The sequence below is a fragment of the Dermacentor variabilis genome, chromosome 4, assembly GCF_050947875.1.
Source record: "Dermacentor variabilis isolate Ectoservices chromosome 4, ASM5094787v1, whole genome shotgun sequence".
NCBI lineage: Eukaryota > Metazoa > Arthropoda > Arachnida > Ixodida > Ixodidae > Dermacentor > Dermacentor variabilis.
The window spans coordinates 72474123-72762480 of NC_134571.1; the positions used below are offsets into that span (position 1 = coordinate 72474123).

A 288358-nucleotide genomic window follows, 5' to 3' on the forward strand; every position below is an offset into this window, starting at 1 on the left:
ACTTCTGCATTCATTTAATTAAGCCTGTGCTACGCCAGCGCGTTCTTGTAATTTTTTTCTGCGCCTTTCTTCCGTCTACAGAAAGGAAAGGAAAGTGAACAAGCAAAGGAAAAAAAATAGCAGGAGTAATTGAATCGAAAACCTTCGAGAAAGAACTCTTCGCCTTCTATGCGAATTTCTTCCCCAACGCCATTTGCGCTTAGCCCATCCGGTTATACTGCAAAGGCCGTTTTCTCTCTCTCTATCTCTCTCTCTGTTCCTTTTTTTTTTAACGAGCACACCACGATATTGGACACATTGTATCTTTAGTTCATCCTGTTAAGAGCAGTTGTTTTGTCTTTTCCTCGCACTTCCTACCCCTTCTGCTTTCTTACTTTTTTTTAAGGAACACAGAACTCAGCTCATCATTACTTGCTCCTGCTTTTCTGTGCCTTTTCTTTGTTTCATATTTCTTCACTCTTTGGAACGGACCTAACCCATGACGCGTGATCATTTTTCACAACTCCGAAGGTATATACTTAGTGCGCCATATATACCAGCATGCATCATTTTCGCCCGTCCGCCCTGGTTTCCAGCATGCACCGACCGGGGTCTTGGTCGAAGTCACTATCTTCTCTGTTGTTATCTTTGATCTATGGTTAGAACACGCTAGCTTCTTGTTCGATATGTCAGATATGCTCATTTTATGTTAGTCTCAGGAAAATTCAGTTTTATTCGCGCCACCATAATAAATATTTTAAAAAAGATGAATAATTTACTTCTTACATTAAGACCCAACGCCTGTGTCCTGCCATGTTTTAAGCACGGTGCTGACACGGAGTTCAACTCCGGTGTACTAAATAAATAAGAAAAAAAGCAGCAGAAAAGAAAAAGAACGCGATCGTTACGAGTTGACAAATTATAACCGTTTTTATCCTGGTATCGTTCGGCATGATCAGACACTTTCTTATTTTTATTTCTTTTTTACTCTTTTCTTCACGCTCTTCTCTGTTCTTCTCCTACCCCGTTCTTCTCACGTTCCTCTCTTCTTGTTTCACTGCCTCTCAAATTCTGTACACAATCACATGTTCTGTTCGCGAAAAGTTTTTACAACCTATTCAGTATATTGTTTACTTTCAGCTGCATTCCTATATTGCTTATCAATCGTAAAGAACAATCGTAATAGCGACCGTTGCCGCTCTATTCCTCCTTGCATTATCGTATCAATCTTTTCCCACGTCTGTTCTTTCTTTTGCTTTTTCATTTGAATCAGATGAAGCGCTCGCGTATACTTCATGAACATTCCAAATGTTTTTTTTTTCCTCTGTATACTGCCGCTTAGATGAATCAGATTACAGGAGTGGTAGGAGAAAATATAGGCGTAGATATTTTAACGCGAGCGAATAGCTAAATCCGGAGAGCAGGATCTCGTCAGTATATACGGGTCAACAGAACGCGAAATTAAAAGCGCCCACTTTTCTTGTTTTCTTTTTCTGTTTTTTTTTTCAGCGTTTGGCCGAAAGCAAGCTGGCGAGTGGATTATGATGATTATTATTATAATGAAAACGTTTCTGTTCAAGCCTGGCTGGAAGGCCTATAGATAGGTGGACTGGGAAAGGTCGGGCACACAGTACCAAACCGTCCACCTATCATGGCTCGCCTGGCGAAAGCAAGAGCTTCGTTGTGAGAGCGTAATTCAATGCTCGCTCAGCGGTCGAAGCCTCAGAAGGCGCCTCTGCCACCTCTCTTTCTCTCTCGTTTACGCAAGACACTCGCCTTCGTGTACATCGTCGCCTATGCAAGAGGGAGCGCAACGCCCTCCTGAGATTACGCACAAGGCTGGGAATTTGTGAACACCGGGGGCAGGAGAATGGCGGAAAAGAGCTAGAACGAATAGTAATAATATTTTGTTTTACAAAAAAAAAAAACGCAGAGAGACATCGCGAAATGGGCGCGCGAGGAGCCGCAGAGGCAGGAGGAGGGTCCCTGGACGACCTCACTCGCGTGTGCCAGTGGCAAGCCGTCGCTATAGAGCGGCACAATATAACGCGCCGACGATAACGTTTCTGGGAATTCGTACGAAGCGCGCGAGAAAGCGGTACTTTAAAGAGAGAGAGAGAGAGAAAAAGAACGGCCTAGGAAGTAAAGAGAAAATGCGCATTTTCACTTGAAGCGGGAATTAATAGTGCAGCATTTGTGGGAAGGAGATGGGGACTAGGGAGCGGGCAGAAAAATGGAAGCGAAATGCTCCGCTTCCGTTACTTGCGCTATTTTCTTTTTGTTAGCTTATTTTCCGCCGGTCCTCATCTTCTAGTATGCTGTCCATCTGTGTTAGTATGTCCTACTTCCTTTTTTTCGATCATTTTATTTTTGGACGCGGGAGGACTCAGCTATAGCGAGCTTGGATTCGTAAAGTGTTTCCAATTGTAAAATCACTTTTGCTGAGGGGAAAAGAAATCTTTGTTCCTGCTGTGCGCGTTAAAAGCTCTTTGTGGCTAGTTGCGATGGGGAGACGAGTTATCCCGTGCTACTGATTGTTCTTTCTATCGTTTATAGCGTTTGTGTCTCTCTTTTTTGCGTTTCTGTCTTAAAGCAAATGTGTGTGTGTGTGTGTGTGTGTGTGTGTGTGTGTGTGTGTGTGTGTGTGTGTGTGTGTGTGTGTGTGTGTGTGTGTGTGTGTGTGTGTGTGTGTGTGTGTGTGTGTGTGTGTGTGTGTGTGGATATATATATATATATATATATATATATATATATATATATATATATATATATATATATATATATATATATATATATACTTTGGTGGGTAGTATGCCATATTAGGCGAATCTATTCGTACGTGCTTGCGTAAACACACGATGTTGGAGAAACAGCCTTCTATAAAACAAAGGTTCTTAGCATATGTCTCGTCTTTAATAGTAATCGGATGAGTGAGCTCGTTTATTCGGTATTAATTTCAAAGGAAAGCATCCGAGCTTCGCATGCGGCACGCCGGAGGCCGCATCGGAGTGAAGCTGGCGGCCAGCGGTTGTTGAACAGGCACTGCAATACGAGTGCAAGGGCGCTGTCTCACTCAGCCTCCGCCGGAGTGTGGTCGCCACGGCTGGGAGATTAGACCGCAATTTACATAGGCTCGGCAACCGAACGTCACAGCCGCGGAGACAGCGCTGTTGATAGAGACCTCATCGGGTTGTCTTCCTAACAACCATCAAACTTCCCCGAGTTGTTTCCTTCCGGTCTCTCGCTATCGGAAAGACACGCTCTCTGCACCCCTCGGGCTGCCCTTCACGACACAGGACACTACTACGTGCGCTCCTGACATTCGCCGAGGCTGTCGGCCTCGCCGACCGCCTTTAGTTCCATCACATTTCCGCGGCGTGCTGCTGTTTCTGATGCACTTTCTCTCTCTCTACTTTCATTCCCTACCCCCTATGCAGCGTGGTTGAGGTGTCCTCTGCTGAGAGACAGTTACTGCGCTGCACTTTACCCCAACCTTTCCTTCCCATCATCAAGAATATCCTTCTCTCTCTCGTGGTTTGGACCCGCGTGTCAATTAATCGGCTTCCTGTGCACGCTGAAGTTAAATAAAGATAAAGTTAACGAGTCGGTCGGGCTCATCTCGAAATAACAATTGTTCGGTAAGAGCTCGCCGAATCGCCCCCTTCGTTGCCTGAAAATAGCGAGCGCCGAGCAAATATCCGCCCATTTCCTATAACGAGCCTAAACGAGTAAGAACGGAACGGGTGTTGTAATGAGCCAATCAGACCTATATACACGCGGTAGCGGATTATTCATGAAACCGGGGGGAACAGTATATCGCGGCCCATTCTCCGCATAAGTATATAGCGGTGAATTGAAATGGAACGCGCTCATTTCCTGCTCAAACGAAACGATGCTGAGCAGCAGCGATCTTTCTCTCGTGGCCTCAACTGCGAGGCTTTCTTGCTTTTTGTTTTCCGTAATTCGTTAACCTAGCAAATGGAATGCGAACTCAATAGACAGCAGCAAAAACAGCTGCAAAAAAAATACACCGCAGATATTTCGTTGCTGCAAACCTTACAACGTACGTACGCAGCCAAGCAGCCGCGGAGATGCGCTTGCAATGTCGTCACGGAGGAGAGAGCTGCGCAGAAGTAAATACATTCTACACCATCAACGATCCATTTAGTTTTGCACGCTGCGCGAACGCGTACCGCGCGCGCTCTAATGAATAAAACATTTGGGACGGCGGTTATTCTCGAGTAAGAGTAAACGACTTGTTTGTTCAAGTCTCATAAATTCGCTCAGGCAAAAGCGTCGGTCACCAGTTGGGAAAGGGGATAGAAAATTCGTGTGTATAATATAGTAGTTGAGAAAACATCGACTTGCTGACTCTCTATACCGAGGAGTTAACCTTCGAAACCAAACAAAAAGAAAGAAAAACGCGAGGGCGATAATCTCTTCTTTATTATTATATGCTTTCGATGAGCAAAAAAGGTACGAAATTTACGCGCGTTATATACGGCCGACTCTCAATAATGGGAACCATTCTTGGCGAGCATTTGATAATGCATTGGAACTGCGCCGATGACAAACGAGTCTCTGTCGACGACTGTCGTATAACCGGTGAAAACAGACTCGTCGGGCAGCGTCGAGAGTCGTGCGCAATTTTTTATTATTATTATTGTTATTATTATTCGCGTGACAGATGGCTTCGTTGCATACCGCGGCGAGCCGAGGCTGTTTTAACTCGTTTAAGCAGCGCGTCTTTCTCCTTCAGTTAAAAGCCTTTTTTTTTCTTTTGTTGTTGCTGTGCACTCCGTGTAGTGCCTGCGTTTAGTGCGTTGCTCGATGATTAAATACGCAAGATGTAAAATGTCGACGACGCTTGAGTCAGCCTCCGAGCGTACTTCCGGGAAGGACATAAAGTGAGAGGCACTTCGCTGTGGCCCCACGGACACAGCGCGCTTACATCTACTATGGAAGAGTTTCTTTCTTTCTTTCTTTCTTTCTTTCTTTCTTTCTTTCTTTCTTTCTTTCTTTCTTTCTTTCTTTCTTTCTTTCTTTCTAAGCGAGTACACTTTGTCTCGATTCCTTCTTGTCGGCAGATTGTTGTGACATTGGCTTTCCAGATCTTCGCGTGCCGCCTGGCTTCGGATCAAGAGAGCATACTTCTTCGACAGCTACACGAAACGCGCGCTGTCGTTGAGCATAGGCCAGATTAATTTCTAGGCTTCGACAAGCTTTTCTATCAAACGCGCGAGATTAACGCGGAATAACGCGAAATGTGAAATTTAGGCGCAAAACTTGCTGGACATGGGGTGTATTTCAACTGCGTCGTCGCCAGACTAGAACCGAGTGTACTTGTACAACAAGAACAGCAGTAACAACAACAGTAATAATAACGACAAGAATAGCTTGAAGACCGACAGGAATGTGTGATAGCAAGCAACTGCACAAATGAACCTGCCTTCGCAACGTCGATGTCGGCAGGTCGTATAATTACTTCATCGCTCTTGCACGACAGCGGTTGGTACGAGAGCAGGGAATTAAGCTAAAGCTTGCGCGATGCGCTTAAACAACGCTTTTATCGTTGTTGTGTGCGAGCTCGAGTGCCGCCAGCCTCCGCCGTGTTTTCAACTCTTTTGTTCTAACGGGTTTCGTCATTTTTTCTTATCTCGATGGCGCTAATTCGACCTGCTTTTTTAGCTTGTAATTATGTTTTGAGCTTGCATCGAGGGCTAAGCTGACGAGCCAAACAACTGCAATGGCTGAGCTCGCTTGGCGTGCTCACTTGGCATGCACGCATCCGGATCGTAACGCTTGGTCGCCTGTCTAGTCAGCCTGTGCTAGCTACCACAAATACGCAAGGACGCTACTGTAACTTCGACCACGTGCCGCTATTCTGAGCTCCGCGCACCGTACAAACAAACAGGAACAGAAGCGGAAACCTTCCGTCGGTGCTCTGGCATCAAGCACACCTGCTCAAGCGCTCCTGGTAGCATTGATTGTGCACTGCTGTTTCTACGTAGGTCACGGCGCACTATGAGCCGACAACTTCGACGGGTTTATTCCAAGGCAGGCGTATATAAGCTCCTGATTCGTGTACGCTGTGTAAATACCCTGTATTTTATTGTCTCACTCTGTAGAGACAGTGTTTTCACATTCCGAGCCATTGAGCACTCACTCGCTCACTCTCAGACTCACTCACTCGCTCGCTCGCTCGCTCGCTCGCTCGCTCACTCACTCACTCACTCACTCACTCACTCACTCACTCACTCACTCACTCACTCACTCACTCACTCACTCACTCACTCACTCACTCACTCACTCACTCACTCACTCACTCACTCACTCACTCACTCATTTGTTCTCTTGTTCACTTCATTCTCATATCCTCCGAAGAAAAAAAAAGGCTGTGCTCTTAACTTTATTCCGTAACTGCGCAAAGAACAAAATGACAGGCCCCCCCTAGCGTCTGCACGCCATAGCATCATCCTCACTACTGACGGCAACTGTTTTAGGAAAACATAGGGTATCTAGTAAGGCCTCCGAGAAGCAGGGTTTCTGTTGTGTTTTGGATAACGGAGGCCACTGGTGCGATCCTGTCATTTTTGAATTCTTTACTTTCGCAACACGCGCCACGTCGCTCCAGCGCATCGCGCGCAGCAGCTGCGTGTTGTTCGCGCCACAGCGGCGCCATCAGCTGCGTTCCGCACGGGGGCGTACGCCATTCTACTTCGAATCCGTTCCACGTGTAGTCGTTAGCGCGGCAAAAACACTTCACCGACATCAGCGATGCTGCGGCCAGAGTAGCCGCCGCTTTGATCGAAAGCGTTGGCAATGTGAGTCTTTTGCAATCGTGTAGTTTCCAAACAGGCTTTTCTTTCTCACTAGATTTGTTGGAATTTTTTACGTATAGATCGTAGAAACAACCGCCAAAATGTGTCAAAGTGTAAAGTCTTTTTTGTGTTTTTACTCTGTCCTACAGCGCTGTCGGAACTTGTGTCGGCTTGCACAGTGGATTTCGACTTCTTTCGGATTCTTCGTTGCTCGCTTTGCGGTCAAGCCACTGTGTGCTCGCCTCGATGCGGGTAGCTACAAAGATACGGGCGTGTCCCTCGCTTCGTTAAAAGCAGACGGTTTCGTTCAGTAGCATACCTTTAGGTTCAGCAAGAGAGCCTAGATATATTCTATCTATTTAGGCTCTGTTGTTTTGTTATGTACGTTGCCGTCGCTGACATTATCAACACTGTTTAGTAAAGAGCGAGCAGCGTGGAAGCGCCTGCGGACTATCAGATTCACCCGGGTATCGCAGTACATTTGTGCAGATCACCGAGAACACCAATGGTTAACATGGAGCTGGCGCTGCAAATTCCGAGATTTGACGCTGTAGCCGGACCGTGTCTGTTGAGTGGTCGCACAGCTTGTCTCGTGCCAAGAGTCCACATGTTTCGTTACCTAGGCTATTACTTTCAGCATATGGCATTGTCTGCGTAGCGGTTTAAGGTAATATAAGCTGTTAACCCGAGAGGTTGAGTAATCAGCCCAAGCGTACGTGCTGTGCTTTGCAGAGAGGTGTCAGAAACGGGAGGTAAAGAAGTGATGATGGACTTATTGTTCTTTTTTTATTACGCTGACTCTTCTTAGCGAGCGCTCTTTAAGGTTTTTCGTGCCGGTTTAGGCTTTGCGCTCGTGTTTTTTTAATGCTTTAGCTTGTTGTCATCTTGTATTGCAGTGAGTGCGGTGACTCTATTGCACTGTATTTGTCACACTCATCACCTAGCACCTGGAGTAGCATGTCAGGCGAACAGGCAGGCTAACACCTCTAGCATATCATTAAATCTTGTATCCCTCCCTCCCTCCCTCCCTCCCTCCCTCCCTCCCTCCCTCCCTCCCTCCCTCCCTCCCTCCCTCTCTCTCTCTCTCTATTGTAGTGACTTTTTTTTTTAGTTCGTTACATACGTAGTTATACCACCTGCTTGATGGGCAAAACATGCAGATTTTACTTAGGCAGCTTAGAATGTGACTTTGTACCGCTCACTATGGATTAAGGTTGTATTCCATATGTTCAGTAGTTCTACACAGCCCTCTGCCTACTGATGTTCTAAACTTGTTCGATTGAAACGCACAAATTTACAGCCCGCAAGGCGAGAGGTAAGCTTGTCTTTTGCCCGATGGAGCATTTCACTTCACTTCACTTTGTTTCCTTAAAGACCCCACAAGGGGGTGTTATATTGTCTGTAGTCTCCTCTATATTGCTTTTCTGTTGAACCCATGCCTCACTGCGGTCACGAGATTAAAAACAAACTAACTAACGAATTATGTCTGGGGAGGTATTCTGCTGGAGTCCACCTAGTGGACTGTCCATTTTGGCCGCTGCTGATTGGATGCAGCTGTACGAGGGAGGAGGAGATGAGCGGCCCCAGCCAATCAGCAGCGGCCGAAATGGACAGTCCACTAGGTGGACTCTTGCAGAATACCTCCCCAGGATCCTATTGCGTACGGTAAGTGCGGAATGAATGTGCGCGTACGTGACTCGTCCATCGCAAACAACCCGACTTTAGCGAGCTGTGTTAAGAATGCGGAGGGTGCGGCACCCCCTGCAGTGCGCACCCATAGGGCGTAACGGTGGTTTGCAGCTGTTTCCGCTATGTACGCGCCACTGCAGTCATACCACGGAAAAACAAAAGAATAAAAAAAAGTATGGCGCACTCACGCGAAATTATTTTGAGCGGTTAAGCCGTATTTTAGCCGTCAGTCTCCCATTCGGATTGGAAACTGTTTACGTGTAAGTGCGCAAAGCACAGACAGCGTAACACATCCGCTTAGTATGACAAATCTGAAGCACATTTCTTTGACTCGTGTGCACGGGCACGCTGCGTGCGTGCGTGCGTGCGTGCGTGCGTGCGTGCGTGCGTGCGTGCGTGCGTGCGTGCGTGCGTGCGTGCGTGCGTGCGTGCGTGCGTGCGTGCGTGCGTGCGTGCGTGCGTGTGCGTGTGTTGTGCCACTTGAGTGACGCGGGTTACCTGACTCGTCGTGTCGTAACACCTCAGTGAATTATGTCAGACAAGTTATGTAGGCTGCGTTATGTCGCGACGGGCTATGTTCAGAATACTGTCACGAAGGGCTCGTTGTAAGAGAAAAAAGAAAAAACGTTCGTTCACCTGACAAAATCTGTTTTACTAGTTCCTACTGACCAGCAAGCTATGTGACGCCACTTATTGTGGAAGTTACGGCAGCGTAGTAACTAACATAGCTCGAGCCGCAAGATTGCAGAGGTCTGCAACAGCTCCCCAAACGACAGTTGGGGAGCTGTTGTTAGACCTGTTATGGGACATATAATGCGAAAGCATTATATGTCCCATGAGGCAGAAAAGGTGGTGTTGTAGGCAACAAGTAGTAATAATCAGGGACGTCATCATCGTCTTGTATGACGTCAGTTGTAATAAACAATTAAAGTTAGAACAAGTTAGAATAAGGTGACTTAAGGCGGAGTAAACTGAATTAGGCGAAGTAAAGGGAATGGAGGGGAATTAAAGTAAATTAAGGTGGATTAAAGTAGATTACGGTAGATTAAGGTTGGCACAAATTGAGCAAGGTGTACTAAGGTGGATTAAGGCGGATTAAAGTAGATTATGGCGGATTAAGGTTGGTATAAGTTGGAGCAAGGTGAAGTAAGGTGTATCAAGGTCGAGTTGTGACGGACACGGCACAATGTACGACGTTATATGTCATGGACACAACCAATTAATTAGAGAAGTCATAATGCTTTCGCATTCAAATCACGTAAGGATACTTAAGTGACTGTCAATTTTTTCACCTCTGCTTCAAGTGCAGACCTGTAGAAGGTGTAATGAAAGAGCTCAATCAGCGTGCACTTGAATACATAAAAAAATGCATTGTGGCGTTTGAAATGCCTGAACTGCACTGTAGGTTGTAAGTGACGCCGTAGTGGAGGTCTGCGGATTAATTTCGAACACCTCGGGTTCTTTAACGTGCACGGCACACGAGCGTCTTTACATTCTGCCCCCATCGGAACGCTGTTGCCGCAGCATGGAATCGAAGAAAATGCAGAGCACAAGCTAACCATTGGTACATTACGTTTGTTTGTTTGTTTGTTTGTTTGAAGCACAGCGCCCGATATATGTGCACGATGCGCGCTGGCCCAGTTTAGTTTCACGGCGGCGATAACGCGTTGTGTATAGCGTTTCAATCGCGTGCTTTGCCTGACACGCGGAGGACACGCAAGCGCGAAGGCCTATTTTTACTGCCTCGGGCCCATAATTTTACCGTTTCGACTTGCGGCAATGTTCACTATAGCATTTCCCGTTTCCTCACTATACGGCCTCAGCGAGAGCCCGTCTGTGACTAGCCGTTAAACGTTACAGTATACAGCATTTTGTATCGTGCAGCGTCGTACGATAATACAGCGTCGCGAGGAGTATATAGGCTATACCACCACACGGGAGAGGAGGAAAAAAAAAGGTAAATCGTGGCACAATCGTCGCGGAAAGTGTAACGGCTCCTTTATCTGCGCAATCGTTGAACGTAACACGCGCGCACGTATTGTTGTCACCGATACGCGCGTTGAGCTGTAAGCTGTTCGTGCATCAAGCGCGAACCTCCTTTTACGACGCGTTTTTTTTTATTTATTTTTATTTTTCACGACAGGCGGAGCGAAGAAAAAGAAAATAGTGGCGATAGTAAAGCGGCACTTTGCGTCGTTGCGTCGTCTTTCGTTTATGGGCGCCTCCTATATAATACGATCGCGGAAGCGACGGGTTGACCGTTGGCCCCGATTTGCCGTGGCAACTCACTCGTTTCCCTGTATACTCGACGCACCATTTTGTCGCTACTAAGACGTCCGCTGCGGGATGACCTACGTAAAATCAGAGTCCATTAAAAAAATTGCGTGGTTTAACGTCCGCAAACGGCACAGTGCGTTACGAAGGCACGCCGGATTAGTTTTGAGAGCTTTACCCAAAGCATGCTATACACGGGTACACACGAGCGTCTCTGCATAACGCCTCCATCGAATTGTGGCTGCCGCGAGCTGGAGGATTACACCCTACCTCGTTAGATAATACATATCTTAACATAACTGATAAAAATGTAGTAGTAATGTGGCTTAAAGAATAGTTTACCTCTTTCTCTCTCTCTTTCTTCTTTTGCATGTTTTATGGCATATTAATTCCTTTAGCGCAATAAGACCAACCTATAAGCAATTCCATAAATGTAATGTCAAACCTTTCTTAACTTGAAACTTCGTTATCATTGTCCAGTTAAGGCGGAAGAACAAAGTACGTAGTCGCGTGCGTCCACGTGCCCAATGTCGCCACGGGGGCAGCACTTTACTCATTCATGGGTGACGCTCGACCGCGGGTCATCCGCAGGAATGTGTGATGCTACTTCAGCCTGTGTCGTGTCTAGTTAAATAGCGATTACAACCTTTCTGTGGAACGTTCTTTAAATGCTCATTCCTCCCATCGTGAAACCTTTGCGCTCATCATAATGTCTTCTTTGTCGATGGCGCTCACTCGCCTTCCTCGCCCCCCCCCCCCCCCCCCGGCCACCACCCACGGCTTTAAATTTAGACACTACATTTCCGTATAACGTCGTCTATACAGTAAATCCGTGCTCCTATTTGCGATATTTCCAATAGATAATTTATATACTTTAAATTCGCTGCGCGGGAACGCAAGGGAGCCTCTTCTTCCAGCGACGCATTTTCGCAGTGCGGCTCTCGAAAGAGCCACGAACTCCTTTAATACACATAGCGACTGCGTCGCTGCGGCAGAGAGTATTATAGGCATAAATTGCATTTAAAGTTTTCGAATGTCAAGTCTGGGACCGGGTATCGTTCTCTTAGTCGGCGTTCCTGCTTTTGGTTAAATCTCGTTGCCACGAGAGTTTTTCTTTTTTGAATCTTTTTTTCCCATCTTCTCCATCTAATATGAAGAACTACGTGAATGACTCAAGCAATATGTGTGGAATGTGGAATGTTTCGCACGTATCTCTTTCAAGTCGGCTGCTATATGGCAGCAAGCTTCATGCTGCAATTGGCTTCCTAATGTATCTTAGCGAGTTGGAAACCTGTCGTCGTCGCTCAAGTGACCTATGTTATAGCATTGCACCACTTTGCGTAAACTTCACTGGCCGAGTAAATATAAGAGCACTAGCTTTTTTTTTCTTTTTTTTTTAATCGCTCGGAAAGGCAGCACCGTAAGAATTTTTTCCCACTTAGCATATTACTCATTTACATAGGAGGTTAAAGGGACACTATAAAGAGAAAAATTATTTCTTCTTTATCAGTAAATTGTGCTTCTAGAATATCAAAAAGAGCTCTCGTGCCAAGATAAGATGTTTAGCAAGCCAGAAAGAGCGCAATAACAAAATATGGGTGGCGTTCCCGCGCCATGGCTGGCTAGCTGTGACGTCATTGATTTTGACAGCGTCTTGTAGGGCCTAGTTAATTATTTAGCGGTAAAGATAGATTACATTGTGTTGTATAAAGGAGGCAAAGATTGAACATGGCGAGCTTCAGGGACATTTGCTGAGCCAACACGGAGTGACGTGCCGGCGTTGGGGATTCAGCGCGAAGTTCAAGAAACTGAAACCATGACCTTCATTTTCTCTTGTACTAATCTACATATTATTTCAAAATTAACGACAACGGAGTTTTAAAGGAACGCTTTATCGTGGTAAACTGATCTAGTGTTTTCCCCATTAATTAGGTTAGGTTGTCAAGTTTCGCTGAATAGTTACCAGATGCTACTACTCCCGCAAGTCCCTTTCCTACTCAATTCCTCTGCCTTACTGTCATTCTTGATGATCTGTCAGATATTCACAAGGCTTAATGACGTTTCTGTTGTTGTTGCTATTGCTGTTGCTGCAGGCTTAGGAAAAGGATTCTACTTAAATTGAGGACGACGCAACAAGCTATGGAAAGAAGAATGATGGGTGTAACGTTAAGGGATAAGAAAAGAGCAGATTGGGTGAGGGAACAAACGCGAGTTAATGACATCTTTGTTGAAATCAAGAAAAAGAAATGGGCATGCGCAGGACTTGTAATGAGGAGGGAAGATAACCGATGGTCGTTATGGGTTACGGACTGAATTCCAAGGGAAGGGGAGCGTAGCAGGGGGCGGCAGAAAGTTAGGTGGGCGGGTGAGATTAAGTTTGCAGGGACAAGATGGCCACAATTAGTACTTGACCGCGGTAGTTGGAGAAGTATAGGAGAGATCTTTTCCCTGCAGTGGGTGTAACCAGGATGATGATGATGATCATGATGATGCTCATGATCATGATCGTTGCTGCTTTTGTTGCTGTTGCAGTTGTTGGCGGCGGTGGTGGTCGTGTTCTCTTTTTCTCTCCTTCAATTTGTCGCACTGATTTGGCTGGAGAAGTTATATATGTACGTCTGTTTTGGGGGGTGAAAAAATAAATAATTTAAGATCTTCTCAGCGCGCTCGTTTTCAACGTCTAATTTGCTCTTTGCTGCTTTGAATGCTTTGAAATGTTACTCGTAGTAAGTTGATATAACGGTCTGAACGCGCGACCTGCGAAGAACTTGTTGCTTGTGTATATCATACTGCTCGGGGCTCAGTCTTAAAAGGTCAAGGTGCCGACACGAATTCCTAGCGCGTCAACGCTACGAACTTGTGACGTTAATCTTGGGTTCTCGTTTTTTTTTTTTTTTTACATTGTCTCGAGGCGTATCAAGAAAGTATTCGAGCTCTCTCGCTCATATATATATATATATATATATATATATATACGGGCACACACAAGTTGCGCTTATTCATCCGTTTTGTTGTATTGCTCGTCTAATACTTTCATTTCAATAACACTTTCGCGCGACGTTATCCACAAAACATTAACGCCTAATAAATACCAGGAGCCGTGTACATTTGCGGTTTACATTTTAATGCATTTTCATTAGGAATCTCAATGTAGAAAGAAGTGTATATATAATTCAAATTTCAAATTGCTTCGGAACTTATTTAAATGTCGCCACTCGTGTTTATCGATTAAGATTTTTTGTAACATACGTCTTCCTTTTTTGTTCAGTTACCATATAAATTCGTGTTCTGACATTCTGATCTTTTTTTAATTATGCGTTTCCGTGTTCTTAAATTGGTTTCGCAATTCACTTCAGACAGATAAAGCAAAAAGAAACGAAGCAATAAATTATTCGCTCAGGAATTACCTTGCGAGCGAAAGAGAGAGAGAAATGCAAAGGAAAGACAGGGAGGTTAACCAGAGATTATCTCCGGTTGGCTACCCTGTACTGGGGGAGGGGCAAGGGGATGTAATAGGTGAGAAAGAAAGAAAGATAAAAAGGAAAAAAAAAACCTAAGCACACACACGCACGTACACACGAACTATTTCTGTGGGCACTGTCACGCAGCCCGCAAAGGCGTTCCTAGTCTTACGCAGTGTCACCGTACAGTCCTACGTCACACAGTGTACAGTCACAATTTGTCAGAAAGTTCTGTGTCTTTCAAGTATCGCAGCAGCGCCTTCATAGCGGATCGCGCTGATGTTCGCGTAGGCGAGGTTCCAAGGATCTTGTTTTCTGTCATTGGGCGCTTGGCTAGTTTGTCTAAGGGGGCTGAGAGGACTGCTCTTTGTGGGTTAAAACGAGAGCACTGACAAAGAAGATGCTCGATCGTTTCGTTGCACCCGCAGAGGAGCGCAAGAGTTTTCATTGCTCACAATATGTCTGGCAAAGCATCGTCATCGTTTCTCAAAGGCCCACCTCGCCAGCGTGCGCACTTTCAAGTTGCCGACACATCTTGCGTATTGTAAGTATATAAGTGCTCGTTCGAGTATCTATAACTATAAGGGGGTTATCTCTAATTAAGCGATTATCTCTAGTTAAGCAGTGGTAGGAGGTATTACGGTTCCATGTTTTGTGAAATGCAACTCGTGACAACTTGCCGTTACTTAGGGTTCTGCGCTCATCGATACGGCTATTTCGCTGGTGTAGTACGCATAGCGTCGTCATAGCAATTGCCTTGGGTTGCAACTGCGATAGTTGATCACTCCAACGCCACCGATTGGTTTGTTTTGACTGATTTCCCTACAGAAAATGGCGCATGCGTATACTGTGTGGTGTATTGGCCAAGAATTTGCGAGAATTTCGAATGTCCTCTGTCTGAACATGGCGAGTCGTTCTCCTTTACAGCTACGCGAATCACTCGCACGGGCTCCACCGAATGCAAACGGTATTGCGGCTTGCTTAAGATTGCCGCGAGTTTCGTCAACCACTGAGCCTGTTCACTCTTTTTCCACGAAGGGAGAGTGCATCGCCAGAGAGTCAAATGGTGCTTTCGATGTCTCAACGGATCGAATAAGTCAGTCTTGCAAATTCGTGCAATCAAGCGTGACGGTATAGGTGCCGAAAGTCATCTGGTGTAGGCTGCCCGAGCGTGTTAACCTCTCCAGCTTGCATTACAGAATACTCCCCGTAAACACTAGCTTAGATCACTACGCGTGCGCGTACATTTGTACGCCCGAACAATATATGCTAGGGCCGTTCATTGCTTGGCTACGTTGAGTAAACAACGCTAAGACGCGATCCACGCCGTAAAGATCGGCAGGATAGCGCGTCGTCTTGAGGACATTTTCTCGCTCCTGTTCTGATGCCGTTTATCGTTATGTACAGCCAGGAAGCGACCGGCTCAAGCAACATCACCATTCAGACGTGCAAAATATGTGCTTGCGTATGCACGAAACGTCTTCCCATAACTGGCCTGGGAATCTGCATTGCGCTAATCCACGAGCCTCCATCGAACCCATTATTTACCTGTACGTGCCTACGCCTGATCATCTAAGGCTTACCCATGAGTGTGGTGGCCACAAGCATAACCTCCGTGCCTTTCGTTTTCTTTCTCTACCTCTCTTTCGCTCTCTGAGAGTGTCACAGCGTCCCTGCTCATTATGCACGAGTATCACGCTGCTTAAGCACGCTAAGAAGCTCGCTGTTAACGCACGCAGACCAGCACTATTTAGGGGAGGGCAGGGTGGGGTGGGGGGTGAGAGGGGGGGAAACAGAGAGAGCAACAGGAGAAAGAAGTCCCACCTTTTCTTTTATCTTCGATCCCTTATGGGTATTGTCCTTCCCTCCCTGGACCTCGGACACTTGGCGTATTTACGACAGCCTATCCTCTGTCCCCCATCCCTCGTCGACCGTTACGATGGCGCTATCAGGCAAGGCAACGAACGCTCGACCACTGCCCTTTCCTTTCCCTAACGTGCAGCTTTCTTTTTCGGCCAGTTTACAGCCGCGCACACCTGGACGAAGGAGAGCCGTAAAGAGCGACCACGTGGTCGCGACGGGCTTCGGCTGGCGGCGTTTGCTTTGTCTCGTTTTGGGATCGCTCCAAATGGAACCACCCCGTCCTGGAGCTATTCACGCAATCCAACCCCCTCCCCCCCACACCCCCTTTCGCCCCACCGTCTCACTCTTTAGCGCGCGCACGCTTATTGCATCCTCGCAGAGTAACCGCGTAAAACGGCCTTGCGCAAGAACGACAAAAAGAGAATAACGACAGCGCGAGGAGCAGAACCGAACAGCCATTGGCCCGGTCGCATTTATTCGTGCCTGTCGCGGTCGGTATAGCGTGTGTCCGTGCGACGGTGAGAAAACTGTCTTATAGGTCCCGGATGTTGCCAGTAAATAACTCTTACTGCATTCGAAAAAAAAAAAAGGCCACAAACAACATCTCTCCCGCCTAGAGCTCGAAAGAAACATTTGATCTTCTGGATGCGCTCTATGGACACTTTTCTTGTTTTGTTTTGTTTTGTTTTAGGGGGGGAGGGCACATTGCTTTATGACGTTTCCTTCTGTTTCTTCTCCTATAGGTAGGCATGATATTTTTTCCGGCGTGTACACTTGAATCCAGCTGAATGTGCGAACTCAGCGAGTCTTGTCCAAGTGTGTCCCATAGTTTTCACTTTGTAGCCTTAAAGGGACACTAAAGGTTAATATTAAGTCAAAGTGGACTGTTGAAATACCATTCCAGAAACCTCGAAACGCTTGTTTCATGCGAAGAGGAGACTTATTTTAAGAGAAAATGCGTTCTGAAGCGTCCGCGTACCTATAGCGCAGTTCAAATCGCCCGCCCTCCGATCGAGGAGTGGTGACGTCATGATCTCATAGTGACTTTGCGCCGTTGGTGAGTAAAACGGCGCCCGCCATGGTGCCTGGAGACGGCGCTGCGGCTTTTCTGTGCAAAACGCAAACGCGCAGCCAGAAACAGAGCCAAGACAGAACCGACAGCAGCGCGAAAGCGGAACTATGGTGGCTAGCGGAAGGGAAAGCGCGCGACGATAAGCTGCTGCTTCATTTTATGACGCCAACATTGACGCTCGTTGCAATGGACGACCCTGACAACGACACATTGGTTCGCGATGTTGGGCTCGACTTCAGCGATTTAAGCACTGATGAACGTGACCTGCTGCTGAGAGCTCCCGCTGCCGGCGTCGTTGCGCACTACTACGACGGCAATTGTATGTCATGGCGTACATATTCGCACATTTGTAGCTTTTTCTTTGTTAAAACCAAATACCGCACTCACCGCCCCGTCTTCGACCTGCAGTTGTTCTTGTGCTTCAGAGAATGCAGGCAAGATCGACGGAACAGCGCTACGGGAAAGTATTGCTTTGAAAGGCATTCCACACGTCTTCAGCAAGTCGGCGTTGAACTCATAATCCTCTGGACGAAAGTGCAGTGAGCACCACACTATGCAATTTTTCGGCTCTTTGCCAAAGCGCTGTGGCAGAGGTACGGAACTTAACCACTTCAAATGGAGAGGTTCACTCGTTGGCACACAGTGGTAAGTAACGTTGGATTCGCCGCTGCAACTGCCCTTGGCCAAGTTCCGCCGACCATTCGCGCATCCCACGACATCACATGGACGTGGCATTCTCGCTGCTTGTTCCAAATGCAAGTTTCGCCAGCCAGCAGAACCAGCGCAGCACGACGCGATAACGAAACAACTGAAACTCCAAAGCGCACGCAGCGCAGAGTCGAGCGCGCAGTCGAGCGAAAACGAAACCTCTCGACCACCCATACTACTGAATGGTAACGTCAAAACGTTATTTTTTCTTAGAATCGAATAGAAGTAGACAAGTAGCATTTTCTTCCGTCTTATAACCTAATGAAATGATCTTTTTAATACGAGTAGTTGAGTACTAGTGACATAAGTTATGATGACGAGTGCCTTCGTCATCGGCCTAGTACCGGAATGTCGCTGGGGAGTCTCGGTTACTAATTTCTCGGTTACTAAAGCCTCTGTTCGCGATTATATTGACGCCTTAGACGTTCCAGAGCATTGCTTTATCACTTTACCTTGATTTCATAGTAACCTTTAGCGTCCCTTTAAACAGTAGTACCTCGCGACATACAACGGGTCTGAGTGCGTTGGTTTGTACATTTATGGTTCTGGTTTACACGCGTGGGGTCAAGCTGCACGACAAATAAGAGTCTTCAAGAAACCATTATGCGTTTCGATAATTATAAAAATTTCTGTCCTTTTCTTTAATTTTATTGAGTATACGCGCATACATATGCGAGTTTCCCGGAGCCATTAGTGTAGAAGTATTCGATTTAATACCGTTAACAGCAAAATAATAAAAAAATATAGCAAATGTAGCGCTTTCACGCTTCGCGATGAGTTTTCACTGAAGGAAGTCCGCAGTTTAACTTTTGGAATGCCTCCAGTGTTTAATTACTCCTGCTACAACTTTTCCGGCGCCAACATGCATGCAGCTGTGCAATTTTCTCAATGACAAGAGGGCTGCACTATTGCATTATTATGTGCGTTCGTGTATACATGGGCTTCACTGAGCGATGGATATCCCATCCGTTGTTTTAATACAATGAAGCGAAGAAAAGAAATAGGAAACTTGAATTTATTGTCTTCACGTCCCACATGATGGAAAACAGCCAGTTGGGCGAGTTGGTTGAGCATTTCGAGTGTGTGAACGCGCAACGTGGACGAAAGATGCAGTACGTGTTTCTCGTCTCTCTCTCTCTCTCTCTCTCTCTCTCTCTCTCTCTCTCTCTCTCTCTCTCTCTCTCTCTCTCTCTCTCTCTCTCGTCTAGGTCTGTTTAGCGCATTTACATGCTCGCAATGGCGCTGTTTCAACGTGTTCCCACACCAACTCGCCCATGTCTCCCTACTTTTGCAAATTCGTCTGCGTGTATTACCGAAACAACACTTGGAAATCTTGCTACACCTCCATTCTCTGCATGCCAGCCTCCACTTCCCGCGTTCTGCTGCAATCGCGGTATCGGCCCGCCTGCGAGCTATGCAATTTCGCTCAGTGAGGGCGTCAGGTTACAACATTTCTGATGTCCCAACACCCGTGTCGTCGCCTATTTGACCGGTCAAACTTCTCGTTCTTCGGCAATTCAGCAGACGAGCAGGCGCATCTCGCAACGCACACCTTTCCCCTTCTCGACAGATAACTGAGCGTTTCTCGCTTCTCAGCCTGCTCCCTTCCCCCGATCCTTCGTTCGCTCCCAACCCGTCTTCAGCGGTAACAAGCGAGAGGTCGTGGCGTTAAGGACAAATAGGAACAAATGCCGTGTGCTCACGCGCAGCTTTATGAGGGCGTTACACATGGCACACGCAAGTGGCTACCGGCGGTGCGGGAAAGCACGGGCCAATGCCCCGCATTATCGCTGCGCCCCTGCTCGTCTTCCCTATGTATACGGCTGATTCCCCACGTTGGTAGCTTTTCCTGTGCGGGTCAAGGAGGCTGGCGGGATGTTGCAAGGCGGCTCCGTTCGGCTCCCGGCCAATTGCGCTAGCCAGCGCGTCTTTCTGTTCTCCCTGAGGACGCTCATTTGGCCAGCTCCATTTAGAGCGTCCCTCGCCTCTTCCTCCTCCCCCTCCTCCTCCTCCTTCTCCTCCTATTATCTGTCGATGCGCGCAACGCGACTGCTAGCTTTCCCAAACCGTGGCCGCTCCCGCAGCCTCTTTTGAGTCAGCTGCCCATATTGCCGTTCTAGGGAAGGCAAGAAAGGATTGCCGACACCTAAGTGGGCCTCGGGAGCTAACGCGTTCGACGTGCCGCCCGCACGTTTGCTCTCCAGTCTGCGTGCAGCGTGTCGACACGTGTATACCGACGCATCGGTTGCTCCGAAGCGTTTCGCTCTAAGGATCGAGGGTTGCGTCTTCAGGCGGTGCAAATAGCCGACTTAATGATGGCAGATCTGGCTTCGGCGTCGCAGCAGCTAACGCGGTTGACGTGCGAATCTGCGTCGCAGTTCGCGCGTTCGCGTCGACGTGCCGCGAAGGTTGCGTTGGAACGCTGGCTAGAGTGCGCGCACAATTGATTCTGCAGGTGCAGCAAATGTCCGATTTGACGATGGCAAAGTGGCTTTAATCAGTGCCTCTGCAGCAAGCGCACATCGAGGTGCGCCTTTGCGCAACAGTCTAGACCGGCCGTGTGTCGAAATTGGTTGATGCGAAGTTGCAGCAACAGAATTGGCTCAAATGCAAGCGGTTTCTTCGTCAGATGGCGTAAGCAGACAGCATTAAATGGAACATTACACAGGCGTACTAGCAAGTAACTAAGTTTCACAGTGAACGAAGAGGCGCTATGCAAGAAATGGCGCAGAATTGAAATTTGGTAGACAATGTCAGTTTGTCTTGCGCGCCAGGCCTCCGTGATGTCGTAAGCTCTCGAAATCTTTGAGACTTCTTACTTTTTGAAAGAGAGCTGAAGCTATTGTACTCCATTTGAACATTGCGCCATGCTATGAAAACAAAACAACGATAAGGACACGCCAACCTAGGAGCTATAGTATGACGACATATTTAAAAAAAAAAGAGGAAACCCAAATACTCCAATGTGTCACGAAGTTTGTGAACGCCAACATAACGTCATCGACCTTAGTTTCAACGCAAAATTCAGAAAGATAATTTGGGCTTTTGTTTTCTCTGACACCTTTAAAAAATAATGTAGCTGCACAAAGTGATATGGAGTTCTTCATTTGAGTTCCTTTAATGCAGCTTGTCCAGCTTTGCGGAGCGGTCGTGCGTGCCATGTTAGGTTTACGCGTGTCGTGCATAGCGGTCTTATCGAATAACCTAACCAGGCACGCTTATCGGTCATTGCTCCTCACTGGGACTTAAGGCACGGGTTTTATCTGGCGCCCGCACGGCTCCACATCGTATATTTATGGTAGCGTCTGCGTCACACACGTATCAATCAGTGTGCGTGGAGCGATAAACTCCGCGCTGACGCGACTATAGACCTTCGCTCGCCCTCAAAAGCAGGAATGGCCGCCTCGCGTGCGCGAGTTAGCGAGAGGCTTTTGCGGAGCTCTCTACACACTCAGTGCAGCGCAAACCGTTTACACAATCAGCTCTCCCGCGTCTACGCAGCCAGCGCCGCGAGCATCTATCAGCGGAATTGCAGCGCCGGCGAGCGACTCAGTACATCCCTATTCTTCTCAGCCGTGGAGGAATCCTTAAGCCTGTAAAAACTGCGCAGCTATGTGTGTATGGCTTTGATTGCGCCCTCGCGTTCTCCCAGCGCCACCGGCACACCCTACACACCCCCTCCCCCCCAATATAATTTGTTTTCCTTGGGGATCACAGGGATGACTGGCGACGCCAGCTGCCGTATATATGCGTAGATTTATCTGCGAGGCCTCATGAACTCCCGGCGTTCTCCGCGCGGCCATTCCTCCCCACCCTTCTGTTTCATCTCTCTTTGTTTCGGCCCGGAGGCGCGAACACTCCGTCGAGGGGGATTCGGGATTTGAAGCCGGTAATCCCGTCACCGTTTTCAAGCCTCGCCGCGTGATTGGGCAGAGCGCGTCGCAGCGAGCCTGCGGCGGCAGAGCCGGACGTAATCATTCGGATTTCCCGGCAAACAGTCGTCGTGTTGTCGAAATGAATGCAGCCGCGGCGTCCCGTTCCATTGTTGTGCTGCACACTCTTCGGATATACCGTTTTAAGGCTTATAGCTGGCTGCCTCAAACTCGCAAAATACGCGGTGCCTCTCTGAAAAGGTGCGGGGTTGTTCCGAGTCCACCATTACGCTAAGAGGCGTACCATGTGAAGCTGTTGCGCACCACTATAGCTGAAAGCAGAGGGGATGTAAGCGTGAAGGATGGTAGCTTTTTAACTATCTCATCTTACAAATGAAGATTCATTTCATTGTGTTTAATGGAAGGAGTGGGGAGGATGAGCGAACGTTCTGATGGTGATGAACGAGGAACCGGCACTTGTAAAAGCTCGTGCAGTCGTTCTCTTTCTTCAAAACCTGGTTCAGTTGACTGCATGTGCGATAGCTGTAGCGTCGTCACTGTTGCAACGATATAAAAAGACAAAAAAAAAACGCTCTACGTATCTCTGGGGAATTAATGCGTCCCCGTGAAGTGTCTTCTGAAGCGAGGTGTAACGCTGTAAACGGCTAGGCTTTGCCCATATTGCCGATGAAAGCCTCCAAGTTACTAAACTGGCGTGCCGTCAGGTGAATGACGAATACTCCTTCCGAAAACAATTGGCGTAGAGATAATGCGGTCAGTGCAAGCAAAGCGTGGCGGAGTCGTGACTTGATATTCCTGGAAATATAGCTGTACGGGCTACCAAAAGTGTAGTTAAGTATACCAGAGCGAACACTTCCTTCAGAGGGCTGCTTTTTTAAGGACTCCGTAACACTAATTTATCGTTCATTCTTTTCTATATCCTTAGTTGCGCGCCGAAGGCAGACTGTGCTCGAACCTTTCACAGGTCAACAGTCACACGTGAAATTGAGAGCGCCCAAATGTGCAGCAAGTTTCAAAACTGCAACCCTTCGCAAAAACAGGCAGAGAGAGATAAAAGGGAGGTACAGGGATGCTAGCCAGTCAGGAGTTCGGTTGGCTACCCTGCGCAGGAGGAGGGGAGAAGGGTAGGGGAGAGAGAGAGAGAGAGAGAGAGAGAGAGAGAGAGAGAGAGAGAGAGAGAGAGAGAGAGAGAGAGAGAGGCGTGCACGGACAACACTACAGAGTCAAAGGTGCTCGCACGGAAGCACATTAAAGCACAGAAGTGGCTTCACTGCCTTCTAAGCCGATGATCGGTGGGAATTCACGTAACCTCCACTCCGCCCGATTCGCTGAATTCACATTCCGCTCTTTCCGACCTTGGAGTGCCGTGTTAGCCGCACAAGAGGCCGCGCCACTTTGCAGCACCAGTGTCTTGTGTCAGCACGCGCCAATTGGTCGACCGAGATCAAACGCGCGCGCAGTTCCGGACCAAGGATTCGGAAAACCAGATTGCGCTAACCAGAGTCTCGGTTCGCTGCCGCGGTATGCTACGCACGCCGCCTGCTGGCCGGGGCGGCCTTGGGAAGTCTGTGCGCTGGTTTGTAAGCTCGCCGACTCGAATATTGCGCTGAAGTTGCATTCAGCTTGCGCCTTGGGGTACGTCGCAGTTCACGTGTTGGGAAAGCAGGATAGCACTGAGCGACCTAGCCACTTCAACCACTGTACTCTCTCTCTCTCTCTCTTTTCTTTTTCTCGCGACATCAATAGATGTTTTTTTCCTCGCAATCGTTCACCCCCTTGGGTAGAAGGCGCGCTGCGGGATGAAGTAAGGTACAGAATACGGCCGGCAACATTAACGCGCCTTACTCGCTGGCTGGGAAATTCTCGCTCTGGCTATGCATTCGCATGGGAATGAGAGCGCGAACAATTTGAAGCACTTTGTGCTGAGTGTTCCAGGCGTTGGTGCAGTCTAATAAAGACGCTGTGTGTGGAAGCACGACTGTATATGTCAGCTTAGAGCATCACGACCCTCTCATCACCGCCGTCGTTGCTTACTTTATGTAGTGCTGAGAAAGTTGCGTCATTTGCTCACGCTAGTATTTTATGTTCTTTTTTTGCGTCTTTCACCTTGTTTATAAATATAATGCCCACGTTTTCCGAATTTCCGAAGCCGTTGTTTGTACGCTTACGCAGTCGCAATTGAACAGTGAATCACTGCATGGTTTCGTCGATATCATCCACCTTTTCTCGTAGATTTAGGAGACTCACAATGCGAATTTCGCCATTTAATTGTTACGCAAGTTACTGCAATGATAAACTACCAGTACACGTGATATACGTGAATGACGCCTAAAGATTAGCAAGCGCCCTAAACAAGATATGTGTTTATTTTCTTATTTGAAACGTTGCCTTTCTCTTTCTTTCTTTGGAATATATGTAAACGCTATTCCATACCCTGAGATAACAAAATTAAATTCTTGGGTTTTACGTTCCAAAAGCACGATCCGATTATGAGGCACGTCGTAGGGGGATGAAGGGGGTTGGGGGTGGGAAGGGCTTGATGCGGCCGCCGCGACCGAGGACCGAATCTTCTACCTCCTGCTTAGCAGCGCAACGCCATAGCCACTATAGCTGGCGGCTTGTTTTACTTTTGTTTGTTCTGACCTGTTTTCTGCACGGTTCAAATACAAAAATTTCAAGAAGGCAGTTCCTAAACTATTCCATATTCGTGTTTCTGCAAAGGTAAATTAAGTATCCGTGTCCAGACCAATAACCAAGTTTCTAACCAGGCATTTCTCCAAAGCGCAAATCGCAGTCCTCACAGCGTGCGCGTGTTAAACAGGGATGTGAATGTCCAACGTGCACTAATCACGGCTCTCCGAAAATCACTCCGCTCGAAAACATTTTTTTTTTTACTGCCGTAGGCAGTCTTTATAGGACACATTGCACGCAACTCTGAGCATCGCTGGGCACCGCCGTTGCTCGCATGGTTTCGGCTCACGCGTCGACGCGGCCTCTTTCCGCGCGTGGCGCCATCGGTGTGTGGTCGATGCTGCGGCGGCAAGCGCCGAAAATCGGCGGGCCTGGCGGAAATTGCTTCTCCCGGATGACTTCCTGGCTTTGGCTGGGCACCCAAGAGTGCACACCTGCGTCTCTGTCGGCAGCGAAGCAGGGAACGCTTTTTTCTCTCCGGTCGGTAGTCACGCCACTACCGCGCTCGTTTGCCGAGCAGGTACCGCCGTAGTGCAGCGACAGAAAGCTTTGCCGAAACTGCTTGCTCCTTGCGGGAAGGCGTTGTGGCGCTCGACTGCGGTTGCTCTGCTGTGGCGCTTGTACTGGGCGGTCATGCGTGTCCACCAGCTCCGAGTGCTAATGGCAGGTTTGGCTGCGCCGCGTCTACACCCCCCGCTCCCCAACACGCGTTGTCAAAGGGGTGGTTATAGCCACCGCAGTTGGGGGACCTCGGCTCCGTCTTTGATATATAGTAGCTTCGTCTTGGGAGGGGGGTGGGGGGGCGAAGCAGGGTGCTTGTCGTTTTCGCACGCGAGTAGGCACAACGTTTTGAGAACGGAGAAGAAATGTGCTGTTAAAATCTCTGGGGCCGGCATTCGCAAGCCTGTAGCGTTCGTGAATGTTTTTTTTTTCCATTAGTCGGTTTGCTTTCGCTAGTAAAATAAATGTAATACCATGATTGGCTGGAATTTGCTCTTACGGACAATTCTATAGCGGAGAGAGAGAGAGAGATGAAGAGGGAAGAATTCTATACCGGAAGAGCTTTCTGTGAATACGAGCCCTGAATTGTGCGTGCCAATAACAAAAGTTACAGCGAAAAGTGCCTGAAGAATTAATGACTAATAGAGAAGGCAGGGAGGTCAACCAGACGAGCGTCCGGTTTTCTTCCATACACTGGGGGGAAGAGAATGGGGAACAGAAATATCGAGCTCCTAATTTACACAATCGAGTATCTTTAGCAGTATTTATTCATGAAGGTTTTCTTTTTTTATTTTAGTGTAGGCCATTTACAAAAGCAAAAGTTTTCGGAGCGTGGCCTCGCAGGTCATCAGCCAAGAAAGCCAGTCGAGCTCTTCTACCGTACCTGAAGGCGACAGACTTGGGCGCCCGACTTTAGATATATGCTGCACCTTGCTTAGTGCACGTGAAAGCGCAATCAAGACTCGTGTCTCCTCTCTCTTTCTTTCTCTCTCCCATCCCCCTACCCAGGTGTGGGGTAGTAAACGAGACAACGTCTGGTTAAACTTCCTGACTTTCCCCCCTCCCTCTCTCTCTCTCTCTCTCTCTCTCTCTCTCTCTCTCTCTTGACTTTAGGTACTATCAGGGCCGAATGCTCCTAAAACATCAGCCTAGACATTCTTATGTGTTTCGGATTCTTGCCGCGATTACTCATTTCATCAAGGAGGCGGATAAACTGCGCTGAACACTGGTATGTGTATGCAAAAGCACTAACTTTCTTTTTGCGCTGCTGCGTTCGCTAACGTACCGAATTCAACATGTTCATGCATGTGCTACGCCATGGCGAACATTTGCATTTTAGATTGCAAGCGCACTATCTTTAAACAGATCATATGTGACCGACCACACTTGCCACACGAAAGTATATGTCTGCATGGTTGTAGATGGCTGGTGCACATATAGGGAGCGCCAGGTATACGTCACTCTTCTTGCTAAACCACTGGGTTGTTCACGCTCATATTTCGCATAGACGTAGTAATCTGTAGCGAGTTGGATTTAATAACACCTTTTCGGGCACTGCTAGCTGCCCTGTTTCGCCCACAATAATTCGGGATATCGTTTGTGGCGACGCCACTCAAAATGTTTCGATTGCGCTGCAACGGAACGGTGGCACCATCTGTCACTACTACGGCGAAAAGACGGTGATCACCGTAACCGTGACAGATGCGGCCACCATTCCGCTGCAGTCGAATCGACATGCTTGGAGCGGCGTCGCCGCTGACGGCACCCCCTTTGCCGTTTTCCTGGACGAAACTGGTCAGTATTTCCCTAAAACTTGTAATAAACCAAACACACTACAAAATGCTATCTCTTTGAGAAAATTGAGCGGAAATAAGCAAGTGGTTTAGCTGGAACTGTCAACCAATGATATGCGCCATGGCGCTCCCATTTATGCAATGCGCAGTATCTAGGCTGGTGACAAACTTGTTGCTGTTATGGCTTATCTCTCTCGCAGAGATTCTTTATTTCCGCTTAGGAGATTCACTAACTACGATGATAGTGATGAAACTGGCTGTTATGTTTTTTTAGCCCCACAAGTGAAGGAGGTGAAGCGGAAGTGATCCTGACGACGCTTGTCGTCCAGATCATTCGCTCTTCATTAGTCAGCCTACATAGTACATGTTGGGGGAAAAACTTATTTAAGAGCCGCGGGCAGGCAGCGGGTGAAAAAAATATTCACGCGCACTGCGGAAATTGGCGGTTTGCGAGAGGGACTTCTCGGAATTGGGCGACCGGACCACTTAGCGTGCCGTCTCGGAGAGGAAACAAGTATAAGAGGAATTAACTTTCTTTCTGCACAAGTCGACGTCGCTTGTGCCTCGTTACAGAGACATTCGCGCAAGTAGGCGCCGGAAATTTGTGTTGCACGGCGATTGTCGATTTTATTACTGTTTTGTCTGGGCGAGAATTAGCGCGCGCACAGGGAAACCGTGGACTGATGTGACGCATGTGGACCTGGACTAACACATCTGGTGGAAGACCAGAGCTTGAGATGACTGCGAAGCGATAATTACTTGTTGTTAATGAACTCGTGGTCCGGAAATTGGCGTAACTCCGGCGAAAGTTGGCGCGGGTATAGCGACAGTCAGAAATGAGCGATACATAGAACGTTTATGTTCAAGAAATGGCACAGATGTGAGTTTATAGCATTCCGCCATTCAGCCATTACAGCTGGGTTTCGCGTTTCAGATACAGGGGAGGGGGGGGGGCGAAGAGTGGCGGTATACGTTAGAAACAACAACACTGCACTACAACCTACAGCACTCCAATGAATGTATCTCGATGACTTCCTCTCTTTCCCGCATAATAAAGCCGCAAGAACGAAATGCCATGTGTCTCTTATATGCTGTAGCGATGTCAGGAGATCCGAGCCCTGCAGTCCGGAAACGAACTAATAATCGCCAACAGCAAGGGCCGGTTGTTGGGGATTCTTCAGTCTCATAGAAGCCGGCCAGCCGCTCTAGGTATTCTGTCCCAGTGGACAAAATCGCTAATGAAGGAAAATCACTTTGTCGTCGTCTTTCTGGACCAACAAGGCTCGCAGCCGTGCATTCTCATTACGGGCGCTAGTGCGAACGTGCGTAAGGACAGCGTCATTTGCAATAAGCTTAATTTTAATCTATGCTTATCGCCTCGGCCTTTGCTGTGGTTTTTAATTGGGCCGTGGTCGCACGCTGAACGATGCCACATGGAAACTCGTGGGTAATGAGTCGTCATTTAACACGCTGTATTAGAGGTAGCGTATAATTAAACTCAATAAGTATGCTTTGTGATTGCAGTATACGCAATCCCGCAGTCAGATAGCCACGATAGTGTGTGTGCTGACGTTCAGTATGTTTGACTCTCAGCGGTGGAACGTAGAATGTAATGACACGCCATAAATGTCGTTACTCAGCGATGTAATTAAGCCAGCTCTCGAATGACTAAACTAGAGGACAATCTTCGGCTGGCCTGTGTGCGCGCATATTTGGTCAGCTATCTTTACTACATCTGCTACATGGCCGGTAAATATATCCGGTGTATATTTCTTACATAACCGTTACAATATCGTGAGAGGAGTCCGCATGTAACACTCCCTGTTGCATTTCGTACGGCCAAAAGTTTAGCCGGCTGACGCATGATCTGTGCCACATAGTACCTGTGCACGCTAAGTATTCAAATCGAATGTTGATGGCTGGTAGTACTAGCGACGAATTCTTACTGATTTACTGACATGTTACATACAGGTAACCACATGTACGCATTGGATGGATGGATGGATGCAAAACTTTAATAAGGTCCTGAGGTACGCGACTCAGCGCGCTGCGGGCCGCTCCCACGTTGGGACAGTCAGGCCTTGCCCGACCGCCGCATCGTGGGCCCTCTGGACAGCCCATAGCATTCTCAGAAATGTTTGGATAACTGCGCAGTGATTCTGCTGCAAACGCTAAGAAACATTGCGATTTCTTCGCTTCAATCTGCAAAGTCCAAACTCTCGTTTAATCGTCTGGATATAACAGGGCCTGTTTTGATTTATGGTTTTTCGGTTCTGGTCAGACGCATTATACCGATGGCAATAATGACAGTGTTAAACTACCAATGCCAAAAAGTACAGAGAGCGGCTGTGCAATGCCATATGGAAGCATCAGTTCAGAGGTTCGCAACGAAATTTCAAAGTTTTGTGAAGCTGAATACACCGCTCTTCGCCGTATGCAGCTTAGCGAAGCTAAACAGCAGCTGTGCTCTGGGCTGGTGCTACAGAAGCAGACTTGACCTGAGGAAGCCGATAGCCGACCTCCCATTTTACCGCAGAATGCGTTGATTGTCCCTTTTGTTTGGTCTAATTGCCCCCTGGTACATCTTACCGTTGCAAGCGGTAAGATGTTACCTCTCCTAACCCCCACCCCCATTTTCGTGCTCCTGACTCCCCATTATCTATCACTAAATATGTATGCGTATTTTTTTCTTCATTCTGCCAGGCACTTCCTTGGTTATTCTTTAGCTTTTCAACGACGTGATGTCTGCTTCAGTAAAAAAAAAAAAAAGCGCAGAATTTGCCCACACGACTTGCTCTTCGCGGGTCGCGGCGGAACATCGTCGACTGCTGCAACGTTTTGCAGTCCCTCTAGTTGGTTCGCAGATCTTGTCGTCACCGGTTAACCTTAATCGGGCAAACCTTGTGACCCGTGCGTCACGACCGCAGTATAGGGACGGGCCTTTATCCAGTGCGGCGTCATGATTGCGCATCGCACGGGACCGCGGGGTCGCGCGCTCTGTAGCAGAAACAATGAAGTTCTTCCGAAATGGCAGGGGAGGGGCGGGGCGAAATAGCAGCAGGCTGCGGGCTTTCCGAAGCTGCGGCGTAGGAGGCAAATGTGTGTGTTGAATGTAAGGGGGGAGGGTTACTACGAGAACAAAGGGAGCCAGACCAGCAGTGGCCCTTAAAGCCAGAGGTTGGCCATCTCTCTTGCGTGAAATCGCTCTAGGACTCCTCCTCCTCCGTCACCAGCAAACTGAAATCGAGGAGAAAGGACACGGGTGAAAAAGAAATAATACGCCGGGAAACATAATGGCCGATCAGCTCCGTCTTCATCTCAGAAGTTTAAGGCCGGGGTTTGGACGCCGTATCCGTACCCTGCTATTCCGAGACGGGATCCCGAGCCTGTCTCTTGGAGTGGAAGTCCTGCTGTTCGGGTAACGCTAGGGATGAGCATGCAGCGTGTCGACAGACAGACTGCTTTCAGTCTAGCCGCTGTGATTTTCTTTATGCAAGTGAGCTTCGTTTGTCTACATAATTAAACAAAAGGTATAATAATACTATAAACTACATCAAGGGACTATAGGTATTCTAGGAAGTTTTCAAATAAAGAATGTTGTTGAGCCTGAAGGTGATCATCAAGATGCTCCAAGGAAAAAGTCTATTTGTGCTGTGAAGCGATGTATCTAGTTTGAAGCTCTTTTCAGGGCCTGGCAGACTTTAGAAAACCACCGTAGAAGGTTATACGCGGTTTTGTAGACATTGTTACATCGTGTGTTGATGTGGCATTATATTGCACGAAATACGCTTTAGTGTGCTGTGTCCTAGAAACAATTGCTGCCGGCGCTGCAAGTAGATTCGTAATGCGCATTTCTCTCGATAGCACGGTGACCACTCTTAGCAGCCGAGTTGCTTTAACCTTGCAGATATGGTCCCTGCCAGTTCCTTGCAGTTTGTTAGTGAGATACCGCTGACATATCTACTGCAAGTATTCTCCATCTTAAGCTACGCAGGAACATCTATGCTTTTCGCGCGAAAGTGGGCAGTCTTCAGTGAAAGAAAAACAAACGTTTCCCACAGTGGTAGACACTTCCACGAGGAACTTTGCCTCTCAGAAGAACTGTAATAGAATAAAGGAAAATCATTAACAGGCCTGCTTCTCGAGTTTCCATTCCCTTTTATTTCTTTATTTTCGGCATCTTTCATTCATTCCTTACAAGCACTTGCATTAGCAAGCAGAACGGCTTGTGCCTGCTTATTTACTAATGAGTTACACCCACGACAGTCGGCCTGTGCGTTTTTTAGTCGTGAGAGTATTAACTTCGTTACGAATAGGACATACACGACATAACATCTTGTTGCTCGAAAGTTGTTCAAGACATTCGTAACGTTCAGCTTGTGATGGAGCAGTTAGTTCAAGCAAAGAAAAAGAAAAAGAACTAGTGAGTTTCTGGCACCATGAAGGGACATTGACCGCTCTGATTGTTTCCTTTGTTGAAGGTATCCGCTTCAATTGAACCGCGCAGGGATTGTTCGAGCTTCGCCGAGATGAAGTTCCCGAGAATAGACTGCCGGGCTAGCTGTTTATGATCAGTTGATTAGTTCAGCTGGTTCAGGATGACAGTTGATGAGAAAGCCTTGTCATTGTAGTACAAAAGACCGATTCTTCGAATCATGGTCACCTTCAAAATCAGCGCTGTATATACAGGCAGTGTAAAAAAAAAAATTACGGGATGTGGTATGCGAGAAAAAAAAATAATTTTCTGCACCTTACCCTGGCAGCCTGGATTTCAACTGTTGCATGTGTACTATCGTGTATGCGACCAACATGTAGTGTTGTACTGCTATCGCAGCTCAAAGCTAAACACACGTCTTACATTCCACTTATGCGCGGAACCCGCATCCCGTAAACATTTGGGCTTGCTCGTTCGGGTGCATCTCACTTTGTCCCGTTCTCGCTCGTCACAATTTATTGATCTTTGCCGAAACTCTACTTGGCGGGACGTGCTCGTTTTTTCAACGCCATCAATTGGTCTTTGTGGCTATCGGGAATAGAAGCGACGGCATACTTCCGTGGAGACTACGCCGGCGGAATTGCGCATCCGCTCGGCAGTTCGCGCCAACCGAGTACGCGGATAGTGTGTTGTCCCACTACCTCCTATAGTCGATGCGCACAGTCGAGATCCTCGCAGACGGCACTTTTCATTACCAGAGGTTGTGGGATAGCAGGGCACAGTCGCCCGCTCGAGGCCGCATCCCGGGGGTCTCGTTAAGGAAAAGGATCGAAGCCACGCACACTGACCTTAGCCACCCATTCGATGGCCTCTGCACGCTCTGGCTGCGTCGAAAGTTGTGCCTCCCTGAAAGGGTATGTACTGCAGGCTCTTCGGACACAGTCGAACACTCCTGAAGGTATGCGCGCCTGTGAAAGAAATGGGTCGGTAATCTGCGCTGTGATGGGACGTTCAAGTGTCGCGGATGCATCGTGCAGAGTATATATACGGAATGCGTGTGCTTGATTAATGTGTGATGCTGTATTACTTCGAGCATTCTTTTCTTCTTTAACTTGTTTAGTTTGTACGCTTGGCTAGTTGCTCGGTTTGTTTGTTTCCTTCAAGTGTTTAATAGCTAAGGTTTACTTTTGATGTCTGTGGCGTAACCGGCCCTTATGTGTCCTGTTTTCCCAGGCCGGCATCGTTTAATAAAGAACTGTCAGAGGTTCGTAAGTGCAGTTCAGCCACTTTGAAGGTGTGCCATCGTCGAGAGATTAAACCGGAAAATTCTAATCTGACCAGTTAATTTGGAAGATGCTGCTTTAGGTAGATCACGTATTAAAGCATACTTCCGGTTCTTCATATAGGGTAAAATTAATTGCACGTATCATGTGTGGAATCCATCAGCATGTTATTTTTTTTTTCATTTGCCGCTCGTGTTAGAATCGTTATTTTCTTGTTTAGTTTGTTCACGATAGTACACGTGAGTTACACGTGTTAGTTACACGTTCGCACTTAGCTGTCGAAGCACTGACATTCGCCGGTGGCAGATCTTGAGAGTATATGACGAATTTGCACTCCACAAACACGATTGGCGCCCTTGCATGCACCAGCAAAGCGTTTGTGGTCACGGCGCATACTATCGTCAGTATATACAAAACCCTTCAAGAATGTCCCGTGAATTATAGCTATAGCTGCCTTTGTTGTTTGCTACACGCGAAACAAGAGGTATACTGCTCATCATGATAGAAGTTAATAGTAATAGTTACATCATATTGAACATCAAGATGATGTAAGAGGATTTATGCGGAATGAATAGTCCATGCGTCCGCTGAGCGCATGCTGCGTAGGACATGCTTGCCCCAACATTTTTCTCTTCGTTATGTTGTTTGTAGTGATATTGAAAACCCGGTGTTCGAAATTAGTCATAACGTCCGGAAGACGCACGCTCTTGTCATGGATGATCAAACGATGGACTTCTTAACTCAACGACGAGGGGAAGCTTTGCCGCGCTACACGTATGGCCTTTGTGACAACGGTGGCACCTCCGTTCCGTCAAGCACATGCCTCCGCGGGGTCGTCTGCAGTAGATGAATGAGCGTCATTCGAGCCAAGCCGCCTCGTACGCCTATAGCTGCCACCTTCAGGAGCTGCGCGCCGGCCGTAATTGTGTCGAGTGGGGAAAGCCCAGCACGGTCGCTCGCCCATTATTATCCAAGCCGGGTCTCTGAACCTAGGGTGGGGAAGCCCCTTAGCTATGGCTATCCCCGACGCGACGCGGGGTGTCTCCACCGCCATCCATCGGTTTGACCCGCATCCCCGTGGTGAACTGGTGGTGTCTTGAAGTTCGGGGTTGGGGGAAGAGAGACAGACAGAGAGAGAGAGAGAGGGATGGTGCCATTTGGAGCCAGGGTGTGAAAGGCGTCTAGTTTCCAAGATAAATGACGCGAGGGTCTCAATATGATGGCGACGGGGCCTCTCAGCGGAGCACAGTATGTGTGGGTGCGCGCTCTTCTCCGCGGGCTATCCAAGCAGACCTAGACGGATCTTTGTTTCTTCCATTTCGCACAGTTCCTAATAGTCACGTTAGGACAAACTTGTTCGCAGCGAGTACATGTTTTCTCTAGAGAAAGCGGAAAAAGATAAAAAAACTTCGTTCGGTATGTCGAATAGACGTACTGTCGCAAATAATAGTGAAGCAAGTTACGTAATAAGTAAAGAATACGTAATTGGGAATTACGAAAGCGCAGTTTTTTTTTCTCAGAAATATATATAAAAAAAGGCCGAGTAGAAGTAAAATAAATAGGTATAAAAGTGTATGAAATAACAGCGATAGAATTAAATACCTCAAGAAGAAATACTGCTAAGTTATAATTCCATCCCGAAATGACAAGCGTTTGTTGTTAAGGCTAAAAAAGCTGTAGCGCTGATGTTCTTGGCACAATTAAAGTTCATCTCATCAGAAGCAGGAGCAGCTGCTGCTAACGGCCTACACTGGCTGGCAAACAGACTACGCGCGTTAAAACGAACGGTGCATGGTTCAAGAACAGAAAGGACTCCGTTTAACGGTGGCTTCAGAGCTCCTGAACTATCGGTGCCGTTTCAGGAAATCTAAATAAAAGTCATGCGTGAAGCACAGGAATCACGAAAGACCCCAGGATTTAATTCGTTGTGCTGAGAGAGGGATATAATTATAGGAGAGGCAGAGAGTTGGGCCTGGAGGCACAGTGTGATCTAGCCTGATAATCTGCACCCGTGATGGAGATGCCATCAGAGTATCTTCCAGGCAAAAAATACCGCGCAAAAGTGACCGCGCTTCTGACTTGCTTCTACTTAACCTTTACTATTAATCGCGAGTGCAGTTGAGTCGTCGTCCCGAACACACAGCACTAAAATAGGCGCCGTCACCACGGTATACCCAGTTTCCCAGCAACACCGAAACATTGACTTTAAATTGCAATATCCCGAACGGCCACCGCGGTATGGGAACTCATAATGAAAACGATCCCGCGCTGAAACCAAGGAAAGGACAAGAATTTTAAGGTCGGTCTTGCGATACGCCATAAATCTGGCTCCTGGGAAGATATGTATGCCAAGCAATAACCTTTCGAGTGTGCGCCGCCCGCATGAGGAGCCCTTGGTTCAAAACTCGTCCCAGCGCATACAAAGACGGGACGACGTGAAAGATCTTATAGAACGAGAAGACCGCTCGAGCGAATGAATTCCTCATCTTGTCCGCGCAATAACGTACGCCGCATGGACCGTATAACGGTTCCGACTTCAGCCTTCTCGCAGATTACTTAAATTTTGCCGTCTTGCGTTCTTCCGTCGAATGGAAGCTGGACTGAAGAGTACGCTCAAGTGCACTTTCTCAAAGCGACTTCTCGACGCACTCAGAGGCTGATGAGCAAACACAATGGCATGCGGGCGTTCAACTGATGCTTTGCCGAACGCTCGATCGGGCTGCAGGCACGCAAGGAAGCACGCACGTGCGCGGGGAGTCGAAAGTGGTTTCGCCATTTCCGAGTAATTGAAATGCGCGCCGAACGGGAAAGCGGCCTCGTAATGAAGGGGGCGGCAGTTAAAGCACCCACTCATGGCCGCATACAAGGCGCAACGGGTTCTCCGCGCTGACCGCATGCATTGACATTAGCGCGAGGCGAGGTATTCCCTAGCTCCACTGTGGATTTCTCTCTCATCGACGACTAACGGCTACCGCTGGGCGACGTATGCGCCCCTCCCGCAGCATTACTTTTTTATTGCCCGCTGAAATGTGTTTTTCGCGGGAGGAACGTCTTTCATCGGCAGCTAAATGCTTTTTAAATGCAGCTTGCATCGGTGAAAAGAAAACTGGAACACATTGAGCATTGGCTTTGAAGCACGAGAAACGAATGTAGGTCTGGATGAGAGCGTTTCATCTAATAGTTTATATCGTCTGGAGTGTACTTCATCTAATGCTGATGGTATACGCATAACAGGCCACGTCGGCTCTACGAATGGCTGCGGCATTCACCTTCCGAGCACGAGGTCGCAGGTTATATTCTTGAATACGGCGGCTGCATTCCAATGGGGGAGGGCAGCGTGCAATAACTCGCGTCTGTCAATAGTTGTGTGCGGGACAAAAAAGCCCAGGCGGGCAAAATTATTCCGAAGTCCTCTGCCATGCGGTGTCTTTGATAGCCTTTGGGTAGTTTTTCTGTGGGAAGTTAAGCCCCCCTAACCAATCCACCTTCTACACTTGATCTCGGCAATGAGTGCACGGCTCACATGACACGTTATTTCGCGGACTGTTACGCTACTTCATAACAGTAAAAACATCGGTATAAAAAAAAGGAGGAAATGAAATTAAACTAAAAGGAAATATTAACAAAGGAAGGAGCTGCGATATGCGTACAATATACATAGGCTCACTTGTACACAAGATAAATGTTACAACTATGCGCAGCGACAAGTGCGAGCACTGTCTTTGTATAGTTTTACGATTGCGCCCGGGTCGGTTTGAAGAAAATAGCAGCGAATGTTCCAGGGAGCAGCTAGAAGGTATACCGCGCAGCGCCCCTTCGAAATCTGCGTCCGTCGCTGAGAGAGGGCGGTCATCAGCGGAAGACTCGCGGCCAGAATTGCGGAAGCCCGCCTGCCCAGCGCGGCGATTCTGAGAGAAAGAGAAACAAAAAAAAGATGCAGATTGCTTGGCGTATGGCTTTCCATACAGGCACGCAAGCACAAGGGGCGCGCCCCTAGTACGTGATGACCCTTCCGGACTCGGCGAAGGCATAAAAACGAACTCCGAAGGCTAATAAAAGTGAAACAGAAACTATACAAGCAGATGAGCTACGGCACGCAGGCCCAACTGGCTGCGGTCGTACGGTTTGCGTAATATAAGTGCGCGAACCGAAAGCACTCGAACGTCACGATTCTAAACGTTAAATTTCTGCCGCTCCCCCTCCCCCCTTCTCTTTCTCTCTGTCGACTGTTTGTTTTCTCTTCTTTCCAGCGCGAAATTGACGAGAAACGAACATTCACGTATACACATACAGAGTGGGATGCGGAAGACATCTTCTTTGGCATTGCATATAGTGCTCCGAGAAAGCGGTGGCGATGGAGAGATATCGTGCACGTACCAAATTTGTTGCCGCGGCCAGAAAAGAGACGAGATGCGCCGCGCGTGGCGTCGAATCTGCAGCCTGGCGAGAAAAAAGAAAAAAACACCGCGCACGAAAGAAGAACAGAAACGATCAAACCATCGGTGCAAAAGAAACACGTGGCAAGAAAGTTTGGAAGAACAACATAAACCATAAAGAAGGCGAGTTTCTTCGTTAAGCCTTTCCTGGGGGTGGAGCCACGGAACGCGCGTGTATAGTGTGCATGAGCAAAGGGAAGGGGGAAAAAAAACTTTCCGGCCATCAAGGAAGGCTATAACGGAAAGTCGTGCTCTTCACTTTTGACTCGCTCTCTTCGGAAATTGCAATGGGCGTTACGTCCGTGTGATCGTAGAAGTCTTTTTTGTGTGTGTGTGTGTGTGTGTGTGTGTGTGTGTTCTCCGTCCACGTTCCTTGCGAGTACACTTTAGATGAACGATCGGTTGTGTAGCGAAAGATGAGCGAAGAGAATATGAATACCGGATAAGCGCAAGTTTTACGTCTCCGCGTGAAATAATGATTCTTGCGCCATATATATAGCGATATGTGTCTCGGACTTGCGCGTGCAACGTATGGCTGCGCTGCAGCGTCGTTTTGGCCGTAATGTGCGCGCTGGTTTAGGTAGTAAATGGTAACGCGGACGCATCGTATAATCTGTTTATGCGCACTGCGTCATGCATCTGTATGTGCGCCCTGTCCGGGGCGCTTTGCTATTCGACTTAGATCGGCATTGCTGTACGTTGGAAGAGCGTAACTATCAAGAACCCGGACTCCTCACGCGCTTCGTAAATATGGTGCTGCAGTGGCTTTGTTAGAACCGGGGTGCTACGGTCAGTTAACGGCCTCATACATAAAATTGCCCAAAGTTATTGTCATCGTACGATTGTTGCCTCGCCAAGACGACGCACGTTTAGTGGTTCAGAGTTCAAGATAACAACCAGTTGGATATAGTTTCTGTTGATGCGATCTCATTTTACAGAAAGCTAGGCACTGTGCTGCTTGTTGACTTACATTGCTTTCTTTTTTTTTTTTCACATCCTTTAACGAATAAGAATAATATTTTATCACTCTATTCAATCAGAAGAGTCGTGTTTTCTGACCGACACGCCATCTGCCGCGTCTGTTTCACGTTCATCCGAAGAGTCAATCATGATGCAGGTTAGTCTAAACACGTACACGCTACAACACATTTTGTCGAAAGGACTAGGACAAGCCTCAGAATTGTGCAATTGTGACTCCTTCCCCATCATTGACGATGTTTAATCTCATTTTTCTACTGTAACTGCCTTGTTACACGACACGTGGTTTCTCACGTAACAGGGTAGCGGTTTGACGTGACAGATTAAGCTGATGAATGCTTGGCTGAGTTTTTGCAACAAACTAAGTTGGCTAAGCTACACTTGTCTAAGTTTTGCAGCAGGCCAGCTAATCATCCTCACATTCGGAATATCCCATGCTTTCCGACTGTTAAGGTTAAGAGTTATGTATATCGGGTATTTTCTTTATTAATATTATTTAAAGGTTTGTGCAGGAGACGTAGGTGTCGTGAATTATGCCGGCAATTTGTCTTGGAGCAAGCGAAATGAAAATGTATTAAGAGAGACTTTTCCCTTTTCTGTAATATAAACTGTAGTGCATTGAGGCGTTTCGAGAATGTTCCTGCTTCCATACAAAATAGACTCCCAAGAGTTCACTACCTTAAAGGGCTCCTCGCCAGTTCTGACCATTTCGAACTGACAAGCACAGCGCATACAACAAAAAGCCTACAAACCGAATGTCTGCGTGTATTATTGCGATAGCAGTTATACGGACACTCCAGGCGCATTTCTGCAGTCGCCGTCGCCGTGCTGTTCTCTATAAAGTCCAAGGGCGATAACACCGTCGCAGCGAGCCCTACACTGTATGTGTGAGTAAAAGCCTGCGAGGGGATCCGATAATCGCGGGTCAATCTCGCTCGCAAGAAGGGGACGAAAGCGGGAACGAAGCGCGCCGTCTTCTGTCGCGCGCGAGGCACTCAACATTTCGAGGCACCGGGGGAAAAGGATGGAGGGGAGTATCAAGGGACTTCAGTGGGGAGGCGGCGTTTTACATCCCGCTGCAACTGCGCATGTGGCGGCTGCGCGACGTCGCGCTGACACGCGGCCGCATATCTTGAGAGCCATCTGCGTTAGGGGCAGGGTCTATATGCCGACGAAGGCGGACAGTGAGTGTCCGCGTTCGTCGAATCTGGTGTGTTCAGGTTTGCTGTACGCGCTGACACCATGCTTGTTAATTTATTTATCAAACGAATGTTTGCAAGTTGATACGGCCGATAAGGCTGTCTGCTAATTTGCCGTCGCAATCGATGATTCGCCTTTCGGGCGAAACTGCGATATTTTTTTTTTTGCTTCGTACCATAGCAAGAGAGATGTAGTACTTCCGTTTCGTCTGCTTGTTCCCATGTGGGGCAGCCGCGCGCGCGGAGGACGAGACTACCGAATTTTCGACCGTCTTCCAGCGTGCGGTCATGCTGTGTGACCCGCCTCGTGTCTGCCTCGTTGTTCGTGTAGCACATATATCCACTAGTCAGGTGTTCTCGTGCACAGCTTGCAAAATCGTGCGCTGCGCTAAACGAGACAAACGCAACAGCTCGCGCGCAGGACCGTCAGCGGAACTGCGCCGGGCAGCAAAAATGCAAAAAGAAAAAAATAAATAAATAAGGCGGGACTCGTGACGTATGCGTTACGCGGTCCTCCATGTCCAGGTACGGGAGAACGCAGGGAACGCATTTTGCTTGCGGAGGCTAGGCGAGGGCAAGGGGAGAGAGTGTCTTTTGGTGGTGGCGCCCGCCTATACTGACATCAGGGGTTCGCGGCACCTCAAGTATTTCTATTTGGCTATTAAAGAATCAATATGAAACATGCTTGCGATAGAATGCTCCCTAGAGTGCACGTAACAAGTTCCAGCGTATAAACAAAATATTCTATGAGGCCTGGTGAGGGGCCTGTTAAAGGGAGCAAGTTTTCTACTCATCGCTTGGACCAGCAGCGTAGCGTAATTTCAGAAAAGGGGCTAAATGATGAGGTTATCCGGCGCGTAACGTAGGTCTGCACTGATAAAAAATATTCTTACGCTAAGGCTGTTCGTAAGAGCAAGCTCCAGCCAATCGTTATGTTGTACAGTTAATAGCGAAGCCAGCCGGCTAATGGCATGCAAGAATTAGGGAACGGAAAGCTTTGCGTATACGGTCCCTGTCGTTCGTTGTTCTCACGGTTATTAACGAAATTTCTGGGACTGCTTTGACACCGATGACCTCCTACCTAGCTACGCCACTATATAGTCCGCACCATAATCTCCAGCACCTACCTGTCATGACATTTATGAATGCATACTCATTTTTTTTTTTTACTAGCATGGCTCATAGCCCATAGTGTTTGACCTCTGTGGAAGTAACTAAACGACCACGCACCTTCCTTGCGACTGTCTTGATTTTATGGTGCAAAGAAGAGCGCTTGCTCCACGGCGCTAGACAAAGGGGAATATTGTTCACTATAGGCACAGAAGCTTTCTAAGGCGCTGTTCCTTACCACTGTCAGCGAGAATGGGTTCAAAGTCTCTCTACTGCATTTTTTTTAGAGCGCCAAGGTTGCGTGATACGCAGTGACGTTTGACGTTTGTCGCCCACTTTTTGGCGGGTATGTGCAAATTTTTTTCTCCGTGTCCTTTCTCAGTCGTCTTTATTTTTCCTTCCCACCTTCTGTTTTATTTCATTCTTTTTCATGCCTTCATTGTATTCCCTCGACTCGGCATCGCAAACAGTGCTGCCCTTCTTCTGTTATTTCCTCTGCAGGCATCGAGCTGCAGTCTCAGTCGTTTTCGCGACGTGCTTCTCTAATAAAATATGAAAGAAGACGCGTTTTCGAGAAATCCAAATGCAACGCTGACCAGTCGCAGTGACGTGCTCGCGAAACGGCACGGGAATGGGTCTCCGTGAAACGCGGCACGCATTTTTCTTGGCTCACCGGCCGTATAGTCGCAATTCGCTTTCGCAAACTTGCGGATCACGTCCACTATTGGTCCGAAAATAAAGCTTTCAATTTCTTGCAAATTCTTTCTGCTTTTGTTCTGTTTTGCCCTTGCGCCTTGCTTGATTTCAAGTTTTTTTTTTCATGACGGATTGATTCTTTCTTTTGTGCGTGGAAAGACTTGGGGAATGTCAGTACATGGCATGTTGGAATTGTACAGGGCTCTTTCTCTGGGGCTTTTTCATATACAGTTTGCCCGTACTGACCGACGCTTGCAGGACAAATATTCGTGCCCTGCAGACTTTTCAAGCTCAGGCTTTCGGAGTTTGTCTCGATTTACTTTTCGTCTGTCTCTCTCTTTCTCTCTCTCTTGTTCGTCAGCTTTCTTGCTATATACTTTTCTCGTTTTAACATTGTCAGAGCTGACTCAATACCGGCTCCAAATAAAATATATCGCGCTCGAGTCAGCATAAACGTCATTCATTCGTTTTCTAGAAAGAACAATCGCGTGAACCGGAAGCAAAGTTGGTATTTTTGTCTCGCCAATATCAGCAGATTCGAGAGCACGTGGTCCGCTTAACATGCCGCATAAGTCAAGGTACAGAGCGCGTTGTCGAATTATATTTGAGGCAGACTCTACCGCGCTTAAGCTTCTTCGTAAAACGAGATTCATAAACGGGAGCAAGTTTTCAAGGGCATGCCAAGGTTCCAAGGTTATCTATAAAGCGGCGAATATCGAAGCAGAAGAAGCGGGTAGTCAGTGTAATTCGTCTGCTTTTAAATGCGAGATCATTTCTCTGGACACTCTTCGCACCCCACTTTGATCTGTCTATTTGGTATCCATACAATGACAGCGTAATAAAAAATAACGAAAATCTAGCCCCTACGAGGATTCGCATAACTTAACTTACACGCATAACTTTGGCGATCATCGTAGATGTGTTCTGCCGGAAAATTCTTCAGCCTTCATTGTGCGTCACTGTACGCCCCTTTGTTTACAAACACGAAGCTTCCTCGGCGCTCTCTCCGTGGCAGACAACATTCGTGGGCTTCCACACGAGCTTCAGCTCCACTCCTGGGCCTTATTGGAAGAGAGGCACGCACGTTCCGGTCTTCCTTCCCGACTGCTCGTGTATACGTCATCCCTTCGGTATAACGACAACGCAGGGGCTTCGTGGCTGGGGACGCGCAGCTTCAATCATCTTTCCGTGACGTGCTGCGGGTATACCGACGCCGTCGCGTCTCCCTGCCGTGCACTGCTGCGAACGAGAGCTCCTCAACCCGCGCGCGAACTGTGTGCCTGGTGCACGCGAATGGGCGGGGTTCTCGTGCTGCCCTAACGAAGCGCGCGCGCGCGCGTTCGTCGTAATCTTCATCCCACCCTCCCATCGTATGCTGCTCCGTCCTTTTGCCGTCAAAGAAATGCGCGGGCTGCGTTATTTCGTTCCGTTTGTTTCTCCCCTTGGTCGCCTCCTCTGCATTGTTCTTCAGTGTCTCAGCAGCCGTGTATACTGACATTTGTTTGTGTGTTCATACAAGCGCACCCGCCAATTGCGCGCAGCGCCGGCTAAGTCTGAATGGCTGAGAAAGCTGATGCGCGCATCTTGGGGCGACCGCGTTGCCTGTACCGCGGCGAGCCACACCTCACGCCTCCGCGGAGCTGAACGCAACTAGTATATCGCGAGGCGCAACCGTCTATGGACATATTCGCTGACGTTTATGCAAGCACAAACACAGAAAAAATGCACGCGTTAAGGCACGTACACTACAAAGACATGGCGCTGAAGAAGGCAGCCAGCCGCTGGATCTAGTGAGACTAGACTGTTTGTGGCGGGGAGGGCAGTTAGGAAGACAGGCATGCAGTGCCTGTCGGTTCTGCAGGCACGGAAGACAGCCGAAGCGGCAGGCAGGCAGGAAGGTGGCCGACGCCCGCGCCAGCCATCCCTTGGCGATTGCGGCGAACAGCGTCGGACCCCCCTGCGCTAATGGCGCGCACAAAGGCTATAAGCTGGCTGGCTGGCAGCGTGTCGTCGTGCAATGTGTGCGCGCGCGCCGTGTTCGTTTCCTTTGTTCTCCGGTGCTCGCCCGCGGATGGGTGGGCGTTGCTGCTTCCCGACTTCCAGGGAAAATGACTCGCGCCGTTCTCTCGCTCTGTCGTTGCATCCCCCCTCTTCCCCCACTGTTACGTCTATGCCGCTTCGCCATAGGTAAGAGCGAGAGAGCGGTGCGCGAGCCTCGCGTGCCTCCGTTGCCATGCCGCTGCCCTAGCCCCCCACCACACCCCCCACCTCTTCCCACCCGCGTTGCCGAATCCGTTGCCTACGTACATCGACGCCGGTGCTTGTGCGCGCCCCTCGACAGAAAAGCCATTCCTTTCGTAATTCAGAAAAACGAGTGCACAGCAAGGAAAACCGGGACTTGGCTGCCGATTGAAGACGTAGAAATGGAGTAGGAGGGCCGGGGCCAAGCCTCGATGAAAAGGAGAGGGAGGCGTGAGCAATTGAGTGGCACGGTCGCGTTTTATTTTTCTCTCCACTTTGAATATCTGTTTCTCTCCTTTATCACATTTCTTTTTCTTGTCTTCGTACTTCTCGTACCCGATACGTCGTGTCGGTGTCCCCAATCGATTCGGCTTATGCAGGTAGTACGAGGCGATTCTAACAGCCGGCACAGTTTCAACGTCGCGCCGTTACGATGCGTGCGGCCTCTCGACGCAGGTGCGCGCACGTTACATATACGCGACTCGCTCGCGTGCGACGACGGGCCTCGCACGCGCGGTGCCGGTCGTTAGACTCGAGAAAGCGCTCGCAGGCTTCGACAATGCGGCCGTTAAGTGCGTTGCGAAGCCCGGCGGCTACACGGCCCCGTGAAGTGGTACGCGGTTAAGTAGCTAGCGCGCCGAGTGGGCAATAATCGCCGCCGTAACCTGTTGCAGCAGCCTGTTTTGATCGTGAACGCGTTCGGCCATATCACGACCGTGATTCATCTCGTTCATTTCGATTTTTTCACGCGTTTCTGCGCTCACAAACTCTTGCGTCGAACGAGGTGGCGTGTTTCTTGGTCCATTCACTTTGCTACTCATTATTTCTCTTATCGTTACGGCGTAATAAATGGTACCTTTATTTCTCAGCTGATTAAAATAATCGACCAACACTTCTGCTTGCGCTGAAGTCGTTGTATACAGTTGCACCATGATCAATGTATAATAATAATAATAATAATAATAATAATAATAATAATAATAATAATAATAATAATAATAATAATAATAATAATAATAATAATACATTAATTGATTGATTCATTCATTTATTTCGGTGGGTACGTTTCTTGATCGCAATACTCGAGGAGGGCTAGTGTGAGAGCACAAAAAGAATACGAGGCGAGACAGCGCCATATTTTGCTATATTCTCTTTACGTACTTTAACTTGCCATTTCTTGAATGTTGGTAATAATAATGACAGCTCGGAATGCGTTAGTTTCAAAAAAATACTCTTTTTGGGTCAACGAAAAAGAGAATTATTATTACTGTTGGCACGCATATCTAGTAACAGTGGTAGTATGCATGTGCAGTCACCTTACAGTCGCACCCATGCCAAGTAACCATGTACTCACTCACGTTCACACTCACGCCCACTCACACTTACGGGAACTCATCCACGTTCATACTCACGGACGTCTGCTCACACTCAACAGTACTCTCTCATGCTCATACCGAGGTATATATACTCACTGTTTGGATCGCACCGCTGGTGCGATCGGTTGTTGGGAACTCGGCGCTGACGCCCGTGGTTGTACCTGGGTCGCAAGCCCCAAGGGTAGCGTTGGCCTGGCGGCCTGGGGTACAACTGGAAGCATCCGAAGGTCCCGGCAAAGCATGAGTCGACTGGTAACAACAAAACAACTTGTTTATTTTAACATCGCAAAGAGTTGGCGGTCAGGTTGACCGAAGTAGAGAGACGGGAGAGCACTTTACTCAACAGAAGAAATCGGAGCCCTCCTTTTGGCGTCCGGGGGCAGCTGTTTTTATACTCTCGCGGTTGAGGGCAAGAAGGAACCCCTCAATAGACGAGCACGTGAATGTACAATGGGCTAATGGTGACGCACACTGTCGTAGCGCTGCCGGTCGGGCACAATGACTGGAATGAGAGGGTGATCCCTGCTTTCGCATCGCCTGGTTCGGGCACAATGACACATACACTCACACACGCACATGAAGACACGTGGCATCGGAACATGCCTGGAAACGCCTGGAAACACCTGGCGGGGAGCGTTGCGGCGACGACGAACGGGCCAAAATGTCTGCCGCCCCGCCGCAGTCGCGCCGGCAAAACCGCGTGTCGCAGGCGAAACGCAACAGACCGCCCCGCCGGGGGAAGGAGATCCCGATGGACAGGGGACTGCATCCGCTGTCCGGAGGGATGTCGCTCGATGATGCTCATAACCGAAGTCGGGCGTCCCTCGACGTTTCTTGAGCGCAGCGCACAGAGAAGGCCTTGTTCTCTCGTTCAGGTTCGCACGGGACACTGCAAAGTGACTTCGGGAGAGTTCACATTTTTGTTCTCGTTCCCGGCAAGCGTTAGAACTACGCTGAAACTCAACCGCTCAGTCAGCAAGCACGGCACAACCCTCACTAAGCCCTGCCAGGCTCTTTCCCCTTTTTATACCACTGCCTAGTTCCTTACAGTAGTCTAGCATCACTCAGAACGCGTCCACAAATTGGAAAATTGCACTAGAAAGCATATCATCACTTTGAAACACTAAACAAAAGCAATATGTTAAAAAAAATCCTGCCTCAGGAAGAAAAACATCAGTAACAAACAATTTTGAGGCTGATTCCTACGTTAGGGGCTTCGACTTAAGCCATCGGCGTTACCGTTGAGACTCCCCTTTTTGTAACGCACCTCAAAGGAATATTGTTGTAAAGCGAGGCTCCAGCGCAGGAGGCGGCCATTTTTGGGAGAGATGGTCTGCAGCCATTGGAGAGGGCAGTGATCCGTCTCAATGATAAACCTCGAGCCGGCTAGATAGCATGACAATTTCTGAACGGCCCACACGAGACATGCACACTCTTTCTCGGTGGCGCTATACGCCTGCTCACGACTGGTCAGCTTACGACTAGCATACAGGACGGGGTGTTCTACTTCTCCCTTTTCCCGTTGGCACAGTACAACGCCCATGCCTCGCTCACTAGCATCGCACTGAACAATGAACCCTTTTGTATAGTCTGGCGATCGTAGCACAGGCTGGTTTGTTAGGGCACTCTTTAGGGCGCTAAAAGCTCTTTCCTTTGTCTCGTCCCAGACGACTGTTTGAGGCTCTGTCTTTCTTAGAGCATCCGTCAGGGGAGCCGCGATATCAGAGTACCTGGGGATGTACCTCTGATAGTAGCCGGCGACACCTAAGAACGACCGAATATCGGTCTTTGTGCGCGGTTGCGGAAAGTCTCGCACAGCGGCCACTTTTATTTCAGAGGGGCGGCGACGACCCTGACCAATCACGTGACCGAGGTAGACAACCTCGGCCTGTGCTAACTGGCACTTAGGAGCCTTTACTGTCAAGCCCACTTCGCGCAGGCGGGTTAGCACTGCCCGCAAGTGTGTCATATGCTCAGACCAGGATGCGGAGAATATCGCTACGTCGTCTAGATACGGTAAAGCGAATTCTTGCTGTCCCCGCAACACTTTATCCATGAGGCTTGAAAAACAGTATGGCGCGTTCTTCAAACCAAAACTCAACACTTTAGGACGGAATGTTCCCATTGGTGAAATGAACGCCGCATACCTACTAGCCTCTTCTGTAAGTGGAACCTGCCAATAACCCCTGACAAGATCTAGGGTGGAAATAAACTGAGCGCTACTAACTTTCTCAAGGCGCTCCTCGATGTTAGGGATCGGATAAATTTGATCCTTAGTGATGGAATTAAGCCTGCGGTAGTCGACGCAAGGACGAGGTTCCTTGCCCGGTACCTCAACTAAAATCAAAGGGGAGGTATAATCACTCTCACCTGCCTCAATAACACCGAGCTGTAGCATTTTCTTTACCTCAGCCTCCATAATATCGCTCTGGCGGGGTGACACCCGATACGCCTTGGATCGTACTGGCTCTGGGGAGGTAAGTTCTATATCATGAGTAAGTACAGAAGTCCTACCAGGCCTCTCAGAGAACAGACCTTGAAACTCTTGTAATAGCCGGTGTAGTTCGGTTTTCTGCTCGGGCGACAGCGGTGCTTTACTGATAAGGTCACTAATGACTTGACCGGTGTCTTCCCTGTTCGTCACTGAGCCTAGTCCCGGAAGCTCGACCGGAAGCTCTTCAGGAACGTTTACCATCATGCACACCACTGCTTCCCTTTGTCTATAAGGTTTGAGCAGATTACAGTGGTAAACTTGCTGTGCTTTCCGCTTTCCTGGCAGACTTACCACGTAGTTAACGTCCGACAGTTTCTGAACAATTCGTGCTGGGCCCTCCCACTGCACGTCTAGTTTGTTGTTTAGCGATGTGCGCAATATCATGACCTCATCGCCCACCTCAAAACGACGGGCCCTGGCTGTCCGATCATAATAAACCTTGGCCCTCTGCTGGGCCTTTGTCATTGCTTCACCTGACAACTCCTGTGCCCTTCTTAAGCGTTCGAGGAGCTTAAGTACGTACTCCACCACGACTGGGTCGTCGCCCCTACCTTCCCACGATTCTCGAAGCATGCGAAGCGGAGATCGAAGCGAGCGACCGTACACCAGTTCAGCTGGCGAAAACCCCGTAGCCGCATGCGGCGCGGTCCTTAAAGCAAACATCACCCCAGGCAGACACAGCTCCCAGTCAGTTCGATGTTCAAAACACAACGCTCTCAACACGCGCTTCATGACGGAGTGGAGCTTCTCAACGGAATTCGACTGTGGGTGGTACACTGAGCTGTGTAACAGCTTTACCCCACACCTTTCGAGAAAAGTTGTCGTCAAAGCGCTAGTAAACACTGTGCCCTGATCTGACTGGATTTCCGCAGGGAAACCAACTCGCGCAAATATGGACAGTAGTGCATTAACTATCTCAACTGAGCTGAGTTCTTTAAGCGGCACTGCTTCAGGGAACTTTGTCGCTGGGCAGATCACAGTCAAAATGTGTCTGTACCCCGTGGCTGTTACCGGCAGAGGTCCCACTGTATCAATAACGAGCCGTCTAAAAGGCTCCGTTATGATAGGTACCAATTTCAACGGCGCCCTCGATTTGTCCCCTGGTTTGCCCACCCGCTGACAGGTGTCACATGACCTTACGAAATGGTCTGCGTCCCGAAAACACCCTGGCCAATAGTACTCTTGCAAGAGACGGTCCTTAGTTTTCTTAACTCCTAGGTGTCCGGACCACGAACCCCCGTGTGACAAGCGCAACAGATCCTGACGATAGCATTGAGGCACGATCAGCTGATCGAACTCCACTCCTCGGCGGTCTAGATACTTCCGGTACAGGACTCCACCTCTTTCCACAAAACGCGCAGTTTTCCTGGCGATACCTTCTTTGACATTGCAGCGCACGTTTTCCAGGCTGCCATCCTTTTTTTGCTCGGCTATCAAAGCCGACCGGCTGACTTTTAGCAACCTATTAAGTCCGTCTGACGTAGGCGCGATGAGCAAATCTGTAGATAGCTCTTCTAACTTTGCCTTATCGGGCATTTCCTCTCCAGTATCTGGCGCCTTCAACGCTACAGACTCAATTTTATTCAGTTCGGGCGTGCTCTGAATATCAGCTTGCTGCGCCTCTGACCCTTTTTCGTTGTTTGATAACGTCGGCCCCGCAACTACCGCCTTTGCAGCGAGCTCCCGAACCTTCGATCTGGTTGAGGCCTGAACACTAGCTTCACCAAACAAAAGCCCCTTCTCGCGCAGGAGGTGATCGGACCTGTTTGAAAATAGGTACGGGTACTGGGGGGGCAGCATAGATGACACTGCCGCCTCCGTCTCAAGCGCTCCGAAAGGTCCTTCAGTAAGCACTTTTGCTACCGGCAGACACACGCTATGAGCTTCCACGGCTTGCTTGATCCATGCGCACTCGCCCGTGAACATATGGGGTTCTACGTAAGACGGGTGAACTACATCCATCGTAGCTGCTGAATCGCGAAGCACTCGGCACTCTTTCCCGTTCACGAGGAGGTCTCGCATGTAAGGCTCGAGAAGCTTCATGTTCTCGTCAGTGCTGCCTATTGAAAAAAACACAACTTTTGGTGTTGTTTCCGGACACTGCGCCGAAAAGTGACCCGGCTTCTGGCACGTATAACAAACGCGCGCTTGCCTCATCTCGAACCGCTTTCTGCGTTCGGCTTCGGCTGCCGCCGTCTCCTTAGGTTCGGTCGCACTGCTTCCACTCGCATCCGCACTACGCGTGTTCCCCTTTGCTCTCATGGGTGTGAACTTCGGCCTCTCAAACTTCAAGCCAAATTCACCCTTTTGACCGTCCTTAGCTCCGCGAGCCCGACGCGTCACAAACTCCTCGGCTAGCTCAGCGGCTTTAGCCACCGTACAAACGTCTGGCCTATCCAAGACCCAGTATCGCACGTTCTCCGGTAACCGACTATAGAACTGTTCTAGCCCGAAGCACTGCAGAACTTTATCGTGGTCACCAAACGCTTTCTCTTCTTTGAGCCACTCCTGCATGTTTGACATAAGCCTATACGCAAACTCTGTATATGACTCACTTTTGCCTTTCTCATTTTCCCGAAACTTCCGACGGAACGCCTCCGCAGACAGCCGGTACTTTTTTAGAAGACTCGATTTCACTGTGTCGAAATCCTCTGCCTCCTCTCTATCCAAGCGAGCGACTACGTCGGCCGCCTCGCCGGGTAACAAAGTGAGCAAGCGCTGTGGCCACGTTTCCCGAGAGAACCCCTGCTTCTCGCACGTTCGCTCAAAGTTAACCAGGAACAAACCAATGTCCTCTCCAAGCTTAAACGGCCGCATCAGGTCAGTCATTTTGAACAATACGCGTTCTCCTGCACCGTGTGCCTGACTTCCATTACGAGCGCGTTCCATCTCTACCTCAAGACGCTTCATTTCCAAAGCGTGTTGACGGTCACGCTCTTGTTGCTCTCGCTCTTTCTGTTCTTTACGTTCGCGCTCTTCTTTTTCTTTCTGTTCTTTACGTTCACGCTCTTCTTTTTCTTTTTGCTCTTTAAGTTCGCGCTCCTGTCTTTTTGCAGTCTCCCTCTCCTCAATGGTCTCAAGGCATTCCGACAGCTCGTCATCCTCAGCCTCTAACTCAAGAATAGCCTTTAGCAGTTCAGGTTTTCTTAGTTTGTCTGAGACATCCAGACCCAACTCTCTTGCAAGCTCCAACAATTTCGGTTTGCGCAACGACTTCAAATCCATGGCTGCTCTGAATGCTGCTTTCTCTACTGCTTACTATTGTCTTGCCGCAAACTAACCCGGCAGCAACGACAACCACAATTACCAGCTCTGTTTCTGACACTAACAAAAGCCTGGCAAAGCTCAGAAGAAGAAAGTCCCGCACTCACCAAACCTCGCAGCCAAGAGTCCAGCGCAGTCGTTCCGCTGCAGGCAACCAGTCGTCACACAGGGCTCGTTGCACTGCTCCCGGATCGTCGTTGAGCTGCTCAGCATACAGTCAACTGCATATCTTCGCTGCTGGCCTCCGTTGTCGCGATCTCACCGTTGGCAGACAGTTGTTTGAAGTCGGAGGCGATCTCACCGCTGCCAACCAGATATTTGGATCCCACCGATGGCATCGGTTGTTGGGAACTCGGCGCTGACGCCCGTGGTTGTACCTGGGTCGCAAGCCCCAAGGGTAGCGTTGGCCTGGCGGCCTGGGGTACAACTGGAAGCATCCGAAGGTCCCGGCAAAGCATGAGTCGACTGGTAACAACAAAACAACTTGTTTATTTTAACATCGCAAAGAGTTGGCGGTCAGGTTGACCGAAGTAGAGAGACGGGAGAGCACTTTACTCAACAGAAGAAATCGGAGCCCTCCTTTTGGCGTCCGGGGGCAGCTGTTTTTATACTCTCGCGGTTGAGGGCAAGAAGGAACCCCTCAATAGACGAGCACGTGAATGTACAATGGGCTAATGGTGACGCACACTGTCGTAGCGCTGCCGGTCGGGCACAATGACTGGAATGAGAGGGTGATCCCTGCTTTCGCATCGCCTGGTTCGGGCACAATGACACATACACTCACACACGTACATGAAGACACGTGGCATCGGAACATGCCTGGAAACGCCTGGAAACACCTGGCGGGGAGCGTTGCGGCGACGACGAACGGGCCAAAATGTCTGCCGCCCCGCCGCAGTCGCGCCGGCAAAACCGCGTGTCGCAGGCGAAACGCAACATCACACTCACCAGTGCTCATTCACGTTCTCACTCGCGCCCACTGATACCCACAAGTGCTGACTTATTTTCGTACTCACGTCTACTCGCTATCACGTTTATACTAACGTCTACTCACACTCGCCGGTACTCATTCATATTCGCACTCACACCCACTGACACTCACTTGTACACTTATTTTCATACTCACGTCTACTCACACTCACGTTCATACTAACGTCTGCTCACACTCACCAGTACTCAGTCACACCCACTCACACACCGGTACTCATTCACGTTCATACTCACACTCACCAATACTCACTCACGCCCATTCCCATTCACCGCTACTCACTCACGTTCATACTGACATCTACTCACGCCTCACCAGTACTCACTTACGTCCGCTCACACAAACCACTACTGACTTACGTCTACTCACGTCTGCTCACAATAAATAATCCTCACTCACGTTCATATTCATGTCTGCTCACACCCCTTGTCACTTACCCACACACGCTCACGACTTTTACATGAGTATTAGTCTACCCATTAGTGTGTATTCTGACCTATGAAAGTAACTTACTGCGTTCCACAGACAGCAAGGTATCGAAATACGAATGTGCAGTTGTCGACGAGCTGAAGTCCTCATATAGATAAGTTTTCAAAATGTACAATAACTCTTGCAAGTATATGTCTATGCTTAGCAGGCATACATAAAGAATACAGCCCAAGCTGCTGCCGCGGCGCCTGCCCGCTCTGCCAACCCTCGCCGCAACTTTGCCAATTACTGAATTTATTATGGTTTTACCTGACACATCGCTGCCATTTACACCGAGCCTATACCCACTATCTACAAAGGTTTCACCACGATAACATCTAATGTTCCGCCCGTGAGGGTTCGTTGAAAATTGCTGCCGCGGCCGGACGGAACTGGACGAAAGACGCGGCAAAGCGTGAGTGAGCTAGCACATATGACGCTGCATACACAAAAGGTGAGCAGGTACAGGCACATGTTGACGAAACCGGCGATGTTCTTGCCGTACATGCGACGCCCTCCCCTCGGGTCAACGACCGTCCCTCCGTGGCTCACCCCGTTAGCCGTAACCCGAGGTGCTCGCCCCTGTCTCCGTTCCGGGGACGCGGTGGCCGCGGCCTTCCCACTGCGCCTGCTTTGTCCCCGCGAATCCCACTGCGACGACTCCGATCATGTTCCGTCCCATTCTTCTTCCTTTCTCTCGTGACTGCGCACCATAAACGCACACACGTACCGGCAGCGGGCGGTACAAGTAGAGAAGGGGTGGCGTCATTCACTCACACGCGCGCCACTCACGCGACCCATACACAAAAAAGCACGGTGGACGCAGGAAGTATACACCGATAGTGGGTGGAAGGAGGGCACAGAGCAAATATCACACGCGGAGACGCAGTGTGTGTGTGTGTGTGTGTGTGTGTGTGTGTGTGTGTGTGTGTGTGTGTGTGTGTGTGTGTGTGTGTGTGAGAGAGAGAGAGAGAGAGAGAGAGAGAGAGAGAGAGAGAGAGAGAGAGAGAGAGAGAGAGAGAGTGCGGCAATGCCGAGCGTCCAGGGAAAATCGACCTGCCTGCGCCTTCGACGACAGCAGAACCTGCGGCACGCAGACCATGTTACACGTGTCCGTGCCGCCCGCTGTCTCATGTACGATACACGCCCTCTCCTGCTGTGTACCTATACTATGCCACACACTCCGTGTGCCCGGCACTCCGAGAGCACGCTGGGTGTCGTCCAACCATTGTGCAGCAGCGCACTGTACAGTTGCCCGGCTGTTCTGCTTCGTATGTTGGTTTGCTTTGTCTTCGTTCTCGCGTGGCCATTTCTCTTCGTCTTCCTTTTCTTTTTTTCTCTTTTTTTGTTGTCCCGTAACAGCCTCTCAACGCGACGTCTCGGGTCGCCGTCGCCAGATATTTCCCGTGTCAATATTTGATCCCGAAACAAGGTTACGTCCTGTTGTCTGACGCGCACGCGTTATACGACGGCGGCACAGCTGCCTGAAAGAAGAAGCAAAAGACAGAAAAAAAAGGAATAGAGACACCGGAGTACGCCGCCGCCCGGAGTCTCAGATTCGAGACAAAAGGCGCCAATACAGGGAGGAATGCGAGAGGTGGACAAAGAAAGGACGTGGAAAGGAAATACGGTGACAAAATAAAGCAGCGGAAAATGTGGCGGGAGGAGGGGAAGACGGAGGGAGGGGCGTGTCTGCGAGCGTGGAGTCAATAGTCACGCGCCTAAGTACAGAAGCGGTACCGCGGGAACACTTCCGACCGGAAATCCACGGATGGCCTGGATTCGTTCGCGTCATGGGGCACGCAGTAATTAAACAGACGCCTCTTAGCAGTTCGCTCCAAGAAATGAACGCGCTCGGTCGCTGTCACGTCTCGTCTTCTGACTTTGGTTTCGTTGCAATTCTCGACGCTCTTTATTTTGTTTTGTTTTCAGAAAGACATGTTTTTTGTTTACTACGAATGACTTAAGCCAGAAGCCCGAATCTGGTGCGCTCGTCGTTTCTCCCTTTCTTATTGTTAATCTCTTTTTCTTTTCTTTCGCACATAATGAAGAAGGTCAGGCCCCCGCCGCTTCTCGCGAATAAAAACTCCCCAGTGCAGTCGACAGATTCACAGAAAAGCCGTTTTTAATTTGCCCAGGGTGATTAATTCCAAATTAACTCTCGTAGGAAAGTGTGGCCCCGTACATAATGTTGCCGGCCCTGACTGGATCATTGCAATCTTTCTTTCTTTTTTCTTTCTTCTTTTGTTTTCGCGTGAGACTGCGACCGATGCCGCGACTGAAAACTGACGAGAACACCGGGAAATAATTTTTGAATTAAGGGACAAGATTCAATTTTTCTTTCGCACGAAAAAGCAAGTAAGGGCTGCTAGCGCAGGAAAAATTATAAACCAAAAATTAAACCACGCAAAACATGGATGCTCGAACATTCACCTAGTACCCAAAGTCTATAAAAACGTTTAATATGGTTACGTACACAAGTAGCAGTCGAGAGAGCGTCTTGTTAACTAATTTGCGGCGTAAATTTAACAGCGATTCTTGGTTTAGTTTAGCTACAACGGTAAAGTGCACCTAATTACATGTAATGTTTTTTTGTTGTACGCTCCGAGTGCAGTCATGGCCTGCTCCCCCCCCCCCTCCCCCCGGTTTGTGCTGTCTCGGTTTACGCTGTCTTCTCGAAGATTAAGTTACACCGACTCGCCGGAATGTCGATTCTGTTAGTTTCGTTTAGCTGTCTATCCAGTTTTTTTTTTTTTTTTACGTCATCTTAGGCAACACCAGCTGGCCGGCGTGACGTTCTTTGCCCGAACTGCGCCCCCCTACAGCACTTATACTGTTCGTGTGCCATACAAGCATCAATGATACTCTGTAAATGACTTTTGTGCCGGCGCACATTGCGAGTGTCGATGTGTTAATGTGTGTACATGTGCAGTTTGTTTTTATTTTTATCGCACTCCCTTTATTTCATCTCTCATCATTGCGCGTGGAGTAGCATGCCAGACCTGGTGGCTATAAGCGAACCTCTCCAGATATCACTAAGCTCTCTCTCTCTCTCTCTCTCTCTCTCTCTCTCTCTCTCTCTCTCTCTCTCTCTCTCTCTACCAGCAATGGTCGCTCAATGACTATGCAGTTGCGCTGCTATGCTCGAGGTCACCGGTTCGATTCCAGTCGCGGCGGCCGCATTCTGATGAGGGCGAAATGCAAGAATGTTCCTTTACCATGCTTCGGGTGCACACCAAACAACCCCAAGGGGTCAAAATTAATCCGTAGTCGCCTACTACGGCCAGCTTCATAATAAAATACTGGTTATGGCACACAAAGCCTTCAACACTTCTGTGCCCGTAGTTACACACAGGGAAAAAAAAACAAGAATTCTCACACTAAAGGTATTGCTTAGAGCAGCCAATCGTAACGTTGGACATGCTGCTAGCGAAGGTGGCAGGTCAATGGCGAACGCCATTTGTGGACGAAAAGCTTTGTTAATTCGGCCCCCCGAAGGTCTGCATGCTCCCTTTAGTTGATAGTCGGCGTTCGTGTTGTCCACTTCTCTTGTGCCCTGTCTGCACGCCTCACCTTTTTGCATAATGAAACCGGAACTCATTCATGCCCTTTCTCCCGTCTACAACATCGACGCTAAATTGGCCACTTCTGTCTGTTCGTTTCGCGCAGGCGAGGCCTCGGCATCGGCATTGGTGGCGGCAGCTTCCGCGGCTTCCTGCTGCGGCGGCGGCGATCGGCCAAGGAAGGCGAAGCGGCGGCGGCGGCCGGTCCCGGCGGTGCGCTGGCTTCCTCGCGCCACCACGCGCAGCAGCCGCCCGTAAGATGCGCCACCATGAGCAGCATCGGCAGCGTGGGCCGCAGCGGCGGCCTGCTGGCCAACGGCGTGCCCTCCGCCACCGTGGGCAACGGAGGCGTCAAGAAGGACAACTCCGCGCCGGCCGTGGCCGCAGCGGCCGCCAACGGCGGCACGGCCAACGGGCCCCTGCTCGAGACCACCACGGTCAAGAAGGGCCTGCTGTGGCAGCAGTGGGACAAGTTTTTCAGTCGCTGGAAGGAGCGCTACTTTGTGCTCACCAAGGACTACTTGGCGTGCTTTAAGAAGGAATCCAAGGTCGGAACCTCCGAGATGGGAGGATTCCTTTACAAGGCGAGTCTCGAACCCCTCTTCCCGCCTCTCTCCTTTGTATTGCCGTTCGCGTCTATTATTACACCGGCACAACGTGCGGACCACGAATCAAATGAATATCTTCAGCCGTTTTATGGGCTGCAGAAAACCACTAGATGTCTTTCATAAGAACCAAATCATCATAAACAATAAACTCACTCAGGTGGTTCAGGTAGCGTGCGGTACAGCTGCCTCTCACATGCGCCACGCTTTCTGTGATATCCTATCGAACTGTGCGCGCATTTGTGTATCTGCCTGCCATGCTGGCACCCGTGTTTTCCTCTAGCTGTGTTGGCACAGAAGCCTTATTAGATCGTATACGGCACTCGGCCTGCGTTCTCGATAGGCAGGGATCGATGGGAGACCCTTTATTTGATTGTACGCCCTATGCGACGTCCCTGTGGAATATCGAGTCCCAGCAATCTTTAAAAACGCGTTGGAGTCTTTCAGGATTTCCTTCTACTGCAGCAGGCAATGTGTCATCCGCGGTACAAATATTCCTCTTCCTTGGAGTCCGATTTCGATTAAAAGAGTGCTGGTGTTTCTCTGTCTCCCCCTTCCACTCCCTTTATCTCTTTATCCCCCTTAACCATTCCCCCGTGCAGGGTAGCCAACCGAAACTACTTTTTTTACAATATGCCTTTATTTCCATAAATATACAATTTATGGGGGATTTAAGGAAAAAAGTTGCTGCAGCAACTTGACTTCTGGTTCAGAACTGAGGTTAAAGCGCTGTGGTATTTGTTTCCTCGTGTCCTTGTTTTATTCGCGCTGTTTAACCTCAGTTCTGAATATGAACCAACTAGTCCTCATCACGATCCTACCAATACCTCTGGTTAACCTCCCTGCCTTTCTACGCATGCTTTTCTCTCTCTCTCTCTCTCTCTCTCTCTCTCTCTCTCTCTCTCTCTCTCTCTCTCTCTCTCTCTCTCTCTCTCTCTCTCTCTCTCTCTCTCTCTCTCTCTTTCTCTCTCTCTCTCTCTCTGGTGTCTTGACCTTCCGATCGCGGCCGTGCACGGAAGACGAGGCTGTGTGTCTGTCTGTGTGTCCGCGTTGTGAGTGTATACGTGTGGGTCGCGCTGGCGCAGGTGAACTTGGCAGACGTGGAGGGGCTGCAGTGGGCCGACAAAAAGCGGACGGGAGTTATCGCCCTTCGGGTGGGCACCGAGGGCCAGCTCCTGCTCTGGACCAACTGCGGCCTGGACGACTGGATGTTCGCCCTTAGAGACGCCATCGGTCGGAGCAAGGGGCGCAGAGAGGCCCTCCGCAAGGCGCACACGCTCGGCCCGCAGTTCTACGACGCGGGACTCACCAAGAGGTCAGTGTGTGCTCGCCGGCCAGTGTCGTCGCGCGCGTGCGAGTGTAAGAGAAAAGAAAGGAGCAAGGCCTGACTATGGCGCACGTGTGATTTGCTACCCTGTACCGGGAATGGTAATTAAGGGCGGACAAGTGCGCAAGGGTGAGGCAAGAAGACCATGAGCCGTGAACAAGCGCTTCAGGCTTCCGTATAGGCTGTCGCGCAGGTATACTGTCGAGTGTAGGGAACTGCAGCAGTGCTCGTACTATTAGTGCTTTTCTGCGCGCGTGACGCACGTAATCATTGCCCCATGCTTTCTTTTTTCTTGACTCTTCGAATAGAAGCTGTCATCGGGGAGTGTTTCTTGTAATGAAATAGCCGGGCTTAACATCCCAAAACTATGCACAGTGGATTATGCGGTGCCTTTATACCTCCTACAATTATTTAACTTGAACCCAACGCACGGCAAAGGAGCACTCTTGCATTCCACCCCATAGGACTGCAGCCGCAAATCGGACCCGCGACCTCGTGCTCTGCAACACAACGCCATAGCCATAGTGCGTGCGTGCGTGCGTGCGTGCGTGCGTGCGTGCGTGCGTGCGTGCGTTTATTTTTCTCAGAAAATTCTTACTTTTGCACAAACATCTATATCTATAACAAGCATCAAATATTGAGGAACGGCTCTACGAAGCAATCTGAATTTATTTCTTCTGCGTGAGATTTCAGCTCGAGCCCACGTTGCACCACAGCCTCGAAGATGCCTATCCATACTGCGACATCTTTGCTATGGCTCAAAAGTAAGAAACTCGCGAGAACTGTTGTCCCGAGAAGCAATATGCTTGATCCATGCCTCGGTGAATGTGAAATAGATTGTTCGTCGAGCTGGTATACGTCGCGTGCTCTGCATTATATTGCGCCTAGAGCTGTTTATTTTTTTCTTAATATGCAATTCCGCACGCAGCCTGAGCCGCTAGCTATACCGTCGCAGCGAGGGCTTTAGAAGGCTAGGAATTGTCCCAGACGCCTAATCCACCCTGGCGCTCGGTCGATGACACGGGGTCAAGAAAATATATGCGTCCAAACTGTTTTTCGCCGCAACGCCGCCTTGGAATAACCTTGCAACATCGCGGCAGGATATATGCCTTACAGGGCGGTTGCTGCTGCGAAAGGACCGGGGTTGCATGGAGAGGCGAACGAGCTCGAACGGCGGGGGGAGGGGGGAGGGCGGAAAAATGAAGTTTAAAAAAAAAAAGCCAAAACGCGTCGGAGCAGTTTGCCAACAAGTCTTGCGCAGTATGTCGCCATCGTGCCGCGCCGTCTTTTGATCCTCCTGCCAAAACCACGAAGTTCCAAGCTTGACATCGTTGCAACATCACGGCTTTGGAAAGAAAGAAAGAAAGAAAGAAAGAAGAAAGAAAGAAAGAAAGAAAGAAAGAAAGAAAGAAAGAAAGAAAGAAAGAAAGAAAGAAAGTGAATGCACGTTAAGTTAGCGCTCAAGTTGCACCAAGAGCTCGACGCGCGCTGCGTTCGCATCGTTTGTTTTCGAATTCGAAATGCGATCCGAGTTCAACCTTTCGTTCAAAAATTGAATGAAAGCTCTGAAAAATGCTGCAGGGATCGCTGCACGGTGTGTAATAGCTTCGCTTCGACGAAAGATTGCTGAACGAGACGTGGCGCCTTGGCCAACGAGATTTATGACGTTCTCAAACCCGCGTCGAGTCGAGGCAAGAGCATTTTGACGGTGAACACGTGTGAAATACATTACTTATTTAGTTAAGGGACTTGATTATTTTTCGCGCTGGACAGCCTAACTGCCTTTGCCATGCAATATTTATACACTACGAATACGAAAACTGCGTAGAGAAAGTGAAAAACCTTTTTGATACTGCAATTACTTGTAGAGGCAAAATTTACACCAGCAGCCGGGTGTGGCAGATGAAAAAGAGGACGCGGACAGGAATTCAGCGAGCCAGATGCTAAGGCCGGCGATATGACTTTGCTCCAGTAATGTGGCCGCGGTCAACCTCAGTGAAATCCACGTTTTAATGTACTGTTGCAGGCTAAGGAATTAAAAGAAAATGAACTAATTGCAAGTGAAATATAATACAATAAAGTCAAGTAAAATAAGGAGCAGTTACCAAATACCCGCAAAAGGACGCGCGATTGTTCATTTATTTGATGGTTATGGCACTTGCAATAGAACTTGTCGCGCTCGGTGGGATTGGGAACAGCACTTGCATCTTCGGCATCACAGGCAACGTTCTACGGATGTCGTTTTATTTGCCAATATATCGCAGTGTTCTTACTGGACTATTTTCAGCATGCAAAGCAAGACTTATATCTTGAAATTGCTCGGAAGCGCACCCTAAAGTCTCTAGATATTTTTTTTTGCTTATTCACAGAATCTAGGGACTTTAGCGCACCCTAAACCGTATACCGCGGACGGTTCTCTTTCGAAAGTAAGCTGCGAGTCGAATAAGAAACAACTGTGAACACTTCGTAAACTACGTGGTATACGTTGCTAACTGCTGGCTTAAACGTATACGCTAGTTTCGCAACTTTCCGAGGAGGCGCTGCCTAATGGTCTCGCGGGCCTCTACAGCAGTTAGTTGTCTTGAGTGTTGCGACATTCAAGTCAATGGGGGCGGGCAGTAGTCTAGCGAAAACAAGAGCCTTCTTATATGATTAATCGCTCGCTTTGCGTGGTAGTGCATTGTCCAGAGGAATACGCAGCGGTGCGCTTGGCGCAACTATCATTTCCGTAGGCGCATGCTTGAATCCTCTAGAGGGAAGGGCGTAGGTGAGTTTGTACGAAAAGTCCTCTCTCGATGTACCCCGTCCGTTTTACGCTTTTAATACGTTTCAGGTTCGGCGATGCTTCATACTTTTCAGTTTCGGCAGCGAAAAGTTCACTGAAACAAAAGCGCATGCTTGAATTTGTATGCTGCCGAACACGAGTGACAAAGACACCGCCAATAAAAGCAGGTAACACAAATATCATCATGTGATTTGCGCCTCGAATGTGCCCGACGGGAGCGCGAATATCGAGAGCTAATGTACCTAAAATTTGGCGTGATTTATCGATTATCTGTGTACCTGACAAGCAGTGACTTTGTCGTTGCTTGTCCTTACCCTCCAAGCGTGCTCGTCTGAAAGCAATGCACAAAGCTGGTAGTCGTATCGTTGGCCGCCGGCAGGTTCCGCTTTCCCGACACCTCCCAGGCAAGCCAAGCAACGTATGTGGTAGGAAAGAGAACACCAAGGTGATAAGGTTATCAGCTTCACTCATAGGCCCGTTGGGCGTGGTTTACTTGTCTGCACCGTTATACCTTACTCCTCTTTTGGTGTGATGAAGTACACGCCTGTACAGCTGTTGCTGATGCGATTGTAGGTCTGCGCTAACGTGCTCATTCTCAAACGTCTGGCTCAGACGTCTGACACCTAACCACAAGCTCGATTCAGGGCCACAGTAGTCGCATCTTCACCATGAAACGAAAGCCAGAAACACAGAGGTGTGCTTGCCTGTAATTAGAATTCCGAGGCACGGTGTAACAATTGCAGCTGCCATAAAGCAGCGCATAACCCTTCAATACGTATGCTGAACGTAACGTTCCACAGAGCTGCATCGAAGGTGATAAACATGATAAAATACCCTCGCATACCGCAGTGCGTTAGCCAATGTCCAGCGCATGCTCAATCCACGGCGCTCATAACGTGCACGCCGGCGGGCCCGTTGCGTGACGCGGCCACTCGTGCAAGTCAAACGTTACTTTGGTTTTGTTCCTTTGTACGCGATGACGTGCGCGCCAGGGTCCGTGCTTGCGCATCACCACGCCACCCTCGACTCGCCGGCACGTCATAACCAGGTCATAACAGCCGCTTCCACACCCCTCTGTTCGACAGCCTCGCCCCCGGCCTGCGTGCCGTCCACCACTCGAGCGGGGACTATAACGGAATGCGGTGCTATACACTGCAGCACTCCGCACGCCATGGATGTGCCAGCTTTGGCAAGCCGTATACAGTGGCGTGACACACGTGCTGCCTTCGTCCCGGAATGAATGCCGCGCGTTAGCGAGAGCCTTTGGCTAACCGACCCACTGACCGACAGGTTAAACAAGGCAGGCCCGCACCTGGTTTCCCTGCATTTGCAAGCGCTAAACAACACGCGAATGTAGCAGGCCTTCGGCAGTAAACCTGCAGGGGCCAGCTCCACACCCAGCGCACAGCACCTATTTGGGCGCGCAGTGAAGGCGGGATAAAGGACACCGAGCGATGCCGTAGGAGAGCGTAGTGATCTGTTAGAGAAATAGATAGGCAAGGAAACGGCAGGGAACTCGGTAGGAAGGAAAGGAAGGAAAAAGTAGAGAAGGAAAGGCAGGGAGGTTAACCAGTTTAGCGTAACCGGTTTGCTACCCTACACATGGGAGAGGGATGGGTGCGATGAAAGATGGGGAAGGGGGAGAGAGAGAGAGAGAGCACATAGTACAGCACACAAACATCGTCCGGTAGAGTCTATCAGTCTGGCATTGTACGTGATAACACTGTCAGAGCCGCTTGTCCAATCCCGTCTCTTTCAAAAACTGAAGCAGTCCCTTCGTCGCCTTCACCTGCGATGTCTTCTGTCGGCGGCATGTGAAAATCGTGTCGAGGGACAATGGTCTAGTGTCAAGGTGCGCGAGAACGGATGCCAGGGACTGTCGCTGAACATTATATTCAGGACAGTCGCACAGAATGTGTTGCAGCGTCTCCTCGCAAAGACAGGCATTGCAGAGAGCGTTGTCGGCCATTCCAATGCGGAATGAGTAAGATTTCGTGAAAGCCACCCCTAACCATAAGCGATAAAGCAGAGTCGCCTCGCTTCGGCGGAGTCCAGTTGGCATATAGAGATGCATCAAAGAGGGCAGGTGGTATTGACGGTTGCTCTGGTTGGTCTGGCTGTTTGGTGTGCACCATGAAGAGAGCGTCATCTCCTGTGCAAGCACTCGAAGTCTGCTAGCTGCGTCGGATCGTGAAAGCGGTATGGCCTCTTCTTGTGCGTCTTCAAGAGCTGCCCGAGCTGCATTATCGGCGTCTTCGTTTCCAGTGACGCCGCAGTGACTTGGCAGCCACTGAAACGTCACGTGGTGTCCTTTCTCCTGTAATGTATGGAGTAGGCATCTAATATCGAATACGAGCTGTTCGAACGGCCCGCGACGCAGAGCTGATAGTACAGATTGTAGGGCTGCCTTTGAGTCGCTGAAGATGGACCATTGTCGAGGTGGCTCCCGACTGACGAAACGGAGTGCAGCGCGAAGAGCAGCTAGTTCAGCAGATGTCGATGTTGTCGGGTGGTCAGTCCTAAAGCTGATGGTAATAGCTTTTGCTGGGACAACCACAGCACCGGACGAACACTGGATGTTTGTGGAACCATCAGTATAAATGTGTTCACTGTCCGCGTACCTCTCGTGCAGAAGAAGCAGAGACAGTTGTTTGAGGACAGGCGACGACAGTTCAGACTTTTTTCCGATTCCTGGTACACTGAGATGTACTGTGGGGCTGATAAGACACCAAGGGGGTATCGTTGGTTTAGATGCAGCGGTGAAGCCCGAGGGAAGTTTGTCGTTGTACTTGTTGATAGTTTTAGAGAATGATGATTGGTGCCTGTCTGAAGGTAGTGCTGCAAGGTGGTGATAGGGAGCACGTGCAAAATGTCTGATGTGCGTTCTCAGGGCTTCCACCGTAATGTGAGTTCGCATTGGATGGTCCCGAGCAATCGCAAGAGTCGCCTCTGTTGACGTACATCTGGGCAAACCAAGGCAGACTCTGAGTGCTTGAGCTTGTACTGCCTGCAGAACACGAATATTTGTCTTGCAGGTGTTGTTCAGTACAGGTAGACTGTATCTTAAAAAACCGAGAAAGAGAGCTCTGTAGAGTTTAAGCATTGCGTCTACTGACATCCCCCACGTCTTCCCTGTCAAGTATTTGAACAACTGGGAAGTAGCTGTCAGGCGCCGTTTCATGTAGGCCACGTGTGGGCTCCAACAGAGGTCTCGGTCAATAATGACGCCAAGGAATCTGTGGTTTCGGACATAGGAAATGGTCCGCCCATTGATTGAGATGATATAAGGCGTCATCGGTTTCCGAGTAAATGCGACTAGTGCGCATTTTTCAGGTGAAATGCTGAGACCCTGTTTACACAAGTAGTTCGCTGTCAAAGTGGCCGCTCTTTGAAGTCGCGCACGTATCTGAGGACGTGTGACTGCCGAAGTCCAGACACAGATGTCGTCAGCGTATGTTGAAATCTTGATGGTAGTTGGCAAGCATTCAGCAAGTCCAACAAGAGCGAGGTTGAATAGCGTCGGGCTGAGAGCACCGCCTTGAGGAACGCCCCTGCTGGTATAGCGTCGCGTAGTTGGGCCATCGTCAGTTAACACATAGAATGATCTTGCAGACAGGTAACTTGCAATCCACAAAAAAACTCGACCACCTAGGCCAACCGTCGCAAGAGCGTCGAGAATGGCCTCATGTAATACGTTATCGTATGCCCCTTTCACATCTAAGAATAAAGCTGCAGATAAACGCTTACGGGACCTTTCGTGCTGGACATATGAAACGAGATCAACTACACTGTCGATGGAAGAGCGGTCACGTCGGAAACCAGCCATGGAAAGCGGATAAATCTTGTAAAATTCAAGGTACCATTCCAGGCGGCCAAGGATCATCCGTTCCATTATCTTTCCGACACAGCTGGCCAGTGCTATTGGGCGGTAAGAGGTGAGTTCTAATGGGGATTTGCCCTGCTTTAAGAGTGGCACCAGGCGGCTTACTTTCCATTCGTCAGGAACATTTCCCTCCTGCCATGAGGAGTTGTAAAGGCTCAACAATTCTATCCGAGCGGACTCTCCGAGATAGCACAAGGCCCGGTATGATATACCATCTGGACCCGGAGATGATGAGCGCCTGCAGAGAGCTAGTGCCGCTTCGAGCTCCTCCATTGTAAAAGGAAGGTCCATGCGGCAATCACGGGAATGGGGGACGTCAGCTCGGGCTGGAGGATCTGGACGAGCCGCTTGGTCTGCGATCCGCGCACAAAAGTCTTCTGCGACATCGATGTCTTGCCGCCCTTGGAAAAGCGCTAGCGCCTTGAATGGAAAACGCCGTTCCGGAAGGCAACGCAGACCTTGCACCGTTTTCCAAATGTGAGACAGTGGCTTGCGGGGGTCGAGTGTCTGGCAAAACGTTGCCCACCGTTCCGACGCTAATCTATCCATACGACGCTGAATCTTCTTTTGCATCCTCCTGGCTGCCCTAAGGTCATGGATTGATTTTGTACGTCGATATCGACGTTCCGCCCGGCGACGAAGCGCTCGAAGTCGCTCTAATTCTATGTCGAAGTCATTTCGCGTGGAAGAGATCGTCATCATGCGAGTGGCGTTTTGCATCGTCATTTTAATCGTTTGCTCTAACCCAGAGGGTAGGCCCTCGCGGCAGGCATCGCGGCAGGGAACTCGGTAAAAATACAGAGCAGCGGCCAGGTTAGACCTCCGCGCACGCATGACGGTGCGCATTCAGTGCGGCTGCTAATGGTCGCTGAGGCCCTTTGTCATGCACAAGAAGCGTGGTGCGCAGCAATTGGTAATGCCGCAGGTGATGCAGTAGGAATGTTTTATTTCTCGGTCTCCTGTGAATTCCCGCCATATAATGACTATATATGAACTGTTGCCTCGGCTGACACACACTGCACTCACTGAACAAGTTGGTTAAAAGAAGGTCTACCGGTGATCACAGCTCAGGCCTCAAAACCCTCGTTGGCCGGTATAGCACCATGCAGCCGGCCAGAGTTAACTCTTCTTTCTTCGCTTATTCGTCTCTCTTGCGACTGGTGCCCCACTCACACCTAGACATTGTGGTCTCCTAATGCCTGTTATTGTTATTTGTCTTCGCTTAAACATAGAGGCGTTTTGAGCCAATAGGCCTCCTGCGACTTTTAGGCGAGCAACCACGAGGTGACCGACGACTCCGCTGCTGCGCGTTCAAGACTTCTTCCTCTTAAGTTTGCACACTCCGCTACGTCGATGCGTCTCATAGAAACGTTCGTTCAATCGCTTCTCCTTCGCTCACATTATACTTCGAGTGAGAAAGCCGCCAGACGTGAGCTTATCATATTAAAAAAAAAAAAACTTCGAGCCGCAACCTGAGGCCACCACAACAAAAACTGCCGAACCATTCTTTAATAAAGTTTCTTCTTCTTCACGTAGATGAAAGTTCGGCAGTTTCCCAAGATTTCGCTTTAGTTGTCGATGGGTCCCGCTCCTTCGCGATGATGTTCTCAGACTTTTCTCGAGCTCATCAAGATTCTATCAACACCCAGACTGCAGCGGCCAGCATCAATGCGGCGCTTATCAGACACGAAAAGGGGCCGTGGCGCGCTTTACCACGTGTTACCCTGTTTGGTCTGAGCGGGCCGCACGCGACGGGAACAACACCGAATTTAGGCATGTCCCGGCTCGGGTCCTCGCGTGCCGCGATCGACGTTATACCCGTACCCTTAAGGTGTGCTCGGCGAAATTTTCTATAAAGGGCGTGGGAAGGTCCTTGCCGTGCGCACGCTGACGGGGCGGGGATGAGTTCTCGTGCGCAGCTGGAGGCTCTCCCGTGCCGGCTGCACGCACGGCTCGGGCGTCGCGTTGCGTGAAAGGCAGGGTGTGAACGTCCTCCGAGCGACCTCGCCGAGATTTAAATAAAGATCGTTGGCAGGCGCGCGCCCTTTCGCGTTGTCCGGAAGAGAATTTCGTGGAACCGCCGAGGAATGTGTGCGACCTATAAATAGTCGTTCTTGGTGAAGTACTCGGCCGGACTGAATCGGGTCAAAGTTTTGCCAGGGAGTTCGCGTGAGGCGTGGGGCGCGAGATGCCGGTGCAAGCTTGGCGGGATTCGGTTAGCTTTCCTTCCTGTTTGTTGTTACGTATCTTTTTTTTGTTTTGTTTAACTGACAAAAAGAACAACATGGCACTGCCTTCTTCCATGGAAGAGCTTCTTCCTTGTCTCGTTGATATTATTGGGCTTACGTGGAGGGGGAGGGGGTGCATTTATACTTCGTGCCTTTCGGTAAATGCGGAGAGGACATTCCTTAGCATGACAACACACACTCTGTATTTTCTCTTCTTGAGTCGGTTGGGTTCTTTAGTTGCGCTCGTAACAAAAAAAAAAATCTTATAAAGAATGAAATTGTAAATGACGTCGGTTAGAGTCTATGGGTTTTTGTACGTTTCCTATGTTACAGTCATGGTTAGCGTATACTTCGCAACATCGTCTCTATACGACCATTTGCTGAGAGGAAGCTCTCGAAATTGAATCGTGCATTCTACATACGGTTCCCAGTCCGTACTCTCTATTTTCCCGTCTAAACACAAGCCAAACGTTTATCTCCTTGCCCGTGATTTCAGTGATCGCCGCACAACATTGTTCGGGGCAGTTCCATAAGAGAAGGGGGAAGGGGGATCGAGGCCTGGAAAGAGTGGGCGTTCCTACAGCTTGTCACAAAAACGGCGCCACGTTGCTTACAAAACATCCTTGCTCGCAATGAGAGAAGCGTCGTATAGGTATCAGAGAGAATACGATTAAAATTTCGCCCGTTCATCCGCCTTTTTCTTTCGATGATGATTTCTCCTCAAGGCGCTGAGGCGAAATTGATTTGGTTTGAAAAGAAACTGTTTTTTTTTTATTCTCACTCGCGCTCGCTATTTCGCGTGTCCTGCAATATAGCCTGCTATTAAACATGTTAGTTCAGGAGTGCCGATATACTTCAGTGATCTTCCAGTTGAAAAGAACAGAGAGAAAGCAAAACAAAGAGAGAACGAGAACTTCTCGGAATGACTTGGAGTCCGCAATCACTCCTTTACGTTCGGCTACACGCGCTGGCAAACGACGTTCCGTTGCTGAAAACGAGGTCGCGTGATCGATTCCCAGCCACGAAAGCATCGTTCCAAAGGGCGCTGGAATGGCTAAAACCTGCGGTGTGCCAATATTCAAACATTTTGAAATACGAATAGTCTTTGCCATTCTGTTCGCATTCGATTCGAGAACTCGCTATTCGAAACTTTCGAATATTCGTTTCTTTCGAAAACGCAGGGAATAATGACGCTCATTGGAGTCGCAAGTCGCAATAAAGGAGAGAGAGAGAGAGAGAGCAATGGAAGTGGTGAGCGTTATTGCGAATGACTCGGCTGCAGAGGAGCTGCGATTGCTGGACAGGGGGCAGCAGTTCCTGAGCGTACGTACGGGGAAGACAAATTCTGCTCAATAATTTTCACCCAAACATTTAGGCAGCCTACATACGGGTTTGTCGTCTCAGTTTAGGCAAATCAATTTATTATGTGACCTTTCGCCCGATTTTTTCATCCTTTTAATACAGCGTACGTTGCCGACCCCCTCCCTCCGTAGTATCTTTCGTCTATCCTTAAACGGAACTCGACACTCTACGTGCATCTGGCGGCGCGCCGTTCTTCGTTTTTCTTTTTTTTTTTCATTAATGTCATCGTCAGGTGGAGCAAGATAACTGAAAACAGTTGTTTCTCCTTTACAAGCTCCTCAGTTGGCCATACATTTATTTGCGAATGGCATTACATGCATTTAATTATTCCCAAAAGGAAAGCCATGTCAATAATGTCAATAGACCTCTTCTTTACCAAGGGCTCGGACTACCCGCAAACTTTACATTTCACTCTGTTTAGAAAACATATTCAATATTAGAGTCGATATTCGGAGGGTGTATTTCACAAATATTCGTATTCGATTCGATTCAGAAATTTCTCTGTTTGCACCAAGGAAGTTTAAAATATATTCTGGAGTGGAGCTGATGCCTTAAAGAGAACGAAGCCGGTCGTCACCATTTTTCTATAGGAATGAATTAACGCTAGCATAAGGCGGAGAATAGGAAGCATTTCTTTTTGTGACTTTCTAGCGAGTTCAACACGGCCAATTGTTCTGTATACTTGCTTATCGATATGTATGTTTGTGTGACTAGTTTTAGAGTGAAACTTGAACGTCTTGGCAACATGTATGGGATATTATGATATCACTACACTACTCAGCCAATGCCAATATGTTAGCCCGAAACAATATCTTTTTTAATTCTCCAATTAGCCTGGAATGTACATTAAAGATCAAGAGCATTTGAAATGTGACCGGCTTCCAGCCAGTTTGGCATGCTTTATCCCTTGCTATATCCCTTAAGATGCCTATCCAACAATCTAGGAAGCCTGAACGTCACGTAAGACGGATCACTATACAAAATAATGTATAAAAGAACAGTTTCTATGAAGGCTTTGTTGAAATATTTTGTGATGATGGAATAAAAGTCATCTCTAGAACCACATGTAAAGCCAGCTTGGTACATTGTAGATATCAGGGAAATTCCGATTTTGCGAAAATTTAATGTAAAACACGCTACATTCCCGTTGCGTTTCAGTGGTCGCGGAATGAGCCTTCCGTTGGGGCATTCCTTCACCGACCGAAACGCCACCGATCTATGAGGGCTCATGCGCTACGACTGCTAAGGGTTGATAAGCTTCATAAAGGTCACATCAAGTTGCATAGCATTTATAATGACATCCGGCGGCATGACAAGTGGCACAAAGCTTAACCATACTTAGACAACCCCCAGAGGATTTTCTGCATGTATATATAACGCGACAGCGTTAAGGGCGTGGCGCAAAAAATCTGGTGTCGGCGGTGTACGTCGTTTCGCGAAAACTAATTCCGAACCACAACCACACAGGCCCTCCGTGCGGCGCACAGGCGTGAGTGAACTAATTGAATTAATCAGAGTAAAATGCTTCAAAAAAATTGTAAAGTACGACTTAAACACAACCTACAGTCATGATAGCGTCGAATTATAATTTGAATATATCAGAAAACATCATTCCGTTACGCGGAACTCCAGCACAATCCCCTTTTCCAGCGTTTCTACCATCCATAGAGCGGCGCGGCCCGCTGGGTTCCTTACAACAACCCCATCCAGATGTCGCTTGCCTCCGCGCATCCGCAAGAAAGCTGCGGCTGCCGGGAAGCGTGACAAACAGGCAGGGATCCTTGAATGCTACCGCGTTCCAATCTTAAGGGCGAAGCTTCAGCTTCCTCCTCAGTTTTTTTTTTTAAATGTGTCTTCGATTCGAACACTTTTAGCTAAAATGCCAATGTACCGAGCTTTCGAATACAAGTTAATAATCCCCGAGCGTTCAAAAGCAATACCGAGCCGTCCTCTTTACACCATGTTTCTGATTTCCCCCTGTGTCGCTTTAGTGCGGCACAATTAATCAGTTAATCGACCAACGTCCAAACTTTGCCGACACGGTGTTGTCTATACCGGACCGCGTCCCTCTCGCTTCCCTCTGGGCGCTGTGCAGGCAGGCGTTGCTGCTGCAGCACACGCTGACCTCGTCGGAGGCGCAGTCCCCATCGTCGTCGGTGCGCACGTCCACCTCGTGCGAGCTGCGGTCCCTGGGCGAGCGCACCCCTACGCCCAGCCTGACGCGCCGGGCGCAGAGGATGTCGGTGGCCACCGAGGCCAGCGACAGCGGCTGCAGCATGGCGCAGCCGCCGGGCTCCGCCAGCGTGGACTACGACACGCGCTCGGTGCCCTGGTCGGCCCCGCTCGGACCACGGCCCACGGGCTCCTACAGCTCGCTCATCTCGCTCGGCCAGCGCTCCCTGGGAGCGCACCGGCCCTCGCCTCGGTCCCTGCAGGTACGTTAGCTGAACCACGTCTTGGTGGCTCTTGCTCAGGTACGAGCAAGATCACTTTCGCAAGGTGAGTTTAGCGGGCTTTGCCCGGAGTAAAGGTTTACGTGACCTCGGGAGATGTGCGTTATCGTCGCTTGTCACAGGAATGGGAGTCTTCAAGTGATAAACAGCTGTCGAACAAGGGAAGCCTCAACATAGAAACAGTATTTCGACAAGTGTCCATGACGAAGGTCAGTCCTCTTGTAGGTACTCTGCCTCCATGTTGCGGCTTCCCTCGTTCACCCACTGTTGGTCGACTCATACTAAAACAGCCCGTCGAAAAGCGTTTTCAGGACTAGATATATACAGCTGCCTTCACTGCGAAAAGCACGTGCTTGAGTAGTGAGGACAGTGTAGAGGTCCAAGTGACAAGTGATCACACTGGCCCTCATATTAGCATAATTATTCGCAACTCATTGATGAAATATAGTTCCAGAAAGATGGCAAATGTTCACTCAAGAGGCGTGCGTGGGTGCCGTGTCCGATAAGGTTGACTGCGCTTCTCGGTTCTCTAATTTCTTTTTCTTCTGTTGTTCGCACAGGTGTCCCCGGCCCTGGCGCAGCGTTCCCTATACGCGCAGCACGTGCTCAACTCGCCCGAAGTGGCCAACGGCCGCAACGGCGGGGTCCGGTGCGGCGGCGTGGGCGGGGCCACGGCCTCCGCGACGCTGGAGTTCGCCTACATCCGTCCCGACTCGCCGGTCACCCTGACGGGGCCCCGGCGCAGCACGCTCGACAGCGGCCACTGCCAGCGATCCCAGTCGTCCTGCTTCGGCGGCGCCAGCCCGTTCCTGCAGCTGGGTGAGCCGCAGCAGCAGCAGCAGTACCACAAGCTCCTCCAGCAGCAGCAGCAGCGGCACCACCGAAACCACAAGCACCATCAGAACCACCACCCCGCCGCTCCTCCGTTCGCCCTGCACGACCTGCGGGCCGCGCTGCCGGGCCAGGACGACGAACCGCGGCCGTCGTCCATCTACGGCCAGCCCTCTCTGACGGTGGTGGGCGACCGCGCCGCCTACTCGGTGCAGCCGCCCGACGTGGTGCCCAACAACCACGCGCCGCGGCCGTCGGCCTCCAAGCTCATGAAGCGGGCCGTCAGGGCGTACACGCACTCCAAGTCGGACTCGTCGTTCGTGCTCAAGCAGAGCCCGTCGCAGCTGCAGGGACACTTGGCCGTGACCTGATACGACGGCGCGCGCCCCTCGAACCATGTCCCCCGACGTGCTCCATCTTCCGCACTCCTGGTCGGCAGCCGCCATCATCGCCTTCTCCTGTCCGACCGTTCGGCGACCGCGCTGAGCTCGAAGCCGCCAAAGGACGACGATGGAGCTCGCCCTTTTTAAAGTCTCGAGCGGCTCGGCGTGTTGTGTCGGGTTTCGCGGCGTGGAGCGCCGTGGTGGCGACGCTGAGCTGGTGCGACGCCTTTGTTGGCGACGGCGCCAACCGCACGGCGAGTGATGGGTGACCAGTTCTATGCGGCACGTGTCTCCGAGACGCCCCCGTCGGTTCTGCCTCGCTTTGTCTTTCTCTCGGTTCCCTTCTGTACACGCCGATCATCCGTGACGAACTTTTTTGCCTTAATGTTGCGCCGGTTTTGACTATTAGTTGCCACAGTGCGCCTGGAGGAACTCTCGCCCTAAAGAACTTGGTACGGTGGTTATGATGAGTACGAATTGTGTTTTGTATTTGGCAGTCAAGCTGCCATCCGCCAGTTTTGCACGTGTGTTTTCCTTGATCGCCGCTTGATGACTCGCGAGAGTCGCAAGAAGTGTGCAAGCAAATTAGCTTACTGAAACCTGAACCTGGACGCCGCTGTGCGGTGCAATCATAGAACGACATGTTTCTGTCGGCCCACTTTTCTTCTCAGCCCGTTATTTTGCCTCTTTTTTTTTTCACTAGCGAATTGAAATTCGTGAACTGACCTTACATGAGAGTCCTTGTGATAAGAACTCCAGGCATCAAGATGCCCCTCGCAAAATAAACTCCCTTTTTGCGCACCTTTGAAGGTTACGTTTCGCGATATAGCGAGCTAAGACGCTGGACGACGCGGTGTAAGGCATAAACCCCATGCAGCAGCAAGCGAGTCAGTAGCGAGACGCAAGTAGATTGAACGGAGTCGGGTAGACGAGGTGAATTTGCGCGATGATGCCGTTGTCTCTGTGCGAGCTGTTTAGTCCTTTACCTTAGCCTCCTCCGGGGTTTCCTTACTTTCTTGCGTACGCATTCTTGTGGTGTTAGCGTGATTTTCAGTTAGTTAACGACGGGTTCGGTCAAAGGACGCTGTGAATACTTGGAGATAAGAGAGTGGTGCCTGTCTTGGCGCCTTTGGTCAAGCAGCCGCTGCCGTATATGCGTGTCCTGCCCTCGCTTTCGATCGCCGCAAGCGCGTTCGCTCTCCGCGGGCCTCTCGGAGCAGTTCGATTGTTATCCTACACGAATCTCATCGAGCACATGAGACGAAAACACGTAGCTGCTTCTCTACATCTTTATCTTTTTTTTTCTCGGCGGTCGCGAGTGTACGCGAACGAAATGCACAACCCAAGGAAAAGCGTGTACCGATGAAGGAAAAAAGAAAGAAATCGAGAACAACTCAGTGCGTGGTTTTGGGCGTCTGCATGCCCTTGCATATATTGCGCGGAGTGCGCGACATTGTTCGGTGTCGGTTCCAAGCGGCGCGCGCCCGGTGTTGATAGAACCCCAGTCGAAGAAGGCTTAATGGAATGACTCTCGAGGCGGCTTGCACCGTCGCTTTCCGCAGTTATTTTCGTTGCACCCCAGCCCACTCCCGCATTCGCCACAGTTCCCGCGACCTTCTCAATCGTATATACTACGCCGTCACTATACCCTGTATAGTAGGTCCCGCTGTAATTCACACGCCCGTTCCCGTCTCGTTTTTCAACCTTTCCTGTAGAAGTCAACCACCACCAACCTGTGCGAGTCCACTGTGATATATATTTTCTATTGTACGCGTGTGCGTGTGTGCGTTCCGTGCGTGTAACTCGTCTGTGAGAGCCGGTTGTAAAACAGAGCGTCGTGCGAAGTTCTATACTCGTATACGCATTTGCCTTTCTTTGTTTTTTCTGACGACATTATCCAGTTAAAATTTAACCGCCCGGTTAGGCGCCCATTGGACAGTCACCACTGTCAGACAGTGCACACACGATCACACACACACACAAGCGCTTGCCAGAGGTGTACACGACAAGGTGTGGAGTGACGAAGCAGGACACTGCGCGTAGACTTGACTGCCACATTCGAATCTTGTTGAGATATATGTGTGTATCTCTCTCGCGGTGTGTACTCCAGAACAAGTGTGAATGTACAAAGTATAGTAGGTGCGGGGGAACCTTGCGTACCGTTTAGTCACGACGCCGTTCAATTAGCGAGGCGCAGCAGCACTTAATTAGGTGCACTGCACCTCATGAGGGCATCGTGATCGAATCTCCGTTCCGTGCGGTATAGGCACATCTAAATCTACAACCACTGCGCGCGCTCCGTCTTAGCAGCTACGTACAGAAACAGAGCTGTCACGCACTAGCAGGTGAAACGTCGTTCGAGTTGCAGACGCGGCAAAGGTCACCTGCGACTCCTGTCATCTGTGTACACACTGCATTTGGAAGGTGATGGTGAGCTAAGCGAAGCTAAAAGCTGTATACGTACTTGACAACGACAAAATTTAGGCTGGCTAAATATCTCGAGTATATGTTCTTTCAAACTGTTCTTACGGAGTTGCTGAGACGGAGCGCAAACTGTACACAGAGCGTCGGCCTTCATTCCGTGTCCTTCCAAGAGGGTTGCACTGTTGCCCGCTATAGCTTCTACGGACAGTCCTTCGAATGGCCGTAGGTAGTCGTCTGTGCGTCAACGACTATTGCGAGGCGCGAATATTTGGCGAAAGTCTGGTGCGCACGGACAGCACATGGTAGTGCAGCCCGTTTCTCACTGCCAAGGCCTGAAAGGTGCACCTGCGAACAGGCAGATGGAGATGGTGTCGGCGTGTACTGTAACTTTTTCTAAGCTCGACTGCCAGCAATGCTTTCTTTTCCCCTGGGAGCCTCCAAAGCTCGGAGTGTCGTTGAACATAATATTCCTTAGCAAGAGCGTCTTGTTTCTGCCGTGTCTATTGCGAGAACCTGCGGCCAAACGTGTTTTTGGTTGTCAGTTCTTTCCGAAAGCTTCTTCTTCTTCTTCTCCGTGGCTGTCATAGGCAACATCTTGATGTGAGCGAACGTGTGATAGGTTGTGAGTTGTCGCTGCAAAGGTGCGGAGCCCGTTCCGCCAGTGTGTATGTCGCGGCCTGCTCTTGTAACGTTATCGTGTCAGCGAGTTCGTTCTTCGTAGATGTCGGTAACGTGTGACGCGCTGTGAGGGGGAACACAATTTAACCGTGCTTGGAAATTTTTGCGCTCGTATAGCATTTCCCAGAGGATCCGATTCCTCGTTAGTTTCAACGTCCTATCGTCTCCTTCGGCAACTGTATCACCATATACGGAAAATGGGAAAAGGTGTCACCACATTTTCAACTGCATTAGCTTTTGGTAACGCAACCAATCTGATCAGTGCTTTATAAAAAATACATTGAAAACAAGGAATACGTTTACGCAGTTATTGCCTTCGCTAGCGCACTGCCCCAGTTGCGCAGTACATGAACTGTTGATGGGAGCACAACTCTGGTCTTCTTGGCACAGTGTACTTGCCTACGTCTGGCTGTTCAAGTCACCCCAATAGTACACAAAGTGCTGTGATTGCGAAGAGATGCAGCTCTGAGAAAAGTGTGCTTCAGTCAATGGTCATCTTTTTGTCTGATGTGATGTGTCGGCAAAGCAATTGCTCGATTCCATTCAGCGTGGGCGCGTTGTAAAACTATGGGCCCTTACATTTTCTTTTACGTGCATTTCTTTTAACGCTGAGTAACCTTTGATGCTCATCGCTTCGTGCATTCGCTACGGATTTCGTTACAAACGTATTGTCCCTGCGTACGTACTATACGGTCAAATGAACTTTCTTTTTCTTCTCCGTTAGAACTGTTTAATTGCGGTGACCACTGGCCTCACGCTCAAGATTGGTGCTTGCTGCGTACAGCAAGCACGTCGATGATGATCAGTTTCTTCTAAACTTCACATCAAGTTCACCTTGTAAAAGTGGAATCTAACTTGTCCTTATAATAGCACACCAATTTTTTTTTTTTTTTTCACGGGCGCAACGGAAGCGATTGCACAAAGCAACCGGTTCTGGGTCTCCGCACTGTTTGGACACGGACATGTTCCATTTGTGATTATGACGGTACCCCTCTGCCTTTTTCTGAGATATGAGTGCCAGCAAAAACTGCACAGCCTGTGTGCAAAGAGAGTCTATCGAATGCCAACGCATCTTTTTTCCCCCTTGAACGTTCAGTCTGAACATGTTCCAAGGCAAGACTATATATATGCTGACACCAAAACGCATGCTATACCGACGAAAACTAACGCGGCAATAAATTACGCTTTCCCACATGAGTCCGTACATCGAATCGTATGATTCCTCCGTTATATCTCCCTATCTTTCCTTGCTCAGTTGATATTAGTGGCACGAACGAATTGCACGCCCTGCTGCTAACGGCGAGATACAATTAAGAAAGTGGAGGATAAGAACTGAAAAGTTCGACATGTCTGCGAACGTGGTAAAAAGAGGTGTACACGTCTGGCTGATAAGCTTGTACCGCCAGGTTGGTAAGAGGCACTGCCGTCACGTGTGGTCTTGGCGCGTGAGTGTAAGTACACTTATGCATTTGTCGAGTGGAATGCCGCAAGACCCAGCACAGCGTGAAGAGAAATGCAATATACAAAGTACAATATGAATTGAGATATTTTGACCACGCATATAAACGGCATAAACCTTATCGAAGAAATAAAATACAACTAAAGAGTGCGAACATTTACTGTTGAAGCAGCACCGTGACATCCGCCGCCAAGATTTATCTGTGGATGTGACAAAAACATGTATTTGCCTAATGAACGCGTACGTATTTAATAGCTCCCAAATTTGTGAAATCTACCTTAAGAGATTATGTTACCCCCGTCGTCGACACGAAACGAAGAACCGAATGTGTTAGTTGTTGTTTTTCTGCTTTCCCTAATTGCCACTTGCGCTTAGCGAACGTTCTTCTCGAATTCATTCAGTTGTTTCTCTCTTGCCTTTTCTTTTTTTCTACTGATGTCTTCGCAGGAGGAGAAAACCGCGGAGGTCTGTAGTTCTAGTCATTCAACAGTGTGTGCTTGCGTGGGTGCGCTTGTGCACGTGATGATTTTTTTTCCTTCTCCTCTAGTTCCTAAACAACCTCCGGGGATGTGCATCCAGCTGGTATCGTTTAACCGATCAAAGGATATAAGGGATATTTGGAGACGCGAACCAGAAAAGAGCTCTTTGTCTGTGAAAATATTTATAACCCATGTCGAACGAATCTCCTCCACTGTTTCTTTCTCTCTCACTTTTCTATTTCTTTTGAGATAAAAAAACAGTTCAATTTGGCGCACACGCGTTATTGCCTGCATTACTGTGATGATGATGCGTGTCTGTTAACATCATTGCTGGTAGCGACAACTTGCGGGGTTCTTTTCAACTACAGTATCCTAAAAGCCACGGATACACGATCGTATTGCCACAATTTATCTGGCCGATAAACAGCTGAGTTAAGACTACGCTGCTACCAGAACTTTTGCTCTAGCACACGCACACACACGCAAAAAAAAAAACGCTGTGGCACACTGGTGATAGCCGTTCTGCGCATCTTGGTTTAAGAAGAGTTTCAGGAGACTACGAAGTTTGACTTGTTGGTTTCGTGGCCAAAGTCGTAAACAGCGCAGATAGCAGAAAAGAGAGGTGGACAGCGCACACGCTCTGTTATCACAACATGTTAGTTGCGCTGTGGCTCCCTATGCCATGTACGACTCCGTTTCACGGTAATAGGCTATTGGTAACACGTGTGCGCCAAGTTGAAACACTTCACTGGCGTCTGTCCATCTTTTTCACTGTTCTGACATTGATGTGCCACTGTTTGTTTCTCTCCTGGGTGATGAGAGTGGAGCACACAGTGCCTCTCCACTAATCTGACTCTCTCTGTTCTCTAGTAACTGCGTGTCACTCTTCTTACTCTCTTCACCTGGATATTTCTTTCAGACTGAATTGTGCGCAGCCACACAGAACCGTGCCCACATGTCGGTTACTTTTCAATTCTCTTCGTTTCTGTATTTTTTTATTTTTTTCTTCGGATATATTTACAAGACCTCGAATAAAAACTTGTATACTGTGAACCAAGTTGCTTCTGCCTGGCTGAATTCATGACGCTGAGTGTCACATGTCCGAAAACCAGACTACGCCGTTTACTTTTGAAAACGCCTTCTTAGCTGACTTCACACAGGGTTGGCGTATCTGGGATCTCATTATCTTGTAACCACTTTCAGTAAAAAAAAAAAACACGGTCGGTTAGGTGACCTGCAGATGTCGCATGAACATGCAAATTTTGTCAAGTGAACTGGAGTCGCCCAAGTAGCATGTTGCGTGGGCTGGATCACGTTTTGGCGCGTCGGATGTTCGAGCTTTTCCTCCGCGGCTTGTCTCAGGGAAAATGTAATCGGCTATGCACGTAAGAGCTTAGGAAAATCTGAATCGTGCAGCCCGAGCTTGGCAGTCATTCCCTTGTACCCGCTAATGTTGCCAATCAAGAACGGTATTATGCTTGGTGAGTACACTTCTGTCGCAGTGTGCGTGAACAATGCCATTTAGTGGGATGCCAAGTGACTGGAACCAGCTGCCGCCGAGGGGATTACAACCTGGTGCCCTCATTACAACTAGCGGGAATGTATGCTGTATGCGCTGCACTCAAAGATGAGGGCCTTCTCCAGACCAAGTCCACAAGGCAATGTTGCTTTTAGGGGAAGTGGGCGGGTGGTTGGACCATGCGTTTCGGAACGTCTCTTCACTGAAGAGTGACTAGGCAGCTTCTGAAACAACCTGGAATTCGAGCGTTGCGCCTTTAACTTCTGGTGTTGGATGGGCGTCACGACATTCAAGTCATGCAATTCGTTTCCTGCAACGCTTCAGGCTGGTCCGCAGAACGCAGCTTGTGATATGGAGCGTGCGACTTGTTAGAAGCGAGTTGCGTGCTTCGTTCTTTGCGCTTTTGCTTTAAGCATGTTTTGTCAATGTGGCCTACTTTTTTGCAGCAGCGCTGTCTCGCAGTACGGAGTGGTCAGTTGTCCAGGCTGTGCTGTTTGTCACAGCGGAAGCAGAGCCCGCTATGCATCCGACATCAACAAAGTTGGTTTCTGATGACTTGGCTTTCATACGCTGCTTGGTGGACGTTGGCGTGCTTTGCTCGAAATGCGATGTCGAGAGCCTCCTGGAAAGCGAGGTCCTTCTCAGCAAGCAGTCCCTGCTAGACGCTGGCACCTTGTAGGTCGCAGACAAACCGATCACGCAGCATGATGTCAAGCGGTAGCATCATTCCTGGTGATGGAGTTCAGCTTGACAATGCTTTGTACGATTGTGACTGTTGTGGCACCCGGTGTTGTATTGCTGAAACTACACTCGGTTGCGAGTTTATTTAGCGCTGCTACGCAAGTTGCAATGTACTTGCCTGGCACCTGGTACCAAAGCTGGAAGCAGCATCTGCTGTAGAGCTCGAAGCGCTGTGCGTCTAAATGCTGGCGGCCGGAGGAGGGAGACGAGATCCGTGAAGGGGACGGTGCCCAAAGTTTTCGGTGCCACCTTCATTGTTTCATAGCAAAGTGGCACGTTTGCGAATGCCCTCCTTGATGCCGTTAATCTCCAAGTAAATCTTGAGGCGCTCTGACCGCGATGTCCAGCCGGTCCCAAAAAAAGTTATTCAATAGATCCGTGCGTCGTCATGGAGGTCGCAGTCGCAAGGATAAGCTACGTGCGGTGTGTGGAACTTCTTTACATCGTCGCCAATGTCATATCTTTAAAGACTGTTTGTTTAGTTACGATGCGCACTGCATAGTGGTTGGCAGGTAGTTTAGCTTGCTTGTGTCCTGAGTGACTGTTTGCGGCTCGGCTTCGGTTCGATCATTGTTCAGATGACCGGATGCGGCCACTTGAGAACTGCAGCGGCCGGATCGGGCGAGGATTGTGCGTACGGCGTCTCTGCGATTGTATAAACAGCAACTGATGCGGTTGCCGGGGCACGGGACATAGCAGAACGAAAGACAGATGGCGACGTCACCATGACATTCCTGCGCACCTGCTTTCCGCAACGTCAGAGACTTTGACAGCGCCTTCCCTAGACTAGCTAATACCTGAAGAGAGAGAAACATAGAAACTTTATTTCTTAATGACTCTTAGAGCCATGTTGGAGTCCAGCTGAGTCACCAGTCACGATGGTGAATCCATTTGTCTGGATCTATAGATGCGTTTGATGCGGGCTGCCAGCAGTGGCCATGATGTATAACGCGCGTATGTTGAGAAAGGCTGTATTGCATGTGAAAATAAGCGAATAGAAGATCTAGCGTGGCAGTCTTAAGGAAATTTATATGTTCAAAAACGCCACGAAATCAGCTAAAATACCATGAAATCAGGAACGGCATACTAACGTCATAGAACGAAGGGGCATCATACTAACGTCATAGTCTAGAAGAATGGGAATTCCACACGTCTTGCAGTCGGTGCGGTGAAGTTTTCGCTAGAGCATGGCACGGAGGCCGTATGTGTCTTCGCAGATGGTGTAGGCGTACGACGGGTGCGTTGCGCGAGTGAAGTGTGGGGACATGGACATCGCATTCACCCCCCTCTGCATCAGACCGCCGGTGCTTGCCTCCCTCGCCCTGCGGTGCATATAGTACGCATCACGGTGTAAGAAGAATACCGTGGTAAGCACCCTGGGCACTTATTCCTGGCTGCGACAAGAGCCACGCCGAGACGACGGTGTTGGTCTTCACTAGAGACATTAACGTCGGCCTACGAAATCCGGAATACAAGTGGTTACCGACCTATATGGAAGACCTCTTCGACGTGCGTCTCGTGGCTCTCGTCAGCTGCAACCCTATATCCAGTCGTCACTGGCCGCGTCGACACCTGGTCTTGCCACTGACCACGTGTTCGCCAGAGGTTTCAGTGCGTTGAACGTTTCTCGTTACGCTCCGTATTTCTCGACGCACGAGGCGCTTCACAGCATTGTGCCGAGAGAGAGAGAAAATAATGCAGAGAAAGGCAGGGAGGTTAACCAGAGGTAGTTCCGGTTGGCTACCCTGAGCAGGGGGAAGGGTTAAGGGGGATAAAAAGGGAAACAGACTGAAAGGGGGAGATAGAAAGAAAGAGAGACAAGCACGAACAAAGCGCGTACACTACAGAGCGGTAGGGGACGGCATTCTTAGAGTCTGTCGTGAAGCCCCGTAGACCGCAGTGAATGACAATCCCGATGGGGTGAAAAGCAGACTCACGAAGATGGGAAGCACGAGTTGATGTCGTGCGTCGCCGCCAGGCCTAACACGAGGATCGTGCAACAGCCTGAAATGGTGTTAGTTGAACTTGCATTGGCGATTACGAAACGTGTCAGTTCCGAACATGCGTATTGTGAGCAAACTGTCTTGTGAGCGGTGGTAGGTGATGTTCAGCGCGAAAGAACAACAGGCCCGCGCGTTGTGTCTAATAATTTCAATGTGCATTTGTGCCGAATTTAAATGGAAGGCGCACCTACATACATCCAAGCAATTGCCTCAATAGCATTGCATTTGCGTAAACAATGTATACTGCATTTGCGTCAGTTTGCACAAACATTTGAATCAGTAGTTCGCATAATATTTGTTTTAATTTCTGCTCAATGCTTTCCCGACCAAGGGCCAGAATTCTCCTCCCCTCCCTTTCCTGCTGAGGGTTCTGAAACGGTTATTTACCAATCGCCAGCCTGATTTAGCTGCTCGAATATGCGTTCCTCACAAGAGCATACGCTACTAAGCGAGCTAGCAATGACTTTAGCTTTGGGCCCATTGTCAAGAACGATTGAACATGAAAGCACGAAATAACTACAGATATGCTCTGTTGCTTTGGGACCGCTTGTCGCTCCGAATCTACTGCATGCACAGAATTAAAGCAACTGGACAGAAGTGTCCTTTCCTTGTCGCTATGACGCACAGTCAATATTGGCGCAAGAAAGGCAAAATATACGAGCGGTGAGAGTCACTCAAGCCCGGGATAGAGCTGCGGTGACGCTGCGCGGACGCTTTTCATCCGGCTGCTTCAATCCGGTGGCCCTGCCAGTGGGTTCGCCGGGCGATAGCGTTCCAGCGGCATTTTTCACCCACAGATAGCAGTGCGGGCGTCCTTCACCAGGCGTCAGTCACAGCGGCAGATTGTCGCCGCTTATCTCGTCCCGCTGAAGCGATCGCTTGCCATGCCGTCCGCTTTCTCGAACCAGCGAAAGGAACTGAGCATTTAACCCGTGAGTATTCCTTTCGTTCTGTCTTGCCTCAGGTCTGCGAGTACACCTTCTTGACAACCGTCAGAATTACCATCGAGGATCGTTATGGGCGCGTACGAAGGCGAGCTGGCCCTTGAGGACGTTCTCGAACAAGACTTGCTCGTGCAAACCACGGGTTGTTTTCGCGCCCCCTTCGGATGGGGAGGTTCCGTTGCATCGGCGTCGCTCGTTGTTTCAACGCGCTTGAGTCACGCGGGCGCTTTGCTGTTTTTGTCACCTTATAGGTTAACAAGATGTACTTTCGAATAAATCATTTACTTGCTTAGTTTTTCTCGAACTGCTGCCGCGGTAAATGCACAGCATTCTGCTGAGTATTGTTCGTCGTCTTCGAGCTAGCCGTTTCGGATCACAGCGCTTCAGGTTGTCATTTTGAGACGAAGCTGAGTTTCTAGGCCTGGGTGCCCGAGACAAGTCTAGAAGGCGAAGCACAAAACGGGAATGGCAGGATCAAAGAACGAACTCTGTGTAATTTTGTGCTTAGTGCCGATTTTGTAGCGCATAACTTAGTTCACATTGTGTCAGTGCCATAAGTCGCCTGAATTTACCGTTCCACGCTTATCGACGTTGATGATTGCAGGCCTACATTTTTGTTCTTTTGTGTGGCTTCGGTGGCCACGTTCCCTTTGAAACAGAATCCAAGAACACCTTTACTGTGTGTTATCAGACCACGTTAAAAAACCTCACGAAGTCGAAATTATTGCGCAGCCAGTCATCCAGTGCGGCACAACCTCATAGACCAGGCGTAACTATGGGTCAAGCACCATCATTGCAATAAATGACGCAGCATTCTTTCTTCCACCACTGTAGCATACCGCACTTCGTTGACTTTTGGACGAGTGTTTCAAACCTGACAAAAACTCATTTCATGCAACGTCTAAAATTGTGCCGTGCTCGGCTTTTTCTTTGTTTTTTTTTCTTAAACCTGACGTTGCCCTGTACAATATATGAACAACTGCAATAAACTACTCTGAAAGATGTATGCGGTGCAGTGTAAAGTACAAACGATAAAGTGTGATCTCCATTGTCTGATTTTGCCCGGACTCTGCAGCATATATCCTACTGCAATACGTAAAAATGGTGGCATGTGCCTAGGGTTTCTGTGCAAAAACATTTAGCTGTCGACCACTGTTGTGGTTAGGTTTTCACGCGGCTCTGTGTTCGAAACGCGTCTGTTTTCTCGTCGCACTATGTGCGACACATACTTTCAAAGAATTCCGCCGCTGGATCAAAAATGTACATTCCTTGTTCAGATGCGTCCCCGTTCTTTGAACGCTGCTGATGGTAGCGTTACTCGATTGTCGTAGTTGTGGATTAAATCTTGCGGACGTAGTGTCCGCAAGATTGCGCAATGTTGCGGACGTAGTGTAGGCTTAACGAGCCCCATAGGTCGTTAGTCAACTGCAACGAAGTAGTCGCACACGCTTGATTAGTGGTGACCATAAAAGCGGGGCTGTCATCGTCATGGCGCTTCGGCGAAGTAGCGCTGTCGCAATCCCCCTCTTGAAGTCGCAGGACAATGTGTATTTCACTCGCAATCGGGGTGAAAGTGCAGTCACAGAAACATCCGCGCTCCTGATGGTCGCAACGAAGATTAGGAAGGTATGGTCCTCCCCAACTACGCACAATCAGCAGTCGTGAAATTGGAAGTTCAACACCCTGCTTGCTGCCTGCAACTTTTCTATATATAAGTGTGTTCGAGATCGCACGTGACCCCTAAAGGTGAACTCGGGCTATCGTTGAACTCACCCGCCGATGCAGCCCTGTGGCTATAGATGGCCTTGCGTTGCTGAGCTCGAGGTCGCGGGTTCGATCCCGGCCGCGGCAGACGCACTTCGAGGGGGGCAAAATGTAAAAACACGCTCGTCTACTTAGAAAACCCAAAGTGGTCGCAATTAATCCGGAGTCCATCACTACGGCATCCCTCATAACTTACGGTGCAGTTTCAGGACGTTAAATTTTTATATAATAATGGAAAATTTTTATTCGAGGTGCAGCGGCGGTAAACTAGCTTGTAAGAGAATCCCCTGTGACCATGCCAAAATATATATGCTAATGAAAACTGCGCTTGTAGTATACTCAAGTACGAGGCGTTCTCATGTACTTGTCAAATAATGTTATCTCCTCCATGCTGTTTTGTTTAACGATACAAGACTCAATAAACACAGAGTGCTGTAGAGGCCCAGAGGTTAGACATGTTTAACATGTATCGCATACGCACGTGTTAGAAATGTACCATCGACACCCACTGAGACGCGAACATTAAAACATAAATCAGAATTAACACATCCAAAAATTCAGCTAGACGTGAAATGCGTTCTGAAAAATTGAGCAGCAAGAGTTTACTTCAGAGGAAAAATTAGGTAACTCCACACATGTTAGTGAGCTATGGATCCATATATAAACGACACTCTAGTCCCTTGGGAATTATTTTGTACTTTGTTTATGCTGATGTGTAAATTTCAATAATCGTGGAATGAATGAATGAAACCGTTTATTCCACATTAACATGTGCCGAAGACGCTGCGGTGGAAGAATAATCGTGGAAATATTCATATTGTTGTCGCAACGCCTTGAGCATTTGAAGGCGCAGCTCTGTGTACATTTAACGCAGTTTCGATTTTGAAACTTCACAATCTATTTTCCCAATTCACGCTTGCTTCGAGTTATGGGCAGGAGATTGATTGATTGATTGATTGATTGATTGATTGATTGATTGATTGATTGATTGATTGATTGATTGATTGATTGATTGATTGATTGATTGATTGATTGTGCTTCCGGTTTATTAAAGAAGCAGCTGCAGGAAATGAAATCAGCCGAATCAGTTGCTTTCAAACACAAACTTGGAGATAGTTCATAAAATCGCAGAATTCATTTGTGCAACTCCTTGACGCAGTAGGGGACTCTTCACTTTCCGTAAATGGCCTGTCATTCAGTCCATTCAAGGCACACTGGAGAGTCTCACGTTGATTATTGAAGCGAGACTTCACACTTGCACTTAGCGCACATTGGTGAATCCGCCATTCCAATACGATAGCTGTAGGAGTTGGTGAATGCTACTCCTACCCACAGCCGACACAGCAGTGTTGCGTCACGTCGTGGCGCAGAAAGCAGTTCGGGCGCTTTTTCACTACCTGAAGGCAACAGACTTAAGTGCCCGACTATAGACATCCTACACCTAAGTTCTCTCTCTCCCCCCTATCTCTCTCACTCCCCATTCCCCTCCCCACGTGTAGGGTAGCAAACTGGACTCAGTCTGGTTAACCTCCCTGCCTTTCCTTCTTCCCTTCTCTCTCTTCACTTTGTCTCGATGCACGTTTTCTGACCGTAAGATAGGCACAGCCGTCCGAAAATCTGGTCCTGCATATCAATGCTTTTATATCCGACGTATGCTACCTACCATGCACTCATCCATTGAATTGGCACGTAATTAACGGGAACTCCCCGAAGCAGCTTGGTGCCTTTAGAAACAATTAAGTGTCCTTCTAGTGACGCTGTCCTTGTGTTGCATTAAAGAAGCTGCATCTTCTTTACTGCCCCCACCGTTAGCGACGGGAATTTCGTTGCAATTGACCATCGATAAACCCTGGACGTCACTTTTCCGTGCAGTTTACTGTTCGGAGCACCCACTCCTTAGCGAGCGCCGACATTTTAAAGCTGCACCGAGATAACGCGAGTCCGACAGTGAGATACACCGGCTGATAATGGACAAGGACGGCTATAGAACAATAGAAGACCGCAAAGGCAACTGGAATGCGATAAAGTCGCGGCTGACGTTGCCGTTAAGCGTTAAGAATTTTCTGGCTAACGTAGTACGTTCCTTCATAGAAATTTGTCATGAACTCAATTCACAGCGAATTGCCTTCAGTGTTTACCAGTCCTGTGGTTTTTATCAGTATTCCTTCTCTTTCAATAAAAATGACCGCTATAGCTACATCACTATAGTACAGTCGGCGTCAGAATTTTACAGGCGCCGGTTATATATAGTAAATATAAGCTTCCGCACAAGTTACTGCAAACTGTGGCCAGACTTCGAGAGAAATCGGCATTCTTTTAACCCTCTGTACCGTTTATCGTCTGGCGCCGATAATAGCCAGTAGGCGTGCAGATTAAAATTCGTCATGGAAGCATAACTGGCAAAAGCATAGCAGTCATTTTTTTTTATAACTCATCGCATTCATGCAGGATACAGGCCTCGGCGAAGGAAGGAAGGAAGGAAAAAGTGGAGAAGGAAGGCAGGGAGGTTAACCAGTTTAGCCTAACCGGTTTGCTACCCTACACATGGGAGCGAGATGGGGGGGGGGGTGAAAGGCCTCAGCGAGACTCTCTAAATAACTATTGTGGTAGTGCGATTTACACTTGTGTATGTGATGCGTTTTGTTTTGTTTTTTATTTCATCCCTCACCACTTGATCTGGAGTAGCTTGCCAAGCCTGTCGCTAGATCTCACCAGATATCATTAAACTTTTCTATATATCTCTCTCTCTCTCACTTTTTTTATGTCGAAGTGGTAACCTTAGATTAAACATGAACGAAACAGCAAATTTGAAGCTATAAAATTCATGAAATGTTCGGCGGATGTATCACGAGCACCAAACCAAGGAAGAAAATGAAAATTCCCAATATATAAGGCCTTACAGATAACGTTGGAGAAGTGAGGGGGAAAGGTAACACTAGACCTAAATTGGCGATACAATCAGCAACGAATAAAATGCTTCTGCAATAGAGTCGTCAACGAACATCTAACTTGGATTAATACGCCAACGGACTCCGTAGGGCCATGAGACATATTGACACGTGTGCTTATATTTAACAGGCGACCACGTTTCGCCGCCTAACAAATGTTATCGCACAGCGCGGGACTCGTCTGCATGTATCCGAAGTTTCTGGAAAGTTATCGATGCTTCTATCCGCTGTCTGTTGTCGCCGAACCTTGTGTGATCTGATTTCATCGCGTGACTCGAACGTTGTAGAACTTTGTGGAAGGCATGCGGGTCCCAACGATTAGTCTGGAACGTTCGATGACTGCTGTATAAAAGCCGACGCACTTGACCCGCTGGGCAGATTTTCGACTATCGCCGACCGTGTTCGCCGCTATCGTTGTGCTATAAGTGTAGCCTGTTTTTGTGGGCACAGGTTCGCCTAATAAAAGTTAGTTTTGTCTTTCACGGTATTTGCTACTGTGTTCTTCAACGTCACCACCACGTGACAATATGAATACAACCATGTGGCTTCATAGTAAAGGCACTAGATACTTTTTGGTATAGTAGCTTTGAGCTTCAGTAAGAAAATTCGTGTGTACGTGCTTGTGTGTGCTTAGGTTTTTTTTCCTTTTTTATCCTTTTTTCTTTCTCACCTATTGCATCCCCTTGCCCCTCCCCAATACAGGGTAGCCAACCGGAGATAATCTCTGGTTAACCTCCCTGTCTTTCCTTTGCCTCTCTCTCTCTCTCTCTCTCTCTCTCTCTCTCTCTCTCTCTCTCTCTATTATGAACTGCCTTATTAAGCAACGGTGTAAAGAGCTGCAGTGTTATGTTTCTTTATATATCACTGTTATTCAAAAAAAGAAAGAGGGAGTAGGAGCGGGGGTTAGTTCGATAGCAAGATGTGACATTTCTGGCGATTCTCTTCCTGACGAACTTTTGCAGATTGCGCGGTGTATTAAAACAAATGTATTAAGATGAAACATTCGATGAAATTAAAGTTTTAACTTTCAAGCCGTGACACCTCGAACTGAGTTAGTGTGGTTAAATAGAAGCGCGCTTCAGATTGATTGATTGATAAACCCTTCTTTTCCGGCTATGGTGTTGGGCTGCTGAGCACGAGGTCGCGGGATCGAATCCCGGGCACGGCGGCCGCATCTCGATGGGGGCGAAATGCGAAAACACCCGTGTGCTTAGATTTCGGTGCACGTTAAAGAACCCCAGGTGGTCGAAATTTCTGGAGTCCTCCACTACGGCGTGCCTCATAATCAGAAAGTGGTTTTGGCACGTAAAACCCCATAATTTAATTTTTAAACCCCTCTTTTCCGTCATATAATCGTCCTAATTGTGTGTGTGTGTGTGTGTGTGTGTGTGTGTGTGTGTGTGTGTGTGTGTGTGTGTGTGTGTGTGTGTGTGTGTGTGTGTGTGTGTGTGTGTGTGTGTGTGTGTGTGTGTGTGTGTGTGTTTGTGCGCGCGCGCGTGTGCAGCGCTAGACATTAGCGAATGGGTACATTCGCTTTGATTCGATCCTTATGGACATTATCTCATTTACGCGTGCACTGAAGTGCACACCCGCCGTTAACACAAAGGACACATGCTACAAAAATTATAATAAGGGTTGTTTTCTTGGGGCAAATGAAAGGCTAAGTCAAGATTTAGTACTTACAATGACTCTGCTGAGTGTATCAATGGCTGTCACACAGTACGGATAGATCTGTCTGTATTATATGTACAGACAGTTCTTATGTGCACTCTATGCCACCTACATGTGCACCCAAGTGTACCAGGCAACACACAGTGCACACCCAGTTAACATCCTGCCGTGAACATAAAGGACACATCCTAGAGGCATAATAAAGGTCACTTCTTCGAGGTATACGTTAGGATTAGTAAACACATGGTACACACAAAGTTGGCGTCCCGGAAGTCACGCAAAGGACAAGAAATCATAAAGGTCACATAGGGCACCAGAAGGAAACATAAAGGAAATGGCCATTTTCATAGGGGAAGCAGCCGGCGCCACCAACAGGCGCGAACGTTGCTTTAAAGACACACTAAAAATCAGCACTAAATTAAGTTGCACTAGTTAAATGATCTTCCAAAACTATATTTTCATTCATTTGACGGAATTGGTTACCAGTAGAGGAAATGAGAGCAAAACTTGCCTTTCTGGAAGCTTGCGCCGAAATCTCAACGCTGGTATACACTATTGTGACGTCACGAATTCCAATAAGTTTTCTCAATTATGTGCTGTATTATAAAAGTCACTATAAATTGTGTCTTTTGTCCAGAAAGAGTGCAAATGCTTTCTTTTTCGATGAATTATTGTTGGGGGCGAAATGCGAGAACGCTCGTGTACTTAGGCGCACGTTAAAGAACCCCAGGTGATAAAAATTACTCCGAAGCCCACCGTACACTTCGGCGTGCCTCATAATGAGATCGTGGTTCTGGCACGTAAAATCCCAGAATTTCATTTCATTATATTTCTATAAACTAACCTAAAATAAGCCTAGAGGAGCTGGTGCAGGATGGATGGATGCTATGAGCGTCCCCTTTGGAATGAGGCGGCGGGTTGCGCCACCAAGTTCTTGTTATTACATTGTCTGATGCTCTGCCTATCTTTCAAAAAAGAAAAAAAAAGCGAATTCTCATCACCAAACCTTCTGAACCCCTATTGGGAACATTGTTTTTGTACGCCTCCGTTGTTTGTCGTTTCCATACATGTTTGCTTTCCCCCTGCTCTCGCTGAACCCAAGTCCTTCAAGGAGCTCGGAGGTGCCGAAATCGAACGCTGGGCAGATATCTTTACATTCTAATAAAACGCGTTCCATCGTTTCCTTAGCTTTACCGCAGCAAGCACATGCTTCTTCCTTGTTGTATCTCGCTTTATAAGTGCGCGTTTTAAGGCATCCTGATCTCGCTTCGAAAAGTAAAGAGCTTTCCTTTGAGTTATCCTAAATTGTTTCTTTCCTGATTTCGTTTTTTTTTCCTCTTATGTAGTTACTCATAGCAGATTCCTGTTCCATTGCCGTCACCCATGAGATTGTCTCAGCCTCTCTGACTTTCCGCTTGATGTTCTTTGTTGCCATGTTTCTCAACACACCGGTCGCATACTTGCTGGTAAGCTTCCTAGTTCTTTTCCTCCATTGCGAATCAATGTTCTTCCTGTACTAATAATAAATACCTGAGCACTCTCCCAGACCACTTATTTTCTTCCGTATTCCTCAGTCGTTCTTAATAATCAATTTTACCCTGAACTTCCCTCACTTCAAAACTTCTCCAGCCCATATCACCCTGCACAGCTTCATTTATAGTCTTCCCGTGAGCGCCCAATGGGAGATGTCCCACTGACCTTTGGTCAGCCATTTGCAATGCGCTCATCTCATCACCGTCATTCTCGCAACTTACTTCCCTATTCGTCTCGCACAAACATTTTTAACCATTCATTTTTTCCATGCACAATTCAGGAGCGGAATGCCTTGCGCTGCTAGTGTTGTTTTTATCAGATACGGTCACCGCATTTGAGCATTCTGTGTCCGCCTTTTAAATATGGTCTCGCGTCTGTTGTACCTCGTTATAATAATGCTTCTACCTTGTTATTGTAATGTGTTCACGCATTCTTGTTCTATACGGGTGTCATCTTGGGTTTGATATGTTTGGACAGTGAAAAACTAATATTGTCTGTAAAAAATCCCACCTCCTTGGTCTTATTTAATACCGCGCAGTATACCTGTTAATAAAAAAAAATAAAATCGAGTCATGCTTGTACCCATGACTTCAAGCAAACAACCGCATTTAGGAAATTCAGGTTGGAGTCGGCACCTATATCTTTCTTTTGTTGCGAACTTTCTAGTTTATCAAGTCTCCTCACGGTATTCGCTATAGCGGAAACACGCTTTTTTAATACAGCCGTATACTTTACATTCATACGCATTGTCTTAAGCACTGACAATTCTGCGTAAATTTTGGCACTTTTCGGCACTTCATCATACATTTCACAGCTCCATTGCACTCAAGAAAAATGAGAGGTTGTTCGTCCTTAGAAAAGACAGCAGCTGGCGCATGTTCGGACGAAGCAGGTCAATAGGGCTTCGTTCCGCGACACTGTTTTGCCATATGACGCAGATCGCACTCATAGCACCCGACGCGTGGCTATCTGCTTTAAGCGCTTTTTATCCGGGCGGTTGTTTGTATTTGACACGCGTTCTGACCTCGTGCCCTATATCCGCACTGACATTGTTCTCGCAGGTACACTATGAGAGAGAGAGAGAGAGAGAGAGAGAGCAAAGGAAATACAGGAAGGTTAATCAGAGGTTATCTCCGGTTGGCTACCCTGTACTGGGGGAGGGGCAAAGGGATGCGTATGAAAAGCAGGTGCGTGCTTGTCAGATCAAAGCGCACTTTCACGCGTTCGCCCGGGATATCAGACGTGCTGGGCTTACTCGTGGGTCTAACTCTGCAGCATTCGGTATAGCGAGTGAGTGCATCGTCTCCTAATTATGAGCGATGTCGCGCTCTAAGGAACATTGCTCCATTCGCGTTGAGTGCGTGCAAGGTGCTTCCATGAACACCGAGAAGAAAAAAAAAGCAGTTTAACTTACAGTTTGCTTTAACTATTGCGCGGGTGCGATATGCACATTTTCAATGTGATATAGCTTCAACAATTAGTGACCTCTCTGTATCACTCGACGGTGTTCTTAATTTAGTGTTAAAACTCGACAGTAGGAAGTCCTGTGGTCCTGACGGCATTTGCAGTGCTTTCCTTGTTCGTTACTTCCTTTGGACTAGTCGTTGTATTAGTTATTTTTAACGAATCATTAACAACTGCATTTGTTCCTTCTTCGTGGCGACGTGCTAAAATTCTACTTTTGCAGAAATCTGGTAATAAGCAGATGTTAACTAATTACGAACCGATTTCCCTAACTTGTCACTCATGCCAACTACTCGAACATATGATTTACAAACATATTATGGATTGCCTAGAATTCAGTAATATACTAAGTGATTGCCAACATGGTTTCCGTCGTGGTGTTAGCACCGTAACTCAGCTGGTTGAATTCACGCATGACATTGACTAGACCTTGGTATACATGTTGACATAATTTTCATAGATCTGTCCAAATCGTTCGATACTGCGGTTCACCATGAACTACTATTTAAACTCAACCTAATCCTAAATAATCCTGAACTCGTAGACTGGATTGCCAGTTATCTGTGTGAAGGTTCCCAATGTGTGCGCTATAATGCATCTAACTCCCCTATTTAGGCAGGTAACCAAGGGGGCCCCGGGGGGGGCCCGGCCCCCCCCCCCTTTACGGCCACGCCATCACTCCTCACACACATTCCTAAAGCGCCGCCAAATCAATGTTGAGACTTTAAAGCTATTTGGCGGTCAACGTTTTGCTGCCTTTTTCACTCCTTTTTGATTGGCGGTAGTTAACAGCATCTCCTGGGATGTGAAGACAAGTTTTTTCATAGATTCGGCGCCCGTGAGATTAACTCGAGATGCGTTCAGTTGTCACCACGTATTCAACGGTTACGCGCATTGCTGTTGCTTCTTTAGTTCAGCGTTCTTTGTTTAGACTGATCCAGGGACCAGGAAAGGGATTCGGTTCGTAGTCAGCTGGTCTGTATGCACGAGAAACGAGTTGCGGCCGAAGAAAACGCCAGTTGCGTTTAACTTGTCCTTGTGCTTCATTATTTCCTCGAGTGACGGCTCGCCGCGATGGTGGCGGATCCTCGGAACCATATACCTGCAATATAGGTTAGATATGGTGGAAAATAAAATAATGCGAAACAGCGTCCATCATCAAACTCTGCAATAACCCTTAAGAAGAAGCTTTAGGTCGGGCCAAACTCGGACGCGGCCAATTCAAATACATATAAAACGCAAAAACGCTTTTTTGTGATAACCCCTGGACCGATTTTATTAAAATGTGTTGCATTTCAGAGAAAAAGGTAAATTATAGGGACTGTTTGAAGCGAAATTTCTATTTATGGCCTGAATTTCCTGAAAGAGATTTTCAAAAATTCGAAAGTTCGAAAAAGATAGACGCACGAAGCTTATAAATTAATAGCTCTGCATGAAATCAGATACTGCAGTTCTGTAAACGGCACCCATAGATCATTCAAAGCGAACAAATCTGATTCATCAATTGATGTCTTATGTGAATTTGTTGCGTTGTGTACAAGGGTTCAGCAAAAGCTGTATTTCCGTACCACTACATTCTTTAGATTCATGTGTAACAATAAATGTTGTCCCCTATAGATGAAACATCAAATGCAATTCACATAATTGCGATATTATTTTTCCTTGCTCACTTAGAGAGTTGTAAACTTGACAGTTTCGTTTGCTGAAGTTTCTGATTCTTTTACGATCTTTTATTAAAAATTGACGATCTAAATCAGAAATTAGAAAACAGCAGTCACTAGATTTTAAGTATATCTTTTAAATGTAACAAACCTAGTCAAATTTGGTGCCGTGGTTGCCGAGAAAGCGAATTCTCCTTTTACATGTGTTTAGATAGGAGCACCCGAGCTAAAGCTTCCTCTTAAACCCATAAGCAATATGACTGTCACCCATTACCTCGTCTTGTTTTTCCCTAATTGTACACCACTTTTCGTGCAAAACTAGCAACTGGAAACAAGAGTCGCAAGGAGTTGAGAAATTAAGCGATCTCCTAAGGGAGAGAGCCAAGGCAAGAGCCAAAAAAGGAAGAAAAAGCAAATATAAACACATTTAGCCGTTGTTTATGAAAAACTTTATGGATCAACAACTATTTATTTAAAAAGGAAGTAGAGAAAACGCCACCGGATGTGGAAAACAATTCCGTGTGTTTTGAATGACGCTTCTACAGTTATCAGTCGAGCCGTCTGACGTAGCCACTTCTCTGCTGTGCCTATGTATAGTTCTTTTTCTAACCTTCCGCGGTGGGCGCAGTACGTCTATAACCGCAGCGTCATGCGCTCTACACGGTTATACGGGACTGGCGGCCCCGCATTTTTACTCAACTTCCCAAATAACAATACGAGTCGGTTGAGGCACTTGGTAGAGCAGTAAACGAGGGATTCAAAAGAACTGTAATTGTTCCGCAAATGTATATTTCTCTATAATTCTTCCAGAGCTAATACAAAAAACGCTGCTATCGTCGGATACAACTCAAGTCTGCAGTCAAGCCCCTCACACGCCCTCATAACCACCAGCCACTGCTCCTCCGCGAGACTGCAAATAATTCGTACTTCAAGCTTTTCTTGTTACCCAAATCAGGCGGTAGCCACAGAAATAAAATTATTAGAGCGTAAATTTATACGTTTTCTCTCGCCTATTATAGTGGAATGGCGAATGCCTAATTCTTTAGTCAACTGAAATAATATGTTTGCTTCGCTGCAACTATGCAGTATATTCATAGTGAAATATTTAGCGCGCACAACTGACAAGGACAGAGTGAAGGGGGACACACGAGTGCTTCGCTCTGTCCTTGTCAATTGTGCGCGCTAAATAATGTACTATGAATTCGTACCAACTAGCAGTTCTGCTGCTATGCAGTATATTGTCAAGTTGCACTTCAGTTGGCAGTGAAGTTTCATGAGTAAGACGAGCTCAGCAGTGGAATGAACTCTACCGCAGACTTTTGAAGATTTAAATAATTAATTATGCAGTTATACGTGCCGAAACCATGAGGTATGCCGTAGTGGTGTACTCCGGACCACCTGGGGTTCTTTAGCGGGCACCCAAATCTAAGTACATGGGTGTTTTCGCATTTCGCCCCAATCGAAAATGCGGCCGCTGTGGCCGGGATTCGATCCCGCGACTTCGTGCTTCGCAGCCCAACATCATAGCCACTAAGCAACCATGGCAGGTATACTTTTGAAGAGTGAAATGCTCAGACTCCATACACTTTGTCCATGCCTGTTGCACACCTCATTGTTTCCGTCGATGAAAAGACTCAAGAACAGAAGACGCTCCGGAGGTATAAAGTACGACGCCATTTTGAAAAGACCGCATGACGACAATTTTGTTTGCTTCTGTGATTGGCTGGCGAAGTAACACAACCCCGCGTGAGCCGTGTGCCTTGGTCGTCAACTGCTGTTTCTTTAAGTTGTACGCTACCATAGAAATCTTCATTTTACACTTTCGCCTTTTTAATTGTTCTTGGCAGTGTTCTTCCTGCGCTTCTTTCCTGCACGAGTCCATTTGATGCGGTTCCTTGTTTGCCTAGTAAAGGAGAGGTGTATCTCACAGGCGTACCTGTAAGATACACCTTATTTCATCCCTCTTTTGCGGGTTTACGAGTCTTTATGGCGAATGGCGGGCGTTATAAACATTTGTACTTGTAAAGTACCCCCCCCCCTCCATTTGCACTGAAAAGTTACCTTGGGTTGCCCCCCCCCCCCCGAAAGAAAATCCTGGGTACGTGCCTGCCCCTATTACTATTGTTTCCTCTGGCGTGCATGCCACCGGTTATACAGTCCTCGGCCAACTTCTCTTTCTGCTTTACATTTATGACTTGCCAGAAAATGTAATTACTATCACAGTCTCTGTGCTGATGATTGCGTCCTCTGCCACACTCTTAACTCCCCTGAAGATCATAGTGTTCTTAACGACGCATCCTCATACTTCTGCTCATGGTGTAACACCTGACAGGCGAGTATAACCCTCACCAAAACCATTTCAACGACATTCACTAGGCGTTTAACTCCTTCCGTTGTCTCGTACGCTTTCAATGACTCATTTCTACTAAATGTACCCGAATATAAGTGCTTCGGGCTCTTATTCACTCACAACTTAGCTTGGAGCAAGCATATTGAAGTAATATGTACTAAATAATTTTTTAGTGATTTAGTACATATATTACTTCAATATGCTAGGCTATCTCCAACGCACCCTTTGTGTGACTCCTCAAGAAACTAAACTGCTAGCAGACATAAAACCGATCCGCTGTTGCGTACTCCAGGGTAGCGTACCGTACTGCTGCCGAGAAGTAGCGGCGCCTGCCAATCGAAGCTCGACCGACATTACTTATTGGGTAGCGTGGCGTTGTCGGCGGGCTGCAGGCATCCGGTAGATCATGGCGACCAAGCAGGGGCGAGACGATTTGCTAGTGCGAAACTTGCACTGTTTATTCAAAGGTAGATGAAAGAAAATAAGAAAAGCATGAAGTATGAAGTATCAAGTATGAAGTATCTCAAAGTACATTTCGGAGCCCCTTAAATAGGCTCTCTACAAGTGTGGGCGGTATCTTGCTTCCGTCGATGACACGTGACAGGCACGGAGAGAGGGCCCCTCCTCCTGCAATACCGAGCACGGGAAGGAGAAGTCGATCCTCTTTTCGGCGAATCCGGGGAGAAGGTCGGGTGAATGACCTCTCCGGCGCCGTGGGGTCCGGCCAGGAGAAGGTGAAGGCAATGAGGTAGCACACACGATGCCACGACCATGAGAGGCGAAGGGGATGAGGTCGCCCGTGGGCTCCGGCTCAGAGGGTAGGGTGAATGACCTGTCGCCACGTGGTGTCAGACGCCAACCCTAACACCGCCCAATTCTTGAATATGCACCTATAGTTTGAAACCGTTTCTTAAATAACGATATTAACAACAGTGAGTCCGTACAAAAGAAAACTGTTCGTTTTATCAACCGTCGCTACGACAGGGACTTTTCATTTTCGTTTAACCTCCCTATGCTCAACTTAACCGCTCTGGCAACACGTCGCCACAACGAAAGCATAAACCTGCTCACCTTAATTAACTCTACACATGCACTGTACCCGCTTAGGTAAATACTTTAGGTTTGCTGAACCTTCCCGCACCCGCAGCTCTCCCAGCCTAAATATTTTGCCACTGCAATTCAGAACTCACATGTATAAACAGTTTTTTTTTTGTCCTCAACAATTGAACGTTAGAATGCATTGCCCGGAAGTGTTCGTTCATTGCCGCTGGCCGACTTTCTGTCTGCAATTCACAAATGATGTTATCGCCACTCCTGCTATAGCCCAAGATGGGCTGTAGTATGTAAAAATAAACATAAATAAATAAATAAATTAATTAATAAATATGCTGGCGCGTAGCAGCACGCAAAGAAATTGCTGCTGGGCAAGAAGAACAGCGCCCCGGCAGCTATATACCAGGCGTCCGACAATGATGGCGTGATCTGAGCGCCTCAGCGGTGCCGTTGGTGCACAATATGAGACAGACATGGAAACCCTCAGCGCCTAGTGAAATATTAGATATAACTTTAGCTTAACCTTCACAGTTCGCTCCAGTCCCGACCAGTGCATTTACACGCGGCAGATTTGCAGAAGCGCTTACAGGCTGTCTACATATTGTGCGGTGCACGCAACGCTCCTGCCAGCAGCGCGACATGCGAAACGCCGCCCTGGCTCTGGCAGAGCCGCTTGAGCGGACTGCTGACGTTGCGTCCAGTTCGATTCGTCGTTTTTGCAGTCAAACACACTCCTCCTCTCTGGAAACTCTCGAATCCTCCGAGCGCGAGCCGCGCATGGGGGCGTCGATAACGAGCCGGCACGGCAGCGGCGGTGGCGATGCTCCTCGAGCAATCCGTATATAATTGCCATCCCAATAAACAAGAACGAGGTCTGAGGGCACAGACTTGCAGACATGCTATTTTCTCAGGCAAACATGAATTAGTATTGCTATGCGTAAAACAAAGATGACTATTGATTAACTTAGCAGAATGTGTTGTTGGGCACAAGGAAGAGGGATCACAAGGAAGAAGACAGGACAGGTCCTGTCTTCTTCCTTGTGATCGTCTACAAAGCGCATCCAATTTTTTGAAATATTGATTAACTGTTAATTGATTGTGTTAATCTGGCGATTTATCCAAGGTCCTACGGCATCGTGAATTGTCATTGTAAGTGAATAGCCGAACGCGTTCGGGGCGACGTAAATTTATTTATTTTATTTACAGTCGCGCTAAACACACAAGCATCAAGAATACAAGCAGTTAAAAGAAGCGCCCTGATCATGGCCTAATATTAGCATGCGTCAAGCAGCTCGTAACGAGAGTAACTGAAACGGCGAGGTTACTTCTCCTGTAGTGCTAAGGATTGTTGTTTTTTGTTGTTGTTTCTTTTCGCGCTGTGTTCCAATTTACTTAATCTGGTCAAATAATTGTCAGCGTGAGTGTACGCTATAGCAGTTCTCTGTGTGACGTGATGGTATGGTACAGCTTTATTAAAATAGGGGTGGCTCATCGGCCTATTAAAGTGATGGAGTTGGGGAATTGGGAGATGAGTACTGGGACAGCCACCGAGGAATGCTTGCCGGCACGGTTACGTCATGCGGATATTCATGCCCGATTCCGCAGCAAAGGTGAACAGCGCTCGCAGGACAATGTGGGTCTCCGCTGAGGGACGGATTCGCTTCTCGAAGCTGGCCGCTCGCGCCCTGTGTTTTCATCGGAGGGCTGCGTACTTTGGGCACACCCACAGCGAGTGCCTGACGGTTGGCGCAGCTGTCGTTTTCCACGCTGGGCAACCTGTTTGTGTGGGTGGCAGCTCTTGCACCGTGTTGTCCGGAAGACGTCTCCTTTCCTTGTGCGCACGCTTGCGTGCAAGTACACAACCGGCGTAAGTGCAGCACCGGTGCGGGCCATGGGCACAAGTACCTGACATGCGCGCGACTCGCCTGCAGGCAGTGGACCTTCCTTCGGCATGTGTTGTTGTAGGCGTTCACGGAGCTGTCGTCGGCTCTGTCGTTGTTCCAGGGAGGATGTCTCTTCATTTCGCTCATTTTGCAGGGGCACAGTAGTTGCTACATCGATGCGCCGGTATAAGGTTAGTACATCGCGCTTGCAGCGGCGTGAGCCGCTTCGTTTCCTGGTACTCCGCAGTGGCCGGGAACTGACCGTACCCTAGTTTGGATCGCGTGCGCCGTGCGCAGCCTCCTGCTTGCCTCTGCTATCTTCCTTGCGATGGGGTCACTGTGGGGGGTGCGTAATACGCGCACCGCCACCTGACTCTCGGTATATATATATATATATATATATATATATATATATATATATATATATATATATATATATATATATATATATATATATATTGTCATTCGTGAAGTACCTGGAGGTTCTTTCGCGATAAAATCAAGTTTAGAGAGCGAGTGCGAAGAACGGGCTTCCAAGGAACGCGCTTTATGTGGCAAATCTCAACAGCTTGCGGTTTGCGTCGTGTTATCTGCTTGCACTCCAACGATATCGCCGTCTCGGCAGAAACTGGCGAGACGACGTTCTTAGACGTCGGCAAGGGACACACTTACGGCGCGGAGTCGTTTTGGACACGATGTAAACATTCGAGTTGCTTCGTGGTGCGAAGTGGACACATATATAGTTTGTTTGACATCTTGAAAGGAGACAACAGCGCACGAAGGCAGGACAAATAGAGAAACGCAAGGCACAAGCGCTGACTAACAACCGCAGATAGTTACTGACCTGTTGTAATAAATACAAAAGGACGACACAGAAAACGAAATAGGGAAGTTAAGGATAACAAGAATAAGAAATGATTATATAAGAAACTAGGGCTGCTTTGCCAACCAGGGCATTTCGAAAGTGCCTTCCCGGTGAATGTTTCGATGATCTCATGTGTGCTCGCATCCACGTATCGCCCCAGGAATTCAGATTTGTTTATTTCTTTGCTTTTATGCTAATAAGCACCGCTCTCAGATTTCCGCGACCTGCACGGTGTGATAGCGTTCATGTCAAGCGATCACGCAAATTACCTGCGAGTGGCGTCGCTTGGGAAGACAGTCAAGTTCATTTTTGTTCTTGACACTTCCTTTTCTTTTTATCCCCGGTCGTCTTACCCTAGACGAAAACTTCAATTTTATTTAATTACTCCGTCTTTTTCCTGCCAGGAAAACGCCCAGGGTGATTGCAGGTTACTACTGTCTGGTCGAAGTCCAGTTTAGATTCTCGCGCTTTACCTTGCGCTGATTGTCTTGCATAAATGAGACACTCCTGACACGTAAGAACTGTCAACTTGTCGGTGATTGTCATTCTTTCCGTAACGCGTGTACGTATTCCATATTCCCAATGGAGAACAAAGAAAGGTTCAGAAATATCACATCACCCGACGTGGTATAGTTTAGTGGCTATTCCGTTGCGGGGCTGAGCTCGAGGTCGCGGGTTCGATCCCCGGTCGCGATGGCAGCATTTCGTTGGGCGCGAAATGCAAAAAAAAAAACACTCGTGTACTTGAATTTAGGGGCATGGTAACGAACCGCAAGAGGACGAAATTAATCCAGAGTCTCCTACCATGGCGTGCTTCACAATGAGATTGCGGTCCTGGCGCGCAAATCCGCAGAGTTTAATGACTGAGTTTTGATACCACATTGGTTAGGTTACCTCAGAAAGTTCAAAGACCAATTCGAGGTGCACGGACACGCGCAAGAGTCGCAGAGAAAATCAGCATAAATGTTGCGTGCAGTGTGCACATACCGGGTCTCCCAAGCTTCGCTGCTAACACAGATGAAGTTAAAGAAAAACAAAACAAATAAGCAAACAGAGAGAGAGAGAAAGAGAAAACTGTGTGGATGAAACCAACTTTGTAGTTGTTAGCAACCTCCTGGAGGAGCCTCCAGTATTAGTTGCGTTGTTTTTGTTCAGTGATTAGTACTAATTAATGAACAAAGTATTTAATTAATAAATAAATAGCCTAAATGTTAATACTACGTTTGTAGAGCACATCTGAAAAAATAAAAATGACTAACAGTTGTTTGCAATGGACCCGCCGCTTCGTGCGGCCCAGCGGCTTTCTTTTGAATGCCGAAAAAGAAATATAGGTACGCAAACTGAGGCAGCGCGTCGCAAAGGACCGAGTGATGTTTTTAAATGTACAAGAATACCCAGCCTGTTTCATCCTTACTGCAGATTCCTACCCCCCCCCCTTCACTTTCCCCTATTGATTTTTAAGACGAAAGCCTCTGTATAGGCTCATGGTAAAGTTTGTGTCAGCAAACCTGACCGCCGGAGTGTCCGCCGATGCGTCATCACGCCATATGAAAACAGAATAAAGAATGAAAAATGATTGTTAGTGACAGTCAGTGAATGATAACGTTATAATAGTGATTGGTAAAGGTTAATAACGACTAGTAATGACTTATAATGACTACTAATGACTCCGAAATGACCAATATGTCTAACGACGGCTTGTAATGATGACAATTCACTAGAAATGACTATAAATGTCTAGTAACGAGTAGTAATGACTAAAATGACTACTAATGACTACGAGATGACCAATATGTCTAACGACGGCTTATAGTGACCACAATTCATTACAAATAACTAAAAATGCTTAGTAGTGAGCAGTAATGACTAAAAGGAAGAAGAGAAAGAGGAGAGGCAAAGAGAGAGGCGAATAAGAGGAGGAAGAGTAGGCTTTCGCCGTTCACCTCTTATGAGAGATCGTAAGCGACCCTGTAATTTTTCCTTTAGTTGCTCCGGTGTTCGCTCGGAGACTTAATTCTCCTCGAGTTACGCCACTTTTCCTTTCTTTCTTTTTTTTTTGCGGGCAAACCAGCGCTGATTATTGGCGCGGCTCACGCAGGTCACGATGAAGGAACCTCAGCGCGAGCACCTGTACAAGATCCTGGTCATTGGTGAGCTGGGCACCGGCAAGACCAGCATCATCAAGCGATACGTACACCAGTTCTTTTCACATCACTACAGGGCTACCGTATCCTGTTCCTATATGTGCATACTCCGCATGTTGACCGTACAAATTCTAAGTTGTGTTGCGATACGTTATGTCAGGATTTGAAGAAGCGAAGCAGTTCAGCCAAGTTGGATACTGCTGACCTTCAATCGAAGACAAGAGAGCGCGAAAACAGCGGAGGAAGACGAGACGAGCCGTCTTTCTGGCCTCCGTTATTTCTTTTTTCTTGCGCTCTTTCCATTGAAAGAACGGATCATGATTTAAGCTCTGCTACCTTAGGTTATTCGCTATACATGCATTGCACTAACGCTACCTCCCTGCCCCCAACCTCCCATACAACCTTTTCCTTCTTTTTCGTTTCTTTCCAACTTTCTTATCCCCCTGCCCCCTTTCAAGTGTAGGGTAGCAAACCAGAAGCATCTCTTCCTGTGAAACTTTTTTCCCATCACATTTCTATGTCTCTCTATGATAGGTAAGTCGTCAAACGCCGTACCTTGCAATGTCATTTTGCGCTATTGTTTGATATGTGGTAGATGTTCAACGCTGTGCTTACATAAAAATGCCTATAACTTAACGTGTTAAAGTTCCGCTATCTGCATTACATTAATTAGTCATTTCTTTGGTGCTTGTGTGATACCATTGTAGGATGCGCAGGCATTGTCTTCGGGAAACGTTGACCTTTCCGCAATAGTTTGGTTATCAGAAGGTTATTCGTGCGTCTTAACAATAAGTGATAACAAAATGCGTTCCTGACCGTTGTCTTCAATCCTTGACTCGAGAGATGTTCAGATCGGCGTCGACTTCGCTCTCAAGGTTGTAGAATGGGATGAAAATACCCTCATTCGTCTTCAGTTATGGGATATAGCAGGTAAGCGTTGTTTATATTGTATGTGCAACGTGAATTTGAAAGTACAACACAACAAATATTTCGTTTCGATTCAGCTCAAGTTCAACTGCCTTCAACAGTGTAGTTTCGCGCAACGCAACATGCATCTCATATTACTGAATGAACGACGGATGCAACGTTCTCGTGGCCAATCTGTCTTCCCGCTTGTAATTGCAGGTGACAATGACGTTACTTTGGCAAGCGAGTTTAAATACCTATAGGCGCATTCTGAATCGCAAATTTATTATTGCACCGCCATATCTATTACGTCGCAGCCACAGCCTGTAACGATTTTACGTTTCTTGCTGCGAAAAGCGGAATATTTTCTTAGAGACTAGAAACTTCTATATCAGTCATACGCCCCGTCTATATTTGAGTACGCCTGCAAGAGATCCGTGGTTAAAAAGTAATAAAATATTAGAAAGGTCGCAGAGTTTAGTCATAAGGTTCGTTTTTAATAATTACAGAAGGCATTTTAGCGAGTCCTTTGCAAATGAAAGACTCGGTTGAGAAACACTCAACAATCACAGAAAAAAAAATTTTTATTTAGAATGTTTCCCAATATATTTTTCAGAACAGGTATATAGAACGTCACAACATCATATTGCAAAATTACTACGTCTCTCGAGGAGTAGATGACATTAAAAATGTTAGGGAATACAAGTGCAGAACTGACACGCTTGATTTTTCTTTTTTTTTTTCTTAACGCACAGTTTCAGAATAGAATCACTTACCGGATAAAGTTGCAACCGCTACTTCTAGGGATGTCCTCTCCTCCCTGCTGCGATTTCTTTTTCAAATCCAGTATTTAATGAGCACTTATTTGATGTGATATTTTTTTTTCGGAATCAAGTATTGATGCTTGCTTTTCAAGTGAATGTGCTACCTGTGCATTTAATTCATACAATCTTATATTTTGCAATGTGTAACACGTTGAAAAATTTGTTGCCCTCTACCCCCCCTCCCCCCGCCCTTTCTTTTGTAAGGCTTGCTAGCGCTGAGGGTACTGTAGTAAACAAAAATTATACGTGAAATGTAGACGAGATCACGCATATCTGAGAAAAGTTGGGGAACGATGGAAAGCTCGTTAATAAGGTGTTCGAACTGGGAAAAAGAAATGAGGCACATACATACAGCTCCAATAGCGAATAAAATTTACATAGAACAGCCACTTTAGCACATTTGACACATGCTGATCGTGCGGTCGCAGGTTTGACTTCCCGCTGCGACGTCTCAATCTGATGGCAATGGAATTAAAGAAAAACTCTTATGCAGTTAGGGTTAAGTGCATGTCAGAAGAAAAAAAAAAGTGGCGAGAATTGATTAAGAGGGCTCTATCCCAGTCTCCCTGGTAGACCGGATGTCACTTTGAGACGTACCTTTTGACAACATGAATGCATTCACAATAATTTGCGCCATGCATAAAGAATATGCAAGAGAGCGAGTTATGTAAAGAAGGAACTATCCTTACAAATTAAATAACATTCTAAGTGTGTTTTCCAACGATTACGTTTATATTTATATTATGCATTATTGCGCGTAACGTAGGGACACTACATTACGATCACGTGACGAAATACATATAAAGTCACCTCCAAATCAGTTAGAAGTTTTACGATCTTCCAACGAGTATAGTTAGGAATTCGACTCTTCCGTGAAACTTCCGACCCTTTCCCGCGCTACATGTTCGAAGAATGTAACAACAAAAGTATACATGAGCAATTCTGTCCCGAATCTTTCCAACATCAACGTAATTTCTCCCGCACAATATTCAATACGTGAAAATAAGCTTAGAAGTATAGGGTATACTGGTGGTGGTATCCTAGGACGATCACTTTCGGCGATTATATATCACTTCCGCGTGACGTAGTTGCACGGCGCGTTGGATGATTCGAGAAGTTTAGCTCAACCAGTCAATTAGATTGAGCCCTTTTGCTCAACCAGCCAATAAGCTCAACCGGTTTTGTTCAACCAGCCAATCAGCTCGACCGGTTTTGCTCAACCACAAAGGCTGCACACACTGAAAGTGACATATCCGAAAGTGATTGCCCGAGACTACGTCTCCAGTGTGAAAGAACGATAGAACGGTAAAGCCGGTAGAAACACTTTCCTTCCTGCTACGGCTGATTCATTTCACTTCTTAATAGATTAAGATGCAGGAAAAAATAAAAGGGACTTAAAGTGGCAATAAAAATGTATTAGCAAATTACGCTTCTGCAACGGTAAATCAGCCACTAATGCTGTTAGAGGAGTCACTGTATGCCAAAGAAAAGGCAGAAATGAAAGTGACGCCACCTTGAGGTTGCCGTACAGCTCGCCGTGAAGGCGCAGATTATAACAGCGCCTACTGCGGTTTACTTTAGTGTTTGTCGGGTAAGGAAAAATACATTGAATTCTAAAGAAACTAAGTACTCAACCTGCTTCCTTTTCATCTGCCAAAACGGTTTAAATACAGGAAAAATGCGTTGAAATACGTGACGTCATGCTGACAAAACCGTGCTGAGAGTTCGGCGCAAAGTTCGAGAAATTGAAATTTGGCTTTCATTTCATGCATCGGTACTTACCATTTTCCAGCCAAATGAACAGAAATGAAGTTCTTAAGCGAGATTTTACCAATTTCAACTAATTTAGACTTGCCCGTCCCTTCAGTCGCTGCTTGCTTTTCGTGCGACACGATCGCTACACTGCTCTGCGCGGCTTGCAGGCCAGGAGCGCTTCGGCAACATGACACGCGTCTACTACAAGGAGGCCGTCGGCGCCTTCATCGTGTTCGACGTGACGCGGTCGCAGACCTTCGAGGCGGTGCGGAAGTGGAAGGCCGACCTGGACAGCAAAGTGCAACTGCCCGAGGGCAGCGCCGTACCCTGCGTACTCCTCGCAAACAAGGTGCGTGGGGACTGAGTTTAGCGCGAAGCAGACGATCACCGCACACACACACACACACACAAAAAAAAAGACACCGAAGCAGACGATCCTCGCACACACACAAAAAAAAAAAAGACACCGAGGAGGGAACTGGACGACCGCTCGTCCTGTTCACTCTTTCCTGTTACGTCCCGCCTGAAGTCGCGGTTCTTTTCTTTCTTAAACATGTCGGACCAACTGGCCCAAAAGTTCCCCCCTCTTGAGCCTGAAGAAAAGACACGCGGTCGAGCGCTAACGTGCGGCTGATCATTCTTTACAATAGGCAGTGTGGTTGCTACACTTGCGAGGTCTGCGCTTTGAAGAACAAACGATTGTCAGTTAAGGCTCGATCGTCACGTGTCTCAATTTGCTTGTGTCACGATTGCGTGCTTTGCGCTAAACTTAATGAATAGTGTGCAGACACGCACCCATATGTATTGTGGTCCTAATGCGCGCGCTATATGATAGTGCCCGTTGTAGAAGCTGTCCGCGATAAACGGCAAAAATATACCCGTCGCGATTTGATATAAAAAGGAATTATGACAAAATGGATATTTACGCAATTAACTGCACTACATGGACTGATGTATGTGGATTCCGCTTTGCGTAATGAAAGCCATGTGAAATCACACAACCGCTGACTACTGCCGTAGTGGCTGAGATGGATATGGCGTTCTGTTTTTGAGCACGAAGTCCCGGATTCGGTTCCCGGTCGCCATTGCCGCATTCCGATAAGGCTGAGATGCGTAAGCAAGACAGCTCGTGTCCTTTCTGCTCTTCCGCAACTCATCTTCCCCCTCTTTAGTACCTAAAGCGCCAGCAAATATAGCACACTTCCGATTAGTGTAGCGATAATTAGCTGAAATCTTATGTTTAAAAGACATGACATATTGTTTCTGCTTCCCTTGGCGAAAACGCTGCGATTCGCTTCCAGTCGCCCCTTCGCGTTACAGATCGCTGAAATTTCATGCTTATGGCGCAAACCGCCAATTTCCTTCGAGGCAGCGGCATCGAAAGGTCTCTGCCCCCCCCCCCTTTTTTTTTTTTTTGACGTTCCAGCTTTAACCTCATAGCTATTGTTGTCCTTGTTCTGTGCAGCTTTATCTGCTTTATCTTTATATGTGCCCTGATTTACTGCACTATGCAGACGACGAAATAACGCGAAGACAATGGACAAGGTAGCAGACATTCGCATAACAACGCTCTTTTGTGAATGTAGCCTAACCTAACCTAATCTAACATGAAGCCAGTAATCTATACCGGCGAACTAGACCTTTACTTCCAAGTACTTCCACATCGACCATGTTCCAACATTTCTTTAACATCCGAGCTACCTGCATTCATGCCACGAATTCAGTGCAACCGGAGTCCCACGTAATTGATCGAAAGCGTTTGCTGCACTTCGTTCGTCTGCATTTCATCTTGAGATGTTGCTTTCCCGCAAAAATAGTAGTCACAGGGCGAAGCCCGCACACTGCAGAAGGTGCAAGAGATCGATTTATTACAACGTTCCCCTTCAGTCGTCGCGCCTGCATTTGTGTACGCGACTTGTTTTTTGCCAGTTCTGTAAACTGGTGGCAAGGAAAAATGTCACGCGTATTGGTACCTTGGCAAATTGAAATCACTGCGTACTCAATGTGGGTCCATTTCGCTTCAACATGTGTCGAGTACGCCTACGCCCGACCCCCTTCCCAAGGCACTACAAGTATTGTATGACTGTGGCACTACCGTGCGTGTCAGAACCAGAGTCATTCAGTGCTGTTAGCGTTCGACGGGGCGCGTTCTGTCAAGAACGGTTAAAGAATAGCTTTCTTTTTTTTTTTCCGTCTCGCAACTCTTGTAACCAATATTTAACTTCTTCGTGGGCTCCGAACTAGTATTTCATTTTTTTTTTCTTTTCATAAAAGGACGCAACCCAACTGTACAATAAAACCGACATTTATTTATTCCGTAATTGTGAACCGTCACTAGAAAAGGCAGAAAGCATAATTCTATACCACCCTGACTATCTTTCGATAGAGTCAACAGCACCTTGATATAAAATTAGGTGTCTTCGACAATTTCATCGACACTCCACCAAAATTTGTGACCGAGCTGGATAAGGCAAGAACTGATAGGTCTAGCTGAACTAGCCGGCTACTCAGCTTTCGGAGTAATCAAAGGGGGAGAAAACAAACGGGGAGAATACGATGACAATTGTTTCGATAGAGATGCTTATGTACGGGAGTACTTTTTTTTTTTTACATAGTACGGACGCCACACACTATCGGAATCGATTAAAACTAAGCTTTCGTTGGCGTTTGGAAAGCACGCCGTTGATGTATTGGAACAATTTGCAAGTAGAGTACACGACGAAAGTGAGCACGTCTTCACCGGGAAGCGCCTTGTTCGGCGTAAACGTGAGGCGCTCGCACTTGACCTGAGATGGCGGCAGACGGGTGTTGTCGTTTGCCAGGTAGCCTGGTACATAAAAATGTAGGGTAGGGGAAGGCGGGTGACGGGACTATCTCCTCCGGTCGAAATTAAAGGAGGATACCAACACGGGAATCAGGATGCTGGATCGAACTTTGCAAGGGCGGCCATGTCACCGTGGACTTTTAGGAACTTTCACCCGATCCCAGTAGGTATGTGGTTGGTTCTCCACCAGTATTGCCGCCAGCAGCATCCGTAGTTGTTATTGTGATAGCAATTATAGGGACACTCTAGGCGAATTATTGCCGTCGCCGTCGCCGTGATGTTCCGTACGAAATCTAAGTGCGATAAGAACGTGCTCCGAATACTGTGGGTGCGAGGGAAAGCGTTTGAGGTTCACACGAAAATGATGGTGGCTTGATGCGCGTCGTTTTCCCGCGCACTCATTGTTGGAGGTCGCGTGATTAAGCGCGCGTATTCAATGCGATATCTTCATGTTTGCCTGAGTACGCGTAACACCACGCTCGTTAACTGAATTCGAAGGTGGGTTCTTACTGCAATTTACACGGCCGACAAAACTACACACATCTTTACTGCGTGTAGTTGTTTAATACTTTGCTATTGCTATAAGTATGCTTTGGCTTTCGGGCGAAACTGCGACTTCTTTGTTCTATAGAGAAGTAGAGGCAATAAACATTCGCCTTAATAATTGAAATCACTCCTTCAATTCCACTCCCTCCAAAAAATCACAATAACCGTCATTGCCCGATGAGCACAGCATTAGCCACGGACCCAAGTTGTCTCTTTCAGAATATGGAGATTCTACTCATGCAGAAGATACAACAAGCACACACACAGCACGTAATCAGTTGCCTCTGGCATGGTGCACAGCTCACAGTGCAATGTTACATCTTGCTATGACTCCTTTAATCTTGTTAAGATAGCGTTAAGCCTCCAGCCTCGAAAATGGGATCAAGATAGAACTATAGCATCGCCAAGAGACAACTTTGCTTCCGTGTTGGCAAGCTCCCAGTCATCAGTGCCACTACTATGGGCAGCAACCCACTGAAATATGACATAGTGCCCTTTCTGCAAGGTGGACTCAAAGAAATCAAAAGGTTTTCGAAGAATTCAAGGTTACCATCAGAGGATGTCGGTTGCACAATGAAAGAAACAATTAAGCCTCAAGCTCCAAATCTCGTCACTTGATGAAAATAGATAGAGAAAATGACCAAAGAACATTTAAGCTCTCTCTCTCTCTCTCTCTCTCTCTCTCTATATATATATATATATATATATATATATATATATATATGCATGCTCAGTGTCAATATTTCTAATAGATGCACACTATTTGTTACCTACTAAAATGATCCCGGCCACGGCGGCCGCATTTCGATGGGGGCGAAATGCGAAAACACTCGTGTGCTTAGATTTAGGTGCACGTTAAAGAACCCCAGGTGGTCAAAATTTCCGGAGTCCTCCACTACGGCGTGCCTCATAATCAGAAAGTGGTTTTGGCACGTAAAACCCCAAACATTATTATTATTACCTACTAAAATGATTCATAAAGCATAAAGCTTTCTCCCGTCTTTCCCTTGTTGCATTTTTTCTGCATGCAAGTGGTACGTTTCCAAGCATTTCTCTCTTCATGTGGATTTCACTTGCAGTGCGACATGTCCAAAGAAGGCATGGTAAACAACCCAGCCGCCATGAATGAATTCTGCAGGGAGAACAACTTTGGTGGATGGTTTCTCACTTCGGCCAAGGAAAACCTCAACATTGAGGAGGCAGCCAGGTTCCTAATAACACAGGTAGGTGCTATTTGATTGCTTGACAATGATTTGTGTGGTTAATAGAGGGAGAAATACACACGCACACGCTCACCAGAGCAACTTGCGTATGAGCAGCCTGTGCTTAAAGGGCCCCTTACCAGGTCTGCCCATTTTGAGCTGACATGCGCAGAGCATACGATGCGCGCTAACGATCGTGTCTGCTAAATATTGCTTCGCTACGCGCAGCGAGATCGGAACTTTCAAACCGAACGCCGTTAACCCTTCTCCTCGCGGCCGCCGTGCTCCAAACCGGAGGGTGATGTACACGTGCTAGTGCGCCTACGTGCTTTCACTGTGACGTCGCTCGTAGTGACACGTGACCTCAAGAATTATTCAAGGCGTCTGTTGTTTGTGTAATGTGTTGCTTTAATAGACGAATTAAAGTTTAGAGAAATAACAAAACACACAAACCGAATGTCTGCGTGTTCTTGTTTTGCTTCGCACCGCCGCAAGAGAGATTTACTTCCGTTTCGTCTGCTTGTTCCCATGTGCAGTCGCGCGCGCAGACACCGAAACTATGTCATTTTCTACCGTGTTCCAGCGCGCGATATTGCTCTATGAACCGCTTGTGTCTGCCTCAGTATTCGTTGGCACTGACTTATACCGCTAGTCGGGTAACCTTGTGCATAGAGCGCAAAATCGTGCGCTGCGCGAAACGAGACAATCGCAACAGCTCGCGCACGACGCCGTCAGCGAGTGCGCCGCGCCTCAAAAAAGCGAGAGTAAAGAAAAAAAATGAAGACGGGGCCTGTGACGTATGCGACACGCGTTTCTTGAGCTCCGGTATGGGAGTGGAGAGAGTGTCTCTCTTGGCAGTGGCGCTCGCCGCGTGAAATCATGGGTTCACGCGTCACTGAAATATTTCTATCTCGGCTAATAATGGAACCGATTGGAAAAACTTTTGCGGCAGAACGCTCTCTAGAGGACACGTAACAACTTCCAGCATATAAGCGAAATTTGCTTTGTGGCCTGGTGAGGGGCCCTTTAAGAAACAATCTTTTTACGCTTTAGAGCCAGGATGGGAGTGGGAAGATGATGACACTGGGGGATAAAAGTTGTATAATCAGGAATAAAGTACCCCAGACAGGCTGGCCGACGTTTCAGTAGGTGGAGCTATCTTCTTGTTCTTTTTGTAAGCTTTCTAATACCAGGGTACTTAAAGGATGGCAGTCGATTCATATATGCCTGCTCCTCTCATTGTGCGGCCGTTAATTAGAAGTGTGAAATATCAGGTTCAGGTCACTAGAAAGAGGCTAGATGTACTCCCCTGAGCAAATGTATACAGACGTGGGATTCCATGGTAAAGCCGATTTTTTTTCCGCCTATGAAATTAACTTGAAACTGAGGACTGCATTCCAAACATAGCACTGCGGTCTTTCCCCTTTCCAGTGTACTTGTCAAATTTGGTTTGTGCATCTGAATTACAAAGAAATTCAGATTTTTCGGCGAGCCAGTGGTTTATACATTTTTGCCCAAGGGTTGCAACTTTGTACGAAATCATGAGAACATGTAGATGACTGTGATTATGCAAAAAAGAAAAAAATCGCAGATTCGCCCGAAAGGCGGAGCATCAATTGCGATAACAAATTATTAGACGACTATACGAAGTAATTAAGTGTAGCAGATTTATCTGCCGTGTAAACTGGTAAACATTCGCTTACTAACTTAAATTAACAAGCATGGTGACACGCGAGCACAGGCAAGCATGAACAGATCTCACTCGGTGACCGCGTTGACTCGCTGTCAAAACGCTGGCATGAGGAAGCGCCGCAGCATCAGCGAGCAAATTGACCTTCGTGCTGCCTCGCTTCAACTCGGAACTATATTCCGTTTCAGACATCAGGTGCAACGCTGTGGAAGCTACGCAAGAAGTTCGGTGACGAATATGTATCACTCCGCGCGTTCCATCTATGCTTCGCTGCGCGCTGACGGCGTTCGCTCGCGCGAGCGTGCACGTGAGGCTGCTGCCATGGGCTGCCAATAAAAAATAACCCCGAAAAGAAACGCAATGAAAAAGAAATTAATCTAATACAACGCATTAGACAGTCGTATGCCACAGTTTGTTTGTTTCTAAGAATTACCACTTTTTTTTCATTCTATACTCAGCCCATAGAAAGAACAGTTTCGCACAATTTCCATCAAGAACATCAAACTATTTGTAGGACTGGACGCAGCCATTGCGAAAAAACCTCTCTAGCCTCCACAGCGTTGCTCCTGATGTCTGCAACGGAGTATAAGCGGCAAGAATACAGCGCACACGAAGTTATCAGCCCTCGGCTTACCTACAATCTAGACCTAGAAATAGCAGCGCGCTCAGCTGCGCATACGCAGCCGCCGCCGGATTAGAACCCCCCCCCTCCCCCCGTTTCCAACACCCGCGGTGCCTTGCGCGCGATGGAAGACAGCGCGCTTCCTTCCCGCATTCCTACCTTGCGCGCGCGAAATCGAGCCACCACCGTCGTCGGCGCACTCTCGCAAGCTCTCACTCGCACATACAGCATACGGCGCGCGGCCACGATGTTATCGCACCTGGGCTTTATATGAAACATCATGGCGACGACTATGTCGGAAATGCGCCTAGAGCGTCCATCTATTTGCCATGGCAATAAAACGAAAGAAAACCACAGAAGAACTGGAAAAAAATTTAAAGAAGAAAGACAATGAAATCTCAAAGCTTAGAGAATGTGTTGAAAGTGCTGAGCAGTACTCAAGAAGGAAAAATGTCAAAGTACACGGTGTTCCACACACAGAAGGTCAGGATCTGTACCAGGTCTTGGTGGATTTTAGCGGCAAGCTTGATGTCCCCTTGCCTGAAAGGCACTCTTTGGAAGGGGTACACAGATTGAAGGCACAGAAGGACAAAATCGCTCCTATAATCGTCAGGTTTACAGAACAAGCAACGCGAGACTTGTGGCTGTCAAAGAAAAACGTCCTCCAACAAAAACAAAATTTTCATCAATGAAAACTTAACGAAAACGCAGAAAGAACTTTTTTGGAAATGCAGAAAACTTGCCAAAGAGCTCGACTATAAGTTTGTCTGGACACGAAACGGCAAGAATCTAGTTAAAAAGGTGGAAGGCGCGAGTGTGATAAGCATTACCACTGAGAATGATCTTGCAAAAATGTCCTAGATGGCCTCGTTCAGTTCTTTTCATGATTGGGACTTCCACGTTACAAATACCCTAGCTGACAACAAAATGTAACGAGAACTTGGCTTAGTACACATAAATGTGCGCAGCACAAAGAAAAATTGGGATCAATTATGCGCATACTTGCGCACGAGACTCCTTAACATCAATGTAATTGTGATTACCGAGATTAATCTGAATGCAAGTAAACAAGGTAGATACACGCTCAGGGGTTACTCACAGATTGCTTTATGCCGAGAAAATCGAAGAGGAGGAGGAGTTCTTGTATTTGAGAAAGATAACTGGGTTTTTAATAGGCTCGAAGTAGCTTTTGATTATGCAGAAGTTATTATTGTCACCCTAAGTAAAGTAGATGTGACCTACACCATATGTTCGATATACAGGCCTCCCAACATGAACACAGATTTATTCCTAGAGGAGTTAAACTCTCTGTTGAAGAAATATATGAATGAGAAGCAGCTTATATTGGTAGGGGATTTGAATATCGACATAACGCAAGTGTCTAGGAAAGCGGCGACAGATTATCTTAATTTACTAGCAGAATATGGACTGGTCAATGTAATTAATGAATACACTAGAGAGGAATATTTGGGTTCAAGAGTAACGAAAACCTGCATTGATCATATTGTTGTTCGGCTCGGACAGCAGCGCTATACAAGCGGCGTAATTAAAGTCAAACTAGCAGATCATTACTTTATACCACTTGTAGTCATGTCTGACAATGATGCAGAGCATTGCGAAGTAAGAACAAAAAACAAATTATAGACAACGCAAAAGTTGACATGTACATAAAGGACACAGATTGGATTTCACTTTTACATTTAGACCAAGCCAGTTTATATGCCAAATTTGTTGAAACCTTTAGGACGATATACGTAAAGTCTCCTAAAATCATAACAATCAAGCAAAGAAATCCCAATACGAAATGGATTACGAGTGATATTATTCTTTCAAAAAGACAAAGCATGGCAAAGGTGCAGAAAAGAACCAGGCAACGAAAAACACGGAGTGGAATTTCGAACTTTACGAAGCGCGGTGACAGCTAAGTTACGCCTGCAAAAAGGAAATATTTGATGCGCCGATTTTCGGAATGCAAAACCGATGTGAAAAAGACTTGGACTACGGCAAACGAATTAATGGGCAGATCCAAACGAGCTAGCGTCGATTGATACCATAAAAACAAATTTCCCAAATGAAAACATACAGATGCTGTGCAATAAATTTAATGAAACTTTTATTGCTGCAGCAGAGAAGCTGAAAAAAAACGGAGAGTGACCAACATTTAGAATACGAGCCGAAACGCACATGCACGCATTCAGCTTATCTTCCAGCGATGACCGAAGTTGATCTTTGGACGATAATTCAAGGCATGGCAAAGTTCAAACCACCAGGGTTTGATAAAATCCACCCTCGAGATTTGTGCTTCAACTTTCACAGACTCAAACAAGTACTTTTAAAGATTCTAAACGGAATTTTCGAAACGGGCATAATACCCAAAGAACTAAAAATTTCAATCGTAAGACCTGTCTACAAAAACGGAAAGAGAAGTGACTGCGCAAATTACAGACCGATAGCGATATTTTCCACAATAGCGCATATAATGGAAAAATATTTGGTCTTTGTAGTGCAGTCATTCTGTGAAAAGTATTCGCTGAATAACATGGCACAGTCTGGTTTCACAAAGAATAAAAACACAATTAATCTGCTTGAAGAATTCTCTGACTATATCAGTACATCAAAAGAAAATAATAATGTAGTCTTAGCCCTATTTTTAGACCTATCAAAGGCTTTTGACACAGTAGTACATAAGATATTACTCAACAAGCTAAAGAATCTAGGATTCAGAGGTCACTTCTATAATTTTTTTCTAAATTATTTTACTGATCGACTACAATGCGTTAAACTAGATGATAGCTACAGCAATTTCAAATTAATAAAGTGTGGTGTGCCCCAAGGAAGCACGCTAGGGCCCATACTCTTTAATATAAATGTCTCAGATCTCGGCCTCCTACCACTGAAATCAAAACTTTTTCAGTACGCTGATGACATTGCGATAGCGCTACAAATGAGTTACTATAACTCGGAATGTCAAATCTTCCAAAGGGACATATCAGAAATCGTAGACTGGTTCGCACATAATTCAATTTTTATATATCATCAAAAAACTAAACTAATCTGCTTCAGTAATCCACATAAGGTGCTTTCATTTAACATGAATGCATATCTGCACGCTCCACATTGCAACGCATGTATTTGTCAACCATTACAGTTTGAGCGTGTGGTCAAGTATTTAGGAATTTTTTTGATCAGCATCTAACCTGGAATAACCATGTCAAACACGTTTGTGGAAAGCTAAGAGCTGTCGCGGCCATGATGTATAGTCTGCGCAGGAAAACGCCTATTAACCTAAGAGTTACTATATATAAGGCATTAGCAGAATCGGTAATTACATATGGTATAACGTTATATGGTACATGTTCTGACTATAAAAAGCAAGCGATTGATAACGCAGTCAGATGAATTGTCAATAGCATAACTTATGGAACCGGACTAGAACAATCAGACAGAAAAGAAAAGTATAACATTCTAGGAGTACTTCCAGTACAGGAGCTATTTAAGTATGTGGTTGTAACACGCTATTATTATTCAATTTCTTTTAAAGTATTGGTAAAAAAGGATGTTGCGTTACGAAAAACAGAAAGGTATTTTAAGCCAAGGGTGTTAACAAACTATGGAAAGAAAACAAGAAAGAAAGTATTATGTCCCTGATATTTTTAATGAACTTGATACAACACTGTATGATATCAATTCAAAAGGTAAAATGATGAAAAATGTGAGGAAGTGGTATTCAACTGTTTATTGTAATATGTGATTTTTTTATTGGGATTCTTACGTGGCTGGAAAACGTAGTATTTATTATTTTTGTGTTATAATTTTTTACTTTGAAGTTATATAATCTTGAACAGTAATTATGTTTCATATCTCTATTGAAAGTTGTACCACCTGCTGCTTGGTCTTCTAACAAGCACGATGTGCTTAGGTCACGGAGCAAGAAACATTAGGAGAGGAAACTCCGCTGTTTGCGGCGACCAGAAAAGGTCACAAGCCCGCGGAGCCGTTTAGAGCCGTTATCGTGCTGGCGGCGCCTGGCGGCCTGGAAAGAAATTACCGCCGTTGAGAGCGCGCCGGTGCCCGGGCGCTGCATTTTTTTTTTTTCGCCGTGGCTTCTACGACGCGCCGCATGGCGCCGCCACTGTATATGGCTCCGTCGGCGCATACAATTGTGACTTAATCTGGTCGCCCGCGCTCGCTCGCGCTGACGGGAGTTTCACCTCCTAAATGTCTTACTCCGTGGCTTAGGTTGACCAGCAAACGAGATCTGTCAATATATATATATATATATATATATATATATATATATATATATATATATATATATATATATATATATATATATATATTTGAAATAAAGTTTGGGGCTTGCATCTGCTGAGCTAAGATGAGTGCCAGCCAGTGCTGGCAAAGGTTGGTTGGGCTTTACTTTCTTGTGCTAGTGTATGCACACTTTGATACTGCTGAAGCCTCCTTGTGAATGATAACCCAGTTCACAGTGCAAAATTTTAACTTGAAAAAGTGGTGTACAACTTTAAATTAGATTAGGACTGCAATGTCTACGATGAATTTAAAAAAATCATAGAGCTTGTTTATTTAATTTAGCAACTTTTAGCTGCTGTTACCTATAAAGGATAGACTAAGATTTTCATCGATGGTTAAAAATCCAAAACATGCTTAGATGTCTAGAAAAATTCGCTCCGTCTGACTAGTCAAAACTAAAGCAGCACTTTCTGTTTCTGTGGCATATACAGCCTCCAGAAAATAACATTGCCTATAACTACGACCTGTTTCGACAGGATTAATTCTTGCAGTGTAGTATTCTTCTAATCGCATATGTGTACTGGTAACGGAGCCACTTAATTGTGGGTATAACTATGAAACATTTATCATACTGTACAAACGATTAGTGGGTCCCTTAATTGAAACAGAGATAACCCAGGCTTTATATATTGGCTGTATGGTGCTTGCTTGACATGGTGCCATTATTTATGAACATGTCTTCATTTGATTGATTTATGACTTGATTGTTTGGTCTTTCACTCTGAGGTAAAGAAAAGAAAGAAAAAAATGAGAATAATATTGTTGGCAGCAGAGAACTGGAAAAAATGATGAAATACACAAATATATAGATAGAAAGGAACAAGGAGAAGCAGCTCAACAGCAGTTATTGTAGGACAGGCATAACTGGAGAGCATCACATAACTCTATTGGGTTAATGATGATGACGCAAGTAGTTGTGTGCACATCTCCCTCAGTTGGCAAGCAAACTTCGTGGCAATTCCATTTTTTGCAGATACTCCACAACCAAAAGGCACTAAACTTGGATGAATCCGGGCAAGCATCAGTCCCATTGTCAGGGTCGACTCCAATGGGGCAGTCTGTGCCACGAAGAACATGCTGCTGACTTTATATGTCTATAGTCTTAATAAGCTTTTACAGCTAGATGGAAGTGTTGTTTATATTGAGCAAAGAAGGTGCATGCCCCTCTCCAATGGCCTTTTCTGCTCACTTGTACAGGTATGGTCGACACAATGCTAGTTTTAAGTTCATTGAATGTCACTTCTACACTCAAGCTGTTCAGCTTTCTAATGTGACGTGCTCCATCAGAAATGTTAGTGTGCCAAGTATTGCCAAAAATTTACAATGCTCACAGTACCCTTTTAAAGCTAGTGCTTTTTCTTTTGCCGGGTATATGTCAATAATGCTTATCACACATTTTTTGTATGCTCTGGACATACAACCCTATAGGAGTGAAGAGCATTTTGTATTAAGTAGCTGTTACTCATGTATAAAACAAAGCAGCGCTGTGACACTCAACTAGCACATATCCATCACTTATTTTGTGTTTCTAGTTCAATCAAGACAAAAAACATAAAATGCTAAATTTTTAAGCAGCGTTGACATGATACTCATGCAGTTAGGTCACAGCAAAAGGTTTCTCCCATCTGCTGAATGTTTATTAAAACGCTGGTGCGAATTTGTTTTGATTTGAGAAAATCACTGCAAAAAGCACTTTTACAAGCGTACTTCTTAATCAACAGCTGTCTTATGTTCAGTACAATAAAACTGCATGATTGTTTAGTTTCTACAGTTTGAATTTGCTCCTTGCAATTCAAAATTTTTATGTGAATGCAATGAGAAAGCCCATGACAGAATGAAATCACTATACCTGCATTTGACATACATGTTAAGCCATATGTGTGATTAATAAAGATCTTGTTCAAGTCAAAACTTGGTCATCGCTGGATCCACAATGGAAGTGTTAGCTGTGACGCAACTAGACAGCATCACATGCAAACAGCTGGCGGATATTACCTGCACCATTGCTCGTCAGTCATCCATGAATGACACTCGCATAGAGCCAACTGGTGTCTATGTATATTTGGTTCAGGTCACCATATCCACATCAGTGATAAAACTGGTATTGCTGCATGCACTACCGACATTTATTACATGCTTTACCATAGTCCTAATTCTAACCCGACCAGTTACCAGCCTTTACTGCTAGCTAATATTATTCAGTATCAAAAATGGCGCCAGGAGCCAAGGTTTCATGTGGATCTCTTATCCCTATAAGTGTGTTCAGTGCTGCCATTTAATCCAGTCAAGTTGCAGCAGCAATGACAGCAGTTTTGTGTTGCTGTTAGCCCCGTTTCTCAACGAAGAGTGAGATGCAACATCTGCACGTGCTGTTGTTGGGCATGCTGACGCAGTACATACTAGTGCTGCAGATTATACTTAGTGCAGTCCTTGTAGCTTTTGTACAATGGCATACATAGAGTGCAGAGTTGCAGTTCAGGGTTTTATCTAGCTACAGCATGAATCACGATTGCCTGTGCAGTAGTTGCGATATTGTGTAGGCACCACCAGAAAGCATGTCGCATAATGGCAATGCATTTAAGCCTAGCGATAGAATATCAGCCCCAATTGCATCATCAGCAGCAGAAGTTGGCAAGACAGCTCACCAGTATCTTAGATGTCAGTCATCACAGAGTCTGCAGTAATATTCCAAATTTATGTTAAATTGTGTCTGTGGAAAGCTCTCGAACGACAGTGTAAAAGTGAATTGCCAGCATTTTCAAGACACATGAAAGATAAGAATCCACATCTGCAAATGCTAGCTGAAAAGTAGCAAATTAAATTGGTTGCCTTCACTTTAGAATATGCTACCTCGATGCACACATTCGTACTGGCAAGTGCAGAAAAACTGCTTGAAGCACTGCAGTGGTGGATGAGTGGCTACGGCATTCTGTTGCCGAGCACGAGATTGTCGTATTCCTGGCCACAGTGGCTGTATTCCAATGGGGGCAGAACGCAAAAACACTCTAGCACTCTAAACACTCTAGTTGCACATTAAAGAACCACAGGTCATCAACATAAATCTAAAGACTCACCCCAACAGCGTCTCTCATATCCTGTGTATTGCTTTAGACTATTAAATGCTGCAATTCAATTCTTAAGAACACATTTAGCAGCAATGCAAAACTCCTGGAGAGGACAGCATGGCAGCCACAGCTCGTCGGCGCACTAATTCCCAGTGCATCTTCATTTCTGTCTGCCTTTTTGAATGCCATGCTCATGTCATGGTCTCATTTAAAAGAGTAACTGCTGACAGTCTTCCTCCAATTTGTGGTTACACCTTCACAAGCATTATGCCATTTGCCAACATATTTCATATGGACAATTTGCAAAGATCTGCAAATGTGCTGCCCTACAGAGCTTTATTCCATAGATGAAGAAATCAGGTTTGACCGTAACGCAAAGCAACAACATGATATCTGGTGAAATATAATGTGCAGTAAGCTTTAGACTGTTTCATGCAGCGTGTGTTGGAGTGAACATTCGCAGGTGGGATTGAGCAATCTCGTTTTGAGGAGTAAAAGAAGTGAGTCGATTTGTTAGTGGACGTTGCGCCTCCCCGTGATGAACTGGACTCTGGCTTTTCTTCCTCCTCTTGATCTATCCAGACATAGCTACTGGTCTCTACTAGAGCAACACTTTACCTTCTTACTGCTGGATTCGTTCAGCATTTCTCAAACTTACATTTGGGCTACACCATTATTAGGCCTCGCGCTATCCTTGAAAAAAATTAAACAGACTCCAGTGCCATCCAGGAAATGTGAGAAGAAGCCAAGCACTAGAAGAAGACTAATGACGATGCACCAGACACGCTCGATCACTGTCATGACAAGTAGAAGAAAAAAAAAAGTTTAGGACAGCCTCCACAACTGGGAAGGTGATGTGCTACAACACAAAGTGCAGATGGCAGCTCTATCCAGTACACAGATGTTGAGCGGGCGTTAGCCAACGATGACAGCTGCCAACGCGATCGCCTTCTCCCTGCAGGATCAGCATTCTCCACTGCTGTAGCATCAGCTGAGTGACTGAGAAATAGAATTGGTAGAATCCTGGACAGCCAGTCTGTTGGTTGCAAGTTGAAATCCTTGTGGCACAATGAGAATTTGTCTTTGTAATTTTCTGACAAAGGATTTTGGGATTACAGTGAAGAAAACCAGCAAACATCAAGATGGCCAGGGAAGTGAGCCCATAAAAGATATCGCTGTAAAAAAAAAATACAGTACTAATACAACTAAACTGTTCAACACTAAGGGGTAACGTAACATGCAGCACGGGTGTGGTGGCCAGCATTGCTTTGATTCATGCTTTCCATTGTTTCCCTTTTTTTTCTAATCTCCAAATTTGTTGCAGACGAAACTATTTTCCTTTTGAAAGAGGTGCATCTTTGCTCCTTACTAGACATCCACGCTTCATGCAATCCTCAAAACAGGCAGCAATCGCATTCAGAGCTCAAACTCCTGAGAAACGAAGTCTTGCTTTTGAAAACCACAGCCTGTTTGCATGAAGCATTTTACTTGCGAAGCATTTTACCTGCATGAAGTATTTTACCTAGGGCCATTAAACACATGGCATCAATAACTTATATCAAGGTACCTCAACAGCATTAAGTCATGTAAGACAACCAAGCTTTGCAAGATTACGAGGAAGCTCTAGCACAGGATTGAGTTCTTGTTCTAAATACCTGGTCAACGAAGAAATTGAACAGATGTTGATGAGGTTTGTTGCTCAAGTGAATGTCTAGTGACTGTAGCAAGGAGATCTTTTTATTTAGGCTGTAATTTTAACGTGAAACATCTTTAAAATTGGTCAGGGGGATCGCTTGCTACAAGTAATAACCGCAAGTAATGAAAACATATCGTGGCGTTTTCACTTATATCATTGTAACTGCACCACCCAGACTGCTTACTTTCACATCGTTGTGTAGAGGAAAAATGCCATTACTTAATCATGTATGTCTCTCGCACACAAATGGGGCCATTTTCATGCCATGCATGACGCACTCGGAGCTAAATCTAGCCTCGCGTAGAGAGACATTACTCGGCAATACTTTCATCCATCCAAGCAGGAATGTTCAAGTTCGAAAGGGCTTATTATGCCATTGTCAGTATAATTTATCAAACTCGAACTGGTGCAGAGCATGAGTTATAAGGCCTACAAGTATACAACTTGTTGCAGCAATTTCACGCTTGCTTGGCTATGGCTCCTTTTGTTCCGACACATAGGGCTCAAAACTGGCACAAAGAGACTTGGGCAGCAAGACAGAGGGAAAGCAAGTCCTTTGACCATGGCAGAACTTGCCAATCTCTAATCGGCACAAGCGCAGGAGCACCAACCATCTGTCTGCCCAACGAGTGTGGCAGGATCAAGTGGCGCAGGGCAGTCTCGGGCACCATTTCTCTACTTCAGTGTCCAAACACCCTCCGCAAAACAAGCAGGCCCATTATGACTAGAAAGCGAGCTCAAGAGCAAAATTAGATCGTAGGACCCCCCACTAGCTGTAACTTAAGTTAGGGGTGTAATCTTTCTAATGTGTGAATAAGGGTAACTTGTGTATTTGGTTACATCATTTTTGTACCCTAGTGCTCGTACATCACCTGCAACATGCACAAGTCATTCCATGTACCCCACTGCGGTTGTCTCCTGATACAGCCTACCAAACTAAAAAGGAAATTGTTCAAAACTGCAAGATCGAAAAAATAAAGCGCTAATGTATAAAGTTTACAACGCTGCAACTAAGAAATAACCGATATCTCAATTCTGTAAACTGCAATCAATAATACATATAAAGTGAAAAAGAAAATCAATGTACTATACACTGCTCTGAAGAATGCCACTAATTTGCAACTAGGACTTGTGCAAAATATTCGAAAACATTGTCACAATTTTACAAAGCTCTAAACTCGTGTACGGTAGACCAGTTAATTCGATTTTTCTGCTACTCGGATGCTGGAAGAAGGTCCTGTGCAGCGCAGCACCTGCATTTACATGAGCCCAAAATATTTTCATATCGATCCCAAAATTGGCCTTTGCCGGATGACTCGAACTTGACTAGTCAGCACGCGTGCACCTGACGCATATAGTGATCTCAACGGCAACTCCTGTCTCGGTGGAGCCTAGAAGACATTGAATGTGTTGCACAATTAAAAGAAAAAAAAAAAACATCGAAAACAACTATGTTTGGCCTGCCATAGGAGGATATTCAAGCAACAACCATAGCGCACAATGCCTGGTTACGGCATTTACCCGATTCTAAAGTGGTATTCACAAGAGGAAGAAGTTCGCCTCCTTGTGCCATGCATGGCAAGCGCATCACGTGACCACTACATCAAGCTTTTGTCAAGTGGCACGCCCTCTTGGAGCTCACCAAGGGGACCGGGGAGGAAGGTTTGCTCGAGAGCTGCAAATGTTCCCCCATCCCCGAGTATAGGATGCCTTCACACTTGCATCTGTTTGGCGATGGCGTGTGCGACCTTGGTGCTCGCAAGGGAGGAGGCTCACCGGAAACGGAGGAGATGGCCCCACCTATTTTCCCCCAGAGGAAAGCGAACACCGTTGTAACACATGCCTTTGCTTTTTCAGCAAGGAAAATTGGGCCCTAAATTGCCTGCACTTTGCAATCAGATACCAAACCAAAACCGACTTCGAGACCTTATGACACAGTTGTGCTGCGACAAAGCCTACTTTAGGAAACTGGGCACCACTTTGCGAAATTTGCATTTAGCATCTGCACCACTTGCATTTTCCTTGCTAAAAAATGGGTATGCACTAAGTTTTGTTTACGAGCTTTAATGTCATTTTTATAGGAGTTTTTAAAGATGAGATGCTTTTATGTCCCGTTGTTGGCGACCTTCAAATGACCTTGAGGCAAAAACCAGAGCCGTTACATCCGGGCAAGTTGCGAGAACAAAACAAGATCATCTAGGCCACCAGTCCAAACTTCATAAAATGCAGTCTCCAGCTCCCAACCCTTTGTGCAGGACTGCATTACATGTGCTAGTTAGTGCCCCATCAAGTTACAAAAAATATTGCTTCAGAGTTCTTCCCAATGTTTGTTCACAATATCACTCAAGCTGTAACGCTGAAATTTTATTTGTCCCTTCTAACGGAGACGGTCAAAATGCAGATACAGGGCACCATACACTTGATTGTCATCTTTTGGCGCTGTGACAGGATTGCCTGTTCAACGCCAGCAGTCCGCAAGTTCTGCGCCACACTGCATGACCAAGCTGGCAGCGTCCAACGCGCTGCCGATGCCTGTTTGGCCGAGACACTTGCTTTGAGGTTCAGTTCAAAACAGGTTCGTATGCTGTGGTGGGGTCTGCCATAGCGAAATTGTACTATACCCACTTCAAGGTTGTGGCTAGTATCATCTCCAACCAATCTGCTTTGTTGGTAGCCATATCATGCTTACGTCTACTCTCAATTAGGGGAGAGCCATAATTTTTTACTTTGGACACATAGAATGAACCAAATAAATCAGCAGTGTGTTTTACATTTTTTTCTGAATCTTGTTTAATTTGACCTGCCAGATAATTCAATCAGTTTGGTCGGTCTCGTCAGGGTCAAATTAACGGAACTGAACAAATCTCTATGCTTTACATTCTGTAACAGGCACAGTTTACAAAGCTGCAATGTCTGTTCTTGCTACAGAGCTATGCATTTGTAAACTTTGTACTTAAATATTTTTTTTTTTCGCTTATTAGTTGTGCGCAATTCTTGCAAAAAATTTCAGGCCTTAGATTACTACTGCTATGTCTGTAAATGGCAATGAATTCCATTCAAACTGGCCCTGCAGCTGTCTCATAACAGCGTTTCCACCTTTTAAAGATGGTACAGTAGAAGTGACATTGGAGAGACGCACCTACATCAAATAATCGTTGCAATAAATAAGCGGAGCAGCCCTCTGCCTTCCAGTCAAGCTTACCACAAGTACCATCAGCCAAATTTTTAACATCACACGAGCAGGACAAAGGCAGGACATGTGCACTTCTAAAGGGAAGAGCACAGAAGATTAGCGCTTAAGCGTAACATTGCGGATCTCGCTGCATCTCACTGTTAGAAGGCGCTGCCGCAGTGTGTGATTGACACCAGTGTCATTAAAAATCAGAAATCGTAACTGTACATGGGAAAAGCAGCAAGGACTACAGCCATCATGCAACCGACGCTATAGGTTGACAGCACTCTGAACCTGGTGGGACTGGTTTAGAGGTTGAAAGAACAACACAGCTTGAGAAAGGATGTTACAAGTTTCTTTTACTGGCTGGTTCGAGGACACCTCAATATTTACACACACTGGTGGTGCACAACATAAAGTAACTTGTGGGCTAGTCAGAAGTTGCGACCAGAGGTATGACTGCACACGACTGCACCATGAAGAGACCTTCACAGTCACTTTCCTCACCTTGCTTCCGAAGCGGAAAGCAAGGCAAATGAGAACACGTATGAGTCCCACACGGCTGGAAGTGGAACGAGAAGAACCAAGGTGTGGTCCGATGGCTCAGAAGATGGATGGGGGCGCTCCGGTCGAGGGCATTCCTGGAGGCATGGTGAAAGTGGGCAGGGACATCAGTCCAGCAGCGCCCACAGGCGTCGGCATCGGTGTGCCACCCTGGCTGCCCGATGCTCCTCCTGCTTTGCGCCACTTCTCCTGGTGGTGAAACTCGGTCATGGGACGGCCTCCAATGCCGCAAGTCCCCACGCCAACACGGCCGTTGACGTTGTCCGGTGAAGCAAAGATGCTCTTTTTCACTTGGCCCTTCTTGTTCTTGCTGAAGGCCTGTGTAGCAAAGTCGAGAGCAATGCAAAGGTGAGCATTAATACTTTTTTGCTGGAGAGGTGGTTAATCATGAACAATAACTATCGTAGCAACGCAAAAAGCATCAATCTTTTGTCACATCTGTTTGCAACGCTAATTGCCATTCACGTAGATAAGCAGCAGTCTTGTGTTGCCAGGAGACAAAAGTGGGAAATATGAAGTTGAAATGTACTTCCAAAATGCACACCTGCCAACACAGTCAATTTTAAAGAAGGAGAATAGCCCACATTTGTTTTTGAAGTCTGCCCTGAATGCAGACCTTCTGTGGGACACATACACACTTTACTAATGATACACTTTTTGATACTACAGCACACAGCAGCAGCAAACTTGGAACAGCAGACACTGCCAAATATCATGTGTTAGAACACAGCAACTTTGCGGTTGCCAATTTCGCCTCCTTCAGGAACTTGTTCGCATAAACTTGCTCAAAGCAAGTACCCCTCTGGTCTCCTTTCACCATCAGAAGACTTCCAGCGAAAGAGTCAGAGACCAATGAGAAAAACTTCATAAACTCTACAGAAAATTCATGAGAATTGCCAGGTATGAAAATGTGTCAGTCAGTCTGTTGACAGCTGCAGCTCAATAACTTGCAAACGCAAGCAAGAAGGCAGGCAACAGTATCGCCTTGGCAAACCTGAAGCATCTTCTGCGCGGAGAATGTGACAACTACTTGCCGAGGATAGTTCACTGCTGACTGACACTTAAGTTGTATCTCAAACTAGAAACAGAATTCAAACTGGCACCATTCGCAACTTCAAGAGGGTGTCGTTAAGTTTTGTATATTATTTGGCTTATAAGGCATTATCAAGCATATACTTGCAATAAGAGTGAACTTTCCAGTGTTTACTAATTAGTACAGCTCAAGTTAATATACCGCCTTAGTGTTGGTATTCACACCAGGGTTTGAACTTTGAACTTTATTTTGTATCTATACAACGTACAGATAGCAGGGGCACAGACAAAAAGCCATAAAATCGGCTTGACTAGGTTTAAAGGAGTAAACAACTGAAACTCCCTCTGCAGCACACCTTTGTTCATGTGGGAGATGCGAAGAAAAAGGCAACTGCCAGGCTTACTTAGAGCATCTGCTCCCGACTGCATGAACTACCCTTTCCAGCAGGAATGAAAAAAAAATTAAAAAAAAAAAACGTCAATTTCAGTGCAGGGCATCATACCAGCAAAGCCTCTGCGTCCTCTAGCTCAGACCGCTTACATGTTCACAATGTCCGGATCACTCAGCAGAGGACAGATTCTTTCCATTTGTGAGTACACATCAATAATTAGGCGTCAGCATGTGGTACTTTCGCAAGTTTCCTTCTCTTAACCCTCACACCCAAAACTGCGTGTCTTGCACCCCTCACACACATCTCCTGCGACTGTGACGAACAAATGATAGTGGTTCTTTCGTCTCATGCACTTTAGTTCATGCACCTGGCTAAGCTACAACATTTGTCCTGACTGAGTGTTCACAGATCTCGTTGAACTTGGCAGAGCAGTTTCTACACTTCTCACGGTAAAAAGTATGATATGGCTGTGAGCAGGTACCCCATAGGCAAAAGGAAGTTCAAAGCACAGTTGTAGTTCACCTGAGGTGTTTGAAGGTTGCTCGTGTGGCGCAATACCATCATGATCAAATAAAAGAACCAACTTCAGCTGGTCTAAAATTTGAATTTTTCAGAATACTGTGCTTCAACCGACTGCCATCATAGGGATACTTTTAAAGCGCTTGTGCGAACAGAATACACTGGACAAAATTATTTTGACAATATCAGGAAATTGAGCCTCTGGTAACGGGGTAAGACAGTTCAGATTTCATAAAAACGTAGAGATAATTTTATATAAGGAACTGCTGCATCAAAACAAACTTCAATGGACAGCCCCATAAACAGCTGCTGGTGAGTTTAGTGGAGATGTAAAACTAGCACGCGGCAGGAACAGGAGTGATATTGGCAACCTCTCAAGGCAGTGTGGTCAATCTTCATGAATTCTGCACATCCAACTGCTTTGTGTCGCTTTGCTGCCCCGTCACACAAATAAAGTTCAACATTCATGCAAGGCTACCTTTGAGTTGAACTCCTGCCACTTGTTCTTCTCTTTTTCTCGATCTTCCTCAATCTGTTTCAGGCGCACGGCCTTCTTCTGGGCCTTCTTCTTTTTGTATTCCCTCTCGGCCAGCAACAGCTGCTTCCTGCATGAGAAAGGCAGCCAGTAAGCAGCGGCCCAAACACATACCAAGCAGCTTGAGAAGCAATAATCCGTTCCTTCTTTGATGAATAGATCTGCCTGCAATCAAATGTGACTGCAACTGAAGCAGGCAGGTGCAATCATAGCAAAGACAAGCCAACTGGAAATACAGTGGTTGCGTGTGATGTTAAATGTCATGCATGTACGAGTTTGTAGTACTACAAGCTCAGGCCTTAAGTTTGATAAGATTTAGCAGAATTCCCCGATGAATTCTATCATTTGAGAACCTTTGTTGGGTTTTCTACAGCTCCAGGGCATTTCTGCTAAGGAGAAACACTGCTCTTTGGACCCGAAAATTGGCCCAGATATATATATATTTTTTTTTTCGTGTTCAATTTGCTCCAGGTTGGTGTAGAGCTTAGTAATGTCTGCTGTCAGGCTAGTTGGTACACGCCTAGAAATGGTTTTAGGCGCAAAGTATGACATGGACAAAGAATAGAAATGGACAGGCGTATGTTTTGCCTTTCCTATATAGAGGTGTTTATCCGTGCCACCTTAAAACTCCGGCAGCAATGTCGCTCCCTCGAGAGAAGGGCGCACAGCCTTTCATTTGTGATTTTCACTGTTCTCTCACCATGCAGTGGTTTGATACTTTGCAGACACCATCACTGGCGTGTGTTCTATGCACCACGCTTATCTGTTTGCTATGTCCAAACTTGGTGAGATGCCCTTCAAAGGGAGACTAAAGAGGAACGACAAATTTTGATTTCTACGCAATTCCTTTAACATATTACTTGCATTTTTTTATTAACTTCTGGGGTTTTGTGTGTGAAAATCACACTCTAATTATGAGGCAAACGGTAGTGGAGGACTCCAGGTTACTGTTGACCACCTGGGGTTCTTTAACTGAACCTAAATCTACACACACAGACCTCTTTGCATTTCAGCTCTATCGACATGCGGCGCAGTCAGGATTGAACCCTCACACTTTTTTAATAGAAAGAAAATGCTGACTATAAGTGGAGGCAATCAAGACCAAACATCCTATTTTGAACTCTACGCCAAAATGGCAGCGCCAATGACATTAGTGACAATAGATTTTATTGTATCTTCAGATAAATGCAAGTGTACTCTATTTTTACCAGAAACAGTCACAGAAGTTGCCAGGTCAGGCTCTTACCCGTTTTTGAGCATAACGTCATAAAAACGCCTTAGCAGTCAACAAGCCTCAGGCAGTTGCAGCCAGAGTTTACCATGTCCTGTGAAGCTGGTGCAGGAAATCCAATGTGGTGCCCCTTGCACCAGTTACTGTTTTCATGTATTTCCTTGCTTACCAAGCTTCCTTCAGATAAGCCAAACTCATTTGCAATTTCATCAGTGCAATCCATCAATCTAACACTGTATGTTAATGTTTCGATCCCACAACACTTCGCATGCAAAGGCTGTGGGATCGTTCCCCATTTGTGGCAAGTTTTTTCATCCACGTTGATTTCCATTAATTTATTGTTTCTTTATTTAATTTGTTCCTCGTTTGTGGCAAGTTTTTTCATCCACTTTGATTTCCATTAATTTATTGTTTCCTTATTTCATTTATTAAGCACAGGTAATTTCCCCTATGTTGTCCTTGGTGTCAGTCTTTGTTGGCTTCTTATGATCTTCTCGTAGGATTGTTCCTTACCTGGGACAAGTTGTTTATTCATCCGCTTTGATTTCCATTCATTTATTGTTTCTTTATTTCATTTATTAAGCACAACTAATTTCCCCTATGTTGTCCTTAGTGTCAGTGTTTGTTGGCTTCTTATGATATGAATAATAAAAATTGGGCCCCTCGGTTAGCGCCCTTTCTTCTCATTAACTGAGAGTGTGTGTGATAAAGGGGCAGAAAACATGCAGTATTTATTCACTTCGCGCAACAAAAGTAGGTTATTTTCACCTGACGGCGCGACGGGCTAGCAGTGAAGATGGTGGCCTCAAACTCGCTCAAGCAACAAACCAGCTTTTCTGCCAGCCCCCTCTTCTCGGCAAACACCCGCATGAGGCTGATGTAACGCACAGCATCTGCCACTGAATCGCCCGTGCTGATGATTTCCGTGTCGTCCTCATCACTGCCGTTAGGCGACACTTCGGCAATGACAGAGGCAATGATAGCGGAAGGTAGAATCTCGTAGCCAACGTATTTTCGCAGTCGCAGCAGCATTGCTGATCAACTTCTCCATCGCATTCCAAATGCCACACATCGTAGTTAACGATAGATCCCTCTCGCATGCCAGCACTGCCTGCGTGCCATGTTTAACAGCAGGAACGATGACCAATTTTAAAGTGAAGCTTTCTTTGCCTTTTCCTTCGACTCTCCCACTGCTGCTGCTGCTGTCCGGCACACCGTGTTAGGGGGTGGTTCAGAGCGTGTATATACATGGAAGGAGCATGGCAGAGAAGAAAAGAGCCATAAGGAACTTCTTTGGACCGCAATACGTCGAATGTGCACAATGCCCTCTGGAGCTCCCAGGTCATCAACACATTAGCCCCTTGACCACCCTCGCAAGCGCTTACCTTCCTACCAACGTGCAAGTCCAGAGGGAAGCTAGATAGAATGGAAAAGAGGAGGCAGAGAATGGGTAGATCCGACGCAGTCACAAGACAAGTGAATAACAGCCTTGTCACTCTTTGCTCGCAGTTCCCATACAAATACAGGGGAGGGGGGAAGGTGGGGAAAGTGTGACATGAGAAGGCAAGGAAACGTTGGATATACTTAAGTTCAAGGTACGGTACTGTGCGTTTCTGCTATTTCTGAAAAATAAAACCATGCAAATATGTCTAGCAGACAACTTACGCAGGGCGCGCAGAAGCAGAGCCGCATTAATTAAAGCACACTGCAGGGTCTAGGCGGCACAACAGAAGCAGCCGCATGACAAATCAACACTTCTGTGCCTGCCGTGATAGTTCTGCGGCTATAGCATTGCTCGAGGTTGTGGATTTGACTGAGACGGCCACGTTTCGACGAGGCCAAAATAAAAAAAAAAAAGCTCGCGCGCTTAGGCTTAGGGAGACGTTAAAGAACACCACAGTGCCAAAATTAATCCGGAGTGCGCCACTACGGCCTGCCTCATAATCCGATAGTGGTTTTGGCATGTACAGCCACATAATCCAATTCAAGTTTAATGCTTCTATGACAATGCGATGTGCCATGTGAGGCAATGACAATGCTCAACCCTCTGAGAGGTTATGAAATATGGCGCACATCAATGCCTCAAGCAAACACCTCTCCCTTTGTGTTTTGTGTACTTCGCAGAGAAACAGCAATGGTGCACGCAAGGTAATATTTAACATCAACTCACCACTATGATTTTGGACAAAACGTTGAAGAAATTAAACATTTGCCATCAACATCACTGCTAATTGTCGTCAATCAAAGCAACCAGCACAGAAAGTTTCACTTACATCGATTCTCACAGAGCGTGGGATCTGTACAATTTTTTACAATTTTACCCGGTTTTTGTCCTAGCTTGCTCGCCACAACACGGGCCGCAATGCTCAGACTCTGGCACGGTGCCGAAATGATGTTGATGTTGATGTGGCTTCACCCTTCCAAGCGCCCTCTGCGTTTGCGCTTGGAGGCCGTTCCAATCTCTGGGGCTCATTTGTTCTGCCGGACCTACGTACCACCATGATTTCACAACGAAAAGTGGAAACACTACGTGTTAACCAATACGTATGCAACAAACTGGTACGGTTTATGCGGATACAGAACACATTATGTGCAATGGCCGCTGAGTGGGGGCTTTGAGTTTACTACAGTAAAACCTACCCAGTTACAGTTAAACCGTACCCGCTTAAACAGTAGTTTCGTTTTAAAAGTAGTGAAGTCAAATCCCCAACTCAGCGGCCATTGAACATAATGTGTTTTGTATCCGCATAAACCAAACCAGCTTATTGCGTACGCATCGGTTAAAACGTAGCATTTCCAGTTTTCGTCACGCAAACACGGCGGTGCGTCGCCTCCATCGGGTGGCCCGGCAGAACAACAAGCCTCAGAGATCGGAACAACAGCCTCCAAGCGCCCTGTGTGTTTGCGCGTGAAGCCACATCAACATCATTTCGACGCCGTGCCACAGAGCATTGTGGCGTCGTGCAAGCGAGGACAAGCGTGATGCCGAAGCTTGGCTAAAAAAGACGCCGCGTGCTCAGCATAGAAGAAAAATTAGACATCGTCCATGCTACTGAACGTGACACGAAGAAATCGGCGCTGGCACGCGACAGGGATCGGCTGTTGACTACGGTGTGTGGCACTTGGAATGCGAAGAAGTTGCTCAGCAGCGCTGCGGCGACCGCAAAGAGATGTCGGCTACGAGGTTCGACTTTTTGCCATCGTTGCCTCTGTTGTTGCCAAAGTGTCGACTAGCGACAATGATGCGGACGACACGGAAAGCGACAGCACGGGCAATTCAGGCCCGACAGTGGCAGAAGCTTCGCGTTACGTCAGCCTCATGAGTGTAATCGTTGCGACGAGAACATAGACGCGATAACATAACTATTGCAAAGGAAATGTATTGCAAACTCCTGCACCTGGCATTGAAAAAGGCGCTCCAGGACTTCTGCAGCACTACTGCGCGCGTGCACGGAGAATACGTAATGCCAACGAGGAGTCTGTCACGGGAGTGTTTGCCGAGAAGAGGGGGCTGGCTGAAAAGCTGGCACGCAGCTTCAGTAAGTTTGAGGCCGCTGTCGTCGTGCTAGGCCGCTGCGGCGTCAAACAAAAATAACACTTTTGTCACGCGAAGTGAACAAATTCTGCATGTTTTTTCCCCTTTCATCGCACTCTCTTTGAGTTCCGTTTTTGACAGGTAAGTGGGTGACCTCATGCTATTTCGGTTAAACAGTACTACCGTTTAGTACGTACTTTTTCTGAGCTCCAGCCAACTATGGTTCAACGAGGTTTCACTGTACTTTTTAAAACGAAACTACAGTAAAACCTCGTTAAACCGTACCCGCTTAAACAGTAGTTTCGGTTTAAAAGTAGTAAAGTCAATTCCCCGACTCAGCGGCCATTGAACATAACGTATTTTGTATCCGCATAAACCGTACCAGCTTATTGCGTACGCATCGGTTAAAACGTAGCGTTTCCACTTTTCGTCGCGCAAACACGGCGGTGCGTCGTCTCCATCGGGCGGCCCGGCAGAACAACAAGCCTCAGAGATCGGTACAACGGCCTCCAAGCGCCCAGTGCGTTTGCACGTGAAGCCGCATCAACATCAACATCATTTCGACGCCGCATGGACGCCGTGCCAGAGAGCGTTGTGGCGTCGTGCAAGCGAGGACTCGCGTCATGCCGAAGCTAGGATAAAAAAGACGCCGGATGTTCAGCATAGAAGAAAAGTTAGACATCGTCCGTGCTACTGAACGTGACACGAAGAAGTCGGCGCTGGCCCGCGACATGGATCTGCTGTTGACTACAGTGTGTGGCATTTGGAATGCGAAGTTGCTCGGCAGCGCTGCTGCGACCGCGAAGAGATGTCGGCTACGAGGTTCGACTTTTCACCATCGTTGCCGCTGTTGTTGCCGAAGTGTCAACTAGCGACAGTGATGAGGACGACACGGAAAGCGACAGCACGGGCTATTCAGGCCCGGCAGTGGCAGAAGCTGCGCGTTACGTCAGCCTCATGAATGCGATCGTCGCAAGGAAAACAGGGGCGCGATAACGTAACTATTCCAAACAAAAAGTTTTCCGAAGTCCGGCACCCGGCAATGAAAAAGGCGCCCTGGGACTTATGCAGCAATACTGCGCGCGTGCACGGAGAATACGTAACGCCAACGAGGAATCTGCCGTGCGAGTGTTTGCCGAGAGGAGGGGGGCTGGCTCAGAAGCTGACACGCAGCTTCAGTAAGTTTGAGGCCGCTGTCGTCGTGCTAGGCCGCCACGACATCAAACGAAAATAACACTTACGTCCCGTGAAGTGAATAAATACTGCATGTTTTTTCTCCTTTCATTGCACTCTCTCTGAGTTCGGTTTTTGACAGGAAAGTGGGCGATCTCATGCTATTTCGCTTAAACAGTACTACCGTTTAGTACGTACTTTTTCCGAGCTCCGGCCGACTACGGTTTAACGAGGTTTCACTGTACAGTTTAAGCAGGTACAATTTAATGAGGTTTTACTGTACAGGTATTTGGAGAGTCTCCAGGCTTGGTATAATGTAGATTCCTTCCATTATCCACCATTCACAGCTTGCTGATCCGGTTGATAGGGCAGGTGGAGCATTGCCTTGACAGCTGAGGAAGCACAAAAAGGAATGGCATTGGCATAGAATCGTTAGATTCTTCAGGCCCTGAACTGCTCCCTCAGCATCACAGAAGTGAAGGGAGTGATTGCACTCTGCGTGTACCAGTAAGTGTTTTAGCAGCGTTTCTTCATCTGGATCATCAATATGCACAGCGCGATGTACACTTCGCTTTTTCCTGGCATTGTAGGACACTCAGCTTTATAAGGCTCACTCCGGTGCTGTTTCCTTGCGAAGCCATTCATGAAGTCTGATGCCTGATTCCAGAGCTCTTCTCCGAGTACAGTCGCCAACTGATTTTTCAGACTCTTAAAAATTTAGACATGCTCGATTATTCGGTCTGCTTCGTGGCACCGCCCATTCTTCCCATAGACCATAATGTATAACAACTGCCGAAAGTTCGGACACCTTGCAACCTCTCGTTTGATTTTTCGGACACTCCTCGAGCCAACTCGATTCAGAGCACCATGCACCGACTCTGACCAGTGCATGGTTCGACTTGCTGAACGCCATTTTTGTTTTGAACGAAGCCTCCATGCTGCCCCACGATGTGGCGCTACTGTAGATCCCCATTCATCATCATCATTTCTGCCTGGTTTGTAGCTACAGCAGTTCCGGTCTCAGATTAATAAGCCATGTCAAGAAGGTCCAGCAGCTGATCTGTTTCTTTTTTTATGCACAACGCTGCGAGTAGGCAACGTTTTTCGTTTGTGCGACTGGTGTCGGCGTGATGTTTGCTCTGTGTGCTGTGTTGAGGTTGCGATGATGTAACGGCGGCATACGGAAACAGTGTCAAGTGTCTTATGGCGGCGACAGTGCCCGCGCAGACTGCGCTGGGGAATGCCGGCAAGCGGGTGCCGGGAGGCCTAGGATCTGTCGCCTTCCGATGTGCTCCCTACTGACACCGAAAATGTTCTGCCGAGACCTGCACAGTGGTTGCATTGCGACTCCGGACACCGTCTCATTTGACAGTTTCACAGGTGCTGATACTGCTGTACTGACATGCGTAGAACTCGACGACGGCGAGATCATTCGTCAGGTTTCTGCTGCGCCGCCGGATGATGACTCTGAGTCGGAAGATGACGCACCATGTGCTCCGCTGTCGTCGCATGCGGAGCACATGGTGGCGCTACTGCCTGGTTCGATAGAGAGGCCGTACAGCAGTTCTGGTTTCAGCTTAGTAAGCCATGTCAAGACAATCCAGCAGCTGATTTGTTTCTTTCGCGCATGACGCTGCAAGCAGGCCACGTTTTTCGCTTGTGCGACTGGTGTCGGCACGGTGGTGTTTGCTTTGTGTGCTGTGTCGAGGTTTCAGTGATCCAACGCGGCGTACGGAAACATCGCGTCAAGTGTCTAATGGCGCCGACAGTGCCCGCGCAGACTGCTCTGGGGAATGCCGGCAAGTGGGTGTCAGGAGGCCTAAGATTTGTCGCCTTCCGATGCGCTCCCGAAAATGTTCTGCCGAGACCTGCGCAGTGGTTGCATTGCGATTCCGGACACCGTCTCATTTGACAGTTTCACAGGTGCTGATACTGCTGTACTGACATGCGCAGAACTCGACGACAGCGAGATCATTCGTCAGGTTTTTGCTGCACCGCCGGACGATGACTCCGAGTCGGAAGATGACGCACGATGTGCTACGCTGCCGTCGCATGCGGAGCGTGCACAAGCAGTGACTGTGCTTCCACGAACCTCTCAGAGATTCAGGCTTATCTGATTGCGTGTAAACGGAACAGCGTGCAACGGCACACTAACGATTTCTTCAAGCCTACTGCCGAGCCCGAATAAGTGCGTGGAAATAAAGGATTTCATTTTTTTTTCTTAATCTGCTTTTTCGGACACCTGTTTATTCGTACATTTCCGCAGTCCCCGTGAGGTCCGAATAAACGGTCGGCGACTGTAATCTGCTTTTTCGGACACCTGTTTATTCAGACATTTCCGCAGTCCTCGTGAGGTCCGAATAAACGGTCGGCAACTGTAGCGCATTCAGCACCTCCAAGGGGTTACTGTTCGCTAGAATAGCAGTCACTCATTACCTCAGGCCTGGCGATTTAAGGAAAAGGAATCTTCCTTACTTTTTCTTTGCTGCCGCTCTCAGAATAGGTCCCTTCTTCCATCTTTTGCTGAAGAAGACACCAAACACTGGTTGGGGCAGCTTTTGTCTTGAGAAGACTGTCCCTAGTAATTGATGTCATCGCCCGAGTCCCCACTGATGTCACTATCAAATAAAACGTCGAGAACTTCTTGATTCAATAGCACACGGCAACCACCGCTTGCTGCCATCCTTTCACAAGTCGAACACGCACACAAGCGTTCTAAAAAAAATGCAAGCCACCCCTGAATTGGACACCTAGTGCCATCTATTGAAACATTTCTAAACTTGTCCAGTGTACATTACCTGTCGCACCACCTACAAATAGCTAATAAGGCACACAATACCTCCCACCGGGCAAAACACTCGCTTTGGCAGTAAGGGCAGTAAAGTGCTGGCTTTGACAGTAAATCACATGCTTTTACAGCAAAGCAACTTGTTGTTGAACTGCAACAAACTGTAATGTTCCTTAACGTGCACGTAGGACATTTTGCATTTCGCCCCCCCAGCAGGAATCCCGCCGTGAATAAAACCTATGACTACATGCTAAGCAACAGAATGCCATACAGAGCCACTGTGGCAAAACCTTCCACCCCTTTACACATAGACAGACACCTTCCCAATCACACAGCTAGCAGGCAATGAAGATTTAACACAAAATTTCTTACTTGGTTTTCGGTCCTCCTTCGATGACATTGTTCATAGACCGCTTGTTTTTGTGGGCTTTCAGCTGAGACAGCTGGGAGAGATGGGGTTGCACACGATTATATTAATGGTGGAACCTTGCCTGAACACATCAACACACTAGGCTAGAAATGATGGGGGCTATGGGTTAGCTGAATGCATGAAGATTTGTTTCCTACATCAACTTGACAAGCAACAAATAATGCTGCCACATACACGCTTAATTGAAGTCACAGGAATATTACATCAACTTTCGAGGCTTTCAGAGAAAGGCAAAGCAATGGTATTATAGTTACATTTTGCAGGTTTCTACAGAAGTATAAGAACTTGGATTTGCACACTTGCTCGATGCTCAATTTGCACACAGCACCACAATGGAACTTCAGTTCGCAGTAATCGCTCAATGATACTATCATTCCAATAGCCAAATATCAACTGTTAATGCTGCCTTGTAAAGAATATATCAGTTTCTTTGTTACTTTCTGTAAAGCCAGTTTAGAATTAGCATAGAGTTCCTGTGTCATTTGAAAGGATGCAAATGAACTTAAAACCTGTAACTGCAAATTCTTGGAGCAATGGGGCAACTATTTCTAATGAGTTAAAGACAACACTCAATAGTGCAGTTGAACCTCGTTGTAACGGAAATTTACGTAGCAAGTTTATGGTGAAATAAACTTCAAATTTGTTTGCTCACACTTAATTCAATGGCAATTAATGAAATAAATGAAGCAACATACAAATTGGTGTTGGCACTTGCGGGCGTAAGTAAGCACTCAAGTGCAGCTTATACCTCTCCCCCCCCCCCCTCCCCCCCATGGGGACACCGTACACTACTCCCTAGTCAATAACTGACTTCACATTACTCGTATATGGACGTATTAAAACAGGGCACACCCTATGATGAGTGGAAGTGGCTTTAAAAGCAGCCAATCAGCTCGTTACCCGTCCCCTGACAAACTGCCTGCAATTTCATCATTTGACCACTTGCAATGCCCGGCTGCATCAAGGATGCATTGTGCCCGAAGCCACAATAGAATTTTTTTCCCTAATTCGCCAAGCACAATTCTCACCATTGCATATTTTCTCTACTTATAGTGACAGCAGTCAATGTTCAAATCAAGACAAATTGCAAAATATGCATGTTGGTGCTTGTCCGTGGCACATGGCTTCACCACGAGCATACCTACAATCTTCGTTCTATAAAATGTGCACATACATGCCGACTGAAAAACAGACTATGCTGCAATTACTCTCGACAAACTACTTTGAGGAAAAGGTATGTTTATAACTAGAAAATGGTCAGCTGCACAGACATTTTCTGCGGACGATCTGTGCTGCACACGCTGCAATCTGCAAGAGCGAAATGGCACTTGGAGATAGGTGTCAAATGCGCATGACACTTCCGACGGTAGCCGTGGCTATCAAAAGTACGCTTCTGCCACAACTGAGGGCAACTGGTCAATCGTGTGTCTCAGCTGTAGGCCTTAATACACAGAGGCACAGTCCGTAATGTACCTCCAATGCAAGTTGCCACAAGCAAGGTCAAGGAGAAGCATGTCAGCAAGGCTGAAATACTTAATGGGACCCTGAAACGATTTTGACAATTTTGTATAAACGCACCGAGCCGTTAGGTTATGTCCTTCTGATCATTAATTGATGCATCTAAGTGCTCCGCATAAAGTGTGTAATATATAAGGTTTTAAAAATGTACATTGCTATCAATCACAACATGCCACTCAGCTGAGTTTTCAGCGACCCCTGACCAAGTAACGCATGGTGACCATATGACACCAGTAGGACGAGCTATCCGATTGGCTGCCCATGGTGCGTCATCGATGCTTTTTCTAACTTTATGGCAAACAAATGTTGTTCATAATAGTTGGAATGTTAGCTGATTTCTTTTTATAAAAAAGAAAGTAACAGAAGGAAAATTAACAAGGACAATTTATCACTACACTCAAGACTTCCAGCACACAGCAAGTGTCATCTGCTTGTGTTACAATTTGCTTCGCGTTGACGAGAGCTCCGCGGTCAGTGTTGGTCTCCATCTTTCTTTTCGCAAGCATAATGGTGCACCCTCGTTACGTTGTGGGCTGCAAACGTAGCGACTGGCAATATGTCAAGCTGCAACTTCCTGTACTTCTGCAAGGCGGCAGAGGAGCGGAGTGACCGCAGCACATCGGACTGTCGGTATCCAATCAGCACCAGCATTTGCGCATTTGTGGCCGTAACTTTACGCCAGGGGACTACTACCACAATGTTCAGGGCGAGCTCCACCACTGGAAAACCTGGCGCCACCGTAGGCGTGATGTGGCATGAGGGATCATGTGGACACAGCGGCCGCATCGGCTGCTTCAGAAGCGCTGTAGCGAGCTGAAAATTCTGAAGTTTAAAGTCCCACCTGCGCCGCGGTTCTGATTAAGTGGTAAGGCTTTAATGCCTTGGGTGTCTGCTTGACAATATGCTACAATAGGTACTACATAGGTAGGTGACTGCCTTCGGAGGCGTGCAGCATGGTAGGCTACTGCTCGGTGCCGCAGTGCCGGACGTACGCAACGGAGCCAGGTGCAGCCTTATTCACACGTAGCTGCAGGGCAAGCAGCTGCGTGAAGCTTGGCTGGTGAAACTTAGAACCGGCAGACAGCCATCGGCTCCAACTCGGGTATGCAGCAAGCACAGACACGAGGAAGATTTCTGCTACGGCGCTGGGACTGCGCAATGTTCGGTGAGTAGCAGAAAACACGCACTGAGACGCTCGCCCGCGCCCGCTGCCCGGCTAATGTCATGACGCTTTATTAGGTCTATCAACTTGTTGATACTAGATTCTGACAAGTTCAATGGAATGAAAAGGGAGCAGTAAGAAGCGCATTAAAAAAAGGCATGGCATATGGTCATGTTTGTGTTATGAATTAATGCACTGGATTACGAAAAAGAAGCAGAGGGAAATCGCACGTTGAGAAGACCGATAAACATACAGTGCGACGAAACTTGAGAAATAATATTGAAATGTCCAAGAATTTAGAAGACCAAAAAGATTGAATCGTCGCGACGACACATCACAGTTGCCGTAGGCGTCTAAGTCTCTATAACGAAATTATTTTTTGAACAGTTCTGATAGCGTCCACGCAACAATGGTTGCTAGTGTGCTGTCAAATATTCATATGCTGTGGCCTAAAGCTCACGGCAGGGTGCGAAAACGCACCCCCAGCAAAAGCATAACATTGTGCCCGGACATGCATGTAGACGTGCAGTCGGTCGCTGCGAATCCGTGCGATCGCTGCATTGAGGCTTCACTCTGTTACGCCCCATTTGGTTATGCAACATATTTCACATAGCTTGCTCTCAGCGTTTGCCTACCTTCCATGCAAGAAGCCGGTTCGGGACACTCCATCGCGGTGACTGCGCGCAGTGGTGTTCACTGTACGTATTCGGTAAAGAGATAGCCTCTGTAAACAATTCTGTGCTTTCAGTTTGCCCAAGATTAGTACATTGACAGTCAAAAACTTCCTTCGTTTTGAGAGCACCTACATAAATGTCAAGGAGGGCTGCCGCGTGGTGTTTTTACTGAGCGCTGTAATAGAAACCTATGAGGAGCGCACAGCATGATCCTTCATACTACGCAAGGGAGGCCCTTCCGACAGATGGCGACTCCTTATCTGCTCGCCCCCTATAGCATGTCCAGTATTCGGGTAAACGCAAGTGCAAGCAGGTTGGACCTGGGTGTTTCATGGAATGAGAGGAGGCGCAAACCTGAATGGTTTGGACGGTGCAGCCACCTGGTGGCACAGAGCTCAACCAAACACAGAACTAATGTAGCAGTAACAAAGTGTATTCTACTTTGCTGCTGGTGTAAATTTTTGGCAAAAGCACAAACATGAAAGCATTGTTTTTTTAAATGTTTGAAATGTTTTACACTTGGTTAGAGCAATATTAGCTCTTTATTTGGCTGGTTTAGCTCTGCGCCACCAGGTGGCTGGACCGTGCAGACCGATCAGGCCGCTCATGTACGTTTATGCTAAAGCTCCATCATCACACAGTAGTAGTATAGAAGGGCTTTAGTTTAGGCCTCTACCCATTCGTCGAAACACCCAGCTCGCCTGTGGTTACTGGAATACTAGACATGCTCAGCACTTCCATAGAATGCTCGCAATGCATGTTGCTTCAATAGCTTTCGCTTGGGATCTTGCTTGGGTGGAGAGGTAGGAGAGGCTTCCCGTGATGGCTCCAAGACAACCGAAAGTAGACGACACAACGTCCTATCATGATGCAGAGCCAGTGAAGGCGGAGCTTAGCCCTGGTTACTCGGTGAACGAGTAGAGAAGAAAATGCATGGCTATAGAGGAGGGTAAGTTGCAATCGTCCATAGTTCTCTTAATACAATATGCTTCACACAAATTGTGGTGCGAATGATTTACATAGCTGCACCATATGTGTCTAAGAATTTCTCCAAACCATTTCAGGCACCCTTTAAGGAAAACAAACTTTACAATTACATTATGCTCGAGACAATTCAGTAACGTGCAAGATGATCGCACACTTCTACAAGAATTCTGCCAGGGAATACACCACTGTTACTGCCGGGTATTACCATGACATATTATAAATATCTGGCTTTGTTGCAGACAGGCTTAACTCTAATGTAACAGCATCAGAAACTCTCTCCTGTAAGGTTTGCTGGCAGACTAGATGCCAATGCATTCTTTGTAGCAGCATTACAGCACATAAAGTAAAAGGGACAGCTCACAGTCTCTTTCCTGGTCATTGATGACTCCTCTGAAAAAATTCCACATAGGGCCCTGTTAACACCTGGCATTTACAGTTGTTGAGCTCATCTTGTATGTCCCGCTTGTGAAATTATTGGCACAATTTTTGACCTATTTTTACAACAAACAATAGTGTGCACTGTTTGCTTCTGATACTACTTCGTTAAAACAAGGTCCAACTGCACAAGCACATTCGGCCGCTAGTTACATAGAATTGAAAGGTCTTACCAACTGCTACATTTTGCCTCTACATTTTATAAACCCATCTTGCGGCCGCATACTGCAAGAGGCAAATGAACCAACAAAACCGCCAGTCACAGAGTTCCACAGGGTGCAGAAAGAAGAAGAAAATAATTGTTGCTTCTTTTTTATTTCTCTATGAGCTGGATACCTACACGTTTGTTTTCCTCAGCTCCATCGCTAACGCCGGCGTGTCACGTGCCTACATAATGTCCCTCGCTTTCTCTTGGATGGTGTGGGCTCTTCGTTATTTGGAAAACGAAAGAAAAGACAGTCCAGGTGACAACCACTCAGTATCGAGGAAAAGTTAGGGATTTAGGGCTGCACCACTATGTTGTACACAGTTCGCGGCCATTGTGATGGGCACTCGTGGCTGGGACCTTACCTTTTGAATTATCGTGTTCCCATATGCTGTGAAAGTGACTGTGGCTTGTCCTTCACCAATGATGTCGTCAATTGTAGCATCATAGTACCTGTAACACACACACATATGCAAGTGCATAATCTGAAAAGCATAAATCATTCAACGTGTCATTAAAGTACTACAGTCGAACCCCCTAATGGTAGTATTCAAATGCCAAGAAAATTCCATGCCATTGTTATAAACGGATTGCAGGAAAAATTCAGACGGGACAAACATTAAAGCATTTTAAATAGGCAGAAGAAAGCACAGTTGAAGCCACTTATAGCATTACTGCTTTTAACAATACTTGGATGTAACAATGAACAGCTACTGCACTGTGAACTTTTGTGTGTGTTCTACAGTAAAATAGACCACGTACTATAACGTTCCCATGCCACATTATTGGCTATAACAGTTCAATCTGGCTACTGGGTTTCTGCGTCAAAAAGAAAAGGAATGCAAAAGCTAGGAAAAGAAAAAGAAAGCAAACTGTTTCACCACACCTGCCTTTGTACCGCACATCCCGCACTGCACGCCTTCATTGCCCGTCTCCCTTTCCCCCCTTCAACGTCAGTGAAAGATTGGAAGGGAGGCAGGAGAGGGATGTGCGAGACCGGCAATGTGGTGGGGGCGTGCAGAGTGGGTGGAACAAGTGGGTGTGTTAAAGCACCTAGAGCTTCTTCCTCACCCTCTCCAGTTTTTTCACACCCAGTAGCCAGATTTAATTGTCATAATTGATAACGCTGCATGACAGCATTGAAGTATGCGCTCTATTTTACCTTAGAACACATACAAAAGTTGACGCTGGATCAGTTGCTCATTGTTACATCCAATATATTGTTACAACTGGAATCGTTATAAGTGGTTAGACTGTACTACTATTACTAAAGCTGCTGCTACTATAACTAATAATTGGGTGTTTGTGGGTTCAACACCTTTAAGCCGCACTTTGAGCTAGGAGAAATGTCCCAGAGGAGGGCTGCAGATTGATTTTTACAAGCCGAGTTTGCTTAACCCTTTGACCGCTATGTTTTCTTTTACAACTGCTACACAGCCACTGCTGGGCTTTTTCTTGCCGTTTTCTCCTACTTCAGTATTTGTGAATAGTTCATAAATTCCTCCATCTCTCATAGTCCGGATGGGTGGACATGCCACAATGGTCATGGTTGCAAGTGCCCTTCCAATACTCAGTTGTGGACATTCTTTTTTGTCTCTTGTTGGCTCGGCGGACATTCTGTGGAACATAGAACCTGGTTCGCCATTGTCAGTTCTTGACAATTTATAATTCCTCAAGTACTCGTAAATCTCCTCGCCTGTCAAAGTGTGCATGGACCTGGCACGCTATTTCGCCATGGCTGCACGGCCATGAAAAATCAACCGAGGACTGAGGCATTTGCTCCACCAGCAGTAAGTAACTTAACTTGCAAGGCTTTTGCACGAGCTGTAAATGTAAATTACATTTGTACAATTCCAAAATTGTCGCTGTTATTTTGAGCGGAGGCTTGGTAAGCCAGAAAAGACACAAGAACTACAGACACTGGCACAGCCTTGAAGTTCTCGCAGCAGCTCATCAAGACGTCATGGATTTTGGCAGTGTCTTCAGGGGCTTAATTTTTAACATGCACTATATTGTTTTCTAAAGGAGGCAAAGACTGTATTTGGAGAGTTTGGATACCTTGTGCTGAACCACAATGGCCCAAATATTAGAAAATACTTTGGTATCCATGAAGTCAAACTCATGTACCGATGATGCAGCGTCGATGCGAGAAAAAAAACGAACATTTTTAACCTTTAACCTTCAACCTTTCTCCTGATAACGAACTTCCTACCACGAAACAAACAGAAACAAAATTTCAAAAGATTATTTATTAGCCTTAAATGATTTAGTGCTTCTTTTTAGTGTCTCTTAAAACGCAAACTTAAATCTAAGAACACAAGCTTTTCTCCACACATCGTAGCAACCTGCCCACAAGTGATCGCACAAAAGTGCCAGCCTTGTGGGGAAATAATTTTCCAACAAATTTTTATGCAGTAAAATTTCCAAGTCATCTATACCTCACTTAATTCCAACAACTTTTACATACAAAGTCAGAACAGTACCCCTCTCATCTTTTGCACACTGCTGTTCATCGTATTTTCTTTCTCTTTCTTTTGCACTGTGAACATGACATTTTAAGATTACTGTGGAACATACAACATGAGGGGGACCTTATGCAGGTTCCTATACTGAAACAGTGCAATAGTATACTTTCTTGTTCCCACCCAACTTTCACAACTCTATTTTTACAACTTAATTTTCTATAAACACTTGTATAGAAAGAGAAAACACTTACTGTCCATCTTTCCACATAGCCAGGCACTTGTCCCCGGGAAACCAGCCGACACTTTCATCCTTGGACGCGGAAGCTTCTCCTCCCGAACGCTTTGAACTTTCGCCGGGTCCTTGCTTTTCTGATGCTTCCTCTGTGCTTGTGCTGATCAGGTTCAATGTCAGGCTTATAACTTCCTGTTACAGTAGCAAAGTTATGCGAAAGGAAAGAAGAGAGGGAACTCTGCATTAGCTACAGTACAATGGCACTGAACATATGATTCATAAGCTTCACTCACAAGCAGGTCCTCCTTTAGTTTCAACAAATCCTTGTCATCTGGATCATTTGTGAGCGCAGCTTCAACCTGGAACGAGAAACAATTAATGTTGCAGAACATATGCTTAAGATAGAATAAATCCCGTGACCACTACGCCCCGTACGTAGCAGGTAGTGATGTATCACATAATCGAAGCATGCCAAACAAGTGTCAAATTAAAAGCGACATTACAGCTGTGCATACGATAACTAGGTAGCGTCTATACTCCAGGCAACCGAGAGAATTTCTGACACTAATTTCTCCCAGCACACGTCCTATTGACTATCGGAACGTTAGGTTAGGTAAGGCACACCTGCAGGCAGTTTTCCCCGGCAGTTTGTCACGTGACTTCGGAACACCACAAGGAGGTGAGTGACGGGAAAAGGTCGTTTCAGAAGTTCTCCCGGCTGCCGACGCAATAGACGCTGCCCGATAAGTGCACTGCGGCCATGTACTCGAGCTCGCGCGTTCTAGCTAGTCTCAGGCTATAAGCTGTTATGTCGAACATGCAGGTCATTCAAGTTTCACGTCTTTCCCTGAATGGCTGAACATTCGTAACTAGCAAAGGATGCTGAAAGAACCACTACAATATTGCTCTTCCGTGTGCTGGCTACTGATGCGCTGTGAATCTGTGGCCGTCAATGTACTAACCGTTGAATACAGAAGCGAATACTGATCTGTAAGCACATTCTCATCTCAGGGCACGTCACTTTATATATCTTGCCATAAATGCGGCTGTTACCGTTATGGTAAATAGAGGTCATCTTTAATTCTTCTCTTGTGTGCGCTAAATGCAGTGGTCGAAGAACTTCGGTAGTGTTAGCGTTTGGCAGACGGCATGAACTAAACGTTTCGGATCGACACATCATTGTAACATTGCATTTACGCTGCCACTGAAGGCTCAGCGTTTAAAATACAGGCACGCGGGAAACTGGTATCACGTTGAATTACCTGCTGAAGCTGAACTTGATAGTTTTGGAGACTAGCAGTGGGATCATCCAACGCCATTTTCGTTGATGACTGTTACAATGGTGCCCCCTAGCGACCACTGTGGTCAGCAATATACTCTCGTTCCCATGCAAACACATCCTCCACGCCAGGTTCGTTCCAGTTTCCAGGCGCGCAACAGCCGTCGGCTGCACCAGCAACAAGTGCATCGTGATCGCCATGTGGTCGGTCTTCACAGGGAGGACTGCTGCGGCGGTGTGCTCACAGTTTTGCGCCGAAACGCCGGGCTTATAACCTGGTGTCACGCAAGGATAAGGCGTCAGACGTCGTCACCTTCGAGGACCGCGGAGACAGCAGGACAATCGTTCGAGGTTCCCCTTTTTATCGGTACGTGAAAGCAAGTTTATGCCAGTTTTCCTTTACTGAGCGCGCGTAAATTTATAATCGCGGAAGTCGCCAAGTTCCTGTCGCACCGTTAGGATAGCACGGTTATTCCCCTTCGCAGCTGTCTTCGCGAACAGGAACGCGAGCCCGTGTTCTTGGTGATTCCTTCTTTTACCTCGCCTGTTATCTATTCCGCAATTATGTTTTCTCGCCTCAATCTAGCGTTTAACGGTGCAGCGCCTGTTAAAACGGCCGGCGCCCTGCGGCGCGGCAGGTAAACGAGAGAGAGAGATACAAAAAAAAAAAATAATAATGAACACAAGTGTCGTTCTTTCACGCACCGTTGTTTGGGGCTTGTTCCTAGTGGGTTGTTATTTTCAGTGAACAGCTTGCTGCACTGTTCGCATCTGATCGTGCGCCCTACAGCTCCGTACTACGAGCCCGTGCTGAACAGGCGGGAGTCGCACGTTGCCGTGTTAGTCGCTCTACCCTTTTGCGCCGCGTAAATTGGGTGAACGGCGACCTACCGGTGTCTCTTCTGTCGTGATATTGATACCTCATGGGCTTAAGTGTGCGCCGGGCCCCAGCGCGAGCCGAGCGCGCGTCCTTTTTTTAAACTTTAAAGCGCGTGGCCCAGGGCTGGCTGCGGTTCAAGTCTTAGAATAATTCGAGGGGCAAATCTTTTGCTTGGTGAACTGCTTGTGTGGCAACCCGCGGCGTCTCCGGTCGTTTTCTGGCTTCGCGGGTGCCAAATTGAACGCACTACCTGGTCGTTTGTCGACAGCGTCGTAGATTTCCCTCTTCCATTCGCCGCTGCGATGAGCATCCCGTGCAGAAAGTCAAGCGAAGAAGTGCCAGATACTTCAATGTCGCAATCTCTAGATTAACCTTGGTGACAGGCTACAATTAACCACAAGTCAGAAATAAGATGTTCCAGGTGCCAGGTGTGAGCGTTTCTGAGTGCAGGGCGAACAGTTAGTAACGTGGCTTGCGAAAACGTCGGCCATCCCAGCTCATTCCGACAGGTAAAGCGCAACCTTAAATTAGACTACAATTGCGCCAATTGTTGGCGACATTACTGAAAATTAAGATGTGAAAGTGTCGCTTTTGTTATCTTCCTGGAATATATTTTCATTGTTCCCCGTTTGCGGGCTTCAGTTTTGCCTTAGTTAAGAGTTGGGGAGAGATTCCGTTAAAGCTAAACAGTAGTACCTGTCTTCCCATATTTCCCGCCGTTCCGACTTGCGAAAAGGTACAACGCAACTCAGTCGTTGCGGCAGGAAAGCAACGGACCTTGCAAGTCCGCTTAAGTGAGCGCATAAATGCGAACATGAAATATGTGAGGCATCCAAAGATACCCCTCGTCTAAATCTCCAACAGAGGTCATGCACACGTCAATGCTCGCTTCAGGGAATGCTGTCATTAGAGGTGTGGTAACTTAATTAATTGCCGATAGAATTTGCATCACAGCGTTGTTTTCGCTATCACAGCGATGTTGGAATTTAAATTTAAGGGGATTAACACACGTACGTGAGAGATGGCACACACGTGCGTGCACATTTTTGTTGTTAGACTTCCACTAGAGACGATTTGCTTTGTATTTGCCACCGCGTCTAGAAAATTGTGGAGTCTTCAACTCGTGTTCGATATATTGCTTGATGTTTTCTTTTTTTTTCCAAATGTGTTCAGAGGGTATGTAGATTTTTCAATTTCTGAAGGGTCTTTCTTACTTTATATATCTATAAAGTTTCTAACTGTCATGTCAGAGGATAATCATCTTTCATTACGTGTAATATCGGAGCTGTTGCGAATTCTTCTTCTTCTTCTTCTTCTTCCAAAAAAAAAAAAAAGAAGGTCCAACTGATGTTCATAATTACTCACCGGAGTTTTGGCTTGCTGTGGCCGTCGGCATTACACGTGCTATGCTCTGCCCAATCGCCTACGGTAGTCCTTCCGTTCGATTTCTTGGCTACTTACTTGCTGGGACTATAGCCATGGTGCGCCATTCATGACCAGTACGGCGGATGTAGAACATCCTTTCGACAGCAGGCGCAACGTAGTACGCCGTCTTATAGGAGCAGTCAACTGACTGATATTCTTGGTCAACCTAACCGTGGACAGCTTACCCAAGGCTCGCTGAATGCGTGCACACAAGTACGTGTAAAGGGAACCCAGAGCCAGTGTGTCGGAACGGAGCGAAAACGAAAAAGAACAGTATTTTTTTACCGGAACGAAAACATAACCGAAACGTTATTTATTATTTAGTTTCGGAGTGAAACCGAAATATTTTTTATTGGTTTTCGGTTCAAGGGGAAAGTCGCCAGTTCGAAACAAATTAACCGACGTCAGGCAATGTCAGAATTAGCGCGTATCTCAGGCAGGGATAGTGCGATCGATAGCCGATCTAGCGCTCCATTAATCTAAGCCTGCCGCTCGGTGCTCTAGCAGATCGGCGGCGAAAAAACCGTTATGAACCGTTACGTATTTTTTTTTTTTGTTCTGGATCAGAACCGGTACGGAACTTTTTTCAGTGGAACGAAACTAAAACCAAAACAAAATACATTTCGTTGCTACACCCTAACCAGAGAAAACATTATGTTAAGGGGACAGTAAAGAAAAATACTAAGTCAAGCTAAAGTGATGGATTAGTGCTCGAGAATCTCTAAGGCGTCAATATTATCGCGAACAGAGCATTAATAGTCGAGAAATCGAGATAAGTGCAGGCAGGACATGATTAGAGACTCCCCCGGGACATTCAAGCACTTGCCCGATGACGAAAGCACTCCTGCAGTTAAATTCTGTCACTACTACTCAACTACTCGTTGCAGAAAGAACATCCTCGTATTGTACTATAAGATGGAATAAAATGCTACTTGTCCAGTTCCATTTCATGTTTAGAAAAAAGAAGTCACTGAAATTACCGTTGACAACGACGTGGGCGGTCGAAAGGTTTCTTCACTCGACTTTGCGCCGCCCACGCTCTCGCGTTTCAGTACTTTCCTGATCGCGTAGTGCTGCGATGGTTTTGCTGGCTCGCGAAACTCGCTCAAACTACATTTAGCAGAGAATTCAACTTCCATATGATGTCGCGGGATGCCCGAACGGTCTACGCCACTTGACCAAAAAGCAGCTGCAGCGGCGAATCCGCCGCTCTGTCTTCGCTCGGTGCCGCCGTCTGTCGGGCGCCGTTTTACTCACCGACGGCAGCAAAGGCAGTGATGACGTATGCAACGTCACCACTCCCCCAGTTGGGTGGCGGGAGATTTGAATTTCCAAAAATGTATTCGAACCCCTCAGATACAATTTTCTCGTAAACTAAGCCTTTTTTTTTTGGCATGAAACAAGCGTTGCGAGGTTTCTGGAAAGGTATTTAAACAGTCCATGTCGACATAGTATTTGCGTTTAGTGCCCCTTTAAGATGAAGCGATAGATTAGCGCTTCAAGACGGCCAAATTGTAACTTTTGTCGAGAACATATGTTTTCTACGCGATAAAATTATGCAAACATGCGTATATGTCAGGCTTGGTTGGCCACCACTGTGATAACGGAGAATGAGCTGCCAGTGGCGCCTATTAAGCACCGTTTACAGTTGGTATATAGAATTCAGTCACTGGCAAAACAAATAAGACGATTATATTGCATTTGAATCTGTAACCTCCTCGGAACTTTGCGCCCCTCAAAATAATAATAATAAATGAATAAAGCCTGATGACACAATACGTCTTAAAGTCAGTTCGAGATACCAACTTGTTTCTGACAAACCTGAAAAACTACTTCACTGTAGATAATACGGGCACGTCTCACACTAGCACCTCCATGTGTGTAGACAAAGCGTCCATTTCTCCAGTTCTGATAAACGCATCTTTTGTTTTCTTAAAACACAGATACATACTTAAACTCGCATGGCGGTTCCTGGCGTTCATGTATTGCCGAGTTATCTGGTGGCGTTTGAAATGTGCTGCACATTTTGTCGGTGACAATGCGATCATTCAGTATCAACCCGCAATCAGTATCCACCTGCTCGAAGAGCGACGGAAACAAACTGGTCGCGCGCCCCACACCGCTGAATATTTTAGCTTATCATTTTTGTTTTAATTTCGAAAAGGACGAAAGCCACTGGCCCCGCAGACCCGGACACTGGATCTGAGGGGTCTAATAAAATCTAGTTTGGCTAATTTTATGGTTCTTACAGAACTTGGACCCAGAGGAGCAGCTCTGGGCCGTCCGGATGGCCGAAGACGCCGCCAGAAAGCAAGGACTGGCCGCCGTCTGAGGAAGGGGGGATTGGGGGTTAGTCTCCCGACCCCCGCCACCCCTGAACCCCATCAAGGACATAACAAAGTTTTATCTCTCTACAGAACTTGCGTGGGCTTTTTCGTGATTGTGGCGCCTTCCCTGGGCGGCCTCCTCATTCATCAAGGCGCAGTAATCCGAACACACGGTGACCTGTGAACATTACGCCTTCGAGGGACGTGCAGTTTTCATTGCGATTTTCTCAGTGACGAACGTACTCACCTCGCAGGGTAGAAGGAAGACGGATAAATTTTACGGGACTGCGACCTGCCGCTTTATATCCGTGCACTTCATGTCCGGCATTTTTTCTAGCGAATATTTGGTATTGAATGCGCCTTGAATCAGCGGAGTTATCGGCATTCAAATATCGCAGCCTTCCCGTCCTCTTTGACATTCCTACTGCACTCAACGCTGTTTCCCCCGTATCACGCGTCAAGTGTGACCTCGAGGTCGTGCTGCGCGAGCCTCGGTGCAGTTATTCAACGACTTTAACCCTCTGTAGTACAACTGCACTTGTCGTACTGCTAATCTGAGGACTTGTACTATCGGCGCCTTGTTATCGTTATCCGCCGCCAGATGGCACCACAACCAGGGTGTCTCTATCCGTCAAGGATGACATTTTTTCTGGTTTTGCTTTTGCCGTAGGTACTACTCAGCCGTCACGTTGAAACATATCAGTACAGTAGTCGCCGTGCTTATTCGACGCTTGTGGAGACCTAGCCATTGCTCTCGCCATTGGCCAATCTACTGTGTTAAAATGACACATCTCTAAATCTAATCACAACAGACTCCGACCGGTACCAGTAGCAAAAGAAATGCCCGTGTAATTTGAATTTGTTGATGTGGGTACACTTCAGAAAATTGGTCCGGCCCTCCAGAATTCGTGCCTAATAAGCCTTCCACTCCCCCAATCCTCTTTTCCCGCCCCACTCCGCAAAAAAATAATAATAATAATAATTTCCCAGCCCTGATGTACAGGAACAGCGTTCTCACCAAGTTATGTCGTGCTTTAAAAAAAAAATGTTGCAGGGCCCTATTTTGTGCAATGAAGTCCAAGACCAAGAACGTCAACGCGTATCTTTGGAAGACTGTACGATGCATGCCTTAGTGCGAACTTCGGTCACAAAATCAGATATCAACGCTCGCGGCAGCAGCAGCCAACAGATAATGAAGCTAAGGAAAGTATAGGTCAGCTTATTTGTGTTTTTAATTCAATTGTATAAATGATTTCTGCAATTCAGTTAAAGCTACAAATACTTTTCCCTATGTTTTCCTTGGCTTCATACGGTTGGGATTAACAAAAATATGGCCGTTCGTTTACCCCTCTTCTTCTCGTTCATATGTATGTATGTGTTTGCCAACACACACACGCACACAGCGCGGGCGCAGCGGCCACAGTGCCAGCAGCTCTGGTGCTGACGCCTTGCGAAGCTGTTTTTCAACAACGCTTGCAAGGCTTATTGCCATGGGCGGCTGTTCATCTTTTGGGGAGAAGGTTTAAGCACAGAACACCTATACAAACTTAGAGAAGGAAAACTGTACCTTCCACAGTGCAACGGAAATAAGCGTAGCGGTGGCGTCGTGAACTAAAGTTTGCGACCACAGATGGCGCTGTACAACAGGAAACGGAAACAGTATTGCCGCTTTACCAGGTGTTCTGTGGCTTTACTGTGTTTCTGGCTGCTGCGCCTCGATCGTGCTCCCGCCAGTTTGGTTGCTGTGTGGCAAACGTAAACTGGCGGGAGCACGATCGAGGCGCAGCAGCTAGGCGCTACGTTTGCCACACAGCAACCAAACTGGCGGGAGCACGATCGAGGCGCAGCAGAATATATGTGGCGCTGAGTCATATCGGGTTAAGGCACACTCTGAACTGACTTTTAAGGGCATCCGGAGCGGTTTTTCGTTTATTACGCCGCCGTTACCCCGAGTTGTGCCGCCGCGCTCCAGCTGTTGCATTTCGTGTAGGGCTACTGACAGAGTGCGGTTTCCAGGTGGCACGATGGCCTCGACTGGAATAAACGCACACGACACCAAGGATTGAGTAAGCTTGACAATATTATATTTGCACTTTACAAGTACAACAAAAAGCACACGTCTACGCATCCACACAAACGCGGTTACATAGTCAAGAACATAGTCAAGAAATGGCTCATTAATAAGGGTAGCACAAACGCACAAGAAAGAAGACCTAAGCTACAAAACTTACGGTCGGCTGCTAAGTATAATAATTTCCCTGTCACCGCGTGTCACTTTAATACAGCATCTTTACAGCACTACCAGGCCGGGTTGTTTGGCGGAAAGAACGCAACAGCTTACGGCCGTCAGCTGCCTCTTCTTTACGGGTGTCATAATTATCCTAATCTCCGCATCACCGTCGTGCAAGTCCGCATACAGGCATGTGTATCTGAACCATATATGCCAGCTTAATACATGTGTTGTGAAATTATGATAACCACTGCGTCTTATCAAACATGTATTGGTTTTGCAAATGCGCATTACAGCTGACAAAACGACATACTGTAAGTGAAGCACAAGAGAACAAAGGCAAAAGGAGGATACAACACTTGAAGAAGAAATGAAGAATTAGTAGGCGTACAGCAAACAAGCGATGACCGAGAACACACAATGATGCATCGGGTGGTCTGTGACATCGGTTTGCGTACTTACGATGTTATGGAGATCAACGGCATAAAAACGTCCCTTCAAGCGTACTCCCTCAACCTCCGGCACATTCATTATGATAATCAACGCCTAAACAAAATGAGGCACTATTTTTTGCCAAGAGTAGACCTCTTTATAGCAAGTCTATGAATGACTCGCAGGCGATAACCAGCATGCTTTTCGAAAATGTTTTACCGCCGTAGTGTTCGAACGCCAACGGCCAGGAAACACATCGATACCAATAGGCTGTCGGTTGTCGGTGGTTAATCAAGTACAAAAACCTTGACGCTATGACTAAAAAGCAGCTTCAACAATCAAACTTTAAAAAAAAATCAACTGCCTATTTGCCTGAGGTAAAAAAAAAAAAACATTAGACACTTCGATTGTTTATGTTAATGGTTTGTGTAAAGTAAAAAATTCAGCATTTTTAGCGCCCATAGCAGAGAAAGCACAAATTAAAGTATGCGACCAAATTATAGTATATAGCTCCACTTGCGCGCTTACGCTGAAACGCGCCTCGATTGATTTTTCGCCCTCTGTGGCCATTTGTTGAACTTCAGAGTGTGCGGTGCCTGGTTTAAGTCGCAACGAATGTACAGTTCGGTAGAGGGAACACGTGGTTGCGTGGCTCATGCTCCGCGCAGCGCCATGTGCGGTAAGCGGCGAAAACCAAGCGCATGCGCGAAACGGCGCAGGGGCGGCGCACGCCACGCGTCATCTGTTACCAACCCGCCCCTTGTTGTGATTCGATGTCCGAGCGGCCATTTAAGTTTCGATGGATGGTGGTGTGCCAGGTGCCGATTGATCGAGAGGTTCGGGGCTACAATGAGAAGATGTATTTACAAAATTACATGATGATGGTTTACGTGTACGATTACGTGTACGCACGTTCGGTTTGCGTTCAGCTTCGCCTCGCGCGATTAGTTTAGGCCGCGCCGAGTCGTCAGCCGCTGAACGTGCGTTTTGAAAAACGATCTCTGATCGCGCCCCAGTACGAGCACGAGCACAGCCTCGCAACACTCAAATCCGCTTTTTAAGCACTTCCTTCTCCCCTTTCTCTCGTCGGGGAAATTCACTGCTGTTCTCCTCTGTCAATCACAATCGTCGAACCGTCCGCAAAATCCCGCCCTTGACGTCGCACCGTTCCGCCGGACTCCGCCTCCAGTGTTGCGCGATTGCCCCCGCATACGAGGCAACGAGTGGCAAACTGGCAACTTGATGTCGACTCGGTTCCCACGGAAGTCCTCGACGTTGTCCCCTTTTATCCATTAGTGGGCTCTGCGTGACGGTCTGCGTGTCAGGTTCAGGTAGAGTGGTCTTCGCGGTAATTACCGCTTTCACGGAGGGCTGCGGCTGTTGTCGCCTTGAAGTGAGCTCCTTTGTTTGCGCATCACAGTCATTGTCGGGTCCAGCTAGGCCGGGCAGGCGCCCGTCTCGCCCGTCAGCTCTGGGCGGTCGAACAGTCGGAGATAGGGAACATAACTGCTGGTCTCAGGTGGCGCTGACGTAGTCGCCAGCTCCCTGGTCCTGAGAAAATGACGATGTAACGTGAAGGGTCTTTCATAGCTGCACGCTTGCCGATGAAGCATTATTTGTCGGGAAGGGACGCCGGTTACAACAGCGCTAAACGCCAGTCGTAACACCCTTAGCTTTGTTCGCGCGTGGTCTCCCTGCCGTGCAATCGCGCGTCAAGAGGACTCGCTTCAAGGAGAAATATTTAATTTTGTGCACTGCTAACCCTGAGACGTAAAAAGCACACAAGTACACTTACTTCTACAGCAGTGGCGTAGAATTACATTTACCTGTACTTATTAGTATCTTACCGGGTGTCAGGAGGCGGCATGTACATCTCGAACAGTCGCTTCTGTGACATAGGAAGGACGAATCGCGTGTTGCCATTTTCAGAAGTGGTGGTCCTTGCGGTACAGGTTTAGAGTGAAACCTGAACGTCTTAGGAAATTGCGTTGCGTTTAACGTCAGCGATACTCAGCCGAAGATTACACTTCCGTCAGGAACAACCAGCTTTTACTTGCTATAGTTAGTCTAGAATTTGCATTGACAGACCAAAAAAAATTGCCGACGATTACGTTACTTCGTAATGCGAAATTTGAGCGCAGCAAATAGGCTGTTTCACCTTTTCGATAGATTGAGGCAAAGAAATCGAGCAACACATGTATGCGCTATCACAGAATTTTTTTTTTATTTTTCACACGTATTCCTTTAACAAAGACTCCACTAACAGTTCTTGACAGTCATGAAGGAAGCTTTGTGGTCGGAGAAATAGACTGATATATGTTCGACTTGGTACACCAATGCTTGATTCTCAAAGACGAGATGTATACAAGTGCCTCGCGAGGTTGTCACAGCCGTGGGACGCGTTACGAGCGAGAGGAACGGGATGTTCTCCCGCATAAGTGTTAGGAAATTGCTGTTTGTCTTTATGTCAAGCCGCCACCGATCTGGCTCTCTGATTGCCACCGCACAGGGGTTGCATTGGAGGAGGAGCGAAGAAAGGAATTAAGTTCGAGCCGGCGCTTTGACAACCGGAGACTCGCAGGAAGAGGGGGGAGGGGGGCGGCGTGTACACCCAGCGGCAAACGATGGGGGCAGAAGCGCGCGCAGCAAGCGGACAACACGATAAAGGGAGGAGGGAAGAGATAGCAGCGACTGTTTGATGCCGCTGACGCCGATAGTGAGTCAACCCCAGCTGCGGAGTTGGTTTCAGGGACAACGAATAACCGGCGCGTCGGCAACTGAAGAGCACCCTATCCGCCACACAAGAACAGGGGGGGGGGGGGGTCCCTTTCCTCCTCTTTCTGCATGGCGGCGACGGTGTTCTATGCAGTCACGTTATCTTGACTCTCTAGCGGCGTCAGCGGCATCCAGCGGTATCAGTCGGTCGCTGCTAGCGCTGGGGGGATGAAAGGGGGGCGGAGCTGGTTACGAGGCCGACGACGACGCCGACGCGAAACCCAGGAACGGACGCCAAAGAGCTGCGCTCTAAAACACTTTTCGTCTGTGCGCGGACTCCAGCTCAGCTGGTCAAGAACTGCTGAATATATTCTCGATAGGAATAGCGGGAACATGCCCTGTTTTCCCACCAGATTTTGTAGTCCGTCCGCCTTATCGAAGTGGGCGCGCACTTTTTGAAGGTCGTCTATTTAGGGCGTATTCGAAAAGTCTTCGTTAGAATAGGATCGCTAATCGTTAGGCTCTGCCCTTTAATACCACTCATTGCCGGCGAATGTCAATGGGATACCGAACAAAAACATTAAATCAGTTTAAACTCATAAGGTGTTCTCTTAAAACTCCATTTTAGTTAATTTCACGCGAATAGGTTGATTACTAGAATTTACTAGCTAGCGCCTAGATTACTAGCTCTAAACGCCTGGATTACTAGGCGTTTAGAGCTGCTTTATATATATAGTATTGTATTATGTTCTCTCCACTCCTGTAACAGCCCGCAAGGGCTTAATATAGTATTGCATAATGTTTTCCCCACTCCTGTAACAGCCCGCAAGGGCTTACAGTATTGTAAATGAAATGAAGGACAAAGTTCTTTTGTTTAAAATTTCGTGCCGATACACCATCGCCTGTACGTCAGTGTGATGTCGCGGATTTCAAATAACTTTTATTTGTCGGAAGAGCTTTTCAAATTTGCTGAGTTTAGCCTTTCGCTCCTTTAGAATACAGTGGAGTCACTATGGGTCCGAGTAGACGCCGTCAATATCTTCATTCGCCTTTCCGTTAAAACCGAAGGCCTCGGGATAGGGTAAATACATTCTCATTTACTTGTGCGCGGATATTGCGACGCGCTAACAAAACTGTGGTTTCGGCGCTATTTATTCCCACACGCTATATGCGCATATATAGCTGTCTTCGTCAGTAAATTTTCGACCACACTGCGTGCTCAAACACTTTGATCCGGCTTCGTGCAGGAGGGCACTGTCATATACATCATCATAAAAGCTTTTTTTTTTTTTTTTCATTTCATTGTTGACTGTTCGGCACTTTTCAAACCTTCCGAGAGAGACGGCGTAGCAGCAGGACCACTGAAAGATGAAACAACACATGCGCTGTGCTGTTTCGTCTTTCAGTAGGCCTGTTACTATAGGCTGTTTTAATGCGAATATCATTCCTTGCTGCTTCAGCGGTTTTGAGTCTCTGTCTGTCTGCTCTCTTACGCCGACCCAGTGACCCAAGTTGTGTACCTGCTTGGGCCACTAGGTATTGTTAAGGCTGCCACCAGTTGGTGCGGGGACGGGGTTTCGGCGACTTACAGCAGCGCCTACTTGGAACTACAACCAGGTTGACCGCCGGAGAGGGTCCGGCAGGGAAGACGAGATGATGTAAAAACAAACAACAGAAGTTCAATACATCGTAACGGGTGAGCGGTCTGCTCCAAGGCAAAAAGTGCAGGGACGTTCGGCGAGCGTGCTCCTGCACGTAAGGGCAGAGGAGATTCCTTCGTGGCGTCTCGCTGGCTTTCTTATACCCTACATGATCGGGGCAACCTCATTCTCTCCTGCTCTCTGGTAGAGGGCCTTGTCAGCACACTGGTCAGTTCGCACAGAGGAATACGGAGCAAAGCCGCTCCCTGGCGTTCACTTAAAGGAGGCACGACCTCTCGGAGTCGATAGGGATGTACGAGGCTTGGAACCCTTGCCTTTTCAAAGCACGTTACTCGAGCACTTGCATTGTGCTTAAAAAAAAAAAAAAGCACTGGAAAAACGGAATGGTAAATATCGCTGGACTTGACTGTTATTCGTTCAAGATTACACGCGTTTCTGTAATTCTTTTTCTTTTCTTTTCTTTTTTTCTGGGAAAGCTGGTTATTTGCCAAGATAAGAAAATCCGAACGTCTCCTTTTATGAATTTCACATAAAACGACGCTCAAAGCGCACTGCGAGCAGCATAAGCGCTCTTGATGTATTTAACAGAGGGCGGCTTTATATAAAGTTTCTAGCACTGCTTGGGAGGCGCCTGCGCATTGCGACGTGCTGTTGTGCGCATCTTACCCCTCGGCAAGAGGAGCACGCCGGACACCAAACTTCTCCGGCAGACCTCTCCTATACCTGTCGGTATGGAACAACGAAGAAGGAGACGGCGTTCTCAGAGAATGTGGATTATTGCATGTATACTCTGTATGCATACCATAACGATGCGATGACGATGCGAAGGGCATTTCCTAGTTTCCGTTCAATATAGACAGACCGTATTTTTTTCTGTAGCCGAGTCCGGGTGCGCACATTTTTTTTCGCCTACACGATTCTTAATGGAGAGGATATCTATCGCTATTGCCTGGCGTAGTGACATTCATTAACAAAAGGTGGTGTTTAGTCAGCCTAAATATGAGTGATCTTGAAGTTGTACACGGAAGTCCTGGGTGCACGTTGATATACTGGAACAGTGGTAGAGAGCTAACGAATGAAACGGTGGGATCGGATGTATTGCCGGCGGAGTCGCCGGCAATACATCCGATTCAACTTACGGAGTCGTCATTTGTCGGAAGTGCCTCGCTTGCGTAGTATGAGGGATGACGCGACGCGCTCCTCATAGGTTTGGCTGTTGGCGCTCGATAAAAACACCACGCGGGAGCCCCCCCCCCCCCCCCTCTGGACATTTCTGTATATACTCTCAAAACGACACAAGTTCCTTACTATAAAAAATAATAATCTTGAGCAAACAGAAAGCACAGAATGGTTTACTGACGCTATCTCTTTACCGAATGCGTACAGTGAACGCCCACTGCGCGCCGTCGCCGCGATGGAGTCCCCCGAATCGGTTTCTTGCTTGAAAGGTAGGCGATCGCTGAGAACAAACTATGCAAAGTATGTTCTTAGTGGGCTAGCTGTCTATATAATGGAGTATAACAGTATGAAGCCTCAATGCAGCGATCGCACGGGTTCGCAGCGACCGACTGCGCGTCTGCATGCATGTCCGCGCCTGCGAGCGCGTTCTCGCACCGTGCCGTGAGCTTTAGACCGCAGCACATGAGCATTTGACAGTACACAAGCAACGATTGTTGCGTGGACGCTCAGGCCTGTTCAAAAATAATTTACTTATAAGTAGGGACTTCGACGCCTACGGCGACTTGTGACGTGCCGTCGCGACGATTCAGTCTCTTTTTTTTCGTTTCCTCTTAATCATTGGACATTTAAATAGCGTTATTTCTCAAGTTGCAACGCACTGTATGTTGATCGGTATTCTCAGCAAGCTACTCACTGAACATAGCAGCCCCTACGCCGTAGCAGAAATTTTCCTCGCGGAAGTGCTTGCTGCACACCCGAGTTGTAGCCGATGGCTGTTTGCCGGTTCTAAAGTTTCGCGATCCAACCTTCACGGGGCTCCTTGTCCCGCGGATACGTGTGCAGGCTCACACCGGGCTCCGTTGCGTACGTCCGGCACTGCTGCACCGAGCAGTAGCGTACCATTTTGGATGCCTTCAAAGGCAGCCACTACTTATTATAGTGCTTTCAAGTGTTGTCAAGTCGACGCCCGAAGCGGGAAAACGTCCCCCCTTAATCAGAACCGCAGCGCAGATGGGACTTTAAACTTTCGTTTTCAGCTTGCTTCGGCGCCTCCGAAGCCGCCGACGCGGCCGCTGTGTCCACGTGATTTCTCATACTACCTCACGCCGACGGCAGCGCCAGCTTTTCCACTGGTGGAGCTCGCCCCCAATGGGCCGTGGAAAGCTTTGGTGATCCTTCAATAATTACGGTACAGCAAAGAAAAAAAGACGAGGCATTCTCGCGTGATGTATTTCCAAACGGATTGCAAAAGTCGTCCAATATTATAACCCTCGAGAAATTTGCGGGCGCCGTGGCCTCATCTCAGTGTCGTGTGCTTGTTTTTGCCACGCTGTAATCCCTTCATAGAGCCCACGTCATTCTTTCTGCCTGTTTCTGAGAAAAATGTTCTTCAGGTGTTCGTCCTTCAACGCCCATAGAAACGAAAACCGCGAACGTTTATAAAGGCTTTAGGCCAGCCGTCTGATGGTATGCTTCGTTTTTCAATTTCGCGATGGCGCGCTACCCTTATTTGAAGGGATTAGTATCTTCCTTCCCGCAGCTCCTTCCTTCCATTTTCGCTTGCGTTCAGTGCTCAAACGGTGGCATTGAGTCCTTGGGCAACTGTGATGTGTTGCTTCACTTTGATAAAGGGCTTCTCATTACATGTCCTTTTTTGTGTGTCTCTATGTTACTACTGAGCTTTTTGGTCTTGAACGTGTCTTTAGTAACCTTTAAAAAAGATAGAAGCAAAGAAGTGGGTGCGCTGAAAAATAGAAAAGAGGGCAGGGGAGACGCTAAGCCCTCGCTGGTACCTTCGCTTCGGTGATAGCCGTTTGGACGGACATAATCGATTTTATTTGTGCGGCCTAACCGACTAGTCCAAGGTCAGGGTCTTATTACTGTTACGCCAAGAATCTATTACTGCCGCGCGCGGTCCGGAAGCCGGTGTTAATATTTGCGGAGGTGCCCTCCCTTCCTTCACGTTCGCTTCACACATGTCGTAAAATATGAGGTGAGCGTATATGCCTGAGCCTCCTCTCAATTTTGCACGACGGTATGAGAAATTTTCAATTTCCGGGCAGTCGCTAGCAGCGCACAGTGTATATGTACACCTACACCGCGCGCTGCGCATAACTTTTTTCTTTGGAAACCCACTGTGATAATAGTGTCGTTGTTGTGGCATGCCCTCGAGTCGCGCAGAAATTCTGTCCCGAGCAATGCTCCTCCCGTAAAGCGCAGCGCGGATTCTTGACTCTTGCTCAGACGTCATGCGCATTATTTGTCGGCCCTTGCGCCCCGCATCACGCTTCAATTTCTTCACCCGCGTTGTATTGTTTAGCCATGGCCGCATGTGCACCTTCCTTCACTCTTTCTCTTGCTCCCAGAATCGCTTTTTAGCCTTTGCCCGGGCGTTCTCTTCACCTCACACGTAGCCTAGCTTCTCGAGAGAGAGAGATCGTTCACTCCCCGGTTTTGATGGATGTTCGCTCCACAGGGGCTTCGTGCTTTTTTTTTTTTTTTCATCGTGCGTTTGCCTGGTTTCTTGCCATCATTCCTTTCCGAAGAGAACGACACGCGTTGCTCGCCAGCCACGTGTCACCGCTCGTGTCTTCCTCCGTCTCTCTCATTTATGGCTGGCCCGCGAAGGAGCGACGTGTGGTCAGTTCTCTTTTACGACGTCGAGTCGAGCGAAGACTTCCTTCAGGCCCGTCCCGAAGCCGCGGCGTCCGGTCTTGAAGGGTCAGCCGTCTGTTTTTGTTTTCTTTGCCATTATCAGGCCCGCAGCGGTGAGTCGAAGGCGAGCTGACGACGGTGTGATGACCCAGAAGCGGGAGAGGGGAGGGAGCGGGGGGGGGGGGCGGAGAGTAGATTTGTCAGGCGTCTGTTTGAGCTCGGGGTGCGCTTCCCTAGTCCTCCCAGAGCATTTAGGGTTGTCGACAAGGTCGCCGCCTTTCGTTCTGTCGGTCGGCCAAAGCACTTTGCCCGGACAGTTTGCTGGCAGTGGTATTGCCAGAGTGCGAGCGCGCGAACGGATAGCTTCTCCGCGACGCTGCGAGACCGCGGAGACTCCCGAACAGGCGTCATTGGCCGCAAGTATAAACGATTGTGCCTGGAGAGTGCGACGGTCTCGATCGTTGGGCTGTGAGCGGCTGTTACTGGCGACGCAGTCGTCTGTACCCGCTTTAGTCAGCGGTGCGTATACTTCTTACGATATCTCTCTCTCATGAGTGATTCTCGCTTTTGAGAGCTCCGCGCTTTATGTGTTACCTGTTGTTGTGATAACGTGGATGAATAGCTTGTTTTGTTATCCACAGTTTACTGTAGCAGTGTGGCTTAAATGGTTTAGTCATGTTAAATATGAGAACGCGCGCTATTAACTATAACGTTATTACAGTTGCGGCGCTGTGTGTTATAGCTTTTGTCTCTGGCGTATGTGTGCGCCTTTGTATGCCTCCTGATTCGCGCTCTTACCGTTAGGTTATTAAGTTGTATGCTAACACACTATATATTGCGGCCTTATCCTGTCTGTTTTGTACTAGCGCCGACACTGACGCAAAATCTCTTTTTTTTTTTTTATGTAACCGACATAGAACTTTTAAGTGGTACATGTTGCCTGTGCAGCTTTTCTTCTGCACAAAAGTGCTAATAATCAGTCTCCTGTAAAGAGGTGAACTTCAGCCGTCGTCGAGCCGAAATGTTGATACTGTTCTTTGCCTATCTGTATATATGTAATATATATTGTATGCATGTGTGATTGAATGAATTCTTCTTTGGAACCGGTGGTTCATAAGTCGTAAGAAGTGCAGGCGCCCGTACGAAAACAAAAGCGAGCATTTAATTTGGCGTTTCGGCCTTGAACAGGCGTTTGTCTAGAGATAAAGACCAGACAGCTGCGGAAACGTCGAATTAGATGTTTGTTTTTGTGTGTGCGCCTGGCACTTCTTAAGACTCGTATGTACGGCCGCTTTACATACGGTCTATGTACTCCCATCGTTGACACCAAATGCATTTTTCCGCCTGGATAAAGCGTGTCAAGGTACAAAAGCGACAACTATGTATGGTCTAAATTACACGGTCATGAACGGCCGCATACCCAACCCGAAACAGTTGGCGCTAGAGAGAAATAAATCAAGTTTTGTCTCCTCTTAATCGGGCGTCAGCGACGCTATGCCCACTTCGCGCGCTCACTCACGTATGATCGCTCATCTGTCTGCGTGAGTCACATTATCTCACTGCAAACGATCCCTGCCTGAGGGGAAGGTGAAAGTAATCGCCTCTCACCACATTACTTCTTGCACGTGCAGTCTTGCTCGTTCGCTTTTTTTTTTTTTTTTTGAGCCTCATCCGCGCCGGATTGTGCTATTGGGGATGAGAGCTGCTACTCAGGCGACACTGCATGCTGTCAAATGTGTCGTCTGCATACCATTCATTCCCATTTCCCTATATATATCGGATACAGTTCATCTCCCTTCGTTAAACATTCAATGCCAGGATTGCCTACACTTCCGTCATTGGCGAGCGACATAGAATAAACGTTGTGTTGTGCTTATATACTATATAACACGGATGACCCTAGTCGCGTGCGTAGATTTGCCGCCCTGCGCAGTTAATAAAAAGAAAGGAAGGAATCTCCTACACATTTCTTTACGATACAACTTTCGCTCTGAAGGGCACTTGTAAAGCGCGAAACACGCGTGGGTAAAGCCGGACACGCGGTATACCGACTTGGGAGTCCGATACGGCGTTCAACTAGCCGTACAAACAGCCGCATCCAACGATTGTTCAACATCGCGTCTAACAAATCCCAACAGTGGGAACAGCTGTCTTTCAGGCACGTCGCATGTCGTAGCGAACTCGGCGTCGTACTATGCATCAAATTGCCGAGATGCCTGCCGCATGCCATGCGGAGTCCGGTTCGGCGTGTGACGCACGTGCCTAGGAGATGGCTGTGCCGATAGGGTGAGCCCGTTGGAACCAGCTGGAAACGGGTTGGATGCGGCTGTTGGTACGACTGCTCGCACGTCGGATGGCTCGTGGAACCGTGCCGTGCGTTTTCGTCCTATGCATCCGATTCGTACGATGTGTATACGCGTGTCGCTGGTCGTATGGGCCTGCTTCCGACTCTTCGTCCGAGGCATCGGGTGGTTATGGCGCGCATTGTGTACATGGCACAGTCGCTGTCAGGCTTGACCCGCAATCGAGACGCAAACCGAGCAGCTTAATTTTGACAAACGCAAGCTGTAAGGAGCCAATATCGACTCACAGTTTCAAAGTACCCCAACCGGAAATTGCCAGCAACGTGTGCACGGGAAAGGGATAAAATGCGCTTAAAGCGTGTTCGGGTAAAGTATGGTGGAGTCTAGTACATGTTATATACGACGCACGCGTGTCGGAAAAGCTACTTTCCGGGAAACTCGTTGGGACTTTTCACATGTTGCAAACTCCCTCGACGCGGTTATTGGTATACGGCTATAGCCGTGCGCCGACTTATAGACTTAGATTATTTTTATGTTCACGTTTCGCTCCTTAAGCGTGCTAAACGTTATACACCGCGTTATCGTTCTTCAATTACTCAGGTTTAACTTCAAGAAGAATATACTAAAAACAGTAAGAGGACGCGAGTAGTATAGGGTTCGTATTAACGGAACTGCACAAAATTAGCGCTGTCCTGTATGTTTTCCGTGTATGGCATGTGTTTTCACGCTCTTCCGCATCGTGAACCCCCGGCTTCGGACTCTGAGTGCCTGCACCGCGACCGCTTCGAAGCATGTGGTCGTTGTTGCTATAAGCCTCGCTTTCGTCTCATGGCTCTGTACGTCCTCAGGCACCACGACCTCGTTATACGATGCGGCCCGCGCGAGTGACGCAATAACAGTTGGCTGTGACCAGTTTTCTGACGTCATAAAACTCGGTTGGCTCCGTCCATTCGTCAGTTCCGTTGCGCCGTATACCCTGCGCTGTCGGGATATTCCCCGTCTTCGTAGTCGTCCTGCAGCCCCGCCTTCATCGTTGTACCGCCGCTGTCGTCAAACAGACGTCGTTATTGTTGCGTGCACTTGGAGTAGTAGATTCCATAGCATTGCATTAGTTTCGCACAAAGTTGGGGGCATCAGGGGAAGTCCGGGGAATAGGTGCTGCATTAGATCATTTCAGAGTCGAAAGAGTCGCTGAAGTCTGCTGACTTTTTTTTTTCTTTTTTTCAATTCTACGATTATGAGGTTTCCTTTGATTGCCGATCGCGTCGATTTGATTGCAAATCGCAAAGCGGGAACATTTCATGTCGCTAAACCCAAGTGACGGTGCGAGTACGCAACGGTGACCAATATATATTTAATATGTATCAGTCGGCAACAACAAAAACGAATAAAATGGGGAACGGGACACCGTATTCCTGTTCACGAGTGTCAGTTCTTGCTTCTGCACCGCAGTGAACAGAGTGCATCTGGGCAGACTTTTCGACAGGAAGATCTACTTGGCGCTTTTGGCGAGCGACTTCTGAAGTCGCACCTCCGCTTCGATCATTGTTTGAGTATCGGTTAGGTATTCTTTAGCGCATTGGAGCGCCATGAGCACGAACGTTGCACGCGGAAACGAGAATCCTTACGTTAAACGTCATTTTATTGGCGTTTCATTGCGCGGTTTCGTAGGAGACATTTACGCAAGCGCACGCAAAGGAGTCTTCTATTAACTAATTGAATAAATAAATTGAATAAAAAAGTTGTGTAAATACATAAATAAAATTTAGAACTAGACTGCAAAAACACGAACATGCGTCTACACATATATAGAATGAAACCTGGGGAGCACTTAGAAACTTGAGCCGTATTACAACGTATTAAAGGTGGCAGAGTGATGTGATTCCCGCTACCTCGGTAGCCCGTATAAACCGCTCCTGGCGAGGCTTTTTATTTATTTATTATTAACACGGCACATCTGCAACCTTACTGTGCATCAACAGAATGAACCTGCTGAAGTCGTATCCCTGATCGCTTCAAACCGTGTCCCGGTAAATTTACTTCAAAGATAAAGCGGTCTGTTTAATTGCAATCAATGTATAATCAACAAAGGCTTGCGTATAGTCACTCGTATATCGACAGAAATTCTATTGTAGGCAACGAAATCACTCGAAAGACAACAGGGTTTCTGTAGCCGCTTTTTGAGAGAGCTAGACGCTGTGCACTTTGTAAGCATTTTAAGGATCAGGACATATACATGTAAATGATGCAGAAAACACGGGACGGGCTTAAGCCAACGACCAATTCGTGCGTGCGTCCGCTGTTTCCTTCTTATTCTTCTTTTTTTTTTTTTGCGCCATTCGGAGGTGTGCAGCGACAACTCGCCCATTTAGCCTTAGCGTGTTAATGTGTTTAGGGCACCTCCTGACAGAGGAAAAAAAAAGAGAGCTAAATAATCCTTAATAAGCTCTGAAGATGTATTTCTGACAATGCGTGACCTATAGTAGCGTAGATACTGAAAACGGTACGAACATGTAGCAGTAATCTCATTGTAAGCTCATACTATTTTGAAGAGCGCCCCGTGTAGGCACTTAACCTCCCTTAGACATTTTCACATGAAATTAGGAACGAACTTATGAATTCACCAGCAACAGTTCGTAAATTGTAATATCTGCCGCAAAGTCATTTAATAGACATTTATTTAGTGCAGTTTTGTTAATTAGCCATTTGTGCATTTCCATTTATTGTGCAAGTAATTTCCGCCTCTTGGAGTTCAATGACTAGAATTAGGCTGCCTGCCACAGCGAAATAAAAAGAAAAATCTGTTGCGTTTAAAAAAAAAACATAAAAAAGGAAGAACCTTGATACTCGTAGAAGTTAGCAGTATACCGAAGCTAAAACTTGTGCGCTCGCGTGTCACAGATTGTCGTGCTCATGGAGCTGCCTCGATTAACGCCTGCTCATGTATCCTGATAGAGGGGCACTCCACACTGTGTCTTTCGTGGCCGGATAACGATAACTTGTTAGTTCGAGTAGACCGCACGTTCGACTTCGTGGACAAAAGCGGGTCGACACTACAGGAGCGGTCCCGACCCCCCTCTCATCCTCTCCCTCTCAATCCCACCCCTCTCTTTCGCCATACGGTGTAATATTGCACCACTTTTGGCCGATCCACTCGAGTCAATCCATCGCCCACATTTTTGTCGCCGTCCTCTGAGCACGATTTCCGTAATGCGCCACTGATAGCAGCGCTGATATCTCTCCTCAGTGCTGCCTGAAGAGAGATATCCGAAATGGGCGTCGTTTCTCCTTTATTTTGTAATTGTTTTTTTTTATCATTTCCTTTTTTACCTTCAGAGTGCTTTTTGCTGTTCTATCAGGAGCTGCGATCACGCTCCATCTTCGTTTCGCGAGCTGTATTCGCAGCGCGATGAATCCAGTGAACAAGCGGTGAACAGTGCGGGTTGGTTTTCAAGGCCTTTAGCTTGCCCGCCGATCTATGGAATGTATGCCTTTAATGCGATTAGCATTTCTCACTTGTTTTTACAACTCTTTCGAGTACCGGCGTCAGAGGTTCCTTTTCTCTCTCTCTCTCTCTCTCTCTCTCTCTCTTGTTAACGTAGTTCTAGCGTACACATATTTGCAACTAAGCGCGCCTGCGGAATGTTCGAACACAGACAGTGCTCAGCGATTGAAACGCGATGGTCCCGCCGCATAACGGCCGGCACTTCTGGCGCCTGCGGTGAGCGCTAGGTGATCGCTGGGGAACTAAATGCAATCGCAATGCATCACAAAGGCTGTCGCTTTCATTGCATGCCACATTGCATCAGTTCGGCGTCCCCATTGTCCCAGTGGAAGGGGGAAGAGGGGTGGGATGAGTTAGTAAGCTGACCGAAGAAATACGTTTTAACTAATGCCCCTCAAGTTATATTCAGTAAATAAGGCGCACACAATCTAAACTGTATGTCGTATACTAAAGCCACAGTGTGACGCTTCAAGCAGTCTGGCATCACAGTTATACAGGGACCGTGCGAAACCAACGCACATGGTAGCGCGTCTCAAACAGCGATGTTTTCGAATGTGTTCTACAAACCTTGTGTTGACATTGTGTTTAGGAAGTTAACAGTTAAAAATCTCGTCAATATGTACGAAGGGTAGGTCAAGTAGAACCCCATGGTGTCAGAATTAATCCGGAGCCCTCCGCTGTAGGGCGTCCCTCTATCACAACCTACTGTGCTATCTTGGCATAATAAACTTCATAATTTAAAATTAGTACGAGTCACGTCTAACAATAAGAACACAAAAAATGCACGAGGCTTCTGCAGGAGTTTTCTAACATATAGGGCTGTTTTCATTTGCACCGAAATTATCGGTTTTTATTTTTTATTGCGGTAGCACTTGTATAGACATTCCAGGCGCATTTCTGTCGTCGGCGTCGTCGTGAGGTTCCGCACAAAGTACAAGGGTGAGCCAGCGATCGCACTCAGTCTCGCGCACGCAGCGGAGGAAGCGCGCCGCCTTCCGTCGCGCACTAAGCTTCGGGGAGGGGGCTCACTACTCCGGGCGGCCGCGCGCGCCGGGCTGGGCCGCTTATCTCGAAAGCCACCTGCGACGGGGACATAGGCCACTGTGCGCTGTGTTTTCGCAGCTTAGTTGGCGTTGATGCGAGCGGCAGCACGAAGGTCCGTCCATTCGCTCGCTGCTGCTGCCCCGTTTCCTCACTGCAGTGTTTTGACAGCGAGTTTACGCGGTCATCGAGTGAAATTTATTCATGTTTGCTTGTGCGCGCGTGACACAATGCTTATTAATTTAGTTAGTGTGCCTTTGCTTACAAGCTTATACGGCCGATAAAGCTACTATTCTTACTTCGTATGGCTGTCCGCTAGTTTGCTAATCGCAATCGATGCTTCGCCTTTCGGGCGAAACTGCGACTGTTTAAATTTTTACAGCAAATAACTTTCTTTGCCTGTTTCGCCAGTTTTTGTGGTTGGTCGGTGTTCAATGGCTGGGCTCGCCAAGAAAAACGTTCGTTCGTTTGGTCGCTCGTTCGGGCTGTTCGCTTAGATTGACAATCATGGTCGGCGGTGGTTTCTGCACATTTTGTCTCATTACCTTTTTTTAAAACTTGCCCCGTGTTAGTTTGGTCTCCCCGTATATTTCTTGTAACTGCCTTCCTCGTATTCTAAATGTGCTAATTTCCTTCAACGTCTTGCATTCAACTTTCCTCCGCCGCTGTAGATGGTGCTGCGCACCTGGTATGTGAGAGTCAGTTACCCGGTATATGGAGCCATGTACAGAAACATTAGTGTGTGTACAGGTGATGCAATTTAAGGTCACCTCGTTGTTACACACGCAGCGCATGTTACTTCCTGTAGTGATGGGTCTTATCACCCCGTGTGAGCGAGTGGGCATGACTAAAGAGATTCAGCGGAAAGCACCGCCCCGAGATATAGTGATCTCAATCGAGTACTGAGTCCGGGGACGGCGAGCTTCGCTCGCAAGGTTTCCGTATACAGAAGTGTAAGATAGCGAGGCAAACTTAACCCTGTTCTTTACAAGTGGCCTCGAGCAGCCTTTCAATTTAGATTCGATCTTGTGATCCCATCTGAACTACATTCAGACAGCGTGCCGACGTATCACGCTGGCAAATTGCTAACTTGCGCTAATTCGTGTTAGAGAACTGTAGCAGTTCAGGAAAGAAATAAGAGAGCAGGAAACTTATTTATCTATAGACAGGTTACTTTTTATTAAACAAGGTGCAGACGCTCCTGTTGGCACATCTTCGCAATTTTCCGCCTTGAACAATGCCATTTTCCAAGTGTAGCCTTCCAAAACTTGGCCTCACCATAGTAATCGAGCCTCTCTACAGGCAGTCACGCCATTGCAACTTGATTTTTTTTTATTTTTTTATTTTTTGTCTGCGTGGAATCTGACGGCAGCGCCGCCGTGTCTTCGTGACGTCACGGTCTGCAGGCTTTGTCTTCCTTAATCAGGCACGAATCTTCAGCGTCTGCGAGTGCACCTTCGGTGCTCTACTAGCGTGTTATATATCTCGTCTGGAGAATTTCTTCGCCGTCTTTCGAGTGCGTCACGGGTTGGCGACCATATATATATATATGATTCCGCACGTGTTCAGTCAGGACTGATGGCGCCGCGCTCAGTACACGTTGTGCACAGAAAGAAAAGTTGATCTAAGTTTTGCGCGTGCCCATCGCTGCTTTTGTTAATCCACGCTATACCGTATATGTACCGATTTCGTGCTACCGCGTGCGTGCTTCGACTCCGCTTCGCTCTCACTTCACCGGTAAGAGTGTATCTCTTTTATGAACCCATATCTGCTGTGCCGATCCCCCCCAGTACTCGTAACACACAGCATGTGAGTCTGTAGAGGTTATCTCTTCCATTGTCTCTTCACTTTCCGTCGAATGGTGACATCGCACTTTTTTACTCGACAGCTGTAAACGCAGCGCTCGCCAGAAACTCGGCATTCATTGCCGCTATTAAAATATCGCGAGCTGTACAAACATTCGGCCGGCATTTCTCCAGCAGAGGGATTCAAAACGTCGTTAGGTGGGTGGCACGTATGCGGCATCCGAACGTAAGTACGACCGCTAAGCCAATCCTTAAAGTGTTCTCAGCTGCGCCTTTTTTTTTTTTTTTTAGGTTAGAACATGCGGGCGGCAGTCTTTAAGTGCGTATCTCAGTAGGTCGTAGTTGCGTGGTTACACCTGCCGACAGTGAACAGCTCACGCAGGCGGCTGGCTGGTGGCCTTGGAAGTGAAAGTATCCGCTGACACAAACTCCGTCATGGCTGTACGCGCTGCATATGAGGCGTAACAAAGGATATGTTAGAAGCGACAGGAAGACAGAAAAGGTGAACCGCGAACGAACTCGCCATTGGGTGATTTTTCGTGAAGGCGTGCGCCTTTTTTTGTGCTGATAAGAACCGAGAAGTAAACCGAACGCAAAAACGAAAAGAAAAAAGAAAACAGGTTAAAACTACACAGCCCACTTTACCCGTCAACACGTGTGTTTAATTAAGCCTCTGTCCTGGAAATCGAACGCAAGCAGAGGAGCCTGTTATAGTTAAGGATGCTTCGTCAAGCTCTCATGTGCACGCACACTGCTGATGGAAGGTATAGTGCAATGAAATGCAATGCCGTTTCGCATGATTATCTAAAAAATCCTGCATTTAGTCAGAGTGTTTGTAGCCTGGCACAAATTTGCTTATTGGATTTCACCGGCTGTGGTTGCTTACTGGCTTTGGTGTTGCGCTGCTAAGTACGAGGTCGTAGGATCAACACCGGCCACGGCGGCCTCATTTCGATGAGGGCGAAGTGCAGAAACACTCGTGTATTGTGTACTTAGGATTTAGGTGCACGTTAAAGAACCCGAGGCGCTCAAAATTAATACGGAGTCCCCCACCACGGCATGCCTCGTAATTAGATCGTGGTTTTGGCACGTAAAACCTCATAATTTAACAACTTCTTGAATTTCGGTGCCTTGGAGGTATTGTACGTAGCAGGTTTTTGTGTGTCCATGTGTCCCGGCTAACGTTAGCCAAGGTATTCAAAGAAAGGAAATTACCGTGCAAGATTTTGAGATCTAAGATGTTCGGTCGTCAGAAGTTTGACGACCGAACATCGTCGGTCTTAAAATCGTACCCAACACCGTGTTTTGTAAGTATTTTTTTCTTTGACCGCGTTGGCTAATATTAGCTGGGACATCCTGTACACTTTGTGATGTTCCTGATGCGCTCGAATTGGTTGGTGTTGCACTTCCTCGGTAACATATTTCCTCGTGTCGTTGTCTTATTCGCGCTGTTCAATCTCAGTTCTAAACATAAAAAAAACTTTGCAGTTTCTCCCGAAAGGCGAAGCATCGATTGCGACAGTTAATTAGTAGACACCTAACCATACGAACTAAGGACAGTAGTTTTATCGGCCGTGTAAGCTTGTAAACATAGGCATGCTGACTAAATTAACAGGCATGGTGTCACGCGCGGACAAACGAACACGTCTCACTCTATGACCGCGGAAACTCGCTGTCAAAACGCTGGAGTGAGGAAGCGCGGCAGCAGGAGTGAGCTAATTGACCTTCGCGCAGCCTCTCGCATCAACGCAAACTAAGCCGCGATAACAGCGCGCTGCAGACTCTGTCCCCGTTGCAGATAGTTTTCGGTATACAGCGGCCCCGGACGCATCTTTACAATTGCTAGTAGGTACAGCGGGGCGGGGCGTTTCTGCGCAGGTGCGAGTATGAGCGGGTGCGAGAGAAAATCTGGGGGCCTTTGTTCCTTGAATATCACTCTGCCTAGGCACTGTGGAGGAGGTTTCCTAGCACGTGTTGCATGCAAACGCGCCCCGGACGGGCGCGCACGGCTGCCCGAGCCGCCAGCGGAGTAGAACACGCTCGCAACCCTCCCATCTCCCCGGATCCTTGCGCGCGGCGGAAGACGGCGCGCTTCCTCCCCGCTTTCCTCGCTTGGGTGCGCGAGATTGACCGGTGACCTCACCTGCCCCGAACTCCTCAGTTGCATCATGTTTCGCATGCCGCGCAAGATCACCAGAGAACATAGACTTTTCCATGTTCCTGCCTGTCATCACCAACAATCAACCGTCCGCAGAATGCAGTCATTATAACACTTTCATGATTTCGATATTTTTCATAACTCGCTGTCATTGTTCTTTTCCGAGCTTTGCGTTGTTTTGTCATAGTTTCACATATTGTTCAACTGTCTGCCCTTTTCCTTTTTCTTTTGTAATCACCGTGCGCCTTGTATGCACACTCTTCAAGATTGATCTATAGATTATTCAATGTCCTTTTGTTTTCTTTACTTATATTCCCTTGCCGTTCCTTTTTCTTCTTTTTTTTTTGATTTATGCGTGCGCCAGCACTTAGACCTCATGGCTGTTCCTGGGCGTGGTAAATAAATAAATGACTGATTGATTGATTGATCATATTTACAGAAATGCAGTGTACATACAGATTTGGTTCTTCTCCATAGTGTCCCTCCAGGTTTTTTCGAAAGGCCCAGCGCCAATAATCTTCGTTCAGACTTGTTTGCGCTTTCCCTCTGTGTCATTGGCGCTTAGCAGTCAGTGAGCCAGTCTGCGTGCCGTCTTATCGCCGTGACACTTCACTCAGTGCGGTCTTGGCGGCGCTGTTTCATCGAGCGACTGGGCGCTACGCCTGGCCTCGCTATCAGTGGGCGCCCCCGCGGGAATAGTCGTGCCCGACTGTTTATAGAACTTTCGCCGCGATGTGAAGGCCTGAATACGTTGCTTTTGCCCCTTGTAACCTGAGGTCCACGTTTGAAACGGCAGTGTGCCTCGGACTGTTTGTTCGAAAAAAAGATACGTTATCACTACGCCCCATCATCTATGCCTTTTGTTAACCTCCTATTTTGCTAACGTGCCTGTTATCCTTGCGGCCGATGCACGCATTGGTTTGCCGTTTCATCACCTATGTTTGTGCGGCGCTCAGCGTGCCTCTAGATATAGGCTGTCTCGACTGCTTTATCGCCACGATGACGTCATTTCACGTATTTTCCTCTCCGAAGAAGCTCTAATTGCGAGGATGCTTATCGGGTTATGCTTTCGGTGAGTACTGAGGTCTCATCGTATGAAGGACAATAGTGAATGTCGGAGACAGTCCACGCATGTGTAACGCCCTTTAGGCTTGGTCTAGCACTTCTGACTTGTGCTATAACATGTTTTGTTCTTCGAATAAGCGGCGCGCAGCACAAACAGCTGTTAAGTCGCGGCTTACGCATAAAATAAAAAACAAAAAGACTTTGGAAGCTTTGGAAGCAACGCAAGTGGTTCGGTCACGAAAATTTATCACTCCGCGTGTTACGCACTACGCTATACTCGCTACTCGCACGCACTACTCCTCGCACTACTCGCTATACGCACCAACGGCGTTTCCTCGCGCGAGCATACACGTGAGGCTGCAAAAAAAAAAAAAAAAAACGAGAACTACGAAGAGCAAATCGATCTAAAACAGCACATTTGCAGCTGTATACCACAGTTACTGTGTTTCTAAGTATTAAAACTTTTTTCATTCAATACTGAGCCTGTGTAAAGAATAGCATCGCAGAATTGCGGTCAAAAAACACCGAACTATTTGCAAGTGCGAAGGCAGCCCCTGCAAGAAGTATCTCTAGCTTCCACAGCCTTGCACCTGACGTATGAAGCGGAGTATAGTCGCGCTTCAATCGCTGCTCCCATGTTCTGGACCGCTTTACGCCCGAAGCTTCGCGACCCATGCAACCCGCCGTGGTTGCTCAGTGGCTATGGTGTTGGGCTGCTGAGCACGAGGTCGCGGGATCGAATCCTGGCCACGGCGGCCGCATTTCGATGGGGGCGAAATGCGAAAACACCCGTGTGCTTAGATTTAGGTGCACGTTAAAGAACCCCAGGTGGTCAAAATTTCCGGAGTCCTCCACTACGGCGTGCCTCATAATCAGAAAGTGGTTTTGGCGCGTAAAACCCCATCATTTTTTTTAACCTGCAACCTCGTGCGCAGCAGAAAATGTCGACGACCTGCCGAGGTACAGTTGACTGATTCGTATACAAGAAAAGCGGGTTGAACTTTGTGTTTTTTATTCACCTTATTAGCAAAGGCAACGACGGAAAGAAAGATACTTCATAGTTTATCTGCGGGGGCCTGCAACTTCGAGGGGACTATTTGTTCCGTTTGGAGCGTCTTCGCGAGTCTTTTCTACCCTGTCTACTATAGTCAGCTGGCTGGCATTGCACGCCCTCGCGCGCGCCGTACGCCTGCACTTGGCCGTGTTTTTCTCGGATACGTCTCGGGTCCTTCCAATCAGTAAATCAACCAGGGAGCGGGTGTTGGTGTTGAAGACGGCAAACAGAAGGCACCACCCCAGTGCGTCACGCCACTCGAACTATAATAGCAGGCTGGCCGGCGAGCTGCCGGCGTCGTCGGCTTCGTTCACTCGCTTCGGGCGGCATGCTTGCGGGCCTCGGCCGGAGTGCTGCCAAGCCACGGCGACGATAAGATCGGCTATGTTTATGCCCACGTTCTGGAGGCGTGATCTCCGTGTGGACAGAACGCGTCTGCCGGCTGCGCCAGGCAGGAAAGGACACGTCCTTTCTTCATTGTGATCTGTGTGTCAGAAATCACTCGCGTTTGACGTCATCGCTTCGCTTCGGGACTCCCTGTACACGCGGCTCGTTTTCCTTGCAAACAAAGTGTTTATCGCTGCGCTTATCCGGCCTTTCCTTCGGGGCGTGCATATCGAAGGCGTCGGAGACGACCGCGCGACTCTTCGGTTGGAGGAGTGTCGCCGCGGCGGAGACGTCGCGCCCACTGCCACAGCTGTCGCCGAGGTGACGACGCTGCACGATTTGCAACGAGAGGATGCCGCCGAGTTGGCGCTGTCATAAGCGTTCCGCGTTATCGACGCCGTTATCTCTTGCGGCTCGCTGCATCCATTCACGTCGAGAGGACGAACGACGGGATGCGGATGTGTGTTCACGAGTCCGATTTGACGCTCCGCGAGTGCATGTATTTACGACCGGCGCCCATCACCTGGCAACTTGCAGAGAATTTGCTCTTGATGTATTATAACTACGTCTTTGTAAGACCGGAGTATTCCCCCTTCTTAAATGCTAAACGCCATGCATTCCACTCGCTATAGGGCCAACTGCCCTTGGTGCGGTGGCGTACCCACCCTAATGCATGTAACCTGGGAGTGTACTAAGCGCCCTCACAGGTCAAATTGCAACAACACAGTGGAGCAGTGGGAGGCACAGCTCGCCCGTTCCAACTTGGCAGGACAAAGTCCTTAATTAGACAGGTCAGGCAGGCGGCAGAGGCCAGTGGTGCCCTGGACTGAGGGGTCCCGACCACCCCTCTCCTTAAAATCTTTTCCTGACAAATATTTACACGCACACGCACGCACACACGCACACACACACACACACACACACACACACACACACACACGCACACACGCACACACACACACACACACACACACACACACACACACACACACACACACACACACACACACACACACACACACACACACACACACACACACACACACACACACACACACACACACACACACACTTCTATTCTTCTGGGGCGGGGATCAATGCCGTTCTAAAGGATCGGTAAATGAGCAGCGCTGTATATATTATTCTCCCTATCATGACTCAAGCCACCCACTTCGCTCTTTACGCAGCCACCGAATCAATTTCCGTTATAAAAGCAATTATTGCGCGCATTTGATGAGGGGCGATTTAGAGAAGCTGTCTTTCCCTTGCACTTTCTTCAGACTGAGTCTCCAAAATTACGTTCGTCCCACTGTACCGTCGGCCGAAATTTTGTAACGATCCAGTTTCAGTTCCAGTCCATTTCGTGTATTTTATCACCAGAGCTTAGCCACTCGGGCATGATGGGGAAAAAAGAAGAAGAAACGGAACAAGAATCGATCTGAGACAATCGTTGCGTTATACAGGCGGTTATACATTATAGAGGTTATGCTCAGTTGCCGAGCAGTTATCCGCGCTGATAGGAAACATAATTGTGTCCCCTCCCCTACGATATGGCAGGTTGTCGCGGTTTCATTGCTGCAGTTTTGTTGGCACGCTATCTCTTCGTATTCCGACAGTATCATCGCACGATTAGTTGCTCTCCCTGAAGGAGGCAGGCAGACAGCAGGCGCGGCGCTAATCGTGCTCCGGGTCGCGTGCGACCTATCCTTGACTCGGTATCCTCAGGTGAGTGTATTTCGCGATTTCATTTAATCTGCCGTGTATATAGTCGGAGGTCAGTTGGGTAACTCGGAACGTGCCGTTCCTACGTTTGATAACCTTCCCGCGAAGCCCTTTTTTTATCACTTTAGTGTGCAAAGTGACTTGTTGCTCGAGAGGACACCATTGTGTGAACTTTGTTATATCACACACGCGCGAACGCCCTCGCGATTTAATTGGCGAGGCGCGAACGACGATAAGGAGGTCACATCCTTTTTTTACTGCGGCGCAGGCGTTTAACCTACATCAAGGCCAGCTCATCTTACCCGCGTTATTGATGTGTGTGCGGCATGTGAAGCTTTGTTCTCGATATCTTTACCAATCTATCTGAACGCTTGGTGGCAACTCCGCTCGAAAATATCTGGATTGATATTACGTACACGTCGTGGTAGCTTAATGGCTACGGCGTTCGTCAGCTGACCGCGAAGCCGCTGGTATTATTACCTGCCCCGGCGTGCACATTCGTATAGGGAGGCAATGCATAGTCACCTGTGTACCTATTTGTGCGCACATCAAAGCACTCCAACCCTGGGTCAAAACTAGTCTGGAGTCTCACTGCATACGTTAGACTGAATCTATCTATCTATCTATCTATCTATCTATCTATCTATCTATCTATCTATCTATCTATCTATCTATCTATCTATCTATCTATCTATCTATCTATCTATCTATCTAATCTATCTATCTATCTATCATTTGATTGATCGCTTAATTTCAGCGGATCAATTAGTGCTTTGCTATCAGTGCTCAAACATTGCTGATCTGACCGAGTGTTCTTCGAAGGCGGCACGTCAACGTTCGGTTAAGTTTGTTTACTTCCATGGGCGCACTGCACAGGACCTCATGGAATCATGGAACGAGCGTACGTAAACAGTGTTGAATATACGACGGCTGCCTCGCAAGACATTTACTGTGGTGCGTTCCGAAGTTGTCTTCGCGTGTTGCCGATGTCCTGGTGACAGTCGATCGAAGTGTCTGTCAGTCAGGGCGTAGGTCTCCGTTCTCTTCACTTTCAATCCGGTGTGATGTTCAAAACTGGTGACTGTTGTGAATTTATTCAGCGCGTCAAAAGAAGCGATCTCCTCCGCAGCATAAGACGACGGTTTCTTTTTTTCGTCTTTTTATTTTTCAAGGAGGGGCAGGGAAGGGGCGGGGCTGTTCGAATGTTTCACTCTTCGAATCGTATAGTCTATGCTATTTGATTGGAGAAATCTCAGTTCGATATTGACGAATTTCGCTTCTTCTGAATATAAGGAACATTTGTTGAACTCTCGAGGAAGAGACTGTCGTAGACTGTTCCGAATGATTCTGTTGCAGGAGAAGCGCTGCGGCTGTGCTGCTCTGAGGCACCCAGTTAACCCTGAGCGAAGACACGGAGCAGGTAACTTCTGCTCAATAATTCCCAGTCATTCAATAATGATTGCTCGCTTATAGGCAGTCTGTACGATTTTGTTGACTCGATTTACTATTTGGCTAGTCGCACCATGTTTGCGTCCCTGTATAACAATGTGCGTTGAATTGCCCTCCTCAACGAACAAAAAGCTGAGCGTGTCTGATATTGGGATGTTCCTCGTTTCGTTAGTGACATTGTCATGGGGCTCTAGATAATCGCGATCAGTTGTTTCGCATTTATGAGCCCCTCGGTTTTCCAGACGTCCGCGAACGCTATTACATAATGTGTCAAATAATATATATATATATATATATATATAAATGAGTGAAATTTTTCAGGCTACCTTTTATAGGTAAAGAACTTGAGCGATGCTACACGATAAAGAGAACTTTTCAACTTTCAACTGCTTCGACCGGTTGACTGGTCTTCATCAGGTCCGGTCATCAACCGTAATGAAGGCATGGTCCACCGGTCATGCCTTCCACCGGTTCACCGGTAGCATCGCTTAAGTTTATAGCGCTCCTGAAATAACACTTTGTAATGTGATGAACGCGGTTTAAATCATGCATCCGGGACCTCAGAAGGTGCGACGTAATGCTGACGCATTTCTGTCGCATTTAACGCTAAATTGTCTCTGAATTTTTGTTTTTTACCTAAAGCACTACACGCAAAAATTGTCACTTTGTTTAGAAATGAGGAAATGTTAGATATTCGGTGCGACATTCGGAAGTTGTTTTTCTCGAATATTCAGTCCGATTCGGACATTCTTCTTTATTTATTTGACTCAATATAGAATATATAGGAGCGGTTCCTATACGTAGCTTCCCAAGTCTTCTCAAATCTCAAAGTGGGATTTTCGTTGCACCTTAAATGTCGTGCATAATATTGAGCCTAAAACACGCGCCTGTAAAGTTGGCAAGCATGGAAACACTGTTCGTGCCCCCTAGCCACACCTTAGTTGTATAGTTAGCCGCACCTTCGAACACGCACGAGCGGCTCGATAGCTGGTTGTGCAACTGTTACGCAAGCTGCCGTTGTGCTTTAAGTGGTACGTCTGCTCGCAGCTACCAACCCGAAGCAAACCAAACCGTATACTATATGGCTGCAGCCGCTATGTGGGGACCGCGCATTCGTTTCAGAAGCGACGTACATTGCCCAGCGAAACGGGGGAAGGGGTAAGGAAGAGGAGGAGGAGGAGGAGGAGGGGGCTTGTTCTCGCGCGGTTTATATAATGGCTTGCCGTTACGTAATCGCGCCCGCCGCTTCAGATCGGCACCTATGAGCCAAGTCCAAATCTCGTCGCTACACGGGAGCGAGTGTTTTGATGGGTGCGCGTCACAGTGGGTGCCGATGGTGAACGTCACAGGCGAACGTGTGCTCATATATTGCTGCAATTGCAGACTGGCTGCAGGTTTGACGACCCTAACACACGCAGAGAACAATATAGGATAGTGTCAGTCCTTCTACCAGTCATTCCGGCCACATTTCTTCTAAACCGATTTCACCAGCATCTATAGCTTATAATGCAGCGATGGCCACTGTGTCTCCCCGTCCTCAGTTATTGCAAAAGAGGCTTCAACAAGGGCGGTGACACGGGTCTCACGACCTTGTATAGCTGGGTGCACGGCGGTGATGTGTACCGCTCTATGTAGATTTGCCCTTGAATTTAAGAAGGAAAGCACAAAATAAGGAAATAGCCGGGTGCCGTTATTGAGAGCGTGAAGTTTTTCGTCAAAATATTACTCTGGCGCTGCGATTGCTTATCTGCCGTGGGGGTGAAGGGGTTAATTGTACGTGGATTTTTCTAATCATCGTGCAAGTTGATCAATCTGTAAAAGTCACAAAGCCGTTTGAAACCAGGAGGACAGGCAAGTGCACGTTCATTGCGGTGACAAGGTCGTTCTGATGTTCCAACATTCCTTGCAGGCTGGACCGTCATGCCTGCAGCTCCCGTGGGCACTGTAGCGCCAGAGTTTCCTGTAATAATGTTTTAGAAAACTTTACAACTGAGAGGTCGCTGGCGTTACCGGTCTGTTGTTTTGAGCCATTTAGCTCGTGTGAATTCCACGTACGCAGTCTTGCAGAAGCTGATGCGGTATGGCACTCTTGTATATGCATACGCTGAGGCAGCCACCCATGGGTAAGAAAAAAAATGGCGGCGCGTTCATTCTTTGCAGATGTCTGGCGACGTTAACGCTGTTAGCACTTTCTCTTATGATGGGTGTAGTGCTGGCATGTTTTATACGTTATGATTATTGTTAAGGTGATTACTGTATCCCCATGCCATATCCGTGAATCGGGAAACCTTATGGGCATATCAGCAGAGACGCACGAACAGGCAGTCTCGCTGCCAACCACCGCGCTGAATAATACCACGACACAGTACATCTTGTTATAATCACTGCTCCCCACTTGAAACCCCGTAGCAACCCCGACCATCCATATGTAGTATCCCGGCTGCGACGTCGCTCCAACGACTGTCCATCAAGCGGCCGTGCCCGACGCGGAGGTGTCTGTTAATTGTGGATGGGGTGTTTTAATATATTTAAAGCTACCGCACACACCTTGTGTCACTTCGGCACATTCATTCTGGGGCTGCGGCCAGGAACCACCACGTACCGGTCTCACATACGGCGGCCAGGACGTACCTAGTGGCCCGAGTTCGAGACGACTTTGGCCACTTGGTATGTGGAAGAGGTTAGACACAAACCGCAAAATGGGTATCGCTTTTTTTTTAATTCGAGTCCCCAACTAGCGCGTGTTCATCCCGCCTTGACGTTACTTATAGTCGCGGGCAAGCGTGTGCCTCTCTCCAAGAGCCGTAAACATATGGCGGCGGTTGTGAGGTTCTCAAGTGTGTCCGCTCCGTTTGTCCTTGTTCGCGTCGCGCTACGTTTACTGCTCTTGCGGATCAACAACAAGCCGACATAGCGACGCCAGTGAAAAGACGCGTATTCGGACTGCCGGGCTTCCCTCCTACTTCTCGCCTACGCGCACCACCGTCGTTTGCGCCAGTCATCGACAGAAGCTGTGGACGCTGACCGGACGTGCTTTTTCTCCGGATCGGATCGGATCGGTGCGCGAGCTATTTTTGCACGCCTGCTGACCCCGTTTGCGGTGGCGACAACGGGGTTGCAAACCGCGCACGCACGACGGTGGCGAACTCCGAGTATATAGAGTCGTACATATAGGGCTGTGTTTCCATACTCGCTATATAGATGGACGCATAGCCGGCTAAGTGGACAGCGGGGATCTTATTAAGTTTCCTTCCTACTCTGGCGAAGCCGGCTTCTTGGAGAAGACAGTATCGAAGTCAGAAACGATGCAGGCTGCTTACTTGCTGCACACCCGCCGCGGTAGCTCAGTGCATGGCTGTGGCGTTGCCCTGCTGAGCACGAGGTCGAGGGTTCGATCCCTGTCGCGGCGGCCGTATTCCGATTGGGGCGGAACGAGAAAAAGGCAACACGCTTGTGTAGGGTGCATTGAGTTCTCGTGAAAGAACCCCATGTGGTCAAAAATGAATCCGGAGTCTGCCATTACGGCTTGCCTCATAATCAGATCGTCCCTTTGGCACGTAACACTCCAGAATTTGTTGTTGTTGTTGTTGTTGTTGTTGTTGTTGTTGTTGTTGTTGTTGTTGTTCAGTCCGATCAGTAAGGTGGCCGTGTAGAACGCTTGGAAACATGACGGGAAGGTTGCCTGCGCGCGCACACACGCACACGCACACACACACACAGTCACGTTTTTTTTTTTTTCGTGCGCTTAATGTAAGCCACTTTGTATATTTTATAGGTTCGCACACGAAGAAGAAAAAAATAATACAGTGGTAATGTGTCCTTTTAGCTTCTTTTTGTGTCGACGCGAAGTGGCGTCAAGTCGCCGAGACGTCTTCCAGATGCGTTCCATTACTTGGGGCTCGAAGCTGTCAAGCTTACTACTGTCAGCGAAGGCTGTCTTCAACGCTGGCCAGAATTAGAACACGCTCGCACATAGCTGCGCACCTTGACGTGCATGCTGTCTCTGCAGTGACTCAATGCGACCACGGGTCGAGCGCGTCAGAGAGAATTGTTGATGGTGAAATGAGTCTATAGGCACGCGAGCTCCCGCCGATGCGCACGTACCTGCGCTGCTGCTAAGCTGCAGCGCCAAGATATGACGGCAGTGGAGTCGCATACTTTCTGTGTACGCGGGCAAAAATGCACAACATAGCTGCTGTATGCGTATACTTTGTGTTCGTACTAAAAATATAGTCCTTACGCGGAATCCACAGAAACTCGCACAGCGGCAGCTGATCGTGTTTTAACTCGTGGACTGCTTTCATGCGCATGTGCATGTACAGCTGGTATTTCAATCAGCAATGGTGGAAGTGTACAGTCAGCCCCCACTGCACGTTTCCCTCTGCTTTCATAGCGCGCTTCTTTCTTTCTTTTTTTTTTTTGGCTTATAAGTTTTGATATTAAAGCCTGACCGCACTGGTATAGCACGACAGAGCGGTATATAGTGCAGCGATCATCATCATTGTCACTTCGAAAATTATATTCAAGAGGTAAGTAGCCGTTGGCGATAACGGCCACACAGCATGCATATAGCATATACTGAACCACAGGTTCGATATATATACTATAATTATCCGAGACATCGATATTCCATTTTTTCGCAACCTACAAACGTTACAGCTAATTAATCACGACATAATTATCTGAGACTGGAAAAGAAAATATATAGTTTCGACATTTATTATAGTGACGTCGGCAGAGTATTCTGTCCTTATTTGCTTCATATTCCTGCAATAAGTAATTTTTCATTCCGGTTGCGAGCTATAGTTTGAAAAGAAGAATGAAGCGTTAAGCGGAGCTGGACATTTTCACCGTGAGAGTTGCGCCAGCCTTTCTTACGCAGCAGTAGCGTGATTTGTATTATCTCTAGTCACTTTTGGAGCCAGAACGCGCTGCTTATCTATGAAAACAGAAGAAACCTTGGCCGCCATCGCACGACACCCGTGACTTTAGAGGTTGTAACGTGTCGTGGGAGCAATTATGCAGTATAATAGACGAGGTGGTTACATGCAGTTTCTTGTGCAAGGTGCAGCGGTAAACACTGTCTGAGGGTCACTATAGTGCGCTCATAGACAAGTAGGCTAACTGCTCCTATTTTGCTGACCTTATTTCGTTCTTATTTTTTCTTAGTGTTTTTCTTAGTTTTTTTTTTTTTTTTTTTTTTTTACCATCTTGGACTCCACCGTGCTTGCACGGGTTCGTTAATGACGCATCAGTGATAAAGTGAACCGCGGCAGTGGGACTTCTTCAGGATGTTGCGTCGCTCTCGGTTTCGCCGTCTCGATCTCCTATCCTGATAGGCTCAGATCGAGCGGGTTATCGCTTCTTGGACTGCTTGGAACAAGATAACAGGGTGGAATTCGACAACCTAATTGTGCGTTTCGACGGCATCCATACTGAAACTCCAGTTATAACTGTATGGAACGTTGCTGTGACGTAGTTTTTTATTTGTTTGTCGTTCACATGCTCATACTAGGGGATACCCCATTTGAAGGATAGACCTGTTCATTGAAGAAAGGTGCCTCCCTTAACGGCCTTGTGACGCGCTGCTCTGGAGTAGTGCGCGGCTTCTTCAGACAAAGCATCCATTTGCATTATGTACAAAGGACTTGATGTGAAAAGGTACACGGCCGGGCAGTGGATACACAGTCTCCTGGGGACGGATGCGCGAAAAGTGGCCGTTTAATATGCCTTTCTTCGTATACTTATGTTCTGATTTTTCTTGCGCGTACCACGTGTGATCAAATGAGCGCAGCGCAGCCTTGCTTTGTCGTAGTCGTATGGTGCTTTTCTTCGCGTTCCGCTCTCTCCTGTCTCTTTCTCTCCTCGCGAACGTTTAGCTGTCGTGCTCTTTGCTTGTCATCTGCTATGAGACTCAATTAGGCTGTTTATGGCTCCTGCGAGGGGTCGCGTGCCGGTCGTTTAACAACAGTATATACGGCGTTTTACTGCCTCCGCGATGGTTATCATCACCCTTCCCTGCCACGCGTGTACAGCTGGCATCGGTTGTGTGTACGCGTCGCGGAAGGTGCTCAGACGGGAGGCTATCGTCTTCTTCGTCGCCTCGACATTCGTCCATACCGGCTGTGTGAGTGGCGCCCGTCTTTTAGCGCTCGACTTGGCTCTCTTATTTTTATTTTATTACTTCTTTTTGTCTCTGTTTGTGTAATTGGATAGCCTGAGGCCTGATCACACGACCTACTTTGAAAATAAGGGTTGGCGACGACAGTTCGTCAAACAGTACAAACCGGACGAGGCGTGTGAATCGGAGGGTACCTTTTTAGAAAAAAAGAAATTGGAGCAGATGGCGTGCCTGGATTCTACGGCGTTCTGAGCTTCTCTTAAGCAAGGGAATGGTTCTGTTAGCACATTCTTCGCGTAACGGTTATTCGCAGCACAGCCTAACTTCGCTGCGTTTCTGAGGGAACTATTTCTTCAATAGACGTCACCTGGACGTCGACAGGTGAGTAAGGGGAAGTGATGTACGTGGCAGTAGAGCTTTTGATCTCCCCTCTCTAAAGACAGGCTTCATACGAGCGAACATCTTCTCTGCGTATTCTATATTTAGCGGAAGATAGCGGCATTGAAGGGTTTAGCTCAGTTATCTTCAAGTTAATCGGATATCTGAACTTTGCGCGTTTTATTCAGCCCTACTGTGTTCTCCCTTACCCGACTGCTCTTATTTGCGTAAATGGCACTATCACACACTACCGTGCGCGATATTGAGCTCTAGAGCACATTTGAGCTGAAAGGTCACAAGCCCTGTGTCTCATAAACTCGGTAACAGTGTCTTTCCACGTACGGCGGTGCAGGCACGTGGAAGAGAAGTGTCACAGCAGTTTCCATCGAGCCTCGTTTACCATGCAGCTGGTCCCTATAATTCTGTATTGCAGGGTGTACGAAAAGAACCAGTCGTGCTCACTGTGAAACGAGTCGCCATATACTTCGCTGGTGGGTCGGTCTGGTCATTACCAAGGCATTTAAAAACTTCTTGCGCCCAAGGACATTTTCCGCGTGTCAGGAACAAGTGTCAAGGCAGGGCAATTCATCGTTTCGAACTGTCAGTTATGCACTGTTTTCTCACACTAGAGTTTTATAGTAGTGCGTGTATATTCAAATCATTTCGAAGCGGGTGTAACAGCGCATGTGTGACATTGACATCTTCATGATTACCTTTTATCCACTGAAAAAGCTACGCCGACCGAAGTGAGCAAGCAAGGCATAGCACAGAACCTTAAATTTGTGACCGCAGAAAACTTTGAAGAGGGGTTACCGTGACAAGGGACTTGAGACCGTTTTGTCGATAGAATTTCTCTAAATGCAAAACAGTACGCGCCGATTGGCTAAGCCAGCGGACGCGACGAACAAAACATTTGGTCGGGCGCCTTTCCCTTCAGTCAGCTGCATTTTCACGACGCATATTTGGATGAATTTGACGAATGCGCCAGAAAATCCCGTAACGTCAGCGAATACTCGTTGCAATGTTTAGACACCGCGCTGGATGATGTTACGTCCCGCGAAAGCGTTCCATATGTCAACCTGTGGATCTGAGCCCATGCTCGCGTGTGCAAATCATGCTCGCATTACATGTTTATGAATGCTATGGATATTTTCCAGTACGACAGCATCTGCGTGCTACCGTCAGACGTTGGAGGCAATGTGCGAGCAGTGAAGGTCACAAGCAGTTTGCAAACGGCGATGTTTGTCATTTTTGAAGTGTTCATCACATTAGTCACAAGAGTTACTATATAATCGCTCATAATCACTCTGTCGCAGTGGCGCTTTAAAAAGTGTACATATATAGTATTTTTTGCTCGGTTCTTGTGTACGCCTCGCAGGCGACGAGCTCTTGCCGAGCGGTGCGTGAAAGATGCTTCCCCTGGATGCGTCGACGGGCAACCTGCTGTGGATCCTGGTGGTGGGCTTCATCGTTGCCTTCTTCCTGGCGTTCGGTGTGGGTGCCAACGATGTTGCCAACTCGTTCGGCACCTCGGTGGGCGCCAAAGTGCTCACGCTGCGACAGGCCTGCATCCTGGCCACCATCTTCGAGATCCTCGGCGCCGTCCTCATAGGCGAGTTACCTTCTGTCCACCTCGCGAATCATGAAACAGACGGCGCGGACCCGTAGCTGCTTCCTGGATATTGGTTTGTCGATGCGAGGGCTCGTTCCAAGGACAGCTGCAAATTATGACAGAATGCACATCTGATGCCTGCGATGTTTTACAAGACTGGAAGGATGGCGGAGAAGCAGCGCCGATACGTGTGGCACGCGGTGCTTAGGAACATAGAACGTGCCAGCGAGTCAAAGACCTGGTAGAGTACTAGAGCACTGCACGGGCTCGGGCTTACCCTAAAGCGTAGCCAAATGTTGACGTGGGCCCGAGCCGGGCCTAGGAACTTCCTGCTCTGGTCGAGCTCGGGCCTCAGTCGGGCGCGTAATATGCCCAAGTTTTCTATTTGCAACTCCGCAAAACTGTCGACTATGAAAACTGCAGCTTTCGAAATTTCTAAAGCGCATGGCACTTTAGAACTCTGGTCAAACCGGGGCCAGGATGTACGGCCTGTGCGGTACTCTGTATACGGCAGAGACTCCGAGCAGCAAGTGCGTTGAAGCAGAGGTCGCTGCGGGCTGTTCGCGCATGCGCGGAGGCGTGGATGGAGTAGCCCGGAGAGGGACACGTAACAGCCATTCTCTCGCAGACATCGACTAGGGAAGGGAATGTCGGGAAGTTGAAGTGACACCTTTCATGGAGACAAAAGAATACTTCGAAGAAGCTCGATGGCACATGTCTTGCCGAAAACATCTTCTAAGATGCTGATTTTGCGATTATTGTCGTAACGTGTATATAATTGCTATCAAGTACTTTCGCCACTATTTCTGCAGGTCAAACGTTAACAATATCACGTACGCTTCCATAATATCTGAAGGCTCACTCACTGCGCTCTCGGAATTGGAACTCGTATACGCCTGCGCTGTATAGTGCTGTCCTTTTCATGGGAGCAATAATGTATAGCGGTTCGTGAAGTGGCCGTGAACATTTCGGTAGCACGGCGCGGGAGAAAGTTTTCTTTCTCCCGCGCCGAACTATAGTACTTGAAATGGCGGCATGTATACCACATCGAACTATAGTACTTGAAATGGCGGCATGCAGGGTCAGCTAAGGCGAAAGCGATAGCGCGCACACCCGCTGTTTTTAATCGCGCGGTCCATCGAGAGAGCGCCAGGCGGGTGTCGCCCTTATGAATGCCTGTGACGTCACAGTGTATAGTCGATGTGCAGGCTCAAGGTACGACAGCGGGATCAGAAATTGCCGCCTTTGTGCAGTTAACGTGTTAGCGTTTATTCAGTAAGGCGAGCCGATCGAGGGCGAGCGCTTGTGTAAACCGACGAACACGATATGCGTGCAGCATGCACGCAACGCATTTAAATATACCTTATGACCGAGCGAGCCGAGCTGTTCTACGAAAAATAAAAAGTTAAAAGAACGCGATGCATGATGGTATATTCACACCTATACGGTGTTCGGTCGTCAGACCTCTGACGACCGAACACCGTATAGGTGTGAATATCCCGTCATGCACCGCGTTCTCTCAATACTTTTTTTTTCTTCGTCTAAATTCTCGGCTAACGTTAACCGGGGTACCCTATATAAATAGGCAAGCGCATGCGTCTTTCTCGAAAGCGCGGGCCCGGCCGATTCCGCCTCTGTAAATAGTTTGCTGTCGTCAGGCGCGCGCCACCATTGCCGCATGGCGGACAGTCGGAGGCATTTCAGAGCCGTCTCTTGTTTCTTTTTTTTTTTTTTTTCTACGCTCGGTCACTGTTAGGGCTGGTTGATTGTGAGGTCTCCAGTGTTGTTTCTACGCGATTCCGAATGTTGTTCCTGCCGCGCAGCCGAGTCCACCAATCTGTAGCTCGTTCCCTTTTGTGGCATCGCGCCGTGAAACCATTTCCTTGCGATGACGCGCTCGCTTTTTTAACCGTTTTCCTTTTCCTGCTGAAGAAAATAAATCGTCTTCCCGATTGAGTTGCGCGGAATCTCCAGTCCAAATTTCCGACGGCACATGGGACTGGAGCTCCCGCTGCAGTTGCCTAGGTGACGCCAGTTTTCCGTTGTGCGCGCCCTGTGAACCTCAGGGGGCATGCCGTGTTATCGAAACTGCTAGTTCCTTTTTCTTTCAAGAACAAACAAACAAAAAAGCGTGTGCGCGGCGGTTGCTGGGACACGTTTCTCAGTCGCCCTCGCTTGTCGCCCGCCTCAGTGTGTAATAGTCGAGCAGTTATATATGACGTTCCTAGTGGCAAGGTCGCGCGTTCGAATCACTGCCGCATTGCAACTGCAGCGCGATGGTCACAGAGGCTTGTGCTTCGCTGCGCGTTATTGGATATCTCCCTGGGCCCGCTTGCGCGAGACACTTTACTCGTGGGCAAAAAAGAAAATTTTATCAGGGTAGAAAAAGCTGAGGTAAAAATAAGTTGGGCCAAACTGAGTGAAAAAAAAAATGCTGTTTCGCCCGAAAGGCGAAGCACCAATTGCAATAGCAAATTAGTAGATTGCTATATACCTTTTCATCGGGCGAGGAGGAGAGGCCGCGCGGCGAGCCTTTCTTCCACTATGGCTTGTGCGATCTTGAAAGTATTGCTGTCGCGTACTGCGGAACGATTCGGAGATGATTTAGCTCGTACGTTGTGAAATTTACGCAATGTTCTTTCATACAAAGTCATTGGGGAACCAGTGTGTAGGCTTTCGGTGCATTGATAACTACGTATATGCGGAAATATCGCTTGAGGGCGCAAACATGTGACGTGTTGTGAACTATTTTGGGTGTATCGGTTTTAATTCAACGTAGAGAACCGGCGTCTCTGTATTGCCAGCATGAAATGGTAAATTTGCTTACAATCTCATTACTTGGCGTAAGGACTAAAACAAGAGCGCATGCTCGTGTATGGCCAACCTAAGGCAACCACGAAACATCTAAGCAGCAGGCGCTATCAAATATTTGCGATACACCGGCATCGTTCTCACGCACTTACAGAGTCTAGTAGACTTGAAATCACTATATGTCAACGCTAGCCTCCTGCATGAGGCCGATGGCGCTGCTCAACACAGCGATCACTGCAGTTGGTGAACCAGCATGACACACATATAAGCTGTGTGCTTCGGCTTTGCCCTTTTTTGCTCTTAAAGCCGTAAACTTCGAGAGGGATCGCATAAAAAGAATGGAACGGCTATTTTCGAGGACAAAATTTCCTTAATACGGGTGAGGGCGTCGTAAGAACGGGACGAACGCAACCGATAAAAAAAAATCGGTTTATCATCCGTTTTCTCGCAAGAGAGAGAGAGAGAGAAAACGGACTAACGCCGCAATACTATCTCGCATAGTCATGCCACACAACTTTATAGATCTATAAACGTTGATGCCTCATGCGTGTACCATGCGCTATACAGAACAGATATCTGTAATTCATCATCTCACTGTTTAGGGTGCATGTGTAGTTCGTGAACGACCGCTTTGCTGGACAAACATAATTCACACTGTATGGTATGCTGCTATTACTGACCAAAACTACTTTATTCATAGGTGGAAACTTGGTCCACCGAACCAAGTAATCACGCAATGTAATCTGCAGCAAACAGTTTGAACGCTTGTCAAATTAGCACGACTTCTATCGTAGTAGAATGGTAACCACGCTGTTACGATCGTCGCGTATGTTTTATTGCTCCTAAACCGCGGCTTAGAACAAAAGGAAAATACTGCAATAAGGTCACATTAGTGAATGGAATTTTCAGAAATACACAATTGATCTCCGAGGCTGATTGTAGGCTCAAACACGCGCGCGCACATCACGCTGCGCGTTCCGTCCGCCTCACCGCCAGTAGAAGCTCCGCCCATGCCGACTTGACCCACTTCAGCATGTCACACTAAATATACCGCACGATCGCGAAAACAAACGCCAGAGATTACCGCCGAGCGTACACCTGACATGGAATACCGAGCGCTCGCCCAAGCCAGCATGCCCACTTCCCATAGATGGCGCCACTGCGTACGCAATATGGTGGCGCCCATGAAGAAAACTGTCTACACGAAGTAGGGATAGTAGTTTTATCGGCCGTATAAACTTGTAAACATTCGCTTACCAACTAAATTAACAATGATAGAATGTGCAAGCGCAACTGAACAGACACACAGAGACAGCGCTGTCTCTGTGTGTCTGGTTATTTCTACGTCCTTAATCAGTCGCGCTTACACATTCTATCATAGACTCAAACCATCTAGCCCGCCAACGTGTTTTAACTAAATTTACAAGCACGGTGTCACGCGCGCACAGGTAAACATGAACGCATCTCGCTCGATGAGCGAGGAAACTCGCTGTCAAAATGCTGGAGTGAGGAATCGCGGCGGCAGCAGCGATCGAATTGACCTTCACGCACTCTCGCTTCAATGCGAACGACGAAACGTCGAAAAGCACAGCGCATACGAAACTACCGGCACTACGCGCACTCTGCAAACATCGCAGATCGCTTTGAAAAATAAGGCCCCCGCGGGCGCGCGCTTTGGCCACCGCAGTCAAAGCATTTTATTTAGGCATCAGAAAACGGTTGCCTATAGGAGGCAGACATAAAGGCAAATAATGCCTGACAGAGTGTCAACCCCCTTCCTCCCACTCCCCAAACATCTCACGCAACATCACTGTAATAATGGCTACATTGCCTGTCGACAAAACTTCCAATATAATTCAGTGGAAAGCACTGGCAACAATGCATCAAAATGAAAACATTTGAAACAAGAGTGTTCTGTATCGCGAGAAATGCGCAACTAAGAACGAATGACAATTGTGGCATGAAGCACATGAAAATCGGCTAAAGCAATGAAACAGGAACAATAAAAACAGTCACAACTGAAATCAACATTTAGTTCTCACTTGTCACACCGAAAAAAAAAAAGAAAAAAAACATTTCAAAATTGTGCGCCAAGAAGGTATCTGTTTATGCTCGTTTTAAATGCTTGCGCTGAGACGCTGTCTGTAACAACGGTCATAACTGTTTTGTGTCTATTCAATAGGTCAGAAATCTGGTATGATAATTTTTGTGGACCGTAGTTAGTGCGAATGTTTTCTTTGTTATAAGCGGCATGCCGGAGGTTGTACGGGTGTGCTTTGTGGACGTATTTTTCTAAGAACAATGATGACTTCTGTTTCATTCGATTGTATATAACTAACGCTAATTTTTTACATCGAATGTTTGTGATAGTCAAGATTCGATCTTCTGCTCTGCAATGTGCTGGGCTGTGGAATTGGGCTGCGTGTATGCGGTACTCTTCTGTTCAACACGATGCTGCGCGGTGCATTTCCTTTACCGCGGTAGGGGCACCCGTTTATCCCCGTGGGAGCGAAGATGTTTTGAGTCTCCATGTCTAGTGATTGCGAGCAATCATGTTTATTGCACTTGTGGCGAGTTTCTTTATCGTCTGCGTCGCGCTACTGTGCGCATCCGTGCCGCTTGCCTCAATTCTCTTATCTCGGCGCGCCGCCAGGTGTTCGCGTTCGAGCGCTTGCATGCCGTTGTTTCCCCCCCCTCTCTCGCCCCCTTCCCAGAGTTCATGAGCGACGATTGAACCTCGCTTTGTGAACGGCTCACGGGTGCAAGAAACTCGGCTGGAGTCTTGACCTACTTGATGTCCGAGATTCTGTGGCACGTGCGGCGCGTGCAGTGTTTTCGTTCTTCAACGGTTACGCGGCCGGTTAACAGTTCTACCGTGCGCCGTTATTCAAAGCGAAGCTTTTTTGGCCTGCCTCCTCAGTGTTGAGCGTGGGTCTATAGGTCGTCTCGATGGCAAAGGCCGGGGAGGGGGGGGGGAGTGTAGGGATAGATAGATAGAAACTTTATTGCAATGGAAAAGATATGAAGGAACGGGTGGTCCAGGGCCCCACTGGCCTCTGCCGCCTGCCTGACCTGGCTAATTAAGGACTTCTGTCCTGACTTTTGTAAGGACTTTTGACTCTCGAGATAACGCGCTAGCCTTTTCGTTCCCCTGTACCCCCGCGTGGCCCGGGCACCAGAGTAGGCGATGATGGTGGTTGAAGGATTTGGGGATTATCGCGAGGCTAGCCGCAGTCACGTGCCCCTTGAGAAACATGCGACATGTCTCCTGGGAGTCCGTGACCACGACCGAGTCCCTTTGCGAACGCTCCGCGTGAGCGAGTGCGATCGCCACTGCTAATATTTCAGCCGAGGTGGGAGATCCCGCCTCGGTGATAGTGGGTGACTTTAATGCACCCCGCATGCTATGGGGATACGCGAAAACTTCGCCCAGAGGGTTCCTACTCGAGCGCACCGCAACGGCCTTGGGCTTACGGGCAATCAATCAGATAGGCAAACCGGCGCACGGGTAACAGCGTCGGCAGAGACACGGCGCCCGACCGTGCGTTTACAATTAACACCAGAGACGTACAATGGGTTTCCTTTGACGAAAACCTGGGAAGCGATCACGACATAAACCGAGTAGCACTCTCCACGCCCAACATACGGAGAACAATAAAAATGACTAAATTAACTGACTGGCCTCGTTATAGAGAACTCCAGAGAGTGCTGGAGGAGCCGGATACAGCCCCCACCAACATGGGAAGGTCAAGCATATAGGTACTGAAGGTAAAAACTGAATTGTTTAGAATGTCTTGCTTTCCTAAAACCATTAGGGAATGGAATAGACTGCCGAGTGATGTTGTGAGGGTTGAATCAAATGATGCTTTCTTTTTGACGTTGTAGATTGTAGATGTGCATTGCTAAGGGCATTGCCTTTTTTTTCGTTTTTCCTCTTTTGTTATCACTTTTAACACTGTACAGGAGCAGAGGTGTCGTATGTATTTCTTCTTGTACCCCTCCCCCCCCCACCCACTGTAATGCTTTGGCGCTGTGGGTTCCTTAATGAATAAATAAATAAATAAATACTGCGAAAACAACTTCGTGTTAACAGCGTGTTAATTTGGGCCGGACGGTATATACTTGGGTGAAGAAATGGCGACTAGCAACAATGTTTGTTCGCTGCTAAAATCTGCGAGCGTACGGGCATCCAGCACAGCAAGTGTGAGAGAGCGGGACACGTTTACTACTCGCATTCAAGATATGACGACGCTTTTTCGAGCCAAGATGCGCAGTGCTCATTGGCGCAGGAGTCACCATACTTGCAGATAGCAAATGCGTCTACACGGGCGCACGTGGGTAGACATGCGGTTACCATCTTTATAGCCACTTGTCTTCGCTCGTGTCTGCCGTATCTTCTTGTCCCCTTCTAAAGCGCTGTTTCTTCGCCCAAACCGCTCCCCAGAAATAATTACGTTTCCGATGGCGGGGTTTGAACTAGGGTTGACCTGCACAGTATCCCGATGATGTACCCGTTATGCCACAGACGCATGTCTATATGGCGACAGAGGAACGGCCTTACCGATCATTCCTCCGTGGAAGCTACAGCGTTTTGAGGCGCTTGGCGAGTTCGTCGCGTCGCATAGAAACAATTTACTTATACCCCCATCTCACGGGACCCTTTCGATCGCGGTTGAGCCCGATCAAGATCGAATTCCTCGACAGCGATTTCCTCCCTTCATCCCGCGCAAAAGAGCCAATTGTGCGGTCGAGAAACTCGATCCCTGTTCGGCTCGATCGCGATCGAAAGTGCCCCTTGTGACGTCGGCATTATACAAATCTTTTCCCTCTCCTCCATTCGTGGCAGCTGCTTTGAGACGCTATGTGTCGTTGGACCAACCTCAGGATCGGGCAAGCTCACCGGCAGAAAGGACGCACCCCCCGCAGGGGCGTCTGCGTCAGCAGGCGTTTGGTGTGTTGCGACACCACGTACCCGAGCACACGAGGGTTGGCCCCTCCCGCGTGTAGCCGTGCGCGGCTTAGCCGTGTCTGGGGAAAGGGGGATCCTGGAGGTTGAGCCGATGCTGGGTGTTGGACCTTTAAGGCCCCCCGGCGGAGGCAACACACCTCTTCGGCCTCTGCTTCACATAACGGCACCCCCGGACTGACCCACCCGGGGGAAATCGGTAGTCGCCTCTTCCTGTCCCTGTCTTCTCAAACCTTCGTCTTTATCTCTCACTTTATATCTTTCCTGTCTTCTTCTCTCTTCCATTTACTTCCTTTCTCCACGGCGGCAAGGGTTAACCTTGTGTGGATATCCTACCTTGGGTACACCATATTGGGTTATAGTGATGGCGTACGGCTGGCGTCGTGCAGGCTTGTACACAAGCTCTGCCGCGTCCCCTCGTTGGGCTCCGTGGTGGGCGGTCGGCGCTGTTGCCGAATTTTTATATATTTCCATGGAAACTTCCTTCCCCAAACTTCCTGATCGCCCTCCGAAACGAGGGCGCACCGAAGATGTATTTCAGTTTTTCGGACACCAAATCCAGAATTTTCCCCGGTTCCACGTTATTCACTCTGAAAAGCCAAACAAAGCAGTGCGAAACATTTCACCATTCCTTGTCTCAATGTCCTTGACTGATGTTTTTGGACCAGGTTACAAGGTGTCCAGGATGACAAGCGGTGACCTCCTCTTGGAGCTCCGCGACCAGAAGCAATATGAGAAACTACAGAAACTAGTGTCATTCGGGGAGACCCACATAACAGTAACGCCACGCCGTACAATGAGCACCACCCGCGGTGTTGTGTCCGATGATGACCTGCTTGAGCTGACTGAAGCGGAACTCCTGGAGGGCTTCAGTGAGCAAAATGTTATCAATGTTAGAAGAATAAAGATGAGGCGAGATGGTAAGGAGATCCAGACGAAGCACTTAATAATCACCTTTGGTTCAAGTGTCCTGCCCGAGTCAATCGAGGCCGGGTACATCAAGCTCCGTGTTAGGCCGTACGTGCCCAACCCACTCCGTTGTTTCAAATGCCAGCGCTTTGGCCACAGCTCGCAGAGCTGCCGAGGCCGCCAGACTTGTGCTAAATGTAGTGCCCACGAACACACATCTGAAGCTTGTGAGAATGCTCTCCACTGTGTAAACTGTGATGGGGAGCACGCCGCGTACTCGCGGTCGTGCCCATCCTGGAAAAAAGAAAAGGAAATTGTAACAGTTAAAGTAAAGGAAAATATAAGTTTCAAGGAGGCACGTAGGCGGGTATCGTACCTGCCCAAGAAAGCCTTTGCCGATGTGGCGCGTCAGGGGGCAGCGTCACAACGGCCTCCGGCGGCTGTCCGACCCACAAACAGTGAGTCGGCAGCTACGCCATCTGCCCCCGCGGCGGTTGTAGCTAGCGCTGCTCCGCCAACCCAGCAGACGGGGCCATCGACCCTGAAGGCGGGTGCAGCCGAGGCTGCCCCAACCTCCGAGGCTCCTTCCAGCGCTGGCAACGGCCAGCGCAGCCAAATCCCTCAGGGAGCCCCATCGACCTCCGGGCTGGTGGGCGCAGGGGTCTTGCCCTCCAAGGCGGGACTCACCCTGAAAACCTCTCGCTCGCAAGAGCACGCGTCCGGAGCCTCACTAGAGGCAATGGACACAACACCCATCCTCAAGGCGCACCAAGCGCCTAAGGAGCGGCGAGGCTCCCTCGAACGCTCCAGAAAGGGCAGAACTCCCGTTACAGGGCCTCGAAAGGGCTCTGTAATTTAATCTCTGTAATTTCCATAATCACTACTTCTGTTTCTGTACACACAGCACTTATTGACCTCCAATATGGATACACAAATAATTCAATGGAACGTCAGAGGCCTTCTTAGAAACCTTGATGACGTGCAGGAACTCATCCACAAACACAATCCAAAAGTGCTGTGTCTACAGGAAACACACTTAAAATCTAAACACACAAATTTCCTGCTACAGTATGTTACGTTTCGCAGAGATCGCGATGATGCTCTCGCATCATCGGGCGGTGTTGCCATTGTTATTCAGAAAGGCATAGCGTGTCAACGTTTGCAGCTACAAACGCCCCTTGAGGCAGTGGCGGTTCGTGCTGTTCTCCTCAACAAACTTATCACTGTCTGCTCGCTCTACATACCCCCCCATTACAAATTAACTAAGCATGGATTTCAGTCCTTCATAGACGAATTGCCAGAACCTTACGTTGTGCTTGGGGATTTCAATGCGCACAGCAGCCTGTGGGGAGACTCTCGTATCGATGCGCGAGGTCGCCTCGTTGAACAGTTCCTTTTTTCGTCTGGTGCGTGTCTGCTGAATAAGAAGACACCCACATATTATTCTCTCTCAAGCAGAACATTTTCTTCAATTGACCTCGATCAGCCTAGTTTCCCCTTGTATGCTGTCTGAACTCGATTGGGAAGTCACCAAAAATCCTTACGGAAGCGACCACTTCCCCATACTGCTAAAAACACATAAAGAAAAAGAATGTCTACCACAGGCTCCTAGGTGGAAGATCGATACAGCCGACTGGGAGAAGTTCCGAAACTTAACTAATATCTCATGGAATGACATGTCTTGTTTAGGAATTGATGCTGCTGTGCAGTATCTCACAGCCTTCATTATAGACATGGCATCTAAATGCATATCAGAAGCACATGGCTTGGCATGTAAACGGCGGGTCCCGTGGTGGAACGAAGACTGCAGGATCGCTCGTAAGAAACAAAACAAAGCGTGGGGGTTGCTACGCGCTTCTCCAGAGAATCTAGTCAACTTTAAGCAAGTAAAATCCCAAGGCAGGAGAACCCGCCGACTGGCCAGAAGAGAAAGCTGGCAGAAGTATTTATCGAGCATTAACTCGTTTACAGACGAGGCCAAAGTCTGGAACAGGGTAAATAGAATTAGAGGGCGACAAACATATTCACTCCCTCTGGTAAATACACAAGGCGATACACTGCAAGATAGGCAGACTCACTTGCGGAGCACTTTCAGAGCGTGTCAAGTTCAAACAATTATTCGCAATCTTTTCTCATATATAAAGAAATAGAAGAACGTAAGCCTTTAACAAGAAAAAGCCGAGAGAATGAGCCTTACAACAGTCCTTTCAGTATTGCCGAATTGAGAGCTGCCTTGAGCGCATGCAAGAGCTCCGCACCAGGATCTGATAGAATCGTGTACGAAATGCTGAAAAACTTACACAATGACACGCAAGGGACACTACTTACACTTTTCAACACTATCTGGGACGCAGGGTACCTTCCGACCGCATGGAAAGAAGCCATTGTGATCCCTGTTCTAAAACAAGGCAAAGATCCTTCATCAGTGGCAAGCTACCGCCCGATAGCCCTCACAAGTTGCATGTGTAAGGTATTTGAAGAAATGATAAATCGGCGACTGATCCATTTCCTTGAACAGAACAAAATGCTTGATCCCTATCAGTGTGGCTTCCGAGAAGGGCGCTCCGCAACCGACCATCTTGTACGTATTGAATCAAATATCCGGGACGCATTTATACATAAACAGTTCTTCCTCTCGATATTTCTCGATATGGAAAAGGCGTATGACACAACGTGGCGATACGGCATCTTGCGAGACTTATCGGAAATGGGCATTCATGATAATATGCTCAACGTAATAAAAAGCTACTTGTCCAATCGTACCTTCCGGGTGAAAGTTGGCAATGTGCTGTCACGTCCTTTTACACAAGAAACTGGTGTACCCCAGGGAGGCGTGCTCAGTTGCACACTTTTTATTGTTAAGATGACAACGCTTCGTGCTTCCTTACCCCCAGCCATTTTGTATTCCGTCTATGTGGACGACATTCAAATAGGCTTCAAATCCTGTAACCTCACAGTATGCGAGAGACAGGTACAGCATGGATTGAACAAGGTGTCAGGGTGGGCAGAGAAAAATGGTTTTAAAATCAATCCTCAAAAGAGTTCTTGTGTGCTGTTCACAAGGAAGAGAGGCCTGGTCCCGGATCCTTGCTTGGAAATATGTGGACATCAGATACCTGTAAACAAAGAGCACAAATTTCTAGGTGTTATACTCGACAATAAACTTACTTTCGTCCCACACATTAAACATCCTAAAGAAAAATGTCTGAAAACAATGAACTTAATGAAACTTCTATCCCAGACTACATGGGGTAGTGATAGGAAGTGTTTAATGAACCTATACAAGAGCCTAATTCGGTCTCGATTGGATTATGGTGCCGTTGTGTATAACTCTGCCGCCCCGAGCGCGCTAAAGATGCTAGACCCAGTCCACCATCTGGGAATCCGACTGGCCACTGGCGCTTTCAGAACGAGTCCCATACAAAGTCTATATGTGGAATCAAATGAATGGTCTCTCCACCTACAGAGATCATACATTAGCTTTACATATTTCCTTAAAGTACGCTCCAATCCTGAACATCCATGTTTTCATAACGTTACCGATATGACGTGCGCTACACTTTTCAGCAATCGTCCCTCCATAAGACAGCCTTTCCCGCTGCGTGTGAAGCAGCTTAGCGATGAAATGCATGTCCCGCTCCTCGAGCATCGCTTAATGCACCTAACCAAGCTCTTACCTCCTTGGGAATGGCAGGTGAAGCAATGTGACATATCCTTTATAAAAGTGACAAAGCACGCTCCTGAGGCTGAAATCCGAATGCATTTCCTAGAATTCCAGCACAAGCACTCCTGCGCAGAGTTCTACACAGACGCTTCGAAGTCAAATGCCGGGGTATCCTATGCAGCCGTCGGCCCAACGTTTTCGAAATCCGATGTACTGCATCCAGAAACAAGTATCTTTACGGCCGAGGCCTACGCACTACTCTCTGCTGTAAAGCACATAAGAAAATCGAAACTTCCAAAAGCAGCGATCTATACAGACTCTCTCAGCGTCTTGAAGGCCTTAATGTCACTCAGCAAACATAAAAATCCCGTATTTAATGAACTATATTCGGTCTTGTGCAAAGCGTACTCATCTAACCAGAAAATCATAATATGCTGGGTCCCTGGCCATAGGGGAATCGAAGGTAACGTTCTGGCGGACGAGATGGCCACGTCAATCACATTGCAAGCTGTTAACCCTACCTCTGCGGTGCCTGTCACAGATCTGAGGCCTTTCTTGCGAAGGAGGCTGCGAGATCACTGGCAACACATGTGGGATGCGGAAACGGATAATAAGCTCCACCTGATAAAACCACAGTTAGGATTTTGGCCGTCTACTACAAAATCGCGCCGAACAGATGTCCTATTCTGTCGTCTCAGAATAGGACACACGTTCGGCACCCATAACTTTCTACTGACCGGAAGTGAGCCTCCAACCTGTGGTAGATGCGGGGAGAGGCTGACCGTACTCCACGTCCTCCTGGAGTGTCGGGAAGCCGAATCTGAGAGAAAAAGACATTTTTCATTAGCATACCGACAGCACATTCCTCTTCATCCTGAAATGCTTCTTGGTCCAGAACCGCTTTTTAATACAGACACAGTGCTAGGTTATCTTAAAGATGTGGTCTTACATGTTATTAGTCCCATGAATTCGTAGCGCCTCCTCTCTTGAGAGGATGCCACTGCGATAATTGTTTTGCATAGCACATGCCTCCAGGCCCTTGTGTTTCAAGGGCTCTAAGGAGGCAGTAGTGCTCTAGGATTTTTCACAATCACATATATTTTACCTATCGTATCATTCTTTTTAAATGCATCTAAATGTTCATAGTACAAGTCACACGTCATCGCCATAATTTTATCATACAGATTTTACGCACTTTAGAGCGTATATTTTAAGGCCTCTTTACAGCCACCTCACACGAACTTCATAGTAATCATAATTACACCGCAAAATCATTAGCACAGACATGGCGCTCTTTGGCCATACCTGGCCCTTGCGCCACAAAACCCCATACATCATCAGAAAGGACGCACCTGGTGGTGTTGCCTGATGCACCGCGAATGCTGGACGAAGCATATTTGCGACGAAGTTCACGCACACAGCCATGTGTATCGCTGCCATGCCTGCGCTTTAACTGCGAGCGTGACGGCGCTTCAACTGGGCAAGGAAATTACGCAGAGACAAGCTCAGATGTTGCAAAACGGTATAAGCCTCGTTTACTTCTACAATCTTCTCCGATGGTTTCTGCGTACTTTGCGTTCAAGTGTAAGCTATAGCGTAATCGTCGCACCGATCATCTCGCACGCCGTTGTGGCTGCAACGGCAAGGATCAACGATAGACTGCCGGGAGGTGTATTCCCGGGGAGGTTGTCAAAAAATATTCAGTCACTTCAGTATCCTTACGTGATTTAAATGCGAAAGCATAATGGCTTCTCTAATTAATTGGTTACGTCCATGATACGTGACGTCATACATTGTGACGCGTCCTTCACAACTCTACCGTAATTCACCTTGCTCTAAATTGTACCAACCTTAATCTACCTTGCTCTAATTTGCGCCAACCTTAATCCACTTTAATTCACCTTCATTCACTTTACTTCACCTTAATTCACATTGCTCCATCTGACTCTAACTTGTTCTAACTTTAATTCTCTATTACTACAAATGAAATATGGCAGTGTTTCTTTCGTTTAATGATTTCCTTGAAGTTAATTTCTTCTCTATATAGTGCCTGAGGCCTTATGACCTGTAGTGCGATAGTGACTGCTTTATTTCGCTGGGAATTATCAAGTGGTTGTGCCCCCTTCCCTTGCGCTGAAGTGCGTGTTACATAACGTAAAGAAATTCTACAGGATCGCTCATTGTACGATAACGATGTCGCTTTGTGTTTCTCAAGTGTTCTCATCTGTGACAGTTCTCGTTCATGCATTGTGCATTGTACGCGTTCACTAATCTGCCTTCAGACTGTGCCGGGCTTGCGCAGTCTTTTCTTTTTTGTTGTTTGAGCCGGCTAGATCGTGGAGGATGAGTTAACAGGACTCCTGTTTCTTCCACTGCGAGGAATGGGATGATCGCGATAAGATATGCGCGCAGAGGTTTATCAGCTGTGAGAGCTCCCCAGTTTATGCCCCAATTAGATGCGTCGTGAAATGCCCAACTGACGCGCCCGGCGTCGTCGCAAAGCGCGGTGGTATTGCATCAGCCACGAAAGACAGAAGACCGCCGGTCATCGTTTTCTGCCTTGCTTGGATGATGCAAATGGCTTTACAGCTGAGAGGAACCACTTAGGCTTTTCGAGTTAAGGTGCAATAATATTTGTCGGTGACTTGCGCAATCAACTTTAGCTACAACAACAACAACAACAACAATAACAACAACAACAACAATAATAATAATAATAATAATAATAATAATGAATATTTGTTCTACGACAACTCTAGTCCGAGCCGTCCACGCTTGCGGATGCGGCGCTCAGCGGTGGCAGATTGGATGGATGGATGCATGCATGCATGCTATGAACGTCCCCTTTGGAACAGGACGGTAGGTAGCGCCACCAAGCTCGTCAGTGGTGGCGGACGTGACGCACCAGGAGCAGCCACACAGTGTAGCGCACCGTTACTAGATCTAGTAACGTTGGTGTAGCGCAGGTATTCGAGTGGTGCGGCCGAGCTCACCCATGTGTAATGCGTGGAGGGAGAAATGCGGGGTGAGCAGGGGACGCGAGAACATTACCTGCCCGTGCGCGCCTCCTTAGGATGCTTCCCACAGACCTGAGAGATGGGGTGGCCTGGTCTCCGCGCAATGTGATGATTGACTGCATCGTAATTGAGAGTGAGGATCTGTGATTGTAAGAGCTGGATCTGGTGGTGAGGCTGTTTGCATCATCCAAGGATGGATGGCATGCTTGGGCAAAGTAAGGCAGAAAACAGCGGCCGCCTTTCCTGGCTTATGCAGTCCTCAAAACCGTTTGACAAGACGATAAAGCGCGAAAGCACAATTACTCCTGCTCAGCAGCCAGTACAATCAGTGTAGTTAGTTCTAACTGCGCTCATTAATATAACAGCTTGGCGAGACAGGAGAGACAGTTACTGATGTTCATTTATAACGCAGTACATCTCGGCGCAAGTGTGACCGTTCCTGTGGCTGATTCTTTTTTTCCGCCATTATCTTGTCTAAGTTACTTTGTTAAAAAAAAGATAAGAAAAAAACTACATCTCGCGAGCAAGGAAATGATCCAGTCATGTTTATTCGTCGGTCTATTTTTCGTTCAAGCAAGGCATCACGTGATTGACGTAGAAAATCGACATCCGACTTGCAATCTCACCAGCATTCGTAAGCCCAGCGCTGTAAGCACTGCTTGTAACTATATTAGGCCATGGTCGATTTATACAAGTGAGTAGGCAGTTGCTTGCGCTGCCAAAGCCGACGGTCCAACATGCATGGTATTTCAGTCTAAATTACGCAAAGATCCAAGCTGGAAGCCTTTGGGAATTTTTCTTTCGTAACAGTGCGCCCAAATACGCTAAAATGTCGTGAAATTCGTGACATCAGCGTGATGTGACCGGTGCCGCGATGTGGGCGCCAAATTTCTAAAGGGAAGATTTGGCGTTTACTTGCTCCGCTAACAACCAACGTTCCCCGAGTAAATGCGTAGTATTGCTTGTTTCGTTTTTCTCTTTAATGTCGTTTTGAGTGTTTAATCAATCACTGTTGTTGAGTGTTGTTGAATTTAATTTTTCAGCCATGCATCATCTGCACCCTGGCCGACGAACAAGCACTACGTGCTGTCTGACCAGAAAATTAAGTATTTGTATCGAGGCATTAAATTTGATAAAAGCACCATAAAAGTACCAGCCACACGTTATCAAACAGATCCAGCACTGCTTAGATTGGCCAGGAAATTCACTTTATGTATCCAGGCACTACATTTGATCCCTATAATTATTCCATACAAGCGGCAGCAACACGTCGTCGAACGCATCTCCCGTGATTAAAGAAATAAAATGCTTGCCATCTTGCTGCTACAGGTTACAAGGTATCTGACACGGTTCGCAAGGGCATACTCGACGTATCCATGTACGAAGGGGCACCGAAGGATCTCATGCTTGGCAACCTGGCTGCCCTAGGCGGTAAGTTGCAGCTACGGAGCATCTAGTGTTTATTTTTCCGTCTCACCAGTGCTAAACATTCGTCAGACTAATGCTCGCGTACTTATTTTATACCCACCATTATTCACACATAATTTCGTTCAGATTACGCGTAAACGTAATCTAAAGTAAAACTGTGCAATTCAGTATAGTAACAGCTGCACGCCAGATTAGTTTTGCTTCTTCTGCACAGCTAAAACGCCCATGCTTTATTTAGTAATAATTTTGTGGAGAAGGCGCCTTTCGCACGGCACTCTTCACAATTCTGTAGTGGTTGTCTTAGCTTGATTTGATTACGGTCTCGTAAAATTTCAAGGCGAAGGTCCTCAGTGCGAGCCGCAATTTGACTATTCTTCACTGCCCGGACGTCTGCGAATGCGGCCGAAAACCGTTTGTTTATAGCCACCTTTGAGTAATGCTTAAAAGCTGCGATACTTGTGAAATGTTCTCTACGGCGAAGCTAAAATTTTGACTCTATACCGAGAGATCGTGCGAATTAGGCACTTTTTGAACGCATGAAAGCATGGTTGCCGAATCACGTGTCTTGAGAGTTGTCCCCAAATCAACCAGAGCATTATATATCCTAGTCTGAAATGTGGCGAGTGGACGTTACCGATATTACTCGAACTAGTGATGAAGATTGTGAAAGCGCGCACTGTATAGTCGAGTAGAAGAACTCGGAAGCTAGCAAAATCATAAGGCATTGCATAGCTTTAGCGTGTGTACGTATGCGCCTATCACATTTGCCGTATACTACCTTTATGCGGCAGGCGTTGACGGCAACCAGCCGGTGCGACGTCACGTGAAATTATGTTCAACCAAATTTTGGCTCGCAAAGTGGGAACTCGCGTCGGGTGGTTCAGCGGCAGAATTAAGATTACCTGCGGTCGGTTCCGTTCGCCTGCTGTCGTAAAGGTGCCGGCGCTGCCGTAACATTTTGACCATATTTTCAGCTCTTGGTTGCCTAGAAAGGTTCGCGCAAGGCAGAAACATGCCTACATTGAACACGGCGTTGCAGGTTGTCGCTGCCAGCGGTACAGTTCCCGTTCTGCGGTATCACGGCAGTAATGCGCGCCAGGCATTTAGCACAGCGTTATTACAATACCGTTGCTAACCAAGCCAGGTAACAGCTGTAGTAACAACGTTGTACAGCGGTCTACGCCTCTGAAAGGCGTCGCTGTGTTAGTGTGGCGACTTCGGCGGCGCGTACACCTATAGTTAGAGCTACGGAACACGAGGAGGGGCGAGAGGGTCACGGAGCCTTGACCGCGACCTTGCGGCGTTCTCTCACACACCGGGCCGGCGGGCCGTGCAGGAAGCGCCATTTGGAACATCCTGGCGACGGCGTTCAGCCTTCCCATCTCGGGCACGCACAGCATCGTGGGCGCCGTGGTGGGCTTCTCGCTGGTGGCGCGAGGCCTGCGCGGCATCCGCTGGTGGGAGCTGGGCAAGATCGTCCTCTCCTGGTTCATCTCGCCCGTCCTGTCGGGCATCGTCTCCGCCGTCCTCTACATGCTCATCCAGTTCCTCATCCTCAGGAAGGTGCGGTGGCCACGGGGGGGCCTCGTGTATATATATATGTGGCACTCTCGTTGTGGTATGACCCTATGCTTAAGGTGTCAAGGAGGTATACGTGCTCCTTAACGAAAGGGCTTCGTATTAGTTTGGACTGACGGGATGTTCTCCTGACATGCATATATAGTTCCGTATATGGGCCTGCTTACGTTATTAATAAATTAATCCGGGTGTCCCTCACTACGGCGTGCCTCATAATCAAATCGTGGCTTTGGCACGTAAAACTTCCGTATTTTTGGTTTATTTTTAGTTTCCCGTATTTGACGTAGCTGTTTTATTCATGTAGGACTGTTGCACTCTGTACGTGTGCCGTGCTTCAGTGGAAACAACCATTTTCCACAAATTTAGCTAGCACATATACAGAGTGCAGTCCACGAGCCGCCAGGCCCAGAAATTTCTTTTGTGGGCATTGCAGGCTCTGGTACTTGTCCTTCGTACACTAATTACTGCGTACGCACTGGCTTCGCTGTAACTCCAGCATCCACAGGATTTTTTAAAATTATTATTAGTGGCACTCCCCGCTATAATGTCTGTGGCCCTGACGGTATGATAAATAAATAAATAATAAATAAATCGACTAACTTCCTTTCGGAACCTACCCGCCGTGGTTGCTCAGTGGCTATGGTGTTAGGCTGCTGAGCACAAGGTCGCGGGATCGAATCCCGGCCACGGCGGCCGCATGTCGATGGGGGCGAAATGCGAAAACACCCGTGTACTTAGATTTAGGTGCACGTTAAAGAACCCCAGGTGGTCGAAATTTCCGGAGTCCTCCACTACGGCGTGCCTCATAATCAGAAAGTGGTTTTGGCATGTAAAACCCCTTAATTTAATTTTTAATTTTCCTTCGGAACCTGGACATGCGTTTTATTCCGTATCTCGCCAAATGCGCGCATGCGCGCTCGTAGGACAGGTAGTCCCTGGATGAGCTCGATGGCATTATTTCTCGCGTACAGTGTGCAACGTTTTCAGTGTTCGATTTGCTCGTTTTCGTAACATCTAATTAACGCACTCAAAGGAAAGCTTCTAGATATTAAAAAAAATGAAATCCTTGAGTGACCCGTCAGAAATACTTGCCTTTACTTGCCTAAAAGCACTACACACCACTACATCATGCTTTGATCATCAGAACACCGTGAAAGATTTAAGCGTGCCAGCTTCATAATCTTGCTGGCCCGTCCGGTGCATTTCAGTGATTTAGAAAGTTGCACGCGTAATTCGGTATTGTCGGAAATCTATTCACTTACTTAGATAATCAGCTTGGATGGTTTCTGCATAACAACCCCCCCCCCCCCCCCACACCTCCCCCTTCTTTTTTCTTAGCTGACCTGCGATGTTTACGTACGAGACGGACACATAGATAGTTTTCGTGCAAGCACTCTACTTTGCATGGTCGCTCGCCTTTGACAACATTCTTTTTTTCTTTCCTTATTTTCCCGCCTACGATATGGGCTATCTGCGCGAGCATGCTTTGCACACGTACGCTAGTCGTGATGCACGTGCTCATCTCCTCCCCTCCCCCACCCCCTCTCTCTGTGTTCGGAAGAGATAAACCGCCGCCCTCTCAAGTGTCGTGCTGATTAGCATATACGAGGGTGTGGCGCGGCTGCAAAGTTTACGGCTTCGATAGCTAGCCGCTTGTAGTAGTCGCCCCGAAAACGCAGACGGTACATGCAGCCCCAACAGGTCAGGGTTAAGCCCTGGCGCGCTGACAGTAGGCTTCCGCGATCGGGCAGGGTGGCGGCGTGCGCAAACGCTCGGGCGCCAACCGACGCTACCCCGAAGCGCCAGAGAGGAGGACACTTAACTCGCGCCTTGCCCCTTCTTTCTGTCGTTTCTGCGGCTACCGTCGGGCTCGAGATCGCTATCGGCTGCTCCCTGTGCCCTTGTCACGAATTGCGTGTGCCTCACGCTTGGCTGCCACTCCACTGACTCGTCATTGCAGTGCTTGCCAGCGTCTCTAGCCAAGCACCGCTATTAACAGCGCGCTGCAAGCCTAGAGCCGCGGATAAGCGTGCTATCGAAGTACACGTGCAGTGTCAGTGCATATCCACTGCCATTCACTCAACTGTCTGTCGCTCAGCATCAGCTGCCTATCAGTGAAACGGCAACGCAGGCTTCGTTGTGTGGCACTAAAAGCGGAAATAGAGCTAGTGCGGATAAGGCCACCATCTGCTTGGCGCTTAGCGATATTTATTTTTATTTTTATCTCTACTGATTTTTCTTTTTTCATGTTCTATTATCGCTATTTTCATATTTTTCTGTCAGTTTATTTCTCCTTCAGGTTCCTGCTAGCAGGAACCTGAAGGAGAAATCAGGTGAATTGTTATAGCTTTGTGGTTGCAAGCACAACTAGACAAAAACTAAGAACAGGTAAGGTACAACTTAAAGCACTGACTACAACGGGAGTTTATTTCAAGAAAACGTCCAATATATAAAGCATAGCAATGATATTACATGATCTTCACCCATCCCCTTAGCATACACTAGGACCACTATCAAAAAACTTCATCTGGTCTTTGATAGCACCTCCCTGCTGTTCAAATACCATTAAATGTTGTTGCCTCCAATAATGGAGGCTTACCATAAAAGAAAGAAGGGCTCAGAATGTGTTAATCAGCCATTCATTTTGATGCAAGAAAGCGATGCCTTATTAAAGCTCTGATGAGGCCACCAATCTGCTTGGTGCCTAGCGATATTTATTTGTATCTTCATTACTGCTGATGTTTCTTTCTTCTGGTGCTTCATCTCTATTTTCATATTTCTTGTCAGTTTCTTTCTCCTTATGATGTGCATGGCATCTTCGAAAGTTGTGCACTTTCAACTCAAAGGTTGTTTTTTGATAGTGATCCTTGTGTATGCCAAGGGGCCAGGGGAAGATCACATGATTGTTATGCTTTATATATTGTATGTTTTCTTGAAGTAAACTTCAGTTTTTATATAAGTCAGTGCTGTGTGGTGTCCCTTTCTTTTTCTTAGATCTTGCCTAGTTTCACTGTTGCAAACATATCGGTGTTAGCAATTGCAAAGAATAAAAGTTATAGGTAGCAAACACATATGACAGTTTAACTGTCACAGAATTTTAGAAAGTCATATATGGAACACTGGTATTCCCCAGCTCCCAAAACTTGCACACAGCGATGGCGGGGTGTGCACAATACGTAGCCTTTTCTGTTTGCCAGTGCAAATTGTGCTACTTGCTAGAATGTAAGAATGTGTGATCATGTTTTTGTCAACCTTAGCAGTATGCTGAGCACATGAAACCACATTGATCTGCCACTGGTTTGCCCCTCATGTTGCTTTTCTGTTTTGCCCACCATTTATCTCCACTGTGTCACATTATACTACATATGAACACCTATACTTTCATCTTTTATTGCTGCAAAATTATCTTTCATCGGTGCACTCAAAAGGCAAGCAATGGGGCCAAAGCCAGGGGTACCGTCTGTTTTGCACATCCCAAACTAACCACTAAAAAGAGTGCACAGAAGTGGGAGTTAATTTAAGGGACCCATTGGTAGTCCATCTTGCATAATGTAGCCATAGCTGGTGACACATTTCCTTGTCCAGAAATTTGTTAGAATCCATGCTGTAAAATAGCAAACTGCACATTCAAAGCTGATGCAAATGTTTTCTTTAGCAAGCACTCATTTGCATTTTTCTGGCAGGAGAAGCCACTGGAGCCTGGTCTGAGGTCACTGCCATTCTTCTACGGGTTCACTCTCTTCATTAACATCTTCTCTGTCGTGCATGATGGACCGCACTGTGAGTGTTGCTCATTTAACATGAAAATTGGTAGTTGTCATGTCGAGCAACATGACATGTAAATTTGGAAAACAGGCCCTCATATCATAACTCGGCAAATTCTGTAAAGAAGCTGCACCGCACTATTATGTTAGAGCACGGTTCACTCCATGTGAACACAGTGAAAGTATTGTGAAGTGAGTCAGAACTTCCAGAAATGAGCCTCAAATGCGCTGCTGATGTTGCTCTTGTCTATTGCACATTAAGAAAGACGTTAAGGGATGCGCAGAATTCTGCAAGTAATTTTCCCTCTGCAACACATAGTCATAAACATGGTACAATATTGTCTTATGCAGAAGATTGCCTGTTAATGCTTTATATGCATGGTGGATTGGTGAATGGTGTTATATGTTCTATTATTTTGACAGATGAAAAATGCTGTCAAACTTACATGGCAAACAAAGCTAATGCAGTGTTTTGACCACACATTATAGTATCAAAATATTGCATATGGTGAAAGCAGTACAGTATCAGCAAGTAATGCTGACAATGCAGCGGTACACTGTATTGGGGAAGGAAAACTTAAAAGTACTATAAATCGGGCCATAGCAGTACATTGATTTTATGAATCCCACTGCGTGTTTGCTTGGAAAGAAAGGACGAATTTTTAGCAGACAAAATCTATCCCAAGGCCTTTGTCAATTTCTCTTGTTCCCAGTTCATGGTATGCAAATGTACCTCTCATTCTCTTTTGGTGCGTTAGCGCCTTTACCCTGCATGGGGAGCATGCAAAAGCTTGGTTTCTTCTTTTCTTTGGATTGAAGTGGGGGAGGGGGAATGTTACATTTGTCAGTAATTAAAAAGTCTCAGCCAGTTTTTGCCACAATATATAACATCACAAAGTGTTGCTTTCAAGTTTTGAAGATGGGGTATCTGTATGAACTGCTTCTGTGAAGAGTTCTTTGGTTAAATGTATAGTTATTTTTATTCATGTTAAAGCCTCACGGCTAATTCTTGCAACAGGGGTGAGAAAGGCAAGAGTGTGGTTTTTCCTTGAGTTTCTACTGCAAATAACTTTGATGTACTTTCTTCTTTTATTCTTTGAATTGATCTACATTGCTGCCATCTTTTATTTTTCAGTGCTCAGGTTCAACCTTATTCCTTGGTGGGGTGCCATGATCGTCGCTCTCTCCATTGCTCTGATCTCAGTAATTGTCGTCTGGTTCTTCATCGTTCCTCGTCTTAGGGCCACCATTGAGAGTGAGTGAGAGGGAGAGTGCATCAGTAGTGACCAACATGTTTGAACTGCATAGTGAAGCCCAGAATGGTTCACGCAAAGGGGATGCATGAGCTCTGCAAAAAACGCGTACCTGACCCTGTCTGACCCTGTCTGACCATTTTTGCTTAAGTCTTACTAATTTTTGCCCCACTTCTTCCTGCTAGTGTAAGCGCAGGTGCATTGTGCATTATAAACGTTCGTTAAAACAAAATTGGTTGAAGTGCAATTAGCCTGGTACTCCTAAGTCACAAAAGGGAAGTTTACTACTATCATTGAAAACAAGAGTGGCTTGTCATTTATTTGCTGTTCAGCTGACCTTTAAATTAAGGTCACAACCTGGATGATAAGAAATAAGTACGAAATTAGGCTGAAGACTGCGCCGTGAGTGACGGAATGGAAAATCATAGGCTGAGCGACTAAATTGAAAGTGATAGGTGTTGCATTAAGAGATAGAAAGATGGCTTCGTGGAGTTAAGATTAAAGGCAGGTGGGTAATTTCCTAATCAAGATGAAGAAGCAAATAGGTTTGCTCATAATGGCAAAGCCTTTAGCGCAATTCAAAAAGACAGGGACGTGACAGAGACACAGGAAATTGTGCATGTGCCAACCCGCAAACTAGGAAACGTTTTAGTAAACGTAAAAGATAAATTGCCACAGGAAAATTTCCTTGGTGTAGTCTACGCCATAACATGCGAGAACTGTGATTGCAAGTATGTCGGCAAGACAGGTGACTTCAAGAAACGTGTGAAACGGCATGAGTACGACGTCAAGAAACGGCATGTGGCCTTGATTGCCCTTGCTGAACATGTGGCATCTACGGGCCACAATACTGATGGGGCAAGTGCGTGTGTCCTGGCCAAGGAAAAGAAACTTGCGTCGCGCGTGCATCTAGAATCCTTGCACTTGCAGACCATGATGCACACACTGAATAGGCGTGATGGGACACTTCCGACGTTGTACACTCGCTGCTTGCATCACATACTGAAATGTACTTAAATAGGTTGCATCTCTGTTATGGGTTTTATTGTGAGCAAGGCTTCCGTATGGGGAGCTGAAACGTCATTAAATTTTCAGTTATCTTGGTCGGTGCATCTTTTCGCGCTTATTCATGAAACTTCAAGGGAGATAACATCGTCACTGCACTCCGCATGCTGTACGTGCGAGTGAACGCATAGTGGGGAGGGAGGATAAGTGAGCCGATGATGGTGGATCAGTCTTGTGTGCGCACGAGAGAAAAGCACACCACCTTCCGTCGCACGCGATGCATTGGGAGAGTGGAACAGTGGGGGGGCCTTTGGATTCTGTGATCTGTGATTGTGCAACATGTTTATTTGCTTTGTTTGATGCATTATATACAGTGACTTTTGTTTATATACATAGATTTATTGGAGGCTTATACGTATATTTAACTATCTTGTTACGAGCTTTTGTGCATACATGCAGTGAACTTTGTTTCCAGTTACACTTTTTTTACCCTTTATCAAGCTGCACCTTCGCATTTGTATGTTCCATTGTATCTTTGCATTTCTAATGTATATGTTGCAAAACTCCTGCTTCTTATATGTGCTCTCTGTTGTGACTATAATTTTGGTCCAATTACTCACAATACACAACCAGTGACAGCTGCTCCTGCACAATACATTGGAATGATGGACATCGTCATTGAGATTTTTCCCTGGCCGTTGCATATGTACAAAAATGTTAACAAGGTTGTTGAGTGACAGTTTCGTTGAAATATTTTTCCTCAACTTGTTCATTTCATGGCCTTCACATTTTTCATATCAGCGGCATGCACTCCTTTTCTGGTTTCGAAGTGACATAGTTCACAAGTTTGTGGGATATTTTCTTTTTAATAGAGAAAAAAGGTGGAAGCATTGATATTAGTTACTTCTTAGGGACATACGAATTTATGAAAAAATACATATTTTACATGTCTTGACAGTGCGTAGCACTCAAAAATTCATTTGCAGCATCTTTGGCAATGGCAATGCAGTTATCATTGATGTAGTATTTGAACCCTCGACAGATTCTATAAGAAGCAGGCTCAGCTGGAATGTGAGCCCCCTCCCCCCCCCCTACCCACCAAACGAAAGTTCTGCCTACGCCACTGCTATAGAGTGCCTAAGTGCCTATGTGCCCACCCACTAAATATGAAGAATCGTGCCCCCCCCCCTCCCCCACACGTAAAAATTATGAACATAGAAATCCTGGCGCTGCCCCTTATGTGAGGGCACAATTGCAGTGCAAATGTGGACCGCATTACAGTGCATCCACACCACTCTTCAATTAAGACATATCTGTGATGGCAATGATGCAAGACAGAGTTGTTCTTGGACCTTCACTCTATAGTACACCACCATCTCATTTTTCGGGAGTCGCACTCAATGCCACGGCAGGGACGACCAGCAGGGTTGGCTTATGCACTTGAAGATGCGGCTCATTCTAGTAGCACTGCCTGTGGACCTAACATGGACAGCTGTACTTACCTGCTCGCTATTTTTTTGCCTTTTGCATTTAATTGTAGCAATGGCACGTAAGTGATTAGAGCTCATTTGAATATAGTTTTGTTGCGCATGCACCTGCATTTTTCTGACCTGACTTTCCTAATGGCTGCGCATGCCTGTTTGCACGTATTCCTTTTAGGGGACCTATCCAATGACACTGATAACGACCGAATAACCATGACCGGTTAGTAAATATTTTTGTTGACCTATTCTTTTCAGTGCATTGTCGAGATTTCTCCTCTTCTTTCTACCATTTTGTTTACTGCTTTCTGTTCATTGCCGGTTGACAGAATTGTCAACAAAATCATCTGGGTCTACTGGCAAGTATAAAAGAGTGTGATTTCTGTTGTTCTTTTGCGATATTTTCTTTTTATTGGCTAGTACCATTTGCAATGTGCATTATCTGACTCGACAAGGCATGCTGCCCTCGCTTATCCATCTATCATTGTGCTGTAGGTAGTTCTCGGCACCTGCGTGTTGATACTTAGCACATGAGAATAACTGCATGTCATGGAGAGATGCAAGGACATTCTGATGACTGTAGCAATTGCATACATACACTACATGCAGCTTATTGTAGAATTGATGTGGCTCAGTCATAGATAATGGTTTTATCACCGTGCACCTGTGTGCATCAGTCCACAACAGTCCACCTTAGCCCGCTATTCTCTAGAGACAACTGTGATACAATGTAATGCCCGATTGTTCAATCAAAGAGCATAACTAAGCTAGCTTTAGTTGATGGGGGTTTTGCTGTTGAACACAGCCAAGTTCAGTTTCTATTTATGGTTTACTTGGACTCTGATATTATCATCGCTCCCTCTGTCGCACAGCAAAGGGTAAAGAACTCCATAGCTACTGTAAACTGAGGACCAAGGGTTAGATATGAGGTTTGTGTTTTTGAAACCAATCATGAAATAATGTAATTACGTTCCCTTTCACTGTGAAAAAAGAAAAGCCGAGTACTGGAGGAAAGGATTACCACGGTGTCGAAGTTGCTATCACTTGCAACTCACAGCAAAAGTGAGCTTTGAGTCTGAGCTCTTGCTACACACAGGTTTGATAACATTGAGGCATTTCAGAACACAAAGCAGCTTGTCTCCCAGTGTTCAACCACAGACGAAACATTTTAAGAATTTCCCAACGATTACCATAGTTTGAAGCAACACTACATTTTTGTGTAGAGAACAGCCATCGACAATGGTGATACACGATCATATTTATTCATAGAAAGCATGAAACATTGGAAATTAATTTGCAGTTCTTTATGAGCACATTATTTTGTTTATTCACTGTACATTTTGATTATTCACTTTCGTGACCTAATGTTTCCTGCAAACGTCCTGTTGTAATTTCCAACAGAACTTGTTGCATAATCGTTTGCACACAGTCAGCGGCAGCTGCAAGGCGAAGTTGGAGCGCTGGCGGCCGGGGCTGCTGGAGACTCGCCTGTTGCCCTTGACTGCAGCGTACAAGTTACGCACGCATGGCCTTACATTTCCTTCTCCCACAATGCGCAGTTTCCTCCGCTTAGGGTTAGGCATAAGGCATTGCGGGAGAAGTATGCGCCGCGCCACACGCAGCCCAAACGCTGCAGGCAAGGCGAACAGGCAAATCTCTTAGCCGCCGCGGCATTTGGTGCTCCAACTTCCCATACTGCCTTGTGGCCGCTACTGAAGGTGCACACATTTTTGGAAAGGTCCATTCTGCGAGCAAGATTTGTAATGAAGTGTTGCATTGACGGCTGTCTTGTCTCAGCTACATGCCAACTTTTCTGTCGTTAAACCAGTGCAGCTGTGCAGTCTCTTGAACAACAGCTTGTCTTGGCTCTCTTCCACATTTCACTTATGGCGTGCACTCTAGTTGACTTTTTCTTCTCACCGTTCATTTTGCTTAGCCCAGGCACGTGTGGGTGTGTTTTCTTTGTTGTTATTGTTTTCCCCTCTCTCTAAGTTGGAAGCTGTCACTACATGCAGTGAAACTTATATCCCAGTCACACGGACAGCTTTAATGTAGTCTGTATTAGAGTGTTTGTACTTAATGTGATATTGTTAGTGGCTGCACAGCGATATACAATATACATGGATGAAGGCTGCCTAAATTTGCAAAAAATTATTTAATGGGCTTAAGAAGCTGGTGCGTCCTCCCTGAGAAATACATAACAGCAGTAGGCATATACAAAAAAGAGCACACTATATGTACGAATTATACTACTAGTAGTTTCTCTCTTGAGGGCTTAGTTAACTTTTTGGATACAAAATGGTTTTACATTGTCATTGACATGTAGCACCACATAGGGTCAACAAACTGATATGGCACCGTACTTTTTTAGTTTTTTTTTTCAGCTTATAAGATTCATCCAAGCTCACGCCTTCCATCAACATAATAAAAATGTGTAGATAACTTTCTTAAAACATTAAAGTAAGCTTAGTGAAGAGCCTTGACTTCGGTGGTATCATGAATATTATTTAAATGACTGTATACACTTAGCATTAATATGTTTGTTTCCTTTTATTTATTTTTATTTTCTCAAGCCTTGTTGACGTCTAATCAAAAGGGTAATGCAGTTAACTCACAGTGATTCAAGCTCGCATATTTCAGAATTCTGGTGAATTCATACAAATATCAGCATTTTGATTGGCCTGCTGTGCGAACACCCAATGCATTTGGAGGAATCTGAGCAAAACCAGAACAACGTAAAAGCGGGAGCCAACGTTTCGACAAGTGGACTTGTCTTTTTCAAGGTGACATATGCTTTCCTCGGTGCAGTATATATAGATAGGGTTCTTCCAAAGGGGAGAGGGGGTAAAGTGGGTGGCCGCGGCAACGAACCGAAGGTGTGTTAGCGGCGAAGGTGTAGAATTGACAATAAAGGAGTGGTGTGCACAAGGCCATTGACATGGCTGTGTGTCAACTGGCGTGTCAACCGGCGTGTCAACGACCGTGAGCACAGCACCCCTCTGCTACCTGCGTCGCTGGTGGTCATGGGCTATTGTGTCCCTGAAAAGATAATAAAAGGAGTATCAGAAAATGGTGCTTGTGAAAGAAAAAAAGAATACTGTAATGGAACAAATATGTAAATAAAAAATAAAATAAAAATAAATCACTAAGCAACCAAACTAAGGGTTGTTTCCTATAGCTTGAAATTTAGCATAGCGAATAGATTCCCAAGGGAGCTTTAAAATCGGTTCGCTCTGCTAAATCTACTTAGCTTTCTTTATTATCTTTTCAGAGACATGGTAACCCATGACCACCAGCAAAGCAGGTAATAGAGGGGTGCTGTGCACACGGCTGTGTCACCGACCTTGTGCACAGCACTCCTGTATTCTCAATTCTACACCCTCGCCGCTAACACACCTTCGGTCGTTGCCACACCTTCGGTCGTTGCCACACCTGCCTGCCTTAATCCCTCTCCCCTTTAGGAGAACCCTACCTATATATACTGTGCCGAGGAAAGCATATGTTGCCTTGAAAAAGACAAGTCCACTTGTCGAAACGTTGGCTCCCGCTTTGACCTTGTTCTTATTTTGCTCATTGCCTTGAATTTCCATCTCTGCCTTCCCTGTGTTTTCGATGCATTTGGAGGCCACTTAATTCAAACAAGGCACTCGGTTAATTCAAGCTTTCTAGCTTCTTAGTTCAATAGGAGGAGCAATGTTTCCAGAAATGGCTTAGCAGTAGACAGCAATAGTTAGTGTGTCCTCATTTGATATTCAAGCTGCAATGTACGTTAATGGGAACCAGTACGAAACGCTCCCATGTTTGTGGTGACCATGCCTTGCTTCAGTTTGGTGTATAGGTGTCCTGTTTGTACATCCATTCAAATGGTGCAGAGTACGCATACTATCGGTGTCATAATCTTGGTCCATACTGCATTTTAATTAAAATTAAGAAAATTCAAGCAGCAATATGTAGTTCTCAGGTGTTCAAATCAATGCACGTAGACTGTGCTTCTGCTTTGCATAGTCTTCCTCGGTCATTTCTTCACTCTTTGTTGGAGAACTTGTTCACTCATGGAGAATGGAAGGCTTGCTGCGTGTCATGCAAATTGCGCTCCCGTCTCGCACTTTCTATGTCAGTTTGGGAAAGTGCCTCCAGGGTGAAAATTTGCACGACTACAATGCAAGCTTCACCTGTTCTCTTCCAGAAAAGTTTCCTCTGCTAGCTGACATTAAGAAACGTGATGGCCGAGGAGGTGAGCCTTATAGAGAATCAAAATAATTTGGTCTGGTGAACTTGGTCTACCATTTGAGGACGGTTCAGGGTCATGTCAGCAGGTGTGCTGTTTCTGTTGAAATTTCATTTTATAGCAGAGCTCATGTGCTTGCATAGCAGTCTGATAGTGCATAGAAGACAGCTTGGCATCGGAACTATAACTTAAACCTCGTTATAATGATATGGGATGTAACGAAAATAATCAGTGTAACTAAGTATTTGCAATTGCCCTTGAAATCTCCATATTGGTCCACATATTTAAAACCTGTTTTTAACAAATCAAATTTGTTCTGACAATGAGTGTAACTAACTATATTTGTATCCTAAACCAATAATATCAACTGTTGCCCACTGAACATATCGCTTTCCGCTGGATTCTGCTCTCATTCGGCATACCAGTCCAAAATTCCCACATCAAAAAGGCCATCAAGCAACGCTGGTCGTTATCACCGTCGCACGGTGGCCGCGCAATAGCTGTACTTCTCTCATCGTATTGCACTTCTCTCTCACTGCGCCATGTAGCTGGTGAAGCTAGGCGCTCCCTCCAAGGTCGCAATCTCAAAGGCCATGATGATGATGCTACATATTGATGAAGGTGGTTTTGCTTTCACAGGCCAAATGCATCCGCACATAGTTCACGAAATCTCGCAAAAGTGAAACTATCTCCGAAAGTCAAGGAGGTCGCCAAAGAGTACCACTCCAGTTGCATAGTCTGCGTACCGTGCTGTTGCGCACCACATGCTACTCGAACACGACGAGCTTGACCGCATTGATGTTTTGCCAGCTTCATGACAATATGAGCGAGCCAAATGGAAAGTGGAAGCGAAAGGCCATCACATTCGAACATAAAGAAGATATCTCAAAGGTTGTCACTTCAGGTGCTAAGAAGTCGCGTGTTGCATACACCGGAGAGTCTATTGCTGTTATTTTATTAAAATTTCATTGCATATGTGGCCGCAGAGCAGTTCGGCGGGGTCGCAGAGCCGGAGGATTCTTTGCATGTTTAAAGGTGTGCACACCATTGGGCATACACTGAAGTAAAAGGCAATAGTCGATGTAACGAAGTAGTGGATATAATTAAGTTATTTCAGCTTCACCGTCATTATGACGAGGTTCGAGTATAGTTCCTCTAACTTTTGCCCAGGGAGAACAATGATCAGCTGCATATATTTCTATAACTATACTTTTATTATTAACACCATATTTGTTGTAGTATCTTCATTAATGTTAGAACTGAACCCTTTCCTGTGTTCTACATTATGTTGCTATCAACATTTCACAGGTGGTAATGACTTTAAGGGCATTCTTTACCTGTCCAGCATGTACCATAGCAGCATTTTCAAACCAGCATTTGTAACATTGTTTCTTTGTTGATGCATGGCACACTTAAGGCCATGCACAGACACCATTAACAGCCTATGATGGGCCATATACTCGGGCTATTGCATGTAAAATTAATAAATGCGAAATCATTTATTTGGCCACCGTACCCCACTTCGGTCAATGTGGCATCAATACGTTGGCGATGTAAGACGAATTAATAAAATCTAGCTGCTACGAGGAATCAAGCCTGTGCCCACAGCCTGGCAATCTAATTTAGACAATCATCATATAAATGGGTTCCACCAGGAATGTTTCATGCATTTTGCAACTTGGATTAAGTTTTAAAAGGAAGGAATGGAAGCCTTTGCTAAGAAAGCATGCACGTCTGTTGCGTGCTCATGCGATGGGATTTCTGTGGCCTTGTTTGGTGCTCGAAATTTGGGGGTTGTGAAAGGATCTTCTGCCTCCGTAAAGTTCTCGAATGCTGGGAACACCGTAGAATCCTTGCTGCGTGGTCCTCATCAGCTGTTGAACTAGTGTGGAGTACACTCACTTTCAGGTGTACTCCAAAGGCATGTTGAAGATCTGTTTATCTTCGGCTTAACAGAATGGCTGTCTTAACATAGTTCTTAAACAGAGCCTACATTGCTTAGAATGAATGTTGTAGACATTGTGCAAGAGGCAAAAGTGAAAGACTGACACACAGGTATAGGATGTATACAGGGGGGACGTATTCTGAAACGTTCGCCTTCCACGAAAGTTTCGCCACCGCGAAAGTCACATTCAATAAGCCGAGCGCCTGCTCACTCGTGTCGTCAGCGTGCACTACCAGCGCGCGCTCTCGAATGCTTCACATCGCATGAGAGATCGCGCCCGGCGAGCGCAGAGCGGCTCGGGTGTGTTGTTTTCGAGTGTAATGGCCGCAGTACGGGTTCTGCGCACTGACTACATTTGCTTACGGCCTCTTTAGGTAAAATAAATTAAATAAGGAGGTGTGAAATGTTTTATTTTATATGAATCAACAAACATCGCCGCGAAACAACGTGTCTAAAACGCCACCAAAAAGGCTACTAGAAACTTCCACCTATCTTATCTCTACTACACTCTACCACCAACCGAACGCCAAGAGATGCCAAAAGACATGTTCATTTATTCAATACATGTCGAGAGCACCCATCGGCACCATGACGTTAAAATGACGTAGGCCGGAACTACTAGATGGCACTGTTTAATTTCCGGTTTTGCTAAAATCTCCAATCAGCGCGCGCCGTTGGCGGAGGCGTGGCCAGGGCGAAACTTTCACGGAGGCGAATGTTTCAGAATACGTCCCCAGGAAGAGAAGCCTGACAAACAAAAAGGCTCCCCTTAGTCTAGTGACTACTTCCAAAGTACTCTAGTGAGATCCATTACTAATTAAATGTCCAGTATAAGAAGTAAAAGTTCTAGCATTTGTACACATGAACAAAGCTGCAGTTCTTTTAATGGATACAGTAGTTAGTAAGTAAGTAAGCAATATACAAAGCTCACGTTGACATAATCATATGTCAACGTTGACCGTTGACATATGAGGCTTCGGTGACATTGTTTCATTTGTCACAAACTATACAAAACAGAAGGTTCAGTTTTACACTAATGTAAATTGATGAAACAATGATGCCGTGAACTGTACATCATAGCATTTACGAGGCAGAAAAATGGTTGTGCTGCTTCATGAGCTGCGCCTACAAGTGCACTTGGTTCTTCCTGGGAAACCTTTCTGCAGTGAAATCTTGGCTGCCATCAGTGTGCTGTTTTCATGCACATGACAAGAAAGGGGAAAAAAAGGAACTTGATTTTGAATTGCTTTCCATTCATGCAGAATTGGCCCAGGCCGCCAAGGATTTGCCCAAGACCTTGACTTATTCATTTACCCCAACTGACCCTGTGAGTGATGATGTGATAGACACTGACGGTAGCAAAAAGGTAAGTTAATTGCAAAACCATTATAATCATTTGGAAAGGCTTGTGTAATGTTATATTCTGCAATATAATTCCTTGGCTGTTCTCTCCATGACTCAGTGTAACAAAATTTGTATTGCCCATATGCCCACATTGAATTAGTTTATTCTCTCTCTCTCCCTCTCTCTTCCCCCCTTTACGATGGAAGTAGTTTGGGGGGAAATGTAGAGGAAAATAAATATTTGCTGCAAAGGTCTAGTTCTTTGCCAGAAGAAACATGGCTGTCATTGCAAGAGCCAAAGCAGAGGCTTGTGACACCCACATAGTGCTTTTGTATTTTGAAGCAGAAAGTTCATAAATCCATAAATGTGGTAACGATTTAGCTTTTCTTTCTGCATCCAGCCTGGTTTAAAGGTATGGTTGTGCCGTGTACCCTTTAACATTAACATTTTTTGTACAACATTGAAAACTATAAACCTTTCGCCAGATTCATTTAGCAAGTGAAGCTTCTGATAGATGGAACGATAGTATATGCAGTGCTTTGAGGTTATATTTAGCAAGGCTCACTGGTAATCTTCATTAAAAGGTTCAAACTTCCCACTTGTTTTGAGAAATTCTGCTGTGGTGAACAGGTTCACTTTGGTCATTGAAAACTAATTCTTGGTGACATTCTTTTTTTTTTTCTTTCTTTTATTGCGATAGCAAGTATATGGACACTCCAGGTGAATTTCCACCACATTGGCTTTGGCATTGCTGTCGGCATTGCCGTGATGTACCATATAAAGTCCAAGTGTGCTAACATTGTAGCAGCGGGCTATATGTTTTAGGTGCAAAGGTAGGGTCGCAAGGGTGAGCAGAGAAGGACGGTAGCTTTACGCGGCGGCGTCTTCCCATGTATACAAGGGGGGAGTAGGGAGATGTGTGTGTGCTGGGGGTGGGGTGGGGGGGCCGGTTAGTACGCATCTTCTCTTCTACTCTAGCTGTCTTGGAGGTAATCTACGTTGAGTTCGAAGGCTAGGCAGTCCAGTGTAGCTGATGGCTTCATGTGCGCTGTGTTCTCACAAACCTAGTTAGCATTGAAGTAAAAGGCAGCGTGAAGGGGAATTTGCTCGCCACCGCTACCGCTCTGTATCATGCCAGCATTCTGATGGCAAGTGTCTGTGGTCATTGAGTGAGATGTCTTCATTTTTGCCTGTGAGCGCGTGACAATGTGCCTGTTTGTGTGCATTACAGTGGGCAAATGTTTACCGCGGATTATGCTGCTGATAAAACTACTAACCCTAATTCATATAGCTGGCTAATAAGTTGCTATCACGATCAATGCTTCGCCTATTTAGCGAAGTTATGACTTTTTTTTTTTTTTTTTCCTAGTTTGTCTGATCCATCCTGACCATATCAAATAAGTCTGCATCATCAATTATCTGCACTTCTTATAGCTAAAGCAACATTCTTTACACCAGTGGTCAAAGGGCAATGTTTGGGGAAGTGTTGCTGCATTTTATAGTTCTAGCACGCTGTGGGGTAGCATAGTATGGGAATGAGTTGCGTAGCCATTCAGTGCTTCATTGTGTCTGAATACGTTTCAGCACGTTTAGTGAACAACAAGTATCTTTGTTTTTACTGATAACTTATGTTGGACTAGTGCTGAGAAAATAGTACTTTGATCCTGTTTCTCATGTTATGTTTCACTCTTTCCTTCAGTTAACTGAAGCCGGCATAATGAATGGTGGCCGTAGGTCCAGCATTGAAGTTATTTCGGGCAAACTCCAGCACAGTGAGTTCATGACACATTACAACTGCATGCTCTGCAACTCTCATATGGTGCAAATTTTGCATATATGTGGCACAGCTTTATGTAGCAGTTGGCAACGCCAAGCTCAAGGTCACTGGTTAAATTTCCCGTCACCATGGCTGCACTCCAGTGGTGATGGAAAACAAATTGTGTACTTAAATTTGGGTGCACACTAAGGGACGCCAAGTAGTGAAACTTAGGCCAGAGTCCCCCACTGTCACACACCTGTTAATCAGATTGTGGGTTTGGCACATAAAACCCCTGAAGTAACTTTTTTCCCCAATATTTCCGTGTGCACTTATTCTGTGTGTGTGTGAAGTGGATACAGTTCCTTGCATTAACAGTATAACATAGCCATCCAAATGATTTATGTGCTCCATATATCGCAGAAACTCTGAAGACCGTCAAATTTAAACTTTTGTTACGGCAGTTCATTGCCATAACTAACTCGCAAAGTGCATAGTTATTGGCATCTGTCAAGAACTTTTTTTTTTGCTTGAGTCAGATAGAGAAGAAAGTCCCATTATCAACATTTACATAAGCATGATATAAATTTATGTTCACACTTTTAAGCCTGCCCAGTTGTGTTAGTCTTGAAAGTAACCGCGTTCACCCTGTCTCTATAGATGATCTTCCAAACCTGCACCCAAACCCGCACCCTCATCACCCTACACACAAGAGGCTTTCGCTGGTCATGATTGAGGAAGCAGCCCTGGTAAGCTTCAAATCATCGGGAAAAAAATGTCAGCTTGAAGTGATGACTTTGCATTATGAGCTCAAAATCTTTGCCAGATAAGAAATAAGTATACATTTTATAGCCTCTTCGAGGTATTGAAGGGAAGGTGAAGTATTATAGAGGACAACTCACTGAGCTTTTGTTCTTTTCACTACTGATACTGCAATTACCTATTCTTCCCTTCATTATGGTGTGATGAAAGAGAAAGCCCAGTGTGTCACGTGGTCATCAGCGTATATTCACGGTTACCATATTTTTCCATGTATAACCCGCACCCCCACTTACAACAGCCAGGAAATAAAAAACATCTGCGAGCATATAACCCACAGAAATAACTGCATACAAAAAGCACTCATATCTTTGCAAAAACAGTCTCGATTTGCAGATGCACAAGACTTGTCCACATCATATCTTTGGCCAGTGACTCTGTTTCCCCCACCTCTTCGGTAATGCTGATAATCTTCAGCTTCTGCTACGCTGTAACGGAGAACCTTTCCTTGAAGTGTGGCTTCACAGCAGCATGTGCTGCACTGCTGTGGAGCCACAAATTAAGGGGAAATTTTGCATATAACCTGCACTCCAGCTTTACTGCTAAATTTTTTTTAATTTGGGGGGTGGGTTATACACACGAAAATATGGTGCTTTTCTACAACATCTCTAGAATTAAGCACATATGATGTTCACCAGCACGTTTTCAGACCACAAAAGTTTGCTATGCAAAGTGCAAGTGCTACCTACACAAAAATGGTGGATTAAGGCAAGGTAATGTATGTGTCACCCATTCAAAAGCAACCATTGAAAAGAAACTGCTCTGTCAAAACAGAGTAGTTAAGATTAGGTGCAGTTTAATGCACGAAAATATTTACCAACATGACTATTTTTGCTAATCCTTTCAGCTCATTTTGCATGTCAACTCGGTACATTCCATTTTTAGGAAGATTTCACACGGTGCTGTTACTGTAGGCTATATTACAGGTTGATATGCGGCCATTTCAGAATTTAATAGTCCTTTAGTTTGGGAATGATACATAGTACCAAGGCTTCCAAAAATGACGGAGCAAAGTTTCCTTTGCCGCTGGCCTCCAACGCAAGCCATAACTTTTTCTTCGTGATTCTATGGGGATTCATTGCACTGTTTTCTGGTATCCAAAACTGTGAGATGAGATTGATGCATTAGTATTTATCGACTTGCACATTTAATGCTTAATGAAATTTGCTGTTATGTGTCATATCCTATGGGCAACAGTGAACACAATGAGGCATGGCAGTAAAGCTTTTGTAGCAGTTTTGTAAAACAATTTCTGTTCCTACTGACATTTGTGCATAATGAATTCTTGGATTCATGGAAAGACTTTATGCTCAACTTGTTCGTAATGATGAGTTCTACAGCACTAATAACGAGAAGTAAAGCACCATTATTAGTAATTTTTTAGTCTTATGTCATATACAGTTGTCTTTAAGTGAACTCTTTACTTAACTGTTATTTTACTATGCAAGTTTACAAGTCACATTGTTGCATTAACCACCAGTGTATCCAAAGTTGTTTTTTAGCACTTTTTTGCTAAGCCCCCTGTTTACAACACCCAGTTTCTAAGTTTATTATCTGTGCCATTGCAGTCTTCGTGAATGTAATTTCATTAAAGTTTTGGTGGAGTCAAATTGTTATGATGGAGTACCATTCGGCATGAAAATGCCTTCGTTATGTTCATTATGCATATATGTTGGTTACACACTGGTATTGGTAAAAATTTGTTATATTCTGTTATATTAATTAAATTTGTTATATTCAATAATCTTCTCTATTTATGCGCATTATGTCGACCTTCAGCTGTATATTGTTGGTTGAAGTGAAAACTCAAAGTGACTCTGCATATGATGTGGCTCCGAATTTACTAAATGTATTGCTTGGTTCCCACTGGTTTACTATAACAGGGTTCTAAGAAACTTTGCTAGATTCTTGACTGCATGACATGCGTGATCCCTTTCCACTGCCTTCCACAGCTGCCAGGCAAAATGCTGTAGCATGTGCCACAGTGTGGTAGACAAAGGAGAGGGGGTCACAGACACTATGGCCTCTGAGATTGCTGGTGCGCTGCCAAGCTCTGAGGGCAAGCTGAATGTGACCGCTTGTCATTTCCTGCCTCAATGACAACTAGCACCACACAGCTTGACTGGCAGATTACAATCTCAGAGGACATGCCACACATGACATTTCTTTGTTTGTCAGTCATTTGGCAGCACACGTGACAGTTTGTCTGGCGTATACCTCAGGAAGTTGTTCGTGTTTTGCAGTAGCTCTTGATGGGGCTGGAGAACCAGACGTAACTTAGTAGTGTTTGTCCTGCTGTAGGCACTGGCACAACGTATAAGTTCGCTCCGTGTTCTTGCTGTGCTGCTTGTGCCAGGTCTAACTGCACTGTTATGTTTACAGATGGCACAGTGTTTGGACGATCTCCCAAACGAGTGCACACAGCACTGTGCCGAAATGCAGGGAAGAGATAAGACAAAGCAGAAAGCGCATGGAAAGCAGCGTGATAAGCCACTGCAGTTTTTACAGTCAGTGTGTGCCAGAGCACTGCGGTCCACCAGGGTTGGTGGTTTGACTTGGCTTGGCTTTGTTTTGCCTAGGTTGCCTTGGCTTTGGCTTGGCTGAACATGGATTGTCTTTCTCTTCTAACTGGCACCATGCACCAGTGGGAGCACACAGAAGGTGCCCAAAGAAAATAATTTCTCTGCATTTGTGCATGCTTGCAGCTCTGTGCAAGTTTTGTATCAATCTGTGCCCCCTTGAAGTGACGTGCAGCTGTACTTTTGTACTGTCACACTTGAATGAAATGAAACTGGGAGAAACAATGTAGAACACGACTCAATGCCTAAATACTAGAAATCTTGGTGTATTCATGGCAGAATAGGGGGCTAAATGTGCTCGTGCTTAAAAACTAAGTAATCTATGAATGTTAATCGCCAAAGTTGCAGACGTTGGCAAATGTGGAAAAAGAAATGTGCCTTCTTGTTTGTTTTCTCATGTTTATGTTTTGTTCAGGCATGATTGCACACACACTGCTTCATACTGTGGCACAGTCAGCTTCAGCTTGAAATTTATGCTTCTAGTTCCAGGTATGCTATGCACTTTAGTGGTAAGCTCGACTGGTTGGCTTGGAGCAGCTGCTCAAATCAAGTCCGAATTTGCGAAGGAAACAAATGCAAATCGTTCTGCACTAAATTATTGTGGCAGGCACTACATGTTGCCAATTGTAGAAACAGCGTCTAATTTTCGCTGTGTCTGTGCTTTGTGATTATTAAGGTGATAGGGTATTTTAATTTTCTACGCTTCTCTTCTTCATCGTACTCGAACGTGCTAATAGGTTCCCATGTATGCAGAAAATGCAGCTGTGTTGCAGGGAAACAGAGCCTAGCCATAATAATTTATGCAGTGGTAACTAAAACCAGACACAGTTATCACCTCGCTGGATGGATGTGATGCAACATGACCTCAAATTTCTGGGTAAACATGTGCTGCACCAGCAAAGCAGCAAAAGAAGGCAAGCTGCTGTGGAGCAAGTTGATTTGAAACTACCTGTGGAGAATACAAGCTTGCTCTGGTCTGGTCATTGGAATATAAGCTCATTCACCATAACTGTCACACACTTTTTTCTTCTTTCACTCCAGGCTGTGCCCCCTTGTAAAGAAAACCATGATGACGACAAGCCAGAAACAGCGAAGCTCTTCTCGTTTCTTCAAATTCTCACAGCAGTGTTTGGATCCTTTGCACATGGTGGCAACGATGTTAGGTGACCATCTCGTTCGTCTCCTTATTTCTCTTTTCATTTGTAGGGCAAGCCTAGCAACTTGTGTAAGCTCGTAAGTCGTGAAATCAAGTTTTGGCTTGCCCGATTGGTTGCTGTAGACAGGTGTAACATGCTGATGCTGTTCAACTGTAGTAACATTTCAATAGATGCTCGGTATTAGTTTTTTGGTTTGAAGGATAAGTGTTCATTAGAGAATAATGTCACCGCAAGAATTTTGCCTTAATTCAACTTGGCAGTTGTTGTTTTGACATTGCTTCCCAGCTAAGGCTTAGTAAAGGTCCACAACTTTGTTGTCAACAGGGATCATGAACAGCAGCACCTGGTATTTTATTGCTAAACAAAGCAACACCTCTGTCGAACACATAACCAAACTGGTCGCATCGTTCCCTGGGTGGTACCACTGGCTTTATTAGTTATGAGACTTCTTTGTTTTGCTTTGTCTGGCTTCACTGCAAAGCTCTGTCAACACATCTGCTTGTCTTGGAGAAAACTTGTGGTTACTGTCGCTAAAGCCAGTGGTCAGAACACCATATTCTCAATATTCAGAGCGTGTTCCACTCAGCCATGAGTGAAAGCGTGGTGAAAAGCAAATAAACTTTCTTACTAATAAGGACTTCCAAGTCTGGGAATGACACTTCCTTGGCCAATGAGGGGATGATGCCACAGTACTTGCATAGAATTCAGCTACAAGTGGCTCCAGAACATACATGATTACAAAATAGACATAGAGGGAGGCATTTGCCTATCCCATGCCTGTCTATTCCAAGTGTACTTATTAATGAATTATCACACATTTAAGGGCTGGCGCTCGTGCAACTTCTGATCCACACCCAGTCCCTATCTGTAGCAGTAAGAAATGGTAGGCAGCTAGCTATCTAGGCGCGGAGCAGAGATCTATAGACCAGCAGTTACGGCTATTAGTAAGATTTATTTGTGCCATATCAGGTAATGGAAGTATAGTTATCACATCCTCTTTTTCATTAGTTTTAATACAGCACTTGCAAGTCATACTGTGCATTTATACTTCTGCCTCTATAAAGGAAGGGCAGCTTCTATAATGATTTCGGTAGGTAGCTTAAAGTAAAGCAGTCATTAATTTCTTGCATTGCATGTTGCATAATCTCTTTTTAGATTTTGCAAGCAAGCTTTTTGTCACCATACAAAATCCACTGGAATGATGCTGTTGAAATTTGTATGATCTTGCTAAAAAAAATTTATTCGGGTTGGTTTCTTTTTATTTCCTCACATTTTGACATGGGGCTCCATAATAGCAGTTTAATGCAAGATGTTCAGTCTGCAAGATTATCTCGTTTAACTTTAATGCCCAAACACAGTTCCACATCAAAGAAAATTGGAACATGTTTTCACCTTTATTTTTGCCTTTGGAAAGTACATTAGTACAAGAACAATGAAATGCTAGTTGAGTTAGTTTGATTGGTATAGCAATTAATTAATTAATAATTGGTTTGCTGAACTATCCACAACAAAGAAACTTGCTCCAGCATTTCAAAAATGCTACGGTAGGCTACGTGTTACACTTCCTGTGCTTAAATCAGAATTTCGAGGTATCAAGCTCGGCATAGCATATATGATTTATTTGGCTTTACAGGGTTGATTGTATAAGAAAGCTTCCTTTACTTCGGTTCTCAATGTGCAAGAATGATAAAAAAATATGATAAATTAATTTTGCATCTTTTTATATAGGTTCTGTATATTATTCTCGTTCTGTGTAATGACCACTGATGGGATGTATTCCTGCATAAATTCTATGCTCGTTTTACAGCTAAGTTTACAGCACTGGCCTCTTCTACAATGCAGACTTCTCTGATCTCATCTTCACGGCTCATATGTATTTCGCACTGCAGCAAGTGACTACTTGCATGATTTATAGACATGAGAGCAATTAGCAATGATGATATTGTCTAGCTTATCAGTTGTAGTCAGCGCTGATAACTTTTTTTTATTTTTGTCTTCTGCTCAACAGCAATGCCATTGGGCCTCTGGTTGCACTCTGGATGATCTACTTCGATGGCAATGTGTACCAGAACTCTGAGACACCCATATACATTCTTCTGTATGGGGGAGTAGGAATCAGCCTTGGACTGTGGATCTGGGGTCGACGTGTTATACAAACTTTGGGTGAAGACCTCACCAAAGTGACACCTTCCAAGTAAGATTGAATTGATCGAGCTTTTATACAAACTTGCCGTAGATGTACCCGCACAGTAGGATCTTGATATAAACAGCACCAAGCCAGCAAATTATCATATATCAGAGACAATTTCGGTTACAGCGAAGCAAATCAGTAGAACCTCATTCATACGTTTTGGGGAAAAACACAAGAAAGACGTCACTAACCAGCTTAATAGGTAGTGATGGGCTAGTTAGTGAGCCATGATATTGAAGCAACATGCTTAAAACTGACACGTACACGTACACATAAAAAAGGACATACACAGGCGCTGTACTGCAACTACTGCTTTATTGCTCAAAGACCTTCCTTTTGTAGTGTCCCTTGAGAAAGTGTGTATGCTCTGACGGGAGAGAGGTGTGGACAAGACCCAGTGTCAAATACACACATACAAAGATTACATTTTTGGAGGTTTCTATTCTAGGAATAATCAGTCCAAAATAGCGGTGTGCTTTGTCAGAGAATGATACCGAGGGGCAACTTATACACCAGTCTTTCCATTTGTCAATTAGTTCTAACCAGGAAAACGTATGAACCGAAGTACTGAAGAATTTAACAGGCTCACTGTAGTTGACATCTACCTAATCCTAAGTGTTGCGCGAATCGTTGTGACACGCGAAACGAGGCGTCTCTGGTGTTTTCTTGTTGTGTAGTGTTCTAAGATGGCGACAGGAAACGAAAATGTAATCGAGCTGCTGGGTGATGCCGAATGCCATCAGAGCGAAATGTGACGTTCACATCACGCTGCCTGCAGCAGGGAACGGTGGAATGTTTGGGTTACTGCCTACTAAAAGCGTGCAGTACGCTACCAACAGCACTATGCCCCACATGCTGTAAAACAGGCAGGTGAAGATGCTTATTGCAACAGGGGTAGCGGCGTGAATACGCCATGCGATAACTAAGGAGGAGATTTATTGTTATGGGGATGAGAAACTGAGTGCACGCCGGCATTTTCACGTGAAACGGGCAAGCGAGCTCGTATTACGGGGAAGGCAATGCAGTGAGTGGCTACTGTTCTCAATTACATGCACCTCATGCCTTTTCTTGTTTACCTGTGACCTAGTGGCTGGAAAACGTATACAATTGCAGTCTGCGGCAGGGAACGACAGTGCATTTGGGTTATCACCTGTTAAAAGCGTGCAGTATGCTTCCAACGGCAACACGCGCTGTAAAACAGATAGATAAAGGTGCTTATCACAGTAGGGTTGGCGGCGATGGGCGTGGGCGATGGGTGTGTGTGACAAACTGGGAGGAAATTGGCTGGTACTGAAATAAGAAACTGAGTGCGCACCTAGGTTTTCGCATGAGACAGGCAGGTGGGCATTTTTGATGGAGAGGGAGGTCTTTGTTTATTTGTAATCAAATACACACATTAAGGTACTTATTCAGAAAGGGGTCCCAGAGCACATGGCTGAAAGGGGGCCTCCTGTTAGAAATTAAGTAGAGATAAAATACTAACAATGGCAATAAAACAGCATGAGGTAATTGGTTATAATGATGAGAACGCAGCAAATATACATTAGTAATATATATCATGACAATATAAACAGTGAATAATGCAGAAGTACTCAAAAATTAAAGAGAAAAAAATAACGGCTACAATATAGCAATGCTGATTAGTTAAATATTTAAAAGTGAAGAATAAATGAAACAAGCTCTTTATTAAACGCTTCTAAACATATGACTTACTTAGTACTTAGTGGTATGGTATTCCTAAACTGAACAGCCACAAAAGTAGCACTATGTTGCCATAGTTAGTATGTACATATGGCAGTAAAAATTTTTTCTTCGAGGCGAACCTAGCTGGATTAAAGTTGAATAAATGTGATTTTTTTAACGCATCAGCTGCCATGGTACAGTTTACAGATTTTAAAACAAGAATTCAGTTTATATTTGAAATTGCACTTTCATAGTACACCATGCAGATGCACTGGTGAATGGTGGGCTGAATGTTAGGATACAAATGGCTCGGCTTTGAAGTGGAAGTATACGACATGTATAGGTATTTGTCCGCGACATTATACAGTATGTAATGTGACTTTGGAAGGCATAGTGCATTATAAATAAAGTAGGCAAATTGAAGAATGGTCACGCTTTAGTTAATATTCTTATACTGTGAGCTATCCTCTGATGTATATATGAAATGTGAGGGGAATACTTGAGATTGGCATCAAGAAAAACTCCCTGAAATGTCCGCTGAGGAATACTGAGGGGGTGGTGGCAGTGGCAGTTGATACTAATGACAGTAATAGATGAAAGAGGGTTCCGACTCGAGTGGAAGACAATGAACCGTGGTTTATTAGTATTAATTACTGAACCATTAGCAAACGCCTGCGGTGAAGCTACCCCGGTGGTTGGCCACTGTTCTCGATCGCGCACGCCCCACGCACTTCCTTGTTTTACATTAAAACTAGTGGCCAGAAAATGTATCATTTGATTGCACTTTGGCAATGTACTGAATGTTGGTGCCGAAATGTCTTGTTTTCCGGGAACATATGAACCGGTAAAAGACAAGCGTAACTCAGGTCATTTTTTTTGTGTTCTCAATTGCAAACGTTGCCGCCGGGAAATAGTACGTAACGGGATCGTATCAGCAAGGCTCTACTGTACTTTTTTTTTCTCGCAGCCCAAAACACATGTTCTGGTAGCAATGATGTCAAATACTCAGAAAGAGTAACTTGAAACGGCACATCCTGGACATACAATGCACATTACAGCCAACAGCTTAGCTTGGCTGACTCGCAGCTGGCAAGCTAGTGTGTCAATTTCATGGTGGCATGTTGGCCTGTCTGCATGTTGTTGTATATTGATGAAGATGTAAAATTTTTGTAACTTAGTGTTGTTCACATGCCATGTATTGACACAGTGAGCCACCAACAGGCCACTAAAATCAACAAGAGACCTTTTGCCAATTTGTTGGAAGCATCGCACTTGCATTTCTTTCTGGTAGACTAAATAACTTCTGTATTGCTAATCTCAATACGTAAACTTATAATGACTATTGGATATAGCTAAGGTAGTTTCATGTTAGATGTCGCTCCATTATATAACAAGGTTCAACTGTAATAGCATTGCTTAGAAGCAACATTGCTCCCTAGGAAAATTCATTGAGATGCACACTGTATAGACCCTTATACCCTCATGGGTATACGGGTCTATACCCGAAAAGGCCGCACAATTCTTTCCACAATTTTGACGAGGTGTGGCTCCTACATGGGGCTGAAGCTTTCGGTCAAAATGGTGCGACTTGGGCAAACCACGGATCTCCAGATGCACCATTGCATCAGAGGCCAGCGCACAGCTCTCACCTCCTAGCAGCAGTACGCCGAAGTGCACAGCTCACGAAAATTCGCTGATGTGTGCACGCAACATTGGAGCACTGAACGCAATTGCCTTTCCTTTGGAAATCCTTTTTTCCAAATTTGGCGTAGCCAAGTCGGGGGTGCGGCCCTTACGCGAGCCTATACAGTACCTGCTGCTAGAATCATTCGGCTGCTAAGTACATAATATGAAGAATTGGATTGAAATGCTGTCGTTTTTCCGACTGCTTAGAGACTCGGTTTTCTGACCGAGCGAGTTCAGGGGCTATATCCTCGACCTGCAGCATCTAGGAAACACATTAACGTTTGCATGATGCAACATCCGATACAACACTTGACGTAAAGTAATGGGTGCCCCGGCAATACAGTCAAAAACTGCTTACTGTGAGCAGGCACTTGCAGCCTCGCGAGCTAACCTGCTTTATGTCATGTTTGCCATTTGGGGTGGCAAATCAGTTCTACAGAAGCCCACAAGTTGGAGGAAAGTTCATGAGAGGGAAAAATTGTCATTGACCCAACTGTAGCATGTAGCTGCAAACAAAACCCATACAGGTTTCTCGGAAAGAAAGCTTCACAGTTTAAAAAAAAAAAACTTGTCCTGGTCTGGGGATCGAACCCAGGAACACTGCCTTTTCGGGGCGGTCGCTCTGCCATCTGATCTAACCAGGAGGTTAGCAGATCGTAGAACAAGGGTGATTTAATTGACAACTCGAAGCACAGAGACATTGAATATGGCAAATCAGTTCTGTGCAGATTCGCAAGCTGGTGGAAAGTTCACAAAAGGTTTGTGTAGTTTGTGCTGCAGTCACGTGAATGGCAGTTTTTCCCTTTCATTAACATTTGCCGTGATAAATGTTGTTTGAAGACCATAATGCACGAAAGAGAGCCAATGTATTGGGATTGTGTGGTAGCAGCTTTAAGGCTGAAAATGGCATTCAAGTCTCCACTTTGTCACTTATACTCTGAAGAAAGATCCCGCACATTTACTAAACTAATTATTAGTGTGATATTGTGAACCCTTGAAGAGATTTGTGAAGTTTTGCGGACTGCAGTTTGGCAACATCTGACTGTCTTTTTTTTTTTCTCTTTCTCTCACCTTGTGTAGTGGCTTCACCATTGAGATTGGTGCAGCCTCGACAGTGTTGCTGGCCTCCAAGGTGGGCATTCCGATAAGCACCACACACTGCAAAGTGGGCTCCATTGTGTTTGTGGGCTGGGTAAGGTCGCGCAAGGGCGTTGACTGGGGCCTCTTCCGAAACATCATCATGGCCTGGCTGCTGACGCTGCCCGTCACCGGAGGCCTGACTGCTGCAATCACGAGCATTCTGTACGCTGCCTGCTCCCTGTGAACATGGCAGCATCGTTCATGGTGCCATGCCTAAGTCATGCTATGTCACCCCCCAGTCAGACTCGCTGCTGTGCCGTATTCAGTGCAGTCACATTCACTACTCCAACAATGTGGTCAGTGTTGCCACGGACCTTGCGACAAGCATGAGGCAGCACGCTTCTGGAGAACCATAAGCCATCTTCAGCCAAGTGTGACATCGTGCCGATAGCGCTTTGTGTGTGCGAAAATGGTGGCCCACCCAGCACACTCGGGATACTGGAAACTGCCAGAAGAGGGGTTACAATGGAACTTTTCTTTCTTTTTTCTGTTTGATCCAACCATGCCAGCTTGGAAGGAAGAACATACAGTGACAGCCGCGCTGTGACGACTTTGCTAGCTGATGTGAACAAATTTTTAATAATGTTGGCAGATAAGTTGCACGTGGTTGGGTAAAAATAATTGAAGAAGCAGTGTTTGCTTCAGGCAATGTGTGTTAAAGTGCAATAGAGCAACATCCCTCCACAAGTTACTCTGGCATGACAGGCATACCTACATTGCCGTGGGCATGATGAAGACTGCAGCAACGTGCCCCGTTATGTGGACCTTTTAATCAAACAGATGGAGAGAGTGTCACATTGCGTTTTTGTGGAGGAATTGCTGCGGAACTTTTGCTATTTGTTCTCATTTCTGGACATGCTAGTCTTCGGTGGCCTGTCCTTGAGCTCGGAGACACGAATTCCAGGCAATGTTATCTCTACTATTGTTGGCTCTTGTTAGTGAAAGCGCTCCCTGTTGTTCATATTATTTAGTGAGCCATGTCTCTCGCAATAATGTTTGCAACTAGTCTGCGCATTGTGTTTTTGGAGACATGGAATGTAGCTATGCGAGCATAATAGTAATATGTAGTCAGCTTTAATTTTACTATTACACAGGAACATTTCAGTGAAGTGACAGTCCAAGGAGCTTATTTACACTGCTGCATTGTTGGCTGCATTGTTTCGTGCAGTTGTAATTAACGTGGAATCTGTTGTTGAACCTTCCTTTTTCTCTGGATGTCATGTTGAGAATGTGGTTGTGATGGGAGACTTTACCTTCTGAGATGAAAGTAGGCTTAAAGGAAGTTAAAGGACGATGCTAACAGCATTGGCAAGATACGTACTTGTGTCTAAGCTAGTATCTTTAGCTCAGTGAGCCAACATTCTGTCTCCTGAAAGCCATGGAAGAAATGCGGTTGGTAAATATTGGGCATATTGTAGTTGCAAGCCCACAGTTTAGATGTACAATCAAGACGCTTGCAGATATGCTCAGTCAACCTATATGTATTTACCTCGTAGACATTTGTAACATATCCTAATAATAGTGCATGGAACATACTAGTGCCATGTTGTTTTCGTGTGCTAGCCTGTAATGTAATGTTCTTACATGTAATGCATACGCTCTTTTTTCACTAGTCTGTCATGCCATATTAAATGTGAGCCACTGCTGTCAGTACAAGTCATACCCTCACGTCAGCTTTGTTTGTTAGTTGAACATGGCCAGTAAACTGTCATTTCACAAGCATCAAAGTAATTCATAACCATAATTAGCAACTGTCTGTTGCATAGGTTTCAGTCACAAAGAGCATTTTTGTGTGTTATATTACCTAAAATAATTACTTCAACACAGTTAGCATACGAACTGAGTCATTTGCTGGGAAGGCACAGTTAAAGCATAATCGGCAATGAGATTTAAGTGCGTAGTCCCTTGCAAGAATTTTAACCAACAATTTCTTTTACAACATATCCCAATTGTTTCCATGTTTTGTGGAGATGTGCAGAAATATGTTGTACCGTAGCTGTGCATGAAAAATGTGCTTGCACAAGGATCAACAAAAACTTTCTACTTTTCCTAACTGCGTGTCGAGGCATTGCTGAACTTGCATGGTGTGCTTTCGAGCATGCGTACATTGAAGCACAGATGTTAAAACTTGCTGTCAAGTTGGAAGGAAGTTGCGATTACTTTAAGAATGTTTTACCGCTTTTAAGTGAGTAGTTTCTCTTGTCTGGGGAAGTCGTTCTTCAGGTTTATAAGTTTGCCATGCACTCAATTTAAATGGTTTGTTTGCCTCCTGTGCTTTTGACCAAGGGAAATATTAAAGATGATCATGCCACATTTTCTTGAATCTTTCCAGCTTGGAGGGTGTGTTATGTTGCTGCTGTTATATAGATAGGGTAGCTGTGTTCTAATTTATGTCTCACTCACTGTGATCATAATAATTAGTGCATTATTCCATTAAATAGCCACGTTTGTTTATTGATTGCTCTTAACAATAGCTCCTTCACGAGATCTCCATAAAGTTGTGCTATGAAACCAGGTACATAGCTTTGTTGAATTTTTAGAGAACAGTGCGCATGATTGAAAAAGTGACAAGAGCACTTTGTGGAGATGTTTGAAGGGCCAGACAGAAAACTAAATAGTTGGCAAACAAACCTGACAATTTTAATGAAGTGATGCATTAATGATAGTGGTAAATACACAGAGTTATACACAGGGGAGTGGTGCATGCCTTAGAGACTGAGTGACCAAGCAACAAGTGGCAAATTTAAGTGCTTTGATGGACAATGAGAGACAGATGTGATGGCAGTCATTTTACCTAATCATGCTGATTTTAAGCTGCAAGTTGTATCTGTTTAGATTAAGTGTGATTTTAAGTCTGTCTTTAACTGTCTAAATTTGCAGAAATAATAGTTTCAATAATTTTTCCAAAGAAGTGAAAACTGCATCTTCAAGTTGTATGTGAAGTATCATCGATTTTTTTTTTTTTCCTGTTTATGTAATTCATGAAAGTAACACTCAACAAACCCTGTGTTCACTTGCAATTTTTATGAAACATTCAGTATCAGCCGCTGTAGTTATTGTAAGAGGTATAAATTATAGGATTCAGATATAGTGTAAGGGAATGCAATGTTGTAAATTTGGCTACAGACGTAGTAATTCATACGCCAGCTGTCAATGAAATTAGTTTTTTCGGAGTTGCCCTGAATTCGCAGAGAAAAGTGCTCGAGGAAAGCATTTCTGCATCAAAATTTTAGGTAGGTTGTAAGGGCGGAAGCTGTAAAGCTTATTCCATCAAATAAAATATCTTTCTTTCAGTGAAAAAGAGTGGCAAAATATGTGAATATAGTTGTTGCAAAAAAACTTGCTAATGTGCTAATGTGCTAATGTGCATGTTTCTGAGCCATAGCTTCGCGCATAAATTTTAGTGTTTCATTACACACCAGATGTACGGCGCTGTATATTGGAAAGCGCTCTATTGAGACCAACATCGACTTGACATTTTTGAGGTAGAAGTGCACTTTTTCAGCAAGAAAAGTTGATAGTGATTATGTGTAGGGAGCTTAAAAACCCGCAGGCGCACATTGCTCAGCCTGCTTTTGGAGCCTACTACCAGAACTTTTGACGCACGCTGGCTGTGTGGTCTTAATAATCCATTTTCATAAGCACAGTGTAGCTGGCCTACTGTATACTCTACCTCAGTGCAATGGCTTAGTCTTGCAGATTGAAACAGGTTTTAAGAAATAGGAGCAGACTTTTACTTTCACTGGTCTAGCAACTCTACATTTTTTCAGTAGTTGCCTACGTCTTGTGTGGTTGCAAACATTATTGGGCATGCTGCTGTACATTGTTTTAGTAATATTCTAATAAAAAACTGTTATCACGCTATGACCGAAAGATATTGTGCCAAGTGGGCCCTCAAATGCTTGGGAGCTATTTCCTCCGAAATGGGCTAATACTGCAGTACAAGGTAATACATAACTATAAAATGGCACAAAGACTTTCTTTGTTTCTATGTTAGTTTGTAAATGCTGCTACTTTACTAGAAGACCGAACACTACATTGGGGCATTCTGTTTTAAATGCCTAGATAGTATGTTCACTGTATGAATTTATTGGTCAGAAAAACATGTCCTCTTGTATGCTTGAACTTTGTTAATGGCTCACGCTTGGCATGGGTCGCTTTTTCAGGATTGCACAGCTTTGAGACTTAGTTGATGGATTCATATTTTTGCACTACATCCCATTTTCCTTGACTGTACCAATTTCTTTTTCCCGCTGCCATTTTTAGCTAGACATTAAATCTTGGCAGCTTGGGACCCGAAAGCATCGCATCGCAGTCTCTGCCTTGGAATCGATTGGTTCAGCGCCAAAGCAGAAGTGGTAACCGTAGGTAGAGGCTAGACAGAAGTGCTAAATTCAATATGTGCTCCAACCTAGCTGTGTTTCAAGATGAACTGCAATTGATTTGCTCACTTCCTTTAACACCTGTTTTATGTTATCAACAAAGCATCTTTTTCTTCAGAGTGGTTTGCTGAATTGTGTTGCCGCATTGGTATCAGTACACAGTTTGATTGCATTGTATGCTTGCAAACAAGACAGTCATGGTTGCTATACTAAAATCTAAATATTTCAATCTTTTTAATGTTATTGTTTTAGAGCTGCTTAGCTGAAATCTGACTGATTGGTTGGTGCGAGCTTATTGCTGCTGCTTGAAATTTGCTGGGTATAATTTACACAACGATTCTAGAAATACACATGCTATAAAACTGGTTTTTCTATATCTCTTGCCACATATTTTTGCACATGTGCCAAAGTTGTGTGACAACATTTTGTAAAGGCTTGCTTTTTGAGTGTTAGTCATTGAGAACTGTGCCTGCTGTAAACAGTGCTCTTTCTGCATATTTGTTGGTATGATTTGCGTTTGCTGTGCAATATCTTTTCTGCTTTGTCCGTGAAGTAACATATGTTAATTCATCATTTTGTTACGTAAACTTCATGTTTTTCTTTTTTGTTCTTTTTGTTTCTTTTTTGTCTTTTTTTTGTGATATATTATACCCTTCTTTGGGCATTGTGCCATATCTACAAGAGACAAGAGTATTGATATGATCCAAGGTAGACTTGGTGCATTTTCCATAAAATTTGGCAAGAAAGAGTGAAGGAATAGTTCGTTAAAAATATTCCGAGCGAGTCTGGGTTTCAGAGCCAGCTGTACAAATAAACAAACTTTGGAGCAGTTCAAAAAGTAATTTTGTTGTTTCCTCTGTGCTGGTGCTTGGAGCAATAATGCTCTGAAATATTGACTGGTTTATCTTATTTGACCTGCTGCCATTTAATTGCGAAGTGCTTTGCGTGCACTTGGCCTTGGAAGGACGATTTTCATAGGATGCGGAAGCTGATGAAAGATTATAGAAATTTATCTTTGACTGTGGTAGTTCAGTGGCAATAAGTTCCGTGCATGGTGAAGAACCCCGCAATTCCCAATGGTCAAAATTAATCTGAGGCGATGTGTTGCTTTGGCATGTTAAACTTTACCAATCAACATGTACCACCAGGGGTATCTGGACACCTGAATGGAACCCTGGCAACTGAAGCCACTCATTTCTTCTTTTTTGAAAGTTGACACTCCGATCATCCGTCCAAGATCGGCATACTACGTTGTTCGAGAAAGGAGCTGATGGTGGTCTTAAGTGTATAGATGTTTCGCCAGCAATATCGCAGCTGCCATCTTGTACGGCAAAGGCTCCTCACTCGTTTCCAGCGAGGTCTAGCTTACCAGTATCACATTAAAACTGTTCGTCGCTAACTGCACGGAGTGGGATAAAGAAAGCATGTGCATAAAAGAAGTTTGAGCGAAATCTTCATGGTGATTTCATATTGAAGTTGAGCATCGCAACACATACGCGCAGTTGTATATTATACTGAATGCACTGTGATTTGGACATTGCGAAGACACAATCGCGGCGCATTGACCACGGGATGAGAACCGTGTATGCGAAGTGTTTCATATGCTCGCCTCGAAAGCAGCTGTTCAAGCAGGAGCCCGCTTGCTCTTCTCAGAAGAGCCACTGGGGCAGCACTCGAGTGACGTCTTGCGCAATGGCGTATTGCGCTGGGCACTTCGTTGCACTTCCTTTCCCCAGAGCGGGCAGAACCGCCTGCGCACCAACGAAACAAGGGTGCGGTTGGGGGGGAGGGGACCCTCGGTAGCATAGGCATACGTGGGGCAGCGCTTTTCATCAGGGGGAACAAACAATCTGGCAGATTATTTGTTCAAGAGTCATCCCTAGGGTTTACAACTCCCATCGTATAAGCAAAATTACTGACTGGGCAAAGTGAGGGGCGCAATAGCTAAGCTGCCTAAACAGCGATATGGAAATGTCGCTCACACGGATTTTCACTCAAGTGTGGCCCCTCAAGACGTGGCCGCACAACTATAATGTGACCATATGTTGGCGGAAAAAATTAAAGAAGAGCAATAATACAAAGAAGGACAATGAGCAATGAATACCAAAGCAACAAAAAATGAAGGATGCAAGAATATCTGACAATATATGATGATGAATGGTGGTGGTGCAATAATTTGCCATACAGCTGTGTCTTGTCCTAGACCATCACTGTTCCAGCATTGCTACTTTGCCAGTATTCCAGAGGCTGTTAAATTCCACCATGTTATTTAGGTGCATGTTAAAGAACCCCAGGTGGTCGAAATTTCCGGAGTCCTCCACTACGGCATGCCTCATAATCAGAAAGTGGTTTTGGCACGTTAAACCCCATAATTTAAATTCCGCCATGTTTGCTTTCCCAACCGTGTGAGCCAACTATGGTTAGGAAGGCGGCTACATTGTGTGCCGGAATTTGAAAGAGTACATAGTGTATTTCCTTCCTCCGTGCCATAACGGCACTCCCAATCCCTTCCTTTTAGGGATCCGTGGTATCCTTGCGCATGCATGGTGACCCATGTTGCGAGCTGCTTCACGAGTGCAGTATCCACGACACAATCCGATCCAAACAACAAGTTCTGCAAAGCGGAGGACAAAACACTTGTTAGTCACCGTGTATATAAGGTACTAATTCAGACCTCTCCGGTGGCCAAGCACGTTAATTCTTTGTTGACGGAATCACAAGCAACCGTGACACCCTTTAGCGATGTTGTTGGGCTTCAGCGACATTGTAACCCGAAAAACTTATAAGTGAGGTTGTACTGTAGCCCGTTTACCGTACTGGACCAAGGATGACAACGTAGATTGATCGCCCTGTACACGTGTTACCATGCATATAAACTATATCGCAGATATCACTGATTGTGAAGGAGTAGTACATGCACGTTATAACACTAGTAGCCTGTACGTATAAGCAGTAAAGTGTCCGCTCATGTGGAATTAGCTGGTATCTCACTTACTGCGGCAGTGATACTCCTGGAACTCCGAAACTTTGTTTGAAGCTAGGTTTGAAGCGCTCGGTGTATTAGCTACAGACAAACTCGTAACTTCCTGACCACTGATGTCGTAATTCGAATATGCACACGTGGTGCGTATGTAATCTGGTAAGCCGTTTAGTTGCGTGGCCTGCATACATTTTACATAGGGCGCACAACTCATTGAAATTCTATATATTTTTTTATTACTGCATCAACTACCACTTGTTTCAGTGTTTAAAAGAAAGTAATGCAAGAGGAGCAGCCAATGTCATACTTGTTCTCATTTCCAAAAGGGAATTTTTAATAAATCATTGATATTTTAAGAAGCGCAACATTTTATAGGCACCCTCGTTTGGATGAGGTGCGACAATGTAAGTGCACATGTGAGCTAGTTAGCATGGTCGTTTATATTTGGCATAGTGTAGGGTTTTGCCGTTTCTGCTGCCTCTTCCACCTCAAACTAAGCATGCGCAATTGGCGGCACTGATAATTACACATGTATAAAATGCTATGTTTAGGTGCTTTTCTTTCTCTTTTTACCAGGCCAGTCGCGGTCAGCTGTAGGGAACCAATATAATTTGTCTACAGTTCAACACTATGCTGCTGCTCAGACGCTATCTGTAATGCTGCAGGCGCCAGCATTCTTTCGTGCTGTCTTGTGAAACACTGGTGTGCTGTACGTCATGCCAGATCCCACATCCAATGTTGATTAACGACTCCATTCATGGGAGAATACATGAGCCATCGCCTAAGGCGTAGAGCCTTGTTTCACTATTCTCGAAGCTTCTGCTAGTTTGACTCACTGCGTCAGATGTTATGAGGTTACAGCGATAAGTAGAGTGGCGGTTCGTCCTGCACACCGACTGCTCGTTGCGTAACCGAGATGCAGTAAATCGTGTTGTGGTTACACCGCCTACGAAGTTTGCAACAGCATGGCTCTGCGTGGTATGTGTAGTGCAAATCATGTGCAAAAAAAAATAATAAATAAATCTCTAGTAATATGCTTTCGTTTTGAACGAGAGCTACAAATACACATTTCCGTAACAGAAGGCGTAGTGCAAAAAAGGACACAATCACATGGAATGATATGAAGTTCGAGCGCTAAACTTGCACTCTTCATTGACGCACAAGTGCCGCCATGTATGTAGGAAATACATGATGCATACATGCATATTCACGGCTGAAATTCTGGTCGTGCCGTCGATATTACTTGCTATCCACTGATCTGTTCAACTGGGAAGCAACATCAGCTAACTTATTCGCCACTCTCTCTCTCTCTCTCTCTCTCTATATATATATATATATATATATATATATATAATATATATATATATATAGTCGTAACATGAGAAGCCAACAAACACTGACACCTAATACTGACTACTGACTAACACTGACTATGACTAATAAAAATTGGGCCCCTCGGTTAACCCCCTTTCTTCTCGTTTATATATATATATATATATATATACACACACACACACACACACACATTATTTGTTTATTTTATTAAGGCGACGGGTGTACTGTTCTCGATACATTGGCGCTTGGCTGATGCTGCTTGCTGCTTGTTTCTCTATATACAGTGGCGGCGCTAAAATGGGGGGGGGTCTCTCCAAAGTTTCCCCCTGCCCCCCATCATCCCCCTTATCTCCATGAAATGCCCAGTGATAAAATACCTTCCTACACCCCGAACGGAAATAGAGTATCATGCTCTGTCCCCAAAAGGTAATTGTTGGCTTAGAGAGAGAGAGAGGGAGAGACAGGGGAAAGGGGTAAGGCAGGGAGGTTAACCAGAGGGGAAGATCTGGTTTGCTACCCTATGCTGGAGGAAAGAGGGGAGGGGGAGGTAAAGTGATAACAAAGTAGAGATAAAGAAAGGAAGGCGCTTAGACACACAATCACAGTCGGTTTTTGTCACTGCATACTGTCACCGCAGAGCGCAGTAACACTTGCAGCACTATAAACATCTGTTCAGGGTACAGCCGCTTGTCCCATTCTGTTGCCCTTAAAAACTCCAACAGTGCCCTCGTCACCCTCTGCTGCGATGGCTTGTGATGACGGCATTTTAAAATAAGTTCCTCAAAGCGCGCTATCGCGATTGCGAGCGATCGTCTCTGTAAATTATAGCGAGGACAGTTGCAGAGAAGGTGCTGAAGAGTCTCCTCGTTACCACAGTCATCACACGAGATGTCGTCAGCCCATCCGATTCGGAAAGCGAAAGACTTGGTGAAAGCCACCCTTAGCCATATTCAACAAAGCAGGGTAGCTTCGCGGTGGCAGAGTCCAGCTGGAATGCAAAGACGTAGAGAAGAGTCTAGGTTGTGCAGCCGGTTGTGAAAGCTTCCTTCGTGCCACAAGGAGAACATGATATCACGGCTGAGCATTCGAAATTTTCTAGCGGCATCTGTCCTTGATAAAAGTATCGGCTCCTCTTCATCGCCTTGAAGAGGCGACCGAGCAGTGTTATCGGCATGTTCGTTCCCTATGACGCCGCAGTGACTTGGAAGCCACTGAAACGTCACCTGGTGTCCTTTCTCAGTCAAGGGTTGGCTTAGCCTATCTATATAACCTAAAGGCATCCATCTGCCCGTTCTGACTGTTCTACATAAGGTAAGTGTAGGTTATAGATTACACGACTGAATAGTGTGTGAGCGCGAGTAGCCACGCGCTGGACAGAATCTTGACGAGCAAAGGAAATTTTGGGGTAGTTAGATCCAGTAACTGGTGTCTCCTACAGAGACTCACGCTATCAGCACCTTCATGTACGTTCTTTCAATCGGTACCTTGTCTGCGGACAACAAACTATGTATCCAAGACGCAACTGCTCTGACACAGCTGCGGGCGGTCAAAAACTACTAAAATCCATGCCGAACCTTGCGCAGGGGCAATATAACAATTAATTCCAAAGAAAGTCCAGAAAACGCGCTGTTTGCTAAAGAATGTGTTCGTACCAACAATCCCGGCTAGCCACTATTCTAAAGAGCTAAACGCTTCCCATTGACAGGACAAAATTTGAACAACATTAAGTAAGCAACACTTCTTCAAGGGTGTCCTTGTTCCGCACACATCCTACAGCGCCCGAGACGGAGCCCCCAGGGCAGTCTACCTACTGTTAGGATTGGGGGTTCAATCCCATCGCTCGTAACCCATTGTCAAGTTTGGAGTCTGGCATGAATTAGAAAGTAGCTGGCCCATGCCATCGTCCACCTCATCCATGCTGAGGACATTGTTGAAGGGAAGGACTGCTTCTCATTGAGAACGAGGAATATGGGTTTACTTGCAGTATCTACATCAGTCTAGCATGAATGCAAGAGAAAGTACATCAGTCTAGCATGACTGCGAGAGAAAAGTGCATCAGTCTAACATGACTGCTTGAGAAAGTGCCTCGAGCAGCCGCACAACAGCGGTTTATAAACACTCGGTCCTCCCTCGATTCCAAGGTGACAGAAACGTTCGTCCAGTCATCGTAAACAAGCCGCCTCTCCGCGGGACGGCTTACACACACACACAGGTTCATGGTCCAGAACCGACGTCACACGGACTTCGTAGAACTCGGAGCTGACCCCCGCAGCGTGGCCGGTAGCCCATTGTCTTGCGTCTCGAACGGCGCGTGGGAAAAGGCATCAGTAGACGTTCCCGCGGGCACTCCCCCCGCTCGCGGCAGACCAGGTGGGCGGTGGCGGGCTCAGTAACAATAGTTGGTCCGCCGACCGCGTTTAGTCACAATGGCGACGAGGCTAGAGCGTAATGGTGGCGTTCCAAGCAAAGGTTGCCGCCACTGTCGCAACTGGCTGGCAAAACTTGCACCTGAGCAGACCATTCTTAACACTGCCCACTGACTCCTGGCTGAGCAGGGAGCTAGGAAGCAGTCATCTACGGGCAACTAAAGACCAGGGGGACATGTTAATTTCGTCTGCGGCGTTCATTTCGAACACAAATCGTCTTAAGATCACGTGTTACGCGACGCCAACGGGCAAAAAAGGATGTTCCACCCTTGGCTCTGCGCGGCGCTGGCTAACCCTCCTCTAGGGTTAGATCTAGTAAACATAAATACCAAAGTTAGTGGACGGTTTGATAGCCATCGCAGTAGCACAATTGGTAGTGCAACGCGCGCGTAGTGCGCAGGTTGTGAATTCGGCTTCCACCGGCGACAAGTTATCTCTTCGTCCACTTTCATTTCCCTTTATAATTTTCTACATTTCAATTTCAACCACAGCAAATTCCCCGCGGTGCTTGCTTTGGCTTCATTGTCTGTTGGCTTTATATGGTCATTAACAAAATCAAGCCACTGGGTTACCCTTGTGTGTGTGTGTGTGTGTGTGTGTGTGTGTGTGTGTGTGTGTGTGTGTGTGTGTGTGTGTGTGTGTGTGTGTGTGTGTGTGTGTGTGTGTGTGTGTGTGTGTGTGTGTGTGTGTGTGTGTGTGTGTGTGTGTGTGTGTGTGTGTGTGTGTGTGTGTGTGTGTGTGAGAGAGAGAGAGCGAGCGAGCGAGCGAGCGAGTTAGCGCGCACTCCCTAACAGGGACCCCCTCCACTGAAGAGAGACATTAAGACTAAGCTTGAGCTCGGGTGCTCAGAACGACAGAAAGCTTACTGAGCTAGTTGGTAAGGATTCATAATGCAAAAAAGAGGTGAGGCATGCAGAAAGGACACGAGTAGAGAAGTGGACAACACAAACGCCGACTATCGACTGACGACTCTTGTGTCTTGTCTGCACGCCTCACCTCTTTTTTTGCTCGGGTGCTCCTATCTAAATACATGTAAAAAGAGAATTCGTTTTTCTCGGCAACTACTACACCAAATTTGGCGAGGTTTGTTGCATTTAAAAGAAAGGCTTAAAATCTAGTAACTTGTGGTTTCGAATTTTCGATTTAGTTGTCATTTTTTATTAAAAAGTGGCAAAAATAGAAAATTTTCAGAAAACGAAACTATCAAGTTTACCACGCTATAACTCAGCAATAAAAAGTGATGTCGCAAATATGTGAATTGCATCTAATAGTATATTTAAAGCGGACAAAATTGATATGTTACACATGAATCTCAAAAAATTTTGTAATATTTAAATGCAGCTATTGCGGAACCCTTGTTTACAACGTAAGAAATTCACGCAAGATATCAAATGACATATCATATTTGTCCGCTTTCACTGACCTAGCGGATGCTGTTTATAGAACCGCGATATCTTTCTTGATGCAGAGCTATTAAAGGAGTACTGACACAAAAATTCGAAGTCGAGATAACCTGTGAGATCGATTTGGTTGGTCACACATACATCGTCTATAAAATATCAGCGGCGAATATCGCTTAATTAGAACATATTTAAAATCAATTTTAAAGTACGTGCGTGCAGCCAACCGCAAAACACAGCACCTCGCGACATCACGCGGGATTGTAAATAGCGAAGAAAACGCTACGTCAAGCGGCTACGTCACGAATTTTCGTTGGCTGCCATGCGGCTTACATGTGCTCTTCTCCTCTGTTGTTGCTTGTTCTAACTGTTGTACTTGTAGTGGGACGCTCTCCGTGTCGCTGCAACTGCAGTTTTTGTCGTGTCCATCGGGATATTTCCCACACTATAAGCTTGACTGCGCTGCCACAACGTTCAACGCCGATTTTTTTGTGTCTTACCATTGATCGTGGCCGATGCGAGGGTTTTGTTGTGAGGTTCGTCCTCGCCATCGCCGGCCGCAATATCTGAGTCGCTAAGTGATTGGCCACGTCTAACCTCGAACAGAAAGTGAAAGCAACCGTATTTGCACAGCTATCTTGTTTGAAACAAACGATGACAATATAAACACGTCTATGCGAGCACTAGATGTGTTTCCGCAAGGCCGCGTTAGCAGTATCGGATCCGTTGACAGCCGCCGATGGCCAGGAGCCGGCAGGCATAGCTCGCTGGGCCATCGCATCCGACACCGGTTGCGCTTGTGACACGATCGCTTGCAGCTCGTATAACGAAGCGCCTATGTCAGTCGGCACAACGTGTACACAGTTATGTCACGCTTAAATTGCAGCACATTTGACTTCATTGGCGCCGACAGAAGCGAACGAGCATGCCAGGCGAGCTTGCGATCGCTGGGACACGATGTAGGCCTAGCTCGCCGACCGTCTGTCCGGGGCCTAGGGTCCTTGCGATGCGTCCGCAGCTCGTAATAAAGCGCCTAAATTCGTCAGCACAATCAATGCCTGAACATTTATGTTTCTCTTAAGTGAAAATACGGTTAGTTTTCCCGTTAGTAGCGATGGGTAAACACGCCAATCAGGCGAGACGCTTCGTATACAGACGATTGCTGGCGCGTCTGCGCTTACCGCGTCCGTGTAGAAATCACGCCAACGATTTACTATTTCGCACGTTTTATAACTCGCAATCTTTCGAGGTCACTTTATTCTAGAAGTTATATCGTGTCAAACAAATTGTAGCCAATTTATGTGCCGCCGTCAGCGGCGAAAGAGGCCCGCGTTTTGACCAGGGAAAGGAAAAAAAAAAAAAGACATGATCAGAGCGGCGAGGCGCCCGCTCGTCGGACCCGCCCCGCCGGATCTACCACGTGGCCATGACGTTCACGCTACCGGCGCTGTCATTGGCTTAGGTCGTCCGACCGATGCGGCAGTCCCTTCAGCAAGTTCTGTTGGGCCGCTATTTTGTAGCGATGCCTTTTCTGATTCTATGCTTTTTCAGGCTTTTCGCGCTTGGCCAGTGGTCAGAGCGACGGTCTGCCCACATTATCAACGGGATCAGGCGGCTGTGTGTAGTGGATGATAAGAATAGCATAGAATAAGGCATAAGGCATCGCTACAAAATAGCGGCTCGCGCACGCTGGCTGCGCGTCAGAGCATACGTCATGGCTTTTTGCGAACACGTGACCACTTTGTTTACATTCCCGTTTCTCCCGTCTCGTTGCTCTCTGGGACCGAAACTTCGACTGGTCGCTACAAGAAAGACTGCAAATAATTACCTGTCGCGCTCTGAAGTAAATGAGGTTTCGTGCCGTGATTACTGGGTCATTAACTACTTATTGAAGCAGAAAGAACCACGTGGATTTTTTTGTGTCAGTACTACTTTAATTTATAAAGTTCGTGCTATCTTTTTAGAACTTCCGAGTTTTTGAAAATCTTTTTAACCAAATTCAGGCCCTCTATCAAAATTCCGCTTCCGAGAGTCACTAGAACATAACTTTCTCTCTCAAATGCAACAAATTTCATTTAAATCTGTCCAGGGGTTATCTCAGAAAAACGTTCTTGCGTTTTGCATTTGTTTGAATAGGCCGCGTCAGAGTTGCGCTCGAGCTAAAGCTTCCTCTAAGAGGAAGCTTTAAGGAAGAGGAAGCTTAAGAGAAAGCTTCCTCTTAAGAGGAAGCTTTAGCTTGGGCCCAACTCCGATGCGGCCTATTCAAATACATGTAAAACGCAAAGGCGCTGCTCAGTGGCTATGGTGTTGGGCTGCTGACCACGAAGTCGCGGGATCCAATCCCGGCCACGGCGGCCGCATTTCGATGGAGGCGAAATGCGAAAACACCCGTGTATTTAGATTTAGGTGCACGTTCAAGAACCCCAGGTGGTCGAAATTTCCGGAGTCCTCCACTACGGCGTGCCTCATAATCAGAAAGTGGTTTTGCACCTAAAACCCCATAATTCAATTTGTTTTTATAAACGCTGTTCTGAGATAACTCCTGGACTGATTTTAATGAAATGTGATGCATTTGAGAGAGAAAGTTCAATTCTAATGACTGTTTCTATTTAATAATAATAATGTTTATTTCCCATCAAGAATTACGATTTAGGGCCTGAATTATGTTGCAATTTTTACAAATTCGCAAGTTCGAAAAAAAAAATAGACGCACGAAGCTTATAAATTAATAGCTCTGCATCAAGAACAGATATCGCCGTTCTGTAAACGGCATCCATTAGATCATTCAGAGCGGACAAATTCAATATGCCAATTTATATCTTACACGAATTTGTTACGTTGTGTACCAGGGTTCTGCAAAAGCTGCATTTTCACATTACTGAATTTTTTTAGATTGATGTTTAACATATCAATTTTGTCCGCTTTGGATGCGCTATCAGATGCAATTCACAAGATTGTGATGTAATTTTTCCTTGCTGAGTTAGAGTTGTAAACATGATAGTTTCGTTTTCTAAAAATTTTTAATTTTTGCCTATTTTTAATAAAAAATTGACGACCTAAATAAAAAATTCAAAACCAACAGTCACTAGATATTAAGTTTTCTTTTAAATGCAACAAACCGTGTCAAATTTGGTGCAGTGGTTGCCGAGGAAAACGGATGCTCCTTTTACAGTATTTAGATAGGAGCACCCGAGCTAAAGCTTCCTCTTAACCCCTGCCCCTGTGTGACCTAAAAGCGTGGAGTAAAATGAAGTTGCCGTTGCCACTTGCGTCTTCCTACGACCTTATTTTTTCCGACTGGCGCTGCGTGGAACTCTCGATTGGATGCACATAATCACTTCAGCAGCAGGGGCGACACGGACCCCTTTGCCTCATTGTACGCCGCCCTGCTACGTCAAAGCCGGTTGCACTGTGAACCGAGCTTCGCAGTGAGAAGGTATGTTGAATTAATAATTTGACGCCTGCTATTTCGGCCAACATGGCACTTTTGAAATGTACGCAAACGCGGAACTAGGCGTTTATGACGATTCCATTCAGCTTTCCAGTACAAACACGCGCAGTAAGGTTTCTAATTAAGTTAATTTATGTAGTTTATTTTTGAATAGATTGCTTTGGTATTTCTTGTAAATTATGTCTGCCTAGGCAGATAATTCGTCTGTAATGATGTAATTAACTGCAGTAAATTTTGAAATCTTTAAAAAGAAAGTGTTCGCAGTAAAAAAAAAAAAAGATATCTCAGATGAGTCAGGGACGGAACCTCTTTATAAAAACTAAATGCCGGACAAGGAAAAGAACAAAGAACGAGAAAATAAATTTGCACGTGGCCTCCGGGCTTATGCATTAAACGAATTCACAAAGCTGGTTGTTCCTTACGAAACCAAGAAGGCTCGTGTAGACATGGCTTGGTGTTCGAAGTGCACCATTCTCTGTGGACCTCGTCGTCTGCATCACGGATCGAGGGACAGTTCGTGGCGTGCCTTCTGCCGCCGAGCGCTCAACGCTCGGCACTGCCACGTAATGTGCTTGAATGTGTGGTGCGCTTCGAATGCCACACGAGGGTCACTTCGGCGGTTCACTCGCTGGTGGCGGTGTGTCAGGATCAGCTGCAGGACCGCTCCGCACTTGTGGCCATCGATAATGCGCAGCTTACACAGTCCTTGCTCTTGCGAGGGCGACGGAGTCTCGTCGCGTGGGGCCTGGAGGCAGCAATGCCTGACAGGGTGGAATGCGTCGTTTCTTTGGCTGCCTGTGCCTTTCTTCCGAGCCGGTAGTTCCGTTCAGTCGGTAGCTGGTGGCGCGGTTCTTCCGCGCGGGTTCTTCTTCTGAAGTCAGGATGCGTGCTTGCTCAGTTAGAGAACTTGTCCCAGTTCTTTAATTTGAGATCAAATCAAGGTCTTCCTCTCGAGTGTACCTGGCGAAAAATGAAAGAACTTAATCTGGGTCTGATGTTGTACTAGTTACACCTGTTGATGCTTTCTTACCACGCTCTGAGTGTATAAATACCCTTCTATAATCTTATGAATTTCGAATGAAATCCCCCCCTGCTGTAATGCCTTATTGGTGATGAAGGTACTGAGTAAATAAATAAATAAATAAAAATAAATATTAGCCAAGTTTTTCTTTTGAAGGAGGCATAAGGGGGAATGCGCGTGTTCCTGGGGACATTGAGCGGATGAGCTGATCTCAGTCCACTGCTCGAGGTGCAAAAAATAAAAGTGAAAAAAAAAAGTGCATTATTATTATTTTTTTAATCGTTACCCGCTACGGTAGATGAGAGGTTTAGGCTGTTTCGCTGCTGAGCTCAAGGTCGCGCGTTCGACCGCGGTCGCGGCCGCAGCATTCCTATGAGGAAGGAATGCAAAAAAAAAAAAATACAAAGAAGCGATCGTGTGCAGTGGATTGGGTGCACGTCAAAAAGCCCCAGGTTTTCAGATTTAATGCGACGCCTCCGCTACGATCGACGTCCTACATAACACACTGTGTAGTTTCGGGACATTAAACCCCACAGTTAAGAAAAGAAGTCAGGCTACGCCAATGGCGCTGACAGTCGCATTAAAAAGACTCCACATGACCAGCTCAGTGAAGTTTCCCATGGAAGAGAAAATGTAAATATCTCCTCAAAGTAGCTCCCTTCATGTACGAGATATAGCACCGCGGTTTTCCCACTGTTCGTGATAGAAATGGATATGCCACGACTGAACCATCCCTCATGTCTTTCGTGAGAACAATCGTCCGAAACGTTCAGTGCGCGCCTCAGTTTGACTCGAGCTGCTGGGAGGACCGGTCGTCGTCGGCTTACACTCGGCTTACTGCCCGCGGGAATCGAGGCCCATAGAGCAGAGAGACCCGAGGAGTGGAAGCCTGGAGCACCCACGTGAGAAGATCGCATCGTACACACGCGACCTCGCCGGAGCCCAATAACAACAGGCGGAGGGAGGGGTTCAGAGCGTCCGCGACCCCAGGTGGGACGTGAGCAGAGAGCTGTCGCTGCGCGGACCACGACAAAAGAGGTCGAACGGTTGACGACTGATAAAACAGAAGAGCTGCGTCAGCAAGAAGCGGCAAGATGCAAGAGTTCTACCCTAGGGATTACACGGACCAAGAATCGGAGGTCGATGATTGGATCCCCGTGTACACGCTGAGCCGCCACTGGAGAGAGGAGCTGTCGCTCGAAAAGCCCGAGAACAAGGCAGTGAAGAGGGCACATCGCACGCTGAGACCGGCGCGCAGGTCCTCCGGTCTGCACGTCATCAACCCGGTAAGGGAACAACACTGGACCTCGCTGTTGTGGCTTTTTGTAGCTTTCTCTTTCTTATATCTCCCTTTCTCTTCTTTTCTTTTTAATACCAGCGCTTTTTCACTCGCTGCTTGAAAACGTACATAGTACTCAACACGCACTACGACGGTAGTGCTTGAAGTATGATGCTTGAATTTATAATGCATCGGCAAGAGTTTGTTTTGAGAGAAGAAATGCGCGTGTCTCTTTGAAAATGCGCTTGCCGAATACATTGAAATAGTCTTATTGCCTGGCCCTATATGAGCGGTAATAGTACACACAATCTAGGGACTTAAATTCTTATAGAAGCGTCGATAAGCTTATACTTATTTTCTGGGCAGCAGATTTAGCCACAGCTGTACCATTTCATTTCGTGCTATATGTTATAGGCAGGCTCAACCTTCATCAAAGCCGCATTACTAAGGCGTGGAAGAGCGAGCTTGCCAAGGGGTTCCGAGCGAGGTTTAGTAGACATGTAAAATAGTATGTGGCCTATCTCCCTGCACTCATTTCGTCATCTGAAAAATAAAAAAAGGGAAATTGCGTGCTTAGAAGTTAAGACTGATGTCTCACTTATTTTGGCAAGAGCCTTTCTCTATTAGGGTCCACTTGTACTGAAAAGTCCGTGAAATGCTGATATACCTGCTGATAAATGCTCATAATGGGATTTAAGCATAAAAAAGGTTAATCTGCTGCGATAACGCTTTCCTCACTTTTCATTCTTTCGGCAAGGTGGACACTACGTGATCAAGTAGCCGTCGCACTTCGTTCACACGGAAGCAAAGATTGGTTACAATTAGCTTCTCAATTACTGATTTTAACGAATGAATGAGTGTGAATGGTATTGGTGGAGGACACAGCTGGAGACAAGATCAACTTGCACGGTTTTAGAAATGCCATCCGTTTTTGAGATATTCGTCAACGAAAATTCGCCTCTCGTCGCTCCGCAACCGAAACTGGGCGCACGATCGAAGAGCGCCCGAAGAACTGTAGATGTGATGTGTCCCGCCGTGTTTGATTTCTTTATGTCAACGTGTTGACCGCCCTGTGCGCTCCTCTTACCTTCTTACCTCGCAAGGATCATATCTCGGCGACTTTCCGACGCTCTCAAATGCACGACGACGCATATTGGACACTTCAGCAGGTCATCGCAGAGAGCTACCCTACGTCATGAAAGTGCCGAGTAACGTTTCCTATGCCTTCGGTTTCGGTATCGGAGCGACAAAAGGCGAACAACTGATGGCGTTTTTATAATGGCGTAAACTGATATTGTCTTCAGTGGCATCCATCTTCAATACTGTCATTGCGGTGTTGGCGTTACAACGAGTAATTAAAAGCTAAACAACCTTAGTTAATTAGCGAGCGAACTGCGACAGCTATCATCACATCGCTTAAGTTATATTTAAAAAAATATGTTTCCACTAAAATAGATCATGCGGTATAGCTGATGAGGGTTCGTTACAACCAATTTGAGTTGTTGACTCAGAGACCCGCAGTTACAAACGTGATCATTAGAGACCGAATGGTTGATTTAAGTGAAGTGTATTCACAAACCCACATACTAGCCAGAGTACCCGACAACTCAAATTCGGCCAGCTGAGTATGGCTTGTCTATTATCACTTTCTCATTTCAGGACCCGAAATATAGCGATAACTTGGACACCCGGGTCGTTGACATCAACACTTTCCTCGAAGTTAAACTCCTCTACAGACCTGGCGGGTAAGAACGTATACTTGATTTCTCCGCATTCGCGAGTAAAGCCCGGGAAACACTTGTATTGCGGGGAACGCTGGAGTAATTCAATCATACAAGTGCGTTGTAAGAGGGCAAGTTACACTTATCACACTGGCGCTTGAACACGGGAAAGAAGAAAACAAGGCTGGGCGTATAATGCAATTGTCGGTGTCCCTCAGTCCTGCCCGCTACATGCTTGAGCTCATGTTCGACGAATTCTGTTCTAGAGGAAAGCTACAGCGGGAGTGACGACATACATATGGACGTGATCATTCCAGTTTTGGATCGTGGCCATGCATTTATCGGCTGTAGGCGCTGCACATGTACTTTCTACGCATGCGTCCTTAATTTTCTTTCTTTTATTTCTAGTATTCCCTTTTTAATGAGTACGGCCTGAGATGCCTCACCCCCCCCTTTTTTTTCCCTGTTCATACCACGCTCTTTTCTTTGTCGTTTTACTTCAGTCTTCCTAATGTGTAGTAAGTTCTTTCTTCCCTCATTGCTTTGTTTTTTCCTTGCAGCCGCAATGTTGCTATCCTTTCCTTCCTGTATAGCAAAAGCATACAGTTAATACAGCTATGTTTCTGAGCGCGGAGGCGTAAATGTGAGGTGTCTGCCATGAAGTTTCACGGGTAGAACTATACACTCGAAAATCTTAGATTGTCACTGTGTGTGATTCAAGCAGACTTTCGCAGCGAATATTATTAAAGGTAACTTTTTGTACTGTATTTCATCAGCCACTTTAGGGTAAGTGTGCCAGGCATGTCTGTGAGTTATAACAATCAATCACCGCATGCAACCGAATGCAAACACCCAGTCACACTTGATTTTGACGCAGGTCACGGATAATCTTCACAAAAAAAGATAAGCAGGTGCTTACTCTGGAATTTAAGGACTACAACGCCAAGGCAGAGACAAGCCGTTATGACCAGCCGGAGCCCGACCTAGCACTCTTGGTGAAGTACCTCGCCAGCTACGACAAGCCAATGGAGGTTGAGGTGGATCGCAAAGTATTCAAGCCAGAAGAGCTGCACACCTACGCCTTCCACTTACGTCAGAAAGCGTCCCACGTCAAGGCACGACATATTTTCTTTGCTACTACACTCACACGCCTTCACAGAGAAGCGCTTTTTATCTATGATTAATTAAGACTAATTGTCTAATTAGGTAGAATGCAAAAAAATCTGAATATCTCCAAGAGACAGAAGACGACGTTACCTTGGTTCTGTCCAGCTACGTAGCATTTGCATATTTTTAATGTTTGGCTAAAGTGAAACACCTTATGGCAATAGTCAACTGTGCCTTGCTATTATAGCTATCGCAATTTTATGAATACTCCAGGCGAATTTTCGTCGGCATCGCCGTGACATTCCGTATGGAATAGAAGTGCAATAACATCGCTGCCGCGCGCCTTATTCTGTAGGTGCGAACGAAAGCTTGCGAGGGTGAGCCGAGAAGTATGGTGGCTTGATGCGGCTACCAGTACACTGTAATGCGGCTACTAGTACACTGTAATGCCGCGGAGTCTTCTCGTGCTCGCAAGGAAGCAAAACGGAGTAGGTGCGCTCCGTCTTCTCACGTGCGCGAGAGGCGGGAGGGGGGAGAGTTGTGCGCGCGCCTGGAAAGGGGGCAAGGGGCAGGTTAGTGCGCATCTATTACTCCAGCTGCGGAGGCTGAGCGCTGTCGCGCGTCTTGGAGGCAATCTGCGCTGGGTTCGAAGGCTAGCCGATGGAAGATAGCTGATGGCTTCGGGTGCGCTGTGTACTCGCGCGCTTAGTTCGCGTTGAAGCGAGCGGCAGCACGAAGGGGAATTTGCTTGCCGCTGCTGCCGCTCTTCATCAGGCCAGCGTTCTGACAGTGAGCGTCCGCATTCGCCGAGTGAGATGTGCTCGTGTTTGCCTGTGCGCGTATGACTACGTGCTTGTTAATTTAGCTAGTAAGCGATTGTTTACAGCTGTTCATGCAGATGACAAAACGACTAATTTTGCTTCGTATAGCTGTTTAATCATTTGATATCGCAATCAATGCTTCGCCTGTCGGGCGCAACTGGCCTTTCTTTTTGCACCCATATGTTTGATTAGCTGCATAGGTATTTTCCTGCTGCCGTGTTAATAGGTAATCTTGTTCTACTTCCTTTTTCATAAAAGTTTTTTACGCTAAATCTTGATTTCTCAGACATCGCTGTTGCTAGATCTGTCTGAGTCCGAACTTCGCCTTCTTTCTTGCCGAAGTTATCATTATAACCTCTTTCATGTACTGCAGCACGTCGCCTCCTTCGAAGATGTTACTATCTGCGAACCATTTACGCAACACACACACACAAAATTGTTCATATTGCTGTTGGATAAAGCGCCACAAGATGTCGGGTTGCTGCAGATGTGGACGGCAGTAGCTTGGGCAATAGCAAAGCTGCGTGGTCGCGATATGTTGTGGCGCTTTGCCCAATTACAATGTGCTTGAAAAAAAAAATTTCTTTCGCATTAGTGTTATCGTCAGAAAGAAAGGTACTGCATGTTAACGATTAGGTCGCTCTGGACATCAGCATGATGCGAACTACTTAGGTCACATCACTATTAGTTTTGCATGCTTTCGTTTGAAAAACTGCGTCTCCAGCTGTCACTACCAGCGTTGTTGCCGTCGTTAACCTCTCCGGTAACCCAGTATTGCGCAAACGGCATTTCGTTCACGGACACGCTAAAACTCTCGCATGGACCGTACGGAGGATGATATGTGGTTCTTCATAAACGTCAATAATGTGATGTTTGAGGATACCGAGGATGCATATTCACGTGTTAATAAATCTCCATTCTGCGAAGGCAAAGTGCGCTAGCTGGTCTTTCTTTAAATAAGCAGGGTGCGCGTTCTATTTCTATTTCTTTTTTAATGAGTCCTAATATCATATATACTTTGGTTTTCTACTTTAACCTCGTAAAATGTGGATGCGCGTTCGATTCGTGGGTGTGTTAAAACCGGGCCATAACTGCCAAATGAATTTTTACTGTGAAGTATTCTTTTACTGCGTTTTTACCGCAAAGTATTCTTCGCGAACTCCAGGCACTTTGAGTGTGTCCGCCTGTCCGTCCGTCCGTCCGCCTGTCCATCCATCCTCCTACGCCGGAGGGACTGGCGGTGCCTAACGATTTGAGCTGCTGTGTGTATGCTCACGTTCTTGCGTTGCCGACGCGTTCGCCGCATCGTCGTATAATTCGAGCTCCGTGATCGGCCTCGCGCCTCCGGTTCTCGCGTACTGTCTGCGCCGAGCCAGATGGCGCGCGTAAGAAGATCCGGGTGTGTCGGCTGCGGAACACCGGACGGTGCTCACCTCCGCACGAACAGCAATTCAAAAGCAAGTTTCCCCACCCCATCCACGCCAACCGATTCCTGACGCTCACAAATAAGCTCTTGGGAGACCGCAGCTTTGTCCGTGGAAATGCGTCAACTCGGACATTGCGTCCCTGAGAGGTTTACTTGAGCAGCTCAACGACTCTAGGGTACTGTACTTGTCTCAGAGGAAGAGGAACGTGTTCGCAGTGGTAGCACAACTAGGCAAGCCCGCGTTCCTTCTGACCCTCAGCATGCCCGAACTCCGCGATGAGCGCCTGCAGCTCGAAGTCATCGAGAGTCAAAGAGATCCGGTCGATGCGCCGCCGCCGCAGGGTCGATGCCATAGCCAGCTGCCTGCAAAATGCTTCGCACGACTTCGATTCCCGCAGTACTTAGAATCTGCATAATATTTTTTCTGTCTCTTGTTCAACTCGAACTGCCGGATAATTCGACCAGTTTTGTCGGTCTCTTCGAAGGCTAATTAATGAAAGTCGACGACGGTACCATGGTGAATTAATTAAGGTGCTCTTTGCCAGTATTTTCGCTAAGGTTTAGATCATTTGCAGTCTGGACATTCATTTAAAGTAAAAAAAACAAATGACAAGTTCGAAATGTCATGTCAGTACGTGTCTAAAAGATACTGCAGGTCTCGTTTAAGCAGAAAAAAAGATTAACTTGAATAAATGATGAGGAGGCTGCAAAAACCGGCTTAGCCTTTTTAATACTCTATACTACTCTTCTTTTCTTTTGCAGATTAGTGTGAACGATGTGGATTGTGCATCAGTGCGGCTTGGTGACCCTCTGACTGATGCTAATTTCTCGACTACTGAGGGTATAGAGGTGAAAGCCGCGCATCATCCTACCAGACTGGTAAGGCCTGTTTACATATAAAGGTGCATGTGTTACATTCTGGCTATTATGCCACACTCCTGTTCTGACATGTAATGGCAAAATTTCCGCAGGCAGCTAGCAAAACCACAGGTAACCGCGTATTTGTGTCCACCCTGAAGTAGCTGTTGTTTATTAAGAATGGAAGATATTGAGCATCTCTAAGTACATATCGTATCAGTAGAATACTCCAAGGTTAGCATCATAGATAGAACCCTTAGAAGACGCCTGTAATATGGTTTCATGAACCTGCGTGTTTTCCGAAAATAAGACTCATTTTTATCCAGGAACAAGTGGCTAAGAATTAAGGGCCAAGCAAGCTAGACATTACTGATGCTTGGTGCAGAAAATGTTATAGCTCTGAGTACATAAAAATACATGACGAAAAGCTAGCTCTTGCAGTAGTTGCGTCGTAGTTATGGGAAAGCATGTATATTCGGCAGTTTTTAGCATAATAAACATAATTATTGCGTGTATCAATATTGCAGGCAAAGCCCTACAAGGCGAAGATCGAACCACATCTTGATGTCGGGGACAGAATTGTCCTTTTTGGCGTTTTTAAAGACGATAAAAAGTCCGACCGCAAGTAAGTAGAAGCGTTGTATATACAGTGTGCATAAGACAATCAAACAGACCTCTGGCAACCATTAAAGCTGAGATAATCGAGCAAGCATGCCAACGCATTGACAGACGCATTATGACATGTACAGTAAATGTATGCGGAGCTTTGTTAAGTCCCACGTTTGCGGTACCATAATTCATAAATATGTAGCAGTTTATGAAACAGGTTATGAAAAAAATGTTGTTCTACATAACGTTTTTTTTGGCAATGCTAAGATCCGATTCTATTCAAAGCATGCACAAAATGGCACATCTTGCCATTTGAGAATGTTGAGAATAAGGGCCTAGGAGTTAAAGGGTGATATCGGCTATGTGCGCAAAGGTACGCAATAAAAGTACAAAACAACGCAAGCATAGTACTGATTGATGGGTACAGTAAATCGTTTAGGTTCGCTATTTCTGAAACACACGTTTCTGCCTATATAGCACAGCTGCTTCAAGTTGCATAACATCCTCCGCACGTCACATTATTGTACCTGATGTGGTGCAGTTATTTAGTAACGAAATTTAGAGCGCTGCAATCCAGTTGTGCAAAAATGCAGTGAGTTCCTTTATTTTTCTCATTTTGTGGTCTCATTTTAGAGCCGGAGGAAGAAAACTAGTATGTAAAATATAACATTACGGAACGTTATCAGTGGGTATTTCTTAACATGCTCTTCGACTTTTCAAATACAACTTATGGCCGAAAGTGGATATTTAAAATTTTGCACAATAGAGCTTAATTAGCTACCTAATGTGACTGCAACATATATCCTACATAATTCATCATGATGACTGCGCACAATATGCTCTTGGTGCCAGTCACTTAAACCTACCACTTTTTTTTCTAATGCTTGGTTCAAGTTATGTGAAATGCCAAATATACTTTCAATTTTTTTTTTTTAGAACCTGCGTCTGACAGCCCGATTCTAGTCCATTCTAGTCCATCGTCTTCGAATAGACGATGCCTACTCGAAGAGGCGGACACTACTTGCACAAAAAATTAAAATGCATAATCGACAAATTAACGAAAAATTACTAATTAGGGTTTCCAGTTCTGTTTGCCGACCAAACAGAACTTGATGAACGTTTTAGTCAAAGACGTCAGTGTCACCAGGAGCTCCCAGACCAAGGCGGCTGACAAGATAGCGAAACGCGAACTGAAAAACTCCAACGAGCAGGAATTTATGGCAAGACTTGCCGAGAGATACATGCCACTCTCGAGCAGCCACGAAAGCGAGGCCGAGGCACCCGGTTCCCCGTACACGGGCGCGGACAACCCCGATCTCGACGAACCCTTCACCCTGGAAGAAATCAGGACCGTCCTTCAAAACCTGAATGGCACATCGGCTCCAGGTCCGGACGGTATTAGTAACAAGGCTCTTGTAACTTGGACGAAGACTCCGTCCGGTTCCTAGCGGAACGAATGAATCAGGTCTGGGCTTCCGGTAGGGTCCCGCCGGAATGGAAAAACGCCACCACGGTTCTCATCCCAAAGCCCAACAAGCCCTCGGCCGTCGAGAACCTCAGACCCATATCACTCACGTCGTGCGTGGGTAAGGCTGCGGAACACGCCGTTCAGAACAGAGTTTCCAGATTGATCGAAACAAGGGACTGTTACTACACACCCTAATCGGATTTAGACCCGGTCTATCAACTCAAGACACCATGATTTTAATCAAGCACGAAATCATTGATGACCCCATTAGAAACGCCAAGGCCATTCTCGGGTTGGATCTCGAGAAAACATTCGATAACCTCTCTCACCAATACATTGTGGACACCATTTCCGACCTCAACCTCGGAGCTAGATTCCACGCGTACGTCAAGTCATTCTTGGTTAACAGGACGGCAACGCTACGATTTGCCGACGTCTCCGCGGAGACACTCTCGCTGGGGAGCAGGGGCACCCCCCAAGGCTCGGTCGTCTCCCCTATGCTTTTCAACCTTACCATGGCGGGACTTGCTGAGAAACTCGGACAGATACACGGGCTCGAGCACACCATATACGCAGATGATATTACCATGTGGGTCTCCAAAGGAACCTCGGGCATGGTGCAGGACATCTTGCCAGAAGCAGTAAATACCGTAGAAGAATTTCTAATTCCCACAGGACTCAGATGCTCGCCTACCAGTCGGAGCTGCTCGTACGCAGAAGGGCCGCAGGCCATAATCGTCAGACTTCGATTATAATCAAGAAATTACCGTACGAACCAATTCGGGACACGCCATACCGTGCGTCGACAAAATCAGAGTCCTGGGTATGATCGTAGAGACTAAAGTCGTCAATGCCTCTACGGTTCAGAAACTCATCACCAAGACTAACAACGCTATCGGGCTCATCAGAAGAATTGCAAGTAGACACAGGGGCCTCAAGGAACATAATCTCATCAAACTCATACACGCGTTCGTCACCTGTCACTTCGCATACGTTGCGGCAATGCTCAATTGGTCACGATCCGAAAGAGACAGACTTAATGCCCAAATAAGAAAGGTCACCAAGCAAGCCCTCGGCATTCCGACCAGCACCAGCAACGAGAAGCTGGAGCACCTGGGCATGCACAACACCCTGGAAGAAACTGCCGAAGCCCAGCAGCGCGCCCAGCTTGCTAGGCTTTCGACGACGTCTCCGGGGCGCACAATCCTAGGGAAGCTAGGCTTTGCTCAAGGAAACATATAAAAAGACTTTGCGGACCTCCCACGGGACATCCGTGCTAAGATCACGGTACGACCTGTGCCCAGAAACGTGCACCCCGAAAACAACAAGGGCAGACGACAAGCGAGAGGACAATTCCTCCTTAACCAAGCCTTGGCGAACCGCGAACGCTCAGCTTTTGTGGACGCGGCTGCATACGCGGGAAACAAAGATTTCGCGGAGGCGGTTGTGGACGGCCGCGGATCCACAAGACATGCAGCCACGGTAAGCGCAAGGAAGCCTGAACAGACCGAACAGGTTGCGATCGCTGTTGCGCTCACCGACGAAAATATTTGCCATATCTACAGCGACTCCATATAGCCGTTATCAGAGCTTTCCAAAAGGGCACGGTCTGCGGACAGGCTCTCAGAATTGTTACAAATAAAGAGATTAAGAAACACGTCATATACTGGTTCCCGGCACACTTAGGACCAAAGATCGGCGACGTCCCCAACCTTAACGAGGCGGCACACGAGGCTGCGCGCACGCTTACAGACCGCGCTGCTTCATCCGACCACTCGGAGAACAAGGACGCCCCCACTACATACAATGAAACCACTAAACACTACTACCTACAACGTAGAGAGTATGGCACGCCACACCGCACGCTCACTCGAGCTCAAGCGGTTACACTCAGAATGCTGCAAACAGACACATACCCCACGCAATACAGTCTACACCATTACATGCCTGAGCTTTACGACAAGTCTTATTGCACCAATTGCAATAGACCCCTTAACGTATATCATTTACTCTGGCCGTACTCGCAAGCTAACATAAACTACGAACAGGACAAGCGTAAGTTTGAAGAAGCAATCCGGAGCGAAGAGCTCGCTCCCCAACTCTGGGCCGTCCAGCAGGTCCACGACGCCGCCAGGAAACTCAACCTCGCGGTTCCGTCGTGGGAGACGCCCACTCCATGAGAGCCCAAAGCTCTCGTGCCCTGCAGGACCTCGAATAAAGTTGATTTCCTTCCTTCCTATTGACAATGCCGCGCACGTATCCGTGACGAGTGCCCAATTGCGTCAATGCCTAAACTAAGTTCTCAAACCCGCTGCATCACGCACTCTCCGCGTCGCCGACGGAGGGACGCCTACCGTGCTTTGGTATGTGCACCGCTCGCATTGGCACCTCGAATAAAGTTGATTTCCTTCCTTCCTATTGACAATGCCGCGCACGTATCCGTGACGAGTGCCCAATTGCGTCAATGCCTAAACTAAGTTCTCACACCCGCTGCATCACGCACTCTCCGCGTCGCCGACGGAGGGACGCCTACCGTGCTTTGGTATGTGCACCGCTCGCATTGGCACCTCGAATAAAATTGATTTCCTTCCTTCCTATTGACAATGCCGCGCACGTATCCGTGACGAGTGCCCCATTGCGCCAATGCCTGAACTAAGTTCTCACACCCGCTGCATCACGCACTCTCCGCGTCGCCGACGGAGGGACGCCTACCGTGCTTTGGTATGTGCACCGCTCGCATTGGCACCGTGGGACGCCTACCGACTGTCTTGTTTGCCGTTTAGGAACAATGCCCTTACGACGCTATGCTCGCCTTAGACTTTTGATCGTCCCATTCATCACTCTTTTACTGCGCGTCTAGAGTCATTCAGCTTGAACTGCCCCACGGCAGCTCTATAGTCCACCAGTCACACAACCACGGTTATGCTTTCCCGAAGACGTCGGCCTGTCCTGTCGCCTAAAGCCACTACATACGTCACTGTACTGTCGTTCCCATCTGTTCCTGACGGCGTCTATGAACTATGTCCCACCGCTGACATACTATTTGAAATAAATTTGGCCGTTCCCTATACCGTGCTTACTGTTAGGCAATCAGACTTCCCTCCCTCTCCTTAATTTAACTACTCGACCAAACTTCTTCCCAGAGGTATGTCTTTGGGAGCCGTCTCGCCTGTGAACGATTGCGAGATATCGGCTTTTGACGCCAAGATTCCGTCGCCCTCTACAGGAACCTCCGATTTATCGACTATCACAGACAAACTTAGCAAAGCTGATTGCACCTGATCTTCTTCCGGCACAAGCTGCTGACCTCCGCCGTAACTTGGAAACTTACAGCGACATTTTTTTATTTTTTGTCTTGACCGCCGCCCTTTAGCCCAGACATCGGTGATCACCCATTGTATTTACACCGGAGACGCCAATCCGATACGCCACCGGCAGTACCGTGTTTCACATGCTGAACGACAAGCGATACAACGAGAAGTCGATAAGATGTTGACTAAAGGCGTTGTCGAGCCATCTTGCAGTCCGTGGGCGTCCCCTGTTGTCCTTTTCAAGAAGCACGACGGCAGTTGGCACTTTTGTGCGGATTACAGACATCTCAACAAAATCACACGCAAAATCACATGCCGCGTATTGATGACATCTTGGACTGCTTGCGCAGAGCTAAGTACTTATCATCGATAGACCTCCGATCAGGCTGTTGGAAAATCATGACCGTGAGAAAACTGCCTTAGTAACACCTGACGGCCTCTACCAATTAAAGCTTATGCCGTTCGGCCTTTGTAATTCCCCGGCAACCTTCGAAAGAATGATGAACTCCTTACTTCGCGGATATATAAATGGTCCACATGTCTGTGTTCTCTAGACGATGTCATAGTCTTTTCACCAACTTTCACGGGTCATCTAACGCGTCTATCGGCTGTTCTTGCTGTTTTCCGACGCGCCGGCCTGCAATTGAACTCATCCAAGTGCCACTTTGGACGTCGTCCAATTACCGTTCTTGGCCATCTCGTCGGTGCCGCTGGCGTTCAACCCGACCCTGAAAAAAATTCGTGCTGTCCAGAACTTTCCTGTTCCGTCTTCCGCCGCAGACGTAAGATTTGATTGGGCTATGCCCGTATTTCCGTCGTTTTATTAAGAATTTCGCCGGAACCACACTCGCCCACTCGCTGACTAAAGAAGGATGTTGCTTTCACATGGGACCTTGCTCAAACAAAATCCCTCTCCGCCCTCGTACGTTTGCTCACGGCTCCCCCATTGCTGGCTCATTGTGGTCCATCTGCCGCCATTGAACTTCACACGGATGCCAGTGGCCATGGAATCTCGGCTGTACTTGTTCAATGGCAGCGTAACGCAGAACGCGTAATTGCATACACTAGCCGCCTCCTGTAACCCGCCGAAAGGAATTTTTCGCTTACCGAACGGGAGTGTCTGGCATTATAGTTTGTGCAGTAGCCAAATTCCGCCCCTACTTGTACGGCCGCACATTCTCCGCGGTTGACCAAGCCTTGTGCTTGCTCATCTTACTTAAAGACCTCGCTGGACGATTGGGTAGATGGGCGATACGGCTCCAAGAATATTCATTTGCCGTTTTATACAAGTCAGGCCGTTTGCACAAGGACGCCGACTGCCTCTCCCGTCATCCTGTCAACCGCCCTGAATATGATGCGCATGACACCGACTCTTGCGTCCTGGCCATTGGTGATCTGCACGACATCCGCACTGAACAACGGCGTGATGACTGCCTACGTGTTCTCACCGATCGTCTCGATTCTGAATATTCGGAGCCCACGCTTGGCATGTTCGTGCTCCTCGACGACGTTCTGTACCGTCGCAGCTTACGCCCTGAAAGACCAGAATTTTTACTCGTTGTACCACGCCATCTCCGGACATCAGTTCCTGAGCAGTAGCATGGCGGCCCTACTGCAGGCCACCTCGGCGTTTCGCGTACTTACGACCGCGTACGGCGCCGCTTCTACTGGCCAGGCCTGTACCGCTCTGTGCACAGCTACGTCGCAGCCGCTGTGCGCTCTGTCAGCGCCGCAAAAAACCTGCTGTGCTGCTCTCTGGACGCCTTCATGCCATCGATGTGCCCTCAGAACCATTATTTCGCGTTGGTCTCGATCGTCTCGGCCCTTTTGCAACGTCGTCGAAATCTGGCAATAAGTGGGTCGTTGTCGCGACTGATTGCGCGTCCCTGTGCGCGGTCATGCGAGCTTTCTGCACAAGCTGTGCAACTGAAGTGGCACAGTTTTACATGACGTCATCCTCCATCACGGCGCACCCCGGCAGCTCATCACTGATCGCGGCCGCACCTTCTTATCCTGAATAGTTTACGAACCACATCGCTCTTCTTCTGCCGAGCACAAGATTTCCACCGCCTACCACCCGTAGACAAACGGACTGACGGAGCGGCTCAATCGCACGTTGATAGAAATGCTGTGTATGTACGTTTCTGAAGACCACAGTGATCGGGACAGCACGTTACCCTTCGTGACATATTCGCCGACAATTCGTCCCGTCACGAGAACGCTGGTTTTTCACCCTTTCACCCTCTGTTCGGCCGCCACCTTTCTTTGCACTTTGACACGCTGCTTCCTTCCTCGACGAACCCTCCCACTGAATTTGCTCAAGACGTCTTCGCCCGGGCTCGCACGGCCCTCCGGACTGCCGGCTCCCGGCTCACTGAGTCTCGGGCCGCGCAGAAAATCCGGTACGACAGCCGACATCGGGACGTTCGATTTCCTCCTGTCTCCGTTGTCCTCCCACGGACACCGTGCCGCCGCGTCGGTTTGTCTGAAAAGCTGTTGCCGCGCTACACAGGGCCCTACACGACATTGCGTCAGCTTGGCGATGTGAACTACGAGATAGCTCCGCTGTACTAGCATGTCCTCACGGACGTTGTGCATGTGTCCCTGCAGAAGCCTTACTTTGCCGCGAGTTCACCTCCCTTATAGGTAGCGCCGAGACGGCGCCTTCACAGGCGGTGGTTATGTTACGGCGCAACCGAGAGTGGCGCCAGACAGAAGACGATTTGACGTGTAGGTCTTGACAGCCTCTTGTTTACGCATCGTTGCCTCTCATGTAAATATTGTAAATACATCTTTATATGTGACTTTTGCAACGTAACATTATCACACAGCCGCTGAAGCCCGAATCAGCACCTACCTGTACCTAGAAGTTATAGATGACACTATGCGTATGAAAGAAGTACAGTTCCTAAAGTGCTCCCAGCGAATCTCAATATGCTGTCACGTCAGCGTATTTTGTATGGCCTGCACGGTGTTAGTTCTGTGCTTAGCTATCACTGCAGCGATTGTGTTCTTTCCACTCAAATCAGCTATGAGAAAGAGTGTGGCTGTCTCTGGGTGGCCGAAATAGGCCGATATTATGGCACAACAGTTCCTGTGACATAGATGCAAAAAACCACGTGTTTAACAATAAAGAAAAAGATCGTGCCATCACTTCTCGAAGGTTTCCTTTTGAACAAGATATAGATCACTGTAGATTAAATGACAGGGCCACGCCTTGGCCAGTACTACCTGCAGCAAGTAATGCTGTATACTATTCAGCTACAACATTATTTCTTAAAGGGGCCCTGAAACACTTTTTCAACATAATAAGAAAACACTGCTGATCTGTAGATGAGGTTCCAGTGAACATGCGAGCTAAATAGTATTACTGCATGCAGCAGAGAATTTGCAATTTTGTGTCAAAAACGGTATATATTCGCCTGGTCTCTCCTCTGCAATGTCGTCAGCATCTGCATCATGAGCAGGCAAGCGGCCTAACAGGTACTGGCAGATATTGCGATCCCGCGAACATTCTCAGCAATACTCTAATTGTTAATATTGAGTTTAGAAGAACTTGGTGTTGGGCGAGTTTGTAGATATTAGCAAACATTGTTTAACTGCGTGAACAAACGGACCATAAAGGCAGCATGGAACATGGACGGGTGCAGTCCATGTCCCATGCTGTCTTTGTGGTCCGTTTGTTCGCGCAGTTAAACAATGTTTGTTAATATTAAGTTCAATAAATTAAGAATACGTGAATTTGTAAACTCAAAAAGGCCAATAAAGGTACTTCATATTTGCCCTTCCGGTCTGCACACAACAGTTGCGCATAGCTGGATGATGCGTAGCTGCATAGCTGCAAGATAGCACTAGCGCGCTGTGTAGCGTTGATACCGCAGCCGCCACACGGTGCCTCGACGAGCCCTCGTATCTTGCTGATGGTACCCGGTGGGAAGCTCTGACAACGTGTCCTAAATTGGTCTCTGTAAATGACATACCTCCAGGCACCCGAGCGGTCATCTCGCGTCGAGAGTGCGCCGCGCACCCGTGAGCCAGTAATAGCTTCTCAAAAAAGAAAAAAAAAATATTAAATGCCCAATTCCTGTACAGCGTCCTGCGTGAGTGGAGATGAAAGAAGAAAGAAAGCTGCATATCAGTGCGATAACTGGCTCTAAATCTGCTTTGAAAAATTTTGCGAAACGTTTTGGCAATGTCCTTTATTAGTGATGCCTTTTTTTATGATTAGTTAGATAAGTGTTTCCGGGCCCCCTTAACATACACTTGCCGAAAGTAAGGATGCTCCAGTAGTACTTTACAGAGAACAGCCAGAAGTTGTTTAGCATTAACAAAACAACTGCATTAAATAGTAATAGAGCTAGTAATAGATATTGCAGAAGAGGAATCAGCATGGGTACATGAATAAATGTTTAGTCATGATGATAGGCTAGAAAAAAAATAACAAAGTGCTAATTTAGCTCGTTCACACTTTTTGACTCGAGCAAAACAAGCAGTGCTATGCAGAAAGTCCATGTAGTGCAGCGTTTCTCCAGCACCGTGTCCCTGTGGTTTCTTAACTGTCCGCTATTGCGTTATTTCATTAAGGCGGAAAAGTCCCATGAGGATAGGTAATTAGAAATGAAAAATCTCAGACCTCAGTATACTGAGTAGTCATGGGTGACTTCAGTGCAAACCTGAGGAGGGAGCAGACAAGGGGAAAATGTCACAGATATTTATGGCATATGGACTCTAGCTATAGTAGAGGGGAACTGCTGGTGGAGTCTCTCGAAAGAAGTAGCTTCTTCCAAACATACAATAATAAGAAGTGGACATAAGAAAAGTCCAAGTTGTGTAACAAGAAATGAAACAGGTATTACTCTGTACAAATAGCAGCAGAATGTAGAGGTGTTAGGCACAACAATATGTTGCCAATTATCTCAGAATTAAAGTTCAGGGTGATATATACCAAGAAAAGAAGCTTGTAATCCCTCTGAATCACCGAGCAAAAGAAATTACGGAAATTGAACAACACGAACCCCAGTGATCGGTCAGACAATATTCAAAATACAGGCAAAGTGAGTAACCGCTACTTGAATTTTTGAGGCCTTAAGGTGTACATTTCACTCTCCCATGACGTCATTTGGTGCCACCCAATAGTAGGAGGGCATTAACGGAAGTCGGCGCGCCACGCGCTAGCCTGCTCAGACTGTTGATGACATTCCCATGGCTTCCGCGAGTGGACGGCGTGCGGCCTGAGCTCGGAGGGCATGGCGTCATTTTTCTGATTTCAACAGCTACCAAAGACAGCCGTTCGCACGCCAAAGTGCTCGCGAACGGCCGTCGAACGGGGTGCAATCCGGATTCGATGACAACCAAAGGTCAATGGGACATCTTGCACTGGGTGCTCACGGGAAGGCTACAAATGAAGCTACACAGACCAAGAAAGACGCAAATACACAGGACGGGCGCAATTCGTCGTCTTCATTGTGCCCGTCCTGTGTGCTTGTGTCTTTCTTGGACCATGTTTTTTGCCCTACTCGACAAGGTTTTCAGTTATGAACCAACTGGCCCAAACAAAACCTTTATTGCAGGGTGATATAGGATGGACAAGTTTTGAAGTGAGGGAACGTCAGAGTAAAATTCATCTTGAAGAAAGACTGAGGAATATGGAAGAAAGTAAATGGGTTGTGACAGTGTTCAGACATTTGTAAAGGAAAAAAAGTTACTCACAGTTGAGGAAAAGAAATAGGAAGCTTGCAAGCAAGTATGCGACTGGTATAGCAAGTAATGTAACAACAAATAAAGAACGTCAAACGCAAAGTCAGAGAGGCTGAGACAATCCCATATGAGTAGGGGCAATGGAAAAGAAACATGCTATGAGTAACTACCTAATAGGAAAAAAACTAGATCAGGGAAGAGACAATTTATGATAACTCAAAGGGAAGCTCTTTATTTTTCAAAGCAAAATCAGGATGCCTTAAAACCCATATAGATACTTATAAATTAGCGAGGTACACCGAGGAAGAAGCATGTGCTTGCTACGGTAACGATAGGGACAGGATGGAACATGTTTTATAGAATGTGAAGATATCTGCCCAGTTGTCGGTTTAGGCTCCTCTGGCCTCCTTGAAGCCCTTGGGTTCAGCGATAGCAGGGGGAAGTAAACGTGTCCACAATAGAGATTAGAAAGAGGCGATTGGAAGTTTGGTGGCATAAAAGTAGAGAGACCACATACAAGGAGGCGTATGAAAACAATGTTCCCAATAGTGGTTCGGAAGGTTTGATGCTGGGAATTCTTCGCTTTTTTTTTTTTCTAAAGGTAAGACATAGGCAAAACAATAACAAGAGCTTGGTGGTGCAATCTACCGCCCCATTTCAAAGGGGACGCTCATCCGTCCATTCATCCATCCACGCTCGGTATGTTATGCGTCGTTCCTGTGGTCGCAACCATAGAGTTTCGTACAATGGTTGCAACACTGTGCCCGTGGCTCTAGGATACTTAAAAATGTCGTATAATGTAATGCCGTATCTTTTTAAAGCAAAAGCTGTATGCGACTAACCTTCCGTAGTCTTTTCGGCGTCCGGCAACAGAAACGGAGTTAGCGATTTCTTACAAACCCATACGAATGGTACCTGATAGTACCTCTAAAATGGACAGAATTGATATACTAGTACACATGGCTTTCAAATAGACCACTAATTTGTCAGCAGAACTTTTGCACAACCCTCTTAAACAATGTAACAGATTCACGTAGGATATATAGGGTTTGTCTGAAAAGTAATGTCACTGATTGTATTGTGAAGCGACTATATATCGCAGTGCAGTAGGAGTGTTTGAGATTGGTGGAGGGGGGAAGAAAGCTTATGAACATGCGGTCGCTCAGTCGTCTGCTACCATCTTTAGAGTAAGGACAGCCATTTCCATGAAACTTCTTTTCGTTTCCCGTGCAAGCCATAATACAGCGTTTGTTGGAACAAAGGATTGACGTTAAGTTTTGTGTGAAACTTGACAAGTGCACAGTGGAAACTCTTCCTATGAAAAGATGGCCTTTGGTGACAATTGCTTGTCAGAACGTCAAGTCTACCGGTGGCACAAAGCATTTTAGAAGGTTGTGAAGAAGTCAGCAATGAAGCCTGTGCTGGACGGCCGTCAATGACCATCACCAATAAAAATGTGATGCGTGTGAGGGATTTTTTCAACTCAAATTGTCGCTTCAGTGTCCGTTTAGTGGCACAGACATCAAACATACCAAAAAGTAGTGTTCATGAGATTTTGACGAATAATTTGCACATGCAAAAAGTTCGCCCCAAGATTGTGCCAAAAGTGTTAACAGACGACCAAAAATCACGTCGAGTTGAAATGTGCCAAGAACTTCGGGATTTGTTTGAAAGTGACCACCACTTTTTAGACAATGTCATTACAGGTGACTAGTCTTGGGTGTTTGAATATGACCCCGAAACAAAATGGCAAAGTGCCGGGCCGCCACCTCAGCATCCCCTCGGCCCAAGGCGGCCAGAATGAGAAAGTCAAAGGTCAAGACCATGCTCATTGTGTTTTTTGACATCAGGGCGGTGGTCCACCATGAGTTTGTACCACATGGTACAGCCATCAATGCCAAATTTTACATGGAAGTGCTCAAGAGACTCAAACGAAGGGTTCATCGCATTCACCATGACATCGCGGGAGACTGCAAACTTCACCATGACAATGTGCCAGTCCACACCGCCTTCTTCATGACCCGCTTTCTGGTCGATTCAAAGATGCCAACGGTTCCCCAACCGCCCTACAGTCCTAACGTGGCTCCCCCAGACTTTTTTTTGTTTCTGCGCTTGAACACTTCATTAAAAGGACATCATTTCGGGACAGTTGACAAAGCCAAGAGGCTTGCACCAAGGCTCTTAAGGACATTCTGGAGGGGGCCTACTGTGACGCCTTTGATGCCTGGAAATCTCGCTGAAAGCGATGTAGTGATGAAGGAGGTGCCTATTTTGAAACCTTTTAATGTGTTGTACTCACCCGGTCCATAATATTTCTTTAATCAAGTGATTGACATTACTTTCCGGACATACCCCGGAAATTGACATATCAAATTTGTCCACTTTGGATGCTCTAATAGATGCAGTGTACATAACTGTCATACCTCTTATAGGTGCAGAGCTAGGAATTTGTAAACTTCGTGCTTCGATTTTTTTTCAAGCCTACCAATATTTAAAATTCGATTTAAAAAATATAGGCCTTAAATCGAAATTTCACTTGCAACAGTCATTAGAATTTAACTTTTGTTCTCAAATGCAGCATATTTCATTAAAATCGGCCCAGTGGTTATTTCAGAAAAGCGTTTCTGCATTTTACATGTATTTCAATAGGCAGCATCAGAGTTGGGCCTGAGTTAAAGCTTCCTCTTAAAGGGTTAAAGGTTTAAAAGGTAATGAATTAGTGCCAAGGCAAAGGAAACATATGGATGAGGGCAGCAGAGGATATTATGGGGCAACAAGATTAGGAAATTTGAAGCTGTTAGATTTACTTTTGCTGGAGCAGACAGGGGCAATTGCAGATCTCTTGGAGGGGCATTCATCCTGCAGTAGATCCACACAAACACACGCATGCATGCAGTCATGTGTACCTGTCGGATAAGCCAGCAGCATACAGCACTGCATTCATGTATCTTATTGTTCTTTTAGGAAATTGCTCAGTTTAGGCAAGACTGTGGTTCCATGGCCTGATGACGTTAAATATGACAAGAAGACCCGCCTTACCATCCAGAGGTACAAGAACCAGCTAGTAGTGTACAACCACATCACACCCTTTTTCAAGTCACGGAATATGGGCAACGAATATTTGTCTGGGGACTTGGAAGTTGACCGTGCATTTCCTGTGGACGGTTTCTGGATTGTAAGTAACAAAACCCAATGAGAAATAAACAAGAAAGACAAGCTACTTGGTTCCAGATAGCTTGACAGACACTAATTCACCTGTGTTAAAATCAGATAGGGCGCAGCAAAATTGATGTCAGACAAAACATAGGACTTCAAAAACGAATTCTTACTAGACAAACATGCTAGCTAAGTATCTTTGTAGTATAGCAAACACTAGCTGAAAGTCAGTGTTTAATTGTCCTGCATGCACTTAATTGATGTATCCTTTCTAAGTCTAGTGCCGGTAAACTATACACCTGGCTTTAGGAAAAACTTTTGGGGCTGACTTGATCGCTGTGTTAGCCAAAATTATGACATAATTAATCAGATTTTCATTTATTTATTTTGCTCCACATAAGGGAAAATAAAAAAAAGTTGCCACATTCTTGCATTAACAGTTGTTTTTACTGTCATATTGCTATAACCACGGAGTCTAAATTATAGCATACACTCCTGGATCTTCAAATTCTGCCACCCAATGGTATACTACTATAAACACTTAGCATTAGGTGTTTGTTTGCTTATTTTTCAACAATGTGTACTTCTGTTTTCCTTTGGAAGAGAATATGCCGAGTTTCTCTCATAGATAAGGCTATGGCTGCCAGCAAAAGTCTTTCTTGCACTAATCTCCTATTTTGGCTCTTTACCTGCAGTAGCTGCATCATTACCTGTACTTCTGTAAAAGTTAAGGTTAATCTTTGTGCCTATAGCTGCATCCCTAAGCTTCCTAGTTAAATGCAGAGTACCGTCTTATGGTATCTCTGCTTTTCTGATGTCAGGGCATTTGCATTCTACTTATGTGTAAAATGGCAAGTTCAAAAGGACAGACTCCAGCTGATGCTGCTTTGTAGCTCAGCCAGGTTATCACTTTGCTGAAGCACACTGAGCGTAGACACTAAGGAGTATACTTCCTAGATAGCTGAGCAGCTTAAATAGCAACACTGTTCAATTAAAAGAAAAACATGTCAAGGTGTTTTATAACTGTTTTAAGCTTGCCCGAGTTGTTGCTTTCGATAATATTCTTACACAATTTTTGCTTCAAGGTGGATTTGATAAATTATCTGCTCTACAAGTGAACTCAGATAACTGTGTACTTCCTTTTATGTTGGCCCTTTTTAGTGCATTTGTATGTCTTGCCTGCACCTTTCAGTAATGAAGACTTTTGCTTGTTTGCACAAGTACTTTATTTACTGTAATTAAGCTATACTTTGTTAATGGACTGCATCCTCCTTGATGTTGCAAAATTATGAACTTGGTGGCATTCAATATCAAAATGGCATTCAACATGAAAATTACGAAGTTGGTGGCAATTATGACTGTTTGCCCTCCAGTGTCAAGTACACCTCATCCAATATCAAAGGGAACACGTTATCTTTGTTCAAACCATGATTCCTGCTAATGTGCGAGTCAGAACCTCATTGACTGCTATTTGCTATGTTGTTGTTCTGTTGAAGAATCCTGCTGATGCAACTTTTCCTCATTACAAGCACATACAAGGAAAATTACTGGCTTTGAACACAAATCTGGCATTCCTTTCATATTAGATGGCCCTATACTATCATGCTCAGTAGGAGCTATAATGCGCGCCTGCTTTTACACATGCTTTTGCGTTGTAGCTGATACTGAGCGTAATAGTACATTTACTATGTAACACAAGAATAACAATTATTATAATGAAAGGAAGTCCACATATGTCAGCTACCATCGCTAAAAGTGAGCAAGCAGCGTGATGGATTCAAAAAGTGCTGCTGTATGTTTGAGTCTAGACATGCATGTTGTTCAAAATTTATAGCATGGTAAATTGAACATTATGTACAAATGGCTTTCACTCAAAAATATGTCTCAAGTCAATTCAGATAAGTTCAAATTAAATTATTGTCCAATGTTGTTTCAGCACACGATCAATTTTGGACTGTGATGAGCCTTTTGGTTTGGACGGTGCTGTTGCTAATACAATGTCTTCATTTCAGGAACGTCTGAAGCTTCCCTGAATCAACTTCCTGGGTCAACGCTGGTCATGACCGCAACACTTCTTTTTTGCTTTCTTTCTCTTTCTTCTCTCTCTTTTTTTCACTTACATGGTTGTGGGACATTTCTTCTACTCTCAACTTCCTTCATGTCTCTTCTTCTTTTTTGGTGTTCAGCAAATAAAGAGAGCTCTCTCCAACCTGACTGCAATTTAATGAGAAGCAAAATCGCATAGTGGAAGTCTCTCTACATCCCTTGGCAACATTAGGTTAATTCAATAAAAGAGTAATTTCCTCTGTCTGCTGTTGTGACACAGGTCATTGCTTGACTTACTTTTAACTAAAGAAAGAAAACTATTATAATTGTTATAGCAATTTCATGGGATCACAACTTGACTTCACCAAAGTCTTCTTAGGCAAGTACCTTCCAAGACTGGAACCACTGCCCTGTTATTATGTTATTATGCTGCTCAATATTGTGAGTTGCAGATAACTGAATGCTGGCCAATGAGAAAACTCTCTCGCATAAGAAAAGTGACATGATTGCAAAACTGCTAAGGAACCTGAATACCAAGGAACCCACCTTTCTTTTTCTATGAAATCAGATATTCAACGGAACAGGGAAGCAGCGGTTGTTAGCACATCGATCCTATCCTGCTGTCACTCTTTTGTTGCTCTATGGCATTTTTGTCAGACATCAATCTTGTAGGATTCCCATAAGTGCACTATGGGGGAGAAAAAGCAGTGAGAAGCAAGGCACTGATATTGGCACTGCCCTAGCTGAGAGAAGTCTATGATTTTAGAAAGGAATGGGAAAGCAAACATTGCACTCTAATATACATGTTGATATGAGGTTCTTATCGAAAATTTACCTGGGAATATATTCTTTGAAAGGCAACACACTCATTTCAGCACGTTGCACACATTTCGAGAAGTGGAGCGCACCACGAATATGAGGCTTGCTAGACAAATGAGGATCAGAGGCATTTGTGAGCTGAGAAACCACCAACTTGCACAAAGTTCTCAGGTAGACAAGATAGCAGACAATGCATAAAATCTCTATGCAAACTCATTCATTTCTGGAATAAAAGAATTCTGCTCATGAAAAGCTGCACTCATTAACCACATGATCTGCACAATGCAGGCAGCTGTTTAAAACAAGCATTTCGTTTTTAAATATGCTTAAAGTTAGAGAGCCTCATAAGTTTGCACAGTAGTTGATATGCTCAGAATACATGCAGATATTCAGCAAAATGAGTTGAGACACTTTCTACACCCTGTCAACATAATTCCAAGGATACTGCAAGATATGTCAAGAAAGAGATTTAGGATTAATTTTCAATGCATATCTGATATGCATTGTGTGATTTCTTTTTCAATGGGCTTGCATCAAATTCACGGAGGCCCCTTACAAGTTCTGCTTTACTTTCCGTGTGACACTCAAAAGCTAGTAAAGTTTTTCTTTTATTCAAGTGACACGGCTTCTAACACATATGCAACATGATTGGCATCCTTGGGCTGGTATATTGTCTTCCATACAACATACTGCTATATGTGCAAGAGCCCCTAGAGATTTTTTCTCATGTTCAGGCAGTATGGCAGGTGAGTGAAGTCAAGCAGCACCTTCGTTGCTTTCCACCAATCTGAGAAATAAAGTGCTCATTTCCCCAAGGCCACATACAAAAGTAAACTAAACGCTTCCAAGCTTCTTAAAATATGAGGCTTGTTTTGGCGTTATGTGACTAATATCAGCAGCCACAGGTCAAAAACAGAAGTGCCATTATGTCCTTGGGATGTGATTGTGACTCAGTTGTATGCCAGCTAAGCACAGAACTGCAAGGCTAGCCAGCTGCTTCAAATGCATCACCTAAATCTACACAGCATAATGCATTATAATCTCATGCTAAGAAGAAAGTTTTTTACGATGCTGTGCCATGCATGTATACCTTAAAGGGCTCTTCACTAGGTTTGGACACTGCAAGCTAATAAGACCAGTGTGTGAATCACAGTGACAACTGTGCACGCAAAATATTATAGCCATGCATCCTAGCAACATGCACTGTTGGGCAAGTTAGTACATGTTCAAAATATTTAAACGAGCACAAAATGAACAAGGATGAATACCTGTCCTGTGTCCTTCCTCATCCTTGGTAATATTGTGCCTGTTTGTGTGTTTCAAGTATTGCAGGTATGTTAGCCGACAATTAAGTGTTTGAGTCAATCATGTCAATTTGTTTGCCACACTTTGGCACAGGCACGCCACAATCCAACACCTAAAAAAAGACGAAAAAAGAAAAAGAAGATATTTGAGACCGAATCCCAAATCATGCACTTTCAAGCCAGTCATTGCAATTATTATATATACCGTGGTTGCGTTCCACAAATGGAAGGATATTTGGATTGGCTGCTAACGGTAATACATTTCTGTTCGCCTCATCTCATGCACTGCGCCACAGCATCTGGCTTAGTACAGCAAAGTACTGAGTACTGATTGGGAAGTGCGAGGTCCTATTTCTCTAAGAGTGGCCCATAACACTATGGGCAATTACTCAACAATTGGATGATACTCAGTAAATGCTCATAAAAGGCTGGCTAAATGGGTGTCTCTCGCACATTCTGCTTGCATGGATGGTGCTGTGAGCAGGGTGGGACACATTTGTTGCTCCATGCTTCCTCAGATTGCAGGGGAGCCCCACACATCAGGCTACTAAGTCTCCGTACCAAAAGTAATGGAAACATGAAACCATGGAAAAGACAAAAAAAGGCAAGCCGCCACTCCCGCCTGTGGCAGCATAGATCCAGTATTTAGATTTAATTGTTGTAACCAATAGGATGGCATGGGAACACAGTAGTAAGCGGTGAAATTTATCATAGAACATAAAAATGAAGTTAAGGTGCCACGGCTGCTCATCGTTTCATCCGATATGCAGCTAAAACCGGTATTGTTATTAAGTGGATTCAACAGCAGATGTCTTGCAGTATTTTATTAGCTTGCAGAAAAGACATACCACTTGCCACACATTTGAACATTCATATGTAACCGGGGATGGATTGCAACAAATGATTTAGGACTTTAACTAAGAAAGTGTAAGAGAAGGATTGAAGATTAATATGCTGAAGACAAAGGTAATGTTCAATAGCCTGGCAAGGGAACAAGAATTCACGGTCACCAGTCACTCTCTAGAGTCTTTACAGGAACATGCTTATCTATGTCAACTGCTCATAGGGGGCCCTGATCATGAGAAAGAAATTTAGAGAAGCATAAAAATGGGATAGAGTGCTTACGGCAGGCATTACCAAATCTTAACTGAGAGCTTACCACTTTCATTGAACAGAAAATGTGCAATCATTGCATTCTACTGGTGCTAAAATAGGGGACAGAAACTTGGAGGTTAAAAAGTAGCTTGAGAACAAGTTAAAGACCATGCAAAGGGCAATGGAACGAAAAATGCTAGGCATAATGTTAGGAGACCAGAAGAGAGCATTATGGATCAGACAGCAAATGGGAATAGCTGACATTCTAGTTGAAATTACGAAAAAAAGATGGGAGCTGGGCAGGCCATGAACATAATGCCTAGGGTAGGTAACCGGTGGACCATTAGAGTTACCGAATGAGTGCTCTTCTAAGGGAAGGGCAGCACAGTCGAGGATTGCAGAAAATTGGGTGAGGTGATGAAATGAGGAAATTCGCAGGTGCAAGTTGGAATCCGCTAGCGCAAGAGAGGCAATTGGAGATAGCCGAGAGATGTTTTCGTCCTGCAGTGGACATAAAGATGGGCTGATAATGATCATGTCACTGATGTAAACAACCCATTGGTTGGCATACTCATTTCTAATACACTCATTCCTAATCTGTAAGTGAACGTGTGGGGGTACATGTAAGTTACAGCGAGATTGAGAGTGGGGGTGAACATGCGATAAAACCTCAAAAATTTTTTTACAAGCTACAAAATTTTGGTCTAAGGTATGGTGTTTTATTCCAGGGTTGTGGCACAAAGAAACAAGCACAAAGAACACATAACACAGCAGTCAAGCAGAGCTAGCAGTTATCATTATATATGAGTGGTACATCTCTTTTCAATGCTTTTCCATTGTGCCACAGCTTTCAGTCCACTAACGCGGAAGCGGTTTTACTGATGCATATGTATACAAGCAGCACATTTTGCAGATTACATACAGCATGTTCATATATGTTGACTGTAAATTAAGGACTCAGAATATTAAGTCTGTGCTCTTTTTGCTGCACTAACATCGTTATTCTACGCCTGTGTTCGAGTTGTATACTGTAAAATACCACGAATTCGATGCCCTTTGTGTAGCACTTCCTCCCTTTTTCCCGTGAATATCACATTTCTATACACTACCAACCAAGCGCTCCTCCTTTCCCCGCTGCCAGTCCTGAAAAAACGAAAGAGCACCTGGAACAAAATGTTTAAAGCCAGTCTTCAGAGGATCTGACAGGCCTTTATGCAAAATAGCAAGAAATCCCCGAAAGAAAACCTATGTAAGCCATCATGGCAGGACATGCTGTACTTTGTGGCTGAGGCATGGGCTGCCATCCCAAAAGAAACCGTAGCATACTCGTTCAAGCGCTGTGGCATAACTAATGATGGTAAGCTGCACAGTTGGTTTGTCGACATTGACACCGTGGTCCTGGAAAACTGCGACAAGCTGAGGAACAACTTTTTTGGGTTGAATTTTGAAGTGTCTGATGGATTTCACAGTGAATAAATAGATAAAGATCACAGGGAAACAGTCTTCGGAAATCAGTTTTGCTAGAATAGTGCAGAATGGATTTCATAAATTTAGTGGCTGCCATTATCTTGCTGCCATCTTGAATAACGGTATGGAATCGACAAAGCGCTCCTCATATTTTAATTGAGTTATCCCTTGAGTAGGGCAGAGCGCTTGCTTGGTATGTTACAGTATGGTTATCGTGATGGAATAAAAGAATTGCGAACCCGGTACTGCTCACCGAGGAATGCAATCGACGCCCAGGCGCACACACAAAAGAACATATATTCACAGGACACTATACAAAATGTTGATGCGAGACAGAAATAAACTAAAGCACATGTGCTCCTACAGCTTATAACTACAATGTCCCTGCAAACATAACATGTCCCTTGCCGTATGCTTCATTGTCATGGAATCAGCTGATGTATCGAGGCAGACCTATTGGTTTTGAAATGTTGAATGGTTTGCAGACATCACCATTGGTTTACCAATGGCATAGCGTAACGTGCGGCTGCAGCATCAGCAGAAATGGCAGCAACAGAGTAGCTCTACCTACGACTTTTGCCTCTAGTAGCAATGCTGGTCGTTGCGGTGGCCCGGTACAGTGGCCACCTCAACTGGTTCCCTGGACTGGTTGCCCAGCAGAAGTGCGGGTGCCTCAGGCTCTCGCTTATTTGTAAGGTGGTCTGAGAAAGCAGCCCAGCTGCTCTGGCTCCCAGGACTGGTTGCCCACCTTGCATGGTTCCCTGGATCGGTTGCCCAGCAGAAGTGCAGGTCCCAAATGACATGAAAATGTGTCTAGTTCTCTGGAGCTGGTGCCAAGCAAGAACCAGCTTACCTTGAGCACCAAGCAGCACAGAAGATCGGTATGTGCCATGCGTGCATCCACACTTAGTTGTCGCTCGCATGTGCAGAACACCGCAATTCTTCTGCATACTTCATAATATATCATGACAGTTATACAAGACAGTGCATTCTAATGGCAAGCCAGCCCTTAAACTACACTGGCCAAAGAGTAAAATCGTTCACACAGTGGTCATGCAGAAGCGGCACTACATCGGTGTGAATATAAATTCACTGTGCACTGTGGCTTGAGGCAGGAAATCACAGTAATTAAATTATGGAACTTCGCATCCCAAAGCATCACATGGGCTATGAGACACCATAGTGGAGGTTTCCGGATTCATTTAAGCCAGCTGGTGCTCTTTAACAGGCAACTAAATCAATGTACAGGAGTGTCGGGGCATTCCACCCCTCTCAGAACGCAACTACCGTGACTGGGAATCTAACCACCACTGCACCTCTTGAGCCAAGAAATGGAAGCGCCATATTGTTTCTAGTAAGAAAACTAGTCGGCAAAGAGGGCCTACATTCCTAAGAAATCCAGAGGTATTCAAGCAATACAAAACAAAATAGTTTTATTCTTTTAAAAATGATGACTTTAAACCGAGCAGTATTTAAGGTTGCGATGTCAAAAACTGAAAACCTGAAAGTTACATTTTGTCTTGGGGACACTGCTGCACTGAATCCTCTGCACAACAGCTGTACCCAGCCACTTACGTAAATATCAAAACGCACTGCATGGCAAAGAACAGGGGGATGGTTTGTTGCTGCTAGTAAAAAGAGGGATGCACCACACTTCGAGCATGGCCCATATGCAACCTTATAAATGCAGAGCATGTGGAGCAATAATGAATAAAATATTTATGTTCCTTTTCACAGCCTGATATGGAAGGTGCACACAAACAAAAAACATCTGAGAGTGTATTTCAGGAAGCACCTGTTTCCTCATCTGCAACTGTACTATGTGGAACAGCCATGACAAATTTTCTAAAATTTGACAGTGTCTGTGGCTGCTTCATGACCTGCTGCACACGATGGAACTGCAACTTTAAGGAGTTGACTTTCTCACGATAAAACATTACCTTCCTTTGGGGCACTGTTATCTTGTGTTCCAAAGCACGCACAATGTCTTTAGTTTTTTCACTACAGCATGTACTGCGGGCTAGTCCTTTCTTAATGTAGGTGGTGGGACAATGTACCCCTCTTTCGGGGAATGTTATCTTATGCTCCAAAGCATGCACAGTGTCTTTAGTTTTCTCACTAAAGCTTTTGTTGCGGACTAGCCCTTCCTTAATGGCGGGATGTCGCGAGCTGCGTCTTTTATCTCTGAAGGTCTTAGTTGAGCTGGGCAGTGCAGATGAATATGGCATCAATTGCGGTGATGAGTCACTGCCCAATTCATCCATATGTGACGCAAGTTCTGAAGTGGTGTTGCTTGAAGCATGTGGTAAGGAAGTTGAGCTCTCAGATATTGTCACTGTGCTAGGTGCTTTGCCAGTATTCTCATTACAGATGCAAATGACAGTAAGTTCGCTTGAAGTGCATGATGTGGAGGCCTGACTTTCAACAGCTTTTGACACACTATGCTGTACATCAACAGTCTCTAGAGGAACGACAATGGCCACAGGATCAGTAGCAGTGTCGTTCGCACAGATCACTGCTTCACCACTGGAAGCCCATGACTCAAACACTTCATTTTTTACCAATGTTAGCTTGCAACACGATAAGCAAGCCTTGTCCAAAGGGATACTATTAATAGTAGGCTCACTGGCAATGTCCTTTGCTGGGAACAAACTGGTGCTGCTTGCAGCATGTGGCGCAGAGGATTTTCCCATAACCACTGCAGATGTTTTGTTTTCTACATCAGTGGCATCAGCAGCAACTCCAATATCTGCAAGCTTGCTTCCAGTGTCTATCATACAAGACAACGTGGCATTTCTGGATTTGCATGAAGCAAAGAGCTTGTTTTTAACTGCTGTCAGTGGGCTATTCACTACATTGTTATTCTCATAAAGGCTGTCACTAAATGAGGGCTCACACTCATCGAACTCTGGAGGTTCCAACTTGATCTTGGTTGGACTACACAATGTATTAGGTTGTCTCTCATCAGTTTCTGACATGCTATGCTCTGTGCCAACGTTCATAGTACACTCTATGCACTCTGGAGGTTCCAACTTGATGTTGCTTGGATGGCTCAACCTACAGGCTTGTCTGTCATCCATTTCTGACATGCTATGCTCCGTGTCAATTTTCAGAGTAGGTATGCCAATTATTGTAGGCTCAATGGCACTGTCTTCTGTGGAGTCGAACGTAGAGACACTTGAAGTGCATAATTCAGATGCTTCTTCCGCCATTGTCAGCATAGTATGCACTATGCCACTTTTTTCCTTGGGGCTACTAATGAACATCGGCTCCTTTGCAGCATCTTCTACAGTAGTCAACACAGTCCTGCTTGAAGTGCACACTCCAGATGCGTGTCGCTCAATAGCTTCCGAATCGTTATGCTCAAAGTGAAAATTTGGAAGTGGGATGCCAACAATCGGTGGCTCACTGGGCCTTTCTTTTATTTCTTTCATAGAGATTCTGCCAGCAGTGCACATTTCAGATGCACTGTTTTCACCTGCAAACATTATGCTATGTGTTATGCCAGTTTTTTCGGTGAGGCTGCTAACAAGAGGAGGCTCGCTCGTGAGATTTTTTGTGGGTGATAACATGGCACAATCACAGGACGCAGAAGCTTGTCTCTCATGCTTTGTTGACACACACTGATCTACAGCAATAACCGCAGTTGGAATGTCTATTGCAGACCCGGTCACGCTTTCTTTCACAGAAGCCGACATGACGTTACTTGAAGAACCAGTTTTTTTATCATCAACCCTTGTCACCATCGTGTAAACTACACCAGTATCATCACTGGTGATGATAGTAATTGCAGGTTCACGGTCAGTTCCGGGAGGTTTCAGAAGAGACATCCCAGTTGCGTCAGACGACGGTTGACCCTGTCCGCAAAGCAACAATACTGTTAAAGGTTCAGAGCTACTCAGGGGCAGCATGTCTTGCCGGGCGTTCAGGATGTTCAAGAACGCGGCATTCGGTTGTAACTTGGGTGCCAGAGGTCTAAGTCGCTTTTCTTGAGTTTTGGTAGCAGGAACGTTAAACTTTTGTCTTTTTGGCGACGGCTCATCGCTGGATCTTCCCGGCGCACACGCTGTTGGCATGTTGGTAGCAGAAGCTCCCCGGTCCCTTCCGCGCTTCTGGACATTACGCGGCCGAAGAGTGGTACCATTTCGCAGAACAGTCGTGTCAGCAAGCGCGGCATCAGGAGCCGTAGTCATCGGATTTACAGCCATGACGTAGTCTTGCCACCTGATGCTGTAGTCCGCACTTTACATGCACTTCTGTAAGGTCACAAAAGTTTTTGCATGCTTCAATACACAGTCACGGAAAAAGTTTGAGCAGAACTTGTCGTTTGCCCAAGCATTCGGCAGCGCTCCATCCCTTCTAGCTCAAGCAGCCCACTATGGTCCAAATCATAGAATTACATTCCAAGAGTCATCCTATCGGAGAATAAGGAACCATGCTGGATTATCAGTGGGCCAGGGCAGAGAATCCCTGTATGCCCAGGGCTCCAAATCCCAGTCATCTCACAGTTCCAGGCTTCCAGCGCATTTGTATCATTTGTTTAGCAACCGGCCCTCTGGCTTGGCTCAAATCGGATTCAACCCCAATGCCCTCGGGTGCCGAGGACCTCGGTCGCGCGATTATTTTTCTCGACGAGTGCATGATCGCATTCTGAAAGTGCAGACATTACTTGTGTGTTGACTGTAGTGAAAGCTGTTTAATACTTAACGGATACCGCTGAAAACATTTATGAGTACGAAAGTGCGGCCTGCTTGTTTCACTTTTTTTTTTTCATTTTTTTGTGACATATGAGCTGCACGGCTGTACCATGGCTGTACCCATAGAGTACCCACTGTACCAACTCGCAAATGTTGCAGTTGGTTCTTTATTTTTTTATGAGGAGGAATTGTTACAGCGCTTGCACTGTTTAGACTATTTAGCGGCCTGCGGACTGCCGAAAATTTGCCGAGTACTTATGTGAATGCGCCTTTAGTGTTCATTTGGAGCGTTTCGCTTTACCAACAACGACCCACATGCGGACACAACGTATACATGTAGCGTTCTCCGAACTGTAGCGTTCCTCCGAACACGCTCTACGCTTACATTGCAATACAATATGATAAAAGTGAGCGGCCCACTCACGATTCAGGCACGCAGGTGCCGTCCAGTACATATCCTCTTCTGCAAAACGGATCAGTTGCTCAAAATAACGCCTCAAATGCAGCTTGAGCGATACAGACTTCGGACTACCACCGGGGGTATGCTCTGGCGTATTTGTTTCCACCATGGAAATTGTCCATAAGTCACTGACGGGGACTAACCGCACTTAGCTTGCACAACCAGCCCTGCCGATGCCACGACAGCTCAAGCAGTCGTCTCCTTTGACTGCTTGTATCATTCTGGCTCAGAGAGGAACTTCGCAGAAGCGCCCCATCGTTGCCAAAGGGGAGCACACCTATGCGAAATGCGACGCCGACCATGTCCAGTGCGCTGTGAACGCTATCGAGCGCAAGATTGCCGTTGCAAACAAGAAAGCCGAAATTTACTGGAAAGAAACTGAGCGCATGAGGTCGGAGTTTCAGCGTACTCGACTGTTACTGACGCAGTTGAACGAAATGCGAGCGAGGAGGAATCTTCCCCATATCGCTCTTGGCGCAATACGCGGGAGAGGGAAGCATAAGACATTTCCTGTAGCCCCGAAGACTGCGTCCACTGCAGAATAGTTGCAGGGGTGGGGGTTCTTTCTTATTTTGCAAGCTTGTACAGTGAGCTGAACAGCCTACATTCATTTGATGCCAAGGGTGTTCTTTGTGACAAGGGTGTAGCTAGAGAATCTTGGTTCGTTTATTAAAGTTTCTAAGTTGCTGCCCAGGTTGGTGCTTACCTATATATGAAATTTAGCGTGCGTCAATTGAGTACACAGTTTGCCACTGCTGTTGCATTCAACTAACATGGCGGACACCTGCATTTCTTGTCATGAATCTATGGGGGACAAGACAATTTTGTCGTGTTTAGAGTGTAAATACAGGTATCATGTAGGTGTATGTTCGGGAGTTACAGAAGCAGCATATAAAAAGAAATATGCAGCACCGAAGAACTCGTGGAATTGTGCAACACGTAAAATGTCAAAAGCTCAATGTAATTAGATCACCGAACTAGAAAATGTGGAACACTGAATAAACCTTGCAAAAGAAATAGTTGAAATTCAGAGGAAACTGTCGTTACTACTTACAATGAAATCACAAGTATATACTCTGGAAGGGTTGCTGCCACTGTGTGTGGCATTGAAAGGTGATTACAGGATATGTCAAGCAAGTATGATGAAGTGCTTGCCAAAATGAAGCAACAGAGTGCTGATATGAGCAGTTTAAGAAAGTGCACGACAAAAACTCGTAAGTGCGGATAAATGGACAAGATATAGAAATGCTTAAGCAAGAAGTTAATAACCTTGATATAGCAGACACCTTAATCTAGAAATCCATGGACTTGCTGAACAAGCTAATCAGAAGGTGATAGAAAAGCTTAATTTTTTGGATGATGACCTGGAGCTTCCAAGACTATCTCAAAAAGATAGTGAAGCCGCCCACTGGCTGCACCCTACAGCAGGCTCAGACGGGACCGATAAACCATTGCCTATTATAGTGCACTTTTCAGCCTGCTGTGCTCGTGACCCTTGGCTTGAAAGATGAGGTCAACTAAGAAGAAAGCAATTCAAGGTTTTCATCAACGAAAATTTGACTGCTCAGAACGAATGCTTGTTCTGGCAGATGAAAACAGAGGCAAGAGAAATAGAATACCAGTTTGCCTGGGTCAAGGATGGTAAATTTTTTGTTTGGCGCAGTCAACGTGACTGAGTACTGAGGATCAAGGCAACCAGTGAACTCAAACAAATGAGATAGCACCAGGAATTTCACTACTTGTACCTTATAATTACATGGCTACACACAATAAAACATGTAGTTACCATGATGCTGCTTCATTTAGGCGTCTTAAGGGCTTACGTGGCGCCAAACAATTTTCTTTGCTTCACCTTAACGCACGAAGTTCAAGAAACAAGCATGATTCTGTTAACCTTTTTTTTAGGAACTTTAGGTCATCAATTTGACGTCTTAATATTAACTGAAAGCTGGTATTCCAAAGACTACTCTGTTGTAAACGTTTTAGGGTACAACTGCACTTCAGTGTCGCGATCTAACAAAAGAGGTGGCATTGCTGTATATGTCAAAAGCAGCTACAATTATTAAGTGATTTCATAATACTCATTCATAGATGTTCACTATGAATGTGTGCTTGTGAAGTGCTTCAACATGATGTTGGTAGTTCTTATAGACCTGCAAATGGTGCTATAACCTCATTTATCGAATTTTTGGAGCATGCTTTAGATTACTGTTTATGCATTGGTCTACCCACCATAGTTAGTGGCGATTTGAATATTAACTTGCTCTATGTAATCATATGTTCAAAAGCTACTTTATGTTTTTGTTTCTTTTGGCTGTCAAAGTATTATTTACATATCAACAACAGTAACAAGTATGTCCGAAACTTTACTAGACGTATGTTTTACAATCTATGACATTGATCAAACTGATGCCGGCGCGCTAATATCATACATAAGTGATCCCATGCCATTCTTTCTCTTTTTTACGCCCTACATCACCTAACGCAACCAACGTACAGAACACATGCCTATACTGCTTAGAAGGATATATGCAGAAAAGATTTATTTTTTGCGGCAGTTGATTGAAGAAACCGGCTGGGATTCTTTAATGCAGATAAATGATCCTACCGTTTCCTATGACTTATTTCTTGAAATATTTAAAGAACTATACAATACTGCATTTCCCATAGAACAGCTGTAAAAGCATAAAAAATCGTGGATTGATGCCACTTTGCTGATGAGAATAAAAACACGTGATAAATTATTTGCATCATTTATACAAACAAAGGACTTTGATCAATAAGCTGAGCACAAAAAAAAAAGAAGAAGAAGAAGTAACAGTCATTTTCAAAGGAGGAGATAAAAATGATCTTGGTAATTACAGGCCAATCTCTGTTTTACCAAGGTTTCTAAGATTATAGAAGAAACAATAAGCTCGTGACTTACTCATTCATTGCAGCAAAGGAACATTATTGTAAAAGATCAATACAGGTTTCAAAAAAAAAAAAGATCTACAAGAATGGCTTTACTTGACATGAAAGATAAAATAATTGAGAATGTAGAAAATAAGTTACTGTAGGGCTGTTTCTTGACTTTAGAAAGCCTTAGATTCTGTCAATCATGACATTCTACTGCCCAAACTATTTAGATACAGTGTTAGAGGGATAGCTTTAAACATCGTGAAAAACCTGGAAAACTGTTTACAATACATTAACATTGGCAATGCGAAATCTCACTTCGGTGAAATTATATGCACAGTGCCGCAAGGGTCGATCCTTGGCCCTCTAATATTTATTATATATATATTGATGACTTAGTAAACAACTGGCATTATTTTGTACGCAGACGACACCAACATATTTCTCTCTGAGCCAGAAATATCGATGTCCTTAAGTCGCAGGCCAATCTGTGGATAGAAAATCTATGTACCTGGCTAAGGGCAAATAGGCTAAATTTAAATGCTAAAAAAATAAAGTATATTGTATTTAGACCCTATAAGATACATACAAGCAACAAGATTATTAGCTTTCAGAGACAGCCTATTGACTGTGTTATCTCACATAAATTCCTCGGTGTCTTGTTTCACAAAAATTAGGCTGGTCTGTTTGCATCAACTACTTACGAAAGAACATCTCCCGAGCAGTTGGCATACGCTTCACGTTATGTCACTTATTATCACTATGGCTAAAAAACAAATTTACTACACAACAATAAATTTGCACCTTCTCTACTGTCTTATACGGGGGACAACGACAAAAACTAATCTCAGCTATTTAAATTTGCTACAAAAAATGAGCTCTGCATTTTATTGAACTGCTGCCCTTTCGATCACATACAGCACCACTTTTCAAAAGGCATAGACTGCTAATAATTAATAACATCCAATATAAAAAATTGGCTTTGATTGTATGCCATCAAGTTAAATCTAACCCAACTGGACTTTTAAAGACATTTCTCGAGAAAGATCACAGCCACAGTTTGTGACACATTATCTACAAGAAAGATATATGCGTTGTACTAAGTACGGTGCACAAAAATAACACACCAATTTCCTCACTGTCTTAACAAACACCCCACCGTAATGAAATTAATTGAAGGAAACTCTTCCATTCATATATTTAAAAAGAAGATGCATGCCTACCTTTAAAAATTCAAAGCTAACTTTACACCACTTTCAATTCCTTCTTTTATCTCGTGTAACTTGCATATGCTCCACTTGTCTGTTTTTGTCTTTTTTCTTAGCTATATCTGTGTATAAGCTTTCTTTGTTTTTTTTTCGTGTGCAAATTATCTCAATATACACATTTTGTGTCTAATGGCATGACCTCTTTAAAACTCATGATGTGTTCTCTTTTCCAACCTATGTTCATATTTACGTCTGGCTGGTTATTCATATGTGTGTAAACGGGTGACCGGCGCTCTGTCAGGCTTCCTGTGCCTTTACGCCGATCCCCTAGGCAACTATGCGTACTGGTTGTCTGAAATAAATACGTTTCACAAGATTATGATCTTGTTAAGACAAGAACGATTTTTAAATCATTTGCATTGTATTTGCGAATGTCATGCAATTGCATGCACACATTAAAAGAGTAAAGGGACATCTTTGAATTCTGCAAGCTTGCCTGAACAAAACTTTTTGAGGCCGTAACTGATGCAATCTGCTGCCTAAGACCCCAAGCCAAAGGACTTGTGGCCAGACCAGACAGAGTTTGGCAGCGCCATGGCTTACATAGGGCAACATTTCCCTTATATGGGTAAATAGTTAATTAGCAGACTGTTGTCTCAACCCCACCTACAAGGGTTCCTTGAGGCTTGTAATAACTTGCAATGCACTTCCATGAGAATTGGGGAAGTGGTATTACCTGCAACCAACATTCCAAAAAGCATGATCTGTTTCAAAATTCAAACGTAAACAGTGGGAAAATGTGTACCTTTGTTTTTTTGTCATGTAGAATCATGCCATCAGCAGGTACTACCAATCTCGGTTTACCTTGTAGCACTAACTTTGTGCAGTGCAGCATATACAAGCAAATGCATTTGCGATGGTTGTATTGGGAAAACAGGAAGCAGGAAAAGGTGTACATAAAAAGAAAGGGGGGGAGGGGGGCAAGGTGAAATTGTCCATTGTGCACTGCTAATCATTCTATAATCCCTTCATTTTATTTGGATAAGGTGATTGGTTGCACCATATTTGATGCACTATTCATTAATTATTTTTGTTTTCCTAACTTGTGTATGTACCACTGCTGATTACCACTGTATGTCTTTCATACGTGTATTAACTGGTATTTATTTTATTTTTCTGCTTGGGGTGAAGCTACGTCAAACTTAATAAAAATTGTCTTCACCTCAATTTTGCGTGAAAAAGCATAAACAAATGCTCTCTCTCTAAAGCATACCCCAACATCTCAGTTAGCTCAGTTCTTTTTTAAACGTTAGCCTCCCCTGTAGCTTTGGCATTCCCCTCAACTTGTGTTTCCTGCAGCCATGGCTGTGTCCCGAATCCTTGTGCACAACGCCGAACAGTGATGCAAGTGCCCTTGATGCAAGCCGAGTGTGTTTCCATGTTTCCAGTGTTTCCACTGAAATATGAAAAATGCATAGGCGTGCAACTTTGCAATGGTGTGTTTATTTAATAACAGTAGGCTGAGGCTAGCTTTCTTGGTGCTTACACTAGCAGCTGTGTTACAATTAGATACAATAAAGTGAGCTGAGTTGTTCTGAATTATTTCTAATAAATATTTTAAGTTTTCGTGGTTCGGGTCGCAAACTGATGCGGTGTATTAGAGTTATGAACGGATTAATGATATATAATGTAACTGTTATTGTTTCAAGGGTGCATGTGAAAAGTTCCTTCGAAGGTATCCCAAAGCTTTGTTAGCATTGTTAGATACATAGTTCATGTGAGCTGTCCAGGTAAGGTTGCTTTAAATGTGAATGCCTAGGTATTTGTAAGAACACACTATTTCTAAAGGGGCATTATTAAGGCAATAAGTTAGCATTTCAAAAGTGGATTGGGTTACAAGTATAGATGAACATTTATGAATGTTTAGTTCCATGCACCAATATTTGTACTAATTAGAAATAGTGTTACAGTGAGACTGAAGATAAGTTATGTCTCTAGTGTGGTCTATGTCATGAAAGATTACAATTATTAGCAAATAAGTACATGCAAGATAAAACACAAGTAGATAAATGGTTGATATAGATAAGAGAAAGTAAGAAAGTTGTGACATGCCGGAGCTGACGGGGAGTAAGCATGAAACAAATTGGGAGTGGTATAACAGGAAAAGAATCGAGCCGAGCAAGCAGTTTATAATTCCTGTTAAGTAAATGTAATTTATACAGGAATTCATGACTTGCCTTGTAATAAAGCTTTAAAACATTTTCTAAAGGTACAATCAGCTAAAAAATTATGGCCAATGATAATGCTTAGTTTGTGCGCAAAAGCTGTGTTTCAATGAAATAGGTCTTGCAGTAGCTGTGTCGTGAAGGCGTGAAAAATCAGTTGGATTCAAGAAGCCTGATTAGATTTGAAAACAAGATATGTTCAAGGACTTTGCATGGAATGCTGGTAAATGAAATGGTCCGGTAACTGAGTGGTGAATGCTTGGCACGTGATTAATGTTTTGGAATCACCTTCCCCACCTTCCAGTAGTCAGGTAGAGAGCTGTTGTCAAGGGACTGCTCGAAGATGTTCGTTAGTTTTATGAACGTATAACGTGTGATGATTTTCAAAATTTTGGCATTAATTATATCACAATTGGGATGAAGAGGGTTATAGCTTTATCATTTAGTTTTTCAAGCCACTTCGGGTCAGTAATAATATGCATCAGGTAAGTGGGCTGCCAGTGTTGAAGTAGTTGAAATTGCCAAGCCTCATTGTGCACTGGTTTTAGAAGTGATGGCATTTCTTGAGCTGTCGCCCAGGTGCATGTAATCATTTTATTTGGAGTTAATTACATGCAAAATTTTTTTATTGCTTTTTACCGTGGATGGAGCACATCATGTAGAACATTGTGTTTTGCATTTCGCAGTATTATTAT

The 288358-nt window shown here is 46.4% G+C and overlaps 5 protein-coding genes across 10 annotated transcripts; 4 read left to right on the top strand and 1 right to left on the bottom strand.

Moving 5' to 3' along the window:
• Positions 1-6678: 6678 nt before the first annotated feature.
• On the top strand, positions 6679-77226 carry LOC142579353 (uncharacterized). The gene is made up of 5 exons (XM_075689450.1): positions 6679-6803; positions 55383-55860; positions 56967-57196; positions 69562-69901; positions 70480-77226. Coding segments are annotated over exons 1-5 (1692 nt in total). The 5' UTR covers positions 6679-6801; the 3' UTR covers positions 71122-77226.
• A 4024-nt stretch (positions 77227-81250) lies between these two features.
• On the top strand, positions 81251-117310 carry Rab32 (RAS oncogene family member Rab32). The gene is made up of 6 exons (XM_075689459.1): positions 81251-81368; positions 100671-100799; positions 101568-101646; positions 104369-104550; positions 108651-108794; positions 116373-117310. Exons 2-6 carry the CDS (start codon positions 100677-100679, stop codon positions 116481-116483), a joined length of 639 nt encoding a protein of 212 aa, XP_075545574.1. The 5' UTR covers positions 81251-81368; positions 100671-100676; the 3' UTR covers positions 116484-117310.
• Positions 117311-123674: 6364 nt separating this feature from the next.
• Spf30 (survival of motor neuron-related-splicing factor 30) lies at positions 123675-144590 on the bottom strand. The gene is made up of 7 exons (XM_075689458.1): positions 144472-144590; positions 143503-143568; positions 143229-143401; positions 140878-140965; positions 135474-135544; positions 126318-126444; positions 123675-124214 (listed from the first exon to the last, which is right to left on the bottom strand). Exons 1-7 carry the CDS (start codon positions 144526-144528, stop codon positions 123936-123938), a joined length of 861 nt encoding a protein of 286 aa, XP_075545573.1. The 5' UTR covers positions 144529-144590; the 3' UTR covers positions 123675-123935.
• A 53-nt stretch (positions 144591-144643) lies between these two features.
• On the top strand, positions 144644-233309 carry NaPi-III (Na[+]-dependent inorganic phosphate cotransporter type III). Of its 6 annotated transcripts, XM_075689453.1 has the most exons (15): positions 144644-144855; positions 176389-176452; positions 184359-184592; positions 201289-201390; positions 202724-202950; positions 206649-206745; positions 207865-207984; positions 210647-210691; positions 217904-218007; positions 219685-219757; positions 220402-220490; positions 222943-223101; positions 224181-224302; positions 226305-226490; positions 230937-233309. In XM_075689453.1, exons 3-15 carry the CDS (start codon positions 184391-184393, stop codon positions 231178-231180), a joined length of 1770 nt encoding a protein of 589 aa, XP_075545568.1. In that variant the 5' UTR covers positions 144644-144855; positions 176389-176452; positions 184359-184390; the 3' UTR covers positions 231181-233309. The 6 variants fall into 6 exon arrangements, with proteins under 6 accessions (XP_075545568.1, XP_075545567.1, XP_075545571.1 ...); XM_075689452.1 differs by lacking the exon at positions 176389-176452; XM_075689454.1 differs by lacking the exons at positions 144644-144855; positions 176389-176452 and adding an exon at positions 160320-160511.
• Positions 233310-248475: 15166 nt separating this feature from the next.
• LOC142579357 (uncharacterized) lies at positions 248476-271681 on the top strand. Its single transcript, XM_075689460.1, has 7 exons — positions 248476-249277; positions 250930-251015; positions 251869-252106; positions 255108-255224; positions 255731-255828; positions 269253-269463; positions 271457-271681. The coding sequence occupies exons 1-7, from the start codon at positions 249086-249088 to the stop codon at positions 271475-271477; spliced, it is 963 nt and encodes a 320-aa protein (XP_075545575.1). The 5' UTR covers positions 248476-249085; the 3' UTR covers positions 271478-271681.
• Positions 271682-288358: the final 16677 nt, after the last annotated feature.

Excerpts from the sequence above, each read along its gene's own strand:
- LOC142579353 (XM_075689450.1), top strand. Across the intron at positions 55,861-56,966 it reads TGGGAGGATTCCTTTACAAG|GTGAACTTGGCAGACGTGGA; the intron begins GCGAGTCTCGAA and ends GCGCTGGCGCAG. Across the intron at positions 57,197-69,561 it reads GACGCGGGACTCACCAAGAG|GCAGGCGTTGCTGCTGCAGC; the intron begins GTCAGTGTGTGC and ends GGCGCTGTGCAG.
- NaPi-III (XM_075689453.1), top strand. The coding sequence starts at position 184,391 with ATGCTTCCCCTGGATGCGTCGACGGGCAACCTGCTGTGGATCCTGGTG. Across the intron at positions 184,593-201,288 it reads CCTCGGCGCCGTCCTCATAG|GTTACAAGGTATCTGACACG; the intron begins GCGAGTTACCTT and ends TTGCTGCTACAG. Across the intron at positions 224,303-226,304 it reads CATGGTGGCAACGATGTTAG|CAATGCCATTGGGCCTCTGG; the intron begins GTGACCATCTCG and ends TCTGCTCAACAG.
- Rab32 (XM_075689459.1), top strand. The coding sequence starts at position 100,677 with ATGAAGGAACCTCAGCGCGAGCACCTGTACAAGATCCTGGTCATTGGT. Across the intron at positions 100,800-101,567 it reads CACATCACTACAGGGCTACC|ATCGGCGTCGACTTCGCTCT; the intron begins GTATCCTGTTCC and ends AGAGATGTTCAG. Across the intron at positions 108,795-116,372 it reads CCAGGTTCCTAATAACACAG|ATACTCCACAACCAAAAGGC; the intron begins GTAGGTGCTATT and ends CATTTTTTGCAG.
- Spf30 (XM_075689458.1), bottom strand. The coding sequence starts at position 144,528 with ATGGCGTTGGATGATCCCACTGCTAGTCTCCAAAACTATCAAGTTCAG. Across the intron at positions 143,402-143,502 it reads AACTAAAGGAGGACCTGCTT|GAAGTTATAAGCCTGACATT; the intron begins GTGAGTGAAGCT and ends CTACTGTAACAG. Across the intron at positions 126,445-135,473 it reads GAAGGAGGACCGAAAACCAA|GAAGCAGCTGTTGCTGGCCG; the intron begins GTAAGAAATTTT and ends TTTCTCATGCAG.
- LOC142579357 (XM_075689460.1), top strand. The coding sequence starts at position 249,086 with ATGCAAGAGTTCTACCCTAGGGATTACACGGACCAAGAATCGGAGGTC. Across the intron at positions 251,016-251,868 it reads CTCCTCTACAGACCTGGCGG|GTCACGGATAATCTTCACAA; the intron begins GTAAGAACGTAT and ends ATTTTGACGCAG. Across the intron at positions 255,225-255,730 it reads CGCATCATCCTACCAGACTG|GCAAAGCCCTACAAGGCGAA; the intron begins GTAAGGCCTGTT and ends TCAATATTGCAG.